The 231,979-nt window shown below is 33.3% G+C and overlaps 1 protein-coding gene across 1 annotated transcript; it reads left to right on the forward strand.

Moving 5' to 3' along the window:
• Positions 1–46,096: 46,096 nt before the first annotated feature.
• LOC127718035 (low-density lipoprotein receptor-related protein 2-like) lies at positions 46,097–224,530 on the forward strand. Its single transcript, XM_052223930.1, has 83 exons — positions 46,097–46,477; positions 63,692–63,829; positions 69,012–69,134; positions 73,911–74,027; positions 76,206–76,328; positions 77,512–77,631; positions 78,652–78,783; positions 80,562–80,719; positions 82,694–82,917; positions 86,264–86,473; positions 87,447–87,652; positions 88,088–88,204; positions 89,347–89,568; positions 91,464–91,659; positions 92,496–92,672; positions 95,994–96,082; positions 97,492–97,632; positions 98,203–98,487; positions 102,168–102,281; positions 103,018–103,137; positions 104,450–104,686; positions 105,269–105,397; positions 106,313–106,438; positions 109,202–109,333; positions 111,721–111,840; positions 112,133–112,258; positions 116,925–117,133; positions 117,787–117,971; positions 118,775–119,003; positions 119,530–119,707; positions 120,617–120,742; positions 121,460–121,632; positions 123,040–123,293; positions 125,840–126,014; positions 128,727–128,949; positions 129,810–129,932; positions 131,131–131,232; positions 133,876–134,082; positions 135,818–135,953; positions 137,767–137,938; positions 140,574–140,687; positions 145,815–145,923; positions 147,604–147,729; positions 148,214–148,456; positions 151,020–151,197; positions 152,866–153,024; positions 155,430–155,551; positions 160,060–160,170; positions 164,769–165,029; positions 165,293–165,409; positions 166,904–167,026; positions 168,057–168,203; positions 169,494–169,598; positions 170,597–170,725; positions 171,479–171,736; positions 172,244–172,366; positions 173,173–173,295; positions 176,191–176,313; positions 176,745–176,876; positions 177,309–177,567; positions 178,453–178,584; positions 183,403–183,573; positions 184,160–184,383; positions 188,854–189,099; positions 189,837–190,076; positions 190,218–190,343; positions 191,280–191,525; positions 192,465–192,596; positions 193,207–193,382; positions 197,336–197,540; positions 198,458–198,580; positions 199,521–199,661; positions 200,505–200,648; positions 202,036–202,312; positions 202,707–202,835; positions 207,833–208,056; positions 211,971–212,150; positions 213,830–213,949; positions 217,053–217,154; positions 218,521–218,586; positions 218,951–219,038; positions 219,579–219,693; positions 223,987–224,530. Exons 1-83 carry the CDS (start codon positions 46,405–46,407, stop codon positions 224,269–224,271), a joined length of 13,401 nt encoding a protein of 4,466 aa, XP_052079890.1. The 5' UTR covers positions 46,097–46,404; the 3' UTR covers positions 224,272–224,530.
• Positions 224,531–231,979: the final 7,449 nt, after the last annotated feature.

The raw sequence follows: 231,979 nt of genomic DNA on the forward strand, positions 1-231,979 counted from the left end.
AATAAACACAAAAAAATTAAGGATAGAGAATAATGAGGTGCTAAAATATAAAGAATAGAGAATAGTGGGCAAAAAGTATAAAGAATAGAGAAAAATGGCTTAAAAAGATAAAGAATCCAGAAATGAAGGACCCCCATCCAGACCCTCATTAGATTACTTGTGACTACTATATTTGATGCGCTCTTACAAGAACTATATGCTATGAATGTATTGTGGTCTGGGATTGAATAATCAAATTGTAAGAAATGGATATATCAACATGTGTTGACGTCTTTTTAAACCACATGTATAGTCAATCGTACATGTAACATGCTATTCTTTCACCACTCCGTTTGATGTGTCAATACATTTTTTGTACCTCTGTCGATGAAATGCTCCTTTAGACATTTTATAAATTCCAACAATTGTTGAAAAGTAGATCTTACGTAACCTCTTCAGTGCAAATTAATTTTGATTCTTTGAACGTCAATGTTTGTCATTTAACATGCAGTTATCACTTGAAATATTATGAAAACAACATGTGAATAAGATTTTTCCTAGACAGAACAATAGGATGTGGTCAATACAGCTTCTCCATAAATTTAATTTTTTAGTTTTTCAGTCTTTGTTTGTTTGTTTTTTTCTTTTATCAACCTTTGTTTTCTCTCTTTTTCTGAGAATTGTTCTTTGGTGTCAGAAGGTTGTTTGCTTGTATTTAATCTATAAGTTTCTTTCTTTTTTTATGTGAGGGAGGGGTTTCTGTGTTGACGTTAGAAATTTGATTGATTTTGTTTAATTAGTAATTTGTCAAAAACTTTGAGATTAAGAACATATTGCATTACGTGTAGGGTGCGTTCGACTTCAATCTTCATTGACTAGGATTGATGTTCTTTCCGGGCTCTCCGGCTTCCCCCACCAATAAAAAATGGTCTCCACGAAATAGCTGATAAAGCCGAAAGTGGCGATAAACGCGAAAAATCAAACAATCATGTTTAGGCGTTTATTTAAGGAATGACTGTAACATGTCTTTCTGTCTATGAAGAAATAACATAAAAAATGTGGTGCACACTGAATAACCCGCGTAGCGGTTTATTTAAAAGTGTGCCCAAATTTTTAGGTTCTTTCGAATAGACAGAAAAAATATTACAGTAATTCCCTATAATTTAATTCTAAATTCAATTTTTAAGGAGTAAGCAAGTCTATGAGCTGATAGACAAAAAACGTTCCGCCAATCAGAGGACGTGTTACATCCAAAATTACATTATTCCTCTTTGAAGACCATATAGGGTGCTGGTTGTTGTCTCGTAATACTAGTAATCAATTCTACATTTACGGGTGTCACATGTGGAGCAGGATCTGCTTATATCCTTCCGGAGCGCCTGAGATCACCCCCGGTTTTTGATGGGGTTCGTGTTTGTCAGTCTTTGGTTTTCTATGTTGTGGTTTGTGTACTGTTGTTTGTCATTTCGTAGTTTTCATTTTTTTTTTTTTGTCATGGCGTTGTCAGTTTATTTTGGACTTTTTGAATGTCCCTTTGATATCTTTCGCCTCTTTTTTATCTATATGTTTGAGTAAATGCTTCATTAAAATCGATACTTATCACTACGTCATCTATGAAAATCACTGCTTTTTCTGCAAAATTAATGTCCGGATTTTTTTACATGACCTCATGCTTATATTTGAGCCCAGTGATAGAATGAAGTACTAATACAAGTTTTATTGATTGTGTGATAGATGTATTGGTGTGATGATAATAAATTATAATAAATAAACGTTATAATTCCTGGTGTTGTTACAACACAGTCCCAGGTGAGGGGAGGGTTGGGCGCCAGCAAAACATATTTAACCACGTCACATTGTATATGTGTTTGTACTAAGTCAGTAGCCTGTGATTGTCGTTGGAAGCCGTCTGTCATATTTCTTTTTCGCTCTCTATATGTATTAAATCGGGCCGTTTTGTTTTTTTTTCGTTTGAATTGTTTTACATTTTGTTCTGTTGGAACCTTTTATAGCTTGTATTGGTTTTTCCTCATTGTTGAAGGCCGTATGGTGATATATATACTTGCTTACATCTACGTCATTTGGTCTCTGGTAGACAGTTGTCTATATTGGTTAATCATATCACATCTCCTTATTTTATATTGTGTGTCAAAATCATATTTTCCTCATTTCATATTGTGTGTCAAAATCGTAATTTCCTTCCTTGATATTGACTGTCAAAATAATATTTGAGCAAAATCCAATGGGGCAATGGAAAAAGTAATAATTTAAAGAATCACTACAACAATGTATGTTAGGTAACAGAAAGCATGTGACAAAAATATATCACTTCCAAAAAGAGCATATCAATTTTTACCACGTCCTTTGAGAAAGGCGTTAATGATTCTTAGTTCACAAGAAAAGTAAATTAGAAAAAAAAATCATGAAAATAAAAACAGAGGTATCATTACATATAATGATGTCATTTTCCTTTTAATAACACTCCGGGGGAACAGCAGGATAAAGTTTGATATACTATTGATATATAATGTCGCAATGTGAACAATCGCTAAATGCCAACCTAAATTTATATTTGTACTCGCTTCCCTGTGAGATGGACACGCCAATATTCAGTATACTGGGCTACACCGGAGAAGTTCCTGTAAAAAATAATTTCAAAAAAATCAACCTATTTGTATGCAAAGATAGTTAATATTAAGTCACTAAGGCATGTTTAAAGGAGTCGATATTCGGACAAACACATAATAAATGCTAATAAATCAATTCATATAAAAAAGAAGATGTGGTTTGATTGCTAATGAGACAACTCTCCACAAGAGACCAAATGACACAGAAATTAATGTATATATAAAAATATGTGCGCAGTGAATCAGACGATCTATAGTAATAATTTCAACAAAAAGATACTATTATTATTAGTTAACGAATGCAATTGTCTCATTTTTCGGAACGCGATGCGAAAAAGGCCGAGTAGTTACGATTGTTAACGAATGATAATTTTGCAAATATATTTTAATGTGTAGCAGAATGGGGTGTTAGCTTTGAACTCCAAATTTCATATTTGTTTATAAATATTTCGTTATAATACTGTTGGGTAAATCATAACAAATTTGTCACATTCATTCGACTTTGGTATTTATAATTTATTTAGAAAAGACATTTATTTATATTGAGAAATTTATTTAAATTGTGTTTTGAAAAGTTTAAAAATGTTAATGTCCAAAATTTAGAACATTTGAAATTTATATATATTGTGTTTAGTTATCTTAAGCCAATAGTATAAGGACTGGCTACCAGTCCTCCTGAGGAATGCCGAATGCCGTGCTTATCCAACACTAAGGTTAGTGCATCTGCCACAAAACTATATTTATATTATTGCTCCATTTCGTTAAAATTAGAGATTGATATTAAAAGTTGTATTTTGGAATTAAAAGATATGTATTGTTTACACTGTTTTTGTTTCATTGACTTTGGATTATTCCTTTAGTGTTGTTACATTTGGCATCCATCGTCAATTAGTCAATAAGCTAGTATAAGCTGTGGTCCAAATCCCCAGCAGAATCGATCCTGCTACAAAAGTTTAACCTAAACAGATATAATTTTAAGTTGTTTAAATGTATGTACATGTATGCAGAGTCGTTATGTGTGTATAATCATTGAATTTTCCTGTGACGATCACGGAAGAAGTTGTGTGCACGAAACACAGTCATTCGTCGAAGAATCGGTTAATATCGGTATGGGTTTTGCATATTGTTGAAGGCCGTACGGTGACCTATTGGTGTTTGCTTCTATGTCATTTTGTCTCTGGTGGAGATTTGTTTCATTAACAATCATACCACATCTTTTTAATTCTATATTTCTAATATCTTTTCTTGAGAAATAATATGACAATATGTAAAGGGCACATATATTCATATATTTTATTTCTAGTAAATATAATGAAAGCAAGACTATTTAATGTGCACATTTATTTCAAATAACACAGTTTAACCTCTAACTTTATCTTATTTATAATTTCCGGTTCAAAATTTCTCATAGTTAGTATGCTTACAAAAGTTAACTAAGTTATCTATTGTCATTTCTACTTTTAATTGCAAAAGAGAGGCAAAAGATACCATAGTGACATTCAAACTCATAAGTTTAAAATAAACTTACAACGCCATGGCAAAAAAATGAAAAAGACTAAAAGACAAGCAACAGTAAACAAAACACAATATAGAAAACTAAACACGAACCTCACTAAAAACGAGGTGATCTCAGGTCACCGGAATGATAAGCAAAGGTCACCGGAATAATAAGCAAAGGTCACCGGAATGATAAGCAAAGGTCACCGGAATAATAAGCAAGACGTGTTACTTTTCTGTACTCGTGTTAAGTTATACTATTAATTTGTAGGTTCCTGTATAAGGAGAGATAACTTAAACTTTATATATATTTCATACTCGATAAGATATTCCAGAGCTTTGTATTTCCTTGATAAAGGGTTGCTGCTAACAAGGAAGCTATTAAACCAAGTGTCCCAACGGTAAAATTAAAGTTGGTGGTCCCTTCGAAAATTTTACAGACGTCATCACGATTAGGTTGCTCGTTATGGCATATCTGTTTCATCGACAATTTGAATAATTGTATTTAAAAATTGGATGAGTTGGACATTTTATTTTACCAATAACCAAATTCAATCGAAAGAAACCGTTGTAATGTCTTTTGGATACATATTTTTTCTTCTTAGTTGCAGATGTCCTTCAGTGCAAGATTTTTTCACAAAAACATCAATAATAAAATGTGCATACAGTACTGCTGTATTTGATCATTAGATATATGTAATTATTTAATATATTCTAAACATTATTATATATATATATAGACTCTTTTAAAATTGTTAAGTTTAAGTAGTTTTTAACAATTCCTTGTTTGAACTCGTAAAGGTCAAACTGGTCATAGTACATTTGAAGAAAACAAACATTACATAGATATAAGAAGATGTGGTATGAGTGCCAATGAGGCAACTCTCCATCCAAGTCAAAATTTATAAAAGTAAACCGGTACTATGCTTTCTTTTTCTTTTTAAGACCTATTCTCAATCGGCAAACCTCGGCAGGTTCCGCTACCTAACAACAAACCGATAGTTAAATCTGCCGAGGTGTGCCGAATGACCAGTTATTTTATTATCTGTTTTTCAAATATGTGCATAATTATGATGCGCTTTTACAACAATATGCGCTCTTAAAAACAATATGCGCTCTTACAATATGCTATGCATGTATTGTGGTCTGAGATTAAATAATCAATTTTCAATAATTGATAATAGGAACATGTGATGACGTCTTATAAAACCACAGTGTATTACGTATAATACATGTGTAATACATTATTCTTTCATCACAGCTTAAAATGTGTCAGTATCTCTACCGATAGATGATTATATTTTATGAATTCCAACATTTGGCGAAAACAATAAAGTTATAACCTCCTTGGCGAAAATAATCTCATTCTTTGAATGTTAATATTTGTTATTCAACATGCAGTTGTCATTAAGATATTATACAACCACATTTAAATGAGCCCTTCCTTAGCAAGAAAACTCGAATGTGGTTGATACAGCTTCTTCGCAATTTTTTTCTTATTTTATTTTATTTTTCATTCATTCTTTCTTTCTTTCTTTCTTTCTTTCTTTCTATAATTTACCTTTTTTTCCTGAGAATTGATCTTAAGCGTCAGTTTCTCGTTTGTTTTTGTGTAATACATAACAGGGCTTTATTCTTTCTTTTTTGTTGGAGTGGGGATACATGTAGATGTTGACGTAAGAAATGAGGTTAGTGGCGAGTTATGTGCGGTTGTTTATTCATCTTTGATGTATGCCAATGGGCTATTAGTTGTTTTTGTACATGGACCTTGTTCCAGTTGATACTTACCATATACAAACATTATGGTCCTTGTTTAACTTATATCTTTTGTTAGTTCGTTTCAATGGAAAAAAGACTTAATGACAATACGATGACATATAGTTGCTATCTTCTACGTCAGTTGGTTTCTGGTGGAAAGTTGTCTCATCAACAATTGTACCACCTCTACTTATATTGATATATCTGCCAAAATCACTTTTGAGCTAAAAAGACATTATTAAACATAATATTTTGAAATTTATTATATACTTGATTTTTATTTTTAGTTTTCTTTAGCATTTCGACTCTAAAATGCGTAATGGAGATCACTGGAAAATATGATAACTAGAGAAAACACTTCAACAATGCATGTAAGGCAATTAGGCAATAGAAAAAAATTGTGACAATAATCTTTAGCTTATAATTGGATGGGACATTCTGCCCGATTGCGATCTTACTTTGATGGTGGGTTCGACGGGCAGGTTTGATATCTTTAACACCAGTATCAGGAACTCATGATACATAATGTATTTTCCTTTATAAATAAGTTTACAATGTGCAAAGCTACATATATTCGAATGTTTTTATATCGATAAATCTATTTAAAGCCATAGCATTTAGTTAGCACATATATTACAAATAACACAATAACTTGCACAATATATAGATTTTTTTTTTCAAATTACTTTTAATCAATATGCTTACCAATTGAAAGATAACACATCCGTGCCATTTTTACCTTTGAATGTACAAAGTGTTACTTTTCTGTTAATCTCGCATCACTAGTTATCATATTGTAGATACAATGTATTTGTACAAGGCGAGACAACTGAAACTTTTTCGTTATTTCAACAAAATAACACAATGATAAGGAAAAAATTTACGGTCATAAAAAAAAAGGAATCCATGAAATTTAGTGGTATTGAAGGGAAAGTACCACCATGACTGTATGCATACTAATTCCAACTGGTATTTGAATTTACTAATCAAATGTAATTTAGACGGATTTTTACTGAGTTTGGCTATTATAAAAACAGGGACAAGTCCAATATGAAAGGGGCACAATTGATGCCCATAGAAATTACTACAACTTATGTATGTTTCATTAGAGTCTGTAATTTTGATTTGCAGATAACAATTGAAAGGCATTCTAAAATTATATATAAACGCGAGGAAAGTGTATGCATGGAAGAGTAGATGTGTTGGTGTCTTCCTCCTATTCCCACTTTTTAAAAATCACTATTCCTTCTATTCCCACATGCAAATAACAATAGATGTTTTGATAAATAATTTGTTTTTATAACAATCAAGGTTAATTAAAGACTCACCTAAGATTTACCTGTATTTTTTAAAAGAAAACATATTTCTTACACTGTTTAAGTATAATATTATTTAAAAATAAACAATAATTAAATACATTTTTTATTTGTAATACTTAAAAATAAAGAATAAGTCAGATTAATAGAAGTAAGATTAAATAATCATTGAATTTGTAAATTTAAAAAATTGTCATCCGAACAAATAAATTGATGATAGATAATTTTATAACAAACTTTCCCATCTTGCAAGATTTCCATGTACAACAAACGCACTTGAACCTAATAGTTTTACCAAAAACTGTTGACGAAATCAACATAGATGGCATGTGGGCACGTACTACCAAAGGTGACCCATTCCTGCTAACAGACAACACAGTTGGGCGTATGTTAATCTTCAGTACTCAAAATAATCTAACACACTTAGCAGCTGCAAATATCATATATGGTGATGGTACATTTTACTCCTGTCCGAGCCTATTCTTCCAACTTTACACATTTCACGCAATAGTTGACGGCGCAATGTATCCACTGGTACACAGTTTACATCCAGACATATTTAAACTCATATATAAATCTAATGAAACATGAGGAAGCTTTCAACGCCCTGACCATGATCAGAATGCAGCCGGTGGGAAGAGAGTGGCCCAAAATCGAAAGTATGTCGAAATCAACACCACAACCAGGAAGTCATACATGTAGCAGTACAGTTTGGTGATGCAGCCTCCCACCTTCTTCGCGTTGAATCAATAGATTATTAAACTTTAATAGACTTCCATACAGTGAATTTCTAATGTGTGTGCTACAATGTATGATTTTGAATTTGTGTTATAAAAGAAAAAAAATAATTTACTTATATCTGTTTCCATTTCTTTCATATTTATTTTAATTAAAAACACAGAATTCATACACACACAAAAATAACCTATTACCTATCCAAAAAAACACTTGTCAATTAAAAGTTGATTATACAATGTTTATACAGTATAATCCTTTGTTTGCACAAGTTTTCCCCCTATTCCCACATGAAATTTTAACTTTTTTTACCAGATTTATAAAAAGTGGGAATAGGAGGAATGAACCGATGTGTTAATGTAAGAACAATATGAAATATGAATATGAACTCATAACATATCACGATTTATCGTTAAGTTTGAGCAACGAGTTTTTCCTGAAAAATCGACACATTAGCGTTACAGGTATTTCCTCTACTGTTTTTAAAAGCATTAAAACATACAGATAGATATTATGCTTGGTTAAAAAATATAAACATAGTGAATGAACAAAACTATCATCTATTCAAGTATTATAAAGATTTAAAAAAAAATTAAAAGCCAGCGTCTTTAAACCAAGGATTGATAAAGACTGTATTATTTCAGATATTAATAGTTGTAGAACAGTTTGCACCAGTTCTATGACATATCATTCTGACAGTTCTGAAGAGGTTAGAACTGATCCCACATGTATTTTTTCTACATTTGTTAAATGATTTGTGTGTGATTATTAGGGATGTCAACGAGTACTCGAGTACTCGAGTATCGCCCGGTAGTACCGAGTATCGAATACCAAAATGATACTCGTCTAATCGGTTTCTGTTAGAATGTTGTTGCCTTCTTAAAGAAATAATATTTTTATTAAGAGCGCCTCCCGGGAAATTAAATATTAATCAAAATTATAATACGTTTCGAATGTTTGCGTTTAATTGTCATTTAAAATTCCTCCGAACATAGGTAGGCTATGAACAAGGGCACTTTTCCAAGGCTTACACCTTTAGCTAATCGTGTATAAGTCATTCAACCACCTCTGTACCATCAGAGCAAATATTTTCGTCAACAGGACTGTTAGTTACGAAACAATGTTGAGAAATCGATTCGTCACAGAAAAAGTTGACAAGATAATATTTCTAAATAAGAACAAATTCGTTGCACCCTGTGTCGACCCTCAGAAAATGGTGAAAGGCATCAGCAGGTTCTAATCATCACCCCTTTGTTTGTCATTAAATGTGTTTTTTTACGATTACAAAATACTAGTCTATTGTTTGAGTAATCGTTTTTCTATAGATGTTTATTAATTAATTGATCAGATTATTGCCAATTTTCATAATTAGTACATGTAGTAAATGAGCTATTTTTTGTGGTTTAATTTTTTTTAGACTATTATCTAGTCCTGGGTAATAATGTTGAGGGTTTTACGTCCATAAGACAGCGTCCCACAATACGTAAAATGGGTATAATTTTGTGTTTCCATTTTGTAGATCGATGTTTTTCCGAGCGAGTACTCGAGTATCGCTCGGTATCCAACGAGTACTCAATTAGTAAATCTTCACCGAGTTGTCATCCCTAGTAATTATATTAACGTACAGTATTCTTTTCACATCTGTGACAGAGTGCTGAAAAAAGTCCTTAGTGATAACAGTATTATTCAACAAACATTTAAGCAAAAAATAAGAAAAAAAAGATGGATGACAATACATGCCTACCCTGTGAACAAAATGACTAATTAAAAGAGAGGCGAAAGATACCAAAGGGACATTCATAAGTCGAAAATAAACTGACAACGCCATGGCTAAAAAAGAAAAGACCAACATACAAACAATAGTACACAAAACACAACACAATTAAAAAACTAATGACAGAGCTACACGAAACCCACCAAAAACTGGGGATGATCTCAGGTGCACTGGAAAGATAAGCAGATCCTGCTTCACATGTGGCACCCGTCGTGTTGCTCCTGTTAGTACAAACCCGGTAATAAGTCTAATTCGGTAGGTCACATTCAGGAAAAGGGGACGGGAATGAGTTACGACATTAGGAACATATCCGCTATCATCTGTGAAACGGATAATTCGTAACGGTCAACCAACTCGTGATGGCGTCCGTAAAATTTACAAAGGGATGATTTCAACTTCACCACTTGAAACTCTTGGTTTAAAAGCTTCCTTTTGAGCAGCAACCCTCTATCAAGGAAAACATGATAGGAAATACAAGCCCTGGAGTATCGTATCAACTGGGAGATGTAAACTCCGTATACAGGCGCTGCTGGAGTGTTGCTACATAAAAATGGAAAGTTCACAATTGGGAAGCTGAAATCATCTCTTTTGTCATAAATGTTTGTTTTCAACAGTGTCAATTTCTAGATGTAAGTCAAGATATGAGGCTACAATTGTGTTAAATGATTTGCGTTTAATTATATTAACGTACAGTATTCTTTTCACATCTATGACAGAGTGCTGAAAAAAGTCCTTGGTGATAACACTGTCAGTATTATTCAACAAACATTAAAGCAAAATATAAGAAAAAAAAAGATGGATGACAATACATGCCTGCCCTGTGAACAAAATGACTAATTAAGAAATGTCTAAGATATATTGGTCCAGGACATGTACGCACAAAGCGCAATAACTCGTGATTTATTACCTAACAAAATGTTGACATGGTTGAGAAACAAAACTGATGACATTATTAGGAATAATTTCATTTTCATCGTTTTCAGCTGATAAGGAAAGGTACTTAATCATATCATTTTCTTCTTCTTTACAAATTGAAAAATATGCTACTTTAAGAGATTTGTATGGAATTGTGTATGGCAGATATATGCACCTTTCGTCTACAAAAGACTCACCGGTGACCGCTCGAATCAAAACAGTTTAAAAGGCTAAATAAAGTACAGAGTTGAAAAACATTGAGGACCCAAAATTCATTAAGGTTTTTCCAAATACAGCTAAGGTAATGTATTTCTGAAAGTCATTCGTATTTCAACAACCCATACAAGACCTGCAAGAATGACAAAATGTAACACAGTGATTGATTGATTGGTGTTTAACTATTGTGCAATTTTGTGGCGGTCAGTTTTCATTGTTGGAGGAAGCCGGAGCGCCCGGAGAGAACCACCGATCTTCGGTAGGAAAACAAATGCTAGTCAAATAAGATTGGAGTCGAGCGCACCTGCAGTGACTTTGACTGATTTGGATAATTAGAAGATATCTTGTATCTTTTACATGTTTTATGCAATATAAAGTTAATCCACGAGACTATAAGTAACTAACCCGAAAAGCTTTCATATTTGTATTACTTATAGCTCTATGGAACCGAAGGGGTACGTTTAACAACAACTTATCAAAAATCACCCTATATCAGGTCCCATTAGTCATATATAGCCCTAACTTTTACACGTATTTATACATCCCTAGCTTTAAAATATTTGTATTTGAGCGTTCCTGCTGAAGGTTACTCTGTAAAAGCGCGTCGGACGCACGAAAAAGTATAAAATGTTTTGTTCATCTATAGGGACCTAGCCCAAAGTTTTGCATTATCAAATGATGCTTTAGGGATCCCATGTTTTATTGAATGTACATAGTATAAGCTATAAAGAAGTTGTGCATCATTGATTCTGAACGTATATTTAAATTCTTTTACTTTAGTAATTGAGTTTTACATTCGTAAATCTTTTCTTTTTTGTGTTTGATTTCAGTTGCAATAAATACAATTGTATATAACTTTTAAAAATAAAGAGATGCTATTTAATTACCAACGAAGCAACAACATTGTATCTACCAGAAACCCATCTTCGCTAGCCAAGGGTTATGATCAAGCCCCCTCCTCTCCACCCTTTGAAGATTAAGCCAACATTTGTGGTTACAATGCTGTGCCATCTAACGGTAGATAAAAGTCACGCCCATTCCGACTACATCATTCTTGACCAATGGCAGCACTTGAACTCTCTTCAGTGAGGAGATGTAAAAATTGTTGTGTCTAGTGCTTGCAAATGCCTTGAAGCAGGAACCGAAAATATACGTGAACATTCCAACACTTCCACTAGAAGACATACCCATGAACTTCAATTAGTTGATTAAGAACTTTAAAATTGTCACTAAATACCGTCTTATGTTTTTCGGGTAAAGACTTGTTGTACAATCATGACAATCAGCACGTGGCAATTGTTTATTTACATTTTCTACATTTACACGTGATCATCTTAAAGGCGCTTTTCGATTGGATGCAGCCAGTTATAACTGCGACCATTGGAAATCATTACCTCGTGGATTCGAAATTCTGTCTATATCCGCCAAGGGTGGAGACGAGGGGCTGGATAGTAACCCTTGGCTAGCGAAGATACCAGAAACCAAAAGACGAGGATGTAAACCATTATAGGTCACCGTAAACGGCCTTCAATAATGAGAAAACCATAACCTGTGCTGAAAAACGAGCTAAAAAAGACCCAAGCATGACATAAATGTTCCTTTTGAGATCGAGGTCTACCAGGATGATTTCAGACCTAACCGACAATTCGTGTTGTCAAACACCGTATTTTTTTTAATGAATTATACGACGGATGCCACCAGTGGAGCAAAAACTGCTTACCTCCGTGCACTTGAGTTCACCCCCGGTTTTTGGTAGGGTTTGAATTGCTTAATCTTTAGTTTTATGTGTAGTATTTTGTTATATTTTGCTTTTCGTTGTTATTCGTTTTGGCAAGGGTGTTTTCTGTTTCTGTTGGACTTTCTGTTTACCCCCTTGGTACTATCCTCTTTCGGTCTTTATAAAACTCTTTGTTTCCTTGTATTAACCATTCAAACAGTAATATAATAGTTTATTTTCTTTACGTACTAGTTAATTCTTTTGATAAAACACGACTTATACATTACTTTTCAATTAAGTTTCTTCTTTTATAGATTATATAACATTTAACCAAAATAAAACCACAAAAATCAAGGTATAAAAGTAAATCAACTAACAGATGTTTTCAACAATGTTTTTTTAAATGGCAGGACGATACATATCAATTTTGTCAATTTTTAGATCCCATTTATCTTATTCAATCAATTTAAGTAGATTGTAAAGTGTTGAGTACATTCGATGTGCTATGTGTTTCCTTTTTATTTTATGTTTTAACCTTCATCAGGAACGCCCAGAGAGATACAAAAGGCAGTAGCAAAATAGTTATAAATATGTGAAGAGCTAAAATCAATTGTGCTCTTAAAACAATAATTTAGTACCAATAACCAAAACAATATAGTGTAAATATGAATAAAATGATACTTGTGGTGTTCTTCAGTGAAACAGTAACCCAACGACACAAAAGCTCAAAATTCATTTGCCAAACTACGGTGTAAACCAATAGATACGTCGTGCTCTAAATAAACCTAGTCTAGAACAGTTCTGAATTTATTAAACAGAAACTATGAAAGACATGCTATTAATATCAAATTCCCCAAATAAAAAAAATAAACCAAAACATTATAATATAATAAAAGTCAACTGACGAAGTTTGTGACTTTGCTTGTAGGTGTTGAAACCTTATTTTTTGTAAAAAATAAAGTATACAAAACTTATGAACTGAGAATTTACATAAGTATTTGTAATAAATCAATGTTAATGCTGAACATAAGGTATTTAATCAAATCAAATATTTTATTTTTTAACCAGCTAGGTGGTCTCGTGCTCGCCTCTTTACATGAGCACGATCCCATTTGCATGTATATTTTTGAACTCTAGGTTAATGTGAAGATGTTAATTCGTACGAAAGGTTGTAATAAAGGGAAATGTGGTAACAGTCATAAAAACGATACATAAGTGAAAACTCATTATCATTAAAAGCTTATAAAAAGAAGAAACCATTCTGATGTATCAAATACAGAAATAAATGTAAAGACATCATAATTTTGGCTGGGACTATTCTACTGCGACCAACATATATAGAAATAGTATTATTTTTTTTCGTACAGTATTTTGTGCCTTTGAAGATTCGCATTAATAAAAGCATTCGATTCAAATCAATATATAACTTGTCTTTAAAGTTGTGGCAAGGGTAAATCAAAAATGGTAATGAATCTGTCTACCATTCCTGAGTACCTGGGCTCGTTCACGGTTTTTGGTGGAGTTCGTTTTGCCTCAGTCTTTAGTTTTGCATGTAGTGTTTCATACCTAGTATTGAAAAAGGACTTTAAAGTACAATCAGTTTAGGTGTCAGACCACCTATTCACCTACTCCAATTTAGAACATATGTAAAAGTATCTCTTCCATGAAAAACTGTTGCTTTTGATGTCATTGTTTACTCAAACTAACCACAACGTTGCAAAACTGAAACTTTCAGTGAAAGAGAAACATATTTAGACCATTTTGAGCCAAAATTTATTTGTCAAAGAGTTTGCTTTAAAAATCAAGAATTAATGCGCTCCATTGTATATTTATTTAAGATTTCCAGAAAACCAGGGGTTATTTTTAGTAGTAGTTTCCTTCCGAATGATCATGTTTTACTACAATTAAGACATTAAACATTGGTTGAAAATTAGCATGTAGAAAGACAATACATGTACAATTCAGGATATATCTAGGCCTGTTTTCTATGAAGTTAAACTAAAGGTAACATATTTAGAAAGCTGGGAAAATTTAAAAGACTGGTTGAATAGATAGGGATTTTGAATTGTTGGTCTGACACCTATAAATTATACCCGGAAAGACACTGGCGGATACAGAAGGGTGAGGGGTGGAACATCCTTTCCTCAAATCATTTTTTAAATCATGTTAAAACCTACCAAATATTAGACTGAAACCTAGTCCTTTTAAAAATTTCTGGATCTGCGATTGAAAGAATATAACCAGAGAGTATATGTCTAGTATTCGTCACATTTGCTGCTGGTCAGACCGTCACAGTGATGTTCTAACAATTAATATATCACTGTGCATAGCGTACATTTACTACTAAAGTTTATCAAGTTCACTATCAAATAAACGACATTGAAATCTTATCTCCGTACTTCTACATACCTAAACCATGTCAAATAATCGTTGTCAACAACTCTCTTAAACTTTGACATTTTGAAAATTATTTTAAAATATGGAAAAGTCTTTTATATTATATGCAGTGATCGTATCATTTACATGTGCAGTGTTCGGAACCGCAACTGAAGAAGATTGTTTTCAGGCAAACAGTGAGCGTTTAATTCGTATTGAAGAAACTTTGAAAAAATTAGAAACAGAAAACAGAAACCTCCAAAATGTTGTTGAAAAACAACAAAATAAAATTTCCAGGCTTGAAGGAATAGTTCAAGAGCAGGAAAGAATGGAAAAAGATGGAAACCAATACAGGAATCGTTGTAAGTCTGTCGAGTTTTAATTTTAACGCATCTTTTATTGTGTAATTTTATTGTTATAGACTGAGTTCTGATTGTTCAAAGACATATATAGAATAGGGTCTGGATGGGGGACCTCCAATTTTGTAGTCTTTAATTTGTAAAAGCCATTTTTCTCTATTTTTTATATCTTTTTTGTAGTATTGGTCCATTATTCTTTGTAAACAATATGCAGGCCTTCATAGAACAAATTAAAAATTGTGTTTGTTCAATGAAGGTCGATGTCATCCTGTAAAAGGTCTAGGTCCAAAAAGCACTGAGGCCCGTTTAGGACCTTTCAAAAATAAATAAATCGTATGGCAGAATTTAAGATTCATAAATATGATTTAAATATAGATTAAGAATTATAACAACATATTTGTAAAATGTTGATAACTTTAAGTATTGCAAAATCCGTCAGAACAAAAAATAATGATCTGTTTCGGTGGTCTCATGGTAGCGTGTTTACCTTGATTGTAGGAGTTCGTGGGTTCGAGCCAAAGCCGGGTCAAACCAAAAATATGAAATTAGAAATTTTGCTTCTCAGCTAAGCACACGACTAATAGGAGCAAGAGTAAAGACTAGTCGGTTCTTAGCCCCAAAAATGTGTCCCGGTAGGTTGACTTATTTTTCTGCGGACCGTTACCTGATGAACTATCACGAATACAAACTGGATCGGCATGGTCTCCTAATCTTATTACATTAACATGTTCATGTCGGAATGTGCATGTAATATTAACCACTGGACATTAAACACCAATCCATCATCATCGTCGAAATCCTCATCCTCATTATTATTATCATCAACTTAATAATTTATCAATTGCGCAAGATTTGTTTAAGTTTGGTGTATTGATATTCCAACAAACCGTAGATCTTCTAATGATAATTATTTGTGTTCTACTGTTAACTGCCTTTTCTTGTACTATGGTCTAATATTATGAAGCGGAATTTATGCGTAACTTTCGCCAACATATAACAAAAAACAAGGCTCTGCTTCGAATCCTTTATTTCTTATTTAATGATGATATACAACTTCAAACAAATATCCTTGGATTCAATTTTTTTGATTGTCAAACTCCCATTCCTGAGTTATAACACAACATCTGCTTTAATACACTTTTTATAAGGTTTTATATTTTTTCAGCTTCAAGATTACTAGAAGGTGGATCCCAGTCAACACCAGGAACAAACGAAGTTGCGTTTTACGCTTACATGAACAAAACCGAGGCTATTTCGCCACATCACACTCTTATTTTTGATCACGTTGAAACAAACGTAGGACAAGCTTATAACCAACACAGTGGAGCGTTCACCGTACCCATGAATGGTGTATATATTCTATCATACACGGTTTTTCCTAACGGTGCGGGTAGTTGGGCCTCCGTAGAACTTACAGTGAATAGCATTCCACGGGGTGCGATATTCATTGACAGCAGCTCTGGAGACCCCGATTTTACTGGTTGCACTGGATTTGCAGTACTGGCTTTAAAGCAAGGGGATGTCTGCTTTGTTCGTGTACATTCTACATACCAATCAGTTGGTAACATAGAAAGTGATTCCGTCATGCGTTCTTCTTTCTCGGGTGTTAAAGTGTGATTTCTGGTTGACTCTTAATTGAAAAGACGATTTTTGGTGATATTGGAGCCAAAAAGATTTTTCACAAAATAAATGAGAATCATTACTAGTTGTTGATAATATATGTATAAAAACACTTAGTGAATATTCTTTATATTATCGTACTTTCAAACTGGCCATACACGGGTTACAAAGAAATTAGTAGAACCGCACTAATAAAAAATGCTACAATTTAATATTTTACATTTACACATATATAATGTTTATATTATTACTAAAAGAGCACATAACAAGTATGTTATGAGGACCTTTACATATCATACATGCAGATACCATATGAAAGTAAAGAGATATAGATTATACATTAATGAGACAGCAATCGAACAACACCAAAAATAAAAACAAAACCATCTAGAGATCTGCATACGGTCATTAACAATAGACGTCTATATATAATCACCAAAACATTTATCAACACTCTTACTTTAAAACAGTCACACTCTTCCTTGATATGACATTTGAAATGAGGAAATAAGACTTGTATTATGTAATGTAAAGTGCCTTTTCATATAAACTTTTAGGTTTTGTTTGATTTTTTATATACATAGGTTTGAACGTTCAAACATATGATTGCGTTGGATAAAAACCGCAATTTTTATACGTGTGCATGCAAAACAAATTTCTTGATAGAGGGGTCTAAATACAGCACAAACAACATTTTTCCAAAAAACCAAAAAAGTGAAAAAGTATATTTTAACGAAACGCATTTGACTAACCTTACAAAATAGATGTTATAAAATTATTAATTCAATACCAAACAGAAAACAATAAACTTGCGGGAAAGATGGTATACCGCAAACAAAAGGTGCAAAATTAGTACACCATATCCGGATTTCGACAATTAATGTCTCTTCAGTGATGTTAGGGATCGAAACGGTATTTGGAAGGCCATATAATTTACCTCAATTCAGGATAGACTCTTGAATTTTGAAGAGTCGATATATTAGAAATAGGACAAACGGATCATATAAACCCGAAGGAAAATATAATACAAGCCCAAACGAAAAAATATAAACAAGTCTAAATTGAAAACAACGTTCAAACCTATGATTGCGTTGGATATAAACCGCAATTTTTATACGTGTGCATATATGTTGATGTAAGTCTTCTTCTGACCGTCTCGTGAGGAAGGACTTTAAAATACATTCAGTGTACATTAGACCTTGAGCGAAACTTCGGTCAGGAATAGAACCCACCTTTTTTTTTAAGATTATTTCTAAATAATGTAAAAACTGACGAAATTAAGCTGGATCCCTCCTTATGGAGTCCTCTTTTGTAAAACTAATTCTCGATCAATGCATATACGAATCTAACCCTTAATATATAAATAAGAAGTTGAGGTATGCTTGTCAGTGAGACAACTGTCCATAAGAAATCAAATGGCGTAGAAGCTAGCAAATATAGATAACCGTAAGATATTCAACAATGAGTAAAACCCATGGCGCATAGCAAGTAATTAAAGGCTCCGACAGTCTATTAGTCACAAAAGGTCAAACTATATCTCTAAACTAATGCTCATCGTGCATTTAGTTTAGCTTGATAACTATAAAATGAATGACATTGAAAGCTTATCTCTGTACTTAAATCCAAAGACAAATGAACAATACATGACTTTGTATAAGATAGTTGTTTGCCAATCCTGGTAAATCACTCTCAAAAGAAGTTCCTATTTTGGGCATTGATTTTTGCATTCACCTGTGCAGTGTTTGAAGCTGTAAATGTGCGTTTACACGGTACGAATTCCTTTCGATTTTTACATGTGCACATGCTTTCGACTAAATTGAAACACTCTTAAAATCGGATGTCGTTTGGTTAATCGAATGCAAAACCGTATATTGTGAACAGAACGCAGTACAATTTTCCTGGGCGACGGTATTAAATCGGAGGGAAAATCGTATTGTGTTAACGCACTTTAACTGAGGAGAATGTTTACCAATCAAACAACGAACTCGCGCTCGCTTTTGTTGTTTTGAACATACTGTTCGAAACAGAAAACAGGAACCTGGGCAATGCTGTTGAAACAAAAATTAAATTTCCAAACTTGTTAAAATAGTTGAAGCGCCAAAAATAAAACTAGAAGAACGTAAAGAGATCCCTAAAAGTATTTTAGTCCAACGCCATGAAATAAACAAATGGAAAAATTCATTTCCTGTTAAGACAGTATGAAGAGATTGCGACGATGGAAAGCAGAAGACCCAGCATCCATTAATTATACTCAGAAATGGACCCAAACAAGATTTTTACACTTGGAGAAATCCGAAAAAAGGGTTAAAGATAATGAAAAAGAGAAATTGGTGGAAATCAATACAGAAATATTTGTAAGTCTTACGAGTTCTTAATTTAACGCCTCTTATATTGCTATAGTGATTGATACATTTCTGATAATTTAAAGACATATCATTAGTATAAATATATATATTGAAAACCAACTACTTTTTTTGATACTTTCTTACGCGTTTGACAGTTTCTAGTCGATTTAGAGATGATTTATTTCACAAATTTATTTAGACGATTTTCTAACTTTGTTTGTGTTTTAATAAAAACAGGTTTCAAAAGTTGACAATTTCGCGACTATTGTAGACTGGTTTCCTGTCCTTTATCTGTTTTGTGCTGACATATATACTTGCAAGGGTGACTCAGATACCCGTATTTTGCAAGGGAAAGAACCAGTGTAGCGACCGGTCATTTTAACTAACATTGGAAAATTAGTTTGTTTAATAGTATGAGTTCTTAAAAGAATTTCGTCGTTTAAATGTGGGTTGATCATAGTATATAAACTCACTTGCAATTTTTTTATTGGAGAGCGGCAACTTTGGCTAATATTGAAACCATAAAATTCATTGAAAATTTTAATACACAAAAACATGTTAATGTATCGGTTTATAAAAGTAAAATGAAGAAAATTGAAGGTGGTATCTCAGTTTTAAATGAATTGAATTTCTAGGTTAGCTAAATATGATCTTATAGTAGTATGCTAGCCTCGAGTGCGGAAGGTCGAGGGTCTGATCTCCAATGGGTTAAATCAAAGACATCAAAGTCGTACGTTGATGCTTTTCGCGAGGTAAGAATAAAGACTGGTAAACTCGGAGTCCGATTTATGTGTTTGGATAGGATGTCTTGCTTCCCTGTGGACTGCTATCCTAACTTGAAGTAGAACGTTAAAAATCCGACTCCATATTCACCTCAAATTAACGTGTTTCTTGTCGTGATATGCATGTTATGAATGTCGCTGATTTCATCCCCGGTTTTTAATAGGGTTCGGGTTGTTCAATCTTTCGTTTTCTGTGTAGTATTTTGATATTTTTAGCCTTTTGTTGATTTTATTTTAGCAAGGGTTTTATCTCTTTTTGTTGGACGTTTTGTTTACCCCTTGGTACTATCCTCTCTCTCTCTCTCTCGATCGATCGATCGAACCCTTGTATACATACACAATTACCGCTTCCTAGTTTTAACTACTCAGACTGTAACGAAACAGTATATTTTCTTCATGTGGTTAGTTGAAAAAAACACGACTTAAACATTAATTTTCAATTAAGTTTCTTCTTTAATATGAATTATATAACATATAAACAAAATATAACCACAAAAATCAAGTCTAAAAATAAATCAACTTACAGATGTTTCGAACCAAATTTTGAAAAAAATATCACAACGGTCAATATCTAATCTATCTTATTCAATCCATTTAAGTAGAATGTAAAGTTTTTAGTACATTCGGTGTGGAATTCGTATATTTCTTTCTTTTTGTAACCATCATCGGGAACGCCCAGAGAAAAAAGGCAGTGAAATAATTGTGATAAATATGTGAGCATTGAAAGCTTATAAGAAGGAAGGAATCATTTTGATATCTCAAATGAAAAAAACTAAAGACAAACCTTATTTTGTCTGGGAATATCATACTGCCACCAACATATATATATAGAAAAAACTATTATCTATTTTCTTACAGTAGTTTGTGCTTTTGAAGACTCTTTTCTCACAGTAGTTTGATTCGCATTAATAAATGCACTAATTTTGAATTCAATAATATACAACTTGTCTTTACACATGTCGTTGAAGTTGTAACAAAAATATGGTGGCATTGGGAAATAAACAATGATACATGATTTGAATCTGTTTACCCTTCCGGAGCACCTGAGATCACCTTCGGTTTTTGGTGGAGTTCTTGTTGCCTTAGTCTTTATTTTTTATGTAATGCTTCATACCTGCTATTGAAAAAGGACTTAAGAATTCAATCAACATACATTATACCTGGACAGACACTGGCTGATAACAAAGGGTGAGGGATGGAATCCCGAGTTCTCGAATAATTTTTTAAATCACGTACAACCGACTAAATATTAAAGTGACTCCTATTCCTTAAAAAAAATCGTGATCAAATCTTGATAGAATATAACCACATAGTCCACTGTATTCGTCACATTTGCTTCTGATCAGATTGTGATACTTTTACAACAAATGTGTTCCTGTGCATAGAGTACATTTAGTTTATCAACTTCCCTATCAAATACAATAATGACATTGAAACTTATGTTTGACTTATATCTAAATCAAGACTAATAATCGTGGTAAATAACTCTCTTAATCTTTGAAAATGTTGAATATATTTCAAAATATGAAAAGTCTTTTCTATTGTATGCAGTGATCGTAACATTTACATGTGCAACGTTCAGGACAGCAATTGAAGAAGATTGTTTCCAGGCAAACAGTGAGCGTTTTCGTCGTTTTGAAGGAACTTTGAAAAAATTAAAAACAGAAAACAGAAACCTGCAAAGTGTTGTTATAAAACAGCAAAACGAAATTTCAAATCATATTCAGGAACAGAAAGTCCAGCAACAGAAAATAAACGAATTTAAACAATCATGTCGTGGGAAATCAAACAGAGAGAGAACACGCAAGAGAAAAGCAAGGGAAAAACAAGATCTGTAATTTACAATCAAAAGAGGAACATAACATGGTTCTGTAATTTTTGAAAAATCCGAAAAATGGTCTAAAGATAATGAAACAAGGGTGGAAGGTGGAAACCAATACAGAAATCGTTGTAAGTCAAGCGAGTTCTAGTTCTAACGCCTCTTTTATTGTTGTAGTGATTGAACTAATTCTAGTTGTTAGAAGAAGGCAGTGGTTATTTTTCCGATTAGCCGGTAAAATAGCAACAAAAAACTATTTTCCACCTAGCCTGAATGAATACTAGTAGTTTATTCTCCCGGCCATCCTGAATAATAGCTTTTTTATGCTACTCAGACAATTTTTCAGGCAAGCATAACAATAAGTAATAAATTTGTGGTTATGTGGTTATTGCAGCATCCAGTGCAGATTGATATTGCAAACTTTAACCTTCCGTGCAAACACTTAGAATCTAAACCTTAATGTTTTGCACATTATCCGCGAGGACATTACTGATTACAAGTTCACGAAAAAAACGTTCTGAAAAATAGTAATAATGAAAAAACAAAAACAGAATTATCATATAGTTTTGTCATTTCTACGAAAGGACATCAAGCTATTATAGAACTTATAACAAAAAACGACTTAAACATTAAATTTCAATTAAGTTACTTCTTTTATAGGAATTATATAACATATAACCATAAAAATCAAGGTATAAAAATAAATCAGCTTACAGATGTTTCGGACAATTTTTTTTAAGTCTCAACGATTGATATCAATTTAGTCCATTGTTGGATCCTATATATCTCATTCAATCAATATAAGTAGAATGTAAAGTTTTTAGTACATTCTGTTTGCACTTTGTTTATTTCTTCTTCTTTTTGTACCCATCATCAGGAACGCCCAGAGAGATACAAAAGGCAATAACAAAATGATGATAAATATGTGTAGAGCTAATTAGTCCATTCTGTTCTAAAAAGTAATACGTCTACTAACCAAAACAATATATTGTTAATATGAATAAAATGAGATTCGTGGGATAGTCAATAAGACAGCAACACAACGACGTAAAAACCCAAAGGTTATTTGGCGGTCAAAATACGATGTAAAACAACAGACAACATTACTGTATTCCTCTATTTATATGTCATTTTTCTATATCTTCTTTACATTTGTTCCCCATCATTCTCTACTCTATATAAAAATAAAGAGATGAGGTATGATTGCCAATGAGACAACTATCCACCAAAGTTCAAATAAAGTAGATGTTAGCAATTATAGGCAACTGTATGGCCTTCAACAATGAGAAAACCCCATACCGTATAGTCGGAAATAAAAGGCGCTTTATATTTTAGCACCCTATAATTCTCTATTCTGCATCTATTTGCCCTTTTTGCGTTATATTTTTATTTTTTTGGTCCATTTTTTGTAGATTTTGCCAATTATTTTCTATTATGTATATCCCCTAAAGAAAATCACACACTTTGCCAAGCTCTAAATGAACCAAGTCTACATCAGTTGTGAATTAATTTAACAGAGACTATGAAAGACCTGCTATAAATATCAAATTCCCAAAATGAAGAAAAAACATTATAAAATAACAAATTTACCTGACGAAGTTCCAAAATTTAACTGTCGAAGTTCTTGGCTTCGTTTGCATGTGATGAAATCTTAGTTTTTGTAAAACTGACAAAATTGACGAAACTTATCAACTGAGAATTACAAAAGTGTTGTCCTAAATCAAAGTTAATCCAGACACATTAAGTTTAGAAGAAATCATTTTGAACAAATAATTTAATTTTAACCGCCTAGGTGCTCACATCTTTACATAAGCATAATTTCATTTTCATGTTAATTTTTTAACTCCAAGTTAATGTAAAAAATCAATTCGTACAACAGGTTGTCATAAAGGAAAATATTGTAATTGTCGTAAAAACGATATGTTCATGAACGAACACTCATTATCATTGAAAGCTGATAAAAAAGAAGGAGTCATTCTGATACATTAAGTACAGAAAGAAATGGAAAGAAACACTATAATGTTTTATGGGAATGTTCTACCACCACCAACATACATAGAAATAGTATAATTTATTTTCGTCTAGTGTTTTGAGCTTTTGAAAATTCGCATTTCTAGTAATAAGTGAATCAATTCTGAATTCAACATATAACTTGTCTATAAAGTTGTGACGAACATAAGATTGCATGGGGCAATCCAAAATAAATTATTTGAATCTGCTTACTCTTCTCAAGCACCTGAGATGACCCACGGGTTTTAGTGGAGTTCGTGTTGCCTCAGTCTTTAGTTTTGTATGTAGTGTTTCATATCGAGAAAGGACTAAAGAATTTAATCTTTATACATTATACCTGGACAGACACTGGCTGATAAAGAAGGTTGATGGATGGAATCCCGAGTTTTCCATTTATTTTCTTAAATCACGTAAAAACCGACTGAAACCAATTCTTTTTAAGAATAACCTGGATCTACGCTTGAAAGAATATAACCAGATAGTCCTCTGTATTAGTCACATTTGTTTCTGATCAGACTGTGATAAGTTTACAACAAATGTATTCTTGTGCATAGAGTTCATTTAGTTTATCAAGTTTCCTATCAAATAAATCATGACATTGAAACTTAGATTGACTTATATCTAAACCAAGACATATCATCGTGGTAAATAACTCTCTTAATCTTTGAAGTTTTTGAAGTTATTTCAAAATATGGGAAAGTCTTTTCTTTTGTATGCAGTGATCGTAACATTTGCATATGCCGTGTTCGGGGCATCAACCAAAAAAGAACGTTTCAAGGCAAACAGTGGGCGTTTTCGTCGTATTGAAGAAACTTTACAAAAATTAGAAACAGAAAATGAAAATCTGCACAATGTTGTTGATAAACTCGAAAAAAAATTATTCAGACACAGAAAGTTCAACTAGAAGAACTGAATGAAACTCCAAAAATAGTATTAGCCCAACACAAGGAAATTAACTAATTAAAATATTCATGTCGTGGGAAAACAACACGAAGAGAAAAGGCAGACGAAAATTTGGAAATCAGAAACGGAACCAATCATGATTCTTTACTATTGGACAAATCGGAAAAAAGGGTTGAATAAATATAATGAAAGAAGAGAAATTGGTGAAAATCAATACAGAAATCTTTGTAAGTCTAGCTAGTTCTAATTATTTGTTGCTACAATAATTGACATTGTCTGTTTGCTAAAAGAAATATCATTGATACTTGTGTATAGAACCAATCGAAAACTATGTTTCTTCCATTAAGGTTAATGTCAATCGATAAAAGAGCTAGATCCAAACACTACGGAGGTCCATCAAAATTTTATTTAAAAATATCAAATTACGATTTTTTTTTTACAAATTTTACAAATTTTGATTACAAACGTACTGCAAAATTCGTCAGAATAAATTTGTTTATTCATTATTACATGCTTTATTTTATATAACAATAACAGCAATAAATTATCAGACTGATTTTTTATGTTACATGATGTTAACACATCAAGTTCATAAAAAATAAAAGAAGTATGTGTCTGAGGACACGAATGCCCCAGCTCAAGCTTGCTTATAATATGTTTAAATACTTTTGGGACGGATGGAAAGACAGAAGGAAGGACAAGGGTAACACTTAATGCCCCCTTAGCCTAGCGGCGTGGGCATAAATACAAGGAATAAAACCAGAAGTGTTTTGCATTCGATTTACCAATTTAAAGATTTGATATGAAATATTTTACATTTGTACTTGTTTTAATGAATTTCAAAATTTGCAAACATGTATTCTAAGGAAGCATTTTTAAGTTATCTTGATAAAAATTCGTTAACATAAGTTCACAAACTGTATTGCCTCTGTTTCTTAATACTTTCTGTTTTTAATTGTTAATTGTATGACTCTCTGGACAGTGATTCAGCCTTACAAGGGCCAATTCCCTAAATATAGTTTCATAATTGTAGACAGCTTACTAGTATTTAAATTATATTTTGATACTAAGGTCTTCCTAGTGATATACTTTTTCCTTGAAAAGCTTTTCGTTGATTTAAGTAAGAGAAAACAAAATAAAAAAATATTCGTTAAATCTTCGTTATTTGATAAACTTACTACATTCAAATTGGTCTAGAATCCATGTTGTTTGCCAAGAACTACATGTAGGATAAGTGTGGTCCCTAAAAATAATTATGATGCAACACAGATGTGTCATGTGTCAGTGTGTTTAATTTTTAATCCTGTAATTTGCAGATAATTATTACGCTAGTACCACAGATAAAAAATATTCTCTAAAATGTCACGAGTCTTTTAAGTTTTATCGTTAAATAAATTTAAAAAGACGACACAAGATAAAAGTTTAGCTATTGTATCTACACAAAGGATTGATAATTCGGTAACAATCTTTCAGTTTAATAGGATAACTCTGGCATTATTTGGCCCAAAAAATTATTGAAATAATATTGAAAATAATTTGGGATACACTAATATGGCTAATAAATTAAGGATTTTTTTTGGGTAATCCACCTTTTTTTTTATTCAACTTAAAGTTTTAGATTGCAAGTTCAACTTGATTAAATTAATACAGAAGTAATAGTAATGGATAGATATTTCAATAAACACTCGGTATTCTAATTGTTACTAATTGAGTGCTAGTGTTAGCTGACTTGTTCTTTCGTCAACGGGAAGCAAATTTTTTTAAAAACCTTCTGAGATAAAAAGAAAATAACACGTATCAAAATCCTCTTATTTTACTTTAAGATATACAGAAGAAGTATTTTCACAAAAGACTACTGCTTATATCTCATATATTCCTTCACATTTTATATAAAGAATAAAACATAGATCAGAAGCTCTGTTACATTGATTTATAATTTTACGCCGATATACAACTGTAAACTAAGATCTGCGCCTTACGCCATTTTGCATTGTCAATTGTCAACATCTCAATCCTAAGTTGTAATATATCATTTTTCCCTCACACAACTGTATGACATATCGAGATTCTATATTTTCTTTTTTCAGCTTCAAGATAACTGGCAGCTATTACTATACATTAAACTCTTATTTTTTATCACGTTGAAACAAACATTGGGCAGGCTTATAGTGGTGTATATATTTTTCATTACGGCGTGAAAAGTTATGCCTCCGTAGAACCTACTGTAAACAGCATTTCACGGGGTGCGATATTCGTTGACAGCAGCTCTACAGACCCAGATCTTACAGGCTGCACTGGTTTTGCAGTACTGGCTTTAAAACCAGGAGATGTCTGCCTTGTTCGTGTACATTCTACATACCAGTCAGCCGGTAGCATAAAAAGCGATTCTTATATGCGCTCTTCTTTCTCTGGTGTTAAAGTGTGATGTTTGGTTGTAATGTTGAATTGACGCCTTTTTGGCGCTTTTGGATCCCAATAAGATTTTTCACAAAGTAAATACAAGAAGTTTCCAAATCATTACTTATTGGATATAATATATTTACTATTATATGTATTTATATATATATATATATATATATATATCACTCACCGGGAGAGGGATGACGCTGGAGGAGAGGGGAAGGGTGGAATGTTCTTTTTGTGTTTTGAAATTAACTTAGAAGCATGCTCAGAAAGGACTTTATGCAGATAAATGCTACAATGTTTCCTTAAAAATCAACAATAATTTCAATCCAAACGACAATAAGAAGAAATATAGCATTTACCACGTGAATGCATTTCTTTTGCATACTTTCAAACTGACCACAGACGGGTTAAAATGAATTAGTTGAAGAACCATACAAATTAGAAAACAAATGCTCCAACTTCGTTTTCTTTATCAACACGTACATATTGTTTATTATTACTAACAGCACACAAAACAGGTATGTTGTAGACTGAGAATCTTAACATATCATTCATGCAGATAACACACCAAAGGAAAAATGATAAAGATTATACAGCAATAAGACAGCAATCGAACAACTAAAAACTTTACTCGTTTAGCCGTTTCTATCCGATTTTGAGAGGATTCATTTCACGATTTTCTAAGTTAACTTTGTTTGTGTTTTCATTAAAGAGAGGATCAAAATTTGAGTTGTTATCAAATAGTCCGTTGCTATGTATGTTGGCGTTTGTTTTTGTAGCAGATCAGTGTTTATGTTGTTCCGTTTTTTTTTTCTCTTATAGTTGATGTGTTTCCCTCGGTTTTGGTTTGTGACCCGGATTTGTTTCAGTTAAATCAATTTATGACTATTGAACAGCGGTATACTACTGTTGTCTTTATTTGACAATTTCGCGACTGGCATAGATTGGTTCCCTGTCCGTTATCTGTTTGGCTCTGACAGATAATCTTGTAAGGGTGACTCAGATACCCGTATTTTGTAAGGGAAAGAACCAGCCTAGCATCTGTCATTATTAACTAACTCTCGAAAATTAGTTTTGTTACAGTTTAAGTCCAGAAAATGTTTTCGTCGTTAAAAGTGATAAAAAATAACAGTCAAAATGACCGTTACAACTTTATTCATTGATAAAGGTTTTGCGTTGTAAATTATAATGAAACCATGACCTCATTACCTTGCCAAGATCTAAGACACTCTAGTCCCTACAAAAATAAAAATGATGCTATATCTATTTTTTTTCATGTATCAGTGTGTTCTGAATTATCATTGTTTACCCCTAAGATAAACATTATACTTCTTCCGCAGCAAAAAAAAAAACCCTCAGAAATGTCCATATTTATAATCTTCATATGTTGTACTTGCAGTGAAAGATTATGACATTACATGAATATGTAACAAGGAAAGCTTACCTTTTATATTTATTGAAATTTATTGATCATAGTATATGAACTCACTAGTGATGTTTAGTGAAGAGCGGGCACTTTGGCTATATCTAAACCACACGATTCATTGAAAAATTGGAAACACCAACAAACGTTACAGTGTATTTGTATATAAAAAGTAAAATGAAGAAAAAATTGAAAGTGGTATTTTTGTTTTAACTGAAAATTTTAACATTCAAGTTCAATTAATTATAATCTCGTGATTGTAGGCTAGATTGAAGTGCGGGAGGTCGAAGGATCGATCTCCAACCGGGTTGAACCAAAGAATTTAAGTTGTACTTTGAAGTTTTTCGTGAGTTAAGAGTTAAGACTGGTAAACTCGGAGTCCGAATTATGTGTCCGGATAGGATGACTTGTCTCCTTGTGGACTCTTGACTTGAAATATGCCGCCAAAAAATCTAACTCTATATTATATATCATATTAACATGTTTTTGTCGTGATATGAATGTTATCAATACATTAAATAACATGGACATTAAATAGCAATCCACCAGCATCATCAACGTAATAATTTATCACTTCAGACACGATTTTTCCAAACCAACAGTCAATCTTCTTATGGTTACTAATTGTGTGTTATTGTTAGCCGATATGTTCTTGTATTGAATAATATGAATCTGAAGCTTTCCTACTAAAGATAAAACAATAAAAACAAATATTAATAAAATCCTTTTATTTCACTTCCAGGTATTCTAACAGATGATATCCTTTTAAAAATTACTTTGTTTTTATCTCTTGTATTCCTGCTAACCTGAATTAAAAAATAATACATATAGACAAGAATTCTGCTTAATTTGTTTTAATTTTTCTGCAGGAATGAGGAAGACAACTGAAAACTAAGATCTATCAGAAAATATTGTTTTACGCGATGATTTAAAAAAAGGGGCGAAAGATACAAAAGGGACAGTCAAACTCATAAATAGAAAATAAACTGACAACGCCATGGCTAAAAAATAAAAAGACAAACAGTCAAATAATAGTACACAAGACACAACATAGAAAACTAAAGACTAAGCAGAGGCGGATTAAGAGGGGGGCCAGGGGGGCCAGGGGGGCCGTGCCCCCCTTTTCTAGGAAAACTTTGGTTGATTATATAGGGAATCACTGAAGCATGCCCCTTCTTAGGCAGTCAGTGAGCCCCCACTTATGAAAATTTCTGAATCCGCCACTGCTAAGCAACAGGAACCCCACCAAAAACTGGGGGTGATCTCAGGTGCTCCGGAAAGGTAAGCAGATACTGCTCCACATGTGGCACCCGCCGTGTTGCTCATTATATTATAAATCCGGTAAATAGTCTAATTCGGTAGGTCACATTCGTGATGAACAAGGAAGTGGATTGTAATTACGACATAAGGAACATATCCGATATCATCTGTAAAACGGTTATTCCATAACGGTCAACCAACTCGTGATTGCATCCGTAAAATTTACGAAGGGATGATTTCAACTTCACCATTTGGAACTCTTGGTTTAATAGCTTCTTTGTGAGCAGCAACCCTCTATCAAGGAAATCATGATAGGAAATACAAGCCCGGGAATATCGTATCAATTGGGAGATATATACTCCGTATGCAGGTGCGGCTGGAATGTTGCTACATAGAAATGGAAAGTTCACAATTGGAAAGCTGAAATCATCTCTTTTGTCGTAAAGTTTTGTTTTCAACCGACCCTCAATTTTCTATTGTCAACGTTCTGCTCTTACACAATTTGTATCACACCTCTATGATTTTTTTCATTTTTCAGCTTCAAGTTTACTGGTGTGTTGTTACCAGTCAGCAACAGTAACATTCAACGTATGCATTCATGAGCAAAACCGAGGATATTTTGTAACATCACACATTATTTTTATCCCGTTGATACAAATATAGGACAGGCTTATTACCAACACAGTGGCGCGTTCACCGTACCGATAAGTGGTGTATACATGTATATTTTTTCCTAGTGTTTTTCTTAGATCTTACAGTAAATAGTATTTCACGGGGTGCGATATTCATTGACAGAAGTTCTGCAGACCACGATGTTACCGGCTCTAATTTATGAATATCAGTCTGGTTTCTGCCAAATTACTCAATGCTACACCAGCTACAAGAAATGTATACTTGTATTTTTAACTCACTTAAAAAGAAAGAAATACATTTTTTTTGTCTTTTGTGATGTTTCAAGAGCTTTTGACAAGGTTTGGCATACACAAAATGAAAGCTTACGGAATACATGGTAATTTGCTTAACTGGTTTGTGATAGAAAACAAAAAGTTGTGATTAAAAACTCCTCATCCTCATAATCTTATTATATTAACTTAATATAATTCTATCTTAATTAAGATGTTACTCACCTTTCTTGAGTTATGACTTGTTCAGAGTCAATATAAATGCTGACCCATCTTGTCTTTGTGGGTGCAACATTGAGACTGTACACCATTTCCTTTTTGAATGTTCTTTATATGTACAGACCAGAGAGAAATTCTGATAAACAATCTAAGATGGCTTCCTAATGACCTTATATTGAATTTTAAGTTACTCAAATCTGGTAATCGTACATTTACTACTAAAGTTTATCAAGTTCACTATCGAATAAATGACAATGAAAGCTTATCTCCGTATTTATATACATCTAAACTATTCAAATAATCGTTGTAAGTAACTCTCTTAAACTTTGACATTTTGAAAATCATGTTACAATATGGAAAAGTCTTTTATATTTTATGCAGTGATCGTAGCATTTACATGTGCAGTGTTTGTTGCATCAGCTGAAGTAGATTGTGTCAAGGCAAACAGAGAGCGTTTTAGTTGTATTGAAGAAACTTTGAAAAAATTAGAAACAGAAAACAGAAACCTGCAAACTGTTGTTGAAAAACAACAAAATAAAATTTCAAAACTTGAAGGAATAGTTCTAGAGCAGGAGAGAATGGAAAAAGATGGAAACCAATACAGGAATCGTTGTATGTCTGCCGAGTTTACTTTTAACGCCTCTTTTATTGTGTAGTGATTGTTTTATTTGTGATTGTTCAAAGAAATGTCACAGTAAATCTAAAGAACAAATTGAAAAATGTGTTTGTTTAATGACGGCCAATGTCATCCTATAAAAGGACTAGGTCCAAAAAGCACAGAGGCCCATTTTGGACCTTTCAAAAATTAATAAATCGTATCACAAAATTTAACATTCGCAAAAATATGATCTAAATATGAATTAGAAATTTTAACAAGTTTGTGAAATGTTTATTACAAACGTGCAATAACGAATTATAGGATTTTGTCAAGGAAGACTGGAAATTTAATTTGTTACAAAATACGTGATAACAATAAAAAAAAGTGATAAAACAAATCAAAAAGTTTGCTAAAAAGAACTTTATTTGCCATTCCGACTTTTAAGGATACGAAAATTTTAAAACAAGTAAAACCTTTCATATCTAATTCAAACATCAGCAATATCGAATGTAAACAAGAATATTTATATACCAATTTTGATACTAATTCCTTGATTTTGTTAACTTTTTTTAACGTATTTAGTGGCACGATATTTTTCTTTTTCAGCTTCAAGATTACTGGTAGGTGGTACCAAATCACCAACAGAAACGAACGATGTTGCATTTTACGCGTTCATGAGCAAAACAGAGGCTATTTCGCCACATCACACTCTTATTTTTGATCACGTTGTAAGAAACGTTGGACAAGCTTATAACCAACAAAGTGGTGCGTTCACTGTACCCATCAGTGGTGTATATATTTTCTCTTATACAGTTTTTCCTAACGGTGCCGGAAGTTATGCCTCAGTAGAAATTGCAGTAAATAGCATTTCAAGGGGTGCAATATTCATTGACAGCAGCTCTTCAGACCCTGATTATACCGGCTGCACCGGTTTTGCAGTACTGGCTTTAAAGCAAGGGGATGTCTGCTTTGTTCGTGTACATTCTACACACCATGCAGTCGGTAGAATAGGAAGTGATTATGTCATGCGTTCTTCTTTCTCGGGTGTTAAAGTGTGATTTCTGGTTGTAAAATTGAATAGACGCTTTTTTGCTGATAATGGAGCACAATAAGATTTTTCACAAAATAAATGCAAGAAGTTTACGGGTCATTACTTGCTGTTTATAATATATATATAGTCCTCACCTAGTAAATTTTGGAATTCAATTTGGTAACATGCTCAGAAAGGACTTCCGGGAGGTGATTGCAAAATTCACTGTTATTTAAAAGAGATAAATTATTTTAAGAAACATAGTAATTACCATGGGGTGGTAATCAATGTGCATACTTTCAAACTGACCATAAACTGGTAACAAAGGAATGATTTGCTACAACGGTTTTTATACTTACATGTACATATTGTATATTATTACTATAAAACACAGTACACGTATGTACAGGACCTTTACATATCATTCGTGCAGATACCATAGCAATGTAAAAAGATATAGATTTTATGTCAATAAGACAGCAATCAAACAACACATAAAGCAAAACAAAAACCATCTAAAGATTAGCATAGTACGGCCATCAACAATAGACGTCTATATAATCACCAAAAGCATTAACTTTATCAAAGATAGGCGAAAGATACCAAAGAGACATTCAAACTCAAAAGAAGAAAATAAACTGACAACGTCATGGCTAAAAAAAGAAGAAGACCAACAGAAAAACAATAGTTCACAAAACACAACATAGAAAACTAAACGACTGGGCAATACGAACCCCACCAAAAACTGGGGATGATCTTAGGTGCTCCGGAAGGGTCCTCTTACTTTATAGTAGTCATTCTCTTCCATGAAATGACATTTAAAATGAGGAAATAAGACTCTTATTATATAATATAGAGTGCCTTTTTATGTAAATTGTATGTCTGTTTCTAACATCATAATTGGATTATTTTGGGGTTTTTTTTGTTATTTTTTATATATGTTGGTGTAAGTATTCTTCTGACAGTCTCGATGAGAAAGGATTTGAAAAATACAAACAGTGTACATTAGACCATGAAAGAAACTGGGTCAGGAATGGAACCTCCCTTTTTTAGATAAATTTTAAATCATGTAAAAACTTACGAACAATTAAGCTGGATCCCTCCCTGCGAAGTTCTCTCTTGTAAAACCTATTCTGGACCAATGCCTGAATGAAAATAACACTAAATATATAAATAAGAAGATGTGGTAGGTTTGCCAGTAAGACAACTGTCCATAAGTGAGCAAATGACGTAGAAGCTAGCAACTATAGGTAACCGTACGGCATTCAACGATGGGTAAAACCCATACCACATAGCAAACTATTAAAAGGCGCTAACAGTCTATTAGTCACAAAAGGTCAAACTATACCTCTACACTAATGCACAGCGTGCATTAAGTTTAGCTCGATAACTACAATGTATCTAATGAATGACATTGTCAGCTTATCTATAAGTTCTTATGTCTATGATATTATTTGCCAAACCTGGTAAATCACTATCGTAATATTTAAAATTTGCAAAATATGGAAAAGACGTACATACTTTGTGCAGTAATTGTTGCAGTCACCTATGTAGTGTTCAAAGCTGTAACTAACGAGGATGTTTATCAATCAAAACAATGAGTGTTTTACTTGTATTTAACAAAATTTTCGAAAATTGGAAACAGAAAACCAGAAACTGTGCAGTATTGTTGAAAAACAACAAAAGGAAATTTCCAAACTTGTCGAAATAGTTGAAGCACAAAAAAATAAAATAGAAGAGATGAATGAGATTCATAAAACTATACAAGTCCAACAACAAGAAATTAACGAAATGAAAAAATCATGTCGAAGGAAGACAACACGGAGAAAAATAACAGAAGAAAAGCCAGAGAAGACCCAGGTTATTTACAATCAGAAATAGAACCAATCATGATTCTATAGTATTGGACAAACCCCAAAAAGCTTTTGAAGATAATGAAAGAAGAGAAATTGGTGGAAACCAATGTAGGAATCGTTGTAAGTCTAGTTAGCTCTAATTCTAATGCCTCTTTTATTGTTTTAGTGATTGGTGTACTGTAGATTCTGAAATTATTGCGAGGTTTTTTTAATACGAATGTGATTCTTTCCAAGAACCATCCAGGATTGGAATGCTCTTCTTTCCGGGGTTGTATCAGGACCGTCAGTTAAGCCCTTTAAAGCCGCGATGACAAAGCTGAACTAAAGTCAAAACTTTTTGGGGGAGGGGGTGATTCAGTATGCGCACCAAATCCATTGCAGTATAATCAGTTCGTTGATTGTGGTCATTATCTGGCAGAATCAGAATAATGCGACTTGTTGATTATCGCAATAATAAGAACTCACATTCTGATATCTTATACATACATCTGAATTTTTCGTTATGTGGTTATTGTAGCACCACTGCAGATTGTAATGACAAACAATTACTTCTCATGCAAACACTTAGAATCTGAACCTCAATGTTTTGTACGTTCTGCGCAAAGACGCTACTGGTTATAAGTTCACGAGAATACGTTCTGTAAAATACTGTGGATTCATTTATTTTCGTGGGTACCAATTTTCGTGGATTGAGGAAAACTTGCATTATCGTGGATACTTGATTTCGTGGTTTTGCCAAAGTCTGCATACAATCTTATAGAAAATTTGTGATTCGTTGAACATTTAAATTCGTGGTTTACCTGTACCCACGAAATCCACGAAAATTGGTACCCAACGAATAATAATGAATCCACAGTAGTAATAATGGAAAAAATCCAGATAAAAACAGAATTATCACATAGTTTTGTCATTTCTAACTGAGGACAGAAAGCTAACATAGAATTCTTGTGTATTTTTTTGTTTGAAATGTTGCTATGGAAATAAATTCCTCAGATACCAACTTCAAATTATTTTTCTACTGGTCGTATACTTCTTTGGAACCGATTCTTCGTATATATAAGAAGGTAGTCAAGAGAGATCCACAATCGATTGATATGCAGTAAAGACACTTTTAAATTTGTCATTCGGCAAAAAATTGTGCAAAATAAGTTTTCATTTACTCTGGGACATAATATTCCCGGAATTACTCGAACAATAAAATTGAGAATGGAAATGGGGAATGTGTCAAAGAGACAAAACCCGACCAAAGGGCAGAAAACAGCTCAAGGCAACCAATGGATCTTCAAAACAGAGAGAAAATCCCGCACCCGGAAGCGGGCTTAAGCTGGTCCCTAAACAAAAATGTGTACTAGTTCAGTGAAAATGGACGTCACTCTAAACTAAAATTGAGAATGGAAACGGGGAATGTGTCATAGAGACAACATCCCGACCAAAGAGCAAAAAACAGCCCAAGGCCATCATAGAGTCTTCAACACAGCGAGAAAATCCCGCACCCGGAGGCGGGTTTCAACTGGCTCCTACACAAAAATGTGTACTAGTTCAGCTAAAACGGACGTCACACTAAACTCCGAAACATATAAATGAACCAAATTTTGAAAAATATACAAGACTAACAAAGGCCGGAGGCTCCTGACTTGAGACAGGAGCATAAATGTGGCGAGGTTAAACATGTTTTGTGAAATGCAAATGAATTTACTTCATAGTATACAACATCATAAGATTTTTCATTAACTATAAAAGGAATGTAGTCCCAAAAAAACCTCTCCCCCTTTTTTGTTCTTTCTATGAATTTCCTACAATGCTAGGAGTCTGATAAAGCGGTTTTAACAATCACAAGCACCAGTGGACATCAACAATTCTGAAAGAAAATTTTGAATTTCTCATTTCATTGACGTTTGGTTCCAATGAAGTCGTCAAATGATTTGGTCAGATTTGTCATTCAAATTTTCAATTATTTCAATTTCCTGTTGTCAACGTCCAGTTTTTGAGCTGTAATACCCTATCTGCCCTCACAGAACAGAATCTTATGACATCTCTGTGGTCGTATATTTTTCTTTCCAGCTTCAAGATTACTGGTTTGATGGTTCTCAGTCAACAACAGAACCAAACGGTGTTGCGTTTTACGCGTACATGACCAAAACTGAGGCTATTTCTCCGCATCATACTCTTTTTTTTTTACCACGTATAAACAAATATTCGACATGCTTCCATGTACAGCCAACACAGTGGCGCGTTCACAGTACCGATAAGTGGCGTATATATTGTTTCATATACGGTTTTTCCTAACGGCGAGGGCACTTATGCCTCTGTAGAACAGCATTTCACGTAGTGTAATATTTATTGACAGTTATGTATGTAATGATTATACAGGATGCACTGGTTTCGCCATTCTTGCTTTAAAACAAGGGAATGTCTGCTTAGTCTGTGCGTATTCTACATTAGAAGCGACATCCTTATGAGTTCTTCTTTCTCTGGTGTTGAAAAATTTCTGAGTGTATGATTGAAATTTAAATAATATTGATAATGATACTTTTAAAGTAAATTTACTAAGCTATAAAATTCAGTTGCAAAAGGCCTCAGAAATTCAGATCGATACAATGCACAAACATAAACTTACAAAAAGACACACAAAGTACGGATCTAAGAGTACTAGCAGTTACTGAAAGCTAGTTCAATAACAATGTTTCACTCTGATGTATGTTTTTATTTATACTACTCAAAAAAGGTTTAGCAACACAACTTCTATCTGAAAATGAAGTAAAGAAGCATATTGATTTTTGTTCTTTCAAGTTTGAGATTTCTTAATCTTCATAATTAGAAAAACGGTTAAAATCAAACTCGTCCTATCGGTCTAGTATAAAGCAGGGTTTACCCAAAGCTGATTAACATACTTTCGTCATTAATAAATATGTAATAGTTGCCGCTGGATGTGAAATGGTCATCAATTAAGAAATCTTCTGATTATTTCTTAAAGCTGGAAATAGTAGACGCATATTGTATTCGTCTTTTATTCAAGATTAAAGTATTCAGCTTGCTTAGAAATACATAGTGCAGCTAAAAAAGTTGAGCTCGTGGGGCCTCAAAAGCCATGTGAAGTTTTGTTGTCACTTGGTGTACGTATTCGTCCATTGTCCTTATATCTTTCTTTTTGTCATCTTCTCCTCTAAAACCACTGGGCATATTTATACACACTTATCAGGATATCAGGAATCCTCTACAAACAATTCTCTTTTGGTGCGTTTCAGCGAAAAACATGGCCGCTTGAGGCAATCTTTGAATCTACTAGGTAACTTTTCAAATCTACCTCTCTCAAACTTCACGGCGAAATGATTTAAAATTTAAAAAGATTATTGATTGGTAGAACCTCTACAAAACATCCTCGTTTAATGTTGATCGTAGGGCAAACATGGTGGCATTGTTGAACATAGTTCCCATAAAACTCAATGGAAAGTCACATTTTAAACTTCTTTTCTGAAACGTCTGGGTCATATTTAACCAAAATTAACAGAAAGTTCAATACAGAGAATATTCAATGTGGTTTGTTTCAATGTAATGAATTGAAAATATTACCGCTAAAAACATTTTTAGATTCTGCTGGAACAATTTAAAAAAAAATTCTACTACAAACGTCTTGTCCAAATGATACGAAATTTTACATGATAGAAGGTCGTTTACAAAGTATACTCGTTCGATATAAAAATGAGGAGATGTGGAGTGGTTATCCACCTGAGTTAAAATGAAGTGATAGAAAGCAATTAAATCCACCGTATGGCCTTCAACACTGAGAAAAACCCATACCATATAGACGAGTGACATTAACCATAAAATTTTATTTTTAATGCACCCAACTAACATACGGCTAAATCATATACCATTCAAAAGCACATCATCTGCACTACCTTTTTTGCCCGGTCGTCAACAATTCGTATGGTGCAGTTTCTGTCAAATCACAACGAAAGGTCAAGGACGGACAACTTCTAATTTTACAAGAAGTCAGCATTTTTTGCATATTCTGTCTTCTGAAGAATGATATTTTGTATGGACATATGGAAATCTGTTAGAACAGATGTTAATAATTATTATAACTTATCAAAAGCACTTTGAAATAATAATGTCGGATTTTTAATAAATAGCGCTGTTTTCCAGAAATTCCATTGAAAGTGACAAAAATGCATGAAAATCAAATTTTATGTCTGTGATTCAACTGTTATTCCCCATAAAACCAAATAACATATTTTATTTAGTGCCAAGGATGTTTTTGACATCATAAAATTACTGCAATTACGCTTCTTGTTAATTAAACAGCCAATAATAACAACCATGCAGTTGCCCAAAATACCGCCATCTGCAAGAAAATAGTTTTTTTTAGCTGTTCTTTGTTAAAACAATTTGTATGTAGTCGATATTATGCTGAAAAACACAAATTTTAAAAGTTCAAAAATGTTAAAGGATAGAATACACAGAAAATTTGTGCATTTAGTGAAAAGTTTGGGAGCGAAACTTTGATAATTCAATATTTCAATATTTGTATGTTTTCTTGGTTGCTTATACTGCATCTTGCATTAAATGAGGAAGTGAAAACTATTATAAGCTAGGCACTGAAATGTTCTTCATGCCTGGCCAATATATTCAATCCTATCCAACTACGTAATTTCTTGCAAATAAATTGAGACCCTCGCAATTATATTTACTTACATTAATTTTTGAATTGTGAAATCTAGCAATTCGCAATAACAATACATACATTTCCATTAATCAAATTTACTCCCTGAATAGTTTACATATAAATACATTTTAATATAAAGATGATTGATTGATTGTTGGTGTTTGACGCAATTTTCGATTTAGCACTTTTGGCTTCTAAAGTATTTTGCGGCGATCAGTTTTAAATGGTTTAGGCCCATGGAATGCCCAAGGAACCACCGACCTTCGGAAGGAAAACTGGCAATCCCCATCAAAAATACATTAGTTATAGCTATTAGTATCAAGGACGAAGTTACTGTGTAGGTGTCACAACACAAATATACCAATCAGCATTGATCACTTTTTGTAAAAGTAGTTAACCTCTAACCAAACACAGCAGTGTTAATGTTGATGTTTACTTCAGCTAAATGTTACAAGTAAAGTTTCTTAATAGAAACAAAAATATAAATGCATTTGAACCACTTTTATTTCAAATTTAATTGGCCATGATTTTGCATTAAAATTTCAATGTCGATTTGCTACATAATATTTTCATTTTAGGCATTTAAAAAAAAGAGCACGATCTACTATTTTAGTAGATCATCTATTAAGCATTGGTTGATCATTGGCATATAAAAGATAGTACATGTATATTAAGAATACATATGGTTAAAATGAAGTTATTTTATTCTAAAATATCTATATAATTGTGAGAAATGAAAAAATTGTGGATGAATTTATCCAGTTATTTTAATTGGTTTTATGTCATCTGATCTTAAATTATGTTCGTGGATATTTATTGTGCACATAGCCCTCTGTTATTGATCTGACAGCGACTTTTTGCGATTTTCTCACTTTATTTTCATATTTTTCGGTTCAAGTTTCTTATGGTGCGAAGATCTCACAACAATAATAAGTTATATGAGTTGACATGAAAAAACCGTACAAAATGTTATGTATCAGTTCTTAAAATGTCCTGTACCAAGTCAGGAAAATGTCCATTGTTATATTATAGTTCGTTTCTGTGTGTGTTACATTTTAATGTAGTGTTTCTGTTGTGTCGTAGTTCTCCTCTTATATTTGATGTGCATCCCTCAGTTTTAGTTTGTTACCCGGATTTTTTTTTTTTTTTTTCTCAATCGATTAATGAATTTCGAACAGCGGTAAACTACTGTTGCCTTTATTTAAAAACATGGGTTAAAACACGCTGACTTAAATTCAGATCAATCACGACTCGCCTGCTCATATATCGCATGAGAATAACGAAATCAGAGAACTACATTTTAATAATATTAGGGTTAACTTAATGAGATAGCTTGAAAGCAGGTATGTTCTGGTAAATTTAAAGCGATTACTGTTTTTAGCGCTATTTGAATATGTCTATTATGAAACAAATCCATTCACGTATAACCTCCATGTGTGCACTTTGAACTTCCATAATTCTGCCAAGCAATGTCGAAGGAATATTGCTCATTACAATTTTGAAACTAACATATGGATATGTGAATGGAAAGAATAAAAGAAAAAAGGACGTATGGACAAGATGATTCCTACATTTCCGCTATATCATATAAATATAGATAGAGATGGAGAGAGAACTACGAGATCTATCACAACTGTTTTCCAATCGTTTGATGTGGTTCAGCTTTTGGTTTTGATATGTGATAAGAGACTTTCTGTTTTGAAATTTCACTTGGAGTTCGGTAATTTATGTTGTTTTACTAACTTATTTTTTGCATCAATATCTAAGTTTTAAGTTCTGTTGTCTTTTTTCGCTCAGCTTTGAAATTTATGGTTTTCTTTTCTTTGATTGAAAGAAGGGATAAAATAATATGGAGGCAGTCTCAAACCATGGTCGAGGAAAAGCAGATGACAGCATGACCATGGCGAAAAAGTAAGACAGACAAACAAATCATAAAACACTATACCGAATTGTGTGAACAATACATAAACCAGTATGGTGATTACAGTTGTTCATTAAGGTTATTCAATCTTAATTAATCTGAATTATTAATTTTCAGTCATATTTAATAAAACAACTAACAAAGTATATTATAATGGGTTAGCATTAAAAGGAATTCGCCGAATTTGACATTGAAAAGCGTATGGTCCAGACAGTTTTCTTTCGAACATTGAACGAGCATAATCTTCGTAACATGTCTTTCCACATCGGGAAACTAATTTTTACCAAATATACTTCTTTTGTTCCTTAAAGTTCTTCCATAACCTTTTTTTTTTTTAATTTGGTGGATCATTATCTGCCGATAGTAGCAATATTATCTAGCAAAAAAAAAACTAAATGATCCCCATTTGCAGATGGTGTTTTTGGGGCAACTACAAAAGCGTCATTGGAAGGCTGCATCTGGACCTACATCATATTAATTGCAGTTTAAAATGATGAAAAAATTTCCTCGGTCCAATAACAATAAATCCATTCTATTTTGGACATACAAATATTCAAATTTCAGAAAACATTTAGATTTTATTGCAATTTTATGATTTATGGAAGTTTTTTCAAGAAATGCAATTAAATAAAAAAAAATATTTTTTGTTAATATAGCACAATCAACATTTAAGTTTGCACTTGATTTGAAATCATGGTAATTTGTTTTATAAGGTTTAGATCAATTTTATGGAATAAAATGCCATACAAGTACCTGAAAATGGCATTTTGTGTAATTATAGCAAACATTTGGAATGCTCAGTTTAGACCTTTGACCTTGATTTAACGAAAATTGCACAGTACAAATTATTGACGACCGGGCAAAACAGAAAGTACAGGTAATAAGCCTTCGAATGATATATGATATAGCCGTATGTTAGGTGGGTGCATTAAAGTCGTTAACTAAACGTCTTTTTGAAAATTGTCACTCGCCTAATATAGTCGGCTATAAGAGTTCCCGACAAGAAAAATGTGAAACAATACATACGAAAAAACTAACGGCCTAATTTATTAGAAAAAAATTACGAAAATATACGATGTGTATGTCTCGTTAATGCCATACTGTTAACATTTCATTTGCAAAATAAGCCAGTTTTTACTGTTGTTATATTTCTTATCAACCACTGTAATTCAGGTAAACGATTCAGGAAACATTCAGGCCGTCTTTCAAGGGCGTCATTCGGTTTATTGAGGACTCAGTCCGTTGATCTGCGTTTGTATAGGAGGAAAGTTCGTTAATCGAGAAGAATAAGGTCTATTAGAGGTTTCTCAACATCTTACGAACGAACGAAAATTGACCTAACTTGACGTTACTTGCCGTAACGAGAAAAGAGGGAGCATTCATTTATTCAATAATTTTGGACTATCGGCTGTGATCTTCTTCCCTTTGAAATTTTGTCCCCTCCAGTCATGCTTCAGTGATTTCCTATATAATCCACAAATTTATCATACGAAAGGAGGGTCGGGCCCCCTAGCCCCCCCCCCCCCCCCCCCCCCCCCCCCCCCCCGTGGATCCGCCTATGGGATATAATAAATGAAAAATACTAAACTTGTGTCATCTCAATCACGTTTCAATCCTTTTTACAAGCATGTAATACTTGCAACAGAACGTTAAACATCCAACAATAGGGGCGGATCCAGACATTTATAAAGGGAGATTAAATCGAACGCATATGTTCGACATGAAAACAAACGAAACTCAACGTAAAAATACGTAACATGCAACAATAGAAAATAAATTGGAACACCGATATTTAACCACAAAAATAAAATTTAAGGTTGCAAAAAGACTGCAATTGTTAACTGTTGTCTTTAAACACACTGCAATATCAGTAGACATTTATCGTGGATTTTATAACAAAATTACTGCTCCTTAACGATACGTTCGTATAGTTTCGTCCGTTCGTAAGATGTTGAGAAACCTCTATTGAGAGAAAGTTATAAAAAACAAATGCTACAAATTTTGCAATTTTTTTATTTTCTAGTAAACATGTTGTTATTGCAAATAGTATTGAGTATCTAGCCAAATGGTTTAATATTACAAAGAGAAACTGAATGACACCGGTGTCCTTGAAGCCTCTGGTCGCTAGTGTTTTTATGATTTAAACTTAAATGTGCGTCACTGTACGAACATGTCAATTTGTAAACTAGTCCTTGTATGTTTCTGTGAATCGACAAGTGCCTTTTATTATCCATCACACTATTGTTGATTTGACAAATTGTTTCATTAAAATTCAGGGCGCGTACATGTTTGTAAACACAGGTTGTAAAACTGACATTTATATTGACATCAAAAGAAACGCAACATCTCATATGATCAAACAAATAGTCTATGATATTCAAAAGATCTTAGGCATATTAATAGCTGTCCAAGAACTTACGAAGCGTTTGTATTTTTTTCGCGATTTGTGTTTGATTGGCAATTCTGTCCGTGCATTGTGATTAAATTCTTATGAAAACAACAACACAGTTATCTTTGCTAGTCGGTCAGACGAAATATTTAAAGAATAATCGATCAGATAGTAGGATTGAGGACCAGTCTGTCCGGCAGTAGGATTTAGGGCTAGTCAGTCAGACAGTAGGATGGCAAACAAGGTAGCCGGTCAGATAGTAGGAATTGGGACTAGTCGGTCAGACAGTAAAGGATTGAAAGCTAGTCGGTAAGACAGTAGGATAGCAGGCTAGGTAGTCGGTCAGACAGTATAGGATTGAAGGCGTGTAGGTCAGACAGTATAGGATTGAAGGCTTGTAGGTCAGACAGTATAGGATTGAAGGCTTGTAGGTCAGACAGTATAGGATTGAAGACTTGTAGGTCAGACAGTATAGGATTGAAGGCTTGTAGGTCAGACAGTGGAATTGTAGGCAAGTTTGTCAGACATTTGTATGTCCTTTGCAAAACTAACGGTAATGCGGTTCAATAAAAAAGTCGTCGATAAGATACAACGGCATGTTAGCGGATTGTCCTTAGTCAAAGTAGTTTAAGCTGTTGTTTTCATTTCTGAGAGAAACCGTAGATGTCGATATATCCATAACTTTTAACATAAGCGATGCAAAAGTGCTTTGGTTTTAAATTTACGCGTTTCGTGTTTAAAAATGTTCAATAATAATGATATCAGTTGGGTAGCTACATTGTGTAGTTCTGCGGAAGGAAAATGGACGATCACTTGTTAAGTTCAATCTTTTTGTGTGTGCGTTTTGAGTAAAAAAAAAACTGACTTCTTCGCTTAACCGGCTATCTATCTTAAAAATTTTAAATGATTAGTTAAAATAAAACTTTAGAGAAATTCAAGAATTTATATAACGGCTAGCTATAATCTATAGGTTATTTATTCACTTGAATTGGTAAAGAAAAATACAGACTATTAGTAAATGGCTTCCAATATGGTATGGGTATTGCTCATTGCTGAAGGTCATACAGTGCCGTATAGTTGTTTATCCTCGGCCTAAGTCCTCTGTTCGGTTATAGTTTGATCATTGACAATCATACCACATCTTTTTTTGTTTGTTAATAAAATAATCAAAACCGCTCTATCCACGAATTATGCGTCAAATTGCAAGTGTACGCAGTTAACTCATAAACATAAAATCAATTTCATGAATTGATATGATTTTCTTGAATACAAGTGTACTGTAAAAATATAGCAATGGTCGACAATTATTTTTTTTTTAATATTTTGCTATTAATTTCAATGTAAAAGGTATGACCACTATTTGTTTCTCTCAGAGCTGGATTTGAATTATATAATATAGTTGAAACAGTGTTCGATCATTTTACGTATATCCATAAAATTAAAATGTCACTGATGTTGGTCGAACAAATTCGCGATGCGCAATCGCAAATTTTACACGTTTTCTTAAATTTTGCAAAAGAAAACACCTTTTACGAAATGAACTGATTGTTATTTAAAAGACAAATAATTGCTTTAATTTCGGAGATAGAATTGCCAAATTTATCAAAATTGCAGTTTTTAGTCATCTTAAGACATTCATAATATGGTATATGTTAAGAAATCTGTTACAATATTGCTAGAATTTAAAAGTACACAGTCACATGAAGCCGCCAGTAAAAATTGGGTAAAATGCTTGTGAATCGTCTGTGTCTGAAATAATTAAAGGGAAATCCCAGTACGGATACCAGTATGCAATTGAATGACTAAAAAGTATACATTATATATATATATATATATAATAATTTGTAAATCAATTGTATGATAATTATAATGATAAATGATTACCAATGAATAGTTCAGATACTCAGAAAATCTGTATTGAAGACATCGCAATCCATTGTAATGTACTTCATAGGACATTTATTCGATTTTTATTTGGAAGTTACACCTTATTTTATGTTGGTGCGTTGTGTATGTTATGGTGTTTTTTACTTGTTTTTTTTTCCCAACATTCTTCAAGTTGAACCTGGAATAGTATTATGGCCCAGGTTGGACAAAGTTGGCAGAATTACAAAATTAATGTGTATAGTGTTTGCATCAAAAAAGTCTACTCAACCCGAACTTTTTTCCTTGTGAACTCCGTATGACCTTTCAGAAATGTGATAAACTTCACTATTTGTTCAAAAACATCAAAATCCTCGTTTTTTTCTTTTTTTTTTGCCGGTAATTTTTTATTTATTTTTTTTTCTAATTTCGATTTTTAGGTTAAATTTTCGAAATTGTTGACTGTAGTAACAATTCAAAATTTTAAAATCTTCATTGGGGGGAACCTTCAATCGTTTAAAAGTTTGGGAGCTAATTATTAATGACACAATGATTTCCAAATGTGTTTTATTTCAATGCTTAGTATATACATGTATAAGTATATATCACGTCTTCTCTAAATGAGTTCCATTGACTTAATATGTTTTTGTTGTGTTTTTGACCCTGTGATACCCTACCGGTACAAACTGTACACTGCAGTTCTTTATTCATCAATAAACTTGCCATGAAACGGTAATGAAATTCATAAACCACGCCCCCTTTGGTGTCTTTACTGTTTTTCTCCGTAACATACCTTGTCATCGCTGTCAAAAACAACTAGCCAAGACTCCTTACATAAAATAACATCCATGACAAATTAAACCCATCAACCTAAGATGACAAATATTTTTTTTTTTTACGTTTAACATTTTGGGACAATTCTGATTCTTGCTGAAATTACGTTGTGTCATATTTAGAAGTTGGATAATTCAATCGCATACAACGGGCCATTATAACATTTTATTGTTGAACTTTTATGTACACAAAATCTATGTGCGATGCAATTTGTATACATAAATATTTTATAACAATCTGAATGCAATTGTTACGAAGAAAAATTTGTGCACTGTGATAGGACTTAACCATGCTTTTATTGGAGTTATCAGCGTTGAATATTTTTCTACTTATGGCTTATGGAGATCATATAGAAAATCACGGTAAGACCAAAGTAGATAAAACTTGTGTCAAATAAATTATTGAATTGAAGAAACAAAAACAAAGTTTACCCCCCTTTTTTGGAAATTGAGAATGATCAAATATAGAGTGTTGCTTCTATTCTTATTAATGGATAATCTAACATTATTTAGCAAGAAAGGGTTTGATATTTAATTAACAGAATTGACTACAATTCTAAAGTGTTTGCTTGTGGAGTCTAAATGAATGGAACAAAAGTCTCCCGACTACTTACTACAACCAAAATGGGGCCAAGTTATTATGTTGAACTAAAGATATGCATTTTTTCATATGACGCACTGTAAAATTGGTAAACATTTTACTTTCGCTGAATCTGCAATCATATTTCATGGGATGAGTATCATTTCCATTGGGAGATTCTCAGGGGATAGGGTGGCGTAGAATGCGTATAACCCCCTTTGGTCGAAAAAAAATGTCTTTTTGGGGGACATAAAAACGTTTTGAAAATAAACTCGATAAGCTCAACGATATTTTCCTTATCATGGACAATTACGCCCCTTTATTCGAACCCTGTATCCGCCCCTGATTTTCAAAACGAATCCTTTTCTTAGTATGTCTGTATCGTTATCGAAATATAACCTGATGCATGGACATTTTAACAATTCTTTCTTTTATAAAAAAAAATCATCCCATCTTTTCAATTTATTTTGACCTTGATGTTAATTCCACGAGCTTAATTTTAATTGCAACCCGTGCACTTTATTTTCTGGAACATTGTGAAAGACACCGGACATGTCGGCTTTATTTCAACTTTTAACACGTGTATATATGTACATATATGTAATCTGTCAGGATACGACAACATGCATATATAAGATTGCATATTACATATGTAATTAACATTGCATTATGTACATGTATTTTCTTAGTGCAATTTTTTGTATCAAAACTTTCTGACCACATCATTGTTTTAAAGCATGTATAGATAATACTTTTATCATGCAGTTTGAACATGGATTCCAGGAACATGTGCATTTTATAATAATTAATGCATGTTTGTATAATGTCTTTCCATTATTCATTTCAAAGGTTAAATACTTCATAAGGGTCTGGATGGGGTTTTAGGTTACATAATAGAGAATAATGGACAAAGAGTACAGAGAAAAGGGTCAGAAGAAAAAAGAATAAAAAAAAATTGGCAAAAAATAAATGAAAATAGAGAACAAGCATGATGAATGAGCGCTGAATTATAAAGAATAAAAAATGAGCATGATAAAGGGGCGCTGAAATATAAAGAATAGAGAATAAGCATGACGAAGCGGTGCAGAACTATAACGAATAGAGAATAAGCATGATAAAGGGGCGCTGAATTATAACGAATAGAGAATAAGCATGATAAAGGGCGCTGAACTATAACGAATAGAGAATAAGCATGATAAAAGGGCGCTTAACTATAAAGAATAGAGAATAAGCATGATAAAGGAGCGCTGAATTATAAAGAATAATGAATAAGCATGATAAAAGGGCGCTGAACTATAACGAATAGAGAATAAGCGTGATAAAAGGGCGCTGAACTATAAAGAATAGAGAATAAGCATGATAAAGGGCGCTGAACTATAAAGAATAGAGAATAAGCTTGACGAAGGGGTGCTGAACTATAACGAATAGAGAATAAGCATGATAAAAGGGCGCTGAACTATAACGAATAGAGAATAAGCATGATAAAAGGGCGCTGAACTATAAAAAATAGAGAATAAGCATGACGAAGGGGCGCTGAACTACAAAGAACAAAGCATAAGCATGACGAAGTGGTGCTGAACTATAAAGAATAGAGAATAAGCATGATAAAGGGGCGCTGAACTATAGAGAATAAGCATGATAAAGTGGTGCTGAACTATAAAGAATAGAGAATAAGCATGATAAAGGGGCGCTGAACTATAAAAAAAATAGAGAATAAGCATGACGAAGGGGCGCTGAACTATAAAGAACAAAGAATAAGCACGATAAAGGGGCGCTAAACTATAAAGAATGGAGAATAAGCATGATAAAGGGGCGCTGAACTATAAAGAATAGAGAATAAGCATGATGAAGGGGTGCTGAACTATAAAGAATAGAGAATAAGCATGATAAAGGGGCGCTGAACTATAAAAAAATAGAGAATAAGCATGACGAAGGGGCGCTGAACTCTAAAGAACAAAGCATAAGCATGACGAAGTGGTGCTGAACAATAAAGAACAAAGAATAAGCATGATGAAGGGGTGCTGAACTATAAAGAATAGAGAATAAGCATGATAAAGGGGCGCTGAACTATAAAGAATAGAGAATAAGCATGATAAAGGGTCGGTCAAATATAAAACATAGAGGATGATTGACAAAATAAAAAAAGAATAGAGAAAAATGGTATAAAGAATTACAGAATAAAGAAATGACGACCCTCGTCCAGACCCTCCTTCGTTTGGTATAAACTTAAACTTTAATTGTTTCCATTTTAAATTACGATAAAATTTACATGACATTTACAACAGCAAGACATTATGACTGTATAGTGTAAGCAAGGTCGTTTAAGTTGCTGAAATCATTATTTAACATGTGACCTTACCAAAATATGCCAGGTATTCATAAAGTATTAAGTTCATACAAATTATTAATTTATTGTTAATTGGTTGCTTAACATCCAGTGGCAAATGTTTCATTCAAGTTTCAGGACGATTCAAATTTCAAATTAGTAATTGACATGTGACCATACCAAAATCTACCAGGTATGGATACAGTCTCAAGTTTATTCAAATTCTTAATTGTTAGGTGATCATACTAGAATCTGTCAGTTGTTCGTAACCATGGTAACGTCCTAAGCATCAAAGTTCACATAAATTTAACACTTTGTCTATGATGGCCCAATGGTGTTTGACTTGACTAAATCATGCAGCACATTTTTAGTTTTCCTTAATTGCAATGAGCAACAGCTTGTATAATTAGCCAAACAGTTAAATTCGTCATTACAAAAAGGCGACTAAAGATACCAAGGGGACAACGCCATGGTAAAACACGAAATCCCAACCAAATTATTTACAAGCCCACAAAACACTACATAGAAACCCTCATCAAAACCGGGGTGATCTCATGTGCTCCGGCAGGGTACGCAAATCTTGCTCCACATGTAACACTCGTCGTGATGCTGTCGTAAATACAGTCTGCAATCTTCTTTGTTTAACATTCACATACACTTAAGGAATTCTTAGACAGCATCCCAGCTGGTGATATTTCATGGAAAGTAATACCGGTTGGTTGACTGTTACTGTCGTTAAGAAGGGGTTTTGGGCACATAAGCGACAGGTGGTTATAATATGATTGGTTAGAAGTCAGACCTTTCTCTGTATCATATTTCAAGAACTAAATCCTCTTTCTACTTATACGTTTTAAATACATCAAACTTCAGCTCTTTAATGGCATCGTTTATTAACAAAACGTGGTCCAGTTATAGCCAGAACGTGAACTTCAGAACATTAGATACCAATAAACGATAGAAAGTAAGTTAATTTCAAGGCTATTAAATGAAAGAGATTACATTTCCTTAACATACTTGTTAACAAGTTCACACTGTCAAGTTTCGTTGTAATATGTCAAAGAATTTTATGTCTACGCACGTCATGGTCGAGAATCCAACTTGTTTATGGTTCGAAAAGCTATAAATACCACCAAGGCTGCATAAGATTTTTTGTGGAAAATAAACAATATTTACCGATTAATTTCAGCATCATATGTGTGACTGATTGTGTGTTGCCCTATCGTCCAACCACTAGTATTACTGAATACGGAATAGATTTTGCAGAGTGGGGTCCGATGGTGGGACATATTTTCGAGATGAAAGTTAAAATCACCAAGATATTGATTGCATGAGCACTGCCCGACCCCAAGGTACAACTCCAAGAGCCCACCATTGTAAAAATCCTAGGATTTTTCATTGCAACCAAGACAAGAATCCTTCATATTAGGAACTAATTCTTAAATAAAGATGTCCCGACTATAAAGTTCCATCAAAGATAGGGATCTTAAAATATGAACTGAACCCCCTTCCAAAAATTAAAAAAAACAAAAAAACAAGAGCAAACAAACAGAAACGAACGAACGAACGAACAAGCAAAAAAATAAAAAAAATAAACAATACAAAAAAATAAATATTTTTGTTTTTTATTTGGATTGATTTACAATTGAACAATATAACCAAATTTTTGCCGTGTTTCTTGGGATGTTGAAACATTTTCAATCATGAATCAATTACGAATACCATAAATCGCTTTCTATTCTAACCTTCAATTACGCCGACGTCCGGTCGGAAAGTAGACGCTGAATCTGATCTACCATGTGAGGAGAGTGTCATGCTTTCTGCACTGTCCTTCATTTTGAACATTCATATATTTGTAATTCAGAACCTACTGAATTGACTGAATTGATGAATTGTTAATATATGTTCCCGTTGTGAAATATCAAAACATTTGCAACTAACTGAACGTTAAGGAAACATCAATCAATCAATTTGAATGATTCATGATACCTTAAACACTTCAAATAACGACGAACACCTTTCTTTTCATAAAAATTACTGAAAAGGCGTGTATGGCCATTTTTATTTTAACACAGTCTTAACAAATTTTGAAAATACTGTATACGGAAAAAATATCATTTACACAACAGAGAATGCCAGGCTGACTTAAACACAGTTCCTTTGTCCACGCTTACTGCTAAGAGTTTGTTACCCTTAAAGGGGCATAAGCTACGAGATATAAAAAAGAATTAAAATATATTTTTTTTGTTAAATCATTAATGAAAGTGAAATAGTAAAATAATAATTCGCTTGTACAAGCCAGTTTGGTACAATTTTGTCATAATAAGCTAGAAAACATCGCTGATGAATTATTCACTTGCAAGTGAATAATTCAACCTCATTAAATCCGTATTCATGTGGCCTTCCATTTAACCCTTTAACTAGAGATGGGTAACGCATGAATAAGGCGTGTTCAGTTATCAAAAGGAAAAGAATGTCAACATTGAAAATGAAACAAGAGTAAACCATTTGATTGACTGATTCGATCCACAAAAACTCATTCTTATACAGGTAAAAACGATGATTAACATATATTTTAACCTATAATATGAAATCAAACAGACCTTGAAAAATCCAATTACACGAGTTTGCTATCTATTTATATCCCCCAAGGGTGACTGGGGAATAGAAATATGGTCACCATTGGTCTTCCTCCGACCGGCGGTAAAACCCTCGCTAAAGTAAGGCGTCCGTTTGGCTGAGCGGGATGTACAAATTCGCAGTCCCGTCCGGTCAGAATGGGGACGTTAAATCCGATGCCTCGTGTAAAGAGAGTGCCACGTTCTTTGCATGTTTAGAACCCTTGTAACTACTCTTTGAGGGGTCCGTAGGTGGCCTGTTGAAAGGCTATATTTCTGTCCTTATCCAATATACCCTCATTTTCCCGTGGCAGTCCAAATTTCCCCGACCTTCATCCCTGACGGCCTCTATTACAGGACTAACCTGTTGTATTTATTGTTAACTTGTTCTCGTCCTGAACATGCATGAAATATTTGCCACTGGACGTTAAGCAACCAACAATCAATCAATCAATCTATGTATATCTATAATTATGTTTCTATCGGATTATATGACCGTCGGCAGTCTGCGGACGTCACCTCGATGGTTAATTAGATGGTGTCTAGACTAAAATACACATGAAATGTTGATACATATTATCGAGCCCATGCATTGTAAGTTGTTTATTTTAGACTTTTTATAAATTGAATATACGTTTTAGTATGTTAAAATTAAATATGAGAATTTGAGTAAAGTCGGTGAACATGAATTTGACAGCTAATTCCCCTTTAGAGTGTTTCGAGTCGATTTACGCGTATAATTCTTAACCTTTATAGTAAAGTAATATCTAAAGTTGCAGTCCAAAAGAGATATTTTTTCTTGGTCATCTTATTGAATCCGCTAATATTAGATGTTAAAAGAAAATTTTATATGCATCTATAAATATATCATAAAAGGAAAATAACGCTTTTATTAATTTGGTGCGTCCAAGCCGTTTTTTTTATTTACCTTCACTAAGAATGATGTAACCCCCAAAAATTGTAAGTTAATGATGTATAAATATTTCCTTTAACAAAAAATAGTGGCGAATCTAGTGGTCATAGAGGGCGTAAGCTCCCTCACCTTTGATCGACCATTTTTTTTTTAAATCTCGTGCATTTTACGATGTACATAAATTTTTAGTGTAAAATCGTCCAAATATTTTGTTGCCTCGCCCCGCTCGGCGGTATATATTCAATTATCGGGAATTATATCCCTTTCAAAATTCCCGAATCCTCCCCTGAGACATATTCTTATATATTGAGACTACCATAATGTGTTATAGTAGTCTCAATCCTATTAAAAGTCATAATATTGTTTTTTCAACTGCCATAAATCGCATATTCGTCTTCATATTGTAATATAGCACATTTCGACACAAATCATTTTGATCCGTTGTCCTTTTACATTTAACATTATGTAGATGGGAGCTGCCATATGAAATATGTTATTTTGTGTCATATGTCAGTTTTATATAACCAATGAGCCCCATTGGGGATATGAAAGTGTTTAACCCCGCCACTTTTTTTACATATCGGCAATAATTGGTGTGACAATTTGCCTCTGGTAGCATATATATTACGTTGTACGTATAATTATTTATAGTGTGTTGAACAACAAGAGGTAGGGCCAATGTCCCCTGTATTTGTTTAACTAGCAGGGCTAAAATATAAAGTTGTCAAATCCTACTAGAATTTAAATATTAGATAGTCTATATCATATATTTTAAACTTTTTCAACAATTTTGCATAACTCCATAAATTCGAAATGTTATTCTGCTCTACATGTTGCTATGTATTGCATTTTGATACAAAATTGCAAATTTCACTTGTTTTCATAAAAATTTGCATCGAAGTTCATCGCTAACCTAGATAAATTAACTTGTATCCGATGGACAATACTAGTATACGTACGACTATTCTAACAGAATTGGGGTTTTTGTTAAGGATGTCAATATGTATTTTTTTTTTGGGTTAAATATTCAACATTTTTCAAAATCTTTCAAAATGGCGTTTTTTAAGATATCTTAAGCTTCAGACATTTATAAATTTGGTATTCTGCTTAGAAATCAGCAACAATATTGTAGAGCCTCAAAGTACACACATGAAGCTGTGATATCGTAAATTTACGTAAAGATTAAAAAGAATTTTCAAAAATGGCTCTAGCATGAAATGAATATAGGGGAAATTAGCCCTACTTCTCTAAATAGTTCAATAATCGTGATGTAAATCGGTATTCTCTTTACACCACAAAAATTGAATTGCTCATGTGCACACTTAATGGGGAGGCACACAGTAGAAAGGCCGGAAAGGGCAATGGGAAAGGCTGCAAAACTTAAATAATCCATACATCCAGTCTTTTTGTTAATGCCATCTTTATTTTGGTTTTATCGTACTTTTCATTTGAATTAACCATCATTTTTACGTAAACACGCCCCCCCCCCCCCCACTCCATTTTTCATCCACCACCACACCACCACCAACTTGACTTTTCTTGGTTAACCAATCCATTAAGAATCATGCATTTCGTCCGCCTGTCAGGCCTTAACTTTTGTTTGACATATTTGTCACAGGACTTTAAGCAAGCACGTTTCAATTACTTCTTTTGCAGTAAATATATTTGCCATTGGACTTTATGCAATCAGAAACACTTCTTGCATGACATATTTGCCACTGTACGTTAAGCAGTTAAGTAGAAATCAGTACTTCTTTTTACTAGAAAAGCAATTTGTAATTCTTCTTATAAGACACATTTGCCACTAGACGTTAAGCAATTAAGCAGAAGTCAGTACTTCTTTTTGCATGATATGTTTGTCACTGCATGGGCATTAAGCAAACAGTTATTATTCTTGTATGACATACTTGCCACTGGACGTTAAGCAATTAAGCAGAAATCAGTAATTATTTTTGCATGAAATATTTGTCACTGGGCATTAAGCAAACAGCAATCAGAAAATCTAAACCGTCGGATCTATTTTAACATGCTCAATATAAAATAGAATCTAAAATAAAGAGATCCATTTATAACCATAAACTCTGTTAGAAACCTTCAGGGAGTATAATTAACTTTTAACTTGTAGGTAAAATGTCGGTATAGGGGCACCATTTTGTAAGCTCGTTCATAAATAGTATCTCTTTTTCAACTCTGTTTAAACGTTGATGTTTTACTGTTATCAATGTCCTCGGTTTATTGGATACTACGTCAAGTCAGGCCAAGTTCACAAGAGGTTTACACTTGCAAACGTACTGTATCTGGTATTTTTAGACACTAGTAAATATACTATTATCATATGTTATGTCCTCTAGGGATTTGACCGTGTCAGGTTTAAGCATGTCCCTTACTTTTCATCTATTCTGTATAGGATTTCTGTGAAATTAAAATATTAAAAACTATGATTTATATACAAAATTTTAATTTTGACATAAACAACGTTCGCTGAGCATGAGAACTAAGTGACATTATTCACGTGTTTATAGACCGTGATACAAGATCGTTCATCATCTACAAATATATTACATGTATAATACAAGACTTTTGTTGGATAAAAGAAGAAAAACACAATAATAAAAAAAAAAAAAAACAATTTACGTAAAAGATATTAAGTAGCCTTTGTGGTGTTAAATATCTAAGTCAGAATGTTATGCCTTTTACAATAAAAATTCCCCTTTTTCATAAATGTGGTTACAGAAGTAGTTTTATTAAACTTCAAAAATGAGATGAAGTAAAAGTAAAAGCATCAAGTGAAATTATATGGCATTCATCTAAGCAATGGACATTTACTACGAATGTAAGCAGAACTTATTCTGTCAAAGTGTTCATAGATTTTTTTGCTATTGTATTTGGACTTAATTGTATGCTCCCAATGTTTCTTCTCAGTGTCCTTTCGTCTTAATTGAGCAATGTGTTCGTACTGATAAGGATCACAACGATCTAATTAGCGATTTTTTTTATTGAAAATTCTAGAGATGATGCATTAAAAAGTATGTTCAATGTTTTTTATAAGCAGCGCCATGTTGTGTTTGACTCGCAGGCAATAAGAGATAGGGGTATGCTAGTCCGGTGGCATTGGCGGCCGCGACGGTGAAAACTATTTGTATAAATCTAATATTTCCGAAAGTTGAAGACCTACATAATTTTCACAACCGCTAGCTGCCTTATTTTCTAAATTTCCCGTTTGGCACATGTTCGTTGTCCATAAACTCATTTACAAAGTTAAATGATGCTTACATGTAAAGTTCTTTTATCATGTGAATGTCTCACTTATTATGAGTAACATGATAACTGTTTTTGGTATATGGAAGCCTTGCAAGGTCTTAATGTCTATGAGACAGCGTTCACCTAAGCCTGACCTTAATTTATAGACCAGCTGATCAATGTTTAAACTTTCGTGGATAATCCTATATCTCAGTATTTTTGGATAAGTCAATATCTCAATTCTTTTGAATAAGCCCATATCTCAGTTTTCTTGGATAAGCCCATATCTCAGTTTTCTTGGATAAGCCCATATCTCAGTTTTCATGGATAAGCCCATATCTCAGTTTTCTTGGATAAGCCCATATCTCAATTTTCTTGGATAAGTCCATATCTCAGATACTATAAGCAATAGTTCGACTATAGAAGGTGTATATGGATTGGTTGGAAGACGTACATCTGTATAGAACATTCAGTAATTTAGTAATATTTAATTGACCCGTTTGGTTTCTTGTCAAATCACAATATTTGCGTGTTGAAAGTCACTAAAGAGATTTGCTTTGACTTGGCGTTTATTACTTAGGGTGTAAGGTAATCGGTTGGTGCAATGGCTGGCACTAATCACTCAACCACTTTGTAGAACATAATCAACCTCTGATGTTTCCTCCGTTCCTTGAAAATTCACTAAAGAGATTTGCTTTGTCTTGGCGTTTATTCCTTAGGGTGTAAGGTAATCGGTTGGTGCAATGGCTGGCACTAATCACTCAACCACTTTGTAGAACATAATCAACCTCTGATGTTTCCTCCGGTCCTTGAAAGATGAGAGTTCTAGCTTGAAAAACATATCTGTGAAACTTCCTGCTCCTCTTGATTTATATTAATCATGCCTATACTCTTTTTCTGTAGTATTCTTTCAATTTGTTTCTAAACATGGCTGGCAAGGCTACTTTCTTGCACTCTTGGGGGGCATTGGTAAGTATCGTCTGTAAGTGTTCATCTGACCTTGACTTCATTGGTGAACTTTTGGTTTTCGAGGTTCGATCTGTTCACAGACACTATAAGCAGTAGAGCAACTATATTTTGTTGTATTGAAAGATTGTGGTGTTCCCATACCAGCTTAGCAGGGTTCATATTACCTTGACCTAATTGTATGATTTATTGGTCTACGTTAAGGTTTGGTGATTATGTTTTTTTCACAGATATCATAAGCAATAGGTAAACTATATTTGGTGTATGCATGAAATGATTGTAAGTTGTATATGTCCGTCTGGCATGGTTCATAAGACCATTACCTCATGTTCAATCATGAATAATTATGCAAAACATAATAAGTTGAAGATATATATATGTCTGAATGAAAAAAAACATAATAAGTTGAAGATATATATATGTCTGAATGAAAAAAAACAACATATTAATATCAAAAGATTTTAGCTCAGCAAAATATATTTATTTATGATTTAAAAAAAAAAACTGCTATGGTGTAAGGGGTGGTCCCAACTCCGGACAGAAGATAACAATATTCAATTTTTTCCTGTCATTTTAATTGTGTCGTTGTCAAAAAAAATCATTATACTTCAGTGAATGAAAGTTGTTCTTTAACAAACACATGTTGACACGTTGTCGGTTCTTAAGTTAGACACCTGTGCATACATGAGCGTGTGGATGGGGTTTTCAGAATGGAGAATATGGGCAAAATGTGCAGAATAACGGTAAAAGAAATAGATTATTTTCCTGCACCAAATTTTCTTACAAACTAACGCCGGGAAAGGCCAATTTCTTAAGCTTTTCTATTTGCCTAAACAAATTGTTTTTTTTTTAATATTTTTACTGTGTTCACAGCCCGCATCAATGTTTACTAGTCATAGACATAGGAGGGTCTGGATGGGGTTTACAGAATAGAGAATAATCATTATAATGGACCAATACTGTAAACCCCAGCCAGACCCTCCTATGTCTGTGAAAGAATAGTGGGCAAACAATAAAGAATAGAGAAAAATAGGCCAAAAGAATAAGAAATGGAGAACAATAGGGTGCTCAAATATAAGGAAGAAATAATAATGAGCACAATTTATAAAGAATAGAGAAAAATGTCTTAAAAAATTCAAGTTTACAGAATTGAAGGACACGGCCCCATCCAGACCCTCATAGTGTAGACATTTGTCATTAAAGATGTTACAGACGTTAATGAACTAAATCAACAAGTTAAATTCCTTTTAATATGTAGATTTCATTATCATTTATGAAATAAAAATGCACAAACAAACATTGACAAGCAGGCATATATATGTCTCTGTAACAAGCTTACTATGAGCAATTTAAATGAGTTTAGTATATGATAAAAGTAAAATAATTATTTGATATTAGTACTCTTATATGATGCCTTGTGACATTTGTCTTTTTGTCAACAGCATATAGTACCCACGAATCCGATGGGCCCAACTTCACCTCTGCAGTCTATTCATAAATCTATCTTTTTAAAGTCGGGACGATTATAACCATATAAAATGATCTAAAGTTTTGCTTAGGTTCCCTGTGAGGACATTTCCCCCCTGAAATATTTATAGATGAGATAAGATAACTAATAGTTTATTCAAGTGTCACATATTGATCTATAATAAAATTACAAAACAATATCATTAAAAAGAATCAATACTCAGCCTTAAAAGACGTATGAGACACTCACGGTATATACAAATAAAGGCTATAATAATAATACTAAGTGAAAATATCTTTTACAAAAGGCTTCTATATATCAGAGACATATATACATTGTGTATATATGTCTCTGTATATATATATAGTCATGTTTTACGTCATTTAGAATTAATTAAATATGTACATTATATTAGACATTAATTTTGTTAATTTTAATGTCATAGAGTTTAGCTACGGCATACAAGTATCATGAGTATATGTCTCGGTTTTGAGACTACTATTACACATAGTGGTCTTAACTCTGCCTTTCAATTGTGTTAAAATAGGCTCAGTTTAGCCTTGAACTAATATATGTCTAGCAACCGGATTATCACAATGGCGAATAAAGTAGCGTCACATTGCATGTCAAATTTGAATATAAACCAGCAATGTCGGCCCAAATAATTGTCACGGTATGTTTGAATACATCTCTATTAGAGGATTTGAATGGGGGTCCTTCATTTCTATATTCTTTTTTATTCTCTATTATATATATATTTTTTCCCATTATTCAGAATCTCTATTAAATTTGTATCTTTATTTTTGACCCATTCTTAAAACACTCCATTATTCTCTATTCATTTTTTTTTACCTATTTTCAGGGGCGGATACAGGATTTTAGGTTAGGTGTCGCAAACTTTTTTTTTGAGGTAAAATTATCGAAATATTCTTTATTAAGCTGTGGACAACCCATGCTTTGCAAATTTTATGGGGGGGGGGGGGGGGGGAGGGGGCGAACGCCCGCCACGCCCCCGCCTGAATCCGCCCCTGATTTTTCTCTATTCTTTACATTTTGGCCACACTTTTTTCAGTGTTGGTCCATTATTTTCTATTCTGTAAACCCCATCAAAACCCTCTATTAGCTACACCCCGTAGCATGATCTACATAAAACTTAAAGAGCTGTAGTAGGACACCTTCGACATACAATAAATTTCCGCATAACGTTCATTTCCGTTCCGACTTTGTCAATGAAACCTAGTATAAAAATGGCGGGAAAAAATAGAAGTAAACTTGCTTTGACCTTTATTAGTAGGATGAGCATCTTAGGGTAATATGTCAATCCTATTTTATTACTTCATTCATTTTGTATAGAAGAATTATATATGGTTCTATGTGTGTTACCGTGTCACATTTGCATTATGCGTGTAATTCTATATCCCGCAAATCTAGAGTAATACTTTACTGATGAAGATGTATCTTTGACTTTGTAGTTGAACTTGAGGTGGCACTATTATAGTTATACTATAACAGGTCAGGAATAACCACCAATTGGTGGATTATACATCAATTGATGTATAATCCACCAATTGACATATAATGGTATAGACCAATTGACGTATAATGCAAGTTGTTTTGTTGTAAAATGCTAGTATGAGATATAGGAGCATCATTTTGCAACTTACAACCTATTATATGACCATTATTGAGTCCTCCGAAAGTTTCAGTTTTGTCAAAGCCTGCTGCATCTCTTGAGAATGCATGTGTACAACAATTCTTTTGTTGAAACATCTGTACTATCATGACTATTGACCATGATTGACTTTTAATAATGAAAGTCAAGTACATGTATTAACAAAGAGCTCCATTCACCTGTGGAGTTGTACTCATAATCACATGACTGCAGGCAGTATTGATGTTCATTGACATGTGATTAGTGGTGAATTTGCCAATCAAGAATTGACAAGATAACAATAGAAAAACTGCAAATACAATTATTGATTAAATGCAATATATGTTATGTCACTATACTAAACTAGGAATGTTTGACATGTTTTCATACAATAATATGGTTTTAAGAAAACAATGCTCCATTTTGGTTGAATAATTTGCTATGAAAAACAAAGAATTATATGTCAATTGGTCTATACCAAATATGTCAATTGGTGGATTATACGTCAATTGAGGTATAATCCACCAATTTGGTGGTTATTCCTGACCTGTATAATATATTATGTCTCAGGATGAGGTTACTATTTACAACAGTTACACATGTGTTATGGTAATATCAGCTTGTACAGGACACTGTTGATCAGCTACATTTGGATCACTGACTCTCAAATGACTCTGTTTATATGAGGGTTGTAATGGGGGTACCTTCATGATGAATAACGGTTAAAATTCTTGCTAAATGACGCAAACGGTAATTTTTGGTGCATGACGATAAAATGTACACTTTCTTCATGTTCTTTTAGACAATAAAAAAATCAACTGATTTTGATGAATCACATTAAATTTTTTCCAAAAATAATGGTTACGATAATTATTTGAGACCTCTGACGAATCAAGGTAAAATTTAAACGAATTTGACGCTAACAGTAGGCAAAAATGACCGTTTGACGCCTGACGGTAAAGGGCATTTCTACCCTCTTATATGGACTTTTTTGATACTGTCAAGACTTTATCAGTTGGAATATCAAGCGAGCCTGCTAGTCAGCTAGTGCAGCTGATATTCAGTATCAAGACGTAGTTTCACTGGTACACAATGTATGCAAATTTGACTGCCATTACTTAGAATCACACAAATTCCAGCAAAATATAATTGCATCACAATTCAAAACATTTGAGGTAACAATTTATGATTGTTTGTTGCATGACTTCAGAAATTATGGTTATTCAGCTACAGCTCTGATATAATGGTCATTTAGCACATACTTACAACTTCTCGTCCAATCAAATTGCTTGAATTTGCCTTCTTATTTTAATAGTACATACTTTTTTCGTGTACTAAGTAACTACGCATGAATGACCACAAGGGTAAGATTTCATTGTATCGTAATCAAGATATTAAAACAAAAATTGCCACTGGCTATTTTGAAATAAAATGCTGTGTTCCAAATTAAATTATAAATTTTGTAATTACCGTAGTTTTCACATTGATTTTTAAATATCCTGCTATTAAAATCTTTGGATGTAAAGAATGTTTTTGACGATTGCAATTTTCTTTCATTTAAATAAAGAGATACAAATATGGTTCTTTATACCTTGATTAGAGTACAACGCCATCTTAAAATTGTGATAATTTATCATCCATGCAATTACTTTGTACACCAAAAAGTGTGTAATATGAAACCTTGTGAAGGGAAATTAAGGCAACTTGATCTGTTTTGTTATGAATTGATTGATTGATTGATTATTGGTTGCTTAATGTCCAGTGGCAAATATTTCATGCATGTTCAGGACGATGTCAGTTGAAAAACCGTGATAATGTCTAAAGAGAATGTGCCACCTATATATATATATATTATATACATGTTCTGATAAATCTTTTAGTTTTTACTTTGAAATGAATAAAATAAACTTAAACTCAGGATCATCAAAAAAGGAGATTTTGTAACCCCCCCCCCCTTTTCCCTGGATCCACCACTGCATACTATCTATGTTTCAAATTTATTATAGTTTTAGTTTTACTGTGAAATTGAAAATTGTTTTCAAGACATGTAAGCTTCCACTGCAATTTAATAATTGCCTGCTTTTGGTCAATTTATTTTATCATCTTACCATGTAAAGAAGTACATGTATAGTAAAACACCGCTTTATATCAATAAACATACTTACACTAGCAGCTACCATCTTTTCATTCTGGAGTCAAGGGCCTTTTGAAATCACATACTTACAATGATACTATAGTGAATAGATTTACAAAATTTTGGTTAATGAGCTCCATTTTACAAACACCTGTGATACAAGAAGTCAGCCAAAATAAACTATCAATAGACCAATTAAAAGATTACTCGAGTTGTAAATATGTGCTAAATTGGATAGTCTATGAAAAGGTATATACCGGGTACTATGAAATTAAGAGCTCGGGGCAAGCCCCTCGCTCTAAATTTCATAGTATAGACCTTTTCATAGACTAACCTAGACTTGGAGACAAAATTCAGCTAAATTACCCAGTTGGCTCTCTATCTATGTACATGTTATATAAATTATAAAATAATGTTTCATGAATGTTTTTGTCTAAAATGAATGTATACATGTTTGTCTTTTTATTATTGTCTTGTTTGTAATTGATATGCCCTTAAGGGCCCTTTAATTAGGAATAAAATGATTTGATTTTAAATACCAAAAGTGTATATACATCTATAGAATGCATTTATTCTGACAACTATTAAGCTGTCCATAGGCAATAGGATCAAAAGGAAGATAAAAGAAAATAATAACATGCTTTATTGACTTATTGCTTAAATTTCTGGTAGTATCAGCTGATACATATTAAGTTAAATATATCCAATGGTAGTCTGTACTGTCAGACATTTGAGTTGATCAGGGGCATAGCCAGACATTAAATGAACTGTAGGCACTAATTACGGCAGGGGGTCTTGTGGCTGCTTATAAGGCCCCCAGCCGTCCAGGGCAGAGCCATTGTTGGGGGTTTAGGAAAAAAAATGATTTCAACATTACTAGATGCAAAATTTTTGATTTTGGTGTACACAAAACATAAAATGTACTGATCATTTCATCATGAACATGATGAAATAGATTTATGAAAAAAGTTCTAAGTACAATGTATAATAAATAATTCCATAATTACATCTGACTGATAAATGACTGTCTTTTGCAATATTTACATAATATGCAAAGTAAGACAATGTAAAACATAAAATTAACTATTAAAATGTAAACATGGTAAAACTAATAAAGTACTAAATTTTCTGAGTAAGCCATGACAATGACCAAATGTCTCAAAGCATTTAAAGAAATCAAGGTGTCTGTTTTTTTCTCACAGAAAATTTGTCAATAATGTCTGGGATGTTTACGCTTCTTGATCTTTGAATGTGCAAAATTGATAAGTTAGATAGCCTTTCATCTCCTATAGTAGCTCTTAAAAGTATTATAAACTATATTTTAGTGCCAAATCATGTTATTAAAACAACAAATAAACATTGCTCTATCTATCTCTACTGAGGTCCACGTTTAGTAAACTTGGGTACTTCTGCACCAAAACCCAAAAGATAATTAGCAGTCATTGTTTTTCAATCAAAAATCACCAATAGAATTATTTTTTGTCAATTATAAGTTATGGATTCGTAATAAATGTATTTTTAAAAAGGACGTGCACAGATGACAAAGTATGCATGCATTTTTCCTCCACTTTGTATTTCACCAGAATAAAACTGGTTTCAGTTTCATCTAACATGTATGATGTGACACCTGAGGATGTATTGCCAAATTTGAAACATATGTCCATTGAATGTGATTTTATTTTAGCAATAGGCTGTAAAACTCCATGTACACATGAGCAGTTCCAATGTACTAATTGTAGCTGTATTTCAAAATCATTGATGTGTGACTCCAAAAACGACTGTGGAGATAATTCAGATGAAAACCAACTGGCACTGCATTGCGGTATGTATTTTATAAGTCTGATCTACAATGATAGTATAATTTAATTTAGTCCTGTGCACTTCATGGATATTTTACAATATCTATACTTAGAAAACCTGATGATCTGTTTATCGTTCTACTACTGGTCTTTCCTCTTCCCTCAGGCAGTTTTGTGTTCAACGAAAGGTACCTTGATAACATCTCCTCACACTGATGTCACTGATAACTTCTCCTCAGACATTGTGAAGTCTCTGATAATGCCTGCTCAATTCAAAGCTGTGATACGAGAATTACAGAGCAACTGAGAAGGGTGATATAGGTGAAGGAAGGACTAGAAGTGACATTATTGGTCGTCCCACTGTCTGTATCACTCTGCTCAGCTCTTAAAAAAATTGCATATCTCGGCTTTTTGACGTCAAATACATTGACCCGCTCTTAATAACTTTGAACTGGACATAGAAGAAAACACTTGATTCTATCATGCAAAATACACAAATTCAAACTTATAAATCGAGTATCAGGTTGTCTGCATATTGATATTGTAAAATATCAGCTGCTCAACACAATATGAAGCCTTTTTGAACACGTTCACTGGGCTCACTCGACAAAAATCTTCATATTGTGACTCCCAGCTGATATTTTACAATATCAATATGCAGACAACCTGATAATCAGTACGTATTTTTGAGTTTCCAGTGCGTCCACGATCTGAAATAAATATTAGGCAGTAGGATCCAAGGGAAAATGAAAAAAAATGCTGACGACATGCTTTATTGACTTAAATATCTGTAAAACTGATCATGCTGATACATGTTAAATATCCAGTCTGCAGTTTCTTTTAATGAAATTTTACCACTTAACTTTCCTTTTTGGAAAGTTTGCTATATATAGCTTGCTATAGCAATATACTTTCCTAAGGCGTCTGCCTCAAACCGGAAGTTGGACAGACTATCGCAAGTGTTCTACTCCAGGATAATGTAGTACTAGTGTTTGAATACTAATTCTAGATGCTTTTGAAATTTTGAGTTACTTCTATTTTGATTAGCTTACAGCTTGAATTAAAATGTACTGATTGTTCATCGATAATTCAAATGAATTCAACTTCATTTTGAAAATGGCTATCATAAACACTACTTTGCGGATCTGCGCTGCGGGGAAATTAAAATCAATACACATCTACACGAGACAGCAGTTTCTACATTATGCTTTTATCGGTATTCCCCAGACATGCATGAGATCCATATATGTGTACCTCCCGACGGGAGTATAATAATCCTGGTTTCAGGGGTTTCCTCCCGTCCTGCGGTTGAAGAGAAAATAAATACTGTGTTTAAAATATTTCATGAATGAACATTCGACGCTATTTTTACTACGATTATTACAAATGTTTATTAAAGACAAAAAAGCCTGAGTGTATCGAAAGTAACCTGGTATCTCATCTCAGCCCATAACAGACTCAGACTATAACAAACTCGGCCTATTACAAAATTGGACCATAACAAAATTCGTATATACTATTGGTTATTAAGTCTCCCAAACAAAGTTTGGAGACCTATTGTTTTTGCTCAGTTCTTATTATTTTTCTTCTTGGGGTCTATTTATGGGTATTTTGAGGGGCCTACAGAAGGGAGGGATTTACTGAAGAACCCTATGAGATTTAATTTTTTTTAATTTTCAAATGACTATAACTTGAGAACAGTAAGTGATAGACACACACCGTCTTCAGTAATGATCACAGGACAATAAAACAAATCAAATAAAATATAGGTTGAGTCCCTGGGGTCACCCCCCCTTTCAATTTGAGAATGGGCCTTTTTCTTTTAAACAGTCGAGATCCCCACACCTAAACCATATATATTCATGTATGGGATAATAAAACAAATCAAATGAAATATAGCGCGAGTCCCTCTGGGTCACCCCCACCCCCTCCTGTTTGAGAACTTGTAAACGGTCGAGATATCCACCTTGAAACCATATATATTCTAGTATGGGACAATAAAACAAATCAAATAAAATATAGGGGAGTCCCTGGGGGTCACCCCCACCCCATCCTGTTTGAGAACTTGTAAACGGTCGAGATCCCCAACCCTAAACCATATATATTCTTGTATGGGACAATAAAACACATCAAATGAAATATAGGGGAAGTTAACAGGGGTCACCCCCTTCCCCCTTTTTTTTGAAAACTTGTAAACGGTCGAGATCCCTACCCCAAAACCATATATATTCTTGTACGTGTCAATAAACAAATCAAATGAAATGTAGGTGGATTCCCTATGGATCACCCCCACCCCATCCTGTTTGAGAACTTGTAAACGGTCGAACCCCACCCCAAAACCATATATATTCTTGTACGGGACAATAAAACAAATCAAATGAAATAAAGAGTCCCCTGAGAATCACTCCCCCCCCCTTTATTGAGAACTTGTAAACAATCGAGATCCCCACCCCTAAACCATATATATTCCCGTTCATGATTTCAAGAAGATTTGAATGACATACAGGGTTAATTCCTAGGTGTCACTTATGCATGTCACTTTACTAGACCAAACCAATTTGTACTGGACTTTGCCTAGTTGATGTCAGGTGACCATGGGAATGACTAATTATGGGAGCTTTGTTTGGGAGACTTCGTAACAGCATCCTGTTACAATTATTTCTTGTATGAAGTAAAAAATTTTAGAAGTCGGAAAAAAACGTTAACCACACAAGCTACTAATTGTAGTCCGAGTTTGTTCAATATATAACAATTCAAAGAAGAAAACTAACTGCTTAATTAGTAATAATATAATTTACTACAAACAAATATGAAGGATCTTAATCAATAAAAAATACTTAATCACAGGCCCTTTACATGGGATGGGCACAGAAAGAAATTAACAGAGCTTTCTGTATATTTGATTATTTTAAATCTACAGTTTAAGGTTGCAATAGAAATTATCAAAATTTTACATGACAAACATATGAAAAAAGTGATTTTTTATAATTGCTGATGAGACAATGGTTTAGGGAAAAACACCAAAGCTGTGATTAAATACATATTTGAAATAATACACATCTACAACCTTTTTGAAATAATACACATCTACAACCTATTTGAAGTAATACACATCTACAACCCATTTGAAATAATACACATCTACAACCTATTTGAAATAATACACATCTACCTTTGCAAACTTTCCACAGGTGCTATCCAGCACTTTGATTTATATAGTTCAAGGCTGTTCAGTAATATTTTGGCCACTATATAGATGAGTAATGACTCAAACATTCTTTCACTTTTTGAAACAGATCATTTGTGACTTACAGAAAAAGCAATTTCCTTTAGTGAACTCCTCAAAATAATTATTTTATTGTATAGCCCTACAGCATATAGCTGTATTATGACAATGTATGAGTATCCATAGGAATCAGTTCTGTTTGTCTTCTTAATCATCCTTGTCAGCATCACATGAATTAAGCTGCAACTTTTTTTGAAAACAGGGACTTCAGTAGGGTAACCAACTACGGCCCAAAGGTCGTATTTCAAAGATGTCTCTGGTCAGCTGCAGTCACTTTTATATCAATCAAAATTCAAACATTTAAATAAAATGGTTTAAACATTTTTAAAGGTCATAGGTCCTTTTAAACAACACGTCAAGGTCGCTTGCCAAACCCCAAAAGCTTGCAGGTAAAATTTAACCATGTTCAAGTCACAAATTAAACAGCTAGCCAGAGTTAAACCAAACCTGCGCACAGATTCTTTTTCATTGCATGGAGTTGTTCACCAGCTTGTTAAATATGATCATTTAAATCAAACAAAAAAAGATGAAGATGTTTTATATACTTGAATGGCTAATATAAGTAGATATTACTATATAACATCTGACATAGAGTTTCTTTTACAAGAAATCATTTATTTTATATAAATCTTCAGAAATGAACTGCTATTGAATTATGGTCTTCCTGTACTGTTATTAGCCGACAGCTTTTCCATATGCTGTGATATTTATTATATTGTAACACCTCTTGTTAGAAATCAGTGATATTGTTTGCCTCAAATTACATCCGAAATTCGGCTTTTTCCCCTAGAGAAAATTCCCAATTACTAAAAAAAATGGCTTAAAATTCCTCCCAATAAGTTTTACATTTTTCCCTAAAGTGATGGCATTGGTATTAATGAACGTAAATTTCGGATTCATGTTCATTATTTTGATATTATGAAAGCGCTTTTGAGATCCATGTTTCTGATCAGAATCATCACGGTGTTTGTAACACATGTGGTTTTCAATGCATTAAGTACCATAATTGTTTCCGTCTCTTTCACCTCCCCAAAAAGTACCTTTCAGGTTTAAATGTCTGACAATCAAAATATACGTGATAAAACTGTGCAGAAAAGACAGTAAAGTTTGGCAAAAAATCGGATATTGCTTAAAAAAAAATAAACCAACTTCCCAATTTCAATACAAATTATGCATTTTTCCCAAAAAAAAACGGTAGAGGTAGTTTTGAAAAAGACAACAATATCACTGTGAAATTCTGCAATTCCAAAGCTGAAGTGTGAAGGGAAAAACTGTGATGGAAGTAAAAAACATGGAAGGAAGAAAGTTAAATCCATCTGAAAGAAAGAAAATAAACATCAAATCGTTTTAAAACTATGAAAAAGTTCAATTTAAAAATAGGAACACATGGAAAATATAAAAAATATACCCAAATACACATGCTCCATGATTCTGTTCTGATTGATAAACAAGGTCACAATTGGTAAACTTCAGCTCTTAAATTTAAACCCAAAAGTTAATTAGCAGCCATTGTTTTTTTGATCAACAATCATCAAATGAAATTTTTTTTGTCAATTATAAGTTATGGATTAACTCATTAATCATCAGAGGACTTGGTTTGCATGCATTACTTCAATAATTACCTCAACTTTGTAATCACAAGAAACTTCTTTCATTTGACTTGAAGCCATTCTAACATGTGTAATTTGATAATTCACCATTTCAGAATCTACAGGACTATGGGTAATTTCATTGTTCCTACCCCAAAATGAAAACAACCTCACGTCATTGGTTGAATTTTTTAATTTGTTTTGGACCTTAGTAGCCAATCACTGTGTTTTGATGTATGCTTTTTGATAATTTTACCCAGAATGCATTAGATTCTGAAACGGCTAATTGAGGATGTATTATATGATCGTTGAATGTGTTTTTATTTTTAGGCTGTAAATTTCCATGTGCAGATAATCAGTTCCAATGTAATAATTGTCGCTGTATTGCAAAGTCATGGACGTGTGACCACAAAAACGACTGTGGAGATAATTCAGATGAATACGCGCATTGCTGTATGTATTTTATTGGTCTAGGACTCATTTCACAAAAAAATCTTTCAATAAAAAAAAAACTTTTTAGTCATGAACATTTCAGTATAACATGTATAACATACACTATCATAAGATTTTTTGTGAAAAGAGACACTGTTCTTTAAAGAGATGAGAGTTTCTGTCATGTATCTTTGTGCAGATATTCAAATCCACCCAAAAGTGCATGATTCGTGTCAGTAGAAGCCAAGAACTGGCAAAAATTGAAATTTAATTAATTTATTAAAGCACAAATTACACCCATAAGAGGGCCAAAGGCATGACAATTACATGCAATAACAACAATATAATGATGACATTAAAATTTACATAAAAAATAAAAATAAACCAAAACATTAAACACAACAAATGACCTCAAGTGCCCTCTGTCCTCAGTTCCATAGACTGTTTAATAAAAGAGCCTAAAGATTTCACTTGCTGACTAGTGGTTGGATTTAGTGTATATTTCATTTTATTATCAGAAAAATCTTTGTATTGAGTTTTTAAATCATTGTAAAAGACATGTCTTAAATCGTCATTTATTTTACATATTAAAAAGAAATGGGATTCATCATCCAGAACTTTGCACTTATTACAAAGTCTTTGAGGGCGTGGAATATTTTTATATCTTCCAGTTTCAATAGCGAGGGAATGATCACTTATTCTAAATTTGCATATAAGTTTTTTTGTATCAAGATTAGGGTATGTCAAATAAAATTCTTGTTTATATTCAGCTTTTATATGCTTAAACAGAAGAAGTTTGCTATTTTGGTCGAGAGATGATATTTATTGTCATATATTTCTTTATATCTTTGCTGAAATTCATTTTTAGCTCACCTGGCCCAAAGGGCTAAGTGAGCTTTTCTCATCAATTGGCGTCCGTCGTCCGTCGTCGTCGTTAACTTTTTACATTTGAACTTCTTCTAGAGAACCACTGAATGGAATGAATCCAAACATGGCATGAATGTTCCTTATGAGGTGCTGAACAAGTGTTGTTACTTTGCAATCGGTCCATCTTCCAAGATGGCCGCCAGCAGGGGACTTCTAAAGTTTAACATAGGACCCTACGGGAAATACATACAAATGTCTTCTTTTAGAGAACCACTGAATGGAATGAAACAAAACATGGCATGAATGTTCCTTATGAGGTGCTGACCAAGTGTTGTTACGTTGCAGTCGGTCCATCATCCAAGATGGCCGCCAGCGGGGGACTTAGTTTAACATAGGACCCTAAGGGAAATACATACAAATGTCTTCTTTTAGAGAACCACTGAATGGAATGAAACAAAACATGGCATGCATGTTCCTTATGAGGTGCTGACCAAGTGTTGTTACTTTGCAGTCGGTCCATCATCCATGATGGCCGCCAGCGGGGGACTTAGTTTAACATATAGGACCCTATGGGAAATACATACAAATGTCTTCTTTTAGAGAACCACTGAATGGAATGAAAGCAAACATGGCATGAATGTTCCTTATGAGGTGCTGACCAAGTGTTGTTACTTTGCAGTCAGTCCATCATCCAAGATGGCCGCCAGGGTGGGACTTAGTTTAACATAGGACCCTATGGGAAATACATACAAATGTCTTCTTTTAGAGTTAACCACTGAATGGAATGAAACCAAACTTGGCATGAATGTTCCTTATGAGGTGCTGACCAAGTGTTGCTACTTTGTTGCCGATTTACTGTTCAAGATGGCCACCAGGATATTTTATTAAATAACAGGACCAATATTAAACCAAATTTGGCCTCAATCATTATTTGGGTATCTGTTATGATTTTTATCTATCTTTACATGATTTCTAAAACCAAAGGAGAGTCAGGTGAGCGACACAGGCTCTTGAGAGCCTCTAGTTATAGAACTTTTTACTTAAATTCTTACAGTCTCCGTTTTTGTTTTTAGTTACATCTTTGGGTTTGCTAATATTATTATCGGACCTAATATGATTTACATATGACAGTGTATGAGTACCATGAGTATATACCTTGATCATGAAGTGATTTAGAAAGAGAGTAACACTCTTTAAGTAAATCAGATGAGTTTTCACTCAAAAGTCGGTCTTCATATAAAAGTGACTGTGTGGCAATGAAACAAAAAAGGGGAAATCTTCCTCATTCAGATCTAGAGGCAATATTACTAGCACATTTCTTAACTCCAAGTGTAAATTTGCAAAACTTATTGTGAATTTTTTCAGGAGGACTCTTATCTATAAAACTGAATTTATCCAAAGGAGAATTATTTTTTCTGGCTCTAGCAATTGCATTATAGTATGGTTTGTACACATCCATATACCAAATTTCACAATTATATGTAAGAATAGGACGAACCAAAGAATCAAATAAATGAACAGATAAATTTGCAGGTAATTCGTTCAGACCGCTTGTATAGCTTTTGATAGAGTACATAACTTTTAGGGCCTTTTTTGAAAGTGCTTCAGCAGATGACAATAAGTTTCCATGGTTACATGTAATGGATAAACATGTTTCTGGTATCCGCAATGAGCATATAATTTAAATTTCGTAGCTTGCAGAAATTGTATTCTTTTTGTTGAATAAATAAAAAACACCATTATGAATTTTATTTGTTAAAAAATGTATCAAACGAATGCTTTAAAAGGACTTTTTCATAGTAAGTACTGTGTAATTTCCAGAATTAAGAAATTTTTGCATTTAATCCCAAAGATTAAAGAAAAAAGATCTTCAAGATTGTTGAATTCATGATTGAAAAAAAATAGATTTCAGTGGCGGATCCAGAACTTTTCATAAGGGGGGCCCACTGACTGACCTAGGGGGGGCTGGCTCCAGTCATGCTTCAGTGATTCCCTATATAATCAACCAAATTTTTCCCACGAAAGGGGGGGCCTCGGCGAATAATGCGACTGGGTGAGTATCGCAATAACAAGAAATCGCATTCTGATAACTGAAACATAGATCTGTAGGCAGATTTTTTGGAAATCGCAATAATAAATTCACGCAATAATTTCTGAATTTACAGTATGTGGAATTTAGACTGGTTCACTTTCAATTTTCCACTTACATGTATATGTACTATAGCCAACTTGCGAGTGATTTATTTTTCAACTTTCATGAGTTACAACAAAATAATGCAAATTTACAAAATGTATATAAATTGACATGAATACATGTATGTCAAAGTTTAATATTCTCTGATATGAATATACAAATACAGTTAGAAAATTTCTTAAATAAATGGCTACAATAGAGGCTAGAAAGAGCTAAAGGTGAATTAAATACCTGTAAAAATAAGTTGGTTTACAGTACCTAAGTTATAAAGTTTCATATCTGTGATGAAGTTATGAAATATATCTCCACTGTAATAGGAAATTGTTTAATTTTGAATGTTGATAGCAAACGAAATACTGTATATACATGTATGTTTCAGTATGCAGAAAAACCATTGAAATTTTTGTAATTTCTTTCTAAATGACATATATTTGAAATAAATTATTTTCTTAGGTTAAAAATTGGATAGATAATGAAAAGTGCACACAAAAAACATGGCAATGAAAGTCAACTAATTGTACTTGTAACATATAACATATTTGGTAAAAAAAATTAAGGAAAATTAACTAATGCATTAAAATGATTTATTTGTGAATATAAAAGAGGTAAAATTACAGTAGCATGAAGGAAAAAAAGGAAAGGTAACAATTTAAGTATTACTATTTATCATTTAAAATGACATTATTTACAAAAGATTTGTGATCATTTTTCAACCAATTTTCATATTTTTATCCTGTTTTAACTTGTTAAAAGCAGATAAAAGAGTTCTTAGAATTTGTAAATTGTTGTTTGAAATTTTTTTCCATGTTGTTAAATAACTTAAACAAAATGGAACAAAGACTCAAATTGCCACGCTGCTTGCACAGAATGTTTCTTTAAAAACAACGGAGAACAGTCTATAATAAACATTAGAATAATACATGTAAAGATATGAAAGATATAAATTGAAACAATGGACATTATTTTTAAACAACCCTATGTATATACTAATAGGCGATGCACAACTTCAATAAGTGTTCAAACTTTTTGATACATTTCAATTATCTAGGTAAAACTTGCAGGAAAAGTTAAATATACAAATTGGAATCATATTTTGAAAAGTCTTGCAATGGAAAAAAGAATTATCAAACAATTCTATATTATATAGCAGGTGCTTAACTTCAATGTAAGTACAATCTGTACTAGAATTTTTCATTGATTACGGTTTAAAACTTAAGAAAAAGTTGATTACACCAAATTGGTACTGTCTGTTGTAAATTTTGCTAAATCAGTTTCAAAGTCTGGAATACTGGGAAAAAAATCCTTGAACAATTCCATAATAGCAGGTGCACAACTTCAATATGTGTGTATTAATGATTCTGTGAAGTGTCTCGAAACTGGGTTGAAAACTGCAGGAGTAGATTACACAAAATAGGTACATGTACCCACTTTTCTCCACCGACCTAACTATAAGCAGGTTTTGCAATAGACTGAGTTTGTTTTAAATCATTTATTGAACTAAAAACCAAAATGGCCAACATTTGGTCAGAAAAAAATCAGCACCATCCAACTTGTTTGGTTCATAACTTGCTTATTTCTTGGATTTTTTGGACAAATGAAACACCAAAATTTTCAGCAGAAAACAAACTATCTATTGCAATACAAAAATAAGAGCAAATATTTATTCATTAAATGTATGTGGTGTACCTATACAATTAATATTGATATTTCCTTTTCAATTTTTCTTTTTTCTACAGCTTACCCAATCTGTAGAGGGAACCAGTTCACCTGTACCAATAAACAGTGTATACCACAGAAGTGGGTGTGTGATGGCAATAATGACTGTAATGATAACTCTGATGAAGCAGGCTGTGGTAAGGTTGGGGGAGAGGCAGATTTGGGGGGGGGGGGGGCAGTTCACATGTACCAATAAACAGTGTATACCACAGAAGTGGGTGTGTGATGGCAATAATGACTGTAATGATAACTCTGATGAAGCAGGCTGTGGTAAGGTTGGGGGAGAGACAGATTTGGGGGGGGGACCAGTTCACATGTACCAATAAACAGTGTATACCACAGAAGTGGGTGTGTGATGGCAATAATGACTGTAATGATAACTCTGATGAAGCAGGCTGTGGTAAGGTTGGGGGAGAGACAGATTTGGGGGGGGACCAGTTCATATGTACCAATAAACAGTGTATACCACAGAAGTGGGTGTGTGATGGCGATAATGACTGTAATGATAACTGATGAAGCAGGCTGTGGTAAGGTTGGGGGAGAGACAGATTTGGGAGGGGGACCAGTTCATATGTACCAATAAACAGTATATACCACAGAAGTGGGTGTGTGATGGCAATAATGACTGTAATGATAACTCTGATGAAGCAGGCTGTGGTAAGGTTGGGGGAGAGACAGATTTGGGTGGGGGGGACCAGTTCATATGTACCAATAAACAGTGTATACCACAGAAGTGGGTGTGTGATGGCAATAATGACTGTAATGATAACTCTGATGAAGCAGGCTGTGGTAAGGTTGGGAGAGAGACAGATTGTGAGGCTATTTTAGGGGTGGTTGGGTTAAAGGAGGGAATTCCTTATAGAGAAGTTAGATTGCATTAGGGGTGAGAATGAAGTTGTAGATATATGATAGAGGACATAATCCGGACATCTGCTGAGGATATTTTTTTATTTATATTTTTAAAGATCTGTCATTGACATAGGAAGGCCTTGAAGCATAAATTGAAATAGCCTTCCAAGACTTCATGATTATTTGGAATTGATAAAAGAGGCAGACATTATCTGCGCTTGTCATTGCATTATTCACTGCAACTGTAACTGATGAAGCAGACTTTATGAGTTTTAGGGTAACAGGTTTAAAGGGGTGGACAGGTGTAGAAATATATTCATTTTATTTTGAAGACAACTCATTTCACAAAAGATACTCGTAAGTGATGAACATTTCGGTATAACATACCATCTAGGGGTGAGGGGGTATTAATTTTCATATATTCAATTATTGGGAATGACACCTCCCTTTTCAAAAATCTTGGATCTGCCCTTGATCCCTTCAATCAATCATTAAGCAGTACACTCACAAGATGGCTGTGTATACTGTAAAGCAGTTGTTATGACCAATTATGATTTTGATGTTCTGTTAAGCATGAAGCCAGGACATACTTTTCTGGTGAAAATAAATTTAGAATAAAGGAATGTAAAGTTTATAACATAAGTAGATATGAAAAACATATAAAACATTGACTCTATCTATTATATAAGACATTGTCCATGTTGTCTGGAACAAGGCTTTTTTCTGAGACATTTTTGAATTTCTCACTTGCCTCATTGTTAAAGTATTACAAGCAGTAAGTTTTTTGCAACTTGAATAATGCTTTTTGACATTAGAGATTAACAAAAAAAAAAACTTACTTAAGTATCAGAAATTGTCCATGTATGTTTTATATTGAATTTACATTTGACATGAGTCTTATCAGTGGAAAATTTCTCATTTTTTTGTTGGTTTACTACCAAGTGGTTGCTGTGAATTAAGTTATTCCTGTCTCATACAACCTCCTAATTTGGACAGTGTACACACACATTTTTCTGTTATATTTAATTTTTTTAACCAAGTCAATGCCTAATGAGTGAGAAAAAGAATCAAATGCTGGCAATAATGAAATATTTTGAAATCTCCGACATATTTCCTATCTTATTTGACATGCACCAGTCTTGTCAGAAACTAAATTTTACCCTGGATGTATTTTATTTCCCTGTTTTGCTTTTTTTATTTGTTAGATTCTTATCATGCATCATTGGGCAATTGGTCTTAGTAGTTCATATATTATAGGGATCACTAGCCTGTCAACCCTGAGGTGTGAGTTTTCATGGCAAGGTATGTTCAACTCTGATCTTAATTGACTAGGATTGCCATTTTTCCTGCCAAAGGTCAGTAGTTCTCTCCAGGCACTGCCATGTTCATCATGATATAGCCAAGAGTGCTGAAAGTGGCACTAAACACCAAAAATCATCAATTAATTTGATCTATTTTATTTACAGATAATTATGAATGTGAACCTGATGAATGGCCATGTCAAAAGACAGGAAAATGTATTTCTGCAAAACAAGTCTGTAATCAAGAAAAAGACTGCAGATTTGGAGATGATGAAGAGAAAACTTGTAGTATGTATTCATAAATTTATGGTGAAAGGGTTTTTTGAACCATGTAGCAATAGTCCATTTGTAAATTACCGATTTGATTCTGTTATTACAGACTTTTAACACAAATTGTTTCCCTTAGTCAATTGTAGACTGGTTCTGTATCCAACAAAATTGGCTTCTGCTCATGCAAAGCACGATAAATTAAAAGTGATATATTGGCGTTTTAACCAATTTTTAGTGAAAAGTAACTGCTCAACAGTATCAAAAGTTTTTAGCTTAACAAAAAATAAAATGTAATTAAAAGATTTGAAAACTTTAAGGTTACACACATTATGCACAGATAAATTTGCTCTTTACGCTAGGTCTTCATTGTCTATGAACATTTTTTGTCCCTCCTAAGGGAGACAACTAAAAAATGTATCTCTAATAATGTGGTCAAATATGGGAATTGGCAAATAGATTATTCTAACATGCGTCAATGTTTGTAAATTGATATGATATGCATGTTATATTTGGTAAAAGTTTTGCACAGACTTCTGTGCCCATGCTGTTTGGAAAACAATGGGGGGGGGGGGGGGGGGGGGGGGGGGAGGCTCAGACTTATTTTAGACCCCAACCACCCAAATATAAAATTTTGATTTTGTAATTCTTACAAAATTCTAAAGAAAATGCCACTACCCACAATTTATTAATTTTAGTGCCTCCCATCCACCCATGCCTTTAAATCTGGAACAGACATGATGTAACCTGCTGAGTTACATATTTTTTGTAGTATAAGCAATGTGGACTAGAATTTAAATCCATGGGGTAATGATTTTCCAACTTCTTTTATAATATTAAATTTATTAAAGATTGATTATTTCTTTTCTAATTATCATTTTCTCATATCCTAAATTTTTGAAAACTCAAAGTCTGAAACACTTTTACCAAAATTAATTATTGTTGTCCAATAGATGTACTCAAAAATGTGTAGTAATTTTCATGACACATACATTTTTTGTTATCTTCCCATACATATAGTGCAATAAAGAATAGAAACATTTAAATGATGGTGGAAATATATGTAAAAGAAATAGGTCAATCTAATGTAAAACAATGAATTCAGAGTAAATACCAGCTTAAAAGTCATGATACAGAACTGCTAAAATCGACCACCAAGATATTTTAAAATATGTGTTGCTAATTTTACTTTATTATTTTTTAGGTAGAACTTCTTGTAGGTCATTGAATTGTGAATATGACTGTTACCCTACTCCATTAGGGGGAAGTTGTTACTGTAAACCAGGCTTTGTTATTAACAAAAAAGATAATAGTTCTTGTATAGGTAAGGCAAAAATAAAATACAGGTATTATGTGTCTGGTTACCATGCCTACTCTATGAATCCTCTTATTTCACCTTTTCCTCATGTTTTTGTCTTGCCTTCGACTCAAGTCATGTAAGACGAGACATAGGTATTGTTTTTCCAGCCGAGGCGATGGTGTCAACTACTTAAGTCAGTTGATAGGAACTTCTTGTGATAGATCAATGATATTTCCTTCAAAGTTGCATTTGACTATCAGTACATCTCAGATGATCAATTTGACATGTGCCCCATTTTTTATAGGCAAGCACTTTGAAATAATTAGCAATGTTGCTGTCCATCAGATTGTTTTTTTTCTGAAATTTCTGCCGACAGGCGTGACATTTCTCTGTGTCAGCTGTTTATTCCTTTTGCTAATTGCCAAAAGAAAAATTTGTGTTCATTTTCAGGCTGATATGCAGTTGAAATTAAAGCAATGAAATGGGAACTCTTTATTAGAGAAGGAAAAAATAGCCAAGTTGGTTATTTGTGTTGTTTACATCTGTTTCTATATATGGGCTTTAAAAGTTTTGCAACAAGAAGTTTTTAATGAAACAAAAGTATCTGTGCAGTTAATGGAAATGGAAATAAACAAATTCCAGAACTCATAAATTTTTAGAAAATAAAAAAATCGGGGAGGGACAATTTCAGAGAGGCGAGCAGGGATGAAAATCTATCATTATTATTATTTTTAATTGGCCATACAGTCTAGGTTTGAAGTTTGTTACACAACAATTATTTTCAATTTAACTTCATAGAATTTTCAGTATTATTGATAAAGTTTTAATGAGCTTTCAGAGATCCATGTCCTTTTCTTCATAAAAATATAAAATAATATGATTTGTTAAGAATGTCTAATAAGACCTGAATTTTGTGATGGTTAGTGAAAAAAAAGTCATCTTTTAAAAGACTCAATCAGAAAACATGCATTATAAACCTATAAAAGGGTATCTTAGAAGCTGATTTATGACATAGGTAGAATAATTCTTTCTTGGTTTTTTCAGACTTTGATGAATGCGGAGGACACAAACATAAGTATTGTGATCATATGTGTTCCAACTCTATTGGGTCTTATAGCTGTTCCTGTTACTCAGGTTACCAGCGGCATGATGGGATACATTGCAGAGCACAGGATGGTACATTGTTTTGATTTTAAAACTACTGTAAACCAACTAATTTACGTGTGCGATTTATTTTCACGAATGATTTATTTTCGCAAACGATTTATTTTCTAGAGTAGAAAATAAACGCGAATATGAATTGTCTTGAATATGCAAAACTTGGATCTTTCCTTATTTAACTTCATCAAGTGAACTTGAAAATTGCAGAATTAAATCATCGATAAGTGGGCTTGAATGGTCTAAACATGAAATAAAGTATCTGTGAAAATAAGTTGGTTTACAACTACAATGGTATCTATTTTATAAATGGCTCTAATATAAAGTATTGCTTCAAGGAATAAGCATCTATAAAGTAAATATTGAATGTATTCTGTAAATACTTATTGATAAAACTTTTTAGAGCCTCTCCATTTTGTTAATACTGTCATCATGCTTTAAGCATTAAAAGCTTGCTTATATTCTTTTATAAGATATATATAAATATATAATCAAATTGAGGTAACAAAAATGAAGATTTGGTAAGGAATAAAAATATAATTAAACATCTGATTATGATATTTTTCCCACAAATAACATCTTTGTAGATACATGCAAGTTCATTTATAAAATCGTATAAAAACCAGTTATAAAAAAACTTAGATGATGGTCATGTTTGATGACATGTATAGTGTCCTTTGATATTTAAATGAGTTAAGTCACATGGCACAATGAAACAGGTTTAAAGCACATGTCTAATGTTTTTGTTTTGAATGGAAGGCTGTTACACTATTCATACTTACTCCATCAAGTATTTTATATAAAAAAAATAGAAGTAACATAGAGACCTAATGGGTAACTTTTTTGATTATGGGCCCAAAATTATGATATTCATAGTCAGAGTTCGTATATATCAAACATTAACATACATCAAGAAAAAAAATGTTTATTTGTAAAAATGAATTTTTAAGAATTATTTTTTGAAGATTTATAGAAGTCAAACGGTCTATATCATCAAATCTCTAATTGATGGTGGTAACTTTTCAGAACTTTGTTATTCCTATTCTAATACAATACTTGATAATTTTCAGATCATGGGAAATATTCCTTAAATGTAGACTGATTGCCAAATATTTAATAGTGTTGCCAATTAATATCTCCAACTGTCAACTTGGGAATTGACAGGGGATGTCATTCAATCATAAGTGGTGTTACAAGTCATACTGCATTAGAATGAATCATTGATATTCCCCATTATATACTATTATGCAAGAGTAAATACAAGCTTCCCTTACAAGGATCTAACATCCACTTACTATATATTCATGTAATTATTTCATCAGCCAATAAAATTTCTGCCTTCAAATTATCATTACGACAAAACCAGAGGATTTTAAAGATCTCTAGAATAGAAAGTGGGATGGAGCGTTGTCAGATCCTTGTAAGCAAAGCTTGTTCACAGGATCTTCATGATAATCAGATTTGAATAAATACTTTATCAAAGACTAAGAACAATTTTATAATCATCATAATGTTTTGTATCCCTGAATTATATTTTTACACATTAGAGATACCTAATGTTTTCCTCTAGCTTGTCTTGTCCTGTACATGCATGAAATATTTGCCACTGGACGTTAATAAAATAATCAATCTTTTTTTTTGTGTACATGTGTGTGCTACAAATGAAAAAAAAAAAGTAAAAAAAGTCTCGCAACCAGATAAAATCAGAGGTATATTTTGTATGGAGAAGTTAAATTTATGAATATAAATATAATAAGTTGAAATAACATGAAATTTGTTGTTAAACTTTATTTCAGGAGAACCAAGGAAATTATATATCGCTATTGGCAACAAGGTCATTAAAATGGATCCAACAGGAAGTGATCAGGAGGATGTCTTACAAGTAGAAGTTGATGACCTAGATTTTGACATCAGACGAAACCGCATGTTCTGGATTGATGGAGAAGAGAAAAAGGTGAAATAATTCAAATATTTTCCCTTGGTAATGGTTGAAGCAATAGCATTGTAATTTTTATGCCACTCCTAGGAGCATTATGTTTTTTGTTTTTTTCGTCTGTTTGTTCGTCCGTCCTTTCGTTCGTCCGTTTGTTCGTCCGTCTGTCTGTCCCGCTTCAGGTTAAAGTTTTTGGTTAAAGTTTTTGATCAAGGTAGTTTTTGATGAAGTTGAAGTCCAATCAACTTGAAACTTAGTACACATTGTTCCCTATGATATGATCTTTCTAATTTTAATGCCAAATTAGAGTTTTGACCCCAATTTCATGGTCCACTGAACATAGAAAATGATAGTGCGAGTGGGGCATCCGTGTACTATGGACACATTCTTGTTATTAACTATTTATATTATGTTTTAAAATACCATTAGAACTTTGTTTGATCAGTCAGTTCTCCTGGGAGTGTGTTTGCCTCATGAGCACAAGATCACTATTTGTATAGACTTTAAAATTGTTTTTTAGTGCTTCCCTACCTAGGCATGCAGCATTTTGGACTAAGAGAAAAGACTGGTCAGCTCTTAGTCGCAATATCTAGTCCAGGTAGGGCAACATGTCTTCCTTGGCACTGTTACCTTGCTAGCTAGCATTTTAACAATCTGTCTAGTTAGCTTGTAAGATGAGTATGTACCAAGCAGGGTATCTTTACGTTACATTTGTAATTGTCATGAATATGCATGTAAAATTTGTTGCTGGATTTTAAACAATCAATCAATCAATTAATCATCATCTAATAACCCAAAGGGTTGACAGGGGTATAAAAATATTGTCACCTTGATTTCTTGTGTCTGGCACTGAAAGGCATTCTGAAACACCATCAGTTTGGATGTGCAGTGAGTATATATCTTTATAGCCAAGTACAGCCAGATTCTGTAATTGGAGAAGTTAAATATGTTCCAATATATAATGGAAGTGGCTTGCTCTCTGTGGGTTAAAGAGCCCTTAAAACATCTCTTAAGAAGGCTCCATGGTTGACCTATTGCTAGGGTTAATGTTTGCCCCAATAAAACATGCCCTCTTTTTGCCCACATACCCTTTATTTCCATTAGCAGTTCAAATTTCTTGACGTTCTGTTGACTCCATTTGCAGAACCTTTCTATAAGATTTATTGTTTATTTATAAAACTGAGAATGGAAATTGGGAATGTGTCAGACAGACAACAACCCGACCAAAGTGCAGAAAACAGCCGAAGGCCACCAATGGGTCTTCAACACAGTGAGAAAATCCTGCATCCAGAGGCGGGCTTCAGCTGGCCCCTAAACAAAAATGTGTACTTACTACTAGTTCAATGAAAATGGATGACACTCCAAAATATATAAATGAACTAAATTAAAAAACACACAAGATTATTAAACAAAGGCCAGAGGATCCTGACTTGGGAAAGGCGCAAAAATGTGGCGGGGTTAAACATGTTTTGTGAGATCTCAACCCTCCCCCTATACCTCTAGCCAATGTAGAAGAAACAAACACACAGCAATACACACAGTTAAACTCAGTTTAAAAGTAGTCCGAGCCTGATGTCAGAGAAGGTATGATGTATGAAATATTTGCCATTGAATATTAAACAAACAACAGTTTGTCAATCAATCTTTGTCTAATTTGAGATTAACATTAGAAGATTTTTCACTTGGCCATTCGTTCTCATGTTAAAATAAGATTAAGCCCTATTGGTACAGGCTCAGGATTATCAAATTTATAAATTGATAACCCAAGTGTTTGATTTGTATGCCCCCTACAATTGCAGAGGGGCATGATATATAAGGTTGTGTCTGTCTGTCTGTCCAACCTGTATGGGATTAAAATTTTGTCTAAGGTAGCTTGTGGTCTCATCAACTTGATATTTAATACACATGTTCATTATGAAGTGAAAGATTTTTGTGACCTGATTTATTAATTGAGAAAAATTATTAATTCCATAATTGTTATTGATTTTTTTACAGATGTATGAAGCAGATATGCGAACATTGGATAAACGTGTTCTACCAATCAAAAGTTTATATAGACCAACATCATTTGCATATGACTGGATTACTCAGAATGTTTATTATGTGGATGAAAGGGCAAAGGTTATTGGTGTATATTCCTACACAACGAAGAAACAAAGAGATGTTATAAGTGATAATCTCCAGATTCCAAGAGGACTAGCTGTAGATCCAAATGCTGGGTAAGTGTAAGCGTACTTTCATTCCGCCGTGTATTTATTCCGGGTAACTGTTTTTCACTAGAGAATAGTGGATGTAAATAGTGTGAAAGCGTCGATCTTGATATCGTTGTTTTGTTTATATTAGACCGGTTTATTGTTTACAATGATTTTCAAGGAACCAGTTTAATTAATCTGAGTCAATCTAGTAGATCTAAATAATATTGATGATGATGAGGACGATATTTTTATAACTCAAAATACTTTATTAATGATCAAGACATTGAACTGGATATAAACCAAATTTAAAGAGCAGATTTGTTCTTACATAAAGTTTCAATTATAGAAGCATCCTTTGATATTGACATAGAAGATATGATATTATATCCAAGTCGACCGAAAAGAAAATACACAGAAAAACTTCTGCAATCCAATACATATAAATATTACAATTAGTGACAATTTGAAAGCATATGATTTTATAAATTTGCATAGAAAAATTATTTATAAATCTAATATTCGTTAATAAGCATTATTGTGTGTTCAAAATGAGTACTAATCACTTCATCAGTGTATGGATCTAAAGCACTAGTGTAATTAATCCCGGTATAAAATAACTAGTGCAATCATTCCGGTACAAAATCACTAGTGTAATCATTCCTGGTTTAAAAAACACTAGTGTGAACATTCCTTGGATGAAAACTCTCCACTTTTTACATAAATCAACTATGCAATTTTCAAATACACTAAAAACTATTAAGCCACATTTTATATATATTTCCCCTTCAAAAAACCCTTTTTAGAACCTTATAATGACTGGTGGATGTTTTACACTGGACCCGGATAGAAAAACCTAGTGAATATTTGTTGGTGGACAAAAATCACTGGGGATTTTCTTCCTCCGGATAAAGTACACTGGCGGAATCAAACCACTGTTACATAAGTAGATGATTGTTTCTATTTAATTTATTTTCAGCTTTTTTAGACTTTGAATTATTTGGAGGTTGACACATTGTAGGCATGTGTCTATTGCATACCTGTCAACCTCTTAAACTGAAAATGCAGGTCATGACCTGCATTGAAGAAGAAAATGTCAGGTCATAACAGGGCTTCCAAAAAATATTTGAGCCAGCCGGACATTTATGTCTGATCCCGATTTTAATCCCTTAAGACTTAGTGACAAAAGGCAATTATAGTTATCAGTTGGCCATCATATAACCAATGATTGACATTAAAAAAAATATATTAAACTTTACTTTGATATAAATTCGATGTTCTGACGTAAACTGTTAAATTGACAGTGCATCATTCAAAGTGTGCAACATCAGCGTACTAATATCTGCCTTAGACTCTTTATTTGTGCAAAAAAATGTTGTCAAAAACTTTACTTTCGTTTTTAAAACTACCAGATGTTGACTTGACAATGGTAAAACATGGACCAGAGACGGATACATAAAATCCATGTACGTTTACAAAGCAAGATTGAGTTTAAGTAGCTCTTTCCATGTTATTTCTTCAAGATATATATATAAATATTTATCATTAATTAAATATCTTTCTAAAGCAATGCCCTCTTATAGTTTTATTCACACTACCTTTTATTAATGAATGTCATAAACCCCAGCTATAGATGTAATTTGAAATCAATCATAGCTATTGTGCTCCTATTTACACAGAAGGAAGATAAAATAGAAAGAAGTTAGTATGCTTCCTTTCAGTGCAATATCTTTAGCATATGGATTTGATTTAAAAGCTTTTAAATTTAAGTGATATAAAAATTATTCTCTCCTACAAAGATGTATTAAAAGATTCAAATTGTTTTAAAATGATTTTTATTAGATAATTGATTTTGCAAACGGCAAATCTTTTAATCTGGACATAGAATTGTATGTCAAGCTTGACTAGCTTCAACTTTCTGGGTGCAATTAACGAGACAATTCTTGAGTTGTTACTTTACAATCAGATGTAATGTTTTGATAACTGTCATCGGCAAGGTAAATAAGCAAATCCTAAGTTTTGAGTTTTCAAAGGAAAAAAGCTGATAAAACCGAACGTATATTTGACTTTTAAATACTGGAAACAATACCGGTAAGAAATACGGGTGAAAACGGGTCATTTTCTGAAATCCCAGGTTATTTGAATACCCGGCAGGTATTTAAAAAATTCTGTGTGAAAGGGGAAATTCACGGGTGTAACCCACAGAATATGGGTCAGTTGACAGGTATGCTATTGTTGAAGGGGCCTCGGTGGTTGAGTGATCTGAGTAGTCGAACCACTACATCACAAGCCTGTCAACACCAAGGTTGTGAGTTCAAAATCCCACACATGGCAGGTGCACTTGACTCTAATCTTAATTGACTAGGATTGTCAGTTTTTCTTCCAAAGGTCAGTGGTTGTCTCTGGGTACTCCAGAATCCTCCACCAATAAAAACTGACTGCCACGGAATAGCACAATAGTGCTGAAAGTGGCGTTAAACAACAATCAATCTATTGTTGAAGACTATATGTTTGGTTATTTGTGTCATAGAGTTGCTGTCTCATTGATGTTGTTCCCACATGTTCTTTCATTAACTACTGTTAATCTGAAGAATGTTCGCTTATCTTTTATTTTTTACATTTTGTCAGATATTTGGAATCCTCTGGTTTTATCTGTGTAGTGCCATTAAAAATTTTGCCTGCTTACCCCTCTTTTTCGTTTTTATAATTTTATTACATACAATTTAAAAAGCCATTTTTGAAAATCTTATGAAATCCATGTTATTTTTTATTAGTCGTTCGAAAAAAAAGATGACAATGTTAAATGAATGAAAAATCAAGAGAGAATCATTTCCTGCCAAATTTTCAGTAGCAAAAACAAGGACACAGACCTTTCATTTATTTCCTGTTTTTTTAGTTCCATTATATGTATACTATCAATTTATAACATTCTTTAAAAAAAGCTTGTTATTTTGAAACAGTTATCAAATATCCTTTAAAGAAATATTGGTTAAAATCTGTGTATAGGGCTATAGTCTGACATTGAAACAGCAGAACTGTAAATTGTACAGTAGTTCTAAATGAAATCATGCCTCTTTGATCTTTCAAAAATCTAAAGTGTTGGAGATAGAGTCAGGCTTGAATATTTAAGGAGGCATACCTGTCTTAAGGGAGCTAACTCTTTAAATGAGCAGTCTTGTAAAACAGAATTAAAAGAATCTGTGTTTCTTAGAAGCTTAGCATATAAAGTAGTTGACACAAACGTAAAGGATATTTTTAAGAGTTGCTTCCCCTAACTAAGATGTACCTATTTAGAATAAAGTTATTTATTATTATGACAGATTTTGTCAGTCATCTTTTTGAAACAAATTTATAGTTTCTTCTTTTTTTGCAGGTACATGTTCTTTTCTGACTATGGGAGTAAACCTCATCATGATGCCAGAATTGAGAGAGCTTTTATGAATGGCAGTCATAGATACACATTCCCAATAAAAAAGGTGGTGGCTCCATCTAGTATTACATTAGATTTAGTTACGAAACGGGTGTATTGGACAGACTACCGGTTGGACCATATTGGTTGCGTGGATTATGATGGAAAGTTTAGGTAAAATATGATGTGTTTTCTGGAACAGTATTAACAAATGTACTGCACTATATCTCTTTGATTGTATGGTTTAAAAATTAAAAAAAAGAACTTCAAAGCTTGAAGAAAAGAATAAAGTCATAGTGTACATGTTGTAAACTTAGATTAATGGGTACATGTATATACATCTTCAATAGGTTACACTCATTTTTGTATTACCTTTGAAAATGGCAGGTAACTTAATGTCCTAGAAATTTTAAAATTAATTTGTAAAGTTTAACTAATTACACAGAACTTTATATTTGCCTCAAAACTAACAAGTATGGATTTTAATGCACCACTATATGTATGTAAATGGCAAGAATCAATGATGAGCACAAAGCCCGCAAGAAGGTAATACTTTCTTATCCCTCTTCCAGACAGTTGTGGGAGACAGCTGGAACAACATTAAGAATTCTCCCCACCAAATGTTTGACTTTCATAATTACTTAGTGTTATGCATTCAGTGCTCTTTCTGAGAAGTAATTGAATGGGTGGGGGTTCCAAAGGCACTTTTTATTTAACCCACCATGCATAAAATTAAAAATGATTATTTCATATAATTGTTAAGGATATCTGTCTAAAATAACCACCACCCATCATATTTTAATAAAAGTGCCTTCCGATCCCCCCATCCCCATTCAATTAATTCTGGAAAAGCTTTTAAATTAAACATTCTAAATGTAAGTCCATTATTCATTTGCTTCAAGACGGTAAAAAAACCAACCACACAATAAAGCACACAAAAGAGGGTTAAAAAGACCTTTAGGCAAATACCGCGACAGAAAGGTAAAAAAGGAATGTCCTTTTGCATATGCCCAAGTGATAGTGAAACATTAACAATTTTCATCTTATTAATTAAAAAAAACATGAAATATACAGCTATAAGCCAATCAAAATCCAAGATACTTATATAAGGTGTAATTATTGAGAGAGAATACATCTTATATTTCAGTTTCATGGTTCTGTCTGGTGGTTCCAACATTCCTGCGGCTGTCAGTCTAACCCTCCTTGATGACAAATTATACTGGGCAGACAGGACACAGATAGGGATCTCAAAAATTGACAAGCTTGGCAAAAATAAAGTTGCACCAATATTCCGAGACAAAAAAGCGCAACCTAATGCAGTTGTAGCTTATCATATCTCATTACAACCTATTGGTAAGTTTGATAAACAGGGCTGAATTACCGATGAAGCGTTATCAAGTTATGACATATGGTGTCATACTGTTTGATGTCCTTTTATGTTCTTCTTTTTGTATGTCTAAAAATTTATATTTTTTAATGTCATTGACATAAACATTAAATTTTCCTATTTACTGCAAAATTGGACCAACAATATTGGATAAGGGTTATTTTAGTTAAAAGCAAAAGCTCACAGTTAATTCTGTTTATGAAAAACATATTTATGGGCACAAGTTTTGAATGGAGACATGTAATTAGACAAGTCATAGACACGAAATATGAACAGGAAAACATAATGTAACTCACGACCTAGAATGACTTAGCTTGGACCTCAAATAAGTTGAATAGTTATGTCGGGTACCTTTGACTGCCTTTTAACCGAGGTTTGACTGAATATATTTTTCTTTGTAGGACTTACTTCCTGTGAGGGTACTATGTGTGAACATTTTTGCTTACTTACTCATTTGGGACATTCATGTACTTGTAATACTGGATACAGACTACAGGATAATGGAATCAATTGTACCAGTAAGTATTTGAATTAGATATAAAATTAAGAAGATGTGGTTAGATTGCCAATGAGACAACTCTCAACCAGAGACCTAATGATGTAGAAGTTAACTATAGGTCACCATACAGCCTTCAACAATAACCAAAAGCCATACCGCATAGTAAGCTATAAAAGACACCGAAATTGACAAATGTAAAACAATTCAAATGAGAAAACTAACTGCCTGATTTATGTACAAAACAATAAATGTATAACAAATATGATATACAGCAACAAACGACAACAACTGAATAACAGGCTCCTGACTTAAGACAGGCACATAAAGAATGAGGCAAGATTAAACATGTTTGCTGGCGCCAAAATCCCCCCCCTAACCTGGGATAGTGGTGTAACAGTACAACATCATAACAAACTATAAAAATCAGTTGAAAAGGGCTTACCCTCTAACTTATTAGATCGATACAAAGCAGATGCATGAGTGACCAGGTTACTGACTTTCGTCAGGTGCATGAACATATAGCAGCGTTGTACTGGTTTGTTTAGACTGTTCCAATTTTATTGGGTAAGGAATGTTAGAAGACCAATATTTTACCCTGCCTCCATATACAATGTCATGACGTTCTCAGGCAGATTCTTTAAATATAAACCACCATCTTTGATCAGGTTGTTCAATGCAATGTAATGTAAGATATGTTTTCCCTTCCATAAATGTATATTAGCTACAGGCTGTTCCAAAATTTATCAATTGGGGGGATGGGAGGCACTCAAAATCATTTAATATGGGTTGTTGCATTTTCGTACGAATTTGTAAGAATTATAAGTAAGATAAACATTTTTATTTTATGGGTTGTCAGGATGTTAAAAAAGTGCCTCACATCCCCATGCCCAAATGTGTCTTATTCTGGAACAGCCCTTAGATTTAAGATTCACTGTGTATTATTGAAGGGCTATTCCAGAATTAATTGTATGGGGGTTTGGAAGAAAGTATTAATAATATATATATCGGGCTAGTGAAACAGAAATGCAACAAATTTCTGATTAAAATTGAATAATAGGGAGTCTAGAGAAAAACGTGTTTACTAACTCCCCCATACATTCAATTTTGGAATAGTCCTTGAAGTAAAACATTATAAAATGAATACGTATTTATAATTTTCAGAAATAGATAAGTTTCTTCTATATGCTGCTAAGTATTCAGTTCGAGCTGTTCCTATTAACGAGTCTGAGGCAAGTGATGCCATGTATCAAATGTTTGCTAAGAACAGCGGAAGAAGGGGAGTTAACTATGTTGCCTTAGATTATTTAGCCGAGGACAAGACTGTGTATTTTTCTGATATCAGAAATTATGCCATTATGAAAGCAAAGGTGGATGGATCTGAAGGTAATTTTGTACAAATAATGATATTATGGATTCATTATTTTTCTTGGGCTACCAGCTTTAGGTACTTCGTGGGTAAAGGTACACCATGAAATTAAATGCTAAGTGAAGTAGAAATTTTCTATTTCCTTGTATGTAGATTTTTGCAAACCATGAATTCAAATATCTATGAAAATGCTATTTTTCCTCAATTCATGAAAATTGGTATCCACAAATAAAAGATAAATGAATCCACATCATTTCTTTTTACTGTCATAGATTCATAGTATGGAATTGTTCTTGCAATGAAAATGACATAAAATCATCCAGGGCTACCTTTTTTTCACTAATATACATTGATACACTTAGATTTATTAGAATAACGATCTCATTGAGACTTATGTCTTCAGTATTGAGGGAACCAGTGCTTATAAATTTTGCTCTGGACATTTCAGACCAATTCATTTAACAGTAAAACAGAATTTAACTTCTAAAAGGAATATTCATCATTTTGAATTTCAGGCAACCCTCACAATAATGTTTCTTTGTATACAGCTTACCAATACTCACTAATGTGAACCAACAAACTTTGGGAGCAATTTATTTTTCGCAACCTTCGCAGCATAAAAGTATTGCAAAAATAAATTGTTTCAAATATGTGAAAAAAGGATCTTCTACTATATAAATACCCACGAAGTTAGAAAATCACAAATGGCGAAGTCCACTTGAAGTGGCCAAATACTGAAAAAGAATCTGAAAATAAATTAGTTTATAGTACTGTAAATTCAGAAACTATCGATAGCATATTAACTGCGAGTTTGACAAACCAAATTTGAAATTAATTATTGTGATTTATCGAAAAGCTTCATACAAATATACAGTCGAACCTCGTTGTGTCGAAGTCGAAGGGACTGGACCAAAGTATTCGACACATCCGAGGTTCGACTCATCCGAGGTCGAGTGTGTCGTCATAAATTTGGAATGCATAAAATATGGTATGATTTGTGTAAACTAGATACAATGAACAGTGTGCCTTTTTTTTCGATATGACACTTTATGATTGTGTATTCAATCTCCATTTTTGGTTCTTCATAATAATTAAACACACAAGTACAGATACAAATCATGCACAGATAAAATCAATAGTCTACACAAATATTTACAAAGGTCAGTCACTATAAATTATGAAATCACTCACGGAACGAATTAAGTTATGAACGGTCTCTGATGAGCCAGAGGTCGTCTGGTTTCCATTAAATTATCATGAATTTATCGTAATTGTCCTTTTATTTATTGTAATTAATGAGTTTTAAATCTAACGATTCATTTAATCTCGACTTGGGTCATTTAAATTCATTTTTTGTATCTGATGTGAAAAATGTTCAACACACTAACATTCCGCTTGAACGATCAACAAAAGGTGTTAATTACAGGTCACCGTAAACATGTCATTTTAACTGTTATACAAACAAGTATGTTTACTCAGCTTTAATCTCTTTGGAAAATGATTAGGTTACATAAGAAATACATCCGTTTTGAATTTTTATCATTAGGTCTGCATCTTTTGAAAATTCTTACTTTTGAACTTCGAGTCATCGGGGTCAATTTACATGAATTTTACATCGACGGGACTATAAAGTTTACTCGACTTAACCGAGTATTCGAATCAACTGAGTTTGACTCATCAGAGGTAATTATGCATTGATCAAACGGGAATTTTACCGGGACTGAGAAATTACTTTGACTCATCCGAGTTTTCGACACAACCGAGTTCGACACAACGAGGTTCGACTGTATGTATCATATATCAGAATGTGAGTTCTTTTTATTGGGATATTGATGCAGTTGCATTATACGCAATAATAAAAACCTCTCAATAATTATTTTTGAATTTACGGTAATTTGTTGTTCTGTTTCAGATCCCACCCCATTAACAGTGAAAGAAGTACGATCAGTGGAAGGATTATGTGTGGACTGGGTTTCTAGGAACCTGTACTATACTGACTTTTTTCTTGGTCTGGTTTCTGTTCTTAATCTAGACCAGCCAAAGGAAAGAAAGATACTAATATCAGGTGTTGGTAAACCTAGGTCTGTTGTTGTTCATCCTCTGAAAGGGTAAGTTTATCTATAAATGGGGATTTATTCATTTTCATGCGTACCTATTTTCGAGGATTTAGAAAAATAAATTTTTTTGTGGATACTTGATTTCGTAATTTTAATTAATTCTTGACACAAACCTAGATAATGTCATGTTTTGTTGAACACATTAATTCATGGAGTACCTTTACATTTTAAATGAGTAAGTTTGAAAAGGGCTCTATTTGGCCTCTAATACTTAATCCATTGTTTCCAGATAAAAAGTGTTTCAAGTTGATAAATAGTTATGTAAGAAAGTGAAGTATGTAAGAAAGTGAAGTAGAAGTATTTTTGTCTACCTTTTCTTATAAAAAGCATGGACATTTACACTCCAAATAGGCCAAACATTTTGATTTTGGTGAAAGATGACAAAATCAACCAGATATCAACCACATTTAGGTCTAGGAAACAAAGGAGCACAGGGTTAGGCATACTAAATATTCAAATCAGATATGTAGTTTGTTATAACACACATGATATAAAATAATCTTTTTGTCAATGTATGCACTATTTGTTTCCAGTCCCAAAAACCAATGGAAATTGACCTGTGTTTGTTAAAATTCGAGGAAAATGTAAATTTTTGACTTCATGAAAAAATTCTTAAATTTTCAGCAGAGATCTTTTTCTATCTAGTTTTCGCTAAACTTTATTATGATAATGGTCAATAAATCCTTATTTGAAATTTAAGCTAGGAATAGGGCAATAGTGGACCCCTTATCAAACCAACTCCAATATAATTTCAGTGACCAAATAATGGCTCAAGATTGTCATGCCTTCTTTAGAATATTATAAAGAATATCATTTTTTTTTTTCAGTTGGTTATTTTATTCTGATTGGATGAAGAACTCTATGCAGAGTCCATATATTGCTAGAGCTTATGGAGATGGGACTAACATGACAAAAATCAGACAGTATGAACTGGGATGGCCAAATGGAATAAGTTTAGATATTAGTACTGATAGATTATACTGGGCTGATGCTTATTTTGACAGGTAAGTGTTGGACAAATGATTGGACTGAGTCTAGATATTTTTACTGACAGATTATACTAGGTCGATGCTGACTTTGACAGGTAAGTCTTTGACTAGTTTGGCAAAATAGACTGAGTCTAGATATTAGAACTAACAGATTGTACTGGGTCAATGCCTCCTTGGACAGTTAAGTGTTGGACAAATTGGGCAAAATGGACTTAGTCTAGATATTAGTACAAATAGATAATACTGGGTCGATGCTTACTTTAATAGATAAGTGTTCGACTAATTGGGTCTAATGGGCTTAGTCTGCATCTTATAATTAATATTACATTAATGGGTCATTAGCTACGAGATATAAAAAACATTTTTTTTTTTGTTCAATCACTAATAAAAGTGAAATAATGAAATAAAAATTCGCTTTTAGCAGCCAGTTTGTTTCAATTTTGTCAAAATAAGCTTAGAAACATTGCTGATGAATTATTCACTTGCAAGTGAATAATTTGACCTCATGAAATCTGTATTCATGTGACCTTCAACTTAACTTCTTATTTCAAGATCGGTTACACATAAACTAGGCATGTTCAGCTATTAAAAAGAAAAGAAAGTCAACATTGAAAATGAAACAAGGGTACATCATTTGGTAGACTGATTCGATCCACAAAAATTCATTCTTATACAGGTAAAAACAATGATTAACATATTTTTTTAACCTATAATATATAATCAAACTGACCTTTGAAAAATCCAATTGCATGTCTCACTATCTATTTATATCTATATTTATGTTTATATTGGGTTATATTGCCATTGGCAGTCTTCAGAGGTCACCTCGATGGTTAATTGAATGGTGTCTAGACTTAAATACACACAAAATGCTGATACATATTATTGAGTCCATGCATCGTAATTTTTTTTTGACTTTTTAGCTCACCTGTCCCAAAGGGCCAAGTGAGCTTTTCTCATCATTTGGCGTTCGTTGTCCGGCGATGTCGGCGTCGTCCGGCGTCGTCCGTCATCGGCGTTAACTTTTTACATTTTGAACTTCTTCTAGAGAACCACTGAATGGAATGAAACCAAACATGGCATGAATGTTCCTTATGAGGTGCTGACCAAGTGTTGTTACTTTGTAGCCGATCCATCATCCAAGATGGCCGCCAGCGGGGGACTTAGTTTAACATAGGACCCTATGGGAAATGCATACAAATGACTTCTTTTAGAGAACCACTGAATGGAATAAAACCAAACATGGCATGAATGTTCCTTATGAGGTGCTGACCATGTGTTGTTACTTTGTAGCCGATCCATCTTCCAAGATGGCCGCCATCGGGGAACTTAGCTTAACATAGGACCCTATGGGAAATACATACAAATGTCTTCTTTTAGAGAACCACTGAATGGAATGAAACCAAACATGGCATGAATCTTCCTTATGAGGTGCTGACCAAGTGTTGTTACTTTGCAGTCGATCCATCATCCAAGATGGCCGCAAGCGGGGGACTAAGTTTAACATAGGACCCTATGGGAAATACATACAAATGTCTTCTTTCAGAGAACCACTGAATGGAATGAAACCAAACATGGCATGAATGTTCCTTATGAGGTGCTGACCAAGTGTTGTTACTTTGTGGCCGATCCATCATTCAAGATGGCCGCCAGCGGGGGACTTAGTTAAACATAGGACCCTATGGGAAATACATACAAATGTCTTATTTTAGAGGACCACTGATTGGAATGAAACCAAACATGGCATGAATGTTCCTTATGAGGTGCTGACCAAGTGTTGTTACTTTGCAGTCGGTCCATCATCCAAGATGGCCGACAGCAGGGGACTTAGTTTAACAAAGGACCTATGGGAAATACATACAAAAGTCTTCTTTTAGAGAACCACTGAATGGAATGAAACCAAACATGGCATGAATCTTCCTTATGAGATGCTGACCAAGTGTTGTTACTTTGCAGCTGATCCATCATCCAAGATGGCCGACAGCAGGGGACTTAGTTTAACATAGGACCCTATGGGAAATACATACAATTGTCTTCTTTTAGAGAACCAATGAATGGAATTGAACCAAATATGGCATGAATGTTCCTTATGAGTTGCTGACCAAGTGTTGTTACTTTGCAGTTGATCCATCATCCAAGATGGCTGCTTAGGGGGGGGGGGCTTAGTTTAACATAGGACCCTATGGGAAATACATACAAATATCTTCTTTTAGAGTACCACTGAATGGAATGAAACCAAACATGGCATGAATGTTACTTTTGAAGTGCTGACCAAGTGTTGCTACTTTGTTGCCGATTTACTGTTCAAGATGGCCACCAGGATATTTTATTAAATAATGGGACCAATATTAATCAAAATTTGGCCTCAATCATTATTTGGGTATCTGTTATGATTTTTATCTATCTTTACATGATTTCTAAAACCAAAGTAGAGTCAGGTGAGCGACACAGGCTCTTGAGAGCCTCTAGTTATAATTTGAATATTTGTTTAAGTATGTTATAAATCAAATATGAGAATTTGAGTCAAATCGGTAAACATGAATTTGACAGCTTATGCCCGTTTAAGGATGTAGTCAGGTCAGGTTTAGGAATTTCTGTCAGATGTTCGGATTCCTTGGGTTTTTTCCTACGATACAGGGTAAAATATTTTGCCCCATATCACACACTTTTCTTTTCATAGAAGACTTCAATAGCTCATAAAAAGGTCATTACCAAAATTTAAGCAGATTCTAGATTTTTTTTCTTACGATTTGAGACCCAAATAATGCCAATGTTAAATATAAGGTATAAAAAGTCTTTGAGTCAGCCCTTTCCCGCCATTTTTAAAAAAATCAAATATCTCAAAAAGGAGTTCCATAACCTATCAATATTTTCAGCTTATTTTGTTCCTTAGCTAATGCTCTTCTGACTTATGATATCAATTTTAAATTCTAGATTTTTTTAATTTCACCTAAGTATATCCTTAAAGAATGTTTGAATACAGACAAGCTTGCCATTTGCATTGGCCTTTATGATGTAATTTAAAATGTGTTTAAATATTTTATTTATTTTGATTTTCTGTGGATTCATTTATTTTCGTGGGTACCGATTTTCGTGGATTGAGAAAAACTTGCGTTTCGTGGATATTTGATTTCATGGTTTTGGCAAAGTCTGCATACATTCCTTTAGAAAATTTGTTATTCGTTGAACATTTAAATTCGTGGTTCCCCTGTACCCACGAAATCCATGAAAATTGGTATCCAACGAATATTTTTGAATCCACAGTACCACAATATGAAAGAAATGAATTGAAATTCTTTGGGAAATATAAGATGCCAAATTTATTGTACCTTGCAGGATTCAGTACTGTGATCTAGATGGAGAAAATGTTAAAACTTTAGAAGGAATTCATGTTGCTCATCCATTTGGTATAGCTGCATATAAAGGTTAGTATTTTATAATTTACCAATTAACACACATTTTGATTACCTGGACTTTAATTAAAATTTGCCTTAATTTTGAGTGGCTTGTCCTAAGGCCATTGCATATTGAATGTTGGTACCCCCTTTTACATTTTAAATGGTCTGCAGGCAGGAAAAGCTTCATTTTATTTTATATTTCGCAAAAAAAAAAAAACAAAGTATGTGGAGTTTTGCTCTACAGAATATTTTTTCTTAAACCACTGACAGGAAATTCTTGAGGAAAAACTTGTTTGACTTTATATCTTGATCTATATTGTGATATAGGCTATTTTAAACTTTCAGAATGATAAAAGAAACATATAGAACAAATAAAGCATCATTGATAATTGTTCTAGATTAGAGTCCTGGTCTTTTTTTTCCCATCTATTAAAAAAACCAGAAGAATTGACCCCGAGAGTAAAAACAGACCCGGCAGGATAAGGGGTAATCAACAATCTATTTTGCATGGCTGAATTAGACCCCGCTTTAAAAAAGTGGGGGTATACTGTTTTACCTTTGTATGTATGTCCGTCCGTCCCATGAATATTTTTCATCGCATCTTTCTCAGGAACTACATCATAAGGATTTCTGAAATTTTGTTTCAGGGTTTATATAAGTCAGCTATACCGTGTGATGCGTTTTCAGATTCATCACTCAACAACTTCCTGTTTACCAAACACTTACATCATTTTACACATGACATCCAAGTAGTTGAAAATTTTCGTCACATTTATCTCAGGAAGTACATTATAAGGATTTCTGAAATTTGGTTTCAGGGTTTATATGAGTCAGCTATACCGTGTGATGTGTTTTCAGATTCATCACTCAACAACTTTCTGTTTACCGAACACTTACATCATTTGCATATTTGGGCGGGGGTATCATCAGTGAGCAGTAGCTCACAGTTTCACTTGTTACATTTGCAAAACAATGACTTTTAGTCCATTATGTCAAATGTTTTATATTGTAGTGCTACAAGTTGTGGTAATACATTTTATTCCCTTCAATAACAGACAAATTTGAAATTAAAGCTCTGTACCACAAGCACTAGCTAACAAATGTATTCATAGCTTTATAACTTATATTGTTGTGCTTGTTGTATATTTTATTTAAAATATGCAATCTTGAAACTTTTAAAAATTGTTTCATGCCTTCCCTTAATTGACTTCAGAAAAAGGACAACTTTATGAGTTCTTTTATAAAACTGCATATAACATTGAGGACAGACTAGGGGACTCATTAATAAAAAAAGAACTAATTTAAATATTTTATAAGGTGGTGTTTTTATTTGAATTTTCTCTTTCTTTTTGAAGCAATGTTGCAAAACTTTTTAATTCATGTATTTGGCAATTTACATTTGTAGTTATAGTATTTGAATTGTATATTATTTACAGATTTTATATTTTTCTCCGACTGGAAGCTTGAGTCTATTGTAAGAGTAAACAGACGAGGGGGAAGTGATGTAACTTTGAGGAAAGGCGTGTCATATTTGAGGGATGTATTGGTGTATGATCAAGATGTGCAGAAAAAACCAGGTACTTTACAAAATTCATCACCTGATTCTCTTGACATCATATATCATACATGAACTTTTAGTGCTAGTTTCATAGGTGTTAACTTTTTAAATCGCCAAGGATGATGAACTCCAAAATTTACTATATTGGGAATTGCTATAAAACCTATTAAAACTGGTTAATTTATATTTTATTTACTTATTGCAGATAAATAATTAAATGTTTACAAAAAAATAAGTCAACAAACATAATTTAATTAATTATTTGCAAACTAATACTGTTTGGACAATATTAAAGTTCTCAGTTTTTACCAAAAAAAACTACTAGTCTTAATGTCCTAGTAATTTTAAAAAATAGATTTAGGAAGATGTGGTTTGATTGCAAATTAGACAGCTATCTATCAGAGACCAAACATTGTAGATGTAAGCAACTTTAGGTCATTGTTTGGCCTTCAACAATGAGCAAACACCATACGGTCCGTTTTCCGGATCTGATCCCATTTTATATCCTATATTGCACTATAATCTGAAGTTTGGGATATAAATACATAAAAAAGAAAAAATGAATGAGAAATTTATTCCTCTTTTTCAGATGACCATCCATGTCTACTTAGTAATGGACATTGTTCACATTTTTGTTTCCCTGTTCCTTATACCAGTGGAATACCAGGACTAGGACGAGTTTGTGACTGTCCTTATGGTTGGAAGATGTCTGATAACCAGCGTGATTGTGTCCTAAATCCTGACGAAAAGAAACAAAGTGATTGTCGTAAGGAATTTTTCACCTGTAAAAATGAGAAGTGTATACCGAAAACCTTTCGCTGTGATGGGGACAATGACTGTATAGATATGTCGGATGAACAGAATTGTGAAAACGGTAAGTGGTTAACACTTGGTATGTAGGCCATATTTTTTGTCTTTTTAGAAGAAGTTTGAGTCTAAATGTTTACGATACAGGATTAGACCTTCTGACCCAATAGTATTGCTACAGTCCGAATTAGAGGGGCAGGCCTCTACAATAACTTTTTTTTCAACTTGTCCAATAGGACAAGTACATACCAAAACTTACTTGTCCGAATGGAATTGTAACTTGTCCGAAAAAAATCCTAATATCAACCTTTTTTGCATTTTAATTTGATTCACCAAACAAAATGAATTAAAACAAAAGAACAGAATTTGATTTATATCTCTTGAAATCCTTTTCAAAAATATGAGTCAGGAACAATTGAATCTAGTCATGTCACAGGACTTAGGTTCTAGTTTTCATCAATGCCAAAGTCTCATCAGACTCAGCACATGAGGCACCGTCAGGTAGGCCTGTCAGTCTACACCGTCATTGTTTTGTCTACATATGATCAAATATGATTCTAAGAATTTTATGGTCAATAATTTAATAATTTCTTCATTTTTATTTAAAAAATATTTTTGTTAAAAAAAAATTATGGTACTTTAATATTATAAAGCAACAGAATAATTCAATAAGGTAGGGAAACGAGGTACTGGTTTGTCTTGGTCCCGAAATGTCTCCTATGGTGCCAAACTGTCTATTAAACATGTCTATTAAAAATGTCTCCTACAGTTCCAAACTATCTATTAAACATGGAGCCGAATCGTTTCCGTGCTGGTGCCGAACTGTCTTGTAACGTTACCTTATCTACAAAGTGCATCGCTGATTCCGATCAGTAAGACTGGTTTCCGAGAATAGTATGCGTTTTATCTGTTTAGAACTATCTAACAAAGAACCAGTTTTAAATTATCGACTGCAAGTAAACATGTCAAATTAATATTTGCTTTTATCTTCTTTTCTTGTTTTTTTGTTTATAATTACTTTGATCATCAAAGTTGGATTTAATTTATTTTCTGAAGAATAATTTTACTTGTCCCGTCGGACAAGCTTACTATGGTTTTTACTTCTCCGACCTTTTTTTCCTCTGGTACCGGACAATCGGACAAGCGTTATTGTCGAGCCCTGAGGGGCCGGCTCATTTGTATTGCTTTCTAACATGACAGAAATAGAAAAACTGGTTTTAGCAAAGAGTCTGTTATTTTGATTAAGAGTTTTAAATTTTCACTGATAAGTTTAATTTAACAGAGAATAGGTTATTAGATATGTGTAAGTATGTGTAGTCAGAGGACAAAATGACATCTTCACATAGTCTTTTGAAAAATGCATTAAGTACAACCCTATTTTATCATACATACAAATATTCTTTGAAATACTGCCCTGTATTTTTTTGTAAGGGCTATTCTATTAAAATGAATTAGGGAAGGTAGAAAGCTAGGGAAGGTTAATTTTTGGACAAGAGTAGTTGGTCATTCATGATAAAGTGTCCATATAATAAAGGAAAACTACTCATAGTATGTTGGTTGTGGGGGATCTCTTTCCAACATCTGTTTTAATGGAAGAGTCCTGAAATTAGATTAAAACATTGACTTTTCTTTTAAGATTTAAAAAAAAAATGTATAATTAAAAGTAACACTGTTTGCAATCATTTTTGACAATTTTCTTTGATGGATTCCACATTTAATATTTCATTTGCAGAATGGCTGTGTAAACTAGTGCTACAAATATAAGATACTTTAAGGGCATTAGATACAGTTAAGATCCCACTTTGAATTTTTGACGAAAATTTGCATACAAGCTGTTTTTCACAAAAAATATACCTTCATGTGCTACTTTTAGAGATAAATGGGGTCCAAATTTTAGACATTTACTCAAAATTTCTGTTTCTTGGACATTTTTATCATTTGGACAGACATCCCTAACTTTTTTGTTGCAAAATATAACCATTAGTGTTTTTTTATAAAATCATTTGGAATATCTTCTTTACATAAGTAAAAAATAAAGTTGAAAAAGGCATTTTCTCCAATTTTTTCAGTTTGACATTGTGAAAAATAACATTTTATGTTAGCAACTTCATTACCTCCCCTGTAGATGTATCATATGCCCTTAATGATATTTAGTTCTTAAGGGTTTTAAAAAAAATATGAATTTTATTTATTTTAAAAAAAAAAAAAAAAAGTATTTGAAGAATCTGAATTTCTTTACAGCAATTAGTTTGAAAAAGTGAATACAATTTTCCATATTGATTAATTTTTAGATCGAGTGTACTGCAAATTCAAAAATATTTGCAATATGTTAATAACTACAAAAATTGCTACAGAATAGGTTTTACAAAATTATAAAAAGTTGCATTTAAAGATTTTAGTAGTATTATTTGTATGCAAAATTTCCTGAAATGGCAATAATTAATCTGGCATTTGTGCATGTTCATTGTTCAACAATCACAGTAATCAATGCATTCAAAGATTTCTGAATTTACAGTATTTTCCCACCAAATGCTGATTATTAGGGCCACGCGTAATGGCGGGTAGCCCTAGAGTGATCAGTCTGTCCTTCCGTCCCTCTGACTGTAACAAATTGTGTCCGCTCTATATTTAGAGAACCGTTATAATTTCATACTTTATACTTGACATGTATATTAACCAACACCAGAGGGTGTGTCATAATGTTTGTACAACTTCCTAGGTCAAAGTTCAAGGTCAGCGGGGCCCACAGAGATGGCTCCCATCTCAATGATGTCTAGTTACACCTGGAATAAAACTGCATATCAAGCAAAATAATCTTTCATTAAAAATAGATAAAAAGTCCAACTCTTATTATAAAATATATGTGAAAATACAAATTCAATAAGCGCTGATATATTTCAACAAAATAGTCATAATTGTACACCCTTTAGGTAAAAATCATGATTCTGATTTAATTTTTAGCTTAATTATGATTGTTTTTGCTTCAGACCACTTTGGCCATATGCATCGACTACCATAACTTTTTGTAAGAATGTGAATTTCACCCATATACATCTTTATAATAATATGACAAACTTATTATGATCAAAGGGTGTGGCCAATGTTTTTGCAGTAGTGAAAAGCCTTTTTCAACTGATTTTTATAGTTTGTTCTTATGTTGTGCTGTTTCACCACTGTCCTTGGTTAGGGGGAGGGTTGAGCGCTCACAAACATGTTTAACCCGCCACATTCTTTATGTGCCTGTCCCAAGCTTTAAGTCAGGAGCCTGTAGTTCAGTGGTTGTCGTTGGTTCATGTCTGTCATATTTGTTTTTCTCGTTAATTGTTTTGTTATAAATTTAAGGCCGTTAGTTTTCTCAATTGAATTGTTTCATATTTTTCATGTTGGGACCTTTTATAGCCGACTATTTGGTATGGGTTTTTCTCATTGTTGAAGGCTGTATGGTTGCCTATAATTGCTAACATCCACTTTATTTTAACTTTGGTGGATAGCTGTCTCATTGGCAATCATACCTCATCTCCTTATTTTTATATTTAAGCAGTTAAACTTGACAAATGGCTGAAAACTTGTAAAATAAAGTACCTTAGAAGTTATCAAACTTGTTAGAAATTAACACTAGACAGATAAGAAGTTGAGTTTATCTTCATTTGCCAGTATACGATTGTAAATACTGGATTTTGGATTTGATATTACAAATTCTTGGCCTTGCTCCTTGAATTAGAAATTTTATTGTCCTTCTATTTACAGGAAAGTCATGTTCATCCAAAGAATTTCAGTGTAAAAATGGACGCTGTATAAATAAAAACTGGCAGTGTGATGGCGATAATGATTGTGGAGATTTCAGTGATGAAACTAAATGTGGTAAGTAACCATGGTAACATAGGTAATGATGTCACAAATTATGTTAACATAAACAATAGAATGATTAATATTTAACTCAGGTAAAATTAAATTTAAAAAAAGTTGTTCATTTATTGTCAGGAGTGTAGTAACTTAAAAGTGCATGAATTTAAAAGTCGTCTTAAAATAGATCTGCTTTTAAAGGAGAATTTTAGGTTGTGATGTTCTGTGTAGAGATGCCATTTCTGATTTCATATAAATTTAAAAGTTATAATCTGTGCTGTTTTCCAGTGCAGAAGATTTGTAAATTTAAATTTTACTTGTAGTTTTTATTCCCCACCTATTTAATTATCAAGCATCATATGGTTCATCCATCTCATTTCAGGTTCAAAGTTTTTGGTCAAGGTTGTTTACCATGAAGATGTAGTCACATCAACAAGAAACTTAGTTTAATTAAGATGTGAACTTTTTCATTTATATGTTTAATTACTGTTTTGACCCCAATTTCAAGGTTCACTGAACATGAAAATATGATAGCTTGAAACAAAGTTTTTTGGTTTGGTAGTTCAATACAAGGAAGTTGTGGTCAGATCAACATGAAATTTAGTACTAATGTTCATTATAATGGGAACTTTTGAAATAATATGTCAAATTACAATTTGACCCAGATTTTATGGCTCCCTAAATTAAGAAAATGATCATGCAAGCCACGGATGGTGTACTATGGACACGTAATCTTGTTTTATTTTTTTTCTAGCTCAGAAGACTTGTAATAAAGAACAATTTCAGTGTAATAACACATTGTGTATTCACAAGAAATTTATGTGTGACACAGATAATGATTGTGGTGATGCATCAGACGAAGGAGACTTTTGTGGTGAGTTATCTTCCTTTGTTATGATATTGATGATGATAAATAAGTAAAGATTTTTTATTTGACCACTAATGAGGGTTATGAAGGAGGTATGTGCAGGAAGATTTTTTATTTTAAGTGGATAAAACAAAGCTAATTACAGAATAAAATCATCCTCTGTTTCTCATTTATATAAAATACAAATTTTAACACATTACTGAGAGTGGTGAAGGGTTATTTTTCATGCAACGTGATTGCTATTTTTATTTCTAGTGTTTTTGTGCTTGAAACTAATTTTTCACACTTTTTAATGCAAATTGGCGAAAAAAGGAACATCCAAGCTATTGTAGTTATTTTGTTCATCATGAAATGGCCATTTTATTTACTGTTTGTCCGTGCACAAACCACCCCTTTATGACCCTCAGTAGTGGTCAATCATGCACTAGAGTCTACCTTACTTGTTATTATATAATTTCCCATGTTATATCAATTTTTGTCAGATTGTTTAATTGTCAGATTTATCAGACTTGAATGGAAACTATTGGCTCACTGCTGTAACTTGTGACCTTGGATAAAAGCAGGAACTGAGTTAATTGGAAACAATTTAAGCTATGTTTAAGATATATATTCAAGAATGCATTTTACATCACCGGGGTATATTATACATTTTAATCATATTTAGAAGATTCAGAACACTGCAGACATAATACATGAAAACTTCACTGTACCAGATGTGCATTTTGATAATGCATGTTTTTTCAGTGATGCTTGAGGCTAGGTATGCTAAACATTAATATGATCATTATCAAATAAAACTTAAAATGTACTGTTAATACATAAATTTATGCTTGTATTTATTCCTGCAAATGGTGATCAGCCGACAAAATATGAGATAATTTTTAATGAGATTTCAGGGGAATGCTGCATCTAATTAGTTGGATTTATTTCCAACCCATTTTTTTGCAACAATAAAAACAATACAATAGTCCTTTAGTTTCGAGATAGTCTATTTCTCCATGTCTGATTTTATTTTACACACAAAAGTCACATGATAACGTCTGAATGCTATGCAGTGTTTACATCAATATAACATCGTCTGCATAAAAACATCAACATATGGGTAGGTTTTCATCAAGGTGAGGGGTCAAAATAGAAAAGTGTGCTCAAATTTTTTGGAAATCTATTTTGATCAATCCATTTGCTTAATTTGCCTGTGTGAAAAAGTAGGCAGATATATAGAAAATATGACATGTCTTTTTCAACCTCCACATTGTAACATCAAGAACCATTGAAAGTTCCTATTCCTATATTTACACTCAGCCTAATTAATTTTCAGGTAACCATAAATGTGCGTTGGGATACTTCCAGTGTTCAGACAAGCGCTGTATTCCAGAAAAAAAACTTTGTGATGGAAGCAATGACTGTTTTGACAGCACTGATGAAGTAAATTGTCCTGCTCTCAACTGTTCCAAGAACAGCTGGAAGTGCAAGACATCCTGGCAATGTATTCCAAAGAGGAATAAGTGTGACAGGGCACCAGACTGTAAGGATGGCAGTGATGAGGAGGATTGTCGTAAGTTTATGATTATAATAAAGGGACACAACTCATTCAGAAAACCTACTGAAAAGTCTAGCTGGCTTCCATCATGTTGTAAATTGATTTATATGTGAAGAAGTGTCATGACTCAAAACTTTATTGAAGGAAGCTCGTTTCTCACTCCTTAATTTTTCTATTAAATTTTGTACCCCATTGGATTTTTTCAAGTCTATGTATTTAAAAAATCCTTTATTTCTCAATATATTTTAAATCTTGCATCTCAATTTTTCTTCTGGACAAATATTATGAAATTTAATATCTACAATTTTGACTTTTGCCATTCAGGAGCAATGGCCTTTGATTGGTTGGACAATTAATTGCATTTTATGTTGTTTCTCTGCATTTTATTATCTAATGTATATTTCATCTTGAAAAGTAGTTTTAGATGTGAAAAATGTATTCTGTACAATATATCATAGGAATTTTAAATTATTCAATATCTTTGACCAAATATATAAAGGTCGTTTTACAGGAAGATTAAGAAGGGTGAATTGTGCAATATCTTCTAAAAACTTTCCATAAACCCAATTGAAAATAGAATAATTGTTTTATTTTTAGCTTCCAGAAGTGAAGACAAATGCCTGAAGGAGGAGTTTAGATGTAAGAAAGGAGGGTGTGTCCCTAAAACATGGAAATGTGATGGACAAGAGGACTGTGAAGATGGGTCAGATGAACCAAACTCTTGTCGTAAGTTTAACTTGTAATAAGGGATGTGTGTGCCACATGTAGACATGACCTGCATGAGGACGGTTTATGTTCTTAAACTTTATGATAAGGTTGCACAGGCCAGATGTATATCTGCGTTAATATTTAATTAGAAATTTTGTTTAATTAATTAATGAGTAAAGTTCACAGTTTTATTAAATTACAATGTAAAATTAAGAATGGAAATGGGGAATGTGTCAAAGAGACAACAACCCGACCATAGAGCAGACCACAGCGGAAGGCCACCAATGGGTCTTCAATGCAGCGAGAAACTCCCGCACCCGGAGGCGTCCTTCAGCTGGCCCCTAAACAAATATGTATACTAGTTCAGTAATAATGGACGTCATACTAAACTCCAAATTATACACAAGAAACTAAAATTAAAAATGATACAAGACTAACAAAGGCCAGAGGCTCCTGACTTGGGACAGGCGCAAAAATGTGGCGGGGTTTAACATGTTTTTGAGATCTCAATCCTCCCCCTATACCTCTAGCCAATGTAGAAAAAACAAACGTACAACAGTACACACAGTAAAACTCAGTTTAAGAGAAGTCCGAGTCCGATGTCAGAATAGGAAACAAAAGAAAATAAACAAAATGACAATAATACATAAATAACAACAGACTACTAGCAGTTACTGACATGCCAGCTCCAGACCTCAATTAAACTGATTGAAAGATTATGTCTTCATCATATGAATATCAGGCACAATCCCTCCTGTGTTTGTCTATTATAGTTATTTCTGCATGTTCCTTTGTGAAAATGTTGCGTGTCTAAGATGTGGGTATGACCCCCTTATCTTCAGAAATTTTCCACACGAGTGCCACAAGTTTTACTGTTTATATACACATATGAGTGTTTATATGAATGTGTATAAGTGTATTTGTCTGTTACAGCTAATCCTACTTGTTCCTTTGATCGTTTCCGATGTGAGAACGGCCGTTGTGTGTCTAAGTTGTGGGTTTGTGATGGAGATGACGACTGTGGAGATAACAGTGATGAAGACAAAGCATTAACTTGTCGTAAGTACTGAACATGTTGATGAAGACAAAGCATTAACTAGCCGTAAGCACTGAACATGTTGATGAAGACAAAGCATTAACTTGTCGTAAGTACTGAACATGTTGATGAAGACAAAGCATTAACTAGCCGTAAGCACTGAACATGTTGATGAAGACAAAGCATTAACTAGCCGTAAGCACTGAACATGTTGATGAAGACAAAGCATTAACTTGCGTAAGTACTGAACATGTTGATGAAGTCAAAGCATTAACTTGCCATAAGTACTGAACATGTTGATGAAGACAAAGCATTAACTTGCCGTAAGTACTGAACATGTTGATGAAGACAAAGCCTGCAAACTTGACATAAGTCATGTTGCTGAAAGTGTTGACTTTCAGTTAGTCGCATACTGTAAATTCATAAATTTTTGTGTTCATTTACTAATGTGATTTTTCAACAATGGAAACAAATTTAGATTTATTATTGGGAATTCCGGAAATGTTGGAGACAAATAATGGTTTTAAAATTTTTTGATACATTTTTTTTTTTAGCCTTCGACTTTTGTCGAAAAAGCGAGACATAGCGATCCCACATTCTGTCGGCGTTGTCGTCGTCGGAGGCGGCGTCCACAAATATTCACTCTGTGGTTAAAGTTTTTGAAATTTTAATAACTTTCTTAAACTATCCTGGATTTCTACCAAACTTGGACAGAAGCTTGTTTATGATCATAAGATAGTATCCAGAAGTACATTTAAAAAAAAAAATCCTGTTTTTCCGTATTTTACTTATAAATGGACTTAGTTTTTCTGCCAGGAAACATTACATTCACTCTGTGGTTAAAGTTTTTAAAATTTTAATAACTTTCTCAAACTATCCTGGATTTCTACCAAAATTGGACAGAAGCTTGTTTATGATCATAAGATAGTATCCAGAAGTAAATTTATAAAAAAAAAATCCTGTTTTTCCGTATTTTACTTATAAATGGACTTAGTTTTTCTGCCAGGAAACATTACATTCACTCTGTGGTTAAAGTTTTTAAAATTTTATTAACTTTCTTAAACTTTCCTGGATTTGTACCAAACATGGACAGAAGTTTGTTTATGATCAAAAGCTAGTATCTAGAAGGAAATTTTTATTAAAATTTTGTACTTGTTTATCCATATTTTACTTATAAGTGGACTTAGTTTTTCTTTCTGTTAACATTACATACAGTCTGCAGTTATATTTTTTTAAACATTTATTAGATTCATAAACTATCCTGGATTTTTATCAAACTTGGACAGAAGCTTCTTATAATAAAAAAATTGTATTGAGAGGAATATTTTTATTAAATTTTTTCATCATCTCATTTTTGTTGAGCCTGCGATTAACAGCAAAAGTAGGCGAGACTCTAGGTTCCGCGGAACCCTTACAAATTTTTATTTATGCGAAACCTATCTCTTCACAATTTTTGAATTAATAAAAAAATTACAAAAATTTCTGAATTTACAGTACTTATTTTGTTTTTTATGCCCCAGCCAAAGGCGACGGGGGCATTAAGTGTTAACCTTGACCGCCTGTCTTTCTTTCCTTTCGACTTTCCATCCCATTTTCTTTGCAAAGCTTGAGCAGGGGTTTTCGTGTCCTCAGACACATTCTTCTTTTATTTTATATTATTTTTAAACATGTTATGCTTAGAATATTTTATAAATTGTTATTGTCATAATTACATGTTCTACTTCATTGTCTGGGCTTTTCATGGTATTTCATAAGTTGCCAGACAATATCATAAGGGTTTACATTGGCTTACATATCTTGATTGATTTTGACAAAATTTCATAGCATTAGGCTACCATGTAAAAATGTCTATTTCTTTTCCAGAGATTGTTTTGAGCTTAATTGTTGTTCCAAAAAGCGTAAACATGAATGTCTTCTCGGTTATATTTAGTTCGATCATTTTGTTTTCTCTTTTATGTATGATATGTTATTCGCTTATATCACAGCAAGGATTATTGGAACACTGTCCATGGTAAAGTTAAAAAAATCACAAATTTTCAGAAATTCTTTTTATAAAATGGAATGTTCTTAATACTGCAATAAAACCTGATTTTTATTAATGTTAGATTACAGTACAAACAATGATCACTCCTCTTGCTTTGTTGAGTTTATAATCACAGTGAAACAGGGTGATTGCTGGTGATTTAGAGCGATAATCACTCTGATTAATGACCCTGTTATTTGATATCAATTGAATATGCAAGTATTTCAGAGTGATCACCAGCAATCATTGGCAATCACCGTGAAAATTCACCACCGACAATGCTATCAACTGTACCTAAATTTTGATGTAATTATAATAGAGTCAAATTGGCCTTGGGCGGTTTTCTGCTCTTTGTTTCGGGTTGTTGTATCTTTGACACATTGCCCATTTCCATTCTCAATTTTAAGTATTTCCATCTTCATTTTACATTTGACTCATTTTATTGGAGTTTCAAAGAGAGCTTTGACTAAATGCCCCAAAAAATAAATGAATAATTTAAGCACTGTCATCATTTTACAGTCCAGTGAAAAATGGTACGTGTCTATGATATTTTCTGTTACTGAAGAAATAAAAAAAAAATAAAGTATTTTATTTTTACCTCACCAATTTTAATTTACAATCTGCTAGAAAAGGCAAGTATAGATAAGGAAATGCATATTTTATTTTCAGCAACATCACCATTTTATTGTCCTCCAGATCAATGGGAGTGTCCAGGAGATTACAGACAGTGTGTAAATAAACCAAATTTTTTTTTTATTTTCAGCACCACCACCATTTTATTGTCCACGAGATCAATGGGAGTGTCCAGGGGATTACAGACAGTGTATTAATAAAACCCAGGTTTGTGATGGTAAACCTGACTGTCCAGGAGGAAATGATGAAAGTCCATTATGTAGTAAGTGGATAGTTGTTATGGGATCTTGATAAAGACTATTTTATAATTAGTTTTATGGGGGAAAGGAACTTAATGTTGATATTAAAGGGGTAGAAAAGGTAATAAACTAGTTTTAAGTTCAAAAAGGTATACAATTTCTGATTTAAATTGTATGGGTGTGGGCCTTGGAGGAAAAAGTACCTCTGAAAATGAGTTGATAGAGTTAACATATCCATAAATTCCTTTTAGATAACTTTGATTACTTTAATAACATACATAAATATCTAATATAGACCAAGGATCCGGAAATTTTCCCAAGTCATTTCGGTCATTTTTTTTTTGTGATGTAATAATATCGTGATGCACAATAATGCATTTTTCTAAGGGTGACAAGTCTTGCACATGGACAAGTAAGGTCCTTTTTTGTGAAGTATTGGGTCAAACAAGTGTAACTGTACCTTGATCTATTAGTAACAGTGATGTCTCTGAGTTAGAAACTACACGAGGAGACGTTTTGTTGTTGTGTATTGCATCACTGAGGTCGTATGCATAACCCTTTAAATTTGCATAAATTAAAAGAGGAATAAAATACGGCATGTTTCATCATTTTGAAATAAAGTTATGTAAACCAATTAATAAACTGTGTTGAGCTTCTTATTGCATGTACAAGATATCGTTTGTATTGTTCAAATTGCTGCTGTTTGGATGAGTGTAAGTGATTACCTAAAACACAACAAGATAATGTGTATTTACCTGGTTTACGATATGAGGACCAAAAAGGGGAAACCATGAATTCTGTTGGTCTTTACAGAGAGAATGTATGGCTTCACTTGGGTAAAAATCGGAAGTTTAGCCAGGAAAACAAAAAAAAGGATAACGCCCATTACATTCTGTGAGTAAGATGGTTTCAAAAAATCGGAAGTGCAAAAAAAACAAAAAAAAATCGAGATTGTTCATTCGCTGAGTATATTTCTTAAATAGGCTGTATGGCTTCAAATCTAAATTACGTTATTTAGTTTTAATTCCTTTTTTAAACATTTTTTTTTAATTCTGCATTCCTATAAATTATACGCTATACCACTTTTGCAAATCTATTAATATCTTTATCTGCCATTTCCTACCGAAAAGTTAACAGTAAAATCGATCTTTCAAATAAGATTATCAATTAACCCATGTTGATCCCCATTTTCCATGCGCAAACTCAGTAAACATATATCTATATTTAACAAACGTTGACCAAATCAGCTGATCGATTATAAATGGATTGTATGTTTTATTTGGATAAAAATTGACAGATTCTCGGGTCTACAGTGTTATTTGTCTTCTTTAATGAATAAAATAATATCTGTTTGGGAAAATCTAGGTCAGAATGGTTAAAACGTTAAATTTGATGCACAGTAAATCGCCATATTGTTTTTATTGCTTAACAGGTGTTTACAGGTGAGATTTGTGTACATGGCCTTTATGGCTTTAATTAAGACAATAACGACACCCAAGCCGAATTCAAACTTCCTGGACATTGATTACTATCCTCAAGTGGTGATAATTACTATGTAAACAAACCTAGTGGCTTGAACCCAGACTTACCCCACGCTGTGACTCGACAGAGTCCTGTACATTGTTTTTACTTACATTATAGAATAAACAACAGACTAATGATAAATATTATTAAATCACTAACACAAATCAATAAAATTTTTATTTTGTCTCAAACAAATCTATTTTTCTTGATGACCTGAAAACAAAAATAAATTCAAAATGGCGACCGATAAAACCCTGATCTCAATGAAATGACCGAAATTATTTCTGTAAAAAAAAAAAAAAAGACCTAAATCCCAATAAATCATTTCGGTCTTTTCAGTTTCCAAATCGGTCATGTCTGGCATATATGACCGTTTCCGGACCCTTGATATAGACTGTAAATTCATAGCATAAAACATGAATATATATGGCAAAGGGAAACCCGTCCAATAGTAAAGGTCAACATTGTACATGGAAAAAAATCATGTACTATAAAAAAGTTCATACTTGTTTCATTTGAATAGTAAGTATAATAATAATGTGTATATAAGTGAGATATCTGCAAATTTTTTAACAGACAACTCTTGGATCAATAAGTTCAGCTATGCAGAAAAACTACACACAAGCATTTAATTCTTGCAACAACCTACACCCCCCCCCCCCCCCTTAAAAAAAGGAAAAACAAGATATTAATGTTTCGACTGGGTGCTTAAACCTACATTTTGTCGAATTTTTAATATGCAGAAGTACAAACAATATTACTATCATGCTATATATCAAAAAATATATATCATAAAAACACAAGACATTTCTGTACTATTCTTTTTATCAATAAAAAGTAAAATCATAAAAATACTGAACTGATAAAATTTCAAATTTCTTTGCAGATAATGATGAGTGCTTAGTAAACTTAGGTGGTTGTCAATTTGAATGCATTCAAACTCCTAGGGGAGCAGAGTGCATCTGTCCTAAAGGGCTGCAATTAAATGGAACTAAAGAGTGCATTGGTATGTATATTTGACATAAAGTAACACCTCTTAACCTTCTGAATTGTTTTTCTTCAAATAACATGAAAAATGAAAAAAAAAAAAAAACAAAGATATTTAAAACTTTCAGAGCATTTGCAAATAGTTTTAAATCAAAAATCTTAGGAGTTTTGGTTTAAAAATTACTATTTTCAGTATTCATGTATATTAAGCTATTTAGTATTTTATGACATAATCAAAATGTTTAAGAACAGGAATCTACAGTATTGTGTTAGCTCAGATATTCGATTATAAAAAATGTAAATATTTGTAGATACCAATGAATGTGATCCTCCAGGACTGTGTAGTCAGCATTGTATCAACACTAAAGGGTCATACAAATGTAGATGTGAGGAAGGATATGAGTTAGTCAAAGGAAAGCAGTGTTTAGCTATTAGAAGTAAGTAGCAATATGAGATTGTCAAAGGAAAACAGTGTTTAGCTATCAGAAGTAAGTAGCGATATGAGATTGTCAAAGGAAAGCAGTGTTTAGCTATCAGAAGTAAGTAGCGATATGAGTTTGTCAAAGGAAGCAGTGTTTAGCTATCAGAAGTAATTAGGGATATGAGTTAGTCAGAGGAAAGCAGTGTTTAGCTATCAGAAGTAAGTAGCGATATGAGATTGTCAAAGGAAAGCAGTGTTTAGCTATCAGAAGTAATTAGGGATGTGAGTTAGTCAAAAGAAAGCAGTGTTTAGCTATTAAAAGTAAGTAGATATGAGTTTGTCAAAGGAATGCAGTGTTTAGCTATCAGAAGTAAGTAGGGATATGAGTTTGCAAAGGAAAGCAGTGTTTAGCTTTCAGAAGTAAGTAAGGGATATGAGTTAGTCAAAAGAAAGCAGTGTTTAGCTATCAGAAGTAAGTAGCGATTTGAGTTTGTCAAAGGAAAGCAGTGTTTAGCTATCAGAAGTAAGTAGGGATATGAGATTGTCAAAGGAAAGCAGTGTTTAGCTATCAGAAGTAAGTAAGGGATATGAGTTTGTCAAAGGAAGGCAGTGTTTAGCTATCAGAAGTAAGTAGGGATATGAGATTGTCAAAGGAAAGCAGTGTTTAGCTATCAGAAGTAAGTAAGGGATATGAGTTAGTCAAAGGAAGCAGTGTTTAGCTATTAGAAGTAAGAAGGGATATGAGTTTGTCAAAGGAAAGCAGTGTTTAGCTATCAGAAGTAAGTAGGGATATGAGTTTGTCAAATGAAAGCAGTGTTTAGCTATCAGAAGTAAGTAGGGATTTGAGATTGTCAAAGGAAAGCAGTGGTTAGCTATCAGAAGTAAGAAGGGATATGAGATTGTTAAAGGAAAGCAGTGGTTAGCTCTCAGAAGTAATTAGGGATATGAGTTAGTCAAAGCTTAAGGAAGGCAGTGTTTAGCTATCAGAAGTAAGTAGGGATATGAGATTGTCAAAGGAAAGCAGTGGTTAGCTATCAGAAGTAATTAGCGATATGAAATTGTCAAAGGAAAGCAGTGTTTAGCTATCAGAAGTAAGTAGCGATATGAGTTTGTCAAAGGAAAGCAGTGTTTAGCTATCAGAAGTAATTAGGGATATGAGTTAGTCAGAGAAAGCAGTGTTTAGCTATCAGAAGTAAGTAGCGATATGAGATTGTCAAAGGAAAGCAGTGGTTAGCTTTCAGAAGTAAGTAGGGATATGAGATTGTCAAAGGAAAGCAGTGTTAAGCTATTAGAAGTAAGTAGCGATATGAGATTGTCAAAGGAAAGCAGTGGTTAGCTTTCAGAAGTAAGTAGCAATATGAGATTGTCAAAGGAAAGCAGTGGTTAGCTTTCAGAAGTAAGTAGGGATATGAGATTGTCAAAGGAAAGCAGTGTTTATCTATCAAAAGTAAGTAGCGATATGAGATTGTCAAAGGAAAGCAGTGTTTAGCTATCAGAAGTAATTAGGGATATGAGTTAGTCAAAAGAAAGCAGTGTTTAGCTATCAGAAGTAAGTAGCGATATGAGTTTGTCAAAGGAAAGCAGTGTTTAGCTATCAGAAGTAATTAGGGATATGAGTTAGTCAAAGGAAAGCAGTGTTTAGCTATTAGAAGTAAGTAGCGATGTGATATTGTCAAAGGAAAGCAGTGGTTAGCTTTCAGAAGTAAGTAGCGATATGAGATTGTCAAAGGAAAGCAGTGGTTAGCTTTCAGAAGTAAGTAGCGATATGAGATTGTCAAAGGAAAGCAGTGTTTAGCTATCAGAAGTAATTAGGGATATGAGTTAGTCAAAAGAAAGCAGTGTTTAGCTATCAGAAGTAAGTAGCAATATGAGTTTGGCAAAGGAAAGCAGTGTTTAGCTATCAGAAGTAATTAGGGATATGAGTTACTCAAAGGAAAGCAGTGTTTAGCTATTAGAAGTAAGTAGCGATATGAGATTGTCAAAGGAAAGCAGTGGTTAGCTTTCAGAAGTAAGTAGCGGTATGAGATTGTCAAAGGAAAGCAGTGGTTAGCTTTCAGAAGTAAGTAGGGATATGAGATTGTCAAAGGAAAGCAGTGTTTAGCTATCAGAAGTAAGTAGCGATATGAGATTGTCAAAGGAAAGCAGTGTTTAGCTATCAGAAGTAAGTAGCGATATGAGATTGTCAAAGGAAAACAGTGTTTAGCTATCAGAAGTAAGTAGCGATATGAGATTGTCAAAGGAAAGCAGTGTTTAGCTATCAGAAGTAATAAGGGATATGATTTAGTCAAAAGAAAGCAGTGTTTAGCTATTAAAAGTAAGTAGCGATATGAGTTTGTCAAAGGAATGCAGTGTTTAGCTATCAGAAGTAAGTAGGGATATGAGTTTGCAAAGGAAAGCAGTGTTTAACTTTCAGAAGTAAGTAAGGGATATGAGTTAGTCAAAGGAAAGCAGTGTTTAGCTATCAGAAGTAAGTAGCGATTTGAGTTTGTCAAAGGAAAGCAGTGTTTAGCTATCAGAAGTAAGTAGGGATATGAGATTGTCAAAGGAAAGCAGTGTTTAGCTATCAGAAGTAAGTAAGGGATATGAGTTTGTCAAAGGAAGGCAGTGTTTAGCTATCAGAAGTAAGTAGGGATATGAGATTGTCAAAGGAAAGCAGTGTTTAGCTATCAGAAGTAAGTAAGGGATATGAGTTAGTCAAAGGAAGCAGTGTTTAGCTATTAGAAGTAAGAAGGGATATGAGTTTGTCAAAGGAAAGCAGTGTTTAGCTATCAGAAGTAAGTAGGGATATGAGTTTGTCAAAGGAAAGCAGTGTTTAGCTATCAGAATTAAGTAGGGATTTGAGATTGTCAAAGGAAAGCAGTGGTTAGCTTTCAGAAGTAAGAAGGGATATGAGATTGTCAAAGGAAAGCAGTGGTTAGCTCTCAGAAGTAATTAGGGATATGAGTTAGTCAAAGGAAAGCAGTGGTTAGCTATCAGAAGTAATTAGCGATATGAAATTGTCAAAGGAAAGCAGTGTTTAGCTATCAGAAGTAAGTCGCGATATGAGTTTGTCAAAGGAAAGCAGTGTTTAGCTATCAGAAGTAATTAGGGATATGAGTTAGTCAAAGCTTAAGGAAGGCAGTGTTTAGCTATCAGAAGTAATTAGCGATATGAGATTGTCAAAGGAAAGCAGTGGTTAGCTATCAGAAGTAAGTAGGGATATGAGATTGTCAAAGGAAAGCAGTGGTTAGCTATCAGAAGTAAGTAAGGGATATGAGTTAGTCAAAGGAAAGCAGTATTTAGCTATCAGAAGTAAGTAGGGATATGAGATTGTCAAAGGAAAGCAGTGTTTAGCTATTAGAAGTAAGTAAGGGATATGAGTTTGTCAAAGGAAAGCATTGGTTAGCTATCAAAAGTAAGTCGATGTACTGTAAAGTCAGAAATTTTTGCAATGCTTTTGTTATTGTGAAAACTATGACAGGAAAAGTTTGCAAAAATTAAAAGAAACATTTCAACATACATGACATATGCTTAAACTGCCTTGTTTATTATTAAACAATTACCATAATAATCCATGCACAAAATTTCTAAATTTACAATACTTAAAAAAAAAAAGTTTTACTCGCACTAAATCATCTTTAAAGTGAAATAGCAAAAATACTGAACTCCAAGGAAAATTCAAATTGGATAGTCCTTTATTAAATGGCTAAATATTTATTTGAGACGGAATATCGGTGAAAAGAAGGCGGCATTTAGAACTCAATGTAAGTACTGTAATGAAGTTTTAATGATAAAAAACAAAATGATAACAGTGTTAACGTTGGAATTAATCCTATATGTTAGTTTGAAAAAACATTTCAGACCAGATTTATGTACACAGTTGAAACACTGTTACAATAGCTTACTCTGTGCATGTTTGCTATGAGATCATCATCACCCTCCACTGTTGCTAGTTTTTTGCCTTTCTTTCTGCCTCTCCCCATGTCATTCCCCTGCTTCTCAGCTTGCACTCTATTGTGTGTGGCCACGTTTCCCTTGCTCCACCTTGCTTTCTTTCCCCATCTGGTATCCTACAGCTTTATTGATTTAAACTGTTATAATTACAAAAAAATTAACCAATTTTCTGGTAACTGATTAAATCAGGTGTTTAACATAGCTACTGAAATCAATATTGTTAACAGCTTAATACATGCAGTTTGGGTTGCCACATATGACATATTTTATAACAGCTCTTGAAAACAAATCTTATCAAAAACTTGCAAGATTATTGTGTAACATGTAAGTTTTTGGCTGTTATTTGAAACAGCGGCTTAAGAAAGGACAATATAGAGCCTAGCTGTTGGTCACAGCTATTCCAGGAAAAAATGTAGAGTTAAATGTTGGATGCAACACAATATTTATTTTTGTGGGTAAAAGGATAGTCATATACAATTCTGTTAAAAAATTTAAGCAAACATTCTAGGTGGTGTGATATGATTATGGATGGTTTGGTATTTAAAAAAGAGTTGTTTGAGCCCCCCTCCCCGTTTACCTACATTTTTTCCTCAAAAAGCTCTTGCAAGTTTTAAATACAGAGCCTAGTGGGAAAAGACAGAGATATTTCATAATTTATTGAAAGTTGGAGATTATTCTTAATAAGGGTTTGTTACAAAACATAGATCTGTAGATAGATTATTGTAAGCAGAATTTCAAATTGATTTCAGATGAGACCAAACCATATTTGGTTGTTACTAGTCAGAATGAGTTAGTTAAAGGTGATCCTTCCTTACAACATTACATTGCCATGCCAATGCCAGGGGTCAGGTCAATGACAGGATTAGACGTCCACATCGCTGACAACCAAGTTTATTTCTCTGATTCTTCACAGAAGAAAATTTACAGAGTACAAACAGATGGCTCAAATCTTACAGAGGTAATTCTTTTACTTGAAAATAACAGGTATTTGATGAATAGATATAGGACATTTAACCTCAAAAATTAGCTTTTTGACATCTATAATTAGAATATCTTGCAACGTTTTTATAATGGGAAAAATATGACAGTATCTGATTGGCAATAATAAAAACTTGCATTCAAATTGCTTTAATTTATTTTTCTTAAGTTTAAGGTTTATCTTCTATTCTGTTGTTATTTCCAATTTATTTTGTAGAAGACCTGGCTATGGAATTGGTTGATTGAAATCTTTATTTAAAGAATTAGCATATATGTTCTGTCCTTTAGGCATTTACTGTAGGAATTAATGTTTTAGGGCAATTCCATTAAAATGTATGTGGGAGGGTAGGAAGGGAGTTTCAAAATATCCCTACAACCAAGAACCATTTTTTAGATAATTTTGCATAATGGTAATAGATGCATACTGAAAAAAGACCCATGACCCACATTCAATAATCAAACTTCCCTTCCTACCCTCCCACATACATTTTATTGGAATAGCCCTTAGCAGACCTGGGTGTAAACTGTATTGATTTAATTCTTTTTTATATGAAGTTTTTTGTATATTTTCTATTCTGAAGGAATGGTAAAAATCTGTATTTAAAGTTTGAACTTATTTTTTCTGTCCTTTAGGTGTTTCCTGTAGGAATTAATGTTATAGAAGATCTTGCTGTTGACTGGATCGGGGGTAATCTGTACTGGAATGATTATGTCTTAGAGACCATAGAAGTAGCAAGACTTGATGGAAGTTATAAAACCATACTGTTTAGTGAGAATATTACCAACCCCAGAGGAATAGGAGTGGATCCTAGACAAGGGTAAGGGCTATTCCATTAAAATGTATGTGGGAGGGTAGGAAGGAAATTTTAATGATTGAATGTGGGTCATGGGTCTTTTTTCAGTATGCATCTATTACCATTATGCAAAATTATCCAAAAAATGGTTCTTGGTTGTAGGGATAATTTGAAAGTCCCTTCCTACCCTCCCACATACATTTTAACGGAATAGCCCTAAACTATTTAGATTGACAGATAGTTTCAAAGAGCTCTATATAATGATGCCTTTAGATGTCTTAAATATCTGAATTGTGTAATATTACAAAATAGATTCAAAGTTATTTATCGGATGACATAAATTGAAGGGCAACACAATACCAAAAGGTGCATCATCTTGAGGTCAACTTATGACCTTCTACAATAGACATGACAGTCTACTTGGTCTATAGAATAACATGTCAAGCTCTAGATACCAGTTTTAGAACCAAAGACAATTTCTTTCATAAAAAAATCCACTACATTTATTTCTGGTGGTGACTCCTGATTTTACTTTTATTTGAAGTGTTGCTTTTGTTTTGAACAGGTGGCTGTTCACTTTTAATGATATTTTGCAGCACTTTCTACTCGTCAGGCAATACCCCTCCTCCAGATTTTTTAGAAACATCTGTTTTTTTATGATGTTAACATATATTAATATATTATTATAATATGTGATTTCAAATTGATGTATAAAAAATATTGGTCTGCAGGCAATTTTGGAAATGCTGCCAAAGTACATAACAAATTTTTAATGCTTGGATTAAATAGAAAAATTCTAATTATTGAGACCACTTTTTTATTTGCAGAGCTCGCTTCTTATTTTGGACAGATTGGGGACAGAATCCTCGTATTGAGAGAGCAGGAATGGATGGCTCTGGCCGAATGATTATTGTATCAAAGAAGCTTTATTGGCCAAACGGTCTATCTATAGATTATCCAAACAGACGTCTATACTTTGCTGATGCTAGACTTGATTTTATCGAGTACTGTAACTACGATGGTTCTGGACGGACACAAGTGTTTGCTAATGACCATGCAAGTATTTCGATATTTGTCTCGTCTTAACAAAGTCACAGAGGCAATATTTGATCAGATGTTTGCCCTGTCTGCATTTGTACCATCAATTCACTAAGTTATAAATAAAATTTAGCTCAGATTTTGATTCCATTGAAAACATTAGTTAGGTTAGATTTAAAGGGCCTTTGGTTACTGGATATCTGCTAATTTACATCTTTGAATTTGTTTTTAGGGTGAAAATTGCATGAAATGGCATTAAAACCCTTATGGTACTGACTTGAAAATCTTATCTTCGAAAGTTTATCACTTCCTGATGGTTCTAACAAAATAGTGCAGTGAAGTGATCTATATTTAGATCATATCCAGTCAATGCCATGCAGTTTATTAATGATGTGTTATACTTAGACATTCAAGTTACAATATGATGTGAATTTGAATTACTATAATTGTCAAGAACATTTGAATACTTTTTTTTATTAAAACTTAATTTTAGTACAGTAGAATATTAGTTTTTATGTAATTTGTTTGTTTTATATTATTCCAGTTTCTACGTCATCCTCATGGTCTAGTGGTATTTGAGGACACTGTATTTTGGACAGACCGAGTAGCAGGACAGGTTTCCCAGTGTAACAAATTTAATTGTTCGTCAAGGGAAGTAACTGTGAGCAGAGTAACCAGACCACTTGGTGTTGCTATTTTCCATCCTGTTAGACAACCACAGGGTAAGGATTCATTCATTTATTAATTTTTAGGCAAATTTTATATAGGATTATGCCCCTTTACTGTGTGAAATTCTGCTTTTAACATTGAAAAGTTTTATCATAAGGCCACCCTTAAAAAATTCTTTGTTTGATGTTGCCTACCCGTGCCTTGTAGTGTTGGGTAGGTAGGTAGGGATTTATTTTTTTTTGACAAAAACATGTTTCAGACAAGAAAAGATGCAAGAGCAGGAAAAAGTCTCCCTAAATAAATTTTAAAACAATTTGTGTCATAAATTTTTTTGGGTAAGCTGCTTTTTAGGTGGGTATAGGTAGGTAAATTCAAACAATTTAATTTTATTTTTGGCCTAAGCTTCAGGTGAGGATATCTGTCATCATTCACTAAGTTAACATTCATTATTTGCATTGTATACCAGAAAATTGCTTCATTCTCATTTTACATGTACATGAAAGCTCAAACCAACTATAACTGCATTAATTTATTATTTTCACAAACTTGTCTGCCAACAAAGATTTGCAACAATAAATGTATGCATTAAATTCAAAATTGATATTTAAGGTTGCATATGGAAATGTTGAAAATGTGGAATAAAAATATCTTTAATGTAAAGAAAAACTACAGTAATTTTGCTAAATCAGTACACATTGATAATATGAAGCACAAACAAATACTGGTTTTAATCATTATACAAAATAATACTGATTGATTTGGAGACTTCTGAATATTGATACTACAATGTGTTTAGTTTAAACCCCTCCCGAAAATGAAAAATATTAGAAAAAAGATAGAAGTGCTTAGTTTTTCTAAGAAAAGAATTACAGAGTTTGTAGGTCTTTTTTTTTATTTTGCTTTTTGGTCAGCATCTAAAAGTATTAAGTATAACTGTTAAATGCAATATTTTTCTATTATAGAGGAAAGTCCATGTGAAAAGAACCAATGCAGTCATCTATGTTTGTTATCCCCAACAAAGAACTACACATGTGCTTGCCCTGGTGGTATGGTACTGGACAAAGACAATCATCAGTGTATTTCTAATGGTTGGTATGATTATCTCTCTTCTTCTAACTTCTCTACACTCCCCCTTAAGTCGACATAAATTTAAATATATTTCCTAAAGAATGCTGTGTATATTTTCTTATATGTAGGTATAGGTATATGGTATATGCTTTAAAAAAAATTCTATGGTACCCAAGAAAATACATAACCCTCAGTACTGTGGATTCATAACTTTTTGTTGGATGCCAATTTTCGTGGATTTCGTTGGTACAGGTGAACCACGAAATTAAATGTTCAACGAATAACAAATTTTCTATAGGATTGTAAGCAGACTTCGGCAAAACCGCGAAATTGAATATCCACGAACATGAAAGTTTTGATTAATCCACGATAATTGGTACTCATGAAAATAAATGAATCCATAGAAGTTAAAACTGCATTTGATGATGAAATTTTTCAAAATTTTTAAATGTACTGAATGTTGTTTTTTTTTTCATTTCTGCCAAATAACCCAACTGTCATTTAGAATTCAATATAGCTTTAAATACAGTCAATAGACGACATTGTTATTGACTGGCAACCATTGAATCAACTATTCTAACAATATAAATGACAATAACGGGACAAAATGTCCTTAAACTGGATATTTGACCAATGGCATTTGATTATATTTTCATATCAATATACAAACAATGAAATTACTAATTATCCTTTTAGCAATAGCAAATTGCATTTTAATCAAATATACTGTATTTCAGAAAATGAAGAATACCTTCTGTATTTATCTGCTGCTGGCTTGGTTGGAATGTCTCTGGACAACCAATCACAACATACATTGTTACCAGTAACCAGCCAATCAGGTGTTATAGATTTTGACTTCGATAGCAAATCAAAAGAGATATTGTTGGTTAAAAAGGGTTTAATGGGAAATGTAAGTTCATTGTGTAGTGTTTATGGTATTAAGATTTTTGAAGTTTGAAACTAGTTGTCAGTTGTATTTCTTCTTAAGCTGATTTATCAGTACATTGTTAAATGTCATACCCCCACACTAGGAATGAGGACAATATTCCAATCACGTTGTCTGTACGTCTGTTTGTCCAACAAATAATTTTCTCACTTTTGTCAAAATTTACCTTAACAGAATGACTTCGTGTTGAGTCAGAAGCTTGACAGTGATGAGTTGTTACACATAAGCACTTTTGAGATCTGTCAAGTACTTACCTTCTGTTTGATTATTTTGAATTTTCTATATGTTGAAGTTCAAATTTTTTCATCACTCATTTCTTAAACACTACTGAACAGAATGATTTTACATATTTGATCAACAGCTCAACAGTGATGAATTGTAACGTGTGAGTTTTTATGCCCTGGCCATACGAGACATCTTTCTGTCCATCTGTCTGTCGGTCCGTCCCATTTTCATTGCAAAGCTTGAGCAGGGACATTCATGTCCTCCAACACATTCTTTTATTTGAATCTGTCGGACACCAACTTCCTTTATATGATACTTTGAATTACGATTTGGATATACATAGCTCAATAATGCTTGCATTCTTGATTCCTCAGTCCTGAATAGAACTTGATATATATTTCTGCTAAACCTCAAATCATCTATTATAAAAAAGCACATTATCATAAAAAGTAACTAGGATATATTTTAAAACAAAAGGAACTTGGGTTTGTATTGATTGAATGTAGGAAATAATATATCTTTATATATCATATATATTTACAATACTGTAAATTCAGAAATTATTGCAGGCATTTATTATTGCGATTTTTCAAGAATGGACAAAAATGCAAGTTTTATTATTGCGATTTCTAAAAAAAGTGCATACAGGTCTATATTTCAGTATCAGAATGCGAGTTCTTATTATTGCGATACTCAACCAGTTGCATTATTCGCATTAATAAAAACCTCGCAATAATTTCTGAATTTACAAATGTAGTCAATTATCTTATATTTGTTTTATTCATCAAAACCCTTAACACCCTAGTCAGGTGGGGATGTAAAAGGATTGTAAAAGCCTGACAACTGAAAAAAAAGGAAATACTATATCTAATAAGTTTATTGCAATATAATGTCAACATATAAAAAGAAAGTTTATCATACACTGTGGATTCATTTATCATAGCGAGTATCAATTTTTGTGGATTGCGGAAAAAATTGCGTTTTAATGGACTAGATTTTAGGGTTGTTACAAATTCTCCACACAAGTTAATAGGTAATTTGTATGTTTATAAACAATAAAATTTATGGTAAACATTTACCTATGAAATGGCCACAAAATGGTGTGTACGAAAAGAAAGAAGAAAAATATACTTTTATTTCTTTCAGTCAAGTTTGGTATCAGTATCAGTCTACAAAGGAAACCAGTCTGACTACCTGCCAACTGTTTTCTCTGGTGCCCCTCATGCTATAGCAGTAGACTGGATTACTAGGAATCTCTTCTGGTCTGACTTAGAGTCGGGTACCATAGAAGTTATGAGTATGGATACAGATAAACACTACAGAAAAATTCTGATGAGCAACAGGGGAAGACTCACAGATTGTGCCAAACCAGTTGCTTTAATAGTAGATCCTGAAAATGGGTAAGGTTAAAAAATACTGCCAATGGATTAATATTTGCAAGCAATTTAGTTTTACGTAAAATAATACAAATATAAATTGTTGCAATTATATACAAATTGTTGCCTCTAAGATATAAAATAATACTGCAAAGTAAGCTGGAAATGGCTATTAAAGCAAAATAAAGTATCCCCTAAATAATGTTTGATAATCTGATTTATATCGACAAATGTTCTTTGGATGTTTTGATAGGTCCAAATGTTAACAAATGGTTTTTGGATGTTCTGATTGGTCCAATTGTTGAGAAATGGTTTTTTAGAAGTTCTGATTGGTCCAAATGTAGACAAAAAGTTTTTGGATGTTTTGATTGGTTTGGACCAATCAAAACATCCAAAAACTTTTTGTCAAAATACTTTTTTAGCTCACCTTTCCAAACATCATCTCCTCTGAAACTACTGAACCAATTCCATCCAATTTGTTTAATTTTATTTTCTGTTTCATCAAAAAACATAGCCGACATGGCTTAAAATAGAACATAGGGGTTAAATGCAGTTTTTAGCTTATATCCCAAAAACTAAAGCATTTAGAGCAAATCTGACTGGGGTAAAAAAATTCATTAAGTCAAATTCTATCAGCCCTGAAATATTCAGATGAATCGATCAACCCATTGTTGGGTTGCTGCCACTAAATTGGTAATTTTAAGGAAATTTTGCAGTTTTTGGTTATTATCTTGAATATTATTATAGATAAAGATAAACTGTAAACAGCAAAATGTTCAGCAAAGTAAGATCTACAAATAAGTTTTTATGACCAAAATTTTCAACTGACCCCTTAAGGAGTTATTGCCCTTTAAGGACAATTTTACACAATTTGTTTATCATGTTTTCTAACTTTAAGAAAATCTTCTCTGAAACTACTGAACCAAATTAAACCAAACTTAAGCTGAATGATTCTGAGGTTATATAGAATAAAGTTTGTGTTTTATTTTCTGTTTCCTCAGAAAACATGGCAGCCATGGCTAAAAAAATGGAACATAGGGTAAAATGCAGTTTTTGGCTTATATCTCAAAAACCAAAGCATTTAGAGCAAATCAGACAAGAAGTTAAAGTATTCATTCAGGGGGAGGGTTGAGATCTCAAAAAACATGTTTAACCCCGCCGCATTTTTGCGCCTGTCCCAAGTCAGAAGCCTCTGGCCTTTGTTAGTCTTGTATCATTTTTAATTTTAGTTTCCTGTGTATAATTGGAGTTTAGTATGACGTCCATTATCACTGAACTAGTATACATATTTGTTTAGGGGCCAGCTGAAGGAAGCCTCTGGGTGCGGGAGTTTCTCTCTGCATTGAAGACCTATTGGTGGCCTTCAGCTGTTGTCTGCTCTATGGTCGGGTTGTTGTCTCTTTGACACATTCCCCATTTCCATTCTCAATTTTATTAGGTCAAGGTCTACCTGCCCTGAAATTATCAGCCAAATTGGGTATCTGATTTTTAGGTTATCTCCCCTGAATTGATGATTTTAAGGAAATTTTGCAGTTTTGGGTTATCTTAAATATTATTATAGATAAAAATAAACTGTAAACAGCAGAAATGTTCAGCAAAGTAAGATCTACAAATAAGTTTTATATGACCAAAATTGTCAATTGACCCCTTTAGGAAGTTGTAATAAACGAATAAAACTCTATACTTTGCGTTGTGTTACTTTTATGATCAAAATCTATATTGAAGGCCCCATACAAAGGTACAAATTTAAGTCTTAAACATAAGACATAAATAAGAGAAACATAACGTTGACATTTGCAGTATATTCTCAACATATTGGGGGGGGGGGGGGGGGGGGGGCTGCAAAAGTATATCTTTACTGATAGGATTAGATTTTTACTGGAATTTTATAGAAGATACCGTTATAAGAGGAAAAGGTCCGACAGCAGTTAAGTCTAAACTTGGTTACCTGTTGTCTGGTCCGACATCACCAGATTTGAATCGTAAATCGGGAGCCGTAGGAATGTTCAACATTTTGACAAATCACAAACTGGAAGAGTTTAATTTAGAAGCCCTTTAAAGACAATTTATCACAATTTGTTCATCTAGTTTGCTTACTTTAAAAAATCTTCTCCTTTGAAACTGCTGAATCAATTTCAGCCAAACTTTGGCTGAATGAGTTTCAGAGTATCTAGTATATATTTTGTATTTTATTTCCTTGTATATCAAGAAACATAGCCACTATGGCTAAAATGGAACATAGGGGTAAAATGCATTTTTTGCTTTTGAAGAAAATATGACAGATACAAAGAACATTTAAATGGCATTTTTAAGCCACTCATTAATTTATATTGAAGAGCAAAAAAAAACATTGATGAAAGATTTAAGCAAAAAATTACAGGTGAGCAATTCAGGCTCTTGCGAGCCTATTGTTTCATTTTCTGATTGGTCTAAGATCGGAAATGTTATTTTAAGGACAGAGTTTGAATTTTGAATTAGTTCTAATACATCACTTGTAAACAAATAGTTCAGTCAACATAATGAATGTGGTCAATCAAAAATTATTACACAATCCTGTGACATTTTTACAGGAAAATATATTGGGCAGATAAGGGAAGTAAATCTGTTGAGCCAAAGATAGCAGTGATGAACATGGATGGTTCGATTCCTCGTACAATCCATTCAAAACGCACAGAAGTCCCTGAAGGATTGGCTTTAAACAAAGAAAACAAAGATTTGTTCTGGTCTGACTCTGGCAAAGGATGGGTAAGATACATAATAGACCACTTTCAAGTCTATTGCATTTCCATCAAAAACAATGGTTTTAGTGAACATCATTCCTGCGTTTATGGGCATGGTCACTTCTTTCCCATGTTGAGCGAGCGGTTGAAAAAATATGATTCTATATTGTACAAAATATTCAGCAAATTAAATTTTAATAACTGATAATCAGCACTGCTGTCATTAGGGAATTGTGATTAAGTACCTAAATTATTTCAAGTTTATCCTGCATAATGACGATCACAAAGACGCTTGATGAACTTTAATAGTGCAAGTATACTGTCGATCCCCTCTATCAGGTGTTGTCATAAAGGTGCTCATAATTGACGAACTTTTCAGGTGAAGGACATAACTGGAAAGTGGTCTATTATGATGTACCATAAAAGGAGATGATAAGATAAGGCCAAATTTTCTGCCCCTTGAATTTAAAGATCCTTGTTTCATATGTTAAGCCCAAACATGAAAATGCATAAAGATGTTTTTGTAATAAATATAAGAAAACCATAAAAATAAGACGATGTAGTATCAGGTGCTCAAATTTGTTTTAAACAATGAAATGTCCAGGACCATTTGGTGAATTTTCCAGTGAAAGGTCCTCATTAAGAATGTTAACAGTCCTCGAAAGGCCTTTATTAAGAATCTTGATAGTCCTAGAAAGGTTCTCTTTAAGAATTAATGTTAACACTCCTAGAAAGGTCCTCATTAAGAATGTTAACACTCCTAGAAAGGTCCACTTTAAGAATGTTAACACTCCTAGAAAGGTCCTCATTAAGAATGTTAACAGTCCTAGAAAGGTCCTCTTTAAGATTGTTAACAGTCCTAGAAAGGTCCTCATTAAGAATTACAGTCCTAGAAAGGTCCTCTTTAAGAATTTTACAGTTCTAGAAAGGTCCTCTTTAAGAATGTTAACAGTCCTAGAAAGGTCCTCTTTAAGAATTACAGTCCTAGAAAGGTCCTCTTTAAGAATTTTACAGTTCTAGAAAGGTCCTCTTTAAGATTGTTAACAGTCCTAGAAAGGTCCTCATTAAGAATTACAGTCCTAGAAAGGTCCTCTTTAAGAATTTTACAGTTCTAGAAAGGTCCTCTTTAAGAATGTTAACAGTCCTAGAAAGGTCCTCATTAAGAATTACAGTCCTAGAAAGGTCCTCTTTAAGAATGTTAATAGTCCTACTGGTATAAAGCATCAGTGTAAACAATCTATAGTTTATAACTTTTGTAATTCAAAAATGAAGAAAATGACAGGTTCCAGGAACCCCTGGGTATGATTTCAAATGAGACAGTTATCCACCAGTGACCAAAGGAAAAGGATTTACACAACTACAGGTCACTGTAATAAGTTATAGAAGTCCCTGGGATGACGTGTGAAACATATTAAAAGAGGAAACCAATGACTAGATTCAAGATGAAAAGATGAACTTAAAAAACAAAAATGTCAAACGGCAACCAATGACAAGCTCTGGATTACAATTTTCTGACCGTGCAAGACCCTCATGGGTAGTCAAGGTTGTTAAAAACCCCCCTCCTGGACTACATGCTACTGATTTGAAATAGACACGTAAAGAATGAGGCTAGGTAAAACATGATTTTGAGCGCTCAACCTTCCCTATATAGTAAACTGGGACCATGTTGAAACAACAAAACAAAAGAACAAAATGTGAAAAACTGTGGGAAAAGAGCTGACTCATCATTTACTAAGCACAAAACACTTAACAAAAAGTAAAAGAAACACTTACAATTAATCTCAGATTACTCGTAAAGTCCAAAATTAAGCTAATAATTAAACTATGCTTTCACAGACTAAAATATCAATCATTACACCTCCAATTTATTTTATGTCAAAATGTCAGAACTATTCTGATAATCAAGGATACCTTGTCCAATGCCAAAATATAAGTATCAGCAAGATTAAGAACTATAAGCGTATTCAGCTTAGTGGTGTATTAACCATTTAACATAAAATAAACTGTCAACCAACAAACTAATTAAAGCTAATACTGTGGATTTATGAATTTTGATGGGTACCAATTTAAGTGGATATAAGAAAAATTGCTTTTTCGTGTTTGTTTGATTTTGTTGTTATTCAGAAGAATGTCTACATACAAGCCTATAGAAATTTGTACTTCTTTGAACATTTGAATTCGTGGTTCACCTGTACCTATGAAATCCACAGAAAATTGTTATCCAACAAATAATAATGAATCCACAGTTACATTTAAGGTGGTACCCAACACCTTGACTAATATTAATTTGGCTCGTTTAATTTTCATAAAATTTTGACAAAATGTTTACTTTGACCCTTTGACAAAAATATAAAAATTTCAAAAAATTTGAACCAACCACTTTATCAGAAAAATTTCGTTGGTTATATAGCAGTTTGACAAACACTAATTTTGATCATTGAGAAGCTTAATATTTCCTTAACAATACAACGTAATTAAAACGTTTAGCTGATTTTTACAGAGTTATCTCCCTGTAGTGTTAGGTACCACCTTAAGCAGCATCAGAACAAAGAGACAATATCGTGGTTATCATCTCCAAATAACAATATCTCAAATTCACAAGATCAAAATATTAACATAGCAGGAGTACAACTTCATGTCCTGCAGAAATCTATGAAGTTTTGGTGGAATTCTGTAAAGTTGTTTTCAAGTAGTTGCATATCAACACTACAAAAAACAAAACTACTTTTTTTTGTAGATTATGAGATATACTAATTATGGCAGAAGGGGCAGAGTATTTATAAACAGACTTAGTAATCCACGTGGCCTTGTGATCAACAATCGAATGTTATATTACGTGGATGCTGATTACGAGAGTATTTTTGCTGTTGCTCTCTATGGTCCTCAGAAGAAAAAAACTCTAAAGGCAAATCTGGTTGGATTGAGTATATTGAAGGTGTTCTATAATAGGCATGAAAAAGGTAAATTTATCACTTTTTCATAAGGTTGGACAAGGTCCAAAACTGGCTTATAGTTGGGTATGTGATGTCAGTAAGACCGCCCATCCTGAATAATCATGAAATATTTATCACTGGACATTAAGTAACCATAAATCAATCAAACAGCAACACAACAACAAAATAAATTTAGAAAAAAACATCCAGGGGTCAACAAACAGTCTTAAAAGTTCGATAATTATCAATGCCATGTTTTCAGATTTTCATGACATTTTCTCTATTCTGCATTAGAAATTTACAATTTTCAAAATTAGGGCTTTCCCATTAAAATGTATGTTGGAGGGTAGGAAGGGACTTTCAAAATATCCCTACAACCAAGAACCATTTTTTAGATAATTTTGCATAATGGTAATAAACGCGTACTGAAAAAAGACCCATGACTCACATTCAATAATTAAACTTCCCTTCCTACCCTAAAACATACATTTTAATGGAATAGCCCTTAGGAAGAATGATGAGTTTAATTTGATATTTATCTATATCAATGTTTTCAGAAAGAAACTTTTCATGAAATTTTCTTCTTTCTGTTGGAAATATGGTACTCAGATTTATCTTACTTAATTCAGTGAAGGATTTTCAGAGCACTCACATATCAAATTGTTATTTGACCAAGCACATTTGCATATTTGTCAGTCTAAGGAGGGAGAGTATATAATTGTAAGAAAAACTTTACTTTAACAAACATGACAAAAATGTATACAATATCTGGCTGAATATGTATGTTCATCCAAATAATTGTTATAGTAGTGTTTAATAAACCTTTATTGAAAAACATTACTATAACAAATACATTGTAACTTAAAAAGAAATTGTAAACTTTATAGGTCAGAAAAATTCATGTTCCTCCAAATCATGTGGTCAGCTCTGTTTCCCAACATCTGCCAAACAACATCAGTGTGAATGTGGAACGGGATACAGTAAAACAGCAGACACTGCCACATGTTCAGGTAAATACAAAAGATTCATTTATTTTTCAGTTTTTATTAGGGATGTCAACTTGGTGAAGATTTTATTAATCGATTTACTGAGCGATACTCGAGTACTCGCTTGGAAAAACATCTACAAAATAGAAACACAAAATTATACCCACTTTTCGTATTGTGGGTCGTTGTCTTATGGATGAAAACCCTCAACATTATTACTTAGGACTAGATAATAGTTTACATCTTTAATAACCAATCTATGAGATTTGAACATTGGTAATTAAACCACAAAAATCAAGATGTGAAGTGTTGTTTTTTTGGTGACTTTTTTTATTTTGTACATTTTTTGCAAAAATTTAATCATTGTTTAAAATTGAAAAAAAAGTCTGTAATTTTCTGTAAATCAATTTTACTGGAAATATAAATTTATATAAGATCAGCATATAACTTTGGTTATGATATTGATAGTGAAAATGAAAACATCACTTTATATACTGTAAACCAACTTATATTCGCGGATACTATATTTCACGATTAGCCCTTTCTAGCCCATTTCCCGGCGACTTAATTTCGCGATTCTCAAATTTACTTGATGTAATTAAATATGGAAAAATCCAAGTTTTACATATTTGCGACGATTTATATTCGCGTTATTTTTCTACTCGCGAAAATAAATCGCACACGAAAAATTAGTTGGTTTACAGTATTTGATGTGTCATAATTGCTTTTCTGAAATCAATATACCTTCATCAGGAATGCTCAAGGCAGACAATTGTGAAAGCCAAGGATGAATTATAATAGATACTTATTCAATTTTCCAACAGAAGATCATAGTTTAACATCTTTGCACTGATTTATTTATGCATGCATTATTTTTCTGCTTTCAAAAATAAGAGAAAAACAAAGGATATGGGGTATTCATCCATGACACAAAATCAGTTCATTCTCAGCAGAAAACACACAAAAGGCAAAGGAACAGCGATGTTATTGCTGTTCTTGATCTCAAAGTCACAGTGAGGCCTTCAACATGGAGCAAAACCTCACAGCAAGATTAAGACAGCCCCTAGCACTGGTTTGAGTGGAAATCTTTGCAAAATAATTTGGATAGACTTTGTAAGCATTGGATAGTTGGTTTACAGTAATGTATTGAATAAAACGGTAACAGATTTCCACTTATGTAAAGACCTCGAGATAACATAAAGTTAGTTCTTATGTATTGCAGCCAGCACAACATTTGCTGTAGTATCACAGTCAAGCATCATCAGAGGGATAGCTATCAATGCCAGGGACCATGAAGATGCTATGGTACCAATTAGAGGATATGGTATGCTTAAATAGGGACAAAGGGAGATGTGGGGTAAACATCAATGAGACAGCAACCCAAATACAAACCTAACCAAAAGACGTCAAGAGGGCAACATATACAATATGCCAAGCTCTAAATAGTCTTTGAAGTAAAAGAAATCCCCATTTCTCCTCCTTTTGTCAATACAAAGCTGAGGGAGACTAAACATTTTCTCTCCTAGAGTGTGATTGTATGTATGATTAATTTGATATTTAGAAGTCAACCATATCAAGTAAAGTTGTAATAAAAGTCAGAGTTTTGTTTTGGTTAAGAAGTATTGGATATAGAAAATGTCTTATTTATTGCTCTCAATTTGTATGAGAAAATGTGCTCTTTGCATTGCCTTAAAGTTTAATGATATAAAAATAAGAAGATGTGGTATGATTCCCAATGAGACAATTCTCACCAGAGACCAAATTACGTAGGAGTTAGCAACTATAAGTTACTATATGGCCTTCAACAATGAGTAAAACCCATGCACAGCATATCAAGCTATAAAAGGCCTTGAAATGACAAATGTAAAACAATTCAAACTAGAAAACTAACGGCTTGATTTATGTACAAAACAATAAACAAAAAACAAATATGATATACAGCAACAAATGACTACCACTGAATTACAAGCTCCTGTCTGTCACTTGGGTCAGGCACATACAGAATGTGGTGGGGTTAATTATGCTAGCTAGCACTGTACACTTAATGAACCCCCTTTCTAGTATTGATTTGTCATAAAAGGATCAATTGTAAACAAGAATTAGAACTCAATTAACAATGAAATACTGGATTTTTTTTATATAAATACATGTTTATTTAGTCTCCCAAACGAAGTTTGGGAAGACTTATTGTTTTTGCTCAGTTCTTATTATTATTATTATTCTTCTTCCTCTTCCTCTTCCTCTTCCGCCGCTTTTAAATTTGAACTTGTCCGCACCCGTTCTCCAAAACCGCTTGTCAGATTAACTTAGGGTTTCACAATATGTTAGACTAACATGTCTAGTGGTGCAATCAGGGTTTTGTTTGTGCAATGGGGTTTATAAAAGGGTACTTTGAGGGGCAAAAACAAAACAGGGTTTTACTATAGAACCCTATGGGATTTTATTTTTTAAAATTTTAAAATGATTATAAATTGAAAACCGTTTGTGATAGACACAATCTTTTTAATTGAAAATGTTCTAAATGATAAAACCCATTAAATGAAATACAGGGTTAGTCCCCAGGGGTCACCCCCACCCCCTGCCATTTAAGAATGTTCTAATACCTTGTAAGTGGTCAAGATCCCCACCCCTAAACCATATATATTCTGGTTTGCCATGCTAAGATGGTTTGAATGATATACAGGATTAGTCCCCAGGGGTCATCCCGACCCCCTGCCATTTGAAAAAGTTCTAATATCTTGTGAATGGTCGAGATCCCCACCCCTAAACCATATATATTCTGGTTTGTCATGATAAAGCACATGAAATGAAATACAGGGTTAGTCCCCAGGGGTCACCCCCACCCCATGCCATTCAAGAAAGTTCTAATATCTTGTAAGTGGTCAAGATCCCCACCCCTAAACCATATATATTCTTGTTTGTCATGCTAAGATGGTTTGAATGATATACAAAGTTAGTCCCCAGGGGTCCTCCCGACCCCCTGCCATTTGAGAAAGTTCTAATATCTTGTAAATGGTTGAGATCCCCACCCCTAAACCATATATATTCTTGTTTGTCATGATAAAGCAAATCAAATGAAATACAGGGTTAGTCCCCAGGGGTCACCCCCACCCTATGCCATTTAAGAAAGTTCTAATATCTTGTAAGTGGTCAAGATCCCCACCCCTAAACCATATATATTCTTGTTTGTCATGCTAAGATGGTTTGAATGATATACAGGGTTAGTCCCCAGGGGTCATCCCTACCCCCTGCCATTTGAGAAAGTTCTAATATCTTGTAAATGGTCGAGATCCCCACCCCTAAACCAAATATATTCTGGTTTGTCATGCTAAGATGGTTTGAATGATATACAGGGTTAGTCCCCAGGGGTATCCCCACCCCCTGCCATTTGAGAAAGTTCTAATATCTTGTAAATGGTCGAGATCCCCACCCCTAAACCATATATATTCTGGTTTGTCATGCCAAGATGATTTGAATGATATAAAGGGTTAGTCCCCAGGCATCACTAATGCATATAACTTTACTGGACGAAACCAATTTTCACTGGAATTTGCTCAATGTCAGGCGACCATGGGAATTACGAATTATGGGAGCTTCGTTTGGGAGACTTCGTAACAGCATCCTGTTACAATCATTTCTTGTGATTACTTATTTTCCAATCTGATTGTAATATAGGTCCTGTGTCCATTAACTTCCCTTACAAGGATCTGACAACGCTCCGTTTTACTTTCTGTTTTTTGAGATATTTTGGAATCGTCTGGTTTTGTCGTAACTATACAGGCCTTCAAAAATTTGATGTCTGAAATTTCATTGGCGGATGCAATAATTAGCAGAACAGAAAGTAAAGCAGAGCCTTGACAGATCCTTGTCAGATCCTTGTCAGATCCTTGTCAGCTAAGATTAGACGAGGGATCTGTATTTTAATCAGATTGCTTATTTTCTAAATTCTGTGGAATTTCCATTTTAGACCGAGTTGCGTTACATGTAGATGTTCATATTGCTGGAGGACATATTTATTGGTGTGACTACGACAGCACTGGGTTAAAGGGAGGTAACTCTAATGGTGTCCGTAGAATCAAACAAGATGGCACAGGGTATCAAGAAGTCATTCAAGCAGGAATTGGGATTAAACCTGCCGATGGAATACGTGGAATAGCAGTAGATTGGATTGCAGGTAAAATTAAATGCTTTAAAATTATAAATGGCAGTAAAAATATTCAGGTAAAAAGGATGTGATATTTTAATTTGAGCCATTCAAAATGGTCCAAAGTTGAAAATTTTAAACTACAAGAGTGTGTTCGTCTATTAACTGTTTGTCTGTCCCTCGGTTTGTCCAACAAATTTTCATCACTTTTTTCATAAACTAGTAAGCAGAATGACTTCAAATTTGGGAAGGAGCTCGACAGTGATTAGTTGATATATTTTTTTAGACCGTTATGCTCTATTCTGGATATAACATCTATTGTTAACTTCTTCATTAGCACTCTGTCGACTATCAGAAGATTAAAGAATTATTTTTGTTAAATGAATGTTTGTTTGAAATAGAACTGTACTTGGATTAATCTGTCAAGTCTACAAACATATTAAACTATTCTACACTGGGTTTGATTTGAAGATATGATTTACATATTATTATTACAATAACTATCCCGAAAGTCTTTAAATACTTTATTTTCTGAATTTACTCTGTTCAACCAAAAATAAATCATTTATGTACTCTTAAACTCTAATTTTGTTATGATAACCTAATACCAACCATGAAAAGTAAATATGTATGTCTCAAATATTTGACGAAATTATTTCTGTATTCAATAACAACACACACCATTATAGAGACTGTCGGGTGTGCGGTGGCCATCTTTAAAATTTATCATACACATATTATAAAACACAACAAGACAGATGTTGTTAATTGTATGCACCACAAATGGCATCAGATTAAATCAAATAACATAAAATTTACAAAAAAGAAGTGCATTATTAAAATATGAACCTACATATATAATGCACAAACTGTTATACTTAAGGATGTTTGCAACTCTGTTTCAAAATAACAAGGGGGCCTCGTTTGCAGAGTGGTCTAAGTAGTAACTACTGTAATCACTAGCCAGTCAACACTGAGGTTGTGAGTTCGAACCCCGCTCGTGCGGGTGCACTCGACTCCAATCTTAATTGACTAGGATTGTCAGTTTTCCTATTGTAGGTCGGTGGTTTTCTCCAGGCACTTCGGCTTCCTCCGCCAATAAAAACTGGTCGCCACGAAATAGCACAAAAGCGGTGCTTAAAAGTGGCGTTAAAACACCAAAAATCAAAATATAATCAAAATAACAAGCATTTTAAAAGACTGTTATGAATTGATAGTATATAAATAAAGGAAGTAAAAAAGCAGAAAAAATTAAGGGTCCGTGTGCTTGTTTTCGAGATATAAACCATTGGAAATTTGGCGGGAAATGATTCTCTCTAGATTTTTCATATAATTAACATTGGCACCTTTTTTCTTTCAAAAACAATGAAAAAATAACAACAATTTTATAAGATTTTAAAATGTGGCTCTTTAAACTATATGTAATAAAATGATGAAAAGAAAAGTAGAGGTTAGCGGGGAAAATTTTTAATGGCACTATATGGATAAAACAAGAGGATTCCGAATATCTGGCAAAAATTCGAAAACAAGACAAGCGAACATCCTTAAGATTAATCTTCCTATATACAAAATATGCTTTTCTCCAAAGATGGTCTCCGGCTTTGTCGATAATTTTTCTCGTGCACACACCACTTTAAATACTAACGGAACTTCTTACTCTATTGTTATTACAATTACCCTGCTTTCTATACTTGAAAAATTTATACGTCTACGGTTCATAAAATTCATATGCCTACAGTTTATAAATAAATATACATTTTTTAAGGTAATTTGTATTTCACAACTTCCAAGAATTATGATACCTACCTGGAAGTGGCTAAACTGAATGGAAGTCATCGATTGGTTCTAGTCAAGGAGAAAATGTCATCACCTAGAGCTATAGCAGTAAATCCAATAAAAAGGTAATCTTTATTCCTAGAATTCAAGGTTTGAATCCAGTACTGATATTAATAGTTTCATGGGTCAACCATGTGATAGGACTTCTATTTGGTGAAAAAAGTAAGATGGGAAATCTTAAAATTTAAGTTTGTTAAAACTTCATAAATTGGTTTTTGTCGAGCCTGCGACTTTTGTCGCAGAAAGCTTGACATAGGGATAGTGATCCGGCGGCGGCGGCGGCGTTAGCTAACTTCTTAAAAGCTTTATATTTTAGAAGGTGGAAGACCTGGATGCTTCATACTTTGTATATGGATGCCTCATGTTACGAAGTTTCCGTCAGTCACATGTCCAATGTCTTTGACCTCATTTTCATGGTTCAGTGACTACTTGAAAAAAAAGTTAAGATTTTTTGTAATGTTAAATTCTCTCTTATTATAAGTAATAGGATAACTATATTTGGTATGTGCGTACCTTGCAAGGTCTTCATGCCTGTCAGACAGTTTTCACTTGACCTCGACCTCATTTCATGGATCAGTGAACAAGGTTAAGTTTTGGTGGTCAAGTCCATATCTCAGATACTATAAGCAATAGGCCTAGTATATTCGGTGTATGGAAGGACTGTAAGGTGTACATGTCCAACTGGCAGGTGTCATCTGACCTTGACCTCATTTTCATGGTTCAGTGGTTATAGTTAAGTTTTTGTGTTTTGGTCTGTTTTTCTTATACTGTATGCAATAGGTCTAACATATTTGGTGTATGGAATGATTGTAAGGTGTACATGTCTAGCTGGCAGGTGTCATCTGACCTTGACCTCATTTTCATGGTTCAGTGGTTATAGTTTAGTTTTTGTGTTTTGGTCCGTTTTTCTTATACTTTATGCAATAGGTCTTTTATATTTGGTGTATGGAATGATTGTAAGGTGTACATGTCCAACTGGCAGGTGTCATCTGACTTTGACCTCATTTTCATGGTTCAGTGGTTATAGTTTAGTTTTTGAGTTTTGGTCTTTTTTCTTATACTATATGCAATAAGTCAACTATATTTGGTGTATGGAAATATTCTATGATGTACATGTCAGCCTCACAGGTTTTATTTGACCTTGACCTCATTTTCACGGTTCATTTCTCAGTGTTAAGTTTATGTGTTTCAGTCTGTTTTTCTTAAACTATAAGCAATAGGTCAGCTATATTTGTTGTATGGAAGGATTGTAAGCTGTTCATGTCTGCCTGGCATGGTTCATCTGACCTTGACCTCATTTTCACGATTCATTGGTCAATGTTTAGTTTTCATGGTTAAGTCTGTTTCTTAGAAACTATAAGCAATAGGTCAACTATATTTAGTGTATTGAATGATTGTAAGGTGTACATGTATTTCTTGTTTGGTTTATATGACCTTGACTTCATTTTCTTGGATCATGTTAAGTTTATGTAATAGTTGTAGTAAAGCTTTCATTTAGGACTATCAACATAACATCAATGGTTAGTAAAGAGGGCGAGACATTTCAGCGTGTGCACTCTTGTTTAAATAGATTTGTTAAAAAATGTAAAAAAAATTGATATTAAACACTTTTAAAATATGAAAATGAAAATCCACTTTGCAGTGTGGAAAATTTCATATTTTTTTTAAAGTTTGACATGTATATATATTGTTCAATATTTAATTATCAAATTTTTCACTTTTTAGCTGGCAGTCTAAAAAGGAAACCATGCTCAAAATTCTATATTTTTAGAAACAATATGCATTGGCACACTTTATTATTTATTTTGCCGTCCAAGTCATGAAAGCCAATATTATATCCTGTCATTTTCTTCAGAAAGTATGATTTCTAATTTCTAGATATCTGTATTGGGTAGACAGTGGACAATTTCCGAAGATAGAAAGGTCAAGACTAGATGGAACTGACCGTAAAACAATAGTAACCAATGGGATTAGTTATCCAAGGGGGATAACTGTAGACATTGATACACATGATGTATACTGGGTTGACTCGGTTGTCGACACCATACAGGTCAGTCAAAAATGTGCTTCCTCCAGTTCAGGTTAGTCAACAATGTGCTTCATCCAGTTCAGGTTAATAAAAAATCATACCTGCCAACCTCTGAAACCTTCAAAGAGGGAGATCTCCCCCTCAGCTAAGACAGCTGAGGGGGAGATTTTGCGTGAACGACATTTTCAAGTGAAAAATATGATCTGTTTATTTATTCATTTACAAAACACAAATAAGAGTAAATAGATATACTTTATTTCTTCAATCATGGTTATATCCTCTACAAAGGTGTGTTGGTTTGTTTTTTTACTTTTTCGATGTCTTTGACATTTATGTCACTCCAGGCCAGCATTATTCAAAGAAATGTCTGGTTCAAGTGATCATCTTTGATGTTAAGAATGGTTCAATATATGTATGAACAGTCACAATTCAATAACTAAGGGCTATTCCATTAAAAAGAGTGTACCAGGGTTGGACGCCAATTATAAAAAATCCTGTTGGTTGTTGATGTGTTGAAGCGTTTATGGCCAGTGGCCCTTGGTGTTTAGAGAAACTAAGTATTGTTGCTTGTTGGTCTTCTTTGACAGTCAGTTTTCGTGACTGTCGGTTTCATTGTGTTATTTTTCGTTATTTATTATTATATGTTTTTGCAAGGACTTATATAAACGATTGATTTGTCTCCTGCTCTTATCGTGATATTTTGGAAAACATAACTGTTCCCGCGACTTAAGCAGCAGCAGGCGCAACGTTGTATTCTGCCTATGGTACAAGTTCCAGAAGTGCAAGAGTTTCTTCCCTTTAATGACAAGCACATGACGAATGATGTCAAATTATATTGAAAATAATATTCGGAGGTTCAAATTAGCAGTGGTCCGAGGTCCTTGACCTTCCACTATTGCAATCAGACTTTCATTTTGGTTACTAGCTAGGCCTAACGGACCTTCGATTTGAAAGAAAATAAAAATTAACTTTGCCGACCTGTTTAACCATCAGTATGGTCATTTTAAAGCCATATTATCGTATCTGACTGACAAAAACAACATTGAAAAAAATGGATGCCATAAACCGGAAATGAAGACGATTACAATACCGGATCAGATTCCAGGGTCGGATAAGGGTAATTTCGGATTTGCCGATCAAATACAATAAAAAAAAAAATAATTCCAGACAGGTGACAAAATACATCTATGATGATGAAATATGAACACTAGAATTGAAAACCAAAAGATATATGGAAAAGAAAGCAAAAGCATGAAATATTTTATACAGAAACTCAAAATAACCATTGTTAACAAATTTTCATGTCAAAATCCAATGAAATGTGACCGTAATTTTCTTTATCATTAATAAATGTTGATATTACATGTAGATGTTTCTATAGAGTATACATATGTCTACAATTCCAAGAGGTAATTTCTTCTCAATTTTGAAAGGCCAGTAAAAATCTGGAAGTTTCTTACTTTATTTTTACACAGGAACTAATATAATAGTGCAACTAGATATGATACATTTAAACAGCTTTGAATTTGAACTGTTACTTTAATTGTATACTCGGGTATGAATTGAACAATATAAAAAAAGATATACAAATAGCCCTTTATATCATAGTAATAACCAAACATTGTAGCTCCTTGAGTGAGCCTTTTGAAGAATGGACATAAATGCGAGATTAATTATTGTGATTTCAGGAAAAGCTGCATACAGATATATGCATCAGATATCAGAATGGAAGTTCTTATTATTGTGATACTCACACAATCGCATTATATTCGCATTAATAAAAACCTCTCAATAATTTCTGAATTTGCAGTAGTCTATTAGCTTTTGGAGTGTAAAATACAGTTTTCTTCACATGTAAAAAAGTCAAAAATATCAATGACAAACACAAAGAATAAGTTAGAAAAAAGAACACCATGGTCTAAAGGAAAAGTATGAAAATTCAAACAACAGTCCATAAAACACACCATAAAGAAGTAAAAGATTGAGCAGCGCAAACCACACAAAAAATAAAAAAACAGGAAGTGAACTGAGGTGCTCTGGAAAGGTCAGCTGTTCTAGTTCTACTAGTGAAAATAGTTGTGCTTCTCTATAAAAATCTGTTTGTGAACCATCATTGGATTAATATATATGTTAATAGTGATAAATGTGAATGACTAGTACAGAATGGTGTTTAAAATGAGGCTATTTATGAAAACAAAAATTGTGAAAATGAATATAATATAAAAAAATGGAGATGTAGTATGATTGCCAATGAGGCAACTATCCAACTAAAGCTCACCATGATTGTTATAAATATATTGTCAATAAATATTTCAGAGATTAAGGTGGTACCTAACACTACAGGGAGATAACTCTGTAAAAATCAGCTAAACGTTTTAATTCCGTTGTATTGTTAAGGAAATATTAAGCTTCTCAATGATCAAAATTAGTGTTTGTCAAACTGCTATATAACCAGAGAAATTTTTCTGATAAAGTGGTTGGTTCAAATTTTTTGAAATTTTTATATTTTTGACAAAGGGTCAAAGTAAACATTTTGTCAATATTTTAGGAAAATTAAATGAGCCAAATTAATGTTAGTCAAGGTGTTGGGTACCACCTTAAGTGAGGATTTCAACAGCAGCAATAGATTTAAATTTGTTCATTTTTCCATTTTCAGAAAGTATCGTTCAGTGGTGGAAACAGACAATATGTGAGGAAAAATTTACCATCACCTTTCGGAATTTCTGTCTTGAAAAATTACATATACTGGGTGGACAGAAATCTGAAGCAGGTAGGATTAGAATTCTTAAGGAACAAAATATATCAGATTTTAATACTGATTTATTATAGCAAAAAATATAACAGCATACAAGAATTAAAATTGTGAAAATATATAAAAAAAGTATCATGAAATTTTGATATTTATTAAAATGAATGTAATGTAAGGCCAAAAATGGAATTTAAATTTTTTGATGATGCCTACCTACCCGCCTAAAAAGCAACCTACTCGAAAATAATTGATGGCACAAATCACCAACTTTTGTATCCCTCTGCCGTAAGTGTTATCCTTGACTGTCCATCTTTCCATTCATTAGTCGGTCTGTACCATTTTCGTTTGTTTGAAGCTCGAACGGGGGCATTTGTGGCCTCGGACACATTCTTTTATTTTAATAGATGTTTTCCTGCTTTTAACATCATTTATTGTCTAAAACATGTAACTTATATTGTTGGCCAAGAAAAATAATAATAAAATCCTTACCTACCTACTAAACCCTACAAGGCATGAATAGGCAACACAAACAAATAATTCTTAAGGGTGGCATAAAGATATAAACAATCATCAGATTTTTTTCTATAGAAAAACAGAGGATATGGGGTATGGAAAGCCAACGGGGTCAAAATTCTTAATTTGTAAATTGTCAATTTGTAATTTGTAACTGTAATTTCAAAATTCTTAATTCGTAAATTGTCAATTTGTAACTTGTATCTTTGTACTTTCAAAATTCTTAATTTGTAAATTGTCAATTTGTAACTTGTACCTTTGTTATTTCAAAATTCTTAATTCGTAAACTGTCAATTTGTAACTTGTAACTGTGTGATTTCAAAATTCTTTATTGGTAAATTGTCAATCTGTATATTGCTGTTTTGTAACTTATAACATGTCGATTCGTTAAATGTTGATGTGTTAAATGTCATCGTTGTATTATGCTAACGATCATTATGATGACAGGATACACATAAAAAAAAACAAATAGAAAAATAAAATTTTTATTTCTATATGGCATATATACCAGTAGCTAGACATACATGTTTATTCGAGGTCACCTCTATATAAAACCGAGTCCCTGGAATCGGTTTTACAAAAGAAGTTACGACTAAGATTTATCGTAAGTATACTGCATTGTTCATGACTTACGATCAATCTTAATCGTAAGTTTTTTTGTGAAACCGATTCCAGGGACTCGGTTTTATATAGAGATGACCTCGAATAAACATGTATGTCTACTGTACTGGTCACCACACCTTGGAGGGAGTGTGTATTTTCCTGTATTAAGGTATGTATACAGATGTGTTGCTGGAATGGGCTCACTTATCAACTTCGCTAATATATTACTGTCACTTGGCAGGTCAAAATTAGATTAATTACATGAATTATAAGACTGAGCTGGAAAATTCATACTAATATTGTTCTGGGCCGCAAATTTTGGACTAAATGTATGATGGGAGAAATGGGTTGACACCGATTATTCCTTATTATATATATTATAATCTCAATGTTAAGATATTGGAAAAGAATGTAATTATCTAATGATTTTTAATAAAGCAAATGGATGAAAAATCTTTATTTTTTTGGCTCTTGAGTAATGAAGACAAATTTAAAATGTTTTATATCATGTTTGTACAATTTGAATGAAGTATTATTTTGAATGAGTCACTTAGTTAATGTATACTATAAAACTGTATCGAATATGCAATATTTTGTAATAAAATCTAAAGGAACCAGAAAACTTAACGAGAACCTAAAATGGATTACCCATATTTCCAACGTAGCCAAGAAGGCAAACTCAACACTAGGATTCCTGATAAGGAATTTGAGATATTGCCCACCAGAATGCAAGAAAACCGCATATATTTCACTGGTCAGGTCAATAATGGATTATGGAGCAATAGTATGGGACCCCTACACATCTATGATCATCAATAAGCTTGAAAGAATACAGCGACAAGCTGTGAGATTTATAACAGGCGACTACAAATCCAGAGAAGATGGTTGCATCTCAAACATGCTCACCAAACTGGAACTACAAGACATACAGACTAGACGCTTAAACCAGCAGCTAATATTTCTGTACGAGGTGGTTGAGGGGCTGGTTCCTGCTATAGTACCAGACAAATTTAAAAAAGAGCTCGTCCAAAAAGAACAATTGCTGCCAAGGGATTTGACAATTATCAGTCAATAAATATTGTGGAAAAACCGGTCAAGAACTACACAAAGTGTTTTGAGATTTCAACGACCACAATATTTTTTTCGTAAAAACAGTAATCCATTGGAACCACCTTGAAGACACTCTAGTGCGCACACCGAGTGTTGACAGCTTCAGAAACTGCTCTTGTGCACCCTCAATAAATCGCCGGCGCTCTCTATACCATTGTATTAAAGCCAGTATTGGTATCAACAACGTATTCCTACAGATCTAGAATGATCATGGTACTGGATCGACATATACTAGGAGGTGTCCTCTCTGGATATTTTGTCAATGACCATGATCGTAAAACTATGAAATTGTTTCTTTTTTATCACACACCTATACCCACTCTTTACCAAAGTGACACCCTACCCCTTTGACTTGTCAGAGAGAAGATTTCGCCATCTTGCTATTTGCATGACAGAAGCAATTTTCTCCAATCTGCTTACCCTAATTTCATTTCTTCATGAAAATCTTTGAATATGATTTGGGGTTTGGCGGGGGGGTGGTGGTCTGTTAGGGATCATTTTGGAGAGTTAAATGGTGGCAAACTGTGAGGAGGGAGTAGCCTGGGATCCTTGCTCACTACTCGACAGAAGAACCAAGTGGAATACAACAACATGGTGTCGTCAATTGGATACTGATTAGAATGATGCATCGTGGGAATTCATTGCAAATTATTTTAAATTTCATATGAAATGCAAATTTCGGAAAATTTAGCTTATATAATACAAACGTTATTTATTAACATCGTGAACCAACTGTTAATTAACAATCCGATCAATGAAGTATTAGATTGGGTCAGGTTGCCAGGCTAAGGAGGGGTGGCACGGGGTAACCGGGAGTATGGGGCGTTATCTCTTTATCTACCACTGACGGATATATACACGGTTTTTATCATCGTTCTGTCCACAGTGACTGATAAATCTGCCTGCATAATCAAGCGTGTTTTCGCAATGACTGATAGATCCGCTGTAAACATACACTTGCGCAGTCCCGGTGACGGATATTTCTGTAAAATATACCACTGTTAAAACCCTTTAGATTGGACAAAATTGTTGGGGAATCCTGAAATGAACGAATGAAATTCGGTTTTACAAATGAATAATCTTTCAACTTGTACATTCCTTTTCTATAAAAAGTGTGTGTTAACATATAATTATGATGAATTTTACACGTGTTCGGAATGCGATTAAAACAATGGCGGATGAATGGGCTTCTTTGTTCAAATTGTATAGCGAAAGTGAAGAATTTGAAGGATTTATGCAATTAGAAAGCAAAATTGGAAGTATAGGAAAGGATAATTTAGCTTGTCAGAACAAGATTGCGAGTCTTCCGAGGATGAAGAAGCTAAACATGTGCAAATAATTTGAAAACTTTTTACGTCTTTTTACGGCAGCTTTCAAGCTTGATAATGCAAAAAAGAAATTGATTTGGTATTTGTTTCATTTTTCAATTAATATACAATAAATACTGATTAATTAAATATTTAATTAGAGTACTCATAACACAGCCTTAACAATTTGTGAAAAATTCTCTCACTGCAAATTATCTCTGGTAGTTAACCTACAGTTCAGCTGCAGTAGCTGACTAATCAGCAGTGTGTAGTAGTGAACTGTAAAGGTACCTGTGGTAGATAAGAAGTTAAGCAGCAATTAAGAGGGAGGGAATCGGGAATATTTTGGTCTTTTTGTTTTGTAAATTTTTAAAGAACAAAAATTCAGGTAGCGGCAATTCTTAAGCTTCTTTACCAGAAAAGTTTAGTAGGCATGTATATTAATATATATATATATATATGTCAGCCCCTCCCCCTGAGGTCTCAGTCAAAATAGAATGGTCCGATAATAGCATTTTAGGATTAATAGAAATCGTTTATTACCTGGGTTTTCCAGTAATGGTATAGCCTTTTATAGCTGATTATATTTTTGGTTTTTTCTCATTGTTGAAGGCCGTAGGTTGCCTATAATTGCTTACATCGACTTTATTTGAACTTTGATGGATAGTTGTCCCATTGGCAATCATACGGTTTATTACCACATGGCCTTATATCTATTTACCCAAATAATTCAGTTGTTACATTCCGCTGATCTACGACTACTTCATTAATCTCGCATGTAGGAGAGATCGATTACGTGAGAGGGACTGAACTATTCGGGTTGTATTTTTATATAGTTTTCGTTCTCGAACGAAACGCTACCTGTCGTCTTCAGAAAACAAAACAGAAAAACGGGTTCCTGTATACATGCCATATAAAAATAACAAAAATATTTTTCTATTTGTGTTCTTTTAGATGCATTTGCTGTACATAATTGATTTAGATTACTTTGGTATATCTTCCATATGGAGGTGCTCCTATTTACATGAGGCTTATACACAGAGGAAGAAACCGAGTGCCATCTGTCGTCATAATGATCGTTAGAATAATACAACGATGACACTTTACAAATCTACATTTAAGGAATCGACTTGTTACAAGTTACAAAACATCAATATACAATTGACAATTTACCAATAAGGAATTTTGAAATCACACAGTTACAAAGTTACAAATTGACAATTCTCAAATTAAGAATTTTGAAATTACAAAGATACAAGTTACAAATTGACAATTTATGAAGGAAGAATTTTGAAATTACAAAGATACAAGTTACAAATTGACAATTTACGAAATAAGAATTTTGACCCTGTTGGCTTTCCATCATGGGGTACCCATTAATATATTCACGACTCAAAATCAGTACATGCACAGCAAAAGACACACAAAAAGCAAAGGAACAGCGTTTTATTGCTGTTATTTATCTCAAAGCCACAATGAGGCCTTCAACACAGAGAAAAAAAAACTCTCACCTCATTGCAAGTTTAAGACGGCATTGATTGATACCTGTAGTACAACCTTGATCTTAAAAAACGTCCAAAAAAAATTCACAGTAATTAAAGTGTTGTATTCGCAGGTATTTAAAGCAAGTAAGAATGGTATTAGCAGAACACCTATAATTATCAAGAATAACTTGGAACATTTGAGGGACATTGTTATCTACGACAAAGAACTACAACCCAGTGGTAAGTGATAAAATGCCTTCTATAGTTTCAATATCATATCAGTCCAGACCTGCCAACTATCCCAATTTATGGGGGATATCCCGCATGAGAGGTATCGACCTAAAGTTTGAAATTCTTTATTATGTAAACTGAACACCTCAAAACAGGTATTCAAATGAGTTAAAAGGGTTTTTAAGCATATATGTACTCATTAAAACAATATAATAGTAGATTAAAGACATGTATGACAATATAAGAGGATCTTAAAATCCCCCATGGAGATTTTGAAAAGTTGGCAGGTATGTATCACATGGTTTTTCAGTCAAAAAGATATTGGGGCAACATTCTTCACTGATACTGCCTGTAGGAAAGAATCCTTTACTGATACTGCCTGTAGGAAAGAATCCTTCACTGATACTGCCTGTAGGAAAGAATCCTTCACTGATACTGCCTGTAGGAAAGAATCATTCACTGATACTGCCTGTAGGAAAGAATCCTTTACTGATACTGCCTGTAGGAAAGAATCCTTCACTGATACTGCCTGTAGGAAAGAATCCTTCACTGATACTGCCTGTAAGAAAGAATCCTTTACTGATTCTGTCTGTAGGAAAGAATCCTTCACTGATACTGCCTGTAGGAAAGAATCCTTCACTGATACTGTTTGTAGGAAAGAATCCTTTACTGAAAAAAGAACAGTGTTTTTAATGCTGTTCTTTGTAATACACTTCTGCTCTGAAAGAAGGGGGAGCGTTATATCCTTTCATGTGTGTTTCTGTCAGTCTGTTCATTCCACAAATTAGTTGACTGATAAAATGTAAAGAAAATGAAAGGATATGGAGTAAATGTACATGGGACAAAATCGCACACAATACATAGAAAACAGAAAATTATAAATGAACAGGGCTTTTATTCCTGTTCTTTGTGACTGATAAAATGTGTTGGTATTTCATTTCACTAGCCACATGTCTTAGATATCAGAGGGGCCTCGGTGGCCGAGTGGTCTAAGTAGTTACTACTGTAATCACTAGCCAGTCAACACTGAGGTTGTGAGTTCGAACCCCACTCGTGCGGGTGCACTCAACTCCAATCTTAATTGACTAGGATTGTCAGTTTTCCTATCGAAGGTCGGTGGTTTTCTCTGGGCACTCCGGCTTCCTCCACGAATAAAAACTGGCCGCCACGAAATAGCCCAAAAGCGGTGCTTAAAAGTGGCGTTAAAACACCAAAAATCAAAAATCAAATCTTAGATATCAGAAGAGTCTTCCGATCTTTAAAAATACCCATTGTGTCCTATTTCCTATTGCAACATTTTGACAGAGTTTGGATTCCTATGGCTATTGATGCATGCATAACAGGAGACACTTATCCTGTCGGATGAACCATGTTTTGCTCCTTGCGGAGTTCATGCAATATTACCTCAGTTTTTTTGTATTTGTTTTTTACCTTGATTTGTACCTTCGGATTGGATTTATACAATTTAAATATTGTTAAATTACTGTCTATAAACTCATTATAGATACCATGATGAAAATTTTGTACTCAAAACGCACGTTTCATCTACACAAGACTCATCAGTGACACTCGAATCAAAAAAATTAAAAAGGCCAAATAAGTATGAAGTTAAAGAGCATTGAGGACCTAAAATTCCGAAAGGTTTTGCCACAGACTACTTAAGACAATATCTATATTTATACTTTTCAGCATCAAGTCCATGTGCTGTCGATAATGGTGGATGTGAACAGTTGTGTTTTGTCTATCCATACCAGACAACTTCTGTTTGTGCTTGTTCTACAGGAAACCTGGCATCTGATAATACATCATGTGAAGGTACTAAATACACACATACACACTAACAGACTCACACCCTATCTAAACCAGACAACTTCTGTTTGTGCTTGTTCTACAGGAAATCTGGCATCTGATAATACATCATGTGGAGGTACTAAATGTATAGTCTTGTTGTCATATATATGACTATGAGATGGGACGTTAAGCAGTTATCAATCAATCAAGCATTAAATGCACACACACAAAAAGATTCACACAGTATGCACTACAAAATGCATATGTATGTTGTTGATTATAGAATATCTTGGAACTTATAAAGGCATTCTGGTTTTTAGAGAAATTGAGAGCCAGTCAGATTTTGTTTGGTCTACTTTCATTTTCCTTTTAAAAGTGTACTTTCATTTTATCATCACTTATTAAAACAAACAAAACATTTTTAGGGCGATTATTAACAGACATTGAAAAAGGACTCTTCAGATAAAAAAATTACCTGATTATTAAATTGAATTCTTATGATTTTCAGCCCCAGAAGAATTTCTTGTGGTGGCAGCTGAAACAGAAATATTGAGTATTTCACTGGACCCCTCTATGAAATCAGCACCAGTTCCACCCCTCAAAGGATTAAATGGGGCTGTTGCAGTGGACTTCGACTATGAAGATAACTATATTTATTTCTCACAGATAATTGGGAAGACCATCAGTAGAGTGCTTCAGAACAGCTCTAGCTCTGTAATTCATGACATAGTCACATTTAATACAAATGAATGTAAGTATGAATCAGTAGAGTTCTTCAGAACAGCTCTAGCTCTGTAATTCATGACATAGTCACATTTAATACTAATGAATGTAAGTATGATTCAGTACTGACATAATTCATTTTTTTGTCAGTTCTTCTGAATTATGTCTACTAGGATTACCGTTCCAAATAAGGTGAAAACGGAAAAAAATTGAAAGGGATATATTTTTATACACCGGCAAAAAAATTTTGCGGTCTTATATAGGTATGACGTTGGCGTCGATGTCGTCTGAAGACACATTGGTTTTCACACTCTAACTTTAGTTTAAGTGAATGGATCTCTATGAAATTTTACCATAAGGTTCAATACCACAAAAGGAAGGTTGGGATTGAATTTGGGGGTTATTGCTTCAAAATTGTAGGAATTAGGGGCCAAAAAAGGGGCAAAAAAAACAAGCATTTTTCTAGTTTCATGACAATAACTTGTGTGTAAGTGTATGGATCTTTCTGAAATTGTACTACAAGGTTCCATATCACAAAGGGAAAGCTGGGTTTGAGTTTGGGGGTAATTGCCCTAAACGTTTAGGAATTTGCGTCCAAAAAGGGGCCAAAAAACAAGCATTTTTCTAGTTTCCTGACAATAACTTGTGTTCAAGTGTATGGATCTCTCTGCAATTGTACTGCAAGGTACCAGACCACAAAGGGAAGGCTGAGATTGAGTTTGGGGGTGATGAATCATAAGGGGTGGTTCAAAACATTTGGGGGGGGGGGGGGGGGGGATTTTTTTTTCTTTAAAATTTTCCATTTTGAATTGGTTATTTCTGATTTACATATAAAAGCAAATAACAATGATATGGTTTGAATAGGTAAATTTAAAATTTTTAAGTTCTTAGACCACATTCATTCTGTGTCGGAAACCTATGCTGTGTCAAATATTTAATCACAATCCAAATTCAGTGCTGTATCAAGCTTAAATGTTGTGTCCATACTTGCCCCAACTGTTCAGGGTTCGTCTTGCAGTCGTATCAATCTGCGCCCAGTGGAGCATTTTATTTATTGCTGTATTGAGCTTATAAAGCCTGTCACAGATATGTTACTCCAACTGCAGGATCTCAGAACCTGGTAAAAGTCATTTATTCTTTTCAATTCATTGATTGCATGCATGGAAGTTATTAGGAATTTGCAAGATATCAAGGTTTTGACATTTTTTTCCATCTATATTTATTTTTAAAATATTGCATATTTCCAGATTTTTTTATTTTGGAACCTTCTGTTTTTTCAAACTGGTTCAACAAAATACAAATAAACTGTAAGCTTGCATGCAGATTAACATGTTTAAACCACAAAATCAAGTTTCCAAGAAATACATTTTTTTCCAAATCCACAAAAATTGTAACCCAAGGAAATAAAGGAATCTTCAGTATCCTACAAACAACAAATATATGAGTCCATTAACAAAAGTACAGTCCAGCCTGCTAAGTCCACCTTTATTAAGCAAACAACCTGTTTTATCAGGTCACCAACTTTTTTTCCTGCTGTAGAAAAAAACCTATGCATTTTGAACCTCTTTTATAAGGTCAGTTTTTTTTCTAATCCTGATAGTTGCCTGTACATTCAGGTTTGACCCAAATATACCTGCATATTATAGACAAAATAAATCAAAAATTGTGTTATGTTGTGTTATGTTCTCTAGCTTGGATAAAAGACACAGTAACAGCAGAAGGTCTTGCCTTTGATTGGGTTGGTTGTGTTATGTTGTGTCATGTTGTGTTATGTTTTCTAGCTTGGATAAAAAACACAGTAACAGCAGAAGGTCTTGCCTTTGATTGGGTTGGTTGTGTTATGTTGTGTTATGTTTTCTAGCTTGGATAAAAGACACAGTAACAGTAGAAGGTCTTGCCTTTGTTTGGGTTGATTGTGTTATGTTGTGTCATGTTGTGTTATGTTTTCTAGCTTGGATAAAAGACACAGTAACAGCAGAAGGTCTTGCCTTTGATTGGGTTGGTTGTGTTATGTTGTGTTATGTTTTCTAGCTTGGATAAAAGACACAGTAACGGTAGAAGGTCTTGCCTTTGTTTGGGTTGGTTGTGTTATGTTGTGTCATGTTGTGTTATGTTTTCTAGCTTGGATAAAAGACACAGTAACAGCAGAAGGTCTTGCCTTTGATTGGGTTGGTTGTGTTATGTTGTGTCATGTTGTGTTATGTTTTCTAGCTTGGATAAAAGACACAGTAACAGCAGAAGGTCTTGCCTTTGATTGGGTTTGTTGTGTCATATTGTGTCATGTTGTGTTATGTTTTCTAGCTTGGATAAAAGACACAGTAACAGCAGAAGGTCTTGCCTTTGATTGGGTTGGTTGTGTTATGTTGTGTCATGTTGTGTTATGTTTTCTAGCTTGGATAAAAGACACAGTAACAGCAGAAGGTCTTGCCTTTGATTGGGTTGGTTGTGTTATGTTGTGTTATGTTGTGTCATGTTGTGTTATGTTTTCTAGCTTGGATTAAAGACACAGTAACAGCAGAAGGTCTTGCCTTTGATTGGGTTGGTTGTGTTATGTTGTGTTATGTTGTGTCATGTTGTGTTATGTTTTCTAGCTTGGATTAAAGACACAGTAACAGCAGAAGGTCTTGCCTTTGATTGGGTTGGTAAGAGATTATACTGGGCTGATGTGTATATGAACCGGATTTACAGCATGAACCTGAACTCCACAGAAAAAGTGACCTTGGCAGTAGTTATTAGTCCTAGAGCTGTGGCTGTACATCCGTGTAAAGGGTAGGTTACTAATGATTTTTTCTTTTAAAAAAGAAAAAGTTTTGAATAAAGGCAACAGTAGTATACCGCTGTTCAATGGTCATAATTCGATTAAGGAAAAATAAATCAGGGTAACAAACTAAAACCGAGGAAAACACATCAACTATAAGAGGTAAACAACAGAACAACAGAAACACTGAACTATAACAAAAGCAAACACCAACATACATAGAAAGGACTGTAGATAATATCTGCATGCCATATTCCTGACTTGGTATAGAACATTTTAAGAAAAAATGGTGGGTTGACCCTGGTTTTTTTGGCTAGCCAAACCTCCCGCAATGTTAAAAATATCACTAAAATGACAACACTATATGTGACAGGAATACAGTACAAATAGTAATTAAAGTAAAAATTCCATTTACAATGAATTGAATGTCTATAATTTTTTTTTTTTAAGTATACATACATGTGATGGACTGTGAAACTCAGATCAGGAGATTGGGAAATTTTGGTCTGGAGATTAGGACTCAGATCAGGAGGTTTTTTATCGACATAAATTTTGTCGTAAATGTAACCTTGTGATGTAGAAGTTGTCTTTTAAAGTGTTTTTTTTTTCTTCCAACTTTCCATCCGAATGTAATATGTTTATAGTACTCTTGTACTATTAAATTTTCTTTTAACTTTTTTCAATTTAACATTCTGTTTTTGGTACATTCTTAAATTCATTTTTTTTTCTTTTGTTTTGTCTTTATGCTATAGAACAATCACTGCTGAGCACATTCTTTCTTGCTATTAAACATGCATATACTGTTTTAGTATATGGAAGCTTTTAACAACCCTGATTGGCTACATAGCCCTTAAATGGTCGGTTTAATCTGTCAATGAAGGTCATACTTATTAAATAAATTTCAATTTAAGCCGTGAAAAGAAGTATAGAACCCTCAAATAATTTCCAAATTATTAATTTTTTATTTGTCCTAAGACATTTAAAGTCATTTTATTACCATCCTTTTATAATTATTTGGTTCAATTTATATTTCATTCATATTCTTTTAACAATTTACATTATTTAAAGGAAAATAACTTTAAACAAAACAAAACAAGGGAATTCCGAAGTAACCCAAAATTTATTTCAATTACTTTTAAATACACAAAGTTTTTATTACACAATGGTAGTTAGCCTGAGGTAAAAATCGTTGATTACCAGTATGTTTGACACCCAAGCTGGCAAGTGAAGCCATATAATTATGCATGTTCTTTGATTTACAGGTAAAATTTAACTTCAGGTAATGTCAGTTACACTGGATATGGTGGCTGAAATTTTCATTCATAAAATATTTCATACATGGGATTTTTTTCTCTTCAACGGGAGGACGGGAGCAGACCCCTGAAAACGGGATTATTGTACACTATCGGGAGGTTCACATGTATGAGTATAGAAAAGAAAGTAAAATTTTGTTTTACAAAAGTATAAATAGTACTTTTTTCTCTTGTTTTGAATATTTAAAAAAAAATCATACTGAATAAGGTAGTTTAACCCTTTCACATTTTCATGTGTCTGTCCCATGTCAGGTTGCTGTCCTATTGAGATAAATCCTAGATATCCATTTACTCATATATAATATTTTGAAAACTGTTGAACAGCTATCAATTTATCAAACATTTGATACTTCAAAACTCTTTTAGATACCTATTTTGGACTGACTGGGGCAGGCATCCTAAGATAGAGAGAGCTACTATGGCAGGGAACCAGAGAAAAGTCATTGTATCAACAGACTTGGGCTGGCCTAATGGGCTGAGTGTGGACTATGATGAAGATATGATATACTGGGCTGATGCATTAAGGTAAAAAATAGAGGTTTTATGATGGAGCTTCTCTATAGCTTTCAAATCGGATGAATGTGGACATAAATGAGAAATTCATACTGGACTGATGTAATTTGATGTTTTCCTGATTTTGCAATTGGTTACCCGGTAATAATTTTTTTATTGCCATTGAAAAGTGAGGTTTCATTTGTCTCTGTATTAAAATTTAACTTAAAATAGAAATATTTTGGTCTCAAAAATGTCAAAGATCTATTGTTAAATTAGTTATATCACATGATTTTTATATATGATTTTTGATACTGCAGATTTGCAAATTTGGAGAAGTAGTCCATCATGGTCAATCTCATAGAAGGTCATGAGATGGGATGTAGCAGAGAAACTTCATTGAGTTGAAAATATCAAATTAGTTAGTTCATCTATAATGCACAAAAATGTTGTTGGTAGGAATATTTATCTTAGGCTCACACATGGTCAAATCTGACCTGTAACCTCGGATATAAAAAATAAGAAGATGTGGTATGATTGCCAATGAGATAACTCTCCACCAGAGACAGAAGATGTGGGATGATTGCCAATGAGATAACTCTCCACCAGAGACAGAAGATGTGGTATGATTGTCAATGAGATAACTCTCCACCAGCGACAGAAGATGTGGTATGATTGCCAATGAGATAACTCTCCACCAGAGACAGAAGATGTGGTATGATTGCAAATGAGATAACTCTCCACCAGAGACAGAAGATGTGGTATGATTGTCAATGAGATAACTCTCCACCAGAGACAGAAGATGTGGTATGATTGCCAATGAGATAACTCTCCACCAGAGACAGAAGATGTGGTATGATTGTCAATGAGATAACTCTCCACCAGAGACAGAAGATGTGGTATGATTGCCAGTGAGATAACTCTCCACCAGAGACAGAAGATGTGGTATGATTGCCAATGAGATAACTCTCCACCAGAGACAGAAGATGTGGTATGATTGCCAGTGAGATAACTCTCCACCAGAGACAGAAGATGTGGTATGATTGCCAGTGAGATAACTCTCCACCAGAGACAGAAGATGTGGTATGATTGCCAATGAGATAACTCCCCACCAGAGACAGAAGATGTGGTATGATTGCCAATGAGATAACTCCCCACCAGAGACAGAAGATGTGGTATGATTGCCAATGAGATAACTCTCCACCAGAGACAGAAGATGTGGTATGATTGCCAATGAGATAACTCTCCACCAGAGACAGAAGACGTGGTATGATTGCCAATGAGATAACTCTCCACCAGCAACAGAAGATGAGACTGAAGATGTGGTATGATTGCCAATGAGATAACTCTCCACCAGAGACAGAAGATGTGGTATGATTGCCAATGAGATAACTCTCCACCAGAGAAAGAAGATGTGGTATGATTGCCAATGAAATAACTCTCCACCAGAGACAGAAGATGTGGTATGATTGCCAATGAGATAACTCTCCACCAGAGAAAGAAGATGTGGTATGATTGCCAATGAGATAACTCTCCACCAGAGAAAGAAGATGTGGTATGATTGCCAATGAGATAACTTTCCACCAGAGAAAGAAGATGTGGTATGATTGTCAATGAGATAACTCTCCACCAGAGACAGAAGATGTGGTATGATTGCCAATGAGATAACTCTCCACCAGAGACAGAAGATGTGGTATGATTGCCAATGAGATAACTCTCCACAAGAGACCAAATGACACAAAAATTAACAACTATATTTCACCGTATGATTTTCCAGCAATGAGTAAAACCCATACCGCATAGTCAGCTATAAAAGGCCTTGAAATGACAAATGTAAAACAATACAAACGAGAAAAATAATGGCCTGATTTATTTGCAAAATAATGAATGAAAAACAAATATGATATACAACAACATACGACAACCACTGAATTATAGGCTTCTGACTTGGGACAGTCACATACAGAATGTGGCTGGGTTAAACTAGTTTGAAGGCATGCCAACCCTCCCCCCAAACCTGGGACAGTGGTGTAACAGTACTACATAAGAACAAACTATTAAAATCAGTTGAAAAGGGCTTAACTCGTCAGATCGATACAAAGCAGAAATACATCCAACAAAAACAGAGTGGACGTGGCAGGGTACTTATACATCCCCACAACAAAAGAAAGCTAAGTACAGATCTGAGAGTAATCGAGTAGTTAAGTAGCTTGGCAGGCAAACTTGTGACCTGATGTCTCATTTAAAGGACCTGTGATCTTTGAAAATTTTCAAAAAAGTTTTATTTAAATGTTTTATTTGCTTAAAAATTACCTGTTAATCTGAGGCATTTTTAAACATGACCTTGTGACCTAAGAGTGTACCCTACTGGAGCCCCAATGTTAGAAGCATTTTACTGGAAAGTATTTATGCTGTATAGGGAGTTTTTACATTTTCAGGGACAGGATAGAGAGATCCACATTGGATGGCAGATATAGGGAAGTAATAGTCCAGTCAACTGTCCATCCATTCTCCATGACTGTGTTTGGTCATCATGTTTACTGGACAGATTGGACATTACGTATGTACACAATTAAAAAATATACTTAATATACTGTGGATTCATTATTATTCGTTGGATACCAATTTTCGTTGGTTTCATGGGTACATTTGAACCACGAATTCAAATGTTCAACGAATTACAAACTTTCTATAGGCTTTGTATTCAAAGATTGGCAAAACCACGAATTCAAATATCCACGAAAATGCAATTTTTCCTCAATCCACGAAAATTGATACCCACGAAAATAAATGAATCCACAGTAGTGACAATCTTATGTTGTTCATTATTTGGAAACTGTTTGTTACTGAATATGTATAATATCAAGGCAGATTTTTATGAGGCATAATCACATGTTACCATTGTAGTGTATTAAATCTCACACAGAAATGGGGTTTCCAAGAAGGAAATATTTTCATTGGAAAAGATTTGTACAGGGAACAATTTTGTATTTTAGTGTGGGTGAAAAACATGTACACTTATCTATGGAACTAGATGGTACAGTTACTTTTAACTAGATGGTACAGTTACTTTTAACTAGATGGTACAGTTACTTTTAACTAGATGGTACAGTTACTTTTAACTAGATGGTACAGTTACTTTTAACTCAGATGGTACAGTTACTTTTAACTAGATGGTACAGTTACTTTTAAGTGGATACCTCTTAGTACGATGTGGTTTACTTTCCCAAGTTGACAATATTCAAGATTATAAAAAGACAGTAATTCTCTCCGGGTACTCTAGCTTTTTCCACCAATAAAACTGACTGCCATGATATTGCCAATATTAATGTTAAACACCATCAATTGATCAATCAATCTAGTACATGTAACTGAAGTGTTGGCTTTTTTTAATCTACATGTATGTACTGTATATGTAAGATAAAATAATGTCCCCTATGAAATATTGTCCATTGGACAAAATTTCATATAAAATATTGTCTGCAGACACTATTTCATAATAAATACTGTCCAGGACAATATTTAATTGTAGAATAGTTTCCTTGTCCATAAACTTTTGTCACTTCCTTCTTGACAATATTTCACGATTAAAAGCTGTTAATGAAAATGTTTCTTAATCTAAGTACCGTAATCGGTCTTGTATAGTTCGCACTAGTACATTGTCCGCACCTCCCTTCTTGCCATGAAATTTCAGGTAAATAAACTTTTTGTAACTGTTAAAAAATGTCTAATGAAACTCCAGTAATTTCAAATCCTGTGTGGTTGTTTGCTGTATTTTCATGGAAAAATCCATTTTCTGTCATCAAATAGAAGTTATAAAAATTCTTGTAAATGATTCTACAGAACACTTAACGAGTGTGAAAATAAGTCAAAATCACAAAAAAAACAATTTTGAAACTAGTGTATGTTTAAAGCGAAAGTTCGAATAGCATGTGCAAATGAAAATAAATACGGTTAGAGCATATGGAAAATCCGTACTTAATAGATATCAGCAGAAGACGACTTTGAAAGTAAAACAGTTCCATCTGTGTGTAAAACAATGTTTAATATATCTTTCACATTAATGTTTGAAGGATCTTAAGCTTAAAAAAGTATACGTATAAAACACCAAAACGGAACAAATAACTGATTACGTTTTGTAGTTTATACATCATAAGCTGGTTCTTGGTTGACTTCTACACTTTTTTGATTCTGTTAAATTCAAGCAGATTCCAGTTTATTTTAATCAATGCAGTGAAAAGAAACGAGAAATTTGTAGTGAAGCATTTGATTTTTGGTGGAAGAAGACTTCAAGTCTTTTGAAAGCCTTTACTGCCGGCTGTAAAATCATTGAACCGTCACCAGGACGTATGCCGTATCCCTTTCTGTGCTTTACAATTTCATATCAACTTCCGTGCCATATCTTGACACCGATCTGCGCATGTGCTCAAATGGGAAATTTAATGGTGCATCTGAAAGTTTCAAAATAATGATAAACAGAATTGTCATATATTCATACAATCCATCTTGAGTTATTGTCAAGTATATACGTTATTGCCTTAATACGTTTCAAGTTTTAGAAGTGATAAAAAACGGGATTTAAATTTTAACAACTGAATAGTCCAGCTCTTTACCGTTATTCTTCATTAAGGTACACACATTATCGAGGCTCGAGTACGGAACCAGTAATTCGTTGCTGTCAATAGTTTTATTTTCATGAAAAATTTCAGAAAAGGGCTGTGTGACTCCTGACAGAAAATGCCATTCCTACCCTCATACTTTTGTGTTAAAATATTGGACAAAAACAAATATGATATATATGGGTCAAGCACTTTAGATGAACAAGTTTGAAATGCTAAAAGAGTCAAGCGCACACATGATTCTGTCAACTGACGGTGCATCGTTTGATGTGTAAAACACCAGCAGATTCACATGTGCGCTTGACTCTAAATTATCACTATAACATAGCAAGGTCATCACCTGACATGACCAGTCAATCCTTGGCCTGACACATATCTACATTGAATATATTTAGAATATTTCAATATATGTTTATTATGAAAAACCCTAGTTTAAGCAAAGTTGACTAAAATCTTGGTGGCCAGTTTTTTTTAAAGTTAACTATCTGCCTTTGATGACAGAAAATTTTCAAGTGAAACTAAATCAATTACTGTTATAATTGCTTGGAGAAATTGCATTGCATCAAGTTGACCATGCTGAGACAAATGTATGGAATTTAGTTAAAGAAAATTTTATTTGAATCAGCAGTATTTGCAGGTTTTTAAGTGAGTTTTGGTTGAGTTATGAGTATTATTATTTTTGGAAGCAATAATGGGACAAAGCAGGCTGGGTTGGTGGGGGCTGCTTTTATTGTAATTCAAGTAACTTTTTATGCATCTTCTTCCACCTCAGAGCAATCAGCTCTTTGATTAAATTTATCAGTATACTTTTATTTTGAATAAAAATTACATGTTAATATGGATTAGGTAAAATTATTAGTTTTGAAAATGATGAGAGCGCCAATGCAAATATCAATAACAAACATGGCAAGACATAAACAAACTACCTCGTGAAATTAAGAAAATTTTCTATTATTTCTTGCTTAGGGCTATTCCATTAAAATGTATGTGGGAGGGTAGGAAGGGAAGTTTAATTATTGAATGTGGGTACTGAGTCTTTTTTCAGTATGCATCTTTTACCATTATGAACAATTATCTAAAAAATGGTTCTTGGTTGTAGGGATATTTTAAAAGTCCCTTCCTACCCTCCGACATCATTTTAATGGAATAGCCCTTATCTTACTCTATAGTCCGCAACCCTGTCTAGCAGGTTCAATTTTGGAGAATAAAACCACGGACTATACAAGCCTTTATTTGGTATGTTTTTCCTGAGAAATCCTCTGCCATGAAATTGTTAGCGTTTCAGGAATTTTTTTATTATTTTTCATGAAAAGTATGTGTATAACCATACATAGCTGAATAAATTAATTAGGCAGTTTTGTTTGTTATAACCAATCAAATAAAATGCTTTAATGATAATTTTATCCAAAATATTAAATATCTATAACCACCCTTTCATGAGACCAAATTTCATGACAATCCATCTATGAAGTATTGTTTTGATTTACACAATATTTAGCCTTGGATATAAGCTCCCTTTAACATGACAAAATTTCATACTATTCATCTTTGAAATATTTTCTGTATATGGAAAAAACTGGATATGGAAATTTGTCCTTCTCTGGCCATTACTGTGGATTCATTTATTTTCGTGGGTACCAATTTTCATGGATTAAGGAAAACTTACATGTTCATGGATATTTAATTTCGTGGTTTTTTACAACGTCTGCATACAAGCCTATAGTAAATATGCCATTCGTTAAACATTTAATTTAGTGGTTAACCTATAACCACGAAATCCACGAAAATTGGTATCCAACGAATAATAATGAATCCACAGTATTTCATACATATGGACAAAATTTCATGATACAGTCATGAAATATTGACTCGGGGACAATATTTCATAGGACAATATTTTGCTTTACATATATAGGGGACTTATAGTGACTGTTTTTTTATTCTCCACCTAGGGGCATTATATTTTTCGGTCTGTGCATGTGTTTGTCCATCCGTCTGACCCGCTTCAGGTTTAAGTTTTGGGCAAGGTAGTTTTTGATGAAGTTGAAGTCCAATCAACTTGAAACTTAGTACACATGTTCCCTATGATATGATCTTTCTAATTTTAATCCAAAATTAGAATTTTTAACCCAATTTCACGGTCCACTGAACATAGAAAATGATAGTGCGAGTGGGGTATTTGTGTACTATGGACACATTCTTGTTTTTTCCTTTCTTGCCCAGTACTTAAAATAACTAGAAAATTGGGTTGTATTTCCTAATCTAGACTCTTTTTCAGGACCCAGATAGAATAAAATTTCAGCATTCTTGACGCTTTCATCAGGATTCATACAATGAGATTTTTTCCTTGCTAAAGTACTATGCAATCTAAATTAATAATTCCTGCGTTCATATCTGGAATTGTTATGTCCTTATTTAGTAATTGCTGAAAAAATAATTGTATTTATAGATGGTGTTTACAGAGCAGAGAAGCATACAGGATCCAATCTGGTCATTATGTCAGAGGGTATCACTAACAGACCTATGGGAATCAACATTTATTCTCCACAAAGACAGAAATGTTTGTATACATATTAGAAACGTTTTCATTAGATTTTATGCCCCACGTACCACAGTAAAGGGTGTATAATTTTTCCTGTCTGTGCATCCATCCCCCGTTAAAAATTGTGATTTAAGGTACTTATAAAGTTGTGGTTACATCATTTTGAAACTTAGTACACATGTTCATTATGATGGGAACTTAAAATATTTGCCAAATTAAGCTAGGTTTTATATGAATTCGGGAGTTACAATGGTCTCTAAAAAAACAGTTTTCCTTGATGAATACAGACAGAAGAACAAGGGTAGGTAAAATCTGCATTTTAAGGTACTTTCAGCTGCCAAAGCGCTATGCTCATTTTAACCCATTTACTCCATGAAGAAGTTTTTGTATATATAAATAAGAAGATGTGATATGAGTGCCAATCAGGGATTCCAAAATTATTTTTAGCCAGCTGGACATTTTATATATTATCCCATAAGACAAAATAAACAAAAGGCAATTATGGTAATCAGTTGCTGAGTTGGCCATCCCAATGATTGACATTAAAAAAAAAAACGATATTAAACTTTCTTTGATTCAAATTGGAAGTTCTGACTTAAACTTTTAAATTGGCAGTGCATCATTCAAAGTGTGCAACATCAGTGTACCTATATCTGCCTTAGACTCTTTATTTGTGCAAAATAACGTTGTCAAAAACTTTACTTTCGTTTTAAATCTAATACTGGATCTTGATCATGGTAAAACATGGACCAGAGACGGATTCTTAAATTCCATGTACGTTTGCAAAGCATGAATGAGTGTAAGTAGCTCTTTCTACGTTATTTCTTAAAGAAAATATTCAAAATAAACGTGAGATAAAGGTATCAATGACATATTAAGCTTTTTTTGAAGATTAGGAGGCATAATTAAATTTCACACCTGCGCACATGTGTACTAGTTCAAACAGAGACATCTCTGGTTCCAACAACGTGGTTATGATGATTTTTCATTTTCACCTTATTAATTTTTTCATCAAATCATATTTCTGATGATTTAAATCTTTTTGACTAAATTAATTAAGAGGCAAACCGCTGAAATGTAAGAAAATAACTTTGAATAGACCGATCAATGTCCGGTTCAAAATAGTTTACCTGTCATCTGAACAAGTGAATTTCAGCTGTTCGACAACTAATTGGCCTAAATTAAAATGAGAAGGTATTAAAGTAGGGGTTGTTTTAATAGTAATTAATGATCATGTCACTTTTATGACAGGAAATGTGTGACTGTTAAAGGCAAAAGGTTGGGTCAAAAAGATCGCGAATTATGTTAAAATGACTGTCTCTTAAGAAAGCCTTGAAAACTAAAAAGTAGATGACCGTTTCATGCTTTGCCCAGTCGGACTTTTACCCGACATTATACAAATGTCCGGAATATATGACTGTTTTGGAAGCCTTGGTGCCAATGAGACAAGATAAGATATTTCAATAAAATGTGGGAAATAAATTTACTTAAACAGAAAAAAACAAACTTTAAAAAACATGGTGATTAAAAGAAAAGAAAAGACATGTTTTAAATGTCACTGCATGACGAGATAGATTAGGCCATAAAAAAAGAATATGTTTGTTCGCCCTAACCCTACCTACCCAGAAAATATTTTTCTACTCAAAATCTTTTTATTGTCATGTGAAAAAGTTTTTTTTTTTAATTAGATAGGCATGAAGACTAAAAGACATCTGACACTTCAATTTCTCTTTGCCGAAAAAAGAAAAGAAAATGCCTTCCTACCTACCCACTGTCTCTACCTTTGGATAGGGTTTAGGCAAACCAACATATTTTTAAGTGTGGCCTTATTTCATCAAGGAATTCATGTCAGATATATATTTTTTATATTCCATACAAATTTAATGAAATTTGATCTAGATTTTCGAATGCAAAATATTTTAATTGTGGTACCAAGTAGAGTCGTTATGGATTTCAGAAAAAGGCTTTATTATGGTGTACAGCCACCAGGCACGGTGTATATTCAGAACGCTTGCTTTCTGATTCAATCAACTGTAACGCTTGCTTCCTGATACGTGTAACGCTTGTCTTCAGATTTTTGTTTACGTCGAAGCAGGAGACACGAAATGAGGATGGACGAAACTACAATTGGATGGTATATGGTGTTCTCTCTTGTATCTCACGGAACATTATAAGAGATATCATTGATAAAAATGAAATGCTTGTCATAAAAAGTTGAAATCAAGTCATAAACGGTCCCATAAACACAACACTGTAAACGATTGAACACAAGAATGCATTTCTTTCGTATGAAACTGTTTAAAACATATTTAAAATTCACAGATTTCAAATCCTCTACTGACTTTCCTTTCATTAATACTGTTCTGTTTCTCGAAAACTCATTTAATCTAACCATACTTGTCAGTTGAAAAAATCATAGGAAACGCTGTCTTTCAGATTGTTTACCTTCAGCGTCATTCTGGGAAACGATTGCTTTCCGATTTTCAGCAAAAGACTTCTTTTAGTTGGAATGATTTTCTAATCATCGTACCACATGCAGACTATAAAGTTTGTTATTGTTTTTCGATATTTATGTATTAACACACACCCTACAACACAGCAGAGGTGACGAAGTCGAATTGGCGCCTGATTTGATCGGTAACAGGTTATTTTACTCCATTAGAATATATCGTAAATATTAAAATGTTCAAATAGGCTCCCATTACATTTAAGTTATTTATTCTTATTATACTTTATGTATTTCTCTTGGTATATAAAAAAAAAAAATACACAAAATATATGAAACACAAAAAAAAAAGTTGATTAAAACGAATTCCCCAAAATTATCACAAACAATAACAAAATATAAAAACTAATCATGTGTTCCGAAAGGGTAAATAATTTCTGCTACTTCGGTGTTTGAATTTCAAGATTTAATTTACACTTTTGCTTGCCGAAAGAAAGATAAAAACATAAAAGGAAAAGAAAGGACTATGGCTCTATCCACAAAAGAGTACACGAAAAAAGATATTAAATATGTCCGCAAAAGATTAATGGATTAATACACTAAATAACTGTTATCTGACCAAAGCTCTGAAAAAATCAACCTGCAATGGTTCAATCACAGTATCACAGCCTATATGTGTGTACTTGCTTATTTTATAAAGAGATGTTGGGTATCTATACCAAAAATATATAAGAAGGTTAACCACAACCTCAGTTATGTTGAACGTAAAGCTATGTATTGTCTTTTGGACACATTTTGGTTATCTACGTTCTCGATGCAAAATTGCGTCATGGACATGCATGAATTATTTGGCATTGGACGTTAATTTATAAGCAACCAACAATCAATCAATCGATGCAAAATTCGACAAAAAAACATGTAAAGCTTGCAAATTTGTTTTTAAAATGCTTGCAACGGCAACATGTAGCACTGAATAACATGTTGATTTAATGGAGAAAAAAATTAAAGAATAATTATATAACCTATATGGATAAACAGGCCCTTACATCTCTCAGAGGGGGACACTCACTATTAAATAGTGGTAGGAATGAGCCGTTGAAATAGACCACTGTTTCAATCTTCCTGATATAATCATGTTAAGGTCGAGAAATTCATATGAAAAATATGACACTCCTACCATAAAGGATTGAAGCCCTCCTCTCGCCTTATAGATAACACAGATATGTCGGTAGTCTTGAATCATTACTAGCTGCAGAACCGTAGCTCTTAGGTCCATGTGATATTTTTTGACAATTTTCACACCATAGATTGTCCGCACAAATCAGAAAATATAATAAGGACCATTATAGTTATGGTTCCGCAGCTAGAAACATTACGTAATGGGAAGATTTTTTGCAATGAAAAAATTTGGACATGCTTAATTACTAGTACTATATTTGACTGAACTTGCACCTCTCAAATCTTAAAGTATGTGTTTCCAGAATCTAAAAGTAAGTGTTGCACATCGATTTTCACGAAAACGTCGAATAATCCCAAAAACATCATTTGCAATCTTATAGTTTGTATGAAAATGATATATCAACCCTATGAAATAAGACTGCGTTGAGAAAGTTTAGTTAATGTGTATGAAAGTTTTTAAATTTGGATATGTTTGGCTGTAAAGTCAATGCAGTTCTGTTGTAAATGAAGTAGCATTCATTTATCATTTGAAGGAACAATAGATTATGAAACTAGATACCTGGTTATTTGTTTTGTTCTGTCAACTTCAATTTCATTGCAGAAAATGTGCATTTCATTATTTTATTTAATATTATAACAACCTACCTTTCTACCCTCTCTATAACAACCTACCTTTCTACCCTCTCTATAACAACCTACCTTTCTACCCTCTCTATAAGTTTCTTTTACAAAATCGGAAAGTAAGCGTTTCCGGAATCGGAAAGCAAGCACTACTGTCAATTAAATCGGAAAGCAAGTGTTCTAAATATACACTGTGCCAGGAAGGTGTCAAAAAGTGTGAACATCTAACAGGAATGGGAGTCAATTATTAGTCCCGGTACCAAGTGAGCAATATTATCTCTTTATAGACTTTAGATTAAAGATGCCTCCAAATTTATCATCTTTTGAAAAAAGATTTGGAAATATTTTTATTCTCAGATTTTTTCTTCAGGCAATACAAACCCTTGTAATGTCACCAATGGAGGATGTAGTCATGGTTGTCACCCAGGGGATGATGGGAAGGCTGAGTGTTCCTGTGGTGATAAAAGTGGATTGATCCTTGGAAACAATGATAGAATGTGTATACCATCTAACCATTCATGTACACCTGACAAATTTGTGTGCGTGAATGGTAAATGTCTGAGTCAGCGATGGGTTTGTGATTCTTCTGATGATTGCAATGACAACTCTGATGAGAATCCCAACTTCTGTGGTAAGTATTCCTCAAATGGTTGCTATGACAACTTCTGTGAGAAAGAGATAAATATTGAAATTAATATCAGCACTTTCTAAAATTGGGTATTAAGCTTCATGAGAGCATGCTTTGCTGTTTGCATTTTCACATCCATTGCACATCTACTTCCTGCTAACTTAATACTTAAAAAGTGGAGGTATCATAAGTGAGCAATAGCTCAAAGTTCAACTTAGTTATAAGATCATTATTATATTATTTTATTATTCATGATGTTTTTTCAGCTAACCATGTTTGTGATCCAACATATTTCCGTTGTAACAATGGCCACTGTATTCCACTAAAATACCTCTGTGACCATGACAACGACTGTGGAGATAACTCAGATGAATTAGATTGCAGTAAGATCTTTTATTTCATTTAACTTATTGTTTTTTTGTGGTTTTGAGGGAAAAGATTGCATGAAAAGCAATCAAAACCATTATGTCACTGGTTTGATAAATATATATTACAGGCCTCTCTTTTTCCAATGAGTGTTCACACATCATAATGCAATTTATGAGTTAACATGGAATTTATTAATCATATATGAGGATCTGGATGGGGGTTCGCATATAGTCTCTATTCTTTATATTTTAGCACCCCATTATTCTCTACTCTTTATTTTTTACCATATTTTTCTCTATTCTATATTTTTTTGGTTCCATTTTTCTGTAGATTTGGCCCATCATTCTCTATTCTGTAAACCCCATCCATATCCCCATACATGCTCATATACTAAGTTTAAATTGATGTGTATGTGTATAACCATACTTTTGTACATATAGATAATAAAATACTTTTGTTGTGCATGGCATATGAATTTATTTGTGTAAAAAAAAAAGGTTCAGCTACAAATTTACCGTTCTGAATAAAGGAAGATAACTCCAAACAAATTTACCATTCAGAACAAAGGAAGATAACTCCAAACAAATTTACCATCCTGAACAGATAACTCCAATTCAAAATATTTTCTAAAGGTGTTATATTGCTTAATACAATTCAAAGTGTCTAGTCACAGCTTATATAGAAAAAAATTGCTACATATTGGGTCAAGAATATTTATACTAAAACAAAAAAAAATAACTTATTGAGATGTTGTTACATCTCAAAAAGACAGCAAGGAATATATTAAATATTACATTTAAAAAAGATAAAAAAAGAGGCTGAAGATGCTAAGGATACATTCAAAACTTATATGTCAAAGAAAAAACTGACTACACCATGGCAGAATAACAATGAACAAGTCCACAAAACTACATAAAAAAACTAACAATTGAGCAACAGGAATCCCATAAAAAAACAAGGGTTAAACTAGGGTGCTGCGAAATGGTAAGCAGTTTCTACTCCACATGTGACACCCGTCCTGTGGCTCGTTCAAATGCAAATGAGCCAAATAAGTCTCATTCTGTGATGTCACAATTAATGAATTTATTAAATATTAGATATTTTGTAGCTTACCCAGAATGTACAAGGTACCAGTTTTAGTGTGCTTAAAAGAGAGTGGTATTGTCTTAATCTATTATATTATTAAATAATTTAATTTTGGATGTAACAAGTCTTCTGATTGGCTGAAAGTGTTTTGTCTATCAGCTCATATACATAATTTTGTCATGTGACATCACCAACGTTTTTTTTTTCAAAATTTACTCCTTAAAAATGGAATTAGAATTAAATTATAAGGAATGACTATAATATTTTTTCTGTCTATCAGAAATAACCCCAAAAATGTAGTGCACACTTTTAAATAACCCACTACATGGTTTATTCGTTATGCACCACATTTTTTATGTTATTTCTTAATAGACATACAATATATTACAGTCATTTCTTAAATTATATCAAATATTTTGTAGCGTACCCAGAATGTACAAGGCACCAGTTTCATTGTGCAAACAAGAGGTGTGTTGACTTACTGATGGTCTGTAATGGTGTTGACAATTGCTTAGATGGAAACAAAACGGATGAAAGTGGCTGTCGTAAGTATATAAAAATAAAAAGATGAGACAAATCTCCACCAGAGACCAAATGGTGTAAAAGTTAGCAACTATATGTCACCTAACGGCCTTCAACAACATTTAAAGCCCATACCCCATGGCAAGCTATAAAAGGCCCCACAATGACAAGTGTAAAACAATTCAAACCAGAAAAACTATTGAAAAAAAATGTATACCTAGATAATGGACCGAAAAGCCATAGCCTGTTTATTGGGTGTTGAGGCCTTGTTTTATTCTAGATTGTTAGTTTGTATATTTCAAAATCTGACTGACTGCAATAATAGAATTATAAAATTAAAAGTACAAGTTTATTCCCCTTTTGCAGTTCCTTACTTTCTAGCAGTTCAAGCTCTGATATCTAATTAACTTCTCTATATAGTTCTGTATATGGAAGCTTGTCCAAATGTCTTGAAGTCTTAAGTAACTCATTGTTTCTTCACCTATATCTTTTGTAATCATAAATCAGATTGAGATCTCACAAAACATGTTTAACCCTGCAGCATTTTTGCGCCTGTACCAAATCAGGAACCTCTGGCCATTGTTTAACTCTTGTATGTTTTTTAATTTTGGTTCATTCATATGTTTAGGAGTTTAGTGTGATGTCTATTTTCTATGAACTAGTACACATTTTTGTTTAGGGGCCAGCTGAAGCTTGCCTCTGGGTGCAGGATTTCTCACTGTGTTGAAGACCCATTTGTGGCCTTGTGCTGTTTTCTGCTCTTTGGTCGGGTTGTTGTCTCTTTGACACATTCCCTGTTTCCATTCTCAATTTTATTTGTCTTTTCCTCTACAAATATTTCTCAGATCAGCAGCTTGACAGTGATGAGTTGTAAAGTGTATGCAGATCTGTCAGACACCTACTTCCTTATTACAATTCACATGTATGTGACTCAATTAAACAGACAATACTTTATTTGTAAATTTGACATTACAACTGAGAGAACATGTGCCCAGGAAATCAAGTGTCCTAAAAACATTATATGTCTATCTATGTGTAACTTTTACATTACAGCTGAGAGAACATGTTCTCCAGGGAAGATCAAATGTCCTAACAATGGTATCTGTTTATCAAGACGTTACCTATGTGATGGTCAGAATGATTGTGGGGACAATAGTGATGAGAATGCAATGTTTTGTGGAGCTCACACTTGCTCACCTCGTAAGTGTATATATCTGCCTTGGGCATTGCATTGGTAGAAAACAATACACCTTATTGCTATTTATTCAAATCCGGATAAGTTCTAAAATTACACAACTTTTCATCCAGTTGAAGCTATCTGGGGCCCTGTTAATCAATGTATTATTCATTAAACTTTTCAAAAAGAAATGTTTAAACCATCGTAAACACTTCAATCAAAGCATTCTTATTACTTGAATTTATAATTTAAAAAAGTGGTTCATAATCCATCAAAGTTTCAAAATGTTTGCTTTCTAAACATTTTCCTTCCTTAGCTCGTTGCTGATGACCTTTGTTTTTGCAAGACTTGACCCAAACAGGAAGTAGATAAGTTTTTTTCTGGATTGGACTAAATAGCGATAAGGTGTATCCTCTTTCCTAGTAGAGTAAATCTGTCCTGGTCATTGGTAGAGAAACAGGTGCATCATGATGACTACTTAAAAGATAACTACATTGCTTAGTGATCGTTTCATTGATTTTTTTTTCAACTTTTCACAGGTTTACGCATCAACTTAAGGGCATACGATATAGTTTTGATCCTGTAATGAAATTTTGATGAAAATTTGCATATTGGCTATTTTTTACCTGATTAAATCAAATATGCAATAAAAGATATACCATCATGTGCTACTTTTTGAGTAAATTGAGGTTGAAATTTCAGATATTTCCTCAAAACTTGGATTTGTGGACATATTTTTCCTTTCGACAGAAATACATAATTTTTTTGTTTTAAAAGATAAACACAAGCTGTTTTTTGTTAAATTATTTGTAATTTCTGTTTTATTTAAATGTTCTATAAATTTGTACATTTTATTTTCACAAATAACTCATATTTTTCAAATGTTCACGAATGAAGAAAAAAAACGTCATTTTTTGCTGTATAGTTATCAAATTCAAAATTATTGCACTATTGACTTTTTCATGAAAATTGGTACACATAATCTTCATTCGTAATCAAACCAAATGTCATTTTAAAAAAGAAGGGTCCATGAACTCGTTTTCAAGTTAAATCAGTTTGAATGATAAAAATCAGTCGAAAACTGCATCTTTTCCCGATAAGTCACAGTTTGAAGTCGCGAAAATAACAATTTACGTTAGCAACGTCATTACTTCCCCTGTTATTGTATCATATGCCCTTAAAACACTTTCTTTACTTAATATCTTGATCCAAATATGGCCCTTTTAATTTGCAGCAATCACTCATTTGATCTCCCAAGAAAAATTTAAACTTTACAGCTATGATAGTAATTGTGCCATCCATTTATTTTACAGAAGACTTCCATTGTGTTGTAACACAGAAATGTATTCCCAAGTCCTGGGTTTGTGATGGTGATAATGATTGTGGAGAAAATGAAGATGAACAGCCTGGATGTAACAGTAAGGAAATTATATACTCTGAATTCATTTATTTTCGTGGATTGGTGAAAAATTGTACTTTAGTGGATATTTGACTTCACAGTTTTGCCAAAGTCTGACTACAATCCTTTATAAATGTTAGATTTAGTTGAACATTGAAATTCGTGGTTTACCTATAATTGTGAAATCCATGAACATTGGTACCCAACAAATAATGAATTTCACAGTAAACAGATGTAGCACTAGTAATATTTTACTATCACTGTAAAATAATTTTGGAAGTTTTTCTGAGAGTTACTGGTTAACCTCTGTCTGTAAGAGTATGAAGGTAAAATAAATTAGAGTAGGTATTACCCAGGAATTCTGTTTGAAAGAAGGCGATGTGGTCTAATTGCCAATAAGACAACTATCCTTCAGAGTCCCAATGATGTGGATGTAAGCAACTAAAGTTCACTGTACAGACTTCAAAAATGAGGGGCCTGATGGGTTATTTTCGTTCTTCGTGATCGGTGCATTTTCGCTATCGTGATCCGTTTTTCTACAGATTTATTTTTTTTTATATTTTCTTGATCCGTGATCATGGAAATTTATTTTCGGTGAATCGTGATTGACAAAAAAATCAGCTCGTGAATCGTGATGAGACCCCCCCATCAGGCCCCTCAAAAATGAGCAGAACCAGTGCTGTATACTATAGTCAGCTATTAAAGACCACTGACATAACAAAATGAGTCCAGTATGTTTTTTTTTAGTGATTTAGTAGACAATGAAGAAGATGGTTGATGATACCTTGATCCTTGCATCTGTAAAAGCAGACATAGGGCAGACAGGCAACTATTGATAAGACGCAGCTTAAACTTGACTTTTAACAATTAAAAATTACAGATACCATGAATGATATAATTTTTTGGTAGAACTTTCACAAATTCATTGATACGATTTCTGTGATTTTCAGATCCCAGAATGAATCGGAATGGTACATAGTTCATGCATGTTTATTAGAAATTTCCTTTAATTTTCAGACCCGAGTATGAACCAGACTTGTACAGAGTTTAGATGTGCCAATGGAAAATGTATTAGTCCAAAGTTTGTATGTGATGGAGATGATGATTGTGGTGACAAAAGTGACGAATCAGATCAACTCAAATGTGGTAGGTCAGAGGTCAAAGTGCATATATTAATTACATTGAATTACAGCAAGTATATATCAGATTTAGTCAAATGTGGTTGTTCAGAGGTTAAAGTGCATACATTATATAGGTTGTGGTGACAGAAAGGATTTTCCAGATTTACTCAAATTTTGGAGGTCAGAGGTTAGGTCTCAAAAGTATATTTTGACCTATCTGTCCTTAATCAATTATTTTGATTTTCGGATTGTAAATCAAATATAAGATATGAAATTGTAAACTTACTTACATATATGGTCATATATGTTTAAAGGAAGATTTTGAAGTCACTAAGTCTTAGGTAAAAGTCATCTTTCCAAAAAAAGATAACTAAAATTTGTGCAGAAAAGTGGTTTCCAGAGCAAATCAAATATTTTTTTGGGGGAGGGGGAGGTGGGCACAACTATTATGTGAGCTTGCTCAACAAAGATTCTTTAATTGAAGTAACATGTTTTGAAAAAGTATGGTATTTTTAAAGAGCTTTTTGTTCGTAATGGTTTTTGCTTGTATCCTTTATATATAAAGCTTATGTTTTTTTAAGCCTTGACCATTTGCAATGAAATTTGGAATCTTAAACCAAATACGTTGAAAGATGTTTCAAAACAATAGTTATTGTTTTCTTACCAAACAATTGCATATTGCATTTTTAACATTGATGTTTTTTCCATTTATGTTTATAAAAAAGAATATTTTTATTATCTAATTTCTTTACGACTCTGAAAGCTGAATTTATTTCAGGCAAAAGAAGATGTCCAAAAACTACATTTACATGTAAGTCTAACAAGAAGATAGGAAGATATGCTTGTATAGACAGGAGGCTAATTTGTGATGGCATTAAAAATTGTCATGAGGGCGAAGATGAACTTCAAAACTGTCCAATACGCACATGTCGTCCTGATCAGTACAGATGTGACAATGGTATATGTATCCCACAATCCTTTGCTTGTGACCATGACAACGACTGTGGTGATGGCTCAGATGAGAAGAAAAACTGTGGTAAATTATTATCTTAAAACATCAAGTAACAATTTTTTTTTTAAGCGATTCTGTACAATGAAAATTTTTAAATGGATGAAAAGAGGTAAAAATTTCAATTAATAAACATTAACATTCAGAGAACTCGTCAACTAGCAATTAGAGAATAAATCATTTAATTAACAAGGCTGAGTGGCATTTATTTTATTTTTAGGTACAGGTGTGACAATCACAGGGTATTGTAAATTCAGAAATTAATGAGTGCATTTATTATTGCAAAACCCTAACTAGTGGCAGAAATGTGAGATCTAATTTATGCCATTAACCAATGTGAGGCAATATGACAAACGAAACTCACCTACTGAAATTATGAATGCATGTTTTTATTATTGCATTCCTGATACTGTAGCATTTTTCACATTAACAAAAGCTTCACAATAATTTCTAAATTTGCAGTACGTATTTATTTTTAAACATATGTACGAATGTCAGGCCATGATAAATGCATATAAAAATTTATGTTTTAAGAGTATCCACAGTGTGGTAAAGGAAGGTACACATGTGACAATAAGCAGTGTATTTACTCCCAGAATGTTTGTGATGGATTTCCTGATTGTGCTGATGGCTCTGATGAAAAACATGAAAGATGCTGTAAGTAACACGCTAATCCAGCTTCATTCCTTTTTTTGGCGGGAATAAGGAAGGTGTAAATAAGATGAATGATGATATCCTAGCTAATCTTTTATAGATATTTTTCAGTATCATAACATTAATTTCAATCTTCTTTAACAAGACTTTGAAATTTCCGATACTGTAAACTGGGAAATTTTCGCGCCATCTTTATTTCGCGATTTATTATGACCTGCATTTTCAGTTTCAGAGGTTGACAGGTATGCTAATTGAGTGATGTTTATATATATCAATAATTTCCAGTTCCTTAAAATAGGTTTAATATTAATTTGACTGTCATTAGTTAAAGATTTTGGTTTCTTACACTGCCTTAATCAATAAAGTTTTAATTTGTGATATAGATCTGTGGTCTGAAAAAACTGTTATTATACATTGGCCCTATATACATAATCCTATTGGTATATGTTGATAGATGGTCTTCATTCTTTGAATCAGTTCTCCTTGAAATATTCGCAGAAGTTTTATTTTTCGCGTTTCCACTCTTACCAAGAAAATAGCAAAAATAAAACTGCCTTGAAATTTTCCCTGTTTACAGTACTCAGGTTAGGTGATCTCTAATTTAATACAAACTTTTCAAATACATTTATTTGATTGAGAAGGCTTACAGGCTTGAGATGAACATGGCTATATATTTTGCTTATGTTTTGTAAAGTCAATATTTTTATTAATAATGAGAAACATTTTTTCAATGTTATGAATTTAAATTATCAAGCAACCAAAAATGTATATTTAATTTTAAATATATATTTGATAATTTTATTTTTCAGCATCTACCAAACCACTATGTCCAGGAGATGAGTTCCACTGTGGTTCTGGTGGATGTATCAACCAAACCTTGGTGTGTAACAGGGAACTAGACTGTGATGATAAATCTGATGAGAGACATTGTAGTGAGTTATCTCCCTTCTTTGTTATGCCCCCAGGCGCTAGGCAAAGGGGGCATTAAGTGTTACCCTTGACCATTCATCTTTCCGTCCGTCCCAAAAATATTTTCACATATTATAAGCAAGCTTGAGCAGGGGCATATGTGTCCTCAGACACATTCTTCTTTATTTATTATGTTTTATATTTATTATAAAATGCTTTTCACCCAGGCACATGTCAAAATTGAAAATATTACAAATGATATAACTTATTGATGCATTATGATATCCTACATAATTTTTGGATAGATACATGTACATAATTTTAACTTTCCTTATCACGATAAATTTCAACCTTCCTTTCTTAAAATTGAAATTTGGATACTCATATTAGATTACCTCAAGGTAATACAGACATTTGTAGTAACTGCAGCATTTTAAATTTAGATTTTAGATAGAAATGAGTATAACAGACCTTAATTTCCATGGTTGTTTATTTTTTATGGATCTTTTCATGTATTTCAGATATTAATGAATGTAACAGACCTTTTCATGGTTGTGTATTTTTACGCCACACATACGATAGTAGTAGGGGCATTATGTTTTCTAGTCTGTGCATCCGTTCGTCCAGCTGTCTGTCCGTCTGCAGTGTTCTCCCCAGGCCGTTTTAGCGTCGCGGCACCGAGACGCTATATTTTTTTCCCGTGATGCTATAATAATTTCCGCGACGCTATAATTATTTTGAGGATGCTATTTTTCTTGTCTCCATATAGCAAAACCATGTCCTAAATTTTGAACTTTCATCTAATTGCTGCTTGTGATCATAAAAATTATATCACCTTTAATTGTAATCCCTTGAAGTCGGACAATAGAGGCAATTTAGAGTGATTAAATAGGTGTTAATTGCCCTGTGGCTGATAACTGAATGGATACAAATACCCCAAGCTGACACTTGGAGGTGTGACATGACTAATACCACGTGGTCCAATCGCAAATTTCGACATGGAGAAAATGTAATCAGAAAATCGAAAAAACAATTCGAAATCTATGTTTGCATAATCCAAATACAAAGATACAAACGATTTCTCTCTTTAGAAAAGAGGTTAGGTCGTATATTTTTACAACTTTTAAAAAATTACTTTTTCATTTCCTGTACTACTAGTACTAGTTAATCGAGAGCGTATATTAAACATTTTGATTTTGAGTTAAATAAGTTTGATACTTCTTTAGAAAGAGATCATAATTGGCTTTAGTTAATGTTTCATCCATTTAATGCATTAAAAGCGTCCTATTCATTCCCAATCTCTTGTCAAACATTGTTTATTTTCGTAAATTTTTCTTCCGCCGCCATTGACATATTTGTGTAAACTACGGATTGGAACCGGACCAGATATGACAAAATTCCGCATTTTTACGATAATAACTACAGATGCACAAATGGCACAGTAGACAGAAAAAAATGATCACAAAAAACTACGCATTCCACACACATTAACAGACTATTTATTAAATATCTTTGCTAAAAGTATTCTTTTTGAAAATACATTGAAATATACTGACTAAAGTAGCTTAACTTTGTTAAAAATATATATCATTTTGATATAAAGAAACAACTGGGACTAATTCATTGAGTACCATGAAACAATGAATTTCATAGACATTATAAAGAAAAATGTTTTTTAATAGAAATTTTATTGCTATATGATACTTTCTCTTCCCTTTTTATATAAAAACCAGTTCTTTTTTTTTTGCTAGATATTTAGTATTGTATATATACAGGTTGTACTATAATAAACTATTCATTCATTCATTTAGTTGAGTAGGTAGGGTAACTGGAACCACACATATATTTTTTTTTGGCCCAAGAGGAAAAAAATAATTCTGTAACTAGAAATGAATATAGAAAACATAAACTGAAACAACTGTTATCATGGTTAAAGTTTAATTGTATTCTCAGTTATGAATTGAATAATATAAACATATATAACATAAAGGAAATAGAGCATCGCCGCGACGCGTCAAATGACATTGAAAAAAAAAACAGTTTATTTTTTTACGCCAAATGTGATGCTATCCAAAATTTCTGGGGAGAACACTGGTCTGTCCCGCTTCAGGTTAAAGTTTTTGGTCAAGGTAGTTTTTGATGAAGTTGAAGTCCAATCAACATAATCAACTTGAAACTTAGTACACATGTTACCAATGATATGATCTTTCTAATTTTAATGCCAAATTAGAGTTTTGACCCCAATTTCACGGTCCACTGAACATAGAAAATGATAGTGCGACTGGGGCATCTGTGTTCTATGGACACATTCTTGTTTGTATTCAGATATAAATGAGTGTAACAGCCCTTTCCATGGTTGTGTATTTCAGATATAAATGAGTGTAACAGCCCTTTCCATGGTTGTGTATTTCAGTAATAAATGAGTGTAACAGCCCTTTCCATGGTTGTGTATTTCAGTAATAAATGAGTGTAACAGCCCTTTCCATGGTTGTGTATTTCAGATATAAATGAGTGTAACAGCCCTTTCCATGGTTGTGTATTTCAGTAATAAATGAGTGTAACAGCCCTTTCCATGGTTGTGTATTTTTTGTATTTCAGATATAAATGAGTGTAACAGCCCTTTCCATGGTTGTGTATTTTTTGTATTTCAGATATAAATGAGTGTAATAGCCCTTTCCATGGTTGTGTATTTTTTGTATTTCAGATATAAATGAGTTTAACAGTCCTTTCCGTGGTTGTGTATTTTTTGTATTTCAGATATAAATAAGTGTAATAGCCATTTCCATGGTTGTGTATTTTTTGTATTTCAGATATAAATGAGTGTAACAGCCCTTTCCATTGTTGTGTATTTTTTTGCATTTCAGATATAAATGAGTTTAACAGCCCCTTCCATGGTTGTGTATTTTTTTGTATTTCAGATATAAACGAGTGTAACAGCCCTTTCCATGGTTGTCAACAGAAATGTATGGATAAGCCTACTGGTTTTGAATGTCAGTGTAACCCTGGATATAAACTTATGAAGGACAAGAAAAATTGTCAAGGTATACTATGCAGTTAAAAAAAATTAATATATAGAAAGGTTGCTTTATATTTTCATATTTGTAACATATAACACATAATGGCCTTAATTCATTGTTGATGAGTGATTGAACATTATAATATTTGTTTGCTGTTAGTTGCCTTAGATAAGTTTTAAGAAACTTGTTGAATAGTAAGAAAACCTCTTTCATTTATTTTTATCGAGAATGAATTTGAACGTAACAGTTTATTTTTGGATTTGTTGTGCAATTGTGCAATTCTAGTGCCTTTTTTGGTATACAACAAGTATGGCATCATAACATCAGAACACACATTTTCAAAAATAAAATAAAAATATATAATGATTACATTTATTTAGATTTATATATGGAATATTGAGCAATCACTAAATACTTGATTAAGTGTTTGATTTCACACCTTTCTTTCTCTCCAGATTTAAATGAATGTAATGAGATAGCAGGATCATGCAGTCAGAAATGTATAAACACCCACGGTAGTTATGTCTGTAAATGTAATGATGGTTACGAGAGGACTCACGATGAAAGACATTGTAAAAAAGTTGATAGTAAGTTCTATATACATGTATTTGCAATTGAATTCATAAATGATTGAAATTTCTACTGAATTATATAATGTAAAGTTGAAACTTTTCGGAGGGTTTTATTATTGCTTATTCTGCGATTAAGATAAAATAGCAAAATTGCTCCCTTTGCTTAATTTTGAACTTTAAGGATGATTTTAAAGAGAGGTGTTAAAGAAAAACGCAAAAAACAAAAATCTCGCCAACAGGTTTAACCCTTGAAATAGCTAAATTTAATCTTGCGGAAAAAATAAACTGCTTTATAGAATCTTCTATGCATCTTTTCTTGCCAAAATGTCTTAAAAAGAGTTAAATTTTTAGTTTTACACATATACAAAAGTCTAAATATTGATTCACTAATTGTATGATATTCCATGTTGATAGTAAAAGTGTATTGCTTTATTTAAACTCCAATAGATATAACACCATGGGTTATTTTCACCAACAAGTATTACATACGTGAGATATCAACAGATGGATCACAGTACCATAGATTGACCCAGGGATACGATAGTGTTGTGGCACTTGATTACGACTACATGGACGACAGACTGTACTTTATTGACATTAAGAAGAAAAGAATGTTCAGGATATTTCTGAACGGTTCTGGAGAGGAGGTGATAGTTAGACATGGGCTGATGGGAGCTGAAGGGATGGCACTTGACTGGGTTGGAAGGTATGTAGAGATTAATGACCTTTGTTCCTTCTACGATGAAAAAAAGGGAGAATATAATCTAAAAGTTGAACAGAGACCAACAAAATCATTACAAAAAAAAAAATATGAATTTGATATACATCCTATTTACCATTTTTAGGTGTGTATAGTATGCTGGTTTTTACCCTATGAATGATTTCTGAAAAGGGGGGTGCATATTAGGTATGGCTACACTGGTCTGTATTCAGTACAAGATTCACCGACTACAATTTGCATTTAAACAACTTCCCAATATAACACTTCCTGTTGTTCTCAATCAACACATCCCTGGAAACAATAAAGAATCAAACATTGTTCGCTAAATTATTTATTCTGCAATAATATTTTCATTATCCTGTAATCAACCAGGACTGGAGTTCAATTTGTCTCCGAAAAAGAAATCATTTTCAATGGACACATTTTACCAAGTTTCAAGTGTGGATTTTCCCAGAAAATCCCTACATGTTTACCATAAGAAGAAACTTTTTTATCAAGTTTCAAGGGTGAAAAAGGGGGTGCGTACTATGCATGAGTGCGTTTTATACACACCTAAAGACGGTAAGAAAAAAAGTTATTATCGTTGTCACTATATTTTGAAAAATATTTGCTTAAAGTTTTTTAAGATATCAATCCATTAAATATTACAAGATATTGTTAACATTTTCTAAAGAATAGACATTATAAATAAGTTTCAATCAATCCTTTTTAATGGGAATCACTTGTTTTACATAGTTCTAATCTATTATAAAAAGGATGCATTAGAAAGAAGTATTTTTGACACTTGATTGTTTGGACTGACAGATGTTTCCAGCTCTTTTAGTCTTGAAATTGCTGTGTTTAGTAATGGTACCATCTTTACCTTTACAGGAAAGTATACTGGGTGGACAGTCGCAAGTCCTCTATGTTTGTAGTAGAATTGAATGGCACAAGTCAACTAACATTAATGAAAGGCAGTTTTCTGAAAAGTCCCAGAGCTTTGGTGGCTGATCCTAGAAATGGGTAGGTTAAAAACTGTATTTGACAGACATAGAAATTAGTATTTAGAAAATGTGTATTCTATAATCATCCAAAGAGAGTTTATTTAATATTCTTAGAATTAGGTTAGCAAGAAATCAAATGATTGTTGATTGTAGTTGAAAGACAGGGTAAAAAATGTATATTTACTTTTTCTAGATTTGGGTAAGTCTAACAGAGTTCTGTATTACTGTGACTTGACTAACAGAAAGTGTTGCTCTCCACCTATTGCAGTTCATTCAACATTTTGACCCAATTGCTATTTGTTTAATCAAACCAAACTGTTCAACTGGTCCGAAATTTTAACCTAGTGCTGTAGAAAACTACAGTCAAGTCTTCAAAGTGCAAGGTGATAGAAAAAAGTATGTTTTTACTGATCTTTAAAATTATACTGGTCATGAATTTGTGTTCAGTGCCAGACAATCATCAATAGATGTTATTGTAAGTTCCAAATTAGTAATTTTAAATTTTAACATGCTATTTATGTGAATTTAATTGGTTGACATTATGAAACCAGAACTTTAGGTATTACTGTATGAAATAAAAATACCCTTAATTTTCTTCTGACTCAAAAGTAGGGTATAAGCGATCCACAAATTTAAATGTTCAACAAAGTAAAAATTTTATTTAGGCTTTTCAACATTATTTGGCAAAACCATGAAATCCAATATCCATGAAAGTATAATTTATCCTTAATCCACAAAAATTGTTATCAAGATTAATTCATAACACTGTCCCACCCAGATCCTCCCTTATTATATGCTGTGTATATGTCAGTTGTACCAATAACCAGTCTGCTATGTCTTTGGTGCCCTGACCGAATGCTGAAGAGTTACAGTGCAGATAAAGGCACCTGATTTACACTTATCAGAGTTCAGTAAAGGGACCAAGAAATGCCAACTGGTCATAGTATAAGGAATAAAGTAAACAGACACAGGTTTGGGAGAAAGAATCACAGTTTAATATTTTCTTTGCATATCAATAAAGCAATAAACATATTTACAAAGAAAGCAAAATCAAGTTGAAAAACTGTGGTACTCCAAAATAATCCAAACCTGTGATACAGTAGGAGATTAGGTTCATGCAATTGGAAGCCTGGTAATAACAAATACATGCATGACATGCTGAATATAGAAAGACAGGCATGGTACCCTATTCAATAAACAAAGTTTTTTGATGGTATATAACACTTATTCTAAGACAAAGAAAAGTGTTGCAAGAATTCATGAGCCTGAATTCAGCACAAGTTACTTCTGAAAATTAACACTATATCAAAGTGTGCCTGTGAGCTTAAATAAAAGAAAACGAAGAGAGTGACATGACATATGAGAAACAAGGTGATGCACAAACAAAGGAGTAGGTAGGCATTCTTTCAGAAAAAAATTGACATTGCTTTAACTCATGCAACCGTGAAACGGCATCAGCCATATCATTCTGCTTCCCTGGCAGATGAATTGCAACAAGTTGAAAATTGTTAGTAGCAGACAGCCAAAACAATTCGCGCAAAAATGACATCAAAAGTTTGTTCTTAGAGGTACACTTATTAATACAACCAACAGTTGATGAATTATCACAATAAATATATACACGCTTATTTTGCCAACATTTAGCCCAACGCTTGGCCGCCAAAGCCACTGCAAATGCTTCTTGCTCATTAATATGCAAAGTTTGCACAAATGGGAAATCCTCTTTCCAATTTACATAAAACCAATCAGTACCAAAAACTCCACCTGCACCTGTTTTGCAAGCATCAGTATAAACTGAGGTGACAGGATCAGTGTTAAGTAAGAAGGATTTCCCATTAAAAGTGGATATGAAATTGTACCACCAATGAATATCATGCAAAATATCCCCGCATAAGCGCATTTTGTGCCAATCATGCTTAAGCTTCGTAATGCCATCAATGATTCTCCGAAGAAAAACTCTTCCGCCGCGAACCACTGAAGAAGCCCAGTTTAATTTCTCCCGCCAGGGACTGCAGTTGTTTCTTAGAAACATGCTTGCGCTGCTGAAAATCTGCCAAATCTTGCCTTAACTGCTCTAGTTTTGTACTAGGTAATCTTAATTCGAATGTTGTGGAGTCTATCTCCACACCTAAAAATACTAATTTCTGGCATGGGTCCAAGACCTTGGACCAACTTATTGCAAAGCCTAACTTGCACAGCAAGTAAATTAAAACCCTTAGGCCATGTGCGCAGCGCTGCTTAGTGCTTTCGCAAATGAAAAAATCATCTAAATATGCTATAATGGTAAAGCCTCTGCGTGACATCATGCGGCGAATAGCCTGTGAAAGTCTATGGAAAATACCAGGTGCTAATTTAGAGCCAAAAGGTAATTTTTTATCTATAAAAATATGTGTCTGACCGTCAGGGAAAGTCCACTGTAAACCTGTTACCTGTTGACTACTGCGACTGATACCCACAGATCTGTAGGCAGATTTTAAATCAACTTTGGACATGAAACAATTTTTTGTCACTAATTTTGCTGCATCATCAACAGATTGAAATTTTTGCTTATCCATATCCCCTGCAAAATCATTAACAGCTGACCCTATGGGTCTACTGCAATCATGAATTATCCTTACACCCCCATCTGGTTTTGAAATGACACCTAAAGGACTGATAATTTTTGGTGTGGACGTTGCCAACTCATAATTCCCATTTTCAATTTCAATTAAAATTTATTGATGAGCTTTATCGTATAAAGGACTTGAAATATGTGCCGAAGGATGATTTTTTGCTGAAATGTTAAGTGGGGCCAAATTTATATCCTGAACAATGTCAAACCCATTTTTTATGCCATTTAAAAGAAATTCTTTATCAGAATCATTTTTAAGTTCCTCTTGCCACAAACAGTATAAACAAGGTCACGCACTGGCTTTACCATTATACCCAGTTTTTTGAATGAGCAAATGCTTGGTGTTCCGCACCACACCCCTGGATAGCACAAATGTGTGCATAGCGACAGTGTTGTAACAAGCAACCTTTCCTACTGTTGAACTTCCTACAAATTTCAACACCTTCTGCAGAATGAGATGCATATTTAGAATTATCCTGTTGTTGCTTAGGTGAAAACTTAACAGATGGACCAGATGCCTGAGGTTTAGTGTATATGGCTTTTGGCCGAAGATAAACTGACTGTAAATGAGGGATGTCAGTGCCCCATCTAAAATTGTGCTGTTTTTGGAGTCTGCGGTATTCCCTATCAAAAAACAGCACCGACACAAATTCACATGATGAAACTAAATGATAAAATCTCATGGTATAGGATAGATAGTCAAGAACCTGTGTCTGTGTCAGTTCTCCTGTGCTTAATAACTTGTACATGATAGATAAATTTGCCCTCGACCACTGACACAAAGACAGGGACTCAAGTTTGGGCCTTAAAGGGCCAGATTTAAAAACCAGTTGCCCCCCTGAAGTATCTGAAATAAGGCGCTCCTCAGACATGCTGGTCCCCCCTATATCATAGGAAACAAAGTCTGAAATGTCATTGTACACTATTTTACAGTCTATGTTAGCAGATTTTAAATAAATTTGAGGGTCTTGCCAAGATATATTAGAATTGACAGTGTTCATAGAAACTGCATTCGGGTTATAACTACCGCCAATGGGATCAGGTGAATGTTCATGTTGTTTCTGACTGACTGCTAACTGCTGAAGCACTGCCTGGATATAGCCGTCGTCTTGTTTGTTGCCGCCATCTTCGAATAAACTATGGGCGCCGCCATCTTGAATTAATCTGTGGGCGCCGCCATCTTTATTTACACCGGAAGCATGTCCGTGCTCGCTTTCTCCCTGTGCGCATGTCCTACGTTTCGGCGCTGCCATGTCCACTGTCTCGGCACTTATGTCCTTTCGGAAAGTCTTCTCAACCGCCCTTAACAACAGTTTTCTTTGCCCAATTGGCATATTTGTCTCCGCCAAATCGTCGGCCTCAATTAACGACACAGCTTCCATGTTTTCAAATCCTAGCTCCAGGATTGTATTTGTGGTATCTTCGCTAAGCTTCATGACGCCGACTCATGTTCTTACTTTGTCAGATTGTTTGTCGGAAGAGGCCATAAATGTGATCTCTTCGTCGTTAGACATATTTTAAATTTATATTCCGCTGAGAATATTATGCATACATAAACGCTAATGTACAGACAGTCACACGGCAAACATGGAAAGTTATACTAATGTCAATCCCGTCTCACTGACGAGTTGGTGGCATCATGGATGTAAGACGCACAGCTTTGAAGGTATCAAAGGAATAAGCAGACATAACACGATGATGCAAAGTCCAGCTATATACAAATTATAGATTTTCGTCGGACTGTTTTTACTTGTACCGCGCACATGTATGTATTCTTGGACATCGTGGCTAAACGTTTGCATAATTTTGTGTCCATATCCAATACGAAATTGATAAATCCATTATATGACGATAATTTACGATCATAATAAAGAAAATATTTTCCCAGTAAAATAATAATGGCTGCTGCAAGCAAGCGTTGCTTTAGGAATAGTTGAGCCTGTGTGCATAAAACAAAAGCCCGGCTAATTAAGCGCTGGTTGGTTAATTCAAAATTAGCTATGAATCTCATTGGTTAATTAGTATGATCTCGAAAAACAATTAGTAAACGAGAAGCACATGCGGCAGTGACTGGGAAACCCCATTGCTGATTGGTTAAAAACCTAGACATGCGAGTGTCCCCAAGTAACTACTGACCAGCATTCCAAAACGTATTATGTATTAATACTCTATTTTGATAAAATAGTTCCGAAAATAAATGAATCCAAAGTATTATTTTTGTTTCAGGTATCTATATTGGACTGACTGGAACTTATCCCCATACATAGGACGTATTGGAATGGACGGGTCTAATGCTACCAGAATTATCAAAGAAAAGATGGGCTGGCCTAATGCTCTGGCTATTGATTATGAAACAGATAGGTTATGGTGGGGAGATGCTCATCTGGATTTTATAGAGTGAGTAATATTTCAAAAAACTTAATTACTTTTAGGTAAAGAAGTAAAGGGATTTATTATTGTTGGTTAATCTTTTAATTATACCCCAACTAAGCAGGGTTGAAGGAAAGGGTTTGTACTGGTATACAAATTACAGGATTTAATATCATCATTTAAACAAAAAAATCTGACTTTTTCTTCATCTGACTTTAGGATTCTTGCAGAGTAGGGAAGAATTTATTAAGGGTTTGGATGGGGTGGTCTTCAATTCTGTATTCTTTTTTATGCCATTTTTTTCTATTCTATATATAGAAATGAAATGATTTTTTTTCAAACATTTCATCCACAGTCGAAATTTGAATACCATCTGATATATATAGAGGATAGGTTTTATTATCATATTTGGAAAATGTTCTGATCTGGGAAAAACTATCTTCTCATACTAAAAATTAAGCATTAGTTCTTTTCTCTTCTTTACTTTTAGAGTTTGATTTATTTCACAAGCATATCCTAACAGTAAGATAAACAACACATGTTTTTTCTAACATATTGAATGGGAAAAGATGCCTGGTTAACATAACATTTATAAAAATCACTTATATTTCAGGTTCTCTGATTTGGATGGAAAGAATCGACACATTGTTCTGCAGGGGAAAGTCCCTCATCCCTTTGCCATGACAATATTTGAAGACTGGGTCTATTGGACTGATTGGAATCATCTGTCTGTAGAAAAGGCTAATAAGTACACCGGGGCCAACCATACAGTCATACAGAGACTACCTCATAGACCAATGGATATACATGTGTATCATCCTCTTAAACAGCCACTGTGTAAGTCAAATCTACATAAACACTGCTGCAGAAAATCATGATGCAAATCACACAGTAAATCACCTAATACTACAGAATTATGTCCCTCTCATAGACCAATGAATATACATATGTAAGTCAAAGTTTCGGTTAAAACACACAACAGCAAATCACTAAATCTTACAAAACCTAGGGTCAAAGGAGTAGGTTCAGTAAGACCCCTTTTTGGCCCCAAAATATAGCAGTTTTACAAAATTGTGAAAATGTAATCTTTAAGCTATTTATTGTACAGAAGAATGCTTCTGCTACATAAATATGGGCTGTTTTTTACAATACAATGCACATATATCGGGTACTAACATCATTAAGTCATGCTAAATTACTGAAATCTTCAAAATTTTAGCATTTTAGTTAAATTTTAGACGGTTTTCGTCTTAAATGAAAGTGGCCGCATTCGTGTTCATTCATAATATTGAAATGTAAGTTGCATTTGATGATAATACATAATATATATAAAGGTTGAGGATGAACACGGATGCGGCCACTTTCATTTTTGACAAAAACCATCTGAAAAGTGACGTTTTTTGGCATATTTGATAGATTTTTCATATTTAAGCTTGAATCGGCGCGTTTTTTAATGACTAAATCAGTTAAAATCTTTCACATAAACTAATCGAATCAATTGAAATAGACACTTAAGTGTTTAAAAAGTGTCTATAATCTTTCGTAAGATGAACTTGAAATTTGAGGCCAAAATCGGCCCTTACCTACTCCTTTACAGTTAAAACAAACAACAGCAAATCACTCAATCCTACAAAATCTAGTGTCAAATTTACAGTTAAAACAAACAACAGCAAATCACTCAATCCTACAAAATCTAGTGTCAAATTTACAGTTAAAACAAAAACAGCAAATCACTCAATCCTACAAAATCTAGTGTCAAATTTACAGTTAAAACACACAACAGCAAATCACTCAATTCTACAAAATCTAGTGTCAAATTTACGGTTAAAACACACAACAGCAAATCACTCAATCCTACAAAATCTAGTGTCAAATTTACAGTTAAAACAAACAACGGCAAATCACTCAATCCTACAAAATCTAGTGTCAAATTTACGGTTAAAACACACAACAGCAAATCACTCAATTCTACAAAATCTAGTGTCAAATTTACGGTTAAAACACACAACAGCAAATCACTCAATTCTACAAAATCTAGTGTCAAATTTACGGTTAAAACACACAATAGCAAATCACTCAATCCTACAAAATCTAGTGTCAAATTTACGGTTAAAACAGCAAATCACTCAATCCTACAAAATCTAGTGTCAAATTTACAGTTAAAACACACAACGGCAAATCACTCAATTCTACAAAATCTGGTGTCAAATTTATAGTTAAAACACACAACGGCAAATCACTCAATTCTACAAAATCTAGTGTCAAATTTATAGTTAAAACACACAACAGCAAATCACTCAATTCTACAAAATCTAGTGTCAAATTTACAGTTAAAACAAACAATAGCAAATCACTCAATTCTACAAAATCTAGTGTCAAATTTACGGTTAAAACACACAACAGCAAATCACTCAATTCTACAAAATCTAGTGTCAAATTTATAGTTAAAACACACAACGGCAAATCACTCAATTCTACAAAATCTAGTGTCAAATTTACGGTTAAAACACACAACGGCAAATCACTCAATTCTACAAAATCTAGTGTCAAATTTACAGTTAAAACACACAACAGCAAATCACTCAATTCTACAAAATCTAGTGTCAAATTTACGGTTAAAACACACAACAGCAAATCACTCAATCCTACAAAATCTAGTCTGTCTCCTAAATGCAGATGTTAAGAGATGTGTTGTGCACCTTAATTAGACAGAAAACTAACAAGATAAGTTGATTCAACTAGACATGTAAGGTACTGTAGAAACCTTACTATAATTCATCCCTTCAAAATGTTGTATACTAGAAAAATTTCTGCATCATCCGTAAATAACAGTACCTAATTATATATAGTGAGAGACATTTTACCCCTAAATTTACCCTACACAAATATTTTACTGTTCATTTAATGCTTTGAACAAAACCATGAAACAGGAAGAATGAATAATGAACACTTAACCCTGACCCATTTAATATGTGCATGTCCCAGGGCAGAAGCCTGTAATTCATTTTTTTTTTTCATTTGCTTTTCATTTATTTTATTAGCATAAATCAAGCTGTTGATTTTCTCATTTGAATTGTTTGGGCCCACATTTCAGACCAAACCTGTTGGTATATATAGGGCTGTTCCAGAAAATACTATGTCCCCCCCAGGGACGGAACTTTTTTTTTACCCCAACCAATCACAGAAATAAAAATGAATTAGAACAACACCCCTTTGCATTTTGGTATTTCAATTACAACTACCGTTCCTACTCGCTTATTAGTCGGAAAATTGGGAGTAAAATTCATAATCCAGAGAGGGGGGGCGACTAATAGACGAGATCTAGCGACCAGAGGAAAAATCCAAGCTTGAGAAAAGTGGTCAGGAGTGAATTTCCTGGTCAAAACTACGTTTTTGATTGCCAAACCTACATAAATCAATAAATAAAAAGTTTTTGTTGAAAATAAATGACTTCAATACTGTCTTTGTGTTTTATTTGTTCTTTGGTAAACATTTTCTGCAAATTCGTGTTGAAATTCTACCGTTTCCGGTTTGTGTATTGATTTTCATGGTCACATGGTTTTCCTATAAACCCAAAAGAAGAGCCAAGAACCAAAAATGAAAAGGAGATAACAATGTACCAAATATGTGAAAGGATGTTTTCAGCGGAGTTATTGTGTCATTATTGTGATATCATGATATCAATTCAATGCTTATAAATCATATAATAATCAAAAAATAATTTTAAGATTCATTCCCAAAATCAAAATATTATTCATTATAGTGTCTCAGGTAAACAAAAATTACAAAATTGATTGACAAGCCAATATAATCCATTGATAACCCCAATTAAGAGACAAAGAGTTGTATTCACTAAAGGTGTGAAAACTATCAGTGATAGGTAAACAGATGACACTAATGAGTTGGAGTTAGTTATTTTAATATATTGATTAGCTTCACTTAATTTTTTTAATCCTTTAATCATCACAATATAATAAGAATTATGAAGTGTTCATGCTCATTTAACACCGAGTTATGTATGCTGTGAAAAATATTTTCATCAAGTGTTGATTGACTTTAAATTTTTCAGGTTCAAATTGGTTTATATTCGCTTTTCTCAAACAATAGGTTGTTAGTCATACCCTACAAAATCATTGATGCATTACGTAAACAACACATGGCTAATCTGACATTTGAACAGTGAACAAAACAAGAGAAATGAATACATCTTTATTATTAACAGCAATATAAATTATCATGATGAGCATCAACTAAATTCAAACCAAACAAACATTAATGCAGAAATGAATATTATTCCTGGATTTGCATTGGTTTTACCGGCGTTCAGTTACTGTCAGCTGAAAAAAAAAATGCCCAAATTTTGTCCCGACTTATACGAGGGTCAAGACTAAATCCTTAGAATTTGGAGCTGAAAAGGGACCCCGACTTATAGTAGGATCGACTATTAAGCGAGTATCTACGGTACCCACATAAAATTAAAAAAAAATGCCTTCCCTGGGAGGGACATAGTATTTTCTGGAACAACCAATACTGCTAAGTGCTGTTCCAAAATTTATTGGGTGGGCGGAATGGCATGCACTCCAATTAATTAAACATGGGTAGCATTTTCCTTAGAATTTTGTAAGAATTATAAATAAAATTTAAAAAAATTATTTTATGGCTTGTTGGGGTCTTCAAAAAGGGCCTCCCATGCAATAAATGGTGGAACAGCCCATCCTGAAATACCTGGAAAAACTTTCACTTATATGTAATGACAAGTATTCAGTTGGTCAAATAGCTAATGGTACAATATCTTTAATTGATTAATTGATTGATTGGTATTTCATACTGCCTTCAGCACTATTGGCTATTTATTGGTGGAAGAATTTGGAGTGCCCTGAGAGAACCACCATCCTTCGATATGAAACTGGCAATCCTAGTCGGTGTTTTTAAAGTGAAGAATTCGTTTTTTCACTACATAATAAATCACATTAAATTTTTCTTATTATACCCTCGCTTTAAAAAAGTGGGGGTATACTATTTTACCTCTGTCTGTCCGTCCGTCCATTGGTCAGTCCATCCGTCAGTCCCATGAATATTTTTCATCACATCTTTCTCAGGAACTTTATTACAAGGATTTCTGAAATTTGGTTTCAGGGTTTATATGAGTCGGCTTTACCGTGTGATGCATTTTCAGATTCATCACTCAACAACTTCCTGCTTACCTTATACTTTTAGCAGGGCGAGGGTATCATTAGTGAGCAGTAGCTCACAGATTCACTTGTTTTTTCTAATTTTTTTTTAATATAAATTGTTTACATTTTTCAGGGGCTAATCCTTGCGGAGATAACAATGGCGGATGCAGCCATCTTTGTTTGATCTCACCTGATGGATCCTTCACCTGTCGATGTCCAGACTATTTCAACATGGCCTCAGATAACAAGACATGTATAGCTAACTGTACCTCGTCACAGTTTAGATGTGGTATATCTGACGATCGTTGTATACCTAATGTTTGGAAGTGTGATGGAGAAAAAGACTGCAAAGATAACTCTGACGAACCAGAGACTTGTCGTAAGTGCTACAGTTTTCTTACTTTTATTTTAGAGCTATTTTCTAATGCTTGTAGTTTAAAGGTTTGGTTGGCTTACTTGCTTTGTTTGCATAAATGCTTGCTCAAGCATTGTAATTAAGATTGACATCTGCAATTAATAGATAGGCGGGGCTTCACCTTGTAAACATCATACTCTGCTTTATACTTAACATCCAATAACATTTAAATATAATGTATACAAGCTGATGCCCTGCCTATCTATTGATTGCAGATGTCAATCTTAATTACAATGCTTAAACAAACATTTATACAACCAAAGCAAGCAATCCAACCAAACCTTTAACCTACAAGCATTAGGAAAATAGCTCTAACAATCAGCCACTGGTCATAAAATTCAGGATGTGATTTACAGAATAGAAAAAAATAGACAAAACCCTTGCTAACCTTTTAAGTCATTTGGTTTCTGGTGAAACCAGTTTCCTTGGCCACCATACTACATCTACTTATATTTTATATTGGCTAAATTGAGGTCTAGATAAGACTTGTTACTCTTTAATGGTGTAAGGGATCTGTAAATATAGGCAGGACCTTTTTGAAGTCTTAGTTCGGAAGGATACTGAAATACAGTTTACAAAATGAATGTAGCTATCCAGTTATAAAATTTTCCTACCCACTGTGTTTGCAAAAAATAACTTCTTGATATACTGGTCAATTTGTTTCACTTTAAAAAAAAAATAATGTATAATTCTATTTTTAGCTGTCAATGAGTGTGCCCCAGGACAGTTCCAATGTAAGAACAATAACTGTACCTATGCATTCAGAGTGTGTGACCTGGTGGATGATTGTGGGGATGGCAGTGATGAGGAGAACTGTGCTGACAGAGCCTGTTATAGCTGGCAGTTTAAGTGTGGCAATAATAAATGTATACCACAAGGATGGGTGTGCGATGGAGACGATGATTGTGGTGACAATAGTGAAGAACTGGGTGCTCATTGTGGTAAGTAGCTTGTTAAAGGGGAGGTTATTGTGGTAATAATAAATGCATACCACAAGGATGGGTGTGCGATGGAGACGAAATTCACATGTGTCAATTGTAAATATATACCTGTATGTTGTGATCACATGATTTCTGTTTTAGGTAACCAGACATGTGACCCAAGTAAATTCACATGTGACAATGGTAAATGTATACCAGAAGCTTGGAAATGTGATTTTGATGATGATTGTGGTGATAATTCTGATGAGAAAAAAGAATGGAAGTGTGGTAAGATACATAATATACCTGGTCACGGCACCATTTTGAAACCCCATGCCATTTGTGTGGTTAACTTGGTATTGGTATTGACATTTGTCTGTTTGGACCACTTCTTTGTCCTATGTTCAATTTTCTTCAATAAATAAAAAAAAATAATAAAAAAGAACCAAGGAGGCAATAAAAAATCATAAGTCCAATAAAAACAGACAACACCATTGCAAATAACAGAACACTATATGGAAAACTAAAGACTATGTAAAATGAAACACCACCAAAAACTGGAGGTGAAATCAGTAAAAACATTCCTGCTCTACATGTGGCACGGATTATGTTGCTCAAGTTAGTAAAAAAACCTGCTATATGTCACTTTCAATAATGTCGCAATCTAGGAAAAGACGACAGGATTGTGGTTATGACAAGATATAAAAAGATTTTTTTTATTATATTTAGTTTATCTAAAATTATAACCCATAGATATTTTAGCCTTATTTATTATCCTCAATGCATCTCTTACATCAACATTATTGAAAAAATAAGTATCTTAAATGTCTAAAATAAAATGTATTGAGTCGTGAATCATTGTTTGAAATGAAGAAATATAGGAGTTATTGGGCAAAACTTTGAAATACATAACCATAACATTAGGAAAAGGCAGAGGGTTTACAATATATTATGAAGACGTTAAAAACATGGGAAATAACCATATAATTGAATGTTCTGACACATCTAAATGATGAAATTTTTATTCTTTTATTATAAATTTAAGAAAAACAAGTGAACCTTTTTATGCAATATTTTGTAATACATTTTGTACTGTAGAAATAATTAAGTTATCTGTATGCTCTGGCATAAATGATGAAATTTTTCATTTTGGAAAATCCAATTGAACAATTAAATACAATATTTCCAAAAATTTGAATCTAATTTAAACATCTTGATTTCTAGCAAACAGAACATGTCCTGATGGTTGGTGGAAATGTGAAAGTAACTATCGCTGCATTCCCGATTGGCAGAGATGTAACGGACAAGATGACTGCCGTGACAATTCTGATGAAAAAGATGAGAATTGTCCACCATGTCACGAGACGGGAGATTTCACTTGCAAAGATAAGAAATGTATCCCCATACGATGGAGATGTGATTTTGACAATGACTGCCCAGATGGTAGTGATGAAGACAAGACTATGTGTTGTAAGTATAGTACCTCTTTGGTATACAGTAAAACCTGTATATAAAGGTCACCATCAGGAGTTGAGAAAACTGACCTTATAAATGATATGCCCTTTGGCTTTAGGCTCAGAATGTATAGGTATTGCAATACTGGAAAAACAAGAAGATGACCTGATAAGACAAGTTTTTGATTAAGAGATTAGGTGACCTTTATAGTTTTAACTGTATTACACTTTGTTAGACCATCAAACTCATATAAAAGTAAGAAGATGTGGTATGATTTCTAGTGAGACAATTCTCCACCAGAGACCAAATGATGTAGATATAAGAAACTATAGGTCACTGTACAGCTTTCAACAATAAGCAAAACCAACCCATACCTCATAGGAATAGCATATTGTATAACTGTATCATATTTCTTTTTAAAAAAATTCTGACAAATTGTAACTAAAGCAGTTTTATAAAAGTCTATTATAAAGCTAGTAAAAAATCTGTTCAGGCTATCGAGCATAACTAAATAGTTACATCACAACGAGTGCAGGACTTGTCACACTAACTCCCATAAAGTTAATAATTTCTTGGGGAGGCAAAAATTTACCAAATGTAGTACCATGAGCAGATAATCCAGTTTTCTGCATATGGATATCATAAAACATTAACAGCTTTACACAGTGTTGGGTGAGGGTTTTTGGCATGTTCTTTGCAGTCACTTGCCAAAAAAGTTCACATAACTCATGGCTGTTATTTTATGATATCTATGTACAGAAAATCCATTAATCTGTATTTATTAGTTAGGCTTAACTATTTAAGTTCAAAGTCTCATTTCCAAAAATATTTGGCACGTTTCAATAAGAAACAACCAACCAATGGATATCAAGAGTAACGTGCAAATGTACATAAAAAACTGGATTGGGTTCAGAAAAGTATTTTTAAAAACACAAATATTATTCACTATTTCAGCTGCCTTATACCGCAACTGTTCCGAGTCAGAATTTAGATGTCAAAATGATAAATGTATCCAAGGGAAATGGCGCTGTGACCATGACAATGACTGTGGTGATCTCAGTGATGAAAATCCTAATTTCTGTAAAGGTAAAGTACCAATTCAGAAAACAATGTTGCATTATGGGAATGTCAATATTTCAAACATTCTGATTGGTTAAGATTTAAATTAAATCAATTACATGACATTATACAGATTAAGATTTGATAAAGCGTTGCTGATACAGCAAAATAGCCATTAATTGTATAACACTTGCAATTTACTTGTATCTACTACTAATTATATAATAAATAATGTATGATATTGAGAATTGAAAAAAAATTACATACTTGTTCCTTTGACAGCTCTACCAAACTTTGAAATTGAACACATACCTTAAAGCACAAAATTAAAAAAAATTTATATAACATATGAGGATTACCCAATATTCAATATTGACATTCCAAATCTCATTACTATGATTGGAAGTAAGTGTTTTACTCTTTTTTATGACCAGTGGTTACAGTTCAATAAGAAATCTGACCCATTTGCAGTTTGTTTAATTGGATATAAAGATGGTCAGAAATTTTTTGCACTGCTCTTAAAGAGCCAAATCTAGTCAATAAATTTGTTAGCGCATGTGCAAGATTAAAATCCTTCATGTATTAAGTCCATTTTCTTCATAAAATCATTTTGCTTCTTTTTTTTTCTTTTTTTTAGTATACCACCATTGTGCATTCGATCAGTACCAGTGTGCAAGTGGACATTGTATCCGTAAGAAAAGTGTCTGTGATGGAATGAGAGACTGTCGAGACAATTCTGATGAGAACGATTGTAAACCACGATTCCCTAAGGGTAGATACTGCCCAGCTAACAAGTTTCAATGTGATAATAATGTAAGTTTCCTCCATAACCAGATAAATTTCATGCTGCCAAAAAATAAAAACATGCATGTTTACAGTTTTGGACCATACCTAATTTTTGAGAGCCGACCATAATTTTTTTTCACTGAAAATTGGGCAAATTATATTTTCACTGGTATTGTTCTTTCACCTGTGTTCTTTTGTTCGACAGCTAGCTAAATGCTCACAATTGTCCACAAATATTGCATCAAACCAAGTAAAAACATATATGACGAAAACAGCTTCAAGTCAGGAGCCTGTAATTCAGTGGTTGTCGTTTGTTGCTGTGTTACATATTTGTTTTTCGTTCATTTTTTTGTACATTAATTATGCCGTTAGTTTTCTCAATTGAATTGTTTTACATTTGTGATTTCGGAGCCTTTTATAGCTGACTATGCGGAATGGGCTTTGCTCATTGTTGAAGGCTGTACGGTACCTATAGCTGTTGATTCTGTGTCATGTGGTCTCTTGTGGAGAGTTGTCTCATTGGCGATCATACCACATCTTCTTTTTTATATCAACAAATGGCTGCATTACCAGAATATAGTATATGCAATACCGTAACTGATTCTCAAACTGGGAATAAGTTATTTCTGGGTTTGCTTTGGGGGAAAAAAAATTTTCAGACGAATCGACCCTGTTTTTCTCAGAAGGTTATGGTAAACACACCTATACTTTTTTTGCCTGACTAAGGTTAATTGTATATTAAGGAGATGCGGTAAAGAGACAACTTTCCAAATGACGTGGGTGAAAGCAACTATAGGTAACTGTATGGCCTTCCACAACAAGCAAAACCCATACTGTTAAGGGATCATAGATTTATTCTTACGAGGAAGCTCCGAGCATGCTCGGAGGATGCTCGGAGCTTTTTAAGTAGGCTCTTCTCAGCAGTTTATGTGACAATAATTATCATGATCCATTAAGATGTCAATCAAATCGATAGCACTTTTAAAATAAGGAAAGTAGAGCATTATAGAGGAAGCTCCATTAACACCTGTGTAAACATCTGGTCTATTCAAACAAATCTTGCATTAATTTTACAAAACTATAAAATAGATGAGAAATTCTTCAATATTACTGTACAATGCTTGGTATCAAGTTTTCACAGAAAAAAATGATTTTAAAACATTTCCTTAATAATTATCATTCTTTTTCAATACACATGATACAATAAAACACTCAAATTTATACTATATAAAATGAAATATAAAAGTCATCAAAGACACAAACTATGGTTATTGATTTATTTTATAACCATACTACCAAAACATAGTACATTCAGTTTCATGTGAAAAAGGGTTGATCTTTTTTTATATTCCATTTAATTTGACAGTTGTTTGAAATTAACCCTCCATTTCATTGCAGAAGTATTTTTGAGTCGTAAACATGTATCTTGGGTGTTTCAACGCAATAAAAATATACTATATTCTACAGGGAAAAAAGGGGGAGAGAATTTGATTGGTTAACTTCTGGTGATGTTTACTTTCTTATATGCATTAAAAAGTTATGCTATATTTTCACTGTAGTACAGGACAGGATAAAACTTTATTTATGTCAAGTATTTCTTTATTTAAAACATTGATAAATTCTGCACATTTTTTTTGAAATATAACAATCATGACAATTAAACAAAGACTTATAGGGGGAAAATAATTATACTCATGCCAAGTATTTCTTTATTTAAAACAAAGCTAAATCTGCACAATTAAAAAAAAAATGCCAAGTAAAGAGAGACGTACTAGAGGGAAAACAATGGTGGTATTACCCCCTCAAACCAGGCTTCCACTAATGAATTACAACTTTTCTTAAAGTAGCCATAATTTTCTATAAAAGAACTTAGTTTGCTATTTAAAAAAAAACATATAACCATTGTTTAGTTAGGGGCATTATTTAAACAAGTAATTTTCAAAATTACCTATACAAATTATGTTGAAAACAAGGCTGTTTCCAATATTACTTCTATATCATGAATAAGTAACTTCTGTTAATATTATTTTTATAGGTGTCCATTCATACAGGTTTTACTAGCTTTAACAAATTTTCACAAACATCTGGTTATTTTCAGGGAATTCCCCATGAAATATACTGGTAAAACTATTTAAATCCTCAACAAGCACTAATTGCTTTTCAGATGCCACACTTCTTGGTCAAAGATTGGCCTCTTGGGGCTATTAAAATAGCATTTCCCCTTAAAATCTTAGAGATAGACAGTTATAACTAGATATGGAACCTTTAATTAAGACTTGAAGTTATTTATAATTTGAATCTTAATCAAAAGCAATTACATATATTCCTTAAATAATTGTAAGTACTAAGTTTTTTGAAGTTGTATAAAATAATTTATTAAAGTAATATTTTTGTCATTATTTTTTAAAGTAACCTCTCTATACTCATCTCAAATTGGATAAATACTTAATTTTATTTAATGAAATGATATAAAAATTCTTAAAAACTACATTTAGTCCATGCTTTATTTGACATTTAAAATAACTATTGAGTTATTAAATAATTTTCAAAAACAAAAAATACTTATAAAAGTGACTAAAAAATATTACTTGTTTAGTATCGCCACCTGACTGTTGTTTGTGTCTTGATAACTTTTATGTAGCATATTATATAATATAAACTATATTTAAATCATATCATCTAATTATAAAATTTGAGAATTTTTTTATTATAAAAAAAGGAATGATTATTAAATATAATAAGAAAATATTTAAATGACTTAAATTTACTTTTTGTGGAGACTTGAGATTTCTTTCCAAGCATTACACAGCACTGTTGAAGATTTTCTAATCTATTTTATAGTTTTATAAAATTTCATGCAAAATGTATTTGAATAGATCAGATGTTTACACAGGTGTTAATGGAGCTTCCTCTATAATGCTCTACTTTCCTTATCATAGAAGTGGTGTAGATTTGATTGACATCTTAATGGATCATGATAATTATTGTCACATTAACTGCTGAGAAGAGCCTACTTAAAAAGCTCTGAGCATCCTCCAAGCATGCTCGGAGCTTCCTCGTAAGAATAAATCTATGATCCCTAAGTCAACTATAAAATGACCCATTGATGCAATGTTATTGTTGCCAATGAGCTGCTGTAAATGATGGTCTAGATAGGGTCCTTTATTTCTATATTCCTTTATTTTTAGGGCATTTTTCTGTATTCATTGTATTTTATGCCCATCATTCTCTATCCTTTATTTTTTTTGCCTATTATTCTCTATTCTTTTTTGTCTTTATTTTTTGGTCCATTTAATTTGACTGTAGTATTGGCCCATTATTCTCTATTCTGTAAACCCCACCCAGACCCTTGTTAAGAGTTTGAAATAAAAATCAGATTTGCCAGAAAAGAGTCAGATTATTTACTAAAGGATTTTACTATTATATCTGTATTTGCTTAAAAAATGTCAGACTATTTACTAAAGGTTTTTACTAACATCTCTGTATTTGCCTAAAAAGTGTCAGACTATTTACTAAAGGTTTTTACAAACATCTCTGCATTTGCCTAAAAGGAGTTTGTCTTTCTATGTTGTGATGTTACACTATTGTTTCAGATAAGGGTGAAGGTTTGGTACCATTAAACCGTTTAAACCCGCTGCAATTGTTTGCACCTGTCCTAAGTCAGGAATCTGATGTTCAGTAGTTGTCGTTTGTTGATGTGGTTCATAAGTGTTTCTCCTTTCTTGTTTTTTATATAGATTAGACCGTTGGTTTTCCTGTCTGAATGGTTTTACACTAGTAATTTTTGGGGCCCTTTATAGCATGCTGTTCGGTGTGAGCCAAGGCTCCGTGTTGAAGACCGTACTTTGACCTATAATGGTTTACTTTTATGAATTTTGACTTGAATGGAGAGTTGTCTCATTGGCACTCATACCACATCTTCTTATATCTATAGATTATTTTTTAAAGGTTTTTACAAACATCTCTGAATATGATTTCAGTTATGTATACCAAAGATCTGGCGTTGTGACGGTGTTGATGATTGTGGGGATTCGTCTGATGAGAAGATGTTAGTGTGTGACCAGATAGATTGTCCAGAGATTACGCGGTATCGATGTGATAACAAGAAGTGTATACCTAAATGGCGAATCTGTGACAAGGTAGATAACTGTGGAGATGGCAGTGACGAAAATAATCATCAATTATGTAAGTTTTATTATACAGTTAAACCTGTATGTGTAAGTTTTATTATACAGTTAAACCTGTATGTGTAAGTCTTATTATACAGTTAAACCTGTATGTGTAAGTCTTATTATACACGTACAGTTAAACCTGTATGTGTAAGTCTTGTTATACAATTAAACCTGTATGTTTAAGTTTTATTATACAGTTAAACCTGTATGTGTAAGTTTTATTATACAGTTAAACCTGCATGTGTAAGTTTTATTATACAGTTAAACCTGCATGTGTAAGTTTTATTATACAGTTAAACCTGTATATAAAGGTCTACATTGGGATCAAAGAAAAATGACTTTAAAAGAGAGTGACCTTTGAATTGAGGTTCAAAATGCATAGAGATGACAACAGCAGGAAAAGCAGAGGGTGACTTGCCAAGACACAGGTTTTTGCTTAAGGGAAGTGACCTTTATAGCTGGTTTAGTTGTAAAAAGGCCTGAAACTTCTACATGTTTTCTTGTAACCAAAGTTCAATTTCAATTCTAATAAAGACTAAAAAGTGTTCTAAAGAACTAAAATTGCAGAAATCAAATTGGTCTTTTGGTAACTTGATAAATCTATTTTATTCTTTGTCCTGTAAATATCAAACCATGTCAAATCTTGTAAGAAGAAGTGAAATGTATTACTTATAAAAGATTTTTGGAATCGATATAATTGTTAGCCAATGCCATCAAATCATAAATTTGTTTGCCCTCACACAAAGTGGTTCATAAAATCCAGTGATATACATGCACAAACCGCTTAAGAAAGACTACCCCTGTTACGAGACCACTTTCATGGTGCAGATAAAGTTTTCTTATAACAGGAAGACTACTGTACAGAAAGGCTTATTGCATCATAGCAACAAAAATTTGTGTGATTATAACCAGAAATATGTTTCCTGATAGGTACTGCTTTAGAACAGTGTAAGCTGACAGAATACAGATGTGCGAACTCTGTCTGTATCCTAGCAACTAGAGTGTGTGATTCTATCAATGATTGTGGTGATGCGTCTGATGAGAGAGGATGTCGTAAGTATTTGAAAATTGTTGCTTTGACAATGAGGGTGTTTTCAGTTTCTATATAATAAAAAAAAAGAAGATGTGGTATGATAGTCAATGAGACAACTCTACAAGAGAAACCAGATGACTTAGAAGTTATCAGCTATAGATCAGTGTAGGACTTCAACAATGAGAAAAACCCATACTGCATAGTAAGCTATAAAAGGCCCCGACATGACATATGTAAAACAACTCAAACGAGAAAAAGGGCTTATCTATATACAAAACAATAAATGAAAAACAAATTGATATACAGCAACAAAAGAAAACCACTGAATTACAGGATCCTAACTTGGGACAGGCACATCCAGAATGTATGGGATATAACTTGTTTGCTTGAGTCAAACCCTCCCCCTAACCTGGGACAGTGGTGTAACAGTACAACATATGAACAAACTATAAAAATCAGTTGAAATGTGTACCTAACAAAGCACATCATTTAAAATTGTTTTATACAGTATTCTTATGCCTTTTCACAATAGAAGATTGGCATTATGTTTTCTTGTTTGTGCACTTTCCTTCCATCCTGTATGAGGTTAAAGTTTTGGTTTAAGGGATGGTCAAGTGTTTGTTTAGGATAGTTTGTTGTCACATCAACTTGAAACTTAATGCACATGTTCATTATGAAGTGAACTATTTTATATTTTTGCAAAATTGGTGTTTTGATTTCCTAGATTCCATTGTTCACTGAACATTAGATTCCATGGTTCACTGAACATGGAATTGTGATAGGTTCAAGTTTTGCTTAAACGTAGTTTACTAGTCAATTCTGATAATATACAAACACTATTTTTATCAGAATGCAAGTTCTTATTATTGCGATAATCACCAAGTGAAGTCGCGTTATTGGCATTTATAAAATCCTCGCAATAATTTCTGAATTTACATTGTTAGTATATTTGACTTTCAGATAAAGGTGTTGGCCATGTGAACTGTACAGTAAATAAAGGAAATTGTCAGCAACAATGTACAGATTTACAAGATGGTGGTTACTTTTGTTCTTGTAAGCAAGGATTTACAATTTCAAAAAAGGACAGGAAGTCCTGTGAAGGTAAGGTTATGGTTCATAGTCTGTATATATTCTTAAAATACATTATTTATGGTTTTAAGCCATGAACTACATGAATACAATTTTAGCAGATCCATCCATCGCTCATACACTTAATCGATATTTGTTTGCCATAATGATTACTGGACATCACAGAAGTTTCGTAAAATTTTGACATCACAAGAGAAAATATATGATGCCACGAAGGAAAAGTGATTGTTGTATGAGGTCAATAGTTTAAGCATCACAAAATCTCTGGTCACAGATTCCCAAATAGCGATAAGGCCTATAAACTTCCTGTTGACCAAAGACTTAAAGCAGGGACATGATTAGTGAGCTTTAGCTGTTTCTCATTATTAAGTGTCATTGTTATAGAAGTTTTCAATTTGAAGATCTGTTTGATGATTTTTTTAAACTTGTGAAACAGAGTCAATCATTGATGGTAAGAATAGCTCTATATTACACTGCACCTCCTTTATACTTACTAACACTTTTTAATAGCAATAGGTTTTCAAAAAATTAACCATTAGGTTTGTTCAAGGAAATGAATTAAAACTAGAAATTGAAATGAATGATGTGGTTCATTGTTTGAAAGGATAAAGCCACTTGGTTAAGGACAGTAGACAATAGCTCATTGCCATTTTTCATAAACAATTAACCTTAGCAAAAAGGTGCAGTTGAGATAGATTTTACTTAACATTTCATGTCAGACATTCATGGAAATAGAATGACCTGTGAAAATTTGAGTTGATAGTCAAAACTGAAACCGGAAGAAATAGATGTTTAACCTTGAAAAATTGGAGATGACCTCTATTAACAGTTTTGATTTTATGATTTTTTTTACAGATTTTGATGAATGTTCCTCTTGGGGAAACAACTGTACACAGATATGCAGGAATGTCAAAGGTTCATACAAATGTGAATGTCACGAAGGTTTCCAGGACGTTAGTAAGACTAGTAGTAAAAATGGTGGTCAGTGTAAAGCTGCAGGTAAGGTCAAAGGTCATGAAGATTTCAAGATAGTCAGTAAGACTGGTAATAAACATTAGGATCAGTGTAAAGCTGCAGGTAAGGTCAAAGGTCATACAAATGTGAATGTCACAAAGGTTTCCAGGACATTAGTAAGAATAGTAGTAAAAATGGTGGTCAGTGTAAAGCTGCAGGTAAGGTCAAAGGTCATGAAGATTTCCATATGGTCAGTAAGACTGGCAGTACACATTAGCATCAGTGTAAAGCTGCAGGTAAGGTCAAAGGTCATGAAGATTTCCAGATGGTCAGTAAGACTGGTAATAAACATTAGGATCAGTGTAAAGCTGTAGGTAAGGTCAAAGGTCATACAAATGTGAACGTCAGAAGATTATCAGGATGTCAGTAAGACCTGCAGTTTTACACTGCAAAATGGTTGACAGTGTAAAGCTGCAGGTATAAGATTCATTACTTTCATTGAATACCAATTTTCGTTGATTTTGTGGGTACTGGTGAATCACGAATTTAAATGTTAAACGAATTACAAATAATTAGGCAGAGTTTGCCAAAACTACAAAATTAAAAATCCACAAAATGCAAGTTTTCCTCAATCCATGACAATTGGTACCCTCAAAAATAGATGAATCTGCAGTACATGCATATATGACAATGAATATTTGCAAGATCTGATTAAATATGTCTATAGATATAAATACCGTTTAGCGGGGTTTTTTTCGGGTGTAAAATTTCATGATTTAGTGGCATCAAAGTATGCGAAAAATTTAGATTTTTTACTTTGGCGGATTCTTAATTCCCAATTTTTAGCGGATACTGAAATAATTGCAGTTAAAAAGTTGTGAAAATTGACAATCAAACAAGTGTCTATAGTTATGGTTAAATGATATTTTTGTTTACATGAATGACCTCTCATTTATTGATTATATTCTGATACAATAGAATACCGGTAACTTTATAGATATTTGTCTGTCACTAGGTGTACAAACTTCTTGTAAATGTTACGGTTAATTAGTTATGAAATTGACCGGACCTTTGATGTACTAATTAGGTTATAAAATTATCAATAGTGACTTACAACCCATATATAGTTGGACACTAATTATCAAGGGTAAAATATCTGACAGAGTACCTTACATTCTTGAATTATTTGACACTTATTGTTAAAACTAACATATATAGCTGTACATGTACTGTTATTGACCTGCCGACAGGGAAAAAAATAGATCGTTCACAAAATGCTTTGGCTTTTAGAAAATACCGAATGTGTGCATAGATTTTAGCAGATTTTAATTTTCATTCATCGGCCAAAATAATCAAAAATAACCCGCTATACAGTAAGACAAAAAATATTAAATGTTTCATTCTGTTTTCTCATTTGTTTTGTACATTTCAGGGGACATGATGATGTTAATTTTTACAAGCGGTCATGAAGTCCGCCAATTGATACCTTCTAAGAAAGACTACTCTGGTATGATCAGCTGGGGTCGACACATGGGAGGTCTAGACATTGATGCAGAGAGGCGATTGATATACTGGACAGATCTGTCTTTACGTAAAATACAAAGGGCAGCCGTCCCTCAAGACCAGAAAGTGGCGGAGACGACACGACCACAGGATCTGAATGTGTTGGCTTTGAGGCCAGAAGGTGTGGCAGTGGACTGGGTAACAAAGTATGTAATACACAATTACAGTTCTTATAAATAATGGTGGTAAAAATTTTTATTTGAACTTGGACAGACCCATGCAAATGCATGGAATAAGGCTGATCACTTAAAATTCCATCACAATTGTTTTATTTACAACAAATAGTACCCTCTGGGATGGCTCCAATCACCATAGACAGAAGTTTTATTTAAAGTCGGAATACATAAATTATTAGAAACTTAAACTCTGTAGAGCTTTTAACCAAGACACATAATCATAATATATACAATACATATATATATACAATAAGGTTACCCAAAGTGTTTCAAGCGTGCATACAACAGTAAATAATCTACATCTTCTCGTTTTAATTAAAACAGAATTAATATGGGAAAAAAAGCTTATTTTGAATATTTGCAGGAATGTTTATTGGACTGATTCAATCAAGAAAATCATAGCAGTGTCGTTAGATGATGGTCGATACATGAAAACATTGATATCTGAAGATCTAGATTACCCACAATCAATAGCTGTTAGTCCTAATTTAGGGTAAGTACATAGATTACCCATATTCCATAGCTGTTAGTCCTACATTAGAGTATATAAAACAGAATACCCACAATTCATAGCTGATATTCCTAAATTAGGGTAAGTACATAGATTACCCATGCACAATCCTTAGCTGTTAGTCCTAAATTAGGGTAAGTACATAGATTACCCACAATCCTTAGCTGTTAGTCCTAAATTAGGGTAAGTACATAGATTACCCACGATCCTTAGCTGTTAGTCCTAAATTGCTGACTTGTTTCTTTATTATTATGAGGCTGACTCCATACAGGAACTTCTTAGGAAGAAAGATAAGAAGTTAGCAATATCCTTTAACTCTATGTTCCGCTATATAGATGATGTTCTCTCACTAAATAATACAAAATTTGGTGACTATGTTGAACGAATCTATCCCATTGAACTAGAGATAAAGGATACTACAGATACAGTTAAGTCTGCCTCATATCTTGACTTACATCTAGAAATTGACAATGAGGGTCGGTTGAAAACAAAACTTTACGACAAAAGAGATGATTTCAGCTTCCCAATTGTGAACTTTCCATTTCTATGAAGCAACATTCCAGCAGCGCCTGCATATGGAGTATATATCTCCCAATTGATACGATATTCCTGGGCTTGTGTTTCCTATCATGATTTCCTTGATAGAGGATTGCTGCTCACAAGGAAGCTATTAAACCAAGAGTTCCAAATGGTGAAGTTGAAGTCATCCCTTTGGAAATTTTACGGACGCCATCACAAGTTGGTTGACCGTTATGGAATAACCGTTTCACAGATGATATCGGATATGTTCCTTATGTCGTAACTACAATATCCTCCCTTTTCACGAATGTGACTTACCGAATTAGACTATTTACCGGATTTGTAATAACATAAGCAACACAACAGGTGCCACATGTTGAGCAGGATCTGCTTACCCTTCCGGAGCACCTGAGATCACCCCCAGTTTTTGGTGGGGTTCGTGTTGCTAAGTCTTTAGTTTTCTATGTTGTGTCATCTGTACTATTATTTGTCTGTATGTCTTTTTATTTTTGGCCATGGCGTTGTCAGTTTGTTTTTGATCTATGAGTTTGACTGTCCCTCTGGTATTTTTCGTCCCTCTTTTAGGGTAAGTACATAGATTACCCACGATCCTTAGCTGTTAGTCCTAAATTAGGGTAAGTATATAGATTACCCATGCACAATCCTTAGCTGTTAGTCCTAAATTAGGGTAAGTACATAGATTACCCACAATCCTTAGCTGTTAGTCCTAAATTAGGGTAAGTACATAGATTACCCACAATCCTTAGCTGTTAGTCCTAAATTAGGGTAAGTACATAGATTACCCACGATCCTTAGCTGTTAGTCCTAAATTGCTGACTTGTTTCTTTATTATTATGAGGCTGACTCCATACAGGAACTTCTTAGGAAGAAAGATAAGAAGTTAGCAATATCCTTTAACTCTACGTTCCACTATATAGATGATGTTCTCTCACTAAATAATACAAAATTTGGTGACTATGTTGAACGAATCTATCCCATTGAACTAGAGATAAAGGATACTACAGATACAGTTAAGTCTGCCTCATATCTTGACTTACATCTAGAAATTGACAATGAGGGTCGGTTGAAAACAAAACTTTACGACAAAAGAGATGATTTCAGCTTCCCAATTGTGAACTTTCCATTTCTATGAAGCAACATTCCAGCAGCGCCTGCATATGGAGTATATATCTCCCAATTGATACGATATTCCTGGGCTTGTGTTTCCTATCATGATTTCCTTGATAGAGGATTGCTGCTCACAAGGAAGCTATTAAACCAAGAGTTCCAAATGGTGAAGTTGAAGTCATCCCTTCGGAAATTTTACGGACGCCATCACAAGTTTGTTGACCGTTATGGAATAACCGTTTCACAGATGATATCGGATATGTTCCTTATGTCGTAACTACAATATCCTCCCTTTTCACGAATGTGACTTACCGAATTAGACTATTTACCGGATTTGTAATAACATAAGCAACACGACAGGTGCCACATGTTGAGCAGGATCTGCTTACCCTTCCGGAGCACCTGAGATCACCCCCAGTTTTTGGTGGGGTTCGTGTTGCTAAGTCTTTGGTTTTCTATGTTGTGTCATCTGTACTATTATTTGTCTGTATGTCTTTTTATTTTTGGCCATGGCGTTGTCAGTTTGTTTTTGATCTATGAGTTTGACTGTCCCTCTGGTATTTTTCGTCCCTCTTTTAGGGTAAGTACATAGATTACCCACGATCCTTAGCTGTTAGTCCTAAATTAGGGTAAGTATATAGATTACCCACAATCCTTAGCTGTTAGTCCTAAATTAGGGAAAGTACATAGATTACCCACAATCATACTTGCCAACCTCTGACAATGAGAAATCATGTCATGACATGACATGACATTTCAAAAACCGTGTGAAAACGCGTGACGTAGATGCAGACTTTTTAATATGAACAATATTCATAATTTCACATTATATGCAAATTTGTTAATATAAAAAACAACATTCAACTGTAAACTTTTATTGTATTCAACAGTGGTCTGTTTTGCTGCTTTTAAAGCAATACCACCAGGCACATAGTCAAAACACCTGCTGGTTTTGTTACATTTACTTGATAACAAGGCACACAATATATCATTGTCGAGTTCTGATCAGAATTCAGTGTAAATTTCTTTATAATTGAAAATGATCTCTCACAGTCAGAACTGATATTTGGCTGAACTAAAATAGCTTCATGAAGCTTTGAAAGAGTGTCATAATGTTTTTTTGCCGTCTAAAATGTCATCTATGATCTCTGCCATTGCTCCCAACAAACTATACAATATATGTTGCTATTGCCTGGTCAAAACTGGGTAGTTCATCAGAAGACAGCAAATACTATGAGAACTGATCAAACAGTTCCGTGATATTTCCATCCCCAATGGCCTGTGGAAATCTGTTGGCTACATTTGAAACTGAAAAAGAAAAATATTTTATAATTGTTAAATGCTTAATCAAATAGCTATGTATTTTAGTTCCCCTCTCATATGTGCTGTTATGATTGCAACATAGAGTGCACAATGCGTTACTCATCCCTCAATGATTTAAACTCGTAATCCCAAATATAATTTAAAAATCTTGAATCTTGGTACGTACACATGGTTTTTGCTTAGAAATTGGCTCTTTAGACGACGGTACAGGTCCTGAAAGCTACCTCTTTCTGTGGACATTTCCCCTAAGTGAATTTGAAAGAAAGAAAGTCCCAAAATCGTAAAAACTAATCACAAACTACTTACCTTAAGAGCTTTTGCTGTTCATCCATATAGAAAAATAAACAATGGCCACCAAACAATTACTTCGAAATTTCGGTATTTATCGTGTTATAATGAAAAAACCCCAGAAACGGGATATCACTAACAATAAAAAAATCAAAACAACGAAAAAGCGTGTAATTGCGTGTAAAGTGGTTAAAAGCGTGTACACGCCATGTGATAAAATCCTCACGTGTAAACCGTTGAAAAAGCGTGAATTACATGCGAATATCATGTCAGTTGGCAACTATGCCCACAATCCTTAGCTGTTAGTCCTAACTTAGGGTAAGTACACAGATTACCCACAATCCTTAGCTGTTAGTCATAAGTTAGTGTGAATACATAGATTACCTGTGCACAATCCAAAGCTGTAAGTCCTGAATTAATGAAAGTACATAGATTATTCACAATCCACGGCTGTTAGTCCTATAAACTAGGATAAGTACATAGATTACCCACAATCCATAGCTGTTAGTCCTGAATTATTGAAAGTACATAGATTAATCACAATGCATGGCTGTTAGTCCTAAACTAGGGTAAGTACATAGAGTAGCTACAATCAATAGCTGTTAGTCATTAACTATGGTAAGTACACTATACAGCTCAACATACCAGGAAAGTACTTATTCATGAGGTATTACTGTGACTTGACTGTTAGTGTCTCTCTCCACCTATTGAAGTACCTTAAAAATTCTGACGTGTTCAAATTTCATTTATATTTAGACAACACCAAATATATGTTCAATTTTTGTATTGAATCTTTTTCAGAATAACAATGATTATTTTTCATATTGTTACATTTGCTCAGTTTTGATCCAGCAACTAAAAATTTTAATAAATATGTAAAGTTTTCTGACTAAATTGTATTTAGTAAGACTATTGGAATACATGTAGTTTGTAGGTCATTGTATTTGGAATATTATTTCAAGAGTGGATCTTAAGTATTATAAAATGATTATTGCTTCGCATCATGGTGCGAATCTATTAGTTTCACACGATATTCACACCATCTTGAAATTATAAAGTAACAAATATCGGTCTCATTGGTTGCCTAATGTTGTGGGAAAGATTGGATTGGTTAGAATGAGATATAGAATTGGGAACATGTCCTGGACAGGAGAAGATATTAAATACAGACCAAATTTCAGTATAAGTATTTAAGATTTGATCCAATACCCGACCAATGAATAATTTTGTCTTTCCTGGACTACCTTGCATCATAATGTCGCGTTAACTTCATGTTAATAAATAAAAGGAGAGAATAAGACGAACAAGTTTCTGAGTGCTCATCTGACTATATATGCATGTACACCAACACTATGAACATATTACTGCCAATGATCTTCCAGAATTTTGTCAGAATACATGTATTCCATGTTATAAAACCAAATGATAAAACACAACCACAGGTACCCCGAATTGTGGATTAGAATTGTTAAATGAGAATGATCTGGAACTTTTACAAGTTAGTAAAATGACAGTGTAGGAAAACATATATGATGATATCCAAATACAAAAAAAATATGGCATGAAAAATGACCAAGATGAGCTTAAAATACCACACTTATGCCTAAAGGAGGTAAATAACTCTTTTCCCATACTTAAACAACTACATCTTACTTAAAAGTTTAATACAGCAAAGCACTCCAAAGCTTTTTAGAAAGCTAAAACTTGTTATATTTTTGCAGTTGGGTGTATTGGACAGACAGTAGTGCATTACAGCCTAAAATAGAACGGTCATGGATGAATGGAGACAACAGGGAAACACTCATCAGTACAAGAATTAGTCATCCAACAGGACTTACTATTGATGATTCAATGGGTGATCGAATTTACTGGTGTGATGCAAAAGAGAACATAATAGAGTCTATGAGACCTGATGGAACAGACAGGGTATTGGTTGTTGGGAAAGGTAAATGACATATTTTTTAGTTTTTATACGCCCGTCAATTTTTGACGGGACGTATTATGGTATACAAATGTCCGGTGTCCGTCCGTCCGTCTGTCCGACGTAAACATGTCGCACCGTAACTTGAGAATGACTTATCCAAATTTCATGAAACTTAACATAGTTGTTTCTTATGATGGTCAAACGATCTGTATACTTTTTTGGTGAAAATAAGATTAAAACTTTTTGAGTTACGGGACTTAGTAACTAAAACAGGTGTGTGTTTTTTTTCACATGTCGCGCCGTATCTCAAAAACAATTTATGATTATTGCTTAAAACTTTACACACTTCTTAGTTATATTAATCTTAAGATCTGTATACTTTTTGGTGATGATTCAAAATTTTATTTTAGAGATATTGAGTATTTTGTTAAAAAAGGGGGAGGGGTTTTTCACATGTCGCGCCGTATCTCAAAAACAGTTTATGATTATTGCTTAAAACTTTACACACTTCTTAGTTATATTAACCTTAAGATCTGTATACTTTTTGGTGATGATTCAAAATTTAATTTTTGAGTTATTGAGTATTTTGTAAAAAAAAAGGGGGAGGGGTTTTTCACATGTCGCGCCATATCTCAAAAACGATTTATGATTATTGCTTAAAATTTTACACACTTCTTAGTTATATTAATCTAAAGATCTGTATACTTTTTGGTTTTGATTCAAAATTTTATTTTAGAGATATTGAGTTTTTTGTAAAAAAAAAGGGGGGGTTTTCGCATGTCACGCCATATGTCAGAAACTATTTATGCTTATTGCATAAAAATTCACACACAAGACGACGGGCGTATCATGTGCTCATGGCGCAGCTGTTTATTATATGCCTGTTTACAGGACGTATTATGGTTTACCGTTGTCCGTTCGTCATCAACATGTCAGACAATAGCTCAAAAATGCGTTAACCAGTTTGCATGAAACTTTGGTGAATTGTTTATAATTATTGACGTAAGCTCCCTTTCGATTTTTTTAAATTTTAGATTTTATGTTTCCGAGTTGTGGAGTTTTATTCATTAAAAAAGGGGTTTTCGGACAATAACTCAAAAGTGTTTTGAGCAGTTTTTATGAAACTTTGGTGACTGGTTTATATCTATTAAAATAACCTCCACTTAGTTTTTTTATAAATTTCTGATATGACATTGAGATGTTATGGAACTTTATTCGTTGAAAAAGCAAAGGGCGTATCATGCACTCACGGTGCAGCTTTAGCTGTTATGGGGCAATCCTATGTTAGGGAAGGGTTGAAATCTCACAAATATATTTAATCCTGCCACATTCTTTATGTTCCAAGTCAGGAGCTTGTAATTCAGTTTTTGTTGTCGAGCCTGCGACTTTTGTCGCAGAAAGCTCGACATAGGGATAGTGATCCGGCGGCGGCGGCGTTAGCTAACTTCTTAAAAACTTTATATTTTAGAAGGTGGAAGATCTGGATGCTTCATACTTTGTATATGGATGCCTCATGTTATGAAGTTTCTGTCAGTCACATGTCCAATGTCCTTGACATCATTTTCATGGTTCAGTGACTACTTGAAAAAAAAGTTAAGATTTTTTGTAATGTTAAATTCTCTCTTATTATGAGTAATAGGATAACTATATTTGGTATGTGCGTACCTTGCAAGGTCCTCATGCCTGTCAGACAGTTTTCACTTGACCTCGACCTCATTTATTGGATCAGTGAACAAGGTAGAGTTTTGGTGGTCAAGTCCATATCTCAGATACTATAAGCAATAGGTCTAGTATATTCGGTGTATGGAAGGACTTTAAGGTGAACATGTCCAACTGGCAGGTGTCATCTGACCTTGACCTTATTTTCATGGTTCAGTGGTTATAGTTAAGTTTTTGTGTTTTGGTCTGTTTTTCTTATACTGTATGCAATAGGTCTACTATATTTGGTGTATGGAATGATTGTAAGGTGTACATGTCTAGCTGGCAGGTGTCATCTGACCTTGGCCTAATTTTCATGGTTCAGTGGTCAAAGGTTTTGAGTTTTGGTCTTTTTTTCTAATCCTATATGCAATAGTTCAACTATATTTGGTGTATGGAAATATTTTATGATCTATATGTCAGTCACGCAGGTTTTATTTGACCTTGACCTCATTTTCAAGGTTCATTGCTCAGTGTTAAGTTTTTGTGTTTTGGTCTGTTTTTCTTAAACTATAAGCAATAGGTCAACTATATTTGTTGAATGGAAGAATTGTTAGCTTTACATGCCTGCCTAGCATGGTTCATCTGACCTTGACCTCATTTTCATGGTTCATTGGTCAATGTTTAGTTTACTTGGTTAATGTTAAGTTTATGTGACAGTTGTAATAAAGCTTTATATTTAGGACTATCAACATAATATCAATGATTAGTAAAGAAGGCGAGACATTTCAGCGTGTGCACTCTTGTGATTGGTTCATGACTGTCATATTTGTTTTTTGTTTATTGATTTGTCATTATTCAGGCTGTTGGTTTTCTTGTAAATTTTAATTGTTACACATTTTTTCATGCTCGAGGCCTTTTATAGCTTACAATACAGTATAGGTTTTGCTCATTGTTGTAAGCCGTATTATGACCGATAGTTGTTTGACCTTTGGTCTTTGGTTGATAGTTATCTCATTGACAATCATACCACATCTCCTTATTTTTAAATCAAAAAGCTGATACAAAAATCATAACAAGAAGAACAGTCAACTCTAGTATCAAAAGATAACAGTTCAAGACAAACAGTCATCAAATATTTCACACAAAACTAAAGATTAAGTAACACAAACCTTACTGAAACCAAGGGGTGAACTTGTGTGCCAGAAACTTGTAAGCAGGTAATGCTCCACTAAAGAGCTGTATATATTTATTATTAGGACCCTGCTGAATGGCGGATGCCCTATAGTGATCAGTCTGTCCGTCCGTTTGTCTGTCTGTCTGTCTGTCTGTCTGTCTGTCTGTCTGTCTGTCTGTCTGTCTGTCTGTCTGTCTGTCTGTCTGTCTGTCTGTCTGTCTGTCTGTCTGTCTGTCTGTCTGTCTGTCTGTCTGTCTGTCTGTCTGTCTGTCTGTCTGTCTGTCCGTCCGTCCGTCCGTCCGTCCGTCCGTCCGTCCGTCCGTCCGTCCGTCCGTCCGTCCGTCCGTCCGTCCGTCCGTCCGTCCGTCCGTCCGTCCTTAACAAATTGTGTCCGCTCTATATCTAGAGAACAGTTAGGATTTCAAAGTTTATACTTGACATGTATATTAACCAACACCAGAGGGTGTGTCATAATGTATGTACAACTTCCTAGGTCAAAGGTCAAGGTCAAAAACTTTGGTTTTAGTTGACAACCGCATTTCCTATGGTAAAGATCGTGTCCGCTCTATATCTTGAGAACCGTTATGATTTCAAAGTTTATACTTAACATGTATATTAACCAACACCAGAGGGTGTGTATAATGTATGTACAACTTCCTAGGTCAAAGGTCAAGGTCAAAAACTTTGGTTTTAGTTGACAACCCAATGTCCTATGGTAAAGATACAAATTTTTTACCACACATTATTCACAGCGGGGCCCACAGAGATGGCTCCCATCTCAATGATATCTAGTTTTTCCTAATATAAGTCCATTTACATGTAGCATTGCATTTTGCCCAAAGTATTTGATGTTTTTGAAAATTTATCAAATTTGAGTCCAAATAGGTCCTAGATGTTACATTTAAAAAATTAACTGATTTGCGCAATTTGACCAAAAACTCTGAATGAAGTTCAACATTAAATGTAAGAAAGCAAAAGAAATTTGATAATTTTCCACTTGGAAAGGCAACAGATTTATTAATTTTTGTTTATTAATTCTAGTGGTTTTTTTTCTGATATCAAGAGGCAGAAATTTCAACAGAATCTATCTTTTATTAACTGTTGTTTGTTTGTTTTGTAGGAATATTTAACCCAACAAGTCTTGATGTATTTGAAAGTAACCTTTACTGGGCATCACAGCAGTCTGGCAGTATCATGAAAATGGATAAATTTGGTCGAGGAATCAACACCACCTTACAGTCAGGGCTTCTGTTACCAACAACTGTCAGAGTTTTCCATACACAGAGACATAATATTTCAGGTTAGTATCAGGGCTTCTGTTACCAACAACTGTCAGAGTTTTACATACACAGAGACATAATATTTCAGGTTAGTATCAGGGCTTCTGTAACCAACAACTGTCAGAGTTTTCCATACACAGAGACATAATATTTCAGGTTAGTATCAGGGCTTCTGTTACCAACAACTGTCAGAGTTTTACATACACAGAGACATAATATTTCAGGTTATTATCAGGGCTTCTGTAACCAACAACTGTCAGAGTTTTCCATACACAGAGACATAATATTTCAGGTTAGTATCCTTGTTTACGGTCATTTATATCATTTTTATGCCCCTGCCGTAGCGGAGGGGGCATTAAGTTTTACCCTTCGTCCAACGTATGCCCCTTTACAAATGGAAAAATTGCTGAATTTTTCGTTTCCGTTCTCTAAGTTAAGTTAGCCTTTACCAAATGCTATGAAACTTATACACAATGCTTATTACCACAAAATACAGATCAAGTTTGAATTTTGGTGGCGTCACTTTTACCATTCTAGAGTTATGCCCCTTTACAAATGGAAAAATTGCTGAATTTTGTTTCTGTTCTCTAACTTTAGTTTGCCTCAACCAAATGTTATGAAACTTATACACAATGCTTATTACCACAAAACAAATTTGGGTAGCGTTACTTTTACTGTTTTTGAGTTATGTCCCTTAATAACATTAAATGCAAGCGGGGGCATCATCTGTGTCCCATTGACACATTCCCCATTTATTTAATTATTTTTTATGTAGCTGTTATGGTTTTCAAGATATTCTGCCTCCTTACCCATGGAGTTATTACTCCTTTTCTATTTTTTCATCCACATTCTTCATTATATATTACTCAGCTCAAGTATGAAGGAATAGTTTGATATTTTTTTATGTTTGGTCTGGAAATTTTATAATGTTGAATTGTACTGTGTAAGAAATATCCACACCTTTCATGCATATATATATTGCAGTATCTTCCTGTTTATTATATTATAACATTGATTTTTTGTATACCCAGTGGTCTAATACTGAGGTGGTATATGTTGCATGATATCACCTTCTTGTTTTGATTCATATTCAACATTTGGTTGTATTAGCAACTAGTTACTGTAGCTCTTCAGGTAAATGAGATGCTAAAATATAAAAATAAGGAGATGAGGTATGATTGCCAATGAGATAACTATCCACCAAAGTTCAAATAAAGTGGATGTAAGCAATTATAGGCAACCGTACGGCCTTCAACTATGAGAAAAACCCATACCTAATAGTTGGCTATAAAAGGCCCCGACTTGAAAAATATGAAACAATTCAACTGAGAAAACTAACAGCCTAATTTATAACAAAACAATTAATAAAAAACAGATATGGCAGACATGAACCAACAACAACCAATGAACTACAGGCTCCTGACTTGGGACAAACACATAAAGAATGTGGTGGGGTTAAACATGTTTGTGAGCGCTCAACCCTCCCCATTCTTACCTGCTGAAGTAGCTCTTAAAAAAATTAATTGTAAGAAGTTAAACATGTTATACAGCAACTTCAATATAAACAAATTTCAACATTCACATGTATAATATTTTTCAGAGAAGACACATGAAATATCTGATCTTTTAGTTTATTTTGTTTTGATAGCAAAAAAAGTAATATATGAATTAAAAAATATTAATCTGTTTATGATTTCAGTGAAAAATCCTTGTTCTGATAAGTGTAGCCATCTTTGTTTACTGGTTCCTGGCGGATATAGATGTGCTTGTCCAGATGGTACAAGATTTCAAACAGGAAATAAGTTTCTATGTGATGCTGGTGAGTCTATACTTTGAGTTAAATAAAGGAAAAAATATATACTGTGGATTCATTTATTTTTCGTGGGAACCAATTTTCGTGGATTGAGGAAAACTTACACTTTCGTGGATATTTAATTTCGTGATTTTGCTAAAGTCTGCATAACACCCCTATGGAAAATTTACAATTTGAACATTTAAATTCATGGTTCACCTGTACCCACGAAATCCACGAAAATTGGTATCCAACGAATAATAATGAATCCACAGTATAAAATTTATAACAATGTTTTAACGTATTTTGTATGATACTTTTGATTTTTAGAATTTTGATAAAAAAGCATTAAGAAGTTTCTATGATCTTCTGTAAATAGCTAATGATTCATATCAAATGTCTTCAGATAATAATTGTTTTAACAGCACTTTCTTTGCTTAAGTCCAACTTAAACATTTTGATATCCTACTATGAAGTACAGGTGTCAGTCAATTAATTACCAATTGGCTAATAACTACTCCTTCTTGATAAATGCTTTACATGTTGAATATCAAAAATATGTACAATAGAGTTGTCATCCTTGTCATCAGATGCTGCAGTCCTGTCAAACATTTATCAAATGTATGAACACTTGCTATTCCAACTTTATAATTGAGAAAAAAGGGGCTTTGTGTATTAAATTCATGATGCAAAGTCCTTAACTGCATTTGATAAAACCTAAAGCATGCATGTCAACTGATCCGTATTTTGTGGGTGTGACCCGTGAATTTCCCTTCTCACCTGGGATTTTTAAAAATTAAAATGATCAAATAACTGCGAATTCAGAAAATGACATGTTTTCACCTGTATTTCTGATCTGCTATTGATTCTGGTATTTAGAATTGAAATATACATTCGGTTTTATCAGCTTTTTTCCTTCGAAAAAGAAAACAATTGAAAAGTCAAAACACAGGATTTGCTTTTTGTCTCACCTGGGACGAAAGTCACGGAAAGTGAGACATAGGGATTGCTTTTCTTGCAACGGCGATGACGCATCAACAATTGTTAAGTTTTCTGCTTAAGTTAGTTTAATAGGAACTACTTGTGATGGATCATTGATTTTTTGTATGAAGATGCATTACTATCAGTACATATCAGTTTGATGACTATTTCGAGGCCCTGCCCCCTAGGCCATGGTCCAGTGAATTTGAATTAATTAGCAATTTTAAATGTTAAGTTTTCTGCTTAAGTAAGATTGAAAGGAAACTACTGGTGATAGATCAATGATATTTTGTGTGAAGTTGCATTGTTTTCAATACATATCAGTTTGACGACTATTTTGAGACCCTGCCCCCCTAGGCCATGGTTCAGTGACTTTGAATTAAGTAGCAATTTTCAATGATAAGTTTTCTGCTTGAGTTAGTTTGATATGAACTACTTGCGATAAATCAATGATATTTTCTATAAAGTTGCATTACTATCAGTACATATCAGTTTGACGACTATTTTAAGGCCCTGTCCCCTAGGTCATGGTCCAGTAACTTTCAATCAATTAACAATTTTCAATGCTAAGTTTTATGATTAAGTTAGTTTGATAGGAATTACTTACAATAGACAATAGTTTCTATAAAGTTACGTTGCTGTTTGTACATCTTAGTTTATCAACCATTTCAAGGCCCTACCCACTAATTTGTCCAGCGACTGAATTGATTAGCAATGTTGCTGTCCATCAGATTGTCTTTTTCTGAATTTTATGCTGACAGGCAAGACATATCTCTGTGTCAACAGTTTATTTACCTTGCTCTTAATTGGATGAATACAGCTATCAAAACATATTTTGATGCTCCTTTGATTGAAAAGTAACAATGCGATTATTGTCTCGTTAATTGTACCCCAGAAAGTTGAAGCCAGTCAAGCTTGATATACAATTCTATGTCCTGTTTATAAGATTTACCTTTTGAAAATATCAATTATCGTATAAAAATCCTTTTAAAACAATTTGAACCTCTTAATACAATTCTGTTGGAGAGATACAAGTCCCTTATAAACTATTTTAAACCATTTAATTTTGTTATCACTTAAATGTAAAAGCTTTGAGTCAAATCCATATGCTCAAGACATTGCACTGGAATTAAGTAAACACACTTACTTCTCCTTTCTCTTATCTCCCTCCTGTGTAAAGGAGCACATTTGCCAAAACTGATTTTTAATTATAGCTGATGTTTATGAATTTCTTTTGTAAAAAGTAGAGTGAAAAAAACAGTTAAAGGGCATTGTTTAAGAAAGATATTTAATTATTGGTAAATATTTATATAATTAAGGATGTACTTAGGTGAAATTAAAAAAATCTAGAATTCAAAATTGATACTTTAAGTCAGAAGAGCATTAGTTAAGTTACAAAATAAGCTAATACTAGGTTAATTATGGAGCTCCTTTTTAAGATATTTAATTTTTAAAAAATGGCTGGAAAAGGCTTACTCGGACTTTTACCTTATATTTGCATTGGTATTATTTGGGTCTCAAATCGAAAGAAAGAAAATCTAGAATCTAGAATCTTCTCAAATTTTGGTAAATGACCTTTTATGAGCTATTGAAGTCTTATATGAAAAGAAAAATGGGTGGTATGGGGCAAAATATTTTACCCCGTAGGAAAAAAACCAAGGAGTCCGAACATCTGACAAAAATTCTGAAACCTGACCTAAGTACATCATTAACAAGTACATTAGTGAATATGTGTAGGAAATTGGTATATGTTATAGTATATATTATAAAAAAACCCTCTAAATACTAAAACTCAACTTTAAAAAATTTGTACGCTTTATGACCTGACATTTTCTTCCTCAATGCAGGTCATGACCTGCATTTTCATTTTCAGAGGTTGACAGGTATGCAAAAGCAAAGAAGAAGTGTTTTATTGCTGTGCTTAATTTCAAAGTCACAGTGAGGCCTTAGACATGACTTAGAAAGAATGACACACAAATGTCAACAAGTAACAGGCTATATCAATTAAATAGGCAAAGCAATGGAAGATAACTCTTACATTACCTTTAACAAACTTTTTTTAATTCAAAATACCATGGGAGATAACTCTTATATTGTCGTAGAAATGAAAAGACCAATATGAATATAATGTTTGGTTTTGTATTGTTAGCAATGGAGGAATCTAGACCTTTGCCATCAGTCTGTCCTTGTAACAATGGAGGATCTTGTATCCAGGGTAATTGGTCAGAAATAGTTTGTCATTGTCCACCTGGTAAGCTTTACAGTTACAGTTTCTTGTATTTTCCTCCATAAGTAGTGGAGCACTACCTAGGATATAGTGTTGAAGACTATGTACACCTGTTAAACATAAAAGTAACAATATAAATATCAGCACCCATTCACAATGAGAAATGTAATATGTAAAATTTGAGAAGCTTTAAGAGTCATCATACTTTAAAGTTCAAAATGTGGCCACGCGCATGATACACAAGATAAAGAGTGTGTATATAGAGGTGATAAACTGTACATAAGTTTTATATTTTTTCCTGTCCAGACTTTAAACTGTTAAAGATGTATTTGTATTTCTGTTTTGTACTGACTTAGTATAGAGTTTCATTTCCATTACATGACAGATTAATTCAACATAATTTATATTACTTGGTTGCACGACTTGTAATGTATTTTCTTTACTATCCAGATTCAGTAGAAATGAACATTATTGGTTGTTTTTATAATTATAAAATAGAGATTTGTTTTCATTGGTGAAAGATAAAGTTAATGTCATTTTTAGATGGTTGTGTTTGCTTTGATTTAAGGGTTGTTCATGGTATTAGATGAATCTGATTTGCCATAATGCATTAGGTTAAGTGTCAATGGTCCTGATCAAGAATATTATCTTTCATGAAATTAGAGAAATTTGCAATCCTGGTTTTAATTAAGGATATTATGGCACACACTAGCATACCAGTCACTCAAGCCAAATCTGTGCAATAACTTGAGAACCATTCAACCAATACTAATCAATTTTCAATATGTTGTAACTGAGGAAAAATAAGAGGTCAAGTTCAATATTGATGATTTTCACATTTTCTGTTCATGAGTTATGGTTTTTGGTTGATCCAAAATTTGCTCCATAAGTTAATTTTGAGCAATAACTTGAGAACACTTGACCCAATCCTTATGAAATGTTATATTCTCTTTACAAAACGGAGGTCAAGATAAGATTTTTCATTTTTGTGGATCAGGAGTTATGGCCTTTAGTGTGGCGTCCATTTTCGCTGAATTAGTACACATTTTTGTTTAGGGGCCAGTTGAAGCCTGCCTCCGGGTGCAGGATTTTCTCACTGTGTTGAAGACCCATTGGTGGCCTTGGCTGTTTTCTGCTCTTTGGTTGGATTGTTGTCTCTTTGACACATTCCCGTTTCCATTCTCAATTTTAATTGATTGTTTTAACACTGACACTAATAGATGTAAGAAAAACCTTGTTTGCTTACTGTTTTAAAGTCTGTTATCATGGAGATGAGTTAGCCTGCTATAAATATGTTTTCAGAAAACTGTCTCAAATTTGCAACTAAAAGAGGCTGAACCTGGTATTTATCTTATTTCGAAAGTTTTTATATATTTCTCAAATCTTGCAGGTTTTCTTGGACCATACTGTGAAATTTTAGAACCTAAAAAACTTATGCCACAGTTACAGTCAACAAGTAAGTAACAACATTTTGACATTTGTGGATATATTGTTGAAGTCAGGGGGTGGGGGTGGTTCTACAAGTTTTGTGCTACACACCTTTTTCACACAATATTTACTACCAATTGATTAAGACTGATATATAGTAAGAAATGTTTTCTGTCCATTTAACTGGCCATCTAAGGAAGTCTCAGAACAACTTTCATCTTTTAATTTCTCATTATATTACAAAGTTTAATGTTCCATATTGACAAAATCCTTTTTAATTTTGAAAATTTTCAGATCTGTTGTTTGAGGACCATCAGTATTAAAAACTTTTAAAAGTCCCAGGGATTTGTAACAATAGTTATATATTTTAATTTTGTATATTTGTTTTGTAGGACTTGCTACAATTATAGTGCCTGCTTCTGTTCTTGGATTTGTTCTCATCATGATTCTCTTGTTATTGTATGTCTTCAGAAGAAAAAGGTTTGTATGTTATTATAAATACTTGAGCAACTATTTTTTTTAAAGAAAACTTTTCTTTATATTCTCTGCCACTATGCTCTTGTCAACATATATTTGTTCCTCTGGGAAATTTATTATAAATAAAGCTATACTATCTGTCCCTCTTGTAATATTTTTCCAGAATATTTCTTGTTTTTGGAACTAATTTCATCAAGGAACTTCTATTCCATGACACTCTCCTTGGAAATAACTGAGTTTCTGATTTAACATTTAGACTCAAATGGGCCTTTATTTTCCATACCCTATCTGCAAATTATTTCTAACTCTGTCGGCATGCACAACATATATGTTTACATATGCCAGATATCATACAGTTTACATTCAATTATATCAGACTATTCATTAGTGCAGTTATCATAACTCAGGGGGATATGACCTTCATTTCTTGGTGTTTTTTTTTAATTGTTGAGTTATTGATGAAAGATTTAAGCAAAAAATTACAGGTGAGCGATTCAGGCCCTTGAGAGCCTCTTTGTTTAACCTTTTTTTTTATTGATACAGGAAAGTACTGAAAGGTGAATTCAAAGGAGGGTCTGGAGTAGTTACATATAGAGAAGGCACTAATGTAGAAATAACACCCTCATTCACTAGTGATGATACAAACTCACCAGAACTTGTAAGTATTAATTTCTAATGCAGGAGGCACTAATGTAGAAATAACACCCTCATTTACTAGTGATGACAACAACTCACCAGAACTCGTAAGTATTTCTAAAGTGACAGGAGGCACTAATGTAAAATATTTTTATTTTGAGTTGGAAATAACTGAACCAAGGAGTTTTTTCAAACAGTAAAGTAGTTTTGGGTGTGTTATGTTATGAAATATTTGTGTCACAGATATTTCTCTGTTGTCCTAGTAACAATCTGTTCTTTTTGTATTTCATTACATATCAATAGATTTTTACTCTTTTATATGCACATCATGATGGGTGACACTAGTTGTAAATCAATTTTCTGTATGTCTGATACATTTTAGATCATACAATTAACACCTTCCTGTTTGCCCAAAATTTTCTTATCAGGTATGCTCATATATGAATCCATTATACTTTCTTAGTGAAAATAATAAAGATAAATTTATTGAAATTGGTAATCAAGCTTAATTTTGCAAACCATTCCATTTGGATTGCTTTCAGATCCAATGCTCATCAGTTTCCTGTTTTAAATATACATGCCACTGGGCGTTAAAGCAAACAATCAATCTGTACATGCTTTATTGTCGAGCCTGAGACTTTTGTCGCAGAAAGCTCGACATAGGGATAGTGATCCAGCGGCGGTGGCAGCTACAGCAGCAGCAGCGTTAGCTAACTTCTTAAAAGCTTTATATTTTAGAAGCTAGAAGACCTGGATGCTTCATACTTTGTATATAGATGCCTTATGTTACGAAGTTTCCGTCTGTCATATGTCCATTGTCCTTGACCTCATTTTCATGGTTCAGTGACTACTTGAAAAAAAAGTCAACATTTTTTGTAATGTTAATTCCTTTCTTATTATGAGTAATAGGATAACTATATTTAGTATGTGCCTACCTTGCAAGGTCAACATGCCCGCCAGACAATTTTCATTTGACCTCGACCTCATTTCATGGATCAGTGAACAAGGTTAAGTTTTCGTGGTCAAGTCCATATATCAGATACTATAAGCAGTAGGTCTTCTATATTTGGTATATGGAATGATTGTAAGGTGTACATGTCCAACTGGTAGGTGTCATCTGACCTTGACCTCATTTTCATGGTTCAGTGGTCAAAGTTAAGTTTTTGAGTTTTGGTCTTTTTTTCTAATACTATATGCAATAGGTCAACTATAAATGGTGAATGGAAATATTTTATGATGTACATGTCAGTCTCACAGGTTTTATTTGACCTTGACCTCATTTTCACGGTTCATTTCTCAGTGTTAAGTTTTTGTGTTTTGGTCTGTTTTTCTTCAACTATAAGCAATAGATCAACTATATTTGATGTATGGAAGGATTGTAAGGTGTATATGTCTGTCTGGCAGGTATCATCTGACCTTGACCTCATTTTCATGGTTCAGTGGTCAATGTTAAGTTTTCATGGTTAAGTTTGTTTCTTAGATACTATAAGCAATAGGTCAACTATATTCAATGCCTAAATTCATTGTAAGGTGTACATGTCTGTCTGGCATGGTTCATCTGACCTTGACCTCATTTTCATGGTTCATTGGTCAATGTTAAGTTTTGTTGTTTAAGACTATTTCTTAGAAACAATAAGCAATAGGTCAACTATGTTTGGTTTATTGAATGATTGTAAGGTGTACATGTATTTCTCGTTTGGTTTATCTGACCTTGACCTCATTTTCTTGGATCATGTTAAGTTTATGTGTTACTTGTAGTAAAGCTTTGTATTTAGGGCTATCAACATAAAATCAATGGTTAGTAAAGAAGGCGAGACATTTCAGCGTGTGCACTCTTGTTTATTAAGTGCCAATCTGTGTAAGAATCAGGCAGTGGTGAAAACATGACAAACAAAAACCCACTCAAGTGGACAATGATTTTATGCTCAAAATGTATAATGGTGCACGAATATAACATTTGTTTCCTTTTCCTGTTCTGGTAATTCAAGTTATAATTTGGTTGAAATGCACTAGAAATTAACAATTAAGGGGAGCTAACTCCGTAATTAGCTGTCATTCTAACCATAGTTATCTAGAGTTTCCCGAATTACCAGACACAGAGAAATGAAAGACCAACCATTCATTTCTTATTCAGGACGGGGGTAACTTCAAATAAGATGGTAAGGTCGGTGGTTTTTTTTCTGCCATGTTTTGATTTTTTTTTAAATTGCCTGATTCTTACAAAGACTGGCACTTAATTGTTGTCTTCCTGCACACATGGACTTTGTCATTGTGGAGTTTAACTGACATGTGATGGACATCAAAACTGCTAATTTCAGATTCAGATATATCTGATACTAGGCTTATTCTGAGGGCAATTGACTGTATAAAGTTTGTTGATGGATTGGTACATGTATTTCAAAGCCAATGAAAGGTTACAGTAGTAGCTCACAGTTCATCTTGTTTTTATCACCTCCATTCAATATTAAGTGGGCATTACATTTTCTGTGACAAAGTAAATGGTTAATGTAGTTTATTACCATGATGTTGAGGTCACATTAACTTGATACTTAGTTCACATGCTCATTAGGATGTGAACTTGTTATAATGTATGCCAGATTAGGGTTTTGCCCCTTTTTTTTCGTCTTACACACAGAAAGGGGAACGTGAGAGTGGGGCATGGTATATTTTTGTTTCTAATAAAAGAAGTTAAGCTTTCCAATTGTGAACTTTCCATTTCTATGAAGCGACATTCCAGCAGCGCCTGCATATGCAGTATACATCTCCTAGTTGATACAATATTTCAGGGCTGCTAAATGAGGATCAGGATCTGATTACCCTTCGGGAGAACCTGATATCACCCCTGATCTTTGTACAATATTTTTAGTTTTCTTTGTTATGTTTTGTATACTGTTGTTTGTCTTTTTGGTCTTTTTCTTTTATTTGCCATGGTGTTGTCAGTTTATTTTTAATGTATGAGTTTAAATGTCCCTTTGGTATCTTTTGCTTCTCTTTTAAGACCAGATGGTACTGACCTAAACCTTTGTTTTTTGTATGCGAGACATAGGTATTACTATCTGGTGGTGGCGGCATAAACTATTTGTATAAAGCTTTATATTTCAGCAAGTAGAAGTCCTGGATGCATCATAACTTGTATGCAGATACCTTATGTTACGAAGTTTCTGTCTGTCATATGTCCAATGTCCTTGACCTCATTTTCATGGTTCAGCGACTGGTTGAAAAAAAATTGAGTTTTTTTTTGTCATGTGAATTTCACACTTAGTATGAGTAATAGGACAAATATATTTCATGGATCAGTGATCAAGGTTAAAGTTATGTGATTAGGTCCGTTTCTAAAATACTATTATAAGCAGTAGGTCAACTATATGTGGAGTATGGAATGACTGTAAGGTATACATGTCATCTGACCTTGACCTCATTTTCATGGTTCATTGGTCAATGTAAAGTTTTTGTGTTTTGGTCTGTTTTTCAAGTACTATAAGCAATATGCCTACTATATTTGGTGCATGGAATGATTGTAAGGTGTACATGTCTGTCTGGCAGGTTTAATCTGACCTTGACCCCATTTTCATGGTTTATTGGTCAATGTTAAGTTTTTGTGTTTTGGTCTGTTTTGCAAGTACTATAAGCAATATGTAAACTATGTTTGGTGTTTGGAATGACTGTAATGGGTACATGTCAGTCTGGCAGGTTTCTTCTGACCTTGACCTCTTTTTCATGGTTCATTGGTCAATGTTAAGTTTTTTGTGTTTTGGTCTGTTTTTCAAGTACTATAAGCAATATGTCAACTATATTTGGTGTTTGGAATGATTATAAAGTGTACATGTCTGTTTGGCAGGTATCATCTGACCTTGACTTCATTTTCATGGTTCTTTGGTTGATGTTAAGTTTTTGTGTTTTGGTTTGTTTTTCAAATACTGTAAGCAATAGGTCAACTCTATTTGGTGTATACAAAGATTGTAAGGCGTATATGTCTGTCTGACAGGATTTATCAGACCTGATCGAGTTTCTATGATGCTTTTAGTAAAACCTTTATCTTTAAGACTTTAAACATAAAATCAATGGTAAGTAAAGCAGGTGAGACCTTTCAGTGTGTGCACTCTTGTCTCCTTTCTCTATTATTTTGCTATCAGTATTGTCATGTCTGGCAAAGGTGGAAAATTGTTTTGTCAAATTTTAAAGTAAATAAAAAAAATTCTGTTACCAAATATTCAAAGCTACAAAATTTAAGAGGAAAGGGGGAAGAGAAGTAACATGTTGCCTAAAAACCATATCAATATTTTGAACAACATAGAATTCTCATCTTCTATTCCAGAACATGACAAATATTCAACTAGATTCTACAAACTTTTGTAATCCAATGTACTACAAATCTGAAGATATAGACACTACATTTGATTCTATGGAGAATCCAGTTACCTCCCTTGATCGTGAGGCTCCAGTAACTTCTCCAGATATTAGTGTAGGACCTCCTATAGATAGTTCCAAAGGAGCTACCCCTAGTAACGTAAGGAAATATAGAGTGAAGAAAAAAGCATTGAGCCCTGTTGAACACTCTGATAAGGATAAAGACGGACTTGTTGCAGAAGAGGAATTGTAGCAATGAACTCTGTGTAGACTTTCCTCACCAATGATCTCAGATCAATTACTACAACAAAGAAAGACATATCATAATATTGTTTGAAATTACAGTGATTGGATAATGTTGTGCATGTGTCATTGATTCAGAGGTTTGCCTTTTTGAAATTTCCTGACAAACTGGAGACAATGTTTCCAGGCACTGTGATATATCAAGCGTTGGCTATGGCTTTGCATTTTTAACATAAATACTGTATGAATGGGAGAGTATCTGTTTATATATATAGACAATAATAGTGCATTGACTTAACATATCAACGATATAAGGATGAGGCTTAGAAACGGGGAAATGCGAGGCTCTGCCGAGCTTTTTCCCCCGTTTCGGGTCGAATCCTTATATCGTTGATATGTCAAGTCAATGCACTATTATTGTCTTTATACTGCAATCTAAAAAAAAAACATTTTCAATTGTTGTTTAATGTGTTAATGTTATTATTTGATTTAAATATTGGGAAACTTCCCCCTTTTATAAAAACGCCTCATATCATGCAGGCGGGGAAATATACATAACAATGAAATGTACATTACCTGTTGAAACCCGCAGTCGATGGTGAACGAATTTGTTTGAGAATGAACTAAAATATCAACAATAAGCATAAAACATAATGATTTTTAGTTTGCAAACCAAAAATATTAACAAGTGAAATATGTTTTTTTTCTAAAAATTGCAAAAGAAATAAGTTTGAGTCGTTGTATACATTGGAAACAAGAACAGGTTGAATAGGTCGTATGAATAATTAATTATAATTTCGGCAATTTCTATTTAAATATTCATGAGGAAAAGTGATATCAGGTCAGTGACTGTATATGACATAGAAATATACGGTCAACGCATTTTGACTGCTCAAATAGAACGAGTGCAGTATAAATAGCTATATGAAGCAATCCTCACTATTAAGTCTGATATGCCTAAACAGCTTCTATATTAACAATTTTCCTTTTAACAACTTAACTGCCAAAAATATCATAGAATTTTTTCATTGTGCCTGAATACAACAGAAATTTTGGAACATTTGCTTTAGGGTTGAAAGGTTTTTTGCTTATCAAAATCTTGGACCTGTTCTTTATCAGAAAATGGATTTGGAAGTAACCATTTTGTTTTACAGCAAGACCTTCCAGTGATGTTTGGCATGTGTGCTTGCTTAATTTTATTTTTTTCATTTTTAATGTCCATCTTAACTTTTTCATTGTTCGTTATATTTGTCAAATCCAACTTTTGAAGTCTTTTGTTTCTTATGCAAAGGAGGCAAAAATATTCTTCATCAATCAACAAAATTTAAACCCATGTAACATCTGATTACAGACACACAATCTAGAGACCTGTTATGGAGAATGTGTGATGTCCTGTAAAGTTGCCTTTTGTTATTTACTATGAAACCGATTTCATTATTAGTTCTTGAACATTTGTAAATAGTTTATGTAGATTTATTTCTCAGCATGTCATACAATTCATATTATTATATTAAAATGTTTAATCAGTTTCTGATGTTTTACCTTACTGTGGATTCATTTATTTTCGTGGATTGAGGAAAAATTGCATTTTCGTGGATATTTCAATTCGTGGTTTTGGCAAAGTCTACATACATTACTTTAAAAAAATTGTAATTCGTTGAACATTTTAATTCTCCTGTATCCACGAAATCCACGAAAATTGGTATCCAACGAATAATAATGAGTCCACAGTATCTGACATCTGTTCATACAGACAAACGTGTTAGTGGTTGAAAAGGACTAGTGGTCTGTGGTGACCTACTGTTGTTGGACAAAATTTTAAATTCAGAAATTATTGCAAGGTTTTTAGTAATGTGAATAGCTGACTGGTTGAGTATTGCAATAATAAGACCTCGCATTCTGATATCTGATACATACATTGGTATGCAGCTTTCCCATAAATAGCAATAATTAATCTTGCATTTTTGTCCATTCTTCAAAAATCACTATAATTTTTGAATTTACAGTATATATAATTATAGATTATCGTTGATCATCTCATCGAGATTGATTTTCTCGCTTGAGCCGGTACGGCGAAAGCGAGAAAAGCAATCGAGTAGAGATGATCAATGATAATCTGTTTATCGCTATTTTACCTATAACGACGTTGTCAATTTCATTAGCAACGGCACGTGCCCCCTTAGTTTCTAGCGATAATTTTCATATCACTCGACTCCGCTGAGAAAGGAAATTATCAGTTAGTAAGATCAAAGGAAATTTTCGTAAAATAGCGATAATGATGGTTCCATCCAACTTTTGAAAGTTCTAAGCAAAAGTTTACCATGTTGAACTATTCGAATGAACACTTTAAAGAAAGAATATCTCAGGATTGTGTTTGTTTATGAATTTAAAAAGTAATTATTCATAAATAGTGATCTTATATTAATGTCGGCACACAATATGGAGGATCTGCTACTGTGGATTCTATTTTTCCTGGGTACCAAAACTCGTGGATTGAGGAAAAATTGTATTTTCGTGGATACTTGATTTTGTGGTTTTGCAAGATCTGCATACAAGCATATATAAAATTTTTATTTTGTTGCTGATTTATATTCGTGGTTCATCTTTACCCAAGAAATCCATGAAAAATTAGTATCAAATGAAAATTTGTGAATCCACAGTATGTTCTAATAGAACAGAACACTAATACGCTTATATCAATAAAAACAAATACTATTTTTAATTTGCTGCATTTGAAGCAATTTTCTCATATACATTTCATCCAGAATTTAACCTACCGAGAACTGTTAGAAACCAAAGGTGCAACAAATATTTTTTGTAATGTGTATGTACATGTACATAATAAATAAAGGCAACAGTAGTATACCACTGTTCAATAGTCACAAATCGATTAAGCGAAAACAAATCCGGGTTACAAACTTAAACAGAGGGAACACATCAACTATGAGAGGAAAACAATGGAACAACAGAAACACTGAACTGCAACAAAAACAAACGCCAACATACATAGAAAAAACATAACCTGTGGGATATAATAATGTATGAATAAAAGTAGATGTGGGCTATACTATATTCTAGTGAGATAGTGACTAAATGCTACAAATAATCAATGCATCTAAAAGTCAACCTACTGTCTTCAAATATGTACAAAACTACTTGCAATATGTCCAACTGATTTTGCCCGAAGTCTAGAAATGTGTATCTGAATAATCAGATACTATCAGCTATCTTCCAGCAATACCAAACTCCATCATGAAACAAAATTAACTAAATAATTTAATTGAAATAACATGAATTTGGACAGTCCAAAGGGCTTTTCTGTGTTCCCTTAACCTTAAACCATTTTTTTAGACTTTAGTCTTAAGCTTTATATCTATGATAATATTTAAAATGTCATTAGGAGGCTCTTACTCTCAGCATACAACAGTTTACTACCATAAGACTATTTAATAGAAATTTATATGCCATAAAATCCAGAAAAGCGCCTCAAATGCATTTATATAATATTTTACTGAAAAATTATTACACCAGGGTTTTCGATATCACAAACTAGTCGAAACATTTACTTATTTTTATCATCGGTACAAGGACATCATTCGTAAATATAAATCAACATGCAGACATCTTATACGTTCAGGTATTTCACATCCAATCTTTTATGGTAATATTCTTTACCAAGCACAAAAATGTCGGCATTCACCGCAAAAGCTAACCAAACCTTTAAACAGAATTATTAAAAAGGGATATAGTTACGATACTGTTGTCATTAAAGATGGCATATTTTGGTTTTGTTGATTCACTCGGGGTCTTTGCATCGGAAATAAACACTTTTATTCTAAAAGCAGTTGTTTACTTGATACGGGTTATGTTCTTCTCATATATTTTATGATGGTATGATACTAAACCCCTAGCGGGAGGGATTGTGCTTGATTTTCATATGATGAAGACATAATCTTTCAATCAGTTTAATTGAGGTCTGGAGCTGGCATGTCAGTAACTGCTAGTAGTCCTTTGTTAATTTATGTGTCATTGTCATTTATCTTTTTGTTACCTATTCTAACATCGGACTCCGACTTCTTTTAAACTGAGTTTTACTGTGCGTATTGCTATGTGTTTCGTTATTCTACATTGGCTAGAGGTATAGGGGGAGGGTTGAGATCCCACAAAACATGTTTTACCCCGCCGCATTTTTGCGCCAGTTCCAAGTCGGGAGCCTTTGGCCTTATTTAGTCTTGTATGATTTTTAATTTGAGATCATTTATATGTTTTGGAGTTTAGTATGACGTCCATTATCACTGTACTAGTACACATTTTAGTTTAGGGGCCAGCTGGAGCACGCCACCGTGTGCGCTGTGTTGAAGACCCATTGGTGGCTTTCGGTTGTATTCTGCTCTTTGGTCGGGTTGTTGGCGATAGGGCTGCCGGTGGACTATCAGTCCCTGAGGGAATCATCAGCTCAGTAGTCAGTACTTCGGTACTGACTTGATTTATTACAAACCTCTCTTAATTTGTCTGTTTATAAATAATAAAGAAATGAGGTTTCAACTCCCTCAGGCAAAGATGGATTTAGCTATTATTTGTTGGCCTTTTTGTCATATAGCTCTTCAACTGTTTTGGTTCTTATAAATCCTTGTCTTTCAAATATCTGTCTAAGAATATTACTGATGAAATATATCTATAGTAATATTGTCAAATAAATTACATTTATGTAGATATAAGAAGATGTGGCATGAGTGCCAATGAGACAACTCTCCATTCAAGTCAAAATTTATAAAAGTAAACCATTATAGGTCACAGTACGGTCTTCAACACGGAGCCTTGGCTCACACCGAACAGTAAGCTATAAAGGGCCCCAAAAAATTACTAGTGTAAAACCATTCAAACGGGAAAACCAACGGTCTAATCTATATAAAAAACGAGAAATGTGTTTACATTTACTTATTTCAGTAAAAAATCAATTCAATCATTTCCAACCCAAAATGACTGAATTGACCCATACATTAACAGAATTCTGACAATTTCAAGCATTTCCAATATAATATTTTCAGATTTAACTTTTCTTGAATATGCTAAACGGATTTAATTTTGATTGAATGTTGCTTCTATTGATAACTCTCTCGGTCTTATGCCTGTTTAGCTCACCTGGCCAAAAGGGCCAAGTGAGCTTTTTTCATCACTTTGTGTCCGTCGTCGTCTGTTAACTTTTCCAAAAATCTTCTCCTCTGAAACCACTTGGCCAAATTTAACCAAACGTGGCCACAATCCTCTTTGGGGTATATAGTTTCAAAAAATGTGTCTGATGATCCCGCCTGCCAACCAAGATGGCCGACATGGCTAAAAATAGAACCTAGGGGTAAAATGCAAGTTTTGTCTATTATTTTGAAAACCGTTACAAATAGAGAAAATCTGACTGAACATAAATGTTGAAAAGGTTGAGGTCTGCCAATTGTCTAATTACTTCAAAACTGTTGGACGACTTCTTATAGAGTTATTGCCCTTAAATGACAAATTTTACCATTTTTGCTTATTATCTTGAAAACTAAAATAGGTAGAAACTTTAAAGTGCTAAAAAAATGATCAGCAAGACAAGTTCTACAAATAAGTCTCATAGTTGGAATCGTCAGTCGACTCCTTATTAGAGTAATTGCCCTTTGATGACGATTTTTACCTATTATTTGCGTTTTTGTCTTATATCTTAAAAATTGAAATAGATAGATAGAAACTTAAATAAGCAAAAATGATCAGCAATACAAGATCTACAATTAAGACAAAGGCAGGAAATCTTCTGACGACTCCTTATTGGAGTTATTGCCCTATTATGACGATTTTTACCAATTTTTTACGTTTTGCCTTACATGATAGCAAGCCAAGATCTACTAACAAGTAAAATTTTGCCGATATAGTTAGTAGACTGTCACTCTTTATAGGATTGATTGCCCTTAAATGGCGATTTTTTTTACCCACTTTTGTGTGTTGAGTAAAAACTAAAAAAGATAGAGAGAAACTAAACTGACTAAATGATCAGCAATATAAGCTCAACAAAACAATTTTTCGTCATGAATTCTATTCTCGTCTACTATGTTGGAGAGTGTCATTTGTTGAGAATATGCACATAGACCAAGGTGAGCGACACAGGCTCCTTAGAGTCTCTAGTTTCTTTATTAAATAGATAGTTCAAAAACTTTATAAAATGTTCTACTAAATTAAGTCAAACATTGGATATGAATAAACGTAGATGTGGGGTTTTGGTCATTAAGGTATAAACAAATGACACATAAACTTGAAGAGGTCAATATAACCTGGACTACTACCTGATGGAATTGGAAATTGCTAGTATCCAACAATAACTTTGATTTTTTCATGTCCCATGGCTTCTTATTTACTTGTAACGTTCAATCTACACTACATAAAATTATTATGGCTTATATAAGGAATACATATAATGGATTATTTTTTTTTTTTTAGAAAAGGTGTTTTAAAAACAGATTCGGTATTACTGAAGGAATGCAAGCGGGGTCTATTCTACTTGTACAAGAGTGCACACGCTGAAATGGGTCGTGTGCTTAACTTATTTTGATTGAATTTCATATCATACACCAAATATAGTCAGATATTTGCTTATCGTATCTAAGAAACATCAATCTGTGAAAATTGAACATTAACCAATGAACCAGAAAAATGAGACCAAAGGTGGATGAGCCCTGCCATACAACATGAACACCATGCAGTCATTTCATACATCAAATATAATTGATCGATTGATTATAGTATCTGAGAAAGAGACATAAACATAAAAACCTAACATTGACCAACGAGAACCATAAAAATGAGATAAAGTTCAGATGAACTCTAGCAGACTGACATATTCTAACAGGGGCCTCGGTGGCCGAGTGGTCTAAGTAGTTACTACTGTAATCACTAGCCAGTCAACACTGAGGTTGTGAGTTCGAACCCCGCTCGTGCGGGTGCACTCGACTACAATCTTAATTGACTAGGATTGTCAGTTTTCCTATCAAAGGTCGGTGGTTTTCTCCGGGCTCTCCGGCTTCCTCCACCAATAAAAACTGGCCGCCACGAAATAGCCCAAAAGTGGCGTTAAAACACCAAAAATCAAAAATCAATCATATTCTAACACTCATTCCATACACAAATTATAGTTACATCCGATAAATGGACAAAACCACGAAAACTTTGGCCAATGAACCATGAGAACAAGGACATCAGATGAATCTACCAAACAGACATGAACACCTTACAATCATTCCATTTACACAATAAATATTGGCCCTTTTGCTTATGGTATATGAGAAATAGACTAAACCGGGAAAAAGTAACATTCTTGAATGAACCATGAAAAAAGTTCAAGGTCAGATGAAACCTGACAGTCTGACATGTACACCTTGCAATCATTCTACACCCAAACATGGTTGACCTATTGCTTGTAGTATCAGATACGGAATTGACCATGACAATTTAACCTTGATCACTGATCGATGAAATGAGGACGAGGTCAGGCGAACCCTGTTTGACAGACATGTAGACCTTGCTAAGATCCTATATACCAAATATAGTTATCCTAGTACTCATTAAGAGAATATTTCACCAAAAACTCTTTTTTTTTGAAACAGTCGCTTAACCATGCAAATGAGGTCAAGGACAATGGTTATATAAAGACGGGAGACTTCGTAACACAAGGCATCTGCAACTAAGATATGAAA

Source organism: Mytilus californianus, unplaced genomic scaffold, assembly GCF_021869535.1.
Source record: "Mytilus californianus isolate M0D057914Y unplaced genomic scaffold, xbMytCali1.0.p SCAF_10, whole genome shotgun sequence".
Lineage (NCBI taxonomy): Eukaryota > Metazoa > Mollusca > Bivalvia > Mytilida > Mytilidae > Mytilus > Mytilus californianus.

Excerpts from the sequence above, each read along its gene's own strand:
- LOC127718035 (XM_052223930.1), top strand. The coding sequence starts at position 46,405 with ATGCTTTTATTGGAGTTATCAGCGTTGAATATTTTTCTACTTATGGCT. Across the intron at positions 200,649-202,035 it reads TGGTCAGTGTAAAGCTGCAG|GGGACATGATGATGTTAATT; the intron begins GTAAGGTCAAAG and ends TGTACATTTCAG. Across the intron at positions 219,039-219,578 it reads TATGTCTTCAGAAGAAAAAG|GAAAGTACTGAAAGGTGAAT; the intron begins GTTTGTATGTTA and ends TTATTGATACAG.